Genomic DNA, 288,358 nt, shown 5'->3' with positions numbered 1-288,358 from the left:
CCATCATGGGCTCATTAAGCTTGTGGTCAATTAAAAGGCCCAGATTTCTTTCATATTAGTTGACAAACCAGTTCATCATACCCAGTGCTTGAACAGCTGATTTATGAAACTAAGTACCAAACTTTACACAGATTCCTAAACAATTAAATTTTGAATGGCTCAAGTTGGTATCATGAGAACTTAAGTTATTAACAACTTTAGGTCCAGAAATAATTTCTTTAGTTGCCATTTCTCCATGGCCCCAGGATCCAGTTAGAGGGCTATTTTGTTCAAGCAATTGGTCCCATTAGTCACAGGCCTGTAGCTCCTCGTGAGCAATCTATCCCAGCACTGGAGACTTACTTGTAAGGTCTCCTCAGGCCCTGGTGCTGGAGGTCCCCAGATATGGCTGGAATGAGGGTGAAGTGAGTGAGGCACTTGCCTCAGGCACAAATTAATGCAAATATATCCATGATAAGCAAAATATCCAAATTTTAAATAAGGACCAGAATTAGAATGAGGTGAGTGAGGTGAATCATGCAAAAGCAGGGTTGGATACTATCTTTATTTAAAATTTAAATATTTTGTTCATTATGGATGTTTTGTATTAATTCTGATTTATAAAAATATTGCATGAAAGTATTATCTTAGCGTCCCTTTAAAATTTTCACTTTAGGTAAATGCCTCACTCAGCACACCCTGGTTCTGGCTTTTGGTCCAGGTGTGGATCCTTCTGGGTCAGGGTGGAGTCTGAGATCAGCCTCATAACTGGAAGTCAGGACACCTGGGTCTCATCAAGTTCTACTATTAATTACCTGTGTATCATTGAGTAAGTTACTTCCCCTTGGTGGGTCTCAGTTTCTCCAAATGCTAAATTATGTGGATAGAATATGATTTTAAGGTACAAACTAATCACAAGATTCTGTGACGCTAACCAGAGTTCTGACTGGGGGTTGGGAGACTCCCCTCTTTGAGCCTATCTGTGCTGTTCACTGACTCTGTGACCTTGGGCAAGTCACTTCCAGTTAAGACAGACTTTCTTCTCTCCACTAGCTAGGGTGCAATTGAAATGATCTGCAAGGCTCTTTTGAGTTCTGTATTTCTCTGATCCTTTTTCTGTTTTAATGTAAACAAGAATATCCAAACACCATAAAGTACTGGCAACTAGGCACCAGTTACAAGCAACTATATTTTATCAAAGGGACTTTCTCAAGAGCAAAGTTAGTAATTTGGCAAGATGTCAGGAAGCCTTCTCTACAGGGAAAGAGAATTCAGTGTCAAACAGGCAATATCTAGGTATTGTTTAATTTTGAAACACCCTCATTAGAAACCTGAGTTAGTGTGTTTTGCTGTTGAAGACAAAAGCATGGGTCAGGGTACTATATTTTTCACTGACATGTTGACATTTCATCCAGTGATGTGGAGAGGGCCCTCATGGAAGCTCAGTGTGAGTGTAACCTTGAGAAAGGCTCATGACTTCTGTGGAATTCTTTTTCTACAGAAAATGATAGGGACAACAAGACCTGCTCGTGGGGTTGCTGCAGAAATCAAGTAAGGTCTGAGTATAGGTGAAAGTGCAGTTTAAGCTAAAGAGTTCACATAAGTTATGAAATCTCATTCAAAATTGCCAGAGGGCAATTTGAAAATGCATATCAAAGACGTTTAAAATGACTCAGTAATTCAACCTCCAGGTATTATGTCTGGGGAACTAATAAAGAATATGGACAAAGATGTAGTTGCTGTGTATTTATTGCGGCACCTTTATAATGGAAACAAACTAGCAAAAATGAGCTTTCTGGAATAATAATAGAAGATTGGTTGAGCATGTTGTAATAGCTGCATTTGGCGGAATGTGTTGAAAATGACTTCGTAGAAGCGTATTTATTGACATACATAGATGCTCAGAACATATTGTTGAGTGAAAATTACAAAGTAGTATATATAATGTAAGCCGATTTTTGTAAAAATAGGCATGGGTTATCTCTGGGTGGTGATATGATAAGCTTTATTCCCCCCCCCCCTTTTTTTTGGTTTTATCTAAGTTTTCTGATTTTTCTACAATGAATATATATGACATAAAATTTTTAAAGCCTGTCTTAAAAACAGAGATACATTCAAGAGATTGTTCTTCTGCAAATAGTGTTGATCACATGTTAAAAACAAATGGATAAATATCAGAGGTTTTTATGATTTTTTTTTTAGGAAATGTTATAGTGTGGGATCTTGATCTAGAAAATTATATTCATTTTGCCCAAATTTTCCTGCTCTGTATTCTTTTGCTGAGTCCTCTGCATATACTTATTCACTGATTCATTCACTGAATCATTCATTCATCTTGCCAACATGTGTTGAACACGTATCATGTCCTGGACAGTAGGCTAAATACTACAATCAGTGCTGCAATATGGTTGCATAATGATTGATTGGCCCCCTTGTTCTAGTCTGTCTCAGTTTCCCCAACAGAAACTTCAACCATCTGCAGAGCTCCTAGCCTTGGCGTCACCATTCATTCCACTCCATATCCATTGTGTCACAGTTGCTGCTGATGACTACCTCTAGCTCCCCAACACCCTCTCCTCCCTAATGCCACTCCCATCAAGTTCCTGATTTAATTCCTTCCTCTTTACTTTCACGACCATATCTTGATGCAAGCACTGTACATTTCCTTCTCCAGGTCATCTAATCTAGCAACCTCCAAGCTTTTTGTGATCAGACATACATCCTTAACCATAACATTTTTGACCACCCAAACGCAATGTATATATTTATGAATCATATGTGCCGCTTTCAATGCATTTAGTAAGTATTAGAGTATTCGTTTCTTTATGATTTTTTGAAACAATATAAACAGATATGATATTTTCTTCCCACGCTCCAGTGGATCATCTTGTAAACTCCCTGGAATGTTTGGAGACCTTTGCTCTACCTATAGTTCTAAACAGGACACAAAAAGTGACCTTCTTATGTATTTATTTGTTATGAACTTAGTTATGAACTTTGGTAAATTTACACTGGCCTCATGTTAACCCAAAATGCCTGATCCCTGGATTCAAGGGCTATTACTCATTACATCCCTCCAAGTAGGTCTTAGCTGGTTTTAAGCTGAAGTTGTTACACTGGGGTTTCCCAAGGTGTGTTTTATGTGAAGAGTCCTGCAGTTGAATAAGGTTGAGGAACCCTGCCAACTTCAGTCCTGTTGGAGTCCACTTGCAAATGACCACCCTGAAGGTTCTGAGAAAGCCCTAGTAAAGAGGGAAAAGGAGCATTTTCTAGGCTGACTTGACCCTTTATTGTGTAACATTTATTCACACACCTTGAAACTACTGTTAGCGTAAGATTCTTTGGGAAATACTAAGTTACACAGCTGACTGACTTCTGCCTACATCACCACGTATATATTTGCCATCACCAAGAATGGCTTCCTCCTTCTTATGTCTTTTCCTCACTAGGATCCATGTTCATCCCTTAATGAAATCATCCCAGATGGACCATGACAAGCAACAAAACTTTATTATTATTTAAGAAATCACCTGGTCTTTCATGGACAGCCCTGTATAACAATCAGTTATACGTTAGTCTTTTAAAAGTACAGATTGTATATGTTATTTCTCTGCTCAGAATCCTTCAATGGTTTCCCAAAACATGCAGAAGAAAATACAGACTCCCTAGAGCCCCATGATCTGCCCCATCTGCTTCTCCAACCTGATTTTCATCCCCTTCTTACATCTTTCCAGTCACACTGGCTTTCCCTCAACCGTGCCAGCTTACTCTAGTTTTGGGATCTTTGCACTTGCTCTCCCTTTCACCTGGGATGCTCTCAGTCCAGAACCCATGTGGATCACTCCCTCTCTTTGCTTAGGATTCTCTCACAGATCACCTTCCCAGTGAGGTCATCCTGGACCTATGCACCTCAAGCCCCACTCCCCCCATTGGCTGCTTTCTGACCCCATGCTCTGCTGCTTTTTCTCCATAGTCTTACCACTACCTCCCTTATGCCATACAATCATTAGTTTATTTATTTCTTGTCTTTATCTCCCACAAGAATGTAAGGCCCAAAAGGGAAGGGAATTTGGTTGCTTTCTTTATCACTCTATCCCCAGAGCCTGGAAGAATGGTTGGCACATAGTAGGAGTTCAAGAAATATTTGTGGAATAAGTGAATAAATAAAAATGCTTAGTCAAGGTTAAAATTCTGGTTGTTTGCATGATTTAGTGAAATAACTGGGCCTCTATTTATGTTTCTCTCCCATAGGGCTGTTTTAATAAATGGGACTGCCTGACTATTTTTATTATTATACTCAGCTCAGTAACCCAACTACTAGACTATAAATTTGAGAAGAAAGGAATAGTATTTTATTTATCATTCCATAGCCCACTGACACAAGCACAGGACCTTAAGAATAAAAGGCACTGGAAACTTGATTCCTTCTAGTTCTGATTAGCACAACTCGCTAAAACTTTGAGATACATAGCTTTCTTTAGAGTATTTCAGTTTGATGGTAATGAAAGCTTTATTATGTTTTTTATTATTTTTCAAGGCGAAATGCAATTTTAACCTTCAGCATGCCAACTTTGTTCTGTATAAAGAATCTATACAGTCTTAATGGCTCCTAAATACAGTTGTAGGTGTTCTTTGTTGTTGTTTGTATTGAATTTTAGGCATTTTCTAATTCGCAGGCAGTGGGACAAAGGTACTGAGGCTGGAAAACCTTGGACTACACATTCACCTGACTTCCTTCAAAAAAAAAAGGAGATGAGAGGCCTTAATAAACATTGAGTTGAATTCATTGGTAAACAGAAATGTGCCCAGTTCTAATATTCATTTCTGGTATGACAATGGACAAGTCACTTGACCACTTTTGCAAAATGGGTATAATGATAGTACTTGCTGCATATGGCTATTATGAAAATTAAATGAACAATGCATGTAAGGTGTTGGGCACATAGATACTATTCTTTCATTTTATTGTTTTTCCTGCACTGACTCCATTGCCTAGCACATAATAAGGATGGAGAAAATGTTAGCTAATATAATTATTAACTCAGATACCTCCTTTTTCCTAAAGTTTGCAGACTGATCCTTTACCAATCAATCGATGCATATTTTCAGAGGTTTTTCCTGTATTTGGCACTCTACAAGGCATTGTAAGAGGGTATGTACACATATGAGATATGTACTTGAGATGATTGTAAGTCAGGGAGAAAGCATAAATGTATAATAATATCATTTGAAAACTGGGAAGACTTGAAAATGGACTGTAAATGATGAGACGCCTGGATAAGTTATGCTCTGAAGGATAAGTACTACCTGACATACAGGGAGAGGAAAGGGCTCTCCAACGATGGAGAACACAGAGAGGAAAGGGGCAAGGTCCAAAAGGGAGAGGTGTGGTGACAAAGGAAGGGGGATTGATAACCAGGAGGATAGTGAGATATGCAAGGAGAGATAAAGCCAGGGAGGCAGTATGGGAAGAATCATGGGTCTTGGTGACTATGAATGAGTAAAGTAGAAGCAAAGGAAGAAGACAGACTATCAGGTTTTCAGCTTGGGCTACCGGAAGGGGTGGTGCTGTCTGTAACTAGATGGGGGTCCAAGAGGAGGAGTGAGTGTAGGGTAGAAGAGGAAGTAAATGGCACTGTGAATAGGGAGAGTAGCTCTGAGATTAAGTTCCTGGGGAAGGCTGGAAGGAATGAGGAAATGGAGGATTTGGCTTAAGGAAAAAAAGAGATGTTTCCCAGAGATTGGAGGAGGGATGGGGGGAGGGTAACACCAGTGATTAAATCAGATGTGCATAAAAGTACATTGATAATAGGTATCATGTAACATGCCCTTGTCAAGTATTATCTCATTTAATGCTCATGGTGGTTCTATGAGACAAATTCTTTGAGGCTTACATAAAGGCCAAGTAATAAAGGTTGCTTGTCCAGGGTCACATAAAACCTAAGAGCAGAGACCAGATTTAGATTCAGAGTCAGACTCTAGAATCCACTCCCCAAACCTTTTGCTGCCAGTTGTCCAAGGACAGGGAGGGCTGTGATGCATGCAGGAGTGAGGCTGGGGTTAACTCAGGAATAAGTAATAGGCTGAGAGAAAAATCAGGGAAGTGGCATTGGGGAGAAAGGAGAGGCCAGAGTCCTGTGGGGTGAGTTGAGGATTGAAGGAAAGAAGTCGTCCAGAAAAATCGCTGTGGGAAAATATGTTGGGTAGAAAAATGAGAAGGAAAAAGGAGGCCTGACTCAGAACAGCATGGGGATCTGTTCACAGGGGGGCAGAGAAAGTCATTTGAGGTGAAGCCTGGAGACACATGGAAGGCTTTTGTCCTCATCACCAGGGCAGCCTTTTAGAGTTCAGGGAAGGAGTTTCCAGTCTCTCTCCTGTAGGCTGAACATCGCTCTTTCCTGAGTGGGTAACTCTGAGATCTGGATCTGCTTAGGGTGCAGTGAAGTTGTGGCTCTCTGTGGGTCTGAGAGGCAGAACAGACCAAGATTCAAACTCAGCTCCTCCACCACTGGCTGTAGAGCCAGGGGCCAGGAATCCTTGTGCCTCGGTTTCCGTAACTACCCAGCACCCACTTCAGAAGAGTGTTGTTAGAATTAAGTAAAGTTTCTAACATAGGCTGCTGCAACTTCCCTAATGTATACATTACATCCTGAGAACTATAAATGGCTATACCAAATAAAGGGAAAAAAAGATTCAAACCATGGCTATTGGTTTAAAGAGAATTATGTTCCAAAAACTCTATATAAGCTATTGAACTTTAGGCATTATGTAGATATCATATATCGCTATTATTACTTGCTATAAGCCAAGTAATGATTTATTTTCTAGACCCAGCTCATTGGGTTAGCCTTTTGCTTGTCCTTTTGCCATCTCTCTCATTCTGTTATTCACTTTTCACTGAATGACACCAGTTTACACAAAGTACTTTTCACTTACATTATCTCATTTCATTTTTAAAGCAAACCTATTAAGTAGATGCATTTATTACTCCCATCTTATAGATGAGGAAGACTGAGGCCCACATACAGAAGGTGATTTCCTCAAGGCCCCATGAATTTTCTACCTCCAAAATCTTTTTTTTTTTAATGTGAAAACTACTCTGCCAACACCCCGCAAAAAACGGCTGTGTTGATAAAATAAGAGAGGTGATTATGCCTTGACCACGTAAAAAGTGCTATAGTAGGTTGTGGGGTTTGGGAAGCAAGGACGGAGGACAGAGGAAACCAGGATGACTTGGCTTGGAATCCTGGCTCTGCCTACTTGGGCAAGTCACCTAACCTCTTTGAAATTCCATTTCCAGTTACTTATCATCTCTAATCCCTTAGCTTCTGAAAACATATAATAATCATTTTTACTAATGGAGTTGTTATGAGGATTAAAAGGCATAGTGCATCTGAGCATTGATCCTAGCCTAAAATACACTCAGTTAATTATGAATTCCTTCATCTTTTATTTCATACAGTCTCTCGTTGGTCCACAAACCACCTATTTATCTTTAATGCAAGGAGGGTCCCTCCCTTGCCAGCTTGTCATAGATGTAGTAAAATCCCCTAAAGATTTTAGGAGCTTGGTCTAGTGGTTAGAAAGCAGAGCCTGAGTCACAAAGTCTGTTTCCGAAGTGAGTCACTTTGTAGCTAGCGTTTTGCCTCAGCAAGAGTCAGCTGGGGAAGAAGGGAGACCCATCAGTGGGGTAGGGGTTAAGGATGGGACTTCTGCTTTCCATGGAGAGCAGCTCTGTAAAGACCAAGTGGTGTTTTACTGGATGAATTATTTCAGTTTATCATTGCTTCCATTGTTTACATGTTACCGGCTCCTTTCTTTTTACTCCTCAAAAACTTGCTCTTTGAAACATCAGTGGTACTTGCTGTGTGCCCCTGGCCAGGTCTCTTTCCCTCTCTGTGCCTCATTCTCATCTGTTAAGTGATGGGATTGTGTCTGACATCCTTAAGGTTCATTCTTCTTTGGCATTCAGACCCTCTGGGATGGGTAATGGAGACTCAGGTGTGTTCTTTCTGTGCCAAGGAAAAGAACATGACACGATCATCACACCCAGCTTTTCCTGGTCCCTGACACATCATCCTGTAATTTTTGACTGGCTCCCAGGGCACCTCATGCCAGACAGTTATTTTCCATCCTCCCTACAGCTCTGCCATTCTCCTGGCATGAGGAAAATGGTGCTGGTGCTAGAGAGATTTAGAATTTTCAGGGGGACAAAATACCCCAAGGGCTGCTTGCTTCTTTAAGCCCCCAGGTGATGGCTCAGGAGCCAGAGGGATGGCTTCAACCTGAAACAAAACCATTCATCAGGAGTCATTTCCCATTTATGGCTGGTTGTTGTGGTTACTAAACAGATGGACATATATGGAATTGTATTTTCCCCTCTCTCTCAAGTTTTTAATAGTGAGGTGGGGCCATTGTAGGATTAGCTTAGAGCTGTGAGTCACTGGGTACAGGGCATGTTCCTATTTGTCTTAGCATTTTAGTATTATTATTGAAGTGTGTGGGGCCCTGTGGATACTGAGCCCTAGCTCCACCACTTCTTCTCCTCCAGATGGCCTCCGTGTTCCCATATGCATCACGAGCATGATGAGGAACAGCTACGTAGACATTCAGTAATGGAAGACACGCCTGTTGAAGTTAGGCCAGAGTTCTGCATACCTGACCAGTTTGCAGGCTTATAATAGTTGGAAAGATTGGAGAATTTTCAGAAAGGGGAAAATGGAGAGAACATTGAATTGGGAACCAGGAGTTTAAGCTCAGTTATTAACCATTATATAAATTTGGGTCAATGATTTCACTACTTTAAGAGAGCAGGGTGATGGGGAGAGGTAAAGAAAATAAAGTTCATCTAGTTTGCCAGAACCAATTAATTGGTAGTTGCTTTCTGATGTGGCATGCTGAGAATTATGGGGCATGATTTGGGCTCCAGGGAAGAAGACCCCCTAGGAAAGTGACAGCACTGGGACTCTGTGTGCAGAGCTGGGTTCAATTAGCAATGTCCACCACTGGCTCCAGGGGCAAGAGTGTCAGGGGGTGTCAGCCACTCAGGTACTAGATGATCTCTAAAGTCCCGTTTAGCTCCAAACATTTCATAATTAGAAATTAAAGAAAATAAACTTGTCCCAAATCTGTCACCACTTCAGTTTTGTCAGTGGGACTTGATCACCAGGGTATCTAATTGTCAAATACAGCTATATTACTGGAAAAGTGAATGTCTCTGGGACTTTTGTTATATGCACAGCACACATTAGATCTAAATAAGATTCCAAATAAGAACTATAAGAACTTCAAGTCATCATAAAAGAGATGTCCTCTACAATTTTCAAGGGGACTGAACATAGGATGGATGAACGGCATGTGCAGTTTTAGACAAAAATGTGTTCCTAATACTTACTGCTTTCATATTATAAACTTCAAAACACAACCTCCCCACCTCCCTTTCCCCGAAACCCCTTTCAAATCTTGACTCATGTCTGGGGCATGTGTTTAGAAGGCATAAGAAATATTGCCAGTCATAAAGCTGAGGCAGCTTTTTGAGAAGAGTAAACGATGTTTGGATGCAGAGAGGGGTTGCTGGCGTGACAGAAAGTGAGGTAGGAGTCTTTGGTAAACACAAGCTCTAATAAACCAACTAAATTTTTGGGCTGCTAAAAAGCTGAGCTAATCTTCGGCTAAATTAATAGACATACAATAAGTGTAAAATTTCTCCATACTCTAACCTAGCAGATCTACTTATGGGCAATTATACTCATGTCTGAGCATCACGTGATCAGGATGGCGAGATATTTGGAACCACGTGTGATTGTGCACAATAGGAAAGTCAGGGAGAAGAGAACTGGGGAACCAGAGTTTTATTAGGGTTCCCTCTGGGTGTCTCCCATCTCAGCTGTCACCGCTCAGCCCCATTTCCTCCTTCTACAGTTGGGATTCCTCCACAGTGACATAGGCCGGGTTTTCTGGGAAAACAGACTCTAAGATGGAGATCAGTTTGGAGAGTTATTCAGAACATCAGCTGTGGAGAAGTGAAGGAAGTGGGGTGGGGTCAAGGGAAACGTTGGGCTGCATTGCTCTCGCAACAACGGCCTTAGCCCACCCACCACGTGGGGGTCTGGAGCTGGGAGAGCTCTTCAGAATTGTCCTGGATGGAGGCACAGGAGCCAGGTGTTTCTACTCTATATTAGCCAGTCGCTGGATGTGGGCTGTCTGCACCTGGAGAGGGCATAATCATGCTCAAGGCAGTTCCCTTAGCTCAGAGGAAAGACTCAGCTGTGAGCCTCCAGCAAGCAAAACTCATGGCATTTGGGGGAGTAAATGCAATGTATCAATCCTGAATCTGGTGGCACATTTGGTGGCCCATCACAGCATCCACTGCAATGAGGCCAAAGACATGGCTACCAGTAGCCCTAGATTTATACTTTCCTAGCCCTGTGACTTCAGAGAGAAAAGAGTCTCAATTCTGGCTTTAGTTTTAAAAAGTCTTGGAGAAGACTGGGTTGGCTTGGGTCACCAACTCTGGCCAGACGTTGAGGAATTATGATTGGCTGATTTTGAATGTGGTTGACCATTATGGCAAAGTGGATGAAACTGGTTAGCAGAGGAAAGGGTGACAGCACTACTGTGGGGAGCAGCCAGCTTTTGTCACGTTACCTGTCCTGGGAATGAGGGAGCTCATTGGCTCTGCATAGCATTAGAAGGCAAAAAGAGAGTGAGTTCAGCTCCGTGGAAAGTTAATTCTCTTTTAGTAATTAAAAATGCTTTCTAGGGCATTCCCTGGCTGTACAGTGGTTAGGACTCCATGCTTTCACTGCCAAGGGCCCAGGTTCAATCCCTGGTCAGGGAACTAAGATCCCACAAGCCGTGCAGCATGGCCAAAAAAAAAAGGCTTTCTGTGGGGAAGAAGCTCCATAACTAGAAACATTCCAGCAAAGGCTATATGCCTCTCTTTCCAGTACTCCGTAGAGAGATTTTTTTGTATTTGGATCACATCAGAATTAAATGAAGAACTTTAAAACGATACTGATTGCTGGGCTCTGTTATGAGAAGTTCTGATTCAGTAGGTCCAGGGTGAAGAGTCCATTCCAGGACTCTTGTATGTTTTTTTTTTTTTTTTTTTAAACCAGCCGCTCTTTTTAAAAAAATAATAATTAATTAATTAATTAATTTTTATTTTTGGCTGTGTTGGGTCTTCGTTTCTGTGCGAGGGCTTTCTCTAGTTCCGGCAAGCGGGGGCCACTCTTCATCGCGGTGCGCGGGTCCCTCACTATCGTGGCCTCTCTTGTTGCGGAGCACAGGCTCCAGACGCGCAGGCTCTGTAGTTGTGGCTCACGGGCCTAGTTGCTGCGGGGCATGTGGGATCCTCCCAGACCAGGGCTTGAACCCGTGTCCCCTGCATTGGCAGGCAGACTCTCAACCACTGCGCCACCAGGGAAGCCCCTCTTGTATGTTTTAAAATCTTCCTATTTGATTCTCATACGCTGCCAGGTTTGGAAATCCCAGAATATGAAGCAGATATTAACAAAACTGCTCTGTTGAATTGTTTGAAGCACCAGAGGGAAGTATAGGAGGCAGGTAGAGACAAAGGAAGTGAGTTTGCTTGTCCACTCTGTCACCCTGTTCTCATAAAGATGATATCTAAGCCATCTATGTGGGACAGAATTTAAAATCCACTACACTAAAATTTTAGACTATCTTCTAGCTCTAAAAACTCATTGACCCCATGGATATTCCAGGTAAAATAAAGCAATAACTCTGCTCATTGTTCTTTACTATTTCAGATAATTTTGGGCATTTCTGAACTGAGACTTACTTGGTGAAAATAGGTTTATTAGATCTGTCTTATTTGTAAATGTTTCCTCAGACTTGCATAAGGCACAACTAATTGTGGGCCCAGGAGTAAAGAAAGAAAAGCGAGTTACCTTTGGAAACTTTAGAGTTATGACCGGTCTCTTCTGATTCAGCAGAGGAGATAATTTGGGAGTGACCGAAGATATTTTTCCTTCTTTAAAAAAAGTGCATGCTTGCATAATACTACGAGGGAATTAAAAAAACAACAAAAATCTCTTTTGAAACTATTAAGCTGTTAACCCCTTGTCTTTGATATCTTCCTGTCATTATCAAGGTGCAAACAGAGATTTTATGCAGCTCTACATGGGTTTATGCAATCTATTGTTTTATTTTTTCCACTTGGCATTATTTTATATATGCATCTTTATGGCTCTTGTAGTTCTTTCTTTTATGGCTACGTAGTATTTCATTGCCTTAAAGTGCCATGGTAGACTTTATCTTACTCTAATTTGGGGTATTTGGGTAGTTTTCATTTTGTCAGTATGCATTTGGGTGGTTTCCATTTTGTCACAGTGCATTGCATTGCCATGTACCATCTGGTACCCGTCCTCACCTGTAACTGCCCCACTTCCAGAATTCCTAACTTTGAAGCTCCTTTCCCTGACTACAGATTCTCTCTGGTCACTATTGTCATGTAAGGTTTTTAGCTTTAGTACATAAGGATTGCTCAAGAAATATCAGCTATTATTATAATGACTGTGATGATAATCATGATTATTGAATTCAGGGTCAGTGTCTCACTCATCGTTGCCCAATTCACTACCCAAGAGTGTCTGACCCACAGACATCATCCCATCCCAAAGTTATTTGCTCAATGAATGGATGATTTTAATATTAATTATTTTTATCAAATGTTCTTTCTCATGTTAAATAATAATCCATTTTACCTTTTTTAATATAAAAATATCACACTAAATTCCTGGAGGACAGAAAACATATCTTATTTTTCCTTTTATTCCCAATACCAGTCTGATTTCTGTCAAAGTTTGATAGAATTTTATCAAAACTCTTTTTGATGGTTTCTGCTTTCCTTTACTGTGTTAGTAGTTTTCTTTGAATTTTTCCAGTTTTGTTATGATAGGATAAACTATATTTAATCACAGAGAATGAGAATAATTTTCTTACTATATGGATGAATTCTATTTGCACAGATTCAGTTTAGAATAGTCTCATAATAAAACAAATTGCTTATAACAATTTTGTTATTTATGAACAGGGAGTTTTCTAAACGAAAATTTGAAAGAAAAATTTCCTTAACGCCAATTATCTTTTTGTAATAACATTAACAGTTCTTTAAAAAATTTTCCAATTTTCTCTTGGTTTTTTAGTAAGTTTACACCTCTTTATTTCTTTCTGGTCACTTTTGGTCATTTTTAGTTTTGTAAAGGCTCAACCATGTCACTGTAAATTCAAATATATTAGCATGACAACTGTGAATAATACAAACACTAACTTCTTAAGGCACTTTTTCCTTAATAAGTAAGGAAATAAGTAAAGTAGTAATGCATGCATGTATTTAAAAAATTCAAGATGTAGTTTTTAATGAAAAATAAAAATTCTCTGCCCTACATATTCATATCTTAGCTCCAATTCCCAGAGTCAACCACTTTCAACTCTTCTACCTGTAACCTCTATTATCTGTTTCAGTATTTCTGCATAACCTACTTTTGCTGCCATTAGTTTTTCAGGTAATCTACATGTGTCTTAGTTCTGCTCTGTTCTCACTCTTAGAAATCCTGGTACCCCAGTTCCTGGGTGGTTGGTTCTACAGCTGCCCCCTCCTTCCAAGATTTTGTGGGCATCCCATGTTGGAGACTGTCTTCTCTTCTTTTTGTCCTTGTTGACTTAGTACTTTAAAAAAATATCTTGTCCTATCTATTTAGTAGGTGTCAGGAGGATATAGAGATAAAGCATATTCACCACTTGCCATGCTTAACTACTAGTCTCTAATAACTTTTTAATGAATTCAGATAATTAATAAATTAATTAATCATGATAAATAAACTAATCTCAGTGCTCAAAATTCAGAAGGTATAAAAAGTTTTAGAGTGAAAACACTCCTTTTACCATGGCCCCTGGCCGACCAGTTCTCTGCAACTAATGTCAATGGTTTCTTGGACAGCCTTCCAGAGATACATTATGCATGTATGTGCAAATATATGCATGTTATTTAGTCCCTCTATACGCAGAATTCTGCACACTTCTTTGTTCCCCTCACTTAGCAATACGTCTTGGAGAACATTTTTTATCTTTATATAAAGAGTTTATTTTTTAGTGGCTACATAATATACCATGATTTATTTAAGCAGTTCCCTGTTAATGTTGACTCATATATTTTCTAATATATTGCTCTCATGACCAGTGCTGCAGTAATTAACCTTGTTTTTTTGTCATTTTGTAAGTCTGTTAATTGATTTGTAGGATAAATTCCCAGAAGTGCAGTTGCTGGGTCAAAAGTACACCCATTTGTCATTTTGTTAGAGTCTGTTAGATTACCCTCCAGATAAGTTGTACAACTCACATTGTTCATTTCAGCAAAGTTTTAATGTGTATTTTTCTCATTATGAGTAACGTGGGTCATCTTTTCATATAATCAAGAGCCACTTGAATTTCCTTTTCTGTGAATATTTCATCTATTCTTTGCCCACTTTTGTAATGAATGTTGTTCTTTATCATTTTTCAGAGGCTCTTTATATGTTAAGGAAACAACATGTGGTTGATCATATGAGTTGCATTTTTCCCAATGTGTCATTTGTCTTTTAATTTAGCTCATAGTTTATTTTGCTGTGTGGACATTTTAAATTTTTATGTAGTCAAATCAATCAAACATCAAACCACAGAGGATTTTTTACAGGCCTTGAAACCCAATGGAATTTGCCCCTTGGGTTTCAGACTCGCTTGGGACCAGAGACCCCTTTATTCCTTCCCATTTCCCCCAGTGGGAATGGGAATGTCTATCCTATGCCCATCCCTGCATTTTGGAAGCAGATAACCTATGTTCTAGTTTCACAAGACCACAGATAGAAATTTTGTCCCTGGATGGATGAAACCCAGAATCTCATTCAGGCTTGATTTGAATAATTTAGATCATGAGATTTGGGACTTTTTGAATTGATGATATTTGGATGAGATTTGAGACTTAGAGTTGATGCTGGAATTGATTAAGACTTTAGGTGATGTTGGGGTGGAATGAATGTATCTTGCATGTGTGATGCACATGAATTTTGAGGGGCCAGAGGATAGACTGTGGTGGGTTGAATAGTGTCTCCCCCAAATTCATGTCCACCTGCAACCTCAGAATATGACCTTATTTGGAATAAAGATCTTTTAAGGTGTAATTAAGGTGAGGGTTGAAATGAGATCGTACTGGATTAAGGTAAGCCCAAAATCCAATGAGAGTTTCCTTATAAGAGACAGAAAAGGAGACACAGAGACACAGAGAAGAAAGTGATGTGAAGATGGAGGGAGAACTTGGAGTGATGCATCTATAAGTCATGGGACACCAAAGATTGCTGACAATCACCAGCAGCTAGGAAAGAGGTGTGAAACACTGCCCTTAGACCCCAGAAGAAATCAACCCTGCCAACACCTTGATATTTTAGACTTCTGTCCTCCTGAACTGTGAGAGAATAAAGTTCTGTTACTTTAAGCCACCCAGTTTGTGGTAACTTGTTATGACAGCCCAAGGAAATGAATAAAGACTAACCTGGAGTATAGGAAAAGGCAGAGAGCTGGCAATGTATGGGAACACTGAGGGATGATGGTTAAAATCATGGCAATTTATAGGTTCACTCATTCGACAAATATTTACCCCCCGAAACATCTGAACTCCTCTTTGGTGCGTATCTTGTATATACTGGGATGAATCAGATATATTTATTACAGTATGCTCACATCTTGGGATGCCTAGGTTGAGAAGGGCAAAAAGATGAGATGGTGAATCTTAGGAAATACCATAAGTAGAGCAAGCCTGAGGGAAGAGTTGAGGAAGGAAACAGAGAAGTGGTTGGGGACACAGATGGAAGACTGTGAAGGAGCTTTATCACTGAGGTCAAGAGGGGAATGGTTGGTGGTGGAAACTGCTGAGGGGGCCATTTGAGTTGGGAAGCCTTTTGGATTAGACCGTTGAGGTCACAGATGTCTTATAAGAATGGTGAGAGCCTTGAGAATCAGAGTTAATGTGTTAAGGTGCCATTTTTTCAGAATCTCAGAACTAATATCTTCCTCATAGGTTGTCTTTTATTATCTGTTAATTCATCCCCCCCCAAAACATGGGCCAATACTGCACCAGGTATAGGTGTACAATGAGGAACAAGAGGGCATGGTCCCTTCCCTCTTGGAGCTTAAAGTGCATTCAAAGAAACAATATTAACTGATAAAATTATGGAAAGTATTATTTTATTTCACCTGCAACAAGTGTTATGAAGGAAAGTGCATTGGGAACATATGAAAGGCCAATCTTACCTAATTTTCTGGGGGAACTGAATGAAGTAGCTTGTCATGAGAGCATGTGGCATATCTTATGCTTAATATGTACCAACTGATACTAAAAGAAGTCTAACTTTTTGCTTTAAAGCTGAAGAAACTTAGGCCCAGAAAAGTTCAGTGACTTGCAGTGTGTTGTTAGAAAAGCCAGGATTATAATTTAAATCTTAGTCCTCTTTCGTGTTCTTCTCTAAACTATACTAACTCCCATAACCACACAAACACACGCACATGCAAGTACGAATCTCTATCTATATCCACATCTGTATCTATGTCTCTGTATATACATATATGATGTATCACTTATATTTTTAAAAAGTATATTTTATGAAATGAGTCAATTTAAATTTTGGATTTCACCCATACATGAAGAAAACATTGTATATAATCCTGTCTCTTTACCTATATTGTCATTGGCCACCCACGTTCTTTCTAGAAATGGATGAGTTATACATCATTAATTATGGAGTGGTTATTTTATCTGTGGCCTGGGGATTCTCAGCTCCTGAGCCTTTAGGAAATACTCCAGTGATGCTGTTACCTTTGTTGGGGGTATCTGTGTCACAGGCTTCCCTGCAGGGCTGGAGAGGATTTTCATGGTGAGAAAGTTTTATTTACTTGCACAGCCCTCACCCCTGGCGACTCTCATGGCTCCAGTGCCAGGATGTCAGTTATGATGCTCTCTGCAGGCCAGCCAAGGGCTCCTCATACTCAGTGAAGAGGTCTGCTCTCAGTAGCATTTACAGCCTCTCCTCTGAGTTGGGGCCACTCAGGAAATCCATGTTTACGTGTACAGACAGTGCCTTCTCTTCACTGTAATGCTGTTCTGGAAAAAGCAGTTGAAAAGCAGATTGCCAAACAGCAGGTTTAATTTTCCCAATAATGTTATCATTGGTTCTTTGTTGGTAACCAAGGATTCTGCATCAAACCAGTCAAGAGTAGGACCAAAAGTAGGTCTGAAAAGCAAAGGTACAGCTGTCAACCACCACTAATATTTGAGGTTAATACGTTATGCTTACTTCCAAATCTGGGAAAACAATCATAAATAGATTGTGTCCATTGATTATTGCAAGTGGCATCTTATGCCGTAAATAATACATGCAGGACATGAAATTTAACCTATGTCATTAGGCTGACAATATTTTTCTTACTGTGGAAAGGGAGAAAGCAAATGAATTTTGGGACCAGGTGCATAGAGTGTGAATCTTGGCTTTATTACTTCTAGCTAGATCACTTGGGAAAGTTAAATAATCTCTTCTGAGACTTTTTTTCTTCCTCTGTAAACTGGGAATGATTTCTACACTAAGGGCATATTATGAAGATTTAAAGAAAGTAAAGAATGTAAAATACCTAGCACAGTGCCTAAGTATTGTTGACATTCAACAAATATTAATTTTCTTAACTCTGCATTTTCCCTTAATTTATCAAATGTAGAGTGTCTGGAGGATGGTTTGAATGAGTCAGATCTCTGACAAAAACTACTTTGATAATTTTGAATGTCTTGTGGGAAAAATATTTTTAAAAGTACTAAGCCAGTTGTTTTTTTTTTTTTATCTCAAGTTACCCCTAACAGTTTCTACAGTTTTTGTAGCCCATGGTTAAATAATACATAATCTGATAGGAAAACACTGTTGATTTGCAAAAAGAAAAAAAAAAACATGAGAGGGAAAAAATATTTCTTGAATCTGGGTTTTACATGTAAAGAGCCAAGCCAGGAAAGTCACAGCAAAGATTATTTATCGACCATGGATTAGAAGGATGGAGATAAGAAATAAGAGCAACTCCTGCCATACGAGGGCAGGGGTGGGAGGCATGTGGAAATACCCCAAAAGGTTTAGGAGATAGCAGGTAATAGATGCTAGGAAGTGGCATGGGAAGGATGTAACTTCATATTTGGCAAGGTGCATAGCACTTATGTCCATGCGGCAGGACAGTGTAGAGAAGCAATGCCAAAGGGAGATGCCTGGGTGAGTGGGGTGGGTGCGGGAGGAACCCTGATCACTTCAGCTTGGTGAGAGTTTCCTGGGGCCCCAGAGAGAAGTGTGAAAGAGCTGAGTGTTTTGACAGACCAGAGGGACTGTGGTTGGGCTGAGAAGGTCCTAGACTGCAGACATCTTAGGATCAGAGTCCGTAGTCAATGGACATCAATAGTGGAGGCCAGTGGCATGCCCTCAAATCCAGTTTGGGGAATCATATCCAGCTGATACCAGTGGAGGGTGCCCAGAGTCTGGGGCTAAGAAGGTCAGTTAGGTTCTGGATTCCAGCCTCCAGTTTTGATATTCCTCACTCCCTAACCCAAAGAAGCCACGCTTGGGAGCTACCCCCCTTTCCCCCAGATGCCACTGCAGGACAGAAGGGGAGTGGAGAACCCTGAGTGGGGTAGAATAGTCCTGATACAGAAATTGAAATATGCATTGCTTCAGCTTATACCTTGGTGGTAAAAAAAAGTCCTAAGTTAAAAAAAAAAAAAAATTAACTAAATTTCTGAAAAAAGTTTTTTGGAGGGGAGGAGCATTTAGAAAGAAAATTAAATTCTGTTAGAAAAATAAGGAATTCCCTGGTAGTCCAGTGGTTAAGACTCCAAGCTTCCACTGCAGGGGGTATGTGTTTGATCCCTGGTCGGGGAACTAAGATCCCACATGCTGCACAGTGTGGCCAAAAAAAAAAAAAAAAAAAAATCCATTCCTGGCCATTTGATTTCTTGAGTATAATCTTTATACCTGCTCCAAGCATAGAACTTCATTCCTCCTAAGCTGATCAGCAAGAGGAGGATGTCCAAACCCTTCATGAGTATAGTGCATAGCATCTTTTAGTATGAATGCCTGTTTACTTGCCTGTCTCCCCCACTAACACGAAGGAACCTGAGGCCATAACTGTATGCTGTTCATTTTCCCCAGTTTGGATAGGACTTGGCATATGGCAGGTGCTCAATAAATATTTGTAGAATCATTTAATGTCACTGGCTTTATTGCTGACACATGAGATGTGCCTTTTTAAAAATAACTGGTAGGAATCTTTTGCATGACCAAACTGTACACAAATGCATCTATAAACAAATATATTAAAATTGAACCAAAGTCTCATATTAGGAAGGCTGAATTGAACGGAGCAAAGTGACCACCTTGTGTAAGCAATGAAGTTCCTAGAAATCACAGTGCTTTTTACAGAACAAGATTGCATATTACTATGTTAAATTTAAAATTAAAAAAAGCATTCAAGCTGTGCTAAATCAGATGTCATCTTATACTTGATTCTAGTATAGACCAGAATTGTAGGAACCGACAAGTATAAAATAACTAATTATTAAAATTCAGAAAGTTCTGTTTACTAAATATAAGTGCTTTGCAAAGTACAGTAGGCAAACTAGTGGTGGAATATGGATTAATTTTAGAGGCACATAAACATCTTAATAGTTGTTTGTGTGTTTTAATGAGTATTAGAAAAAATATGACCAGCACAAAAGCCCCATGATATCACAAATCTTATTGCTTTGGGTGAAGCTAAAGTAGATATCTGAGTATAAGAGGTGTGTTGATTTGAAGAACAATGTGAAGTAACGAGTAGCACAGGAGGTATGGTTTTGGCAAAAAGCACAAAGGAAGCACTGAGATCACAGAGGTTTGGCATGCCCAACATTAACTGTTTTTATTTAAAAACAATTCAATTATTTCCCAGTTGGTTTATTTTGAAGTAGGTTAGACAGAGTGGATGGATTGCCTGCTTTGTAGTTTCCTGGTTCTCATCAGCGGGTAATTTCCCCTGGTGGAGCAAGTCAGGGAGCTAGAATCTTCATCTCTTACATGCAGAGGTTGGACTGAGCCAACAGTTTTGAGACTATATTCCTTAAAACTAGGGTTCCATACTTCCTGATTTGCCCAGGGCAGTCTCAGTTTACATCGGTTGTCACAGCATAGTTATTAATGGAGTCTCTTTTCATGCTCAAAAGTGTCCCGGTTTGGCAATATATCATACGGCCCCTTTACTTGGAGCCAACTCAAAGCACTCCAAGCAGTGGATACAGGGCTGGGCATTAAGGAACATGAGCAGGCATTGCTCAGGAGCCCCTATTTCACATGGAGCAGTTATACTTTTATATGGTAGGGTTTCGCATAAGATCTCATTTGGGGGACAAAAAGAGGATTATAAAGATAACAAAAACAAGAACTAAAACTGCATCACAAAATGAACTTCAAGTTCCTTTCTCCCTCCAGCTCAGTTTGACTGAATTCAGTGTATTCAGTCCCTGTGGGGCTGTCTGGAGATCTGAAAGTGAATGAGAGTGCAGTGATTTACATCACTGTGTGCAAAGTCTCAGGAAACAGCAAGCTAACTTTCCAGTCCACTGTCAAGGAGGAGAAATAGCAGAGCATTGTAGTGTTGGCTTTTCTCTCCTAATCGCACTTCTTTTGATTCTAGGTGTCGCCAGCACCAATAGACTGAAGACGTCTGCAGAACATCAGGGTTCTTCCTTCACAGTTAAAACTCAGGTAACATGGCTTTGTGAGATTAAGATAGTCTTAATCTCAGGACTTCTTTGATATTTCACATTTCTTTTTAAACATCAGTATATAAAGCTGTATTTCATAGGCCACAGGGGATAAAAATAGGGTCATGACAACACAAGACAATGTGTCTCTGGCTCTGCCTCTGTGTCCTCTCTATGGAAACATCAGTTGCTCTCAATTTTTTCTGTACAGTTTTAGGAGTCCCCGAGAGGTGTCTCCCATGTATTTCAGAGACTGGCTCTCCAGTTGGCCAAATGGGGTCTGCCATTTCTCTTGTTGTGTTGATGTCTGGTTGCTACTGTCCCTGCTGGTGGCAGTTACTCTACCAAGAGGGCCGGGGTGGAAAGAGCATCAGCATATGATACCAGATTCTGCTCACACAGAGTCATCATACACAAGTACAGAGCTTGGACTCTGGCTTCAGGTGGCCTAGAACAAAATCCTAGCTTTGCCACTTGGTAGTTATCCAACTTCTCAGGCATCAGTTTCCATGGGGGAAACAATGATACCTGCTTGACTGGGCTGTTTAAAAGAGACGATTGTGTAGAGTTTAGTACTTTGCCTTCATTAAATGTTAGTTATTTCTCTTATTACTACTATTGCTTTGAATCACTCCCTCCACCCTTTTCTGGACCACTTCTCAGAATACCTTTTAGTGTCTCATGTAAATAAGTTTCTGACAGACCTGCCGCATAGTTCTTTCCCTTGAATCCTAAAGAAAACACAGCTTACGCTTAAGCTATGTGTCTGCAAATAATTGATTAAATTCCAATCATTTAGAAGTTGAGCTAAATATTTAAAAAGGTACTTTATTACATGTATTATATAAATTAGCTTATTTATATTATTAAACAAATGATACAAGCACATGATAAATTTAGGCAATACAAAAACATTTCCAATGAAAAACGTACCTCCTCCTGTCTCTAGATCCTCAGTCTCACTGCCTTGAGGCAACTGAATTCAGCAGTTTCTTGCATGTTCTCCCAGAAGTTTTTATGCACATACGCTGATGTACATGTGTAATTGGAATAGGTCTGGGTTTGCTCCATGATTTTAGTGTAATAAATGTCTCAGTTGCCAAGTATGAAGATTGATAGTAAGTGAAATCTGTCATGCTTGAGGGATTTGCCTTCCTTAGGGTAGTGTAAGAGTCTTAGGAGGTTAAAGCCTATGGGAAGTGAGGAAGGCTGGGTCCTAATAACAGTGCAGGCGCCCACCATTATGACTCCTGCTGTGGCTGCTCCGTGCTGCTGGCCATTACTGGTCCTCCGGATGGGCTCGGAGGTGGCTGTCATACCCTTTCTCTGCACTGAGCCAGGCTCAGCTACAGAGACCCTCCCTGCTTCTCTCAGGAACATATGGCTTAGGGTCTATGATCCACAGACATTTAGCAGTCAGTATTCCAGAAAGTTATCTGTAAAAACTTCTGAACCGCTACAATATTACTTAATCTCAGACAAGCTATCTCTCAGTTGGAGCTTTCCTTCTCTTTAATGCAAAGCCTGAGCTTCCATCCCTTCTGGAAACACTCAGAAGTATCCCCTATATGCCTAGAAAGGGCTGGTGGGATTTGTCTTCCCTAATCCAACAACTTTTGATTTTGGCTGTAAAACCAAGAGCTACTGACAATCCTGTAGAGCAAGAGTGCCGTAAAATCCTGTCTGTGTGAAGAAAGATGTATTAGGAGCAAGGAATACAAACACAGAGAGAGTTATTCCCTTCAAGTAGTTTACTGTCTAGAGTAGAAGAAAGACAAATGAAAGATTTTAAACAGTGTGCTAAGCATCAGCGTAAAAGGATGCACAGATACAGTGAAACAGTGGAGAGCTCTAAATTAGATTTGGGGAACATCCTGGAAGCTTCGTGGAAGAAGTGATGCATAGGTGCAAAATTTTTAAAACATCGTTTAAAAATAAGGCATTTTTGTGTAGCGTGAAATGTTCAGACATCAGTTATATAAACTCGAGCTGGAATTCTGGGCTCTACCATTTGTCAGTTGTATGACACTGGGCAGGTGATATACACATTCTTTTAAAGTTTTGTTTCATCATCTATAAAATAGTGATGAAAATAATACTGACTTCATTCTGTTATTGTGAAAATTAAATAACATAAAGCACATACAGTTCTTAATCTAGTGTCTGGAACATACTTACTATTCAGTAAATAACTATTCGTTATTACTTTTATTGTTATTATTTCACACATTAATCAGTATGTGATCTAATCAGATTTTCTAAATATTTGGCCTCCTCTGTATTTTCAGAAATATTACAGAAAGGCTTCATTCTTTTATCAGAGGAGATTTTGGGGTAGAGGTCACAAAATGCACTTGGGTGTATGAGGAATCTACGAGAAGGTGCCAGAGAGGAGGCTGTGTGGGACCCTGGGTGAATGCCAATCAATCGGGATTTTAATCTGGAAACCTCCCTGTAATTTGGAAATGACTCTGGAAGCCAAGGTGGGAAGGGGTGGGGCTGCTCTGGGATTTCAGCATCCCTAACTACTTCAAATCTCTTCTCAGCTTGAGTGCACTGCAACATCAACAATGAGGCAGGCGCCTACCCCACCTTCTCTGGATTATCTTCTCCATCTCCAGAAAAACACAAACAGAATGGAAGGAAGGAAAAGGCACAATGGGCAAAACATTAGGAAACACTTTCCTTTTAGAGTTCCTGGCAGCGAGCAAACTTTTCTGTTTTGGGGTACAGTTATTTGGACATTTAAAATATCATAGGGTCATAGAAGGAAAGCTTTATGGAGATCTGACAAGGCCAGTCCATCTATTGATTTTATAGATGAGAAAACTGAGACCCAGACAAGTCCACAGAGGAAATGAAAAGAATCAAAGTTGATGAGCTCTGGAATCAATTATCTGAGGGGTTTCTAGAGGGAGATAGCAAAAGACTGACTGAGGACCAATGGGTGGTAATGTCAGGGGACACATTTTGTTCAATAAAGAAGGTTAATAACTTTCAAAGCTTCTCAGAGATAAAAAAGGATACCTTGGGAGGCTAGGCCACCACCTAATAGGAGTGTTTCAAAAATTGTAGGGTGGAAGTGGTGAAGAGAGAAGAGGAATAGTGGGTCTGATGACCCTCTAAGAATCCTTTCAACTCTGAGCTTCTAATGTGTTTAAAAGCAGCCAAAGAAGGTTAGGATCCTTTTTACTTGGTGATCCAGTAATTTACATTTCAGTAAATTCAGTACATTTCAGGTACTTTCAGTAAATACAAATAAACTTACCTGTATTTCTGGCTAACCCATGTTCTAGAGGTGGGAAATAGTAAAGAAGGGCATTTGGAGTTGAAACACTTATTGTCTGTATGCTTTTAGGAAAATCACTGGCATAGTCTCTGTGTCCTCATCTGGAAAACAGGCAGTTGTGTTGACTGAATAATGTAGCATATGTGAAAATGCTTTGCTAAATTGCTGAAATGATTAATAATATTTAAAGATGGAAAATAGCAGTGAAATATAAGACCACACAGGTTAAGACTTCTGTGTGCTGAAACTATTTATACAAATAATGATTTTCTTTCATAGCTAATTCAGGGCATAGCTAGAATTTCAAATGATTCATGTCTTTTGTGTGTGTACAAACCAGAGATAATCCCCAGGTTTCCAGGTGAGAAGTTTTCTCTAGCTGGGAAGGGAGCTAGGCAAGTAGGTCACCTTACAAGAGAGGAACTCTTGTAATCAGCTCTAGGATGGCCAAAGTTTGTTGTGGCAGAAACTTCTTTAAAGTCTTTATAGTTAAGTTGCAAGTTAGATTATCTTGTCCAACAATCTGGAGCAAAAATCCTAGCTCCACCACTTATTAGTTAGGATAACCTTGGCCAAGTTATTTCAACTCTTTGAAAGTAGATATCCTCATCAGTAAAACATAAAGGTTTTAGAATAGTGCCTGGAACATAGTAAAGTTTTAATAATTATAAGTGGTTGTTATTATTGTTGTTGTTGTTGTTTATTTTATTATTAGAAGGTAGTGCCCAGAAAGGAGTCGGGACTTGTCCAGGGCCACACAGTGAGGTGTACACTATGAATAGAATCCATTTTTTTTCCTTGCAGATTATTTCTTTTTTCAATACAGCCCCTCTGCTTTCTAGCTAGCAATCTGTGTTCATAGATTCAGCTTGTAGAGGCCGTTAAGCTACTGATCAAATTCCACAACCCTAACCCAACTTCTCCCAGCTTCCACTTGTACAGCAACAGTCTCAAATCCTACTCAGACTTGTCAGCGCAGCTTAAGTCCGGCCACCTCCATGAAACCTTCCAGTATGTTGCCCAGAGAAATATTGACAAACCCCTACTTGGAAGCAGTGATCTTAAAGCAAGTACAAGTCCTTTTGCAAGACCTGTCACTTCCCCTCTCTGGACTTTTATTTCCCCAGTTGTAAAATGAGAAGGATGTAAAAGAGTCAATAAAAAATTGACTGCTGACTGGGGGCTGGGCAATGTGCTAGATGACAGAACAAAAGATGATTTAGACCAGCTCCCTATGCCCAAAGATTTTATAGTTTACTGCAAGAGACAGGAGAGGAAATGTGAAGTTATATGGACTGTTATAAAAGTCTCTGCTCCCCAAGCAGTAGACTCTTAACAGAGTTTTGAATAAGTAGGTGGGGAAAAATGAATGTACCAAGAGTGTGGGGAGTTAGAAAAAGTGGTATTCAATTTAGGTCTTCTTAACAGGGAAGGAAAGAGGAAAGGAAAGAAGGGTAAACAGCATGTACAAAGGCTCAGAGGTATCAAGGAGTGAAATAAAGTGGTTAATTATGGCAAAACGTTTTGTGTGCTGGGGAAAATTTAGGGAGGGCAGTGATGGCAATAGAGGAAGTAGAGGAAGATGAAATTGTAACTGGTCTCTTGTCTCCCTCATTAGACTATTGGCAAGGGGAGGACAGAGATCTCAGTCACCACTCCTTCCTTTTTTGTTTTGTTTTGTTTTTTTTTTCCAGCAAATAGGATGTGAACAAAAACATTTGTTGAAAAAAACCAAAGGAAAGAATCATATGCCATGAGAATTATATGCCATGCTATGGCATTTGGACTTTCTCTTGTCCAAACAGGGGCCCTGAAAAGTTGTTAAACAGAAATAACATAATTAGATTGTGTCTGTGGAAAAGATGGGTAGAGGACAAAGCAGGGTAGGGGACAAATAAGAAAAGATTGAGACTGGAAGTAGGACAATGTGTCAGGAGACTATTTCGCTCATTTGGGAGAAGAAGGATAAGGCTCTGAAATCAGTGGAGGTAGATGAAGAGAGGAAATTAAAAAAAAAAAAAGAATTGCTGGGACCTGGGAGCTCGCTGGTTGTGGAGGGTGAAGCAGGAACGAAGCCTCAGGAATTACTGAGATTTCTTTCATTGGAAGTTGGTGAATGGTATTCTGTTTGGCCTTTTGGGTAAAAGGTACTAGTGAGTCGTTTAGGAAAATATGGCCTCGTAGGCAGTTGATATCTAAATCCCTTCCAGGTCTCTCATTCCAACCTGTTCTACCTAATTTCAACTTTGCACTGCCATCTTTCTGGTAAATGTTAATAATACATCTCACCTGGACTACTGCAGCAGTCTCCTAGCTGTTTCACCCACATTAATTCCATTCTCCTGTGCAACGGCCAGAATACTTCTGAGACAAAAATATGATCATTTTCTCTTTCCTTAAAGCACTTCAGTGGCTCCTCATTACAATGTATCATTCACAGTGTCCTAGATACTATCAAAATTACTAACATACAAAGAGCAGGAAACTGTTGACTCCTACTTGAGAGAAAAGGCAATCAAAGGAGACTGACTTTGAAATAACCCAAATGTTGGACTTGGCAGACAAAATTTTAAAGCAGCTATTATAACCATGCTCAGAGATGTAAAGTTAAGTAATTATTGTAATTAATAGACAAATAAGAAATCTCAAAAAAGAAAAATACTATAAAAACTGAAAATTCTAGAGCAGAAAAATGCAGTATCTGAAATAAAACATTTACTGAATTGACTTAACAGTGATGAGAGATGACAGAAGGAAGAGTCAGTGAACTTGAAGAGAGAGCTGTAGAAATAATTCAATCTGAAGAAAAGAGAAAAAGACTAAAAATAATTTAATACAACCTTTGCAACTTCTAGGGATCATATCAAAAAGATGACTATATAAGTGGAATCCCAGAAGGAAAGGATTGAGAGAATAGAACAGAAAAAATCTTTGAAGAAATAAATGTACAGATAAATTTACAGATTCCAGAAGAACAGTAATCCCAAATAGAATAAATACAAATAAGGCCATATCTAGGTACATCATAGTCAAACTGCTGAAAACAAGAGATAAAATCTTGAAATCTGCCTGAGAAAAGTGGCACATTCCATAACAGAATAACACTACATATCATCTCTGACTTCTCATTGGTAGTGATGGATTCCAGAAGAGAGTGGAACTACATCTGAAAGTGCTGAAAGCAAGGGGAGGGGAGTGGGGGAAACAGACAAACAAACTTCTCAACTTGGAATTCTACATCACTAAAAACATCCTGCAAGAATTAAGGTGAAATAAAGATGTTTTCAGATAGAAGAAAACTAGAGAATTTATCACCAGCAGACCTACACTTCAAGGAAAACCAAACGATGTTTTCCAGGCTAAAGGGAAATCATACCAGACTGAAACATGGTTCTTCCAGTAAGAAAAGAAAATATCAGAAATGATAAACATGTGGGTAAATATTTTTTTAGAAAATCATTTTTCTTCTTAACTTCCTTAAAATACATATGACTATTTAAAGCAAATATTGTAACTTTGAATTGTGGAGTTGATAACATTTATGTATGTAAAAACTGTAATAACTATAGCATAAAGGACAATGTTAGGGGTGGGTAAATAAATGTATATGGTTACAAGTTTCTCTCATTTAACATAAAGTAACACAATATTAACTCTAAGCAGACTGAAATGTTAAAAATATATGTTGCAACCCCCTAGAGCTACCACTTGAATAATGAAAATAAAATAATAATAATGCAAAGGCATATAGCTAAGAAGCCAATAGATAAAATGGAATTCTAAAAAAAGAGAAATATTAAATTATCCCTAAGAAAATCAGGAAGGGAAAAACAGAAGAACAAAAAATGAATGAAGCAAATAGAAAATAAATAGTAAAACAGAAGGCCTAAATCTCCATCAGCATGTTGACTCCATAAAGACAAAGACCGTATTCATTTTTGTTCATGATTTATCTGAATGAGTAGGTGAGGGAGTGAGTGAATAAATGTATGCTCTGAGCAACAGCTCCTGCAGTCCTGGGGTCTCCTTGATGACTTCTTGTGATTAAACAGGACATATTATACATTTGTTGATGTTCTGCTCACCAGAAAGTTTTCAACATTTTGGGTTTGTAATTCTTTGGGTAACTCCTTGAAATGTATGGAAAGACATGGGCTAAAAGTTGAATTGGATAATCCTTTATACTGAAATCCCACAAATCCACTTGTCAAGAAAATCAGTCCCATTTCTCTACATGGAAACCTGGCTGTGGACAGAGTGTTGCCTAAGGAGGCCCCCCAGGATTTGGTGGGTTACTTTGGCTTTTACTGTGAGACATGACTGTTGAAAACTAATAACAAATAATTTGATTATATGATTGATTTTGATTTGGAGGGGATTCCAGCTGTAGGGAAAGTAGAAAGTCTCCAATCAAGTTCAAGTATTTCATGGAGTGAGAATGAGAGGCAGAGGATTCTTCTAAGGACCAAAATAGTCTAAATTTTTCTGAAACAACGTTTAAGTATTGATACTTGGAGACTTTTGTTTTTAGTACCCCAAGGACCTCTTCTTTGGAAGATAACTCCTAACTGATGAGTTTCCACTGAGGATACAGTTTTACTATCAAAAGTGAGGGGTGGACTGAGTGACTAATACATTTAGCAACTATTTGTCAAATATTGATTGTGACCACTTAAGATTTTAATTTTTTCTCAGCTGAAAAAAATTATGCTTAATGGGGGAACTCACTTTAACAGAAGCCAGATATAGTATAAAGAGGAACAGATTGGGAATGGGGGGATGGTCCTCATTCACCAGTTATTTATATGATGTCTGCTTTCTCAAAGGAATTTTGGGATTCCGTAGGAGACCTGAGGTCAGAAAACCTCACTTTCACTCCCACTCTGCCACTTAGCAGCAGGTTACCCTGAAACAAACCACATGGCTTCTCTGAGCCTCAGTTTCCTCCTCTGTAAAATGGAGAAGTAATAACACCTTTTCTACAGACCTAGGATGAAATGAGAAAATAGATGTGAAACAGTGAAGTGCTGGATGAGTATGAGAATAATCACAACCAAGAAGAAAAATATAAAGAGAAAAATTACATTTTAAATTTGTTTGCCTTTTTACTTTTATGGGGCTTGAGACAATACTAAATACCTTGCATGTTCACTTTGATGTCTTCTATAATGCTTTTATTAGTAATAGTGCCATGTTAAACAGCAAACCAGTCAGTAATATACCCAAACACATAGGGAACTAAATATACAATCAAGGGAGTATTTAAAATCAATAGAAAAAGAAGGATTATTCAGCGAACAGTTTGGGGAGGCATAAAGTTCAATTCTTACCCTTATAAATTCTATGAGAATACAAAATTTAAATACAGAAATGAAATCATAAAAGTACTAAAAGAAAATATTGATATATATTTAAAAAATCTTGCTTGGAGTGAGGAAGTTCTTTCAAAGCAAGACACAAAAACCTAGCAGCTATAAAATGTGTGATTCATTTACCCATATAAATGCCTGCTAGGCAGAAAAATAAATTGCAATACATAAGAAAGATGATATGCTATTTTTTTCTGTTAAAGAGCTATAACAAGTTTGGAAGAAAAACAATGAAACTGGTTAAATGATATGAACAGGAAATCCACAGCAAATAAATAAAATGACTTCTAAATTTATGAATATGTTCAACCTCATTCATAATTAAAGAAATGTAAATGAAAACATTGAAATGCCATTTTCCCACTCATAAGGTTAACAGATATTGAAAAGAATGGCAATATAGCAGAGATTTATCTCCATATGCTATGTGTGTGAGAGTACAGTTCGGTGCAGCTTCTTTGAACAACAATTTGGCAAAATCTACCAAACTTCTAAATGCCCTTCCTTTGGACAGCAAAGATGTACGTACATGATCATTTATTATAATAGTTTTTTTTGTAGTAGCAAGAAACTGAAAAAAAAAAAAACCTTTGTTGTTCATTAGTAGAAAACTATTAAAAATTTATGGAACATCTGTATAGTAGAAAAGCATGACACCATAAAGAAAGAATGAAGTAGAACTTTATTGTAGCTCTAAGGTATATTGTTACGTGATTAGAGCAGAATCCTAAACAGCAGGTATGGTATGTGCCCTTTGGGTTATAAAGAAAAAAAATTTTTTTTCTGCATATTTATATTAGTAGTCCCAAAGGAATTAAAAGGCAACTGCTAAACAAATGTTCTTTAAATGGATTAATTCACTTGCTATAATCCATGACATAGTAGGCTCTGGCTGCCTGTAGGAAGCCATACTTTTCAAGGCTGGAATCTCCTTTCAGCATTCCTCCTCATTAATTTTTAATATGCTCAGAAGAAACATTCATACACACACACATGTGTGTTTGTGTGTATATATGTCCCTTTAAATAATGAATAAGGAAGAAAGGAAGAAAGGAAGGAAGGAAGGAAGGAGGGAAGGAGGGAGGGAGGGAGGGCGGAAGGAAGGGAGGGAGGGAGGGAGGAGGGAGGGAGGGCAGGAAGGAAGGGCGGAAGGAGGGAAGAGGAGGGACGGCAAGGGGACAGGACGGATGGAATAAAGAAAGAAAGGAAAGGAAAGAAGAAAGAAAGAAAGAAAGAAAGAAAGAAAAAGAAAGAAAAGAGAAAGGGAGGGAGGGAGGAAGGGACTTGGTCTAGCAACATACATGGTTAGAACCTTAAGATACCAGATATAATTATGCCCAAGGAAAAACTTTTGACTCAAAACTTAAAAATTTTGAAAAATTTTTAAGCAGAGATCGATAACAGTTAAGACCAAATAGAAATAAAAAGTGTGCCTCATGTGTTTATTTTATTTAACATTTGTTTCTCAAGAACATTTATTTCCTTTTTAATGGTTATGACATTTTAGTAAACTCTATAAAACATGTTATTCTCATTCTTGGTTACCTACACCTTTAGGAACTCTCTCCATCTGGACAATGAAATTGAAGGTAATGCATCACCACTTACCTTGCTCATGGTTAAAATACCCAAGAGAAATCCTGAGAATATTTTGGGCAGAGCTTTCCGTGGAAACAATTAGATAACATTAGCAGACAGCACACAATTTGAAAACTATCAAGTATGGAAATATAGACAAATTTCAATAGGTGTTATGGATAGTAGGAATGGAGTTGGGATTGCTGTGGGCTGCAACCATTGGCTGGGTTTTCATAGAGGACTTGGCAATGAAAATAGGACTTGGAGTAGTTGGGAAGAATTTATAGAGAAAAATAACAATGGAAAGGCGGGTCAGGAGCACCAGCAAAGACAGAAGAAAGGCACAGGATGTGCTTGAGACCCAATAAGGAAATTCAAATGACTGGAGTACAGACTGTGAGTGAGGAAGGCAAAGCAGGTATGATAGGCCAGGCTCAGGACTTGCATGCTGAGGAGAGATGTAGCCATGTGGAAGCTATTGGAAGTTCTTGTGTCTAGGACTGACATGAAGAAAGTGTGTAAGGAAGATTAGCTGTATGATGGGTAGATTAAGAAGTGGAGGGACCAGAGGCAGGAAGAACCATTGCAAGGGTATTGTAGGGCTACGACCACAAGGAGAGAGCCAGGAGTAGGCAGGCAGTTCTGGAACAGACACTACCACGATGATTTTCAAGCTTGAGATGCTGACCAAGCCCTTCAAAGGAAAAAACATTTCTTATGGTTCCCAGTGTTGACATGTTTCTTTTAGTATAATGTTATCTACATGTACACAAACATAAACATAGGAATACGTTGTTCATTTTATAGCTTGTATACAACTAAAATGACAAAAATAAAGTTATAAACTAAATGCAAATAAAATGACAAAGTAACTACAATTTAAGTGGACAAATTCAATTACACATGAAGGATAGTCCTGTTTGGCTGAAAGGAATTCACTGCTTACACCTGCTCTGACAAGGTCCTTTGGAGTTTGATTTGTCTGTACTTACTTGAGACTCAGATCTCCCATCACAGGTTTTCTATTTGCATTGTTGCAAAACTTTTGTTCCATGAAGTTCTGTGATGTCATTTGCCTTTCACTTGCTGTGAACACATCACTTATTCATTAAGACTTCTTTTTTTTTTTTCATTACCCACGACAGCTAAATAGTATTACTTGAGGCCAATGCCAATTTGCTTATAAACACAACAAATACAGGCACTTAAATCTCATAAATAGTAATGCAGGTGACCCAAGTATTAAAAGTGTTTGAATGGTTATAAAAGTCAAAGGAAAATTATAACATTATCATAGGATGCCCAAGAATTTGTGGATCTCTGAGACTCCACTGAGAAGTAGAATACCTATAGAAAGGTTTCCTGGGCTTATAGCCTCTTTCTAAGGGAGCTGCCTTTTCTAAGCCTCTGCTACTTAAGTGACCATGTCCTGTGCCTTATCACCCATTGGCCTTTCCCCACCCCTACCCTCTCTGGCCACTGTGGGTTGGGTCAGGAAGGGAGGGTGCACTTGAGCCAAGGATATGCAATCCACTGGCTAGTCAGTAGCCAGAAATTTTTAGACAGCAAAAAGAGAGTTGGCTGTATTTCGTCCCTCTCACTTCTTTCTCCCAGATATGGAGAGAAGTTGCCAATTGACAACACATATGAATGCAGAAAGGTGATGTCACATGGGGGCTAGAGACCTATGTTGCCCATGAGCAAAGTGAAGTTATGGGGAAATAGACACTGTGAGCATTCTGAATCACTCCTCAGTTGCAAGTATCAACAGATCCAGCACAAGTTATGTTAAGCAAAGAAAGGAAATGTCATTGCTCCAAGATGGGCAGGTCAATCATTTCACCTGGACCAATTTTCTCTCCTTCCAGTGGTTCTACTTTCCTCTCTGATTGCTTCATTTCCAGATACCACGTGATGGTAAGAAGGAAAGTGGACACACCTCTCCACCAAACAATAAAAGTCTTCTTGTATCTCGTTAACTCTAACCAAGTCTATAGGCCCATCCCTGAAGAAATTTGTGGGACCTCAAAAGTCTAATACTGTTATTCACGTGCCCCATCCTGAGAGTGATAAATGGTGTTGTCAGATCTTCTTAAAGTACATGGACTGAAAACGGGAGCGTGTTCCGCAGAGGAGGACTAGGAGAAGGATGGAGGGATGTTTGGCAGCATCATTACTTATCCACTACACATCTTTTCTCTGCACCCAGTTTCTTTGTAAAATGATAATAGTAATCCTGCTCTGCGCACCACTCAAGATAGTTGTGAAAATGAAATGAGGCAGTGGGTATAAACACATTTCTAAACTATAAAATACATACAATATGAAATAATATTGTTTCAAGGGCTTGCTATCCCCCCTTGTCGGGTACACAAGAGCATAGTCGAGCTGCATGGGCACTTTTCACCCTACTGACTGCAGCTTCAAGTTTCCTGGGACGAGTTCCTCGTGCAGGATTCAAGGGTATTCCCCTTATTTTATTTTGGGCAGCACATGTGGTTCACAAAATGCAAATATTGCTATTTTAATCGCAGCTGCTAGAGGTTTACGGAGTCATTAATTTTAATAGTCTGAAGGCTTTCTCATTATCCAAAGTCTTTCGCTTCACAGTTAGAAGGCATGTACAACTTGCATTTTTACTGGAATCTGGACTGGCAGAGAATGATTATAGCTCAAAAGAGGAGGGGCACTGTAAGAAAGCTGACAGTTTCTGCATGTTAAAGGCTTCCTTGATTTTGAAATGTATGTGATTCAAAGAGCCGAAGAACACTATACTCTTTGTGTGTCTTCTTTTGGACAGTGCACAGTTTGATGCAAGAGTTGTTAGGGTAGATTGGTGTTTAGATAAGCAACCCCTCAGGAGGGAGGGTCAGTGGTGAGAGGGGCAGCAGACTTGGGGCCCAGAAAAAACTCTCATGTGGCAAAAATAATAGTTAATCAATAGGGCCTACTTGCTGGGTTTCTTTGATGTGAAATCTGAGCCCAGATATGCCTGAAAGAAGCTGGAAACTAAGGCATAGATGGAGCAATTCTGAGTGGACTTTGTGTTCTAAATTGGAAAAATGTAGGTGAACTTCTTGGATTTATATCACTGTGTTGAATACAAATCCCATCCTCAATTCCAGGAAAGTTCAATATGCACTTTTGGCTGTGTTTTCTGTATAACCTGTGTCAATGTAAGGGTTATGGAATTTGTTATTAGATAACATTTGGAGGAAGATGGCTTGGAAATACAGCAATTACTATACAGTCTGCAGGCCACTCTGGCAGAGAGTGCCTTTGTGTGAATAACAAAATGGCATCTGCTCCAAAGGAACCAAGAACAGGAAAGCTCTTTCTCTTCTGGGCTAACACTGCTTTACCAAGGCCCGTGGCTGGCCCTGGCAGCCCTCTTGGCTGGGGTCCTGTGTGCAGGCACAGGGAATACACACTCCCAGGGAGAAAACCTGGCAAGGTATGTATCCTAGTTTGTTTGAATTAGGGGGAATAGGAGGGACAAAAGAGTCATATTTGTTGTTTTAGTCAGCATTTTGGGGGCATCTCCTTGGAGCAGAGTTTCTTAAGGAGGGGACTTAATAAGAATTAACTGAAGATACATTTTTAAATTTGGGTGCATAATTCTCAACCCAAGAAATTCCTATTTAGGATGTCTGGGTTAGGGGCTAGACGTGTGCATCTTGAAAATACTTTCTGGAATATGCTGATGCTCAGTCCTGATGTCATCAGTTATTTTCCTTTGGGGTTCAGTGGATGTTCTCTTTCCCTTCCTCACTGAGTTCAGTGGCTCCTTGATATGTGGCCAGATATATCCTTGTGAGAAACCCCTACTCCCCACTTAGGGCTTCACTATTATGTCATTCCTGCCTCCTCTGAATTCCTTCAGCACTTTGTCTTCTCACACAATACTTATCTCCGTGTTCTGTATTGGAGTTATTTATGAACATGTCTTATCTCCTAACACACAAGTCCCAAAAAGGCTGAGACTCTGTGACACCCAGAGGTCACCCACTGGGGCCCTTGGATTGCATCCTGTCTGTAGATATGTTTTCCTTGGCTTAGAGTATTTAAAACTTTTTTGAATTACTTGCCAGCTTTTAAAATCATAGAGGTATTCCTCCCACCCCTGACTTTCCCCCTAAATATAATGACCATTGTGCAATAATTTTTCTGTTGAAATATCTGAAGTCCTGTCAACACAGGCCCCACATTCCTGCATTGCTGCTATTGACTAGAGCTGAGTAAGTTTCCCATTTCAAATGGGGATTGCACTCTCCAGTTCACTACAGTCCCCACCACTCCCTATTGTCTTACACTAGACTGCTTCTTTCATTAACCTTTCTCTCCTGGCACCTGTTAGGCATTTGAATTTGTAACCCCATTAAGCATTTTTGATTTCTTCACAGTATCTGACTTTTTTAGGTGCTTCATAAATACTTGTAAAATGGCAAAATGAAAGTCTAAACTGCTCCAGGGGTATGGGTGCTTAAGTGGACCTTTGTCTCTAAGCTGCCAGATATGAATTCATAAGAAGAACAAAAGAGTATATTATATTAGATTTTGTATTGTGGTTTACCCCAGTCAAGAATTATGAGCTTGTTCCTCATTTTCAGGAGCTTTATCTAAATCTCTTTACTTACCAGTTGTCAAGTAGCTAAGCAATCCTCCTCAAGCTAGAGAAAATTGATACTAAACATGGGAATTTGAGTGAGCAGGTTGTTCTCACCCAGTCTCTCCCTGAATTTTTCTTTGTTAGCCTGCTATTTGTCAGGGCTTTCAAAATCGGCTTTATGTAAATCTCCACTGGAAAGCCCCTTGGGCTGAGCAGTTCTTGTCCAGGAATATCCTTTTTTATGGCTGCCAGGATCATCATCATGGTTTTTAGGAGATATAAATGGAATAGTGCTTTCGGTGCTGATTTCTGAAGTAGCAATCTCATCTCCTTAGCTCTCTAATTAAAATTTCTTAATGTCCTCCATTCCCATATCCTATATAGGATGTGAACCACTTGACAAAATTTTAGGAGGCATGTGAGAATTTTATTGGTCTTGTGCTCAATTTTCTGGTTACCTGTTCTTAATGGCAAATGATACTGTCTTTCTGTATATAGTATTGGCAATATTATTAAGCTTTCCTTTAAAATATTTTACATAAAAGTTAAGTTTATTGAAAGAAAAATAAGGAAATAGTAGTTCTGTTAGAATGAGGCTGTGGCAGAAGTGCTAAGTTTGCTATGGCTATGACACATGTTTGGGAAAGACTAAATTTTAAGATAAAAGTCTGAGGCCCTCTGCAAACAGGCCTCAGCTCCCACCAATGTCTTTCCCCCTTTTCCACTGTACATCCTAATATAACAGGAACATTTTACTGTTCCTCAAATATCCTGGGAGGTTTCCCCAACTTTCAGGAATGGTTTCACAATGGTTAAATGTCTTCTTCCTGGAGAGCATTGGGTATTCTCTCTGCTAAAAGGATCCTCTGGGCCCCCACTCCCACCTCACCATCTTGTTCCTATGACTAATGGTTCTCATCCTTCATTTGCAGCTACAGTGCAACCTCCTCCAGAGTCCTCGCTGGACCACCCTATATAATATAGGCCTTACGTCCTATGTCCTTCACAGCATCCTACCTTTTTCCTTCCCAGTTCTTCCAACAAACTGTATTTTAAAAAAAATCTATTTCCTCTCTTGATTATTAAATGTCTCTCCCACTGCATTGTGAGTTCCTTGAGGACAGGGCCCTTGTATCCTGTTCACTGCTGCATCCCGTTCACTGCTGCATCCCTAATGGCCAGGAGAGTGACAGGCACACATAGTTGCTCAGTAGATATTTGATGGATGAGTGAATGTTCTTCTTGCCTTTGTACCTTGGTGAATTCCTTCTTATCTTCAAGGTCCATCCAACCCATGAACTACTCACCTGAGGACTTCCTGCACCTTCCTCAACCAAGACCGAATAGTCTCTCTCTTATCTGGGTCCACAAGGCATCATCTCCACATGACCATTGTAGTATCAAATACATTGTATTATAACTGGGTTAAAGGTCTGTTTATCCAAAAAGACTGTGTGCTTCTTGAATACACAACGCCTCCACCCTGGCCCCGCCATCTAGTATTCATCCTCTGTTTCTAACCATGATGCTACTCACACCAAGGGAAACCATCTCCTTCTAATGACTTTGTATCCAGAGCTGACTGGGGTGGGAAGTGAGGAGGGAGAGCAAAGACAATGAGAAAACATTCTTGGTATTTATGGGATGTTCAAGCTAAGTATGCATGGCTTGTAGATGTGCCCATAAAACTATCTTAATAAAAGATGTTATTTCTTTAGAGAATTGTTTGGTTTAAGGTAAATCCTCCCACTCAGAAATCTCCAATGTGATGTTTCCATCTGCAGAAAAAACTGAACTTTGCCAACTAGTGGTAGAAATCATGAACTGCAGACATACATTCATTATTCGTTTATTCTCTTTCTCCCGCTCAGCATCTATTTATTGACCACTTACTATGTGCCAATAATTGATGCAGAGAAGTCTCTGTCCTTATTTAGTTATTCATATATTGATCACTTTCTATAGGTGGTGAGTCATGTTGTTTGGAGCTTTAGTGTCTACAGGTTTAGATAAACAGACCCAAGGGAAGCCAGGTCTATTGGTGCAAAGGCCAAACACTGGCATCTCGGGGCTCATGCAAGTTGATTTTTTAAAATATAAACAAGTTGGAGAGACTTACACACACACACACAGACTACATGGACTTCTGGCTTCTCTGGCAAACAGTGCCCTGCATTCTTGCATTTCAGCAGTTGGCTGGAGCTGAGAAGAAGCTTGTCCTTCTAGCTGGGGTGACTCCGTCAGCCCCGCATTGGCTGTCTTGTCCACTTACTCATTTGTGTGTGATCTCTTTTTGGACATATCCAGACACTTGGATTTTGATTCTCTACCTTCACTCTTAAAGAAGGACATCTCCAAATCTCTCCAGTACTTCCAAAAAGGCCCCTCTTTCCAGTAAGGGCAATTATAACTGCACAATTATCAGTAATATGCTTCTTGACGACCCCTAGATTAAGGGCCATTTACTCCTTTGTGTTTCTGTCCTTAAGAAAAACCTCTTTGCTCAAATCCCGCCCCCTCCCCCCATACTTGATTATTTCCCTTTCCTACCTTGCTTGGTGAGATAGAAGATTCTTACGGAGATGTTGAGTATTTCTCCCACTTATTTGTTCAACAGAGACTTAATGAACATTTCCTAAGGGCTAGGGCCTCTGGTTCATATGGGAGATGTAGCCGAGGATGCAACACACATACCCTCAATGGGGCTGGCTGTGTGGCCATCATAAAAGGTCCGTAATGCCATGGGAAAGTATACAAGGAATGCATAAAAGGAATGCATAAAAGGAACGCTGGACTTAATATAGGGGTAGAAGTGGATCGAAAAGTGTCCCTAGAGAAAGTAACATTGAACCTCAGCCCTCAGGATCAACAGGAATTAACCAAGGGGGGATAAAACCTGCACAGATGCCCAGATTCAAGAACACTGTTGAGCGTGGAGAGAGAAATTCAGTAGTGCCTGTGAACTCTTTGCAGAAGCACAGACTTCATTCTACAGGTGATGGGGAGCAAGAAGAACCCACAGTCAGGGGGTAAATGTAAATGTTCACATCTTCGTTTTCAGAAGATCCCTCCACCCAGAAATCCATTTTAAGAAATTTGGCTGAGAGCTAGGGCTGCTGGTTCCTTTGAACCCCTCCTAGTTCAATTCTGTATGGGACAGTTTTGTGGTGAAGGACTCGGGAAGAAGCACCTTTGGCATCCTGAAGGCACAGTGCTGATGGCTATTGTCCCATCCCTGTAGCAGTTTTTGTTTTGCCCTTTAAATTCTTGTTTTTCTGTCTCCACTTTCCTGGTAGTTCTCTCTGTTTTCTCCGTAGTTCCTCGTCACTTTCCATGTAATTCAGGCATCTTCCTGGAGCTGCTGTGGGTTTGTGGTTGCCTAGAGAACCATGGCAACAAGGCCCTGAACTCCCCACCCACCCCAGGGAGACCTTATATCAAAAAGTTAGCTTCAAAGCCTAGTTGGAAGTAGTCGATATGAAGCAAAAAGTCAACAAACATTTCCCTGGAGTCTTGGCACCAGAAGGTCTTTTTCTTTTTCCTTTTGCTCAATTCCCAGCTGGTTAGCAGCCTGAACTTCTGCCTACTCATTCGATCCCCATGGCAGCTACCAACTGGGCTGTAGTAGTGCCTGTTGAGGTAGGATGTGATCCTCCCCCTATCCAGGAGCCCTTTCCTTTTCTGACAGCAGGCCAGTCTCCTTTCAAAAGGAACTGGTTTAGGTGCCTAACACACCCACATTCTGGTTTGAGCTGCTGTAATGGCTGGCTGTGTCATCTCAGGAAACTTATTCCACCACCTGGGGCTTGGGTTTCCTTGTCTGTAAAATGGGAATGATAGTCCGTGTTCTGCCTACTTCACAGGGTTATTTTGAAGAGGAGAAAATGACTCTACAGATTATTCAATCATTTACAAAACAGTTATTGATTACTCAGCCATGTGCCAACTGGTGGGGGATGAAAGCCCTTGTTAAACTGTAGCGTGCTACACAAATATGGCATTCTCACATGCAAATAATTCACTACCAACTGGGTCAGATTGGATGTGTTTGTTCTGATTCCCTCACCTGTCTTGCCTCCAGGTAGAAGAAACCACTAGCTACCCGAGTACTGCCCACCCATAAGCATTCAAGGCAAAGCTTTAGTGAGAGACTAATAAATAGAAGATATCAGCTAGCAATCGAAAGATCTATGGTGGCTGGGTTGTGTTTGGAAGCTTAATTAAGTCCTGCACCAGCTGCTGTAAGAGGATGGTCAGCCATATTTTCCCTATTGCTCCAGCACTGAGAAGAAGGGCTCAAACAATGGACAAAGAGGAGTTAGTCCCTTATTCCAAAAAGAGTTTTCAACAGTTGGGGCCAGGACATCCCTCTCCCCACAAATCCTCAGGGCTTCCTAAAAGTCAAAACTGGCCTTACCACCATGGGCCTTTCAGCTTCCTCCATCCTCCCCTCCAGGCTACGTAATAGAAGTCTAGGAGAGGAGAGGAAAGGAGAGTCATTACAGGGTCATCTTTGTTGGGAGTGAAGTGCTCATGAGAAGGTGTGTAAGGGTTAGGGTCCCAGTGGGAAACAGATGGGACCTCACATCAGAACAATCTAGGGAAGGTTTATCTACAGAGAGGAACCACTGAGGCTCATGTGGTCAAGCAGGGGTAGTAGCAGCAGAGCTCTCACCACTTCTAGGCACAAAGAAATGAGGGGAAGGAACTGAAACCAGAACCCAGAAGGAGAGAACCCTCTTTAGACCAATCAGAGATCTTTTTCAGTGGTTGGCCAGGGTATTGATGAGCCCCATATAAAAGTGACAAGAGTATTGGAGAGAAAGGTGAAAATATGAGAGCTATTTGGAAGGCAGGCTTCACGAGGCTTGCAGATGGAATGGATTGTGAAGGAAGAAGGAGAGCGAGGAAAGGGAATCTTACAGGTTTCAGGCTTGGGCAACTGGGTGATTGGTGGTGCTGTTAATTCTAATTGGGAACGCAGGGTGGGGGTTGGGAGGGTTGGAGGATCTGTGTTCAGTCTGGAACCTGAAGGTTGAGATGACCGTAAAGCATCTAGATGGACGTGTCCAGTATTCAGCTGGATATGGCATCTGAGGCTCAGAAAAGAGACCCCAGCCAGAAATACAAAATTATACTATATTTGAACAATTACAATTACATCTGTTAAAGGCTGCTATGTAACATGTACATGAGGCTGTGAAATCTGATGCTTCATAGGTGAAGAAATCAGTCCTTGGCATTTTGAAAAATTGTTTTTGCTACCACCCTGGAAGTATGGCCACACCTGGAAAAGATAATAACCATTATGCTGGCCCATGCTAATTACTGTCCACAAAATAGCCATTTTGTAGTAGAGGAAATTGAGGCCCACAGAGATGAAGTATAGTAGTTAGAATTATTATTCTTGCAAGTGCTCAAAATCTCAGTTTAAACCAGCTTAAATAAACAAAGAAATTTATTGGCTCAGATCCAGGGGTGCTTTTTGGCTTTAGGCACAGTTTGATCCAGAGGCTCAGAAAATGTCATTAAGGCACAGTGTCTGTACTTTTCTATTTGTTCTGCTTTTCTTCATGCATTTGTTGACTTCATTCAGACTGGCTCAGATTCATGAAAGCAAGATGGCTACAGCAGCTGTAAGCCTCACATGCTCATGCCTTTACACCTAGTGAACAGATACCAGACTTTTCTCTCCCAGAAGCCCTTTTTCAGGTGTCCAGTCTTCTCATTGCTCCAGTCAGGTCCTGTTCTTAGCCCTGATCCATCACTGTGGCCAGAGGGATAGGATGTGCCAATTGGATTGAGACAGTAGAGCTTACTTGAGAGCTGGAAGAAGTGTCAGTCCCACATAAACATTAGGATTTCATAATAGAAGAGGGGTGTATCCACAAGTGAAAAACGGTACGGTCACCTGAGAAGAGATGCTGGAGAGGGGGAAAAAACAAGAACCATGGGAAGAAGGGACCTGTTTGAGGTCACCCAGCTTGTCAGCATCAAATCTAGAGCTCAGGTATTCACCCCATCTTACTTTCTTCAAACCCTACTGCCTCCTGAAAGCTTTGTTTCCACCAGTGTTCCTAGAGACTTAAGGTGGTCAGAGGCCAGGAATGGGTTAATAAGAAAAGTAGTAGTACTAAAAAAACATTAGAGAAGTCACAAGTCCTTCAGGATCTTCCTGTGGTCCAGGGTCACAAATTGGCCAAAGTTGTCTCCAGAGTAACAAAAGGAAAGGCACTGCCCCAAGTGGGGAGGCAGGAAAACAAGCTGGTCAGAAAAGCTCCTGTTGACCACTGCCCCAGCCCACACTCCCTCGGCCTGGAAGAAGTCAGACCATAAGCAGCCAGGGAACTTTCAAGACCTGCAAAGAGCCGGTTAGGACCAGGCCACAGTGGTTTCTACAAGCATGTCCAGTTCATTATTCACTGTCAAGTTATTCCATGTGACTTTTTCACTCTTTTCTCTCTGTGTTCTCCAGACTCAAAAAGTTTTGCTGGTTCTGGTTATTTTTAGCTCAGTATGGCCCTTGGGGATCATCAAATCCAACTCTCTGGTTTTGCAGAAGAGAGAAATGAGACTCAGTGTTTCTAAGTGAGTTATTAAGGCCACACACTTCCTATCAGAGTTGGTCACCCTACTTGGGTCTCTGGGCTTCCAGCCCATGGATTCCATGGCACCTGGCTGCTTCCAACAACCTCTTTGTGGTCTCAGCAAGGTGACCATCTGGGCTCTGCCTTATTAAAGAGCCAAATGTTGTCCCAGCACTAACAGGCACAGGTCATTTTTATCTTAGAAACAAGGTGGATTCCCAAGGAAGATTTGCAAGTCGATTTTTGAGAGTTTAGAAACAGTTCCCGTAGAAAAAATGTTTTGTTTTATAGGTTCTCAGTCTCACAAAGCCCACTGGACCTGAGATACCATAGACCAATAGTGAAAATTAGTTAATTCCTGTTTCTACTCTTAAGGGGTGGATACTAAACTTCACTTTGGGACTTCTTTACAGGAAAGCTTTAGGGACCTCCACAGGATGCTTTTCTTTGGCATTTTGTTTGCAGCCTGGGGCCCACTTAATGTCTTTGCTCTTGAATGATGGCTTCTTTTTTTTTTCAGGGCTGGCTTCAAGGGTTTGCAATCTGTGTAGTTAGTTGTCTAGGGACCCACACTCAGCAGGTCCTGTGTTTAGTTTAATGGTCTGTTGTGGCTATCTTGAAATTCTTAATAATTTTATCTTTGAACTTGTGTTTTATAAGTAAAGTCCAATGGGACAATGGAGCATTCATGTGAGCAGAGGAGATGCATATGTAATATATGTGTCCACTGCTGTTCCTCACAGACCCATTTGCATACAGCATTCACGATGTCCCATGAACACGGAATTCAGCTGCACCCATGATGCATGGAAGTTCAGCGAAACTCACGTTGAGTACCGGGCAAGTGTGTTATAGGTACCACTGAGAGGCCATGCTTCTGTTCAAATCAGAACTTGCTCTGAAAACAGAAGGAAGACAGTAGGATCCTAAGAAACATGAGTGACCAAGGATCCCCATCATATCCTTTCTTATTCATGTTACTTCTGTGCATTAGACAATACTTAGGCTGAAAATTAGGACATAGGAAGAAAGTATGTTTCTTTCCTATAGTTCTTTTCTTTTCAGTCCTTCCTTACTCATAGGTAAGGTGAAGGTAGGCAGTGTTGGTAGAATGTACAGGTAACAAGAAGTGAAATAAAAGTTGAGTTAGTACTTTTGTTGCATTTCCATTGTTCTGGTAAGAAGGAAATACATATACATGTGTGAACTACAAAATATGTATTCAGCATATGAATTTTGGGGGACACAGTTCAGCCCATTAGGGGGGCTTTTACACTATTTCTTTTTATAATAGCCTTGAGGGAGCAGCCAGTACACTTATTTTGTAAATCCATTCATTCACTAATTCAACAAATACTTACTGGGGACTTACCAATTGCCAAGCACCAGCTAGCTGCTAAAGATATAATGACCAAGAAGACAGGCAGGTACCTGCTTTCGTGGAAATTAGGCTGTAGTGGGAGACAGGCAAAAAACAATTAAGCAAATAAAGCAATTACAGACAGTGGTAAGTACAAGTAAGATCCTGCACACAGTGCAGTGATAGAAAATAAAGTGGGTTAGATTTTTGATAGGGTCATCAGGGAGGGCCTCTCTGAGAAGGTGGCAGTTAACCAGGTTTAAGCACTGAGGATTCCTTAATGCAAATGAGCTCAGTAGAAGAAAGAGTCAGCAGGGGAAACAGCGAGTGTAAAGGCCCATAGGTGGGAAAGAGCTTAATATGTTCTAGGTATTGACAAAATGCCAGTGTGTGGGAGCATCGTGTGTGATGTGGTGGTGCAGTGAGATGGCAGGAGCAGGAAGAGGCAGGGCTCTGGCAGCCTTGGTTTAGGGGTTTAGGATTGATTCTGAATGCAGCGGGAAGTCACAGAAGGGTTGCTGGCAGGACAGTGGCCTGGTCTGCCCTGCAGTGTGGAGGATGACTTGGTGGTGGGCAGGAGTGGGAGGTAGAGAAACTGAGTCCCGGAGGTGTTCAGTGCCTGCCATTCACACCACTTCTAAAAGGCAGGGCCGGGCAGGTACAGACACTGAAAGCTGGGACGTGTATTACAGTCCCATAAACATGGAGGAGGGTGCCCTCTGCTGTTCCATGTGTTCTTTAACCCTCCTTTGAAGGCAGGTCTTCTAGGAAGTGAAGAAAGGAACCTCCCAGCTCTTGATTGTGAAATTCTCCAATCACATTTCCAAAATAGACATATCAACATTTTGAAGTGAAGAAAAAGAGAGGGTGAAGACCTTACCAACCAGGATGTGCAACCTTTTCAGTAAAGCTGGGTTGGAAATGGAATAAGCTGGCCCTTTTATTTTTAGGAGTAATTAATCATGTTACTTTTTTTTTTTAATTGTACATGCTAATTACAAAAAAAAAAATCAGGCGATACACAAGCATAAAAAAGCAGAAAATTACTCCAGATCTTACCACTCAGATGTAACAAGTATTAACATTCAATGAACATTATTTTAGTCATGTGCATGCATGTAGATATACAGGTTGGATAAAAATGTCCTCTATAAAGATCCCTCTACAGTTAAAACAATTAATATAGCAATTTGAAAGACACAGTCATTTTTTTGTTACATATTTCAATTGTAGTTATATGGATATATTTATATAATTTAAATATATTGATATTGTCTATATTATAAAACAAGTCAGCAAACATTTTTTTGCAAAGGGTCACAACCATTCTGCTCAGCCATTATAGCAAGAAAGCGGTCAGAGACAATACTTAATGACTGAGCATGACAGTGCTCCAATAAATCTTTATTTACAAAAGCAGGTGGTGGGCTGGGTTTGGCCCGAGGCTGTAGTTGGCTAAACCCCTACTACTAAAGAGAAGAGAATTACTGTGCTTATTTTCCTTCCACCTCACTTTTCCAGATTTTGCTTATAATATTTTCACTTTGTTAAGGCTCTGATATGTATATTCTTTTATGCTTCCTTCATGTCCACACATGATTAGCTTTAGCTGTGAAATTAAGTAAACTTGATGTTTACCTTAGTCCATTTGGACTGTTACAACAAAAACACCCAAAGCTGGTTTATAGACAACAAGTATCTATTTCTAACAGTTCTGGAGGCTATGAAGTCCAAGATGCTGGCCTCAGTAGATTTGGTGTCTAATGAGGGCCCACTTCCTAGATGGTCATCTTTTTGCTGTATCCACACATAGTGGAAGGGGCAAGGGATCCCTCTGGGGTCTCTTTTATGGGGGCATTAATCCCATTCATGAGAGCACCACCCTCATGACCTAATCACCTCCCAAAGGCCCTACCTTCTAATACCATCACCTTGGGCATTAGGATTTCAACATATGAATTTTGGGTGGACACAGGTATTCAGACTACAGCAGCATTTCACAGTACTTCTCTATTTCATCGTTTTTTCGCTCATGAGTTCTTTATTTTTATTTTATTTTTATCTATTTATTTTTTTAAAAACCATGAAATATTAAGGGATAAATTTAATAAACTATACAGTACACACACTGAATATCACAAAACATTGCTAAGTGAAATCAGTCCTTAAATAACTGAAAGAATATAGCATGTTTGAGATTTAGAATAACCAATGTCTTTTTTTTTTTGAATTTTATTTTATTTATTTTTTTATACAGCAGTTTCTTATTAGTCATCTGTTTTATACACATCAGTGTATACATGTCAATCCCAATCTCCCAGTTTATCACACCACCACCCCAACCCCCCGCCGCTTTCCCCCCTTGGTGTCCATACGTTTGTTCTTTATTATTGAGTTCTTTATTATTATGAGTTCTTTATTATTGTTTGACTCTTGTTCAGCTGGGATTATAGTTGATTCTTGAACAATGTGGAGGTAAGGGGCGCTGACCCCTGTGCAGTTGAAAATCCTTGTATAACTTTTGACTCCCCCCAAACTTAACTACTAATAGCCTACTGTTGACTGGAAGACTTACTGGTAATATAAATAGTTAACACATGTTTTGTATGTCATATGTATTATATACTATATATTCTTACAATAAAGTAAGCTAGAGAAAAGAAAATGTTATTAAGAAAATCGTAAGGAAGAGAAAATACATTTACTGTACTGTACTGTATTTATCAGTACTGTATTTACCATAAGTTTACATCATCTATTTACAAGATGAATTGTCTATCTGTCAGTACCTACATTAATATTGTCTTATATGATACAAAACACTGTAGATGTTATACGTAATACTAAGACTAGACATCAAAAATGAAAAGATAATATGCAAAAGCAATTCATATTTATTTACAAGTATAACAATTCGTGCATTGATAACAAAGAAGTAGCAATATAATTGCTTTATGGTAGCCTAGCTTATACACTAATTTATAATGTTGTTATAAAATTTTTATGGCATACAGTATTCCAGTCATATGCATAATACAGTATTGGAAACATTGTTAACATTTTTTTAAAAAAACACCTGGGATGGTAGACCAACATGCAGTTTCTCCACTTATGGGAGAAAGAGGGGCAAACTGTACAGTAATGTAATTCTTTGAAAGCAAAGTTATAAAACAGTAAGAAAACTAACATACTATTAATTTTATATTAAATATGCCTATATAAGGATAGACTAGTATCTACATATATTTTATGCATTCATGACATAACATTTCTTAATTGTTTTGATATTTCTAGAATACACAGTTTGTGACTTTTTTTTTCAGATTTCCACAAAATTTTCCAATGTATTTATTGAAAAAAATCTGCGTGTTAAGTGAACCCCTGCGGTTCAAACTTGTATTGTTTTAGGGTCAACTGTATTTGTCAAATAGCTTTGCTTAGTTTGTTTTGTTTTAGAACGAGTTCATGGGTATTATATTTCCTGAACTCTTTCATATCAGAAATTATCTGTCTTTTATTTCCATACTTGGTAACACCCTGACTTGGTCTAATATTCTTGGACACACTGTTTCTCTCAGAAGTTTGTAGTCATTGCTCCACTGTCTCTGGGCATTGGAGTTGAAATGGAGGAGCCTTGAAACCCACCTGACTTCTTCCCCTCATGTGGCTGACTTGCCTTTATCTCCCTGAATGTCTGAAAGATTTTTTTTCCTTAACATTGAATAGTTTAACCAGGAAAGATCTCAATTTTGATCATTCTGTATCAAATTTTCTTAACCTAAGGTGTGCCCTTCTTATCTGTGAATACAGTTCTTCCTTTCAGGAAATTCTTCCTAGGTTATGTCTTTGAATTCATTTTTGTTTTTCTTTATACTCTAAGGATGCAATGTCTCCATGTTGGATGATTTTTTCTCTATATATCTTCTTTCATCTGTTCTTTAATCACGTTGTCTTTTCACTCTGCACTTTCGATGATTATCCCCAGCCACCTCTCTATGATGTTTTCATCCCCACTTTTCTCTCTTTTGCCATTTATAACTTATTAAATCTGTAACAATGTTGTTTCATTTCTCTGTTTTTTTCTTAGCTCTGCAATCACTTCTTTTATCTTAGTCAATTGTTTTATGATTTTTCTTTGAGGTCTTGTCTTAATGAATTTGTATCTTAATGAATTCTTCTCTATAATGAAGCATTGAAAGGGAATCAGCATTTCTCCTTTGGGTTTTGTTTTCTTCCTGAGGGTTTTTGTTTGTTTGTTTTATCTTTGTCTTGCCTGATATATTACTCATTTTCATTGTAGTAGATTTGTGTAATTTCTGTACTACTTCTTTTCATTTTGCTCACGTTTAACAATGAGTAACTTTGCTTTTAGCTTCTCTGAAGTGGTGTAGATGGATTCTCCTGAACACCTTTCCCACTTTACCGGGGACCAACTTGTCTACCCTCCATCACAGGATTGTTTAAGAGCTGAGTGCAGCTTTCTATTTACTTTTCAATTAGACAACATCATTTTGAATTCCCAGTATTTTGTTGACTAACTCTGTTTTGGGACATGGGTGTGACCTTAGGAGTTGACCTCAGTCACATTGGAGTCTCTTTTCTTTTCATGGCTACCAAACCTAAAAGATAGTGGTTCAAGTGCTACTCTGTTCCTCCCTGGTTGCTGCTGATTAATTATTGGCCTTAAAGAAATAACAGCTTCATCAGATGTGGGAAGAAATTTCTGTGATCTTGTTTTACTCTGCTATCTTTACATGGAAGTTGGGTGTTGAAGAAAGAGCCAAGTAAAATTTTGGAAGGATTGAGTTATGAAATGGAACAGACTAGATGAATTTTTTTTTTCAGACTTCAAGGAAGACTAGATGAATTTTGAAGTCGCATTTAGTTCCATCTTCTGAGACATGACTAATATAACAGTTGAGGTCACGCAACCATTAAAAATTGTCAGGAAGTGCAAAAACAATTTAATGATGACGCATTGCAAGTTTTAGACCGCTAGAGGGCAGGACTTGGCCACAACTTGAAGTAGTTCCATGATACAATAACTATTGTCAAAAAAATTGTACTGGATTTCATATAAACTTTTGTAAAAAATGCAAAAAGGAAAAACAGTGAGGGGCATGGAGCTAGAATTATCTGGCAGACAAGAGCTACTCACTGGTAAGATGGATCCCATGTTTCTTTCTCTGGGCATCTAAATCCAACCCCACTTATGAGCTCATTTCTGTCAATCCCCCCAGTCTTCTATGTTTGCAAACTATTAAACCATACCCCAGTTCACAATCAACTGTGCTGTTTTCCAGCCAGAGTGCAGAAAGGTGAAATGACTTGCCCAGAGTTACAGCCACCTACCTTGTAAATGGTAAAGACCTGAAATGGAGCACCCCTGTATTCTGGGCTCCTGGGCCTTCTACGGGTTTCTCCAATAGAACAAGCTCTTGCTTCTGATACTTTGTGTTCAGGATTGCAGCCTAAAGAGAACCAATGCCAGCAAGAAATAAATCAAAGTCCTCCCTTCAGCCCTAGTTGTCTGCAGCTCCCTGTGGCATTCTGCATTGTTACTCCTGACTGAGTCTTTTGTGGCCCAAGGATAAGCCTCTGTACAACAAAGATGATGGAAACCTGCCTTTGCTGGCAGCAGTGTAACATTTGTTTCTTAGACTAGATCTTATTGTTGTAAGTACCATTTGCCAATATGAACTTTCAGCTTCTTGCTCACCAAATTCCTCCTTATATCGATTGTAATGCTTCAACAGGGAATTTAAGGCTCAGTTTTTCCTTCTTGGGCTGCATTCTTAGCCTCAAGTCTTTAGTGAGATGTTTAATCATGTACATTTAAGATAAATGTCCACTCATCATTGTACTCAGGGAAGCTCTGAACCCACAAAATCACTCAAACCCTGCCAAAGATTTCAGGTTGGGGTATAAAGTACTCTGTCATAACAGAAATTGGGAGTATCTTCAACAGGACTGCATCCTTACAGAGAAGAGGCATTTTATTTATTTACTTTTTATGTAGATTTTATTTGGTCTGTCCCAGAAAATCATGTTGTTTTCCTTGGGAAATACGTTGGCTTAAATACTGTCGTTAGGTTTTCACAAAACCAGATCCCTCCCAACAGGAAGCAGGTAGGTTTGATCTTTCCTTCATGATGAGGTGTAAGCATGAGCTATAGCTGGTGTGGTGCAGTTCATTGTGGGTTAAAGTATCCAGTACTCCCTCCCCAGCACCTCCCCCCTATCTTTTACGCTGGAAAAACATGCAGAGAATTACACTTTCTACCACTGGAGTTGCTTTGTTTGGACTCCAGCATGGGGGCAATGATATATGCTTATTGTGATTCTCCGTGATAAGAAATGAATAGAGCCTCAGATTAGGGGCAGGGATGGCTCTGCTTCCTCCTTTCTCTGGGGCTGAAGGGAGTAAAAGCTTGGACTCGGGGCAAAAGAGAAAAAAAACAAAGCTCTCTTGGAGGAGGTGACCCAGTCCTTGAACTATATAGCTCTGTGTACTGGGGAAGGAAACCAGTTTCAGACCTATAGATCCTAGGAGCTGTGCTGCTTAATATCGAGTTCAAAAATTTCTTTTTCCTTGCAGTTCTCAAGATTTCAATAGTATTTTATCACTCATGTGCTGGATTACGGAGAATTAGGACAGGGCTTGTACCCTCCTGGTGTGGGCCATACCAAGACAGGGGGCATGTCCTTGAGGCTGTACCCTTTAACAAAGTCTTGTAGTGAGAGCCTGTAAAACAACGGTGAGATGGTGAGAGGTGACCGGGAGAGGGGTGCAAAGCAGTGGTCCATAGCGAGAGATGGTAAATGATGATCAAAGTGGATTTGTTACAATGTGGAATTATGCCCTGAGGATTCTGAGGAATAATAAGGAGAAGCACCCCCCCCCAATAAATATGGATATTTCATAATAAATAAATAAAATATAGGATAGGGCTCAGGCAAAATTAGTTGGATATTAAGCAGAAGGGCCTCCCTTTAACACTAAAGAAACTTGAGAAATTGGGGGTACCTATTGTTAGGGCCTTCTTGTTCGATTGTCTGCAACTTTCCATTTCCTAAAATAAACTCAAATGAAGAAGGCTGGGACAGGGCTTCCCTAGTGGTGCAGTGGTTAAGAATCCACCTGCCAATGCAGGGGACACGGGTTCGATCCCTGGCCCGGGAAGATCCCACATGCCACGGAGCAACTAAGCCCATGTGCCACAACTACTGACCCTGTGCTCTAGAGCCCATGTGACATAACTACTGAAGCCTGTGTGCCTAGAGCCTGTGCTCCGCAACAAGAGAAACCACCGCAATGAGAAGCCCGTGCACCACAATGAAGAGTAGCTCCCGCTCACCGCAACTAGAGAAAGCCCATGCACAGCAACGAAGACCCAACACAGCCAAAAATAAAAACAAATAAATAAATTAATTAAAAGGAAAAAAAAAGAAGACGGCTGGGATCACCTTTATTGAGAAGTTCAAAGAAGAAAATGTATATTACCTTATGATCAGTGTCTGGCTGGAGTGTACCTAAGGGAAAAACAGAGTGGAGTTCATTGCTAAGCAAACATACAGTTTAGCCCTAGAGGGAAATGCAAGATGTTTACAATGCCAAGAACAAGAACATTAAAACTAGGAGCATATCTGCAGAGAATGGAGCCATGTAGGTAGTGCAAAGAACAGCCTATTTAATTACTTTATGGTTCTGAAAGGTGATGGGAAAATCCTGTGTCTTAAATAGGAGTGAATTTAGTGTTGCAGAGAGCTACAGATCTATGGAGTGAAATGAGAATCTCAATAAAGATGTGGCTAGGTGTAACAATGTATCCTATGTTTAAGTAAAGTATTCCATAGAAGGAAGATTGGAAAGATTGATGAATATAAGTGATATTGGGAATAATTGGAGAACAATTTGGGGAAAAAATTATCTTAGAATGATACCTTATACCATGATATACTGGAAAATTGTTAAAATCACCTAGAATCTATTCTTCCTTCCTATGATAATAAATCTTAACTTTGCTTGGGGGAATAACCTCTCCTCTTGCATGTGCACTGTGGGTGGGACTATAAATCAAGGTTCCTTGCCTTTTTCTGGTCAAGGGGTGGCTGTACCCCAAGTCAGAACAATCAGAGTCTGTCTCAAGAAACTGTGAACAGAGCAAAGGAGGAATAGGTATTGAGTACCTACTGTGTGCCAGGCAGAGGTCCCTGCCCCCATGGAGCTTACGTTCTGGTGGGTGAGGAAAGGGGCAGAGGACTGTAAGTGCCCCTTCCTTTTGCTGCCATATTCCTTTTATGTCTGATGAGTGGTTTCTCCTGCCAAGATCCCCAGAGCTGCCTGGTTATTCCCTCTCCAAGCCAAGCTCATCAGCTTTCACTTCAATTCTGTAAATTCTCCCCAGTCTTTCCAATAAATTCCTTTTTGGCTTAAATTATCCTGAGTCAATTTATTGCCTGTGAACATAAATGAAAAATAAATTTCATATGATTTAAATAAGTGATTTTCAAACTTCAGGTGCAGAAGAATCACATAGAGGGTGGTTAAAAATACACATTTCTATGATCATTCTAGAGAAATGTTGATTAATTAGGCTTGTCATGGGTATTAGGGATGGGCATTAAAATAAACAAGCAAACAAAGCAGGTAATCTGGTGCAGATGATTCTCAGACCACCCTTTGAGAACCATTAGGTTTAAGAGTCAATTATGGGCTTCCCTGGTGGCACAGGGAATCCGCCTGCCAATGCAGGGGACACGGGTTCGAGCCCTGGTCCAGGAAGATCCCACATGCCGCAGAGCAACTAAGCCTGTGCACCACACCTGCTGAGCCTGCGAGCCACAACTACTGAGCCCACGCACCACAACTACTGAAGCCCACACACCTGGAGCCCGTGCTCTGCAACAAGAGAAGCCACTGCAATGAGAAGCCCACGCACCGCAACGAAGAGTAGACCCTGCTCGCTGCAAGTAGAGAAAGCCCGCGTGCAGCAATGAAGACCCAATGCAGCCAAAAATAAATAAATTAAAAAAAAATTTTTTTAATGAAATTAAAAAAAATAAATTAATGACGACAAAAGATTCAAAGAAATGCCAATAATGCACTGGCTAGGGTAGGCGGCAATTGTCAGTCTCCTGCCCCACTGGTGGCAGTTTAATTGGGATTGAGGAAACTCTTAGAAAGCTATATTCCCAGAAATGACCAAGGTGTTCTTCTCTATTTTTGAGGTCCATGAAACCTTTAATATAAGACTTCTGCTTTTAGAATTTATTGCTATAAAGGAATAAGTCCCAGCTCATCCCAAAGTCCAGCTCCTTCAGTCCTTCTGACCTAATGCTTATTGTCTGTTAAAGACATAAGGGCCCAAGTTCCAACACTGCTCTATGCTAGGGCTGCCAGATTTAGCAAAAATTAATAATACTAAAATATAGAACATGCATTTAAATATTATGCAGGATATACTTATACCAAAAAATTATTCATTGTTTATCTGAAATTCAAATTTAACTGGACACCCTGTATTTTATCTGACAGCTTTACCCTAAGCATGCATATCCCATCCATTCTCTCCTATGAAGCTTGCAAAAAGACCCCCATTGAACAGTCCAGGAAAACCTCCAGCTCCAGGCATTAGTGGTACCTTAGATGCTTGATTTCTTAGAACCATAGAGCAAGGGCATGACATTTTTCAAACTTTCAAATCTACTAACTCAACCAGGGACCTTTATAGGGTCACTTTTAGTGGAGTGCCTTGACTCTTGACCCTCAGACTCTTGACCCTCATATAGCCAACAATGACCCTGGGAGTAGGTGGATTCTTGACCAGCCAAAGATCAGCCCAGAGGAAGACTCAGTCAACTTCTTCAAACTTTGGATTCCTGTGCGTAAAGGAGTGTGAATAATACTATCTCCCTTCAGTGAAAATAAGAATATATATTTTCTTTTTTTGTGTGTGTCTGCAGAAACTAAGAAACCAGACAGATAAACAAGAGACAAATCAAAGTGGTTACCTATAAGGGGTGAGAGTGGGAATGGGGTAGATGGCGATAAAGATGGGGGGTACTTCTCAGGTATAGCTTTTTGTATCATTTTAGTTAGGAACCATGTGAGTGAATTATACACTTGAATAACCTCCCTTGCAAGGCTGTTCTGAGGATAAAATGTGGTCATGCAGGTACAGTGCCCAGCACACTCAGGGGTACTTGTAAAATGGTGCTAACATTATTTCCACCACAGCACCTTGAACCTGTAGGGAACCTGTTCCTTGTCTGGCACCTAATGGCGCATACACTAAGCAGTGACAAAAATCATCAACTTTGTTCTCAGGGAGCTGGTCTAATATTTATTTAAACCCTAAAGTTTGTGGTGACTCTTGCTTCCATGACTTCTGCATTCTTTCCTTCCTGCCTTCCTCCACCCATGTCTAGTCCAATTTGGTGCTTCATGATTTCATTCTGGCTCACTACTACCCGCCCCTTTTCCTTCCACCAGTTAAATGCTACCTCTTCTTGGACGGTGCAACCAGTAACTTGTTATGTCTTAGATGAAGCAACTCTAATAGCAGGTGTCAAGAACTGTACCAAGGAAAGAGTTGGCTCTGAGTGGATGTGGTCATGTGGGAAAGCAATGAAGTGAGGAGATTTAGGAGGCATTTGATTAATACCAGTAATTTAGAGATTCATTTGCCATTACTGGATTCCAGAAACCTTTCAGGCTGACTTCATCCAGTTCCTGGGAGTGTCTCTCTGGGTCAGGATTTATTTGTGATAAGATTCACTTTCCAGCAATGAAAACAGAAGAAAGGAAGAACAATAGAAAAACTTGTATTCCAGATTTATGAGAGGTGGCTGGGAAAGGAAAGAGATAAGGACTGAGGGGCTTTAGGGCAGGAGGTGAGGAAAATTCCTCGTGTAAGTAGCCCAGCCTCAGCATTCAAGATGGGGATACACATCTTCACTGTGCTGTTGCCATTTGTTTAATGGGTGATCCAAGTTCTTTCTGAGCCTGTAAAATGAAGACACCAGAAGGCCCTGCATATCCTTGGCCAATCATGGAACCTCAAATGAGTCTACTTCATTTACTGTAAATTTCTCTCAGCAAGAGCTACTCCTAGGAGTTAAATGAAATCATGAGCCAGTGATTGGGGCTCTAGATTCAGAAAGCCGGGGTTATAATCCCATTTCTGCCACTTGCTATCTGTGTGACCTGGGGACAAGGTATTCAATCAGTTATTTTTTCCAATTTCTTTATGTAAGAAACAGGAACAAAATGTATTGAGCACATGTAGTTGTTGTAAGGACAAATAAAATGATCTATGTAAAACATGGAGAACAATACTTGGCACAAAATAAGTGTCCAGTGAATGTTTCATGGAGTAGTGATGGTAATATTAGTAGTGAAAGGTAATGCATATAAAGATGGGTGCAAAGTCTGGCACATAGTAAGCCTTCCGTATGTGGTATCTGTTATTACTCCGGCTTCTCCTGCCTTCAGGACCTCCCCACAACTGTGTCTGCCCCCAAGTTCTGCTCCAGCTCTAGCCCTTCCCTGAAACAGGAACTCCATCCCTATGAGCAGGTGTGGACTGAGAGTAGTTTGGTGCCCTGTGGTAAGGGGAGTGATGCAAATGGGCATTTCTTGTTTATCATGGCTATGATTTTCAAGTCCTCAGGACTGTACTTGTGCCTGGTTTTCTGAGGTTATTACTGTTATCTCTGCCACATCCAGAACCTGGCAGTGAGTTCCAATCTGTCCAATAAACTGATTCGTCCTTCCTTTGGCTTGTTTTACCCTACTGGGGTCCTATTTCAAACCCACCTGGGACTGTGATGCTACCACTCACGTGATGCAGAATATTCTCTGGTCATGGACACTTGCTACAGTGCTCAGCTCTCTGTATGAGCTACCTTGGATATCCGAGCCTGCTGAGGCTGGGTGGAACTGTCTGTAAGCCTGCTGCCCTCCTTTGGGGGACCAACTCCTTATTTAGCCTAGGATGCTCCTCTTTGTTGAGCTTTTTGTCTTATGTTTCCTGTCTTCCTGGTCCCAGTTCAAAAATATTCATGAAACTTTCAATCATGAGGTTCTATTGCCCCTTGTTGAACTCCAGAAGCATATTATAATTTCAAAAATAAGTCTCTGTGTTGTAGAAAAGGAGCATATGTCAAAGATACAGCGGGAAAGGTCTTGGGTCAGAATTTCCTTTGAAGCTCAATAATGTAGAGGTATCTGGAGAAATAGACTTACTTTTTTGTTCACTCCATTTTTCTTTTAAAAACATTTTTGGTAAGTATGTGCTGGCACCTAGCAAAATCTTGGGACTTTCTCTGTCACAGTTTTTGTCTGGTTTTTTTGTTTGTTTGTTTTTTGTTTTTTTACTTTTCTTGGGAAAAAATGCAGCAAGCTCAACTATCAGAATGGAAAGCCTTAGGACGTGGCATTTATTAAACAAATGTTGAAAACTAGTGCAAGTTATATTCATGATACTACTGTATTATGTTTCAGCAAGAAGTGTTGCTTGCTAATTTCATCCTCCAAGTGACATTTTAGAAGGTTTCATTGAATTGATCCATTAAATTAGGATCTGGACATGAAACCACTGAAAGTTTAGGCTTCTGAGTGAGGAATGTAACACTTAGAATACAAATTTGATTTTATACCCTGAAATCACTCTATAGTTTGTGCATGAATGCATTTTTGAATTGCTCAAGACTTATATTGCCAGATATGGAAAAACTGACTATAATAAAAACTGGGTTATTTGGGTTGGAGCTATTATCTCTATTTAGATATATGTTTGAAAATTATTAGCATAAAAAGTTAAACATGCATATTGCACAATGCCATGAGTGATTCAGATTAATATTGCTCTTCTCTGCTCTCAATGAACATGCAGTTTGGTGAGGAGAGAAGCTAGGAATAAGACAATTATACTAATTCATGCAATTTGCATTACCTACTAAAACAAGACACTTTTCAATAAGTAATGGAGATACAGAAATGAACAAAATAAAGTATCTACCTTTACAGAGCTTACATTATTACTTAATAGGATCTTATTAGAATTTTGAATTACAGGTTTCAGAGGAAGAGAATGTTTTTTTACACCTGTGAACTGGTGGTTGAGAAAGATTTTGACATATGGTGTGGAAAGGTTCAAGACTTAAGGAGGAGTCTTAACAAAGGCACAATGGTGTAGATATGCAAGATGTACCCAGAAAGTCTGGCTATAGTAAAAATTTTACTGCAATAATAAGTGGAAGCATGGACAGATTATGAAGGAACACACTTCTAATTTTCCTTTCTATAATGTTAAATCTAATATTTTAAATAAATCACTGAGCATAGGCAACTCCTATATATAAGTTTTAAGGAACCCAAGGATCAAAATTTGGAAACATTGGCCAAAACATCTGATTGCATTGAGAATTTTTCAGGTAGAGAAGAAAGTGGAAATGTTAATAAGAAGAAAGTAACCGATTGGCTGGTCTTCCATTTGATGGGGTTAACTCACCCTGGGTTAAAATGACCTTGGCAAACACAATGGTACTGATTAAATTCCTACTCAAAACTGGCATAACGAGAATTTTTACCTAGCCATGTTCAATTGGAGTTCCACCAGTCAGGAAAAGTAATGTGTCATTGACATGGGGCATTGATTCTTGATGAAAGAGTAATTTCAGACAGAAGGTAGCTAGGTCAGTATAGAATTAAAATGAAAGGAAGCTGAAAATTTTAAGCACCAAGCTGGAACATTTGATGAATTGTCATCTTCTCTCTGGGAAAAACTCTACCTCACTTTCTGATGAATTACAAACCTTCCCAGTGGGCAATACTAGTCACACTGACCATTCTTAATCAGAACTTCTCATTTTTAAAGACCCGTTTTCTTGGGCTATGAGAGAACTACATGTCAGAGATTATATTGCTTGAGTTATATTTTAGTCTCCTCCATCATATATGAGAGACACCATAGTTTAATCAGCAACACATTCTTAGATCTTATTACTTCTGCAGATGGTAATCTCATCTGCTTCACATGGCTTCTCTTGGAGGGTGACTCATTAAAAAAAAATTTCATTGCTTATTTTCTTAGTATAAAAGTAATACACATTTGATGTAGGAAATTTGAATATAAACATAAACAAAAGGAAAAAACCCAAATCTTCTATAATTCCATACATACGAAAGGAAACATATTGCATATACCATTTGATAATTTGCTTTTGCTACAATGATTTAAAAAATCTTTCTATGTAATTAAATATCCAGGTATGAGATTCTTTTCTTTTTATTGAAGTATAGTTAACTTACAATGCTGTGTTAGTTTCAAGTGTACAACAAAGTGATTCAGTTATAGGCATACACACACACACACATACTCTTTTCCAGATTCTTTTCCATTATATATTATTACAAGTTATTGAGTATAGTTCCCTGTGCTCTACAGTAGGTCCTTGTTGTTTACCTCTTTTATATATAATAGTGTGTATATGTTAATCCCAGACTCCTAATTTCTCTCTCACCACACCCCCCCCCCTCCACACTATACCCTTTGGTAACTGTAAGTTTGTTTTCTATGTCTGTGGGTTTATTTCTGCTTTGTATGAAAGTTCATTTGTATCATTTTTTTAGATTCCACATATAAGTGATATCATATATTTGTCTTTGTCTGACTTACTTCACTTAATATGATAATCTCTAGGTCCATCCCTGTTGCTGCAAACGGCATTATTTCATTCTTTTATAAGGGTGAGTAATATTCCATTTTGTATATATATATATATACACACACACACCCCACACACACATATATTATTTATATATATATATATATATATATACCCCATATCTTCTTTATCCATTCATCTATTGATGGATATTTAGGTTGCTTCCATGTCTTGGCTATTGTAAATAGTGCAGCTGTGAACACTGGGGTGCCTGTATCTTTTCGAATTAGGGTTTTCTCCAGATACATGCCCAAGAGTGGGATTACTGGATCAAATGGTAACTCTGTTTTTAGTTTTTTAAGGAACCTCCATACTGCTCTCCATAGTGGCTGTACCAATTTACATTCTCACCAACAGTGTAGGAGGATTCCTTTTTTCTCCACACCCTCTCCAGCAGTTATTATTTGTATACTTCTTAATGATGGCCATTCTGACTGATATGAGGTGATATCTCATTTTAGTTTTGATTTGGATTTTTCTAAGAATTAGTGATATTGAGCATCTTTTCATGTGCCTTTTGGCCATCTGCATGTCTTCTTTGGAGAAATGTCTGTTTAGGTCTTCTGCCCATTTTTTGATTGGGTTGTTTGTTTTTTTGATATTAAGCTGTATTACTTGCTTGTATATTTTGGATATTAATCCCTTTCCAGTAGCATTGTTTGCAAATATTTTCTCCCAGTTCGTAGGTTGTCTTTTTGTTTTGTTTATGGTTTCTTTTGCTGTGCAAAAGCTTTTAAGTCTAATTAGATCCCATTTGTTTATGAGATTTTTTTTTTAAATAGCTACACAGTATTTTATTGAGTGCATATTCCCTGGTTTACTTAACAAATCCCATGTTGTTGTATATTTAGGTTAAATATATTAGGTTAAACGTTTTGCTGCATTGAACATTCTTGTAGTTTATTTTTACTTTTGTTTACTTTCCCACTCAGTCATGGTTACTTTCACGAGAAGTTTCTATATGTAGAATTGCTTGGTCAGTCTACATCCGCGTCTTAAGGCTTTTGCTAAATATAGTCAAACTGATCTCTTAGAAGGTTGTATAATGTATATTCTGAACTGCATTGTTTGAGGATGCTTGTTTTCCTAGATGAAGTGTGTTCTTTTCGACTTTGTCTCCAAATTATGGGGTTTTCAAATTTGGAACCTATGAATTATTTTATAGATGGTGACTGTATGGGAAGAATAGTGAATTCCTGCCAATGATTCCTGCCAATGTTTGTTACATTTGTTAATAAAATAAATACATTAGGTAAGAAAGTTGTTTTTGGATACAGTAGTACCAAATTCAGAGTCTTTAGTACAATGGAAAGGACTGAATATCAACGTAGGTGACATGGCTTGAATTCTGGCTATGTAATCTTAAAGAAGTAAAATTGCTATAAGCTTCAGTTTTCTCATCTGTACAAAGAGCCTCCAATATGCCCTATCTATTGGGAAGTGAAGTGAAGACCATGTGTTCTAGATTGATTGATTCCATTCCCACTTAGAGGGTAGGCTTTGATTGATATAAGCCCAAAAGTATAATCCTCTCTCCCTTACCTGGTAAGGTTCAGGGATGAACAACCCAATTTATCCCAATCAGCATATAGAATTTGCAGTAGATTATGCTATGTTCAAAGTATATCAGGCTCATCCCATCTACCGATGATCCTACCAAAAGATCTTACTCCCATCCCACTGACAACACAGTTAGGCAATGATTTTCTTTGCCCCATAAAATGTGGGTGGAATTTTCATGTGCCACTTCCAAGTGGAAGTTCAAAGGGGCAGCATGTGGTTCTGCCGTCACTCTTCCCTCTGCCACAAGAGTAATATGCTCTAGAAATGGCCTACTCCTTCAGTCTTAGTCCCAGAATGAAGAGGACATGGATGAAGTCTCAGCTATTCCATAACTGCCAATATGCAAGCTGAATGAGAAACAAACCTTTTATTGCTTTGTAAGCCATTGAGGTCTTAGGGTTATTTGTTACCATGGCACAACTTAGCCTAAGCTGACTCATATACTGTTTCTTGGGCCAGAATGAACATTTTTCAAGAGTGGGTGCCTAACCTAATTTGGTCCTTTAGGGACGAAGCTCAGGGCATTTGTGTTACATCTGGGAGAAGAGTCTCTCTCTTTCTTCAGATGCTGTAATATATAGTGGTGTCACTAAGAACTGTTGTAGCATTTTGTTACTGTGCTAGAAATCAGTCAGAGGAAAGAGCAGACAGAGCGGATAACACCAAGAGAACTGCAGAGAAAGGGAACCGGAGCCCCAATCTTTAATCGGTACCTGAAGCTGACCTACCTTTGAACTCCTCAGTTAAATGAACCAGAAACAATAAATTCCTTTTACAGTTTAAGTTGGGTTTTCTTTTATTTGCAGCCAAAAGCACTGTGGCTGATTCAAATTTCTTTTGCAGTATGATTCAGAAGAACACAGTTTGCGAAGCATGAAAATAGGACAGTACCATGAGATGATAATTTCTGATAAGTGCATGTGCTAATGGTGGTTGAAAGAGGACAAAGGTGAAACTCAGAAGGTTTCCAGAAGATGAGCAATTCTGAGACTAGGGTGCAATACAGTTGTTCCACTGTGAGGTGGAAGGTGAAAACTGGATGGAGGGTAGGGTGAAGAAGAGACGGTCCATGGTTTCATACGTGCTGATTTCTAGAAGTCCTCTGTACCTTCCTGTTGTTACAGTGCTAGTACTGCTTCTCTCTGCCTTCATTGACCTGTAGGACTTTCAAACACTGCCTGCTGAACTAGATGTCCATTTCCATCCCACCCTGTTTCGTCACAGTCCGTATACTGTGGCCTCTTCCTGGATTCATCACTAGACTGGTAGGGGGCTTAATTAATTAGCATTTGTAAGATGTTTTAGCGGATTAGGGGTAATTAGGAAAGCAGAGCCAAGAGCTTTTTTTACCTTCCTCTCTGCTGTCTCTTTTCCTGCCTCTTCTGAGAAACTGGCATTGATGTTGACTTGAATGAGTTTGAACTTGTTATACTGTATCATTTCATTTTTCATTAAATAGATTCAGAAGTCCCCCAGGTCCCATATGGGAAATGCTTTCCAAGGATCAGTCATTTCTCCTGTAGACCAGGCAAATTCAGTGTTGATAAATAATCCAGGCTTATAATCGCCATAAAGGGCAAACTGTTTGAAAGCCACAGGTGAAATCTGCTGGATTCTTACAGCTTTCTCTTACAAGAACCCCCCTCCACTACCCGGCTTGGACATCGCAGTTATCCCATGGCTTCCATCTAGTAATTCCCTCCCCATTAATGCACCATGCTCTGAAAACTAGACAATTTTAAAATGCTCTCTTTTGTTAACATCTTGATTAAATATTTTTTGCTGTGCCTTTTTTATTTTACCATACAGAAGATGAATCAGTTAGGAACTGTATTTGGGGGCTAATAACAGAAACCTGAAATAACATGGTTTAACAAGATGGAGGTTTATTTTTCTCTCATATATAGGCAGTCTGACGGCTGACTTTCTATAGTTATTACAGTGGTTCTATGACACAATCTGTGCCCTAAGCTTCTATCTTTTTGTTCTATCATCATTAGCATGTGACTTCCAATTTTAAGGTTCAAGATGGCCACTGCAGCTCCAGACATCAAGTCTATATTCCAGGCAGGAGGAAGGAAGAACGGGAAAAATGCAAAAGAGCCTCCTACCTAATTTAGCAGCCCTCCTGAAAGCCTTATCCCGTACTTGGTTACCTGGCTACCCTTTTCATAATGTGATGCTGGAAAAAGTAGTTTTGTATCAGTGCACATTGATGCCCCCAACAAGATCAGGTTTCTATTATTAAGGAAGAAGTGATGATGGGTAATTATCAGCTTCTATCACACCACATTCCTGAAGTATGTCTTAAATAATAATTCTTACCTGAATAATAATTACTAATATTTGTACAGTGTATTAGGGTGTCAAAACCAAACCCTTCAATGGTCATGGCCTCTTGTGGTCCTGGGTGATTTAAAAGAACACAGAGACCATTTTATCCAGAAGAACATTAGGAAATTTTATTTGCCACAGGGTACCCAGCCATGACCCATCTGAAAGAGAGACAAAGGGAGAAACCTTCTCAAAGATTTTAATAAGTTCAAACATTATATTGACTTCCCTAGACACCTCCTAGTAGTTTCACCTGCAATTACTCTGGAGCAAAAGGGACAGAATATGAGGTTCTGGTGCTTCCTGTGCAGAGGCCCTGTCTAATCTCTTGCTCTTCCGGTTGGATTTATGTCATTTCCAATATCTTCAGCAGTGGGTTTTTTTTAAGGTGAATTGCTTAATGTGTTAGTCATCAATTGCAGTGCATCCCAACTAGGGATTCAGGAGGTCATTGCAGAATTCTAGACTTGGGGCAACAAGAACAAAACAAAAGATACTCATTGTGCAACTATCTGGCCATTGACAATTTTCAAAATTGTTCTGCCTTGGGGAGATAATGACAGATGGTTGTGTGTGGGGTGAACGGTGGGGGCAGTGCAGGGAAGAGACAAATAGAAAAAGACTGGACAATCTTCTGAGTTTGATGTAAGGAAAATACCCAGCAGATAGCAGGTTAGCAGGTGCTCACTCAGTGTTAGTTCCCTGTGCCCTTTGTGGTTCTGGGACTAGGAAGTTTAAGAACTGCGAGGGAGATTATCTCACAGAGACATTTCATTTCAACTTATTTTTGTGCTATCATCTAGAAATAATGAGAGAAACTGAGGCAAAAGTACTGAGACCTTTTTCCTACCAGGGGTTAGAAAACATTTCCTCCACCATCTTCTTGGAATCATGTAGTATTTGTGGGTTAGACCCTACCCAGAAGCTATTTCTGTCAGCAAAATGCAGCTTCCTTCTGTCCCACCACCCACTTCTTGCCCTGTTCTGTCTCTGTCAGCTGTTGTTTTCAGAGAGCAGGAAGCAGAACTAATACACCCTTTGATTCACTTTTGGTGTCTACTAACGAAGTTGTAGTTCAGGTATGGAAAGATGTCATTTTTCCTGTGAGGTCTCTTTGTCCTTGTCTTCTGCCGATGCTATCTTAGAACAGCCATCAGTATGCAAAGTTCAGAAGCAGTGTCATTGTTTGGGAAAAGCATATGGAACCTGAATTTCATTTCTCCCCTGGGACATACACTGCAAAGGCAGATTCTAAAGATTGCAGTCGGAGTATGTGTTGTCATACTGGAGAGAACTGAAAAATCCACTTAATGTATTTCAGCTTCATGTCAATCATTTTGTATTTGAGTGAAAGTAGTGAGCTATTTGTTGTATATCACATTTAACAGAGGTGGTTAATACACTGCTTAATATCCTTCAGTGCATTCCCAACTCTTTGGAGAAAGTCTGAACTCCCTAATACAGTCTCTAAGACCTTTTGTGATCTGATCTCTGGCCATCTACCATTTCAGCCTCATGTTTTACCACCTTCTAATATATACTTTATTATCTAGCCATATCAAGCAAATGATAATAATAAAAGCCCACATTTGGGGGCCCAGCATCTATGCTGAACACTTAACGTAAACTTCATATAGCTCAAAGTAAGAATCCCAGAAATAGGATTGCTGAGTAAATTAAGGTCTCAGGGGTATGCTCCTTATAGGCGCTTGTATACATTGTTCATTGCTGATTGTTGTTCTGTTCTTTTCACATTCCCTGACACCATCATGTGTCTTTAATCACAGTTTCTACCAATGTCCCTTAGTTGGATTCCAAGTTGATGCGGCTGGGCTGCAGGGCCATTCTTCATACTGCGCCAGGTCTGCAGTCAACCCGATTGCTAGCTCATCTGCATCCTCTGAGCTGCAGCCATTTCCTTTTTTTTTTTTTACGTCTTTATTGGAGTATAATTGCTTTACAATGTTGTGTTAGTTTCTGCTGTATAACAAAGTGAATCAGCTACATGTATACATATATGCCCGTATCCCCTCCCTCTTGTGTCTCCCTCCTATCCTCCCTATCCCACTCCTCTAAGTGGTCACAGAGCACTGAGCTGATGTCCCTGTGCTATGCAGCTGCTTCCCACTAGCTCTCTATTTTACATTTGGTAGTGTATATATGTCAATGCTAATCTCTCACTTCATCCCAGCTTCCCATCCACCCCTACATGTCCTCAAGTCCATTCTCTACGTCTGCGTCTTTATTCCTGTCCTGCCTCTAGGTTCATCAGAACCACTTTTTTTTTTTTTTTTTTTTTTTTTTTAGATTCCATATATACGTGTTAGCATACGGTATTTGCTTTTCTCTTTCTGACTTACTTCACTCTGTATGACAGTCTCTAGGTCCGTCCTCCTCACTACAAATAACTCAACTTTGTTTCTTTTTATGGCTGAGCAATCTTCCATTGTATATATGTGTGCCACATCTTCTTTATCCATTCATCTGTCGATGGACACTTAGGTTGCTTCCATGTCCTGGCTATTGTAAATAGAGCTGCAGTGAACATTGTGGTACATGTCTCTTTTTGAATTATGGTTTTCTCAGGGTATGTGCCCAGTAGTGGGATTGCTGGGTCATATGGTAGTTCTATTTTTAGTTTTTTAAGGAACCTCCATACTGTTCTCCATAGTGGCTGTATTATCAATTTACATTCCCACCAACAGTGCAAGAGGGTTCCCTTTTCTCCACAGCCTCCCAGCATTTACTGTTTGTAGATTTTTTGATGATGGCCATTCTGACCAGTGTGAGATGGTACCTCACTGTAGTTTTGCTCTGCATTTCTCTAATGATTAGTGATGCTGAGCATCTTTTCATGTGTTTGTTGGCGAACTGTATGTCTTCTTTGGAGAAATGTCTATTTAGGTCTTCCACCCATTTTTGGATTGGGTTGTGTCTTTTTTTGATATTCAGCTGCATGAGCTGCTTGTATATTTTAGAGATTAATCCTTTGTCAGTTGCTTCGTTTGCAGATATTCTCTCCTTTGTCAGTTGCTTTGTTTGCAAATATTTTCATTCTGTGGGTTGTCTTTTCATCTTGTTTATGGTTTCCTTTGCTGTGCAAAAGCTTTTAAGTTTCATTAGGTCCCATTTGTTTATTTTTGTTCTTATTTCCATTTCTCTAGGGGGTGGGTCAAAAAGGATCTTGCTGTGATTTATGTCATAGAGTGTTCTGCCTATGTTTTCCTCTAAGAGTTTTAGAGTATGTGACCTTACATTTAGGTCTTTAATGCATTTTGAGTTTATTTTTGTGTATGGTGTTAGGAAGTGTTCTAATTTGATTCTTTTACAGGTAGCTGTCCAGTTTTCCCAGCACCACTTATTGAAGAGGCTGTCTCTTCTCCATTGTATATTCTTGCCTCCTTTGTCAAAGATAAGGTGCCCATATGTGCATGGATTTATCTCTTGGCTTTCTATCCTGTTCCATTGATCTGTAGTTCTGTTTTTGTGCTGGTACCACACTGTCTTGATTACTGTAGCTTTGTAGTATAGTCTGAAGTCAAGGAGCCTGATTCCTTCAGCTCTGTTTTTCTTACTCAAGATTGCTTTGGGTATTTGGGGTCTTTTGTGTTTCCATACAAATTGTGAAATTTTTTGTTCTAGTTCTGTGAAAAATGCCAGTGATAGTTTGATAGGGATTGCATTGAATCTGTAGATTGCTTTGGGTAGTATAGTCATTTTCACAATGTTGATTCTTCCAATCCAAGAACATGGTATATCTCTCCATCTGTATGTATTGTCTTCGAATTCTTTCATCAGTGTCTTACAGTTTTCTGCATACAGGTCTTTTGTCTCCTTAGGTAGGTTTATTCCTAGGTATTTTATTCTTTTTGTTGCAGTGGTAAATGGGAGTGTGTCCTTAATTTCTCTTTAAGAGTTTTAATTGTTAGTGTATAGGAGTGCAAGAGATTTCTGTGCATTAATTTTGTATCCTGCTACTTTACCTAATTCATTGATTAGCTCTAGTAGTTTTCTGGTAGCATCTTTAGGATTCTCTATGTATAATATCATGTCATCTGAAGACAGTGACAGCTGTACTTCTTCTTTTCCAATTTGTATTCCTATTATTTCTTTTTCTTCTCTGATTGCTGTGGCTAAAACTTCCAAAACTATGTTGAATAATAGTGGTGAGAATGGGCATCCTTGTCTTGTTCCCGATCTTTGAGGAAATGGTTTCAGTTTTTCACCATTGAAAATGATGTTGGCTGTGGGTTTGTCATATATGGCTTTCATTATGTTGAGGTAGGTTCCCTCTATGCCTACTTTCTGGAGAGTTTTTTTTATCATAAATGGGTGTTGAATTTTGTCAAAAGCTTTTTCTGCATCTATTGAGATGATCATATAGTTTTTATCCTTCAATTTGTTAATATGGTGTATCACATTGATTGATTTGCGTATATTGAAGAATCCTTGCATTCCTGGGATAAGGCCCACTTGATCATGGTGTATGATCCTTTTAATGTGCTGTTGGATTCTGTTTGCTAGTATTTTGCTGAGGATTCTTGCACCTATGTTCATCAGTGATATTGGCGTGTAGTATTCTTTTTTTGTAACATCTTTGTCTGGTTTTGGTATCAGGGTGATGGTGGCCTCATAGAATGAGTTTGAGAGTGTTCCACCCTCTGCTATATTTTGGAAGAGTTTGAGAAGGATAGGTGTTTGCTCTTCTCTAAATGTTTGATAGAATTCGCCTGGGAAGCCATCTGGTCCTAGGCTTTTGTTTGTTGGAAGATTTTTAATTGCAGTTTCTATTTCATTACTTGTGATTGGTCTGTTTATATTTTCTATTTCTTCCTGGTTTAGTCTCGGAAGATTGTGCTTTTCTAAGAATTTGTCCATTTCCTCCAGGTTGTCCATTTTATTGGCGTATGGTTGCTTGCAGTAATCTCTCATGATCCTTTGTATTTCTGCAGTGTCAGTTGTTACTTCCCCGTTTTCATTTCTAATTCTATTGATTTGAGTCTTCTCCCTTCTTTTCTTGATGAGTCTGGCTAATGGTGTATCAATTTTGTTTATCTTCTCAAAGAACCAGCTTTTAGTTTTATTGATCTTTGCTATTGTTTCCTTTATTTCTTTTTCATTTATTTCTGATCTGATCTTTATGATGTCTTTCCTTCTGCTAACTTTGGGGGGTTTTTTGTTCTTCTTTCTCTAATTGCTTTAGATGTAAGTTTAGGTTGTTTATTTGAGGTTTTTCTTGTTTCTTGAGGTAGGATTGTAGTGCTATAAACTTCCCTCTTAGAACTGCTTTTGCTGCATCCCATAGGTTTTGGGTCATCATGTTTTCATTGTCATTTGTTTTTAAGTATTTTTTTATTTCCTCTTTGATTTCTTCCTTGATCTCTTGGTTATTAAGTAGCGTATTGTTTAACCTCCATGTGTTTGTATTTTTTACAGTTTTTTTCCTATAATTGATATCTAGTCTCATAGCGTTGTGGTCAGAAAAGATACTTGATATGATTTCAGTTCTCTTAAATTTACCAAGGCTTGATTTGTGACCCAAGATATGATCTATCCTGGAGAATGTTCCATGAGCACTTGAGAAGAAAGTGTATTCTGTTGTTTTTGGATGGAATGTCCTATAAATATCAATTAAGTCCATCTTGTTTAATGTATCATTTAAAGCTTGTGTTTCCTTATTTATTTTCATTTTGGATGATCTGCCCATTGGTGAAAGTGGGGTGTTAAAGTCCCCTACTATGATTGTGTTACTGTCGATTTCCCCTTTTATGGCTGTTAGCATTTGCCTTATGTACTGAGGTGCTCCTATGTTGGGTACATAAATATTTACACTTGTTATATCTTCTTCTTGGATTGATCCCTTGATCATTATGTAGTGTCCTTCTTTGTCTCTTGTAATAGTCTTTATTTTAAAGTCTGTTTTGTCTGATATGAGTATTGCTACTCCAGCTTTGTTTTGATTTCCATTTGCATGGAAAATCTTTTTCCATCCCCTCATTTTCAGTCTGTATGTGTCCTTGGTTTGAAGTGGGTCTCTTGTCGACAGCATATATATTGGTCTTGTTTTTGTATCCATTCAGCCAGTCTATGTCTTTTGGTTGGAGCATTTAATCCATTTACATTTAAGGTAATCTCGATATGTATGTTCTATTACCATTTTCTTAATTGTTTTCGGGGTGTTTTTGTAGGTCTTTTCCTTCTCTTGTGTTCCCCACCTAGAGAAGTTCCCTTAACATTTGTTGTAAAGCTGGTTTCGTGGTGCTGAATTCTCTTAGATTTTGCTTGTCTGTAAAGCTTTTAATTTCTCCATCGAATCTGAATGAGATCCTTGCTGGGTAGAGTAATCTTGGTTGTAGGTTTTTCTCTTTCATCAGTTTAAATGTGTCCTGCCACTCCCTTCTGGCTTGCAGAGTTTCTGCTGAAAGATCAGCTGTCAACCTTATGGAGATTCCCTTGTATGTTATTTGTTGCTTTTCCCTTGCTGCTTTTAATATTTTTTCTTTGTATTTAATTTTTGATAGTTTGATTAATATGTGTCTTGGCATGTTTCTCCTTGGATTTATCCTGTATGGGACTGTCTGCGCTTCCTGGACTTGATTGACTATTTTCTTTCCCATGTCAGGGGAGTTTTCAACTGTAATCTCTTCAAATATTTTCTCACACCCTTTCTTTTTTTTTTTTTAATAAACTTATTTATTTTTAGTTTTACTTTATTTTTGGCTGCGTTGGGTCTTCGATACTGTGCACAGGCTTTCTCCAGTTGCAGCGAGTGGGGGCTACTCTTCGTTGCGGTACATGGGCTTCTCATTGCGATGCCTTCTCTTGTTGCGGAGCATGGGCTGTAGGCACGCGGGCTTCAGTAGTTGCGGCGCATGGGCTCGGTAGTTGTGGTTCGTGGACTCTAGATCACCGGCTCAGTAGCTGTGGTGGACGGGCTTAGTTGCTCTGTGGCATGTGGGATCTTCCTGGATCAGGGCTTGAACCCATGTCCCCTGCATTGGCAGGTGGATTCTTAACCACTGCGTCACCAGGGAAGCTCCTCTCAGACCCTTTCTTTTTCTCTTCTTCTTCTGGGACCCCTATAATTTGAATGTTGGTGCGTTTAATGTTGTCCAGAAGTCTCTGAGACTGTCCTCAATCCTTTTCATTCTTTTTTCTTTATTCTGCTCTGCGACAGTTATTTCCACTATTCTATCTTCCAGGTAACTTTTCCATTCTTCTGCCTCAGTTATTCTGCTATTGGTTCCTTCTAGAGTATTTTTAATTTCATTTATTGTGTTGCTCATCATTGTTTGTTTGCTCTTTAACTCTTCTAGGTCCTTGTTAAACATTTCTTGTATTTTCTCCATTCTATTTCCGAGATTTTGGATCATCTTTACTATCATTACTCTGAATTCTTTTTCAGATAGACTGCCTATTTCCTCTTCATTTGTTTGGTCTGTTGGGTTTTTTCCTTTCTCCTTCATCTGCTGCATATTTCTCTGTCTTCTCATTTTGTTGAACTTACTGTGTTTGGGGTCTCCTTTTTGCAGGCTGCAGGTTTGTAGTTCCTTTTTTTTCTGGTTTCTGCCCCCAGTGGGTGAGGTTGGTACAGTGGCTTACGTAAGCTTCCTGGTGGAGGGGACTGGTGCCTGTGTTCTGGTGGATAAGGCTGCATCTTGTCACTCTGGTGGGCAGGGCCACATCTGGTGTTGTGTTTTGGGGTGTCTGTGAACTTAGTATCACTTTAGTCAGCCTGTCTGCTAATGGGTGGTGTTGTGTTCCTGTCTTGCTCGTTGTTTGGCATGGGCTGTCCAGCACAGGAGGTTGCTGGCCGTTGGGTGGAGCTGGGTCTTAGGGTTGAGAGAGAGATCTCTGGGAGAGCTCTTGCCGATTCATGTTACATGGGGTCGGGAGGTCTCTGGTGGTCCAACATCCTGCCCTCGGCTTTCACACTTCGGAGGCTCAGGCCCGAAACCTGGCCGGAGCACCAAGACCCTCCCAGCTGCATGGCATGGAAGAAAAGGAAGAAAACAAACAAACAAACAAAACGAACAGACAGAAACCCAAAACAAATAGTAAAAGCACAACTAAACAGACAAAATCACACAAAGAAACATATACACACACACTCACAAAACAAAAGGAACAGACAGAACCCCAAGACAAATGGTAAACGCAAAACTAAACACACAAATATCACACAAAGAAACACACACACACACACTCACAAAAAGAGGAAAAAAAGAACAAAAAAAGGAAGAGAGCAATGAAACCAATAAACAAACCCACAAATGAAAACAAACATTAAAAACTAAACTAACATAAACATAAAACCAAAAACAGATCAAATGCAGAAAGCAAACCCTAAGTCTTCAGTTGCTCCCAAAGTCCACAGCCTCAATTTTGGGAGCACTCATTGTCTATTCAGGTATTCCACAGATGCAGGGTACATCAAGTTGATTGTGGGGATTTAATCCGCTGCTCCTGAGGCTGCTGGGAGAAATTTCCCTTTCTCTTCTTTGTTCACACAGCTCCTGGGGTTCAGCTTTGGTTTTGGCCCCGCCTCTGCATGTAGGTCGCCTGAGGGCATCTGTTCCCCACCCAGACGGGAGGGGTTAAAGCAGCAGCTGATTAGGGCTCTCTTGCTCACCCAGGCCGAGGAGAGGGAGGGGTACAGTAGTCAGAACTGGGATGCAGGGAGTGCCTGCGGCAGCAGAGTCTGACATGTAGTTGCAACAGCCTGAGGCGTGCTGTGTTTTCTCCTGAAGAAGTTGGCCCTGGATCACGGGACCCTGGCAGTCGTGTGCTGCACAGGCTCCTTGGGGGTGTGGGTAGTGACCTGCATTTGCACACAGGACCCTGTTGGCAGCGGCGGCAGCAATAGCGGTCCATGCCCGTCTCTGAGGTCCAAGATGATAGTCATGGCTCACAGCCATCTCTGGAGATTGCTTAGGTGGTGCTCTGCCATCTGTGGGCACACAGAGCAGGGAGCCCCTCTCCTCGCGCACCCTGAAACAATGGTCTCTTGCCCCTTAGGCAGTTCCAGACTTTTTCCCGGACTCCCTCCCGGCTAGCTGTGGCTCACTAGCCCCCTTCAAGCTGTGTTCACGCAGCCAACCCCAGTCCTCTCCCTGGGATCTGACCTCTGAAGCCTGAGCCTCAGCTTCCACCCCAGCAGGTGAGCAGACAAGCCTCTCGGGCTGGTGAGTGCTGGTCGGCTCTGATCCTCTGTGCAGGAGCCTCTCTGCTTTGCCTTCTGCACCCCTGTTGCTGCGCTCTCCTCTGTGGCTCCGAAGCTTCCCCCCTGCGCACCCCCCGTCTCTGCCAGTGAAGGGGCTTCCTAGTGTGTGGAAACTTTTCCTCCTTCATAGCTCCCTCCCAGAGGCGCAGGACCCATCCCTATTCCTTTGTCTCTTTTTTTCTTTTGCCCTACCCAGGTATGTGGGGATTTTCTTGCCTTTTGGGAAGTCTGAGGTCTTCTGCCAGCGTTCAGTAGGTGTTGCGTAGGAGTTGTTCCATATTTAGATGTATTTCTGATGTGTTTGTGGGGAGGTATGTGATCTCCACGTCTTACTCCTCTGCCATCTTGAAGGTCTCTCTCTCCTGCAGCCATTTCCTTGAAGCCTACTGGGGCTGCTGTTACACTTGCATTTCAGAATGTAGATTGACACCTGTCCTTTGTTACCCTTAGGAGTGCTTAGCCCTGTTACCTGCGCAATCTTGGTCAGCTGTCATGGGTCAACATTGCTTGCCAGAATGCAAAATAAATGGCACAAAGGAAATTAACAGCAGAGTGAACTATACATCTTGATCAATACTTTCCATGCAGCCCGTTCTTGAGCTCTCAATTGGTGGTGAACAAATGTGTGCATATAGAGTGCATTATAATGATCCATTCTATGTAAGTTACTGTAATGATTTATATGGATATGCAGTATATTTTAATAAAAATACATCAAAGACAACTTTATTACAAAGCAGCATTTTCAGTAGGGTCTAGCTGTACATGCTTCCTCATTTAGTTCTTGTAAAACCTTTGATTTAAATAAATTAGATTAAGTACTATTATTATTACAGATGTGGAAACTGAGGCTTAGAACATCCTCAGTGGTGTGTTTAATGTGGCATACAGCAGAACAACTCAGCCAGTATACCAGAAGGAGTGCACTAATAGCTCTCAGGTTGAAATCAGCCATAGGTTTGGGGGTGGGGGGAGAGAAGAGGGCACAGTAGATTTTATTATTACAATTTTAGACATTCAAATTTACTAACAATTTCATACATGCATCTCAACACAGACTTGTATTTCTGTTGAAAAATGAAAATTTGTAGGAATACTAGGTCCTGCCTAGCATCAGTCACTGGAGCTGGGGGTGGGGTAGATCTTTTTGGGTGCAGCATGCCCTCTGTAGTTTGCTACAGTCTCACTACTCTCTCTTGTCTTTCCCAGGACCCAACCAACTCCACTAATTCACATTACCTCTGGCTCCTATGGCCATTTGAGGTTAGGACCACTGAACAACACACACACACACACACACACACACACACACACTCTCTCTCTCTCTCTCTCTCTCTGTAGCTCCTCCAGAGCACTATACTCTGCCCTTTCCCTCCTTTACAATTGCTCAACTGTCCTATCACTTTAACTCAACCAATACAATTCACTTCCTTTCCTGCCTCTCTATCACTCCCTCTTCCCAACACTTTCCACCCCTGCTAACACATGCCTCTCTAAGCACTCTGGGCAAACCTCTCTCTTAGTCCTTCTGCAATGTACTGTAATTGTCCTTTAAATGTGTTGTTCACGCAAGCCTACTGACATCTGGGAGTAACGTAAATCTCGAGGCCTAGCTTGCTCGTGCTCAGTAAGGATTTGAATGAGTAGATGAATGAATAAGTGGATGGATGGATGGGTGAATGCATGACTTGTTGACCAGAACTCAGGTGAAACCACTTTCTACTCTCCTTTCCAGAGTAGGGGAAGTGAATATTAAAAGCCATCGGTAGTGACCTGCCCTTGGCTTTTGACTGGAGCATAGCATGTGCTTGAACTGCTTGCTGGTCTGCTCAGCTATTGCTTCTAAACCAGAAATATCCGGGAGGAAAGAATACGATGTCTTTTTCTTCCCAAAGGAACTCAGAGCAGTAAATACTATTAAACCACAGATAAAGCTGAATGGTCATTTAGTTTTTAAGAATTAAAAAGAGCAAGTCTCTAGGATCTTAGTCACTATAGTTGAGTGCTGAGTTTAGCCTGAACTAGTAGTAAAGGCAATTCTAGTCCACTTAAGAGAAACAGTTATTAAACAAGACATTCTAGCCAGAAAGTTAAAAAAAAAAGCCTCCTTATCTGATCACGTTACTGAAATATTTTAGTTGACTCTTATTTCAACTAGGCATTCTGCCATCTGCAAATAATGATATTTTACATATACTTTCCCAACAGTTTGATTTCTTTTCTTCCTTTCTAACCATTACAATTGCACAATTCTCCAATCCAACATTAATTGTGAAGTTAAATGCCAACCTTGTTCTGGCCCTTTCTTAAAAAAATTATCAAAGTAATACATTCATAAGGTAAAAATATGAAGCGGAAGTCTCACAATAAGAAACAGCCGGGCTTCCCTGGTGGCGCAGTGGTTGAGAATCTGCCTGCCAATGCAGGGGACACGGGTTCGAGCCCTGGTCTGGGAAGATCCCACATGCCGCGGAGCAGCTGGGCCCGTGAGCCACAATTACTGAGCTTGCGCGTCTGGAGCCTGTGCTCTGCAGCAAGAGAGGCCGCGATAGTGAGAGGCCCGCGCACCGCGATGAAGAGTGGCCCCCGCTTGCCACCACTAGAGAAAGCCCTCGCACAGAAACGAAGACCCAACACAGCCATAAATAAATAAATTAATTAATTAATTTAAAAAAAACCCAGCCGTCCCTTGTCCCTCCTCCCCAGTTTCTCTCTCTAGTAGCAATCATTTCAAACTATTTTTAGTTATCTCTTATTTTAACTAAATATTTCTAAATGCTCACCTTTACTGCTTTTCTTTATTTATTAATTTTAGATATTATGTACTTGACTCCTTGTTATAGAAGATGGTGATTCAACTCTCATACCATCCTTCTTCTACTCTATCCCCTCATCTTCTCCATATGTACAGTAAACACTACTATTTTAAAAACAAAATCTATATCCAGTCATTGTTACTTTTGCATGCAGTAGCCCCTCAAAGTCCTCTTGTTTCTACTCTCGTCTCCTTACATTCTAGTCTTAATAGCAACCAGAGGGCTCCTTCTAAAATGCAATGAAGATCTTGTCATTTCTCTGCTCACAACCTTGCAATGTTTCCTCAACTTACTTCGTGTAAAAGCTCAAGTCCTTACAATGCCCTTGAAGGCACTGCACTTTCCGACTCTCATTACCTTCTGATCTAGTCTCTTACTACTCTTTGCTTTGTGTGCATCTTTCCAGACGTGTTGGTCTTCTTGCTCTTTGTCAAGCATCTCAGACCCACTCTTACCTTAGGGTCTCCACAAGGGCTGTTGCATTGGAATGTAACACCCTTCTAAATATTTTTATGGTCAACACCCTTACCCTCCTCTCAACCTGCCCCCCTCCTGCCTCTTCTCATCATTTTTAGTTCCCTTCATTCTGTTAATTGTAATTTTTCAATAGCCTTTTACTTTTTCAATAGCAGTTATAACCTTCTAACCTACTGAATTTATTTACTTATGTCTCAGTTTGTTGTCTATATTCCTGCTCCTTGCTAGAAGCTCTGTGAAAGCAGGGATCTTCATTTTGTTTACTAATGTGTGCCACATACCTAGAAGAGTGCCTAGCACATAATAGCTGCTGAAAGAATTGGATAAGTGAATGAATCAATATTATGCTTAAATGTGACACACCGCAGGGCCAGGTATAGTGTCATGGGGAGGTCATCGCCTTTCTTACATTTTTCTTTTTCTCCAAGAGTTTATAACTGTGCTTTTTTTCTCTTATCCCATCTGCTATCCATTCATTCTAACTTTCATCCCAAATGTTCTGTAATATCAGGGTTTTGCTTTTAAGGAGAATGACTGATGTTTCTCTAATAAGTATAATTTTGGCTTTGTCGAAAGATTTTATCATGTTAAGAGAGCATTCTTACACTATTTTAAAACAGCTTTTTAAAGATATAATTCACAAATCACACAATCATTCCTTTAAAGTGTACAGTTTGATATTGTGGAAGAATTATGTCCCTTCAAAATTTATATGTTGAAGCCCCAACTTGCAAGACCTCAGAATGTAACCATATTTGGAGATAAGGTCTTCAAAGAGACAATAGTTTAAAATGAGACCATTAGGGTAGGATCCTAATTCAATATGGCTGGTGTCTTTATAAAAAAGAAGAGACACCAGAAGTGCAGATGCACAGAAGGATGACCATATGAGGAAAAAGCAGCAAGAGGGTGGCCATCTGCCAGCCAAGGAGAGAGGTCTGGGAGGAGACCAATCTTGCCAGCACCTTGTTTGTGAGCTTATAGCCTCTGGACTGTGAGATAATACATTTCTGTTGTTTAATTCATTCATTCTGTGATATTTTGTTATGGCAGCCCTAGAAAACTGATACAGATGTTCTTTTAGTATATTCACAAATATGTGCACACATCACCACAGTTAATTTTAGAACAATTTCATCACCTCAAAAACAATCCCCATACCCTTTAGCTACCAGCACCTTCTACCCCCTCTGTTCACCCCAGACTTGGGCAACCACTATTTTGTGTCTTCATAGATTTGCCAATTCCAGAAATTTCATATTAAAGACATCATATAATATGTGGTCTTTTGTGACTGACTTCTTTCACTCACCAAGTTTTTAAGGTTCATCCATGTTGTAACATATATAAGTACTTCATTATTTTGTGTGTGGCCTAACACTATTCTTTGTATGGGTATACCACATTTTTATTTATCCATTCACCAATTGATGGATATTTGGGTTGCTTCCACCTTTTGGCTATTATAAATAGCCCTGCTACAAACTTTTGTGTACAAGCTTTTGTGTGGACATATGTTTTCACTCTCTCGGTTATATACCTAGGAGTAGAATTGCTGGGTCATAAGGTAACTCTATGATTAATTGTTTGAGGAACTATCAGACTGCTTTCCAAAGTGGCACCATTATACATTCCCACCAGCAGTATATGAGGGTTCCAATTTCGCCATATTCTCACCAACACCTGTATTATCTGACTTTCTTATCTTAGCCTTTTTATTAGGGGTGAAGTGGAATTTCATTGTGGTTTTGATTTGCATTTCTCTGATGACTAATTCTGTCAAGTATCTTTTCATGTGGTTATTGGCCATTTGTATATCTTCCTTGGAGAAATGTCTGTTCAAGTCCTTTGCCCATTTTTAAATTGGGTTATTCGTCTTATTGTTATTAAGTTGAAAGACTTCTTTATATTTTCTAGATACAAGTTCCTAATCAGATATATGATTTGCAAATATTTTCTCCCATTCTATGGATTGTCTTTTCACTTTCTTGATAGTGTCTTTTGCAACACAAAAGCTTTTAATTTTGCAGAACTCCAGGTTACCTATTTTTTCTTTTGTTGCTCATGATTTTGATGTCATATTTAAGAATCCATTTCCAAATCTGAGTTTGTAAAGATTTACCCCTATGTTTTTTTCTAAGAATTTTGTAGATTTAGCTTTTAGATTTAAGCCTTTAATCCATTTTGAGTTAATTTTTGTATGTGATGTGAGGTAGGGGTCCAACTTTATTCTTCTGCATGGGGCTATTCAGTTGTCCCAGCGCTATTTGTTAAAAAAAAAGACTAGTCTTTCCTGAATTGAATGGTCTTGGTATCCTTGCCTAAAATCAGTTGACCACAGACACATGAATTATTTTTGACTTTCAGTTTTATTCCACTGATCTATATGTCTATCCTTATGCTAGTACTATACTGCCTTAATTATCATTGTCTTTTAGTAAGTTTTAAAATTGTGAAGTTTTAATTCCTCCTACTTTGTTCTTCTTTTTTAATATGGCTGTGAATATTCTGAGTCTATTGCAATTCCATAAGAATTTTAGAATCAGCATGCCAGTTTCTACAAAGAAGTCAAGTGGTATTCTGACAGGAATTGTGTTCCACCTGTAGCTAAATTTGGGGAGTATTGCCAGCTTAAAATATTAAGTCTTCTGATAGTGAACATGCGATGTTTGCCATTTATTTAAACCCTTTAACATTTCTTTCAATATTGTTTTATAATTTTCAGAATATAAGTTTGCATGTCTTTTGTTAAACTTATTTTTAAGTATTTTATTCTTTAGATGCTAGTGTAAGTGGAATTGTTTTCTTAATTTCATTTTTAGATTGTTCATTGCAAACGTACAGAAATACCACTGACATTGTTCTTTTTTTTTTCTTTCATTCTTTTTTCTCTGTGTTCTTTGGATTGTATAATCTCTATAGATCTCTTCACGTATGCCAATTCTTTCTTCTGTCAGTTCAGATCTGCTGTTGAACATCTCTAGTGAATTTTTCATTTCCACTATTACACTCTCAACTCCAGAATTTCCATTTAATTCTTTTTTTTAATAATGTCTATCTCTTTACTAATATTCTCTAGTCAATGCAACATTGTCATCATATTTTACTTCTTTAATCATGGTTTTCTTTAGTTCTTTGAACATATTTTTGATGGCTACTTTGAATGCCTTGTCTGTTAAATCTAACACTTGGTTGTCTCACAGGCAGTTTATTCTATCTGCTTTTTTCCTCAGTGTATATTTCATACTTCTCTGTTTCTTTGCATGTCTTTGCAGTTTTGTTGGAAACTGGATATTGTAGGTAGTGTATTGTAGCAACTCAGTACTGCCTTCTCCCTTGTTGCTTTTCATTGCTGTTTGCTTAGTGACTGGATGGATTATTTTAGTGAAGTCTGTTTCCCTCCTGCATAGTGTTAAGCATCTGATATTGCTTCTTAGGGGGTGCAGCCTTGTATATGTCTACTGTCGTTTTGGGCTGACAAAGGTTTTGGTAGTGCTCTCTTTGACCATCTTTTTCCCTGTCCACAACCAACTGTTAAAGTCCATTAACTGCAGGTTGGTTACTCCATTTAAAAAAAAAAAAAAAAGCCCTGGAGTATAAATTGCTCCACAGATGAAAATTTAGTCTCTTTTGAAGGAACAGTACCCAAGGTCAGTGTTTGTGATTTGTTCTGACCCTAAATATCTCCTCCCAGCTGTGCCTTTCCCTGGTTCTCTTGGATAACTAGCTGGTTTACAGTTCAGGCTATAAATCCAGTGAATCTACCAATCTCCTCCCAATTGCCTTTAACCACAACTTTCACTGTTCTTGAGAGTGTCCTTAGGCTTGAACTTCTCTACATTCTATTCCAAGTGAAGTCAGTTCCTTTGGGAAGAGATTAGGATCTATCTACTTTATGGCCTGCTTCTTCCCTCAGGCAAAATATCTGAGAGCGTTCTGGAGCTGAGGGTGGGGATAATGAACCATTTCTCTCCAAGTGATACCACCACTTTAGGAGCTGAACTTCTGGTGGAGGTGGGAGCAGTAGCCCCAGTCTTCTCAGCTTGCCTCTCCTGCATGGCACCACTACCTTAGGGCAAGGGCTGTTGGGACTCCAATATTCTCAGAGACAGCATACCCAAGGTAGAGCCTTCACACCACAAGTGGAGGATGAGTGGAGGAAGAGAGCTCCCACCTCTCAGTGGCATTTGCCTGGAACTTAGCCTCACCAGCAGGTAGCTAGGGGCAAGATGAAAAGTGCTAACATTCTGCTCCTCCTGGGAAGATAGCCCTTTGACTGGGAGCTGCGGGAGAGGGAGACCCGTTTTTCTATCTGTACCAGTCTGGAGCAGAGTTTCCATCTCACTGATTTCAGAGGGAGAAGGACAGAGTATGTCTCAGTTGAAATACCAGACTTGCTATTATTACCAAACTTTAATAGATTTTCTTGAGTAAATTTCATTTGCTGTGTTTCCTTGGGACCATTTCCAGAGACTTTAAATGGTTGTTTTTGTTTTTATATAATCTTCACCAGTTTCATTGGAGAGCAAGTCTGTGGAGCTTGTCATGTTGTCATGCTGCCCTTTACTATTTTTAAACCATCCAAAAATCAGGAATGGGTCTTAGGTTCTGTCAAATGACTTATTGCTTCTATCAATGTGATTTTTTGTGTGTGATGAAGCTTTTGAAATGAAAACATTAAGTAGAATATATTTCCCTTTTGTTGTATTCTTCTAGCATGCCTGTATTCTGCTGACATCTTCTAGCATGTAATAATTTATCACTTTATTCAATTTGCTTTTTTTATTGAAAAGTTTACATCTATAAGGGGAAAGCTCACCATTGGTATGTGTGTATGTGTATACCCTAATCACTATTAGGAATAAAACCAATTTTTTCTTTTATAGTAGTTTAGGTAGTTTGTTCTTATTTTCTTTTTTGGGGAATGAAATAGGTAGTTAGGTTACTATTTGCTATTTGAAAGTTTGGAGAAGTTTTGATCAAAACAAGTATATCCAGTTATGTGTGTGTAGTGTGTGAACAATTTTTCAACATATTTAGTTACTAGATATTCAAGCTTCCTCTTCCTTATTGTGACTATTTTGACGTTTTACATTATTAGGATGAAAATGTGGAAAAGTATAAATAGTATAGGCCTTACAGATCTGAATTTGAATTCCAACTACATCTCTTAGTAGCTGGGTGACCTTGAGTATACAGCTTCATCTCTCAAAGCTTCAGTTCTTGTTCTTAAAAGGAGGACAAATATTTATCTCATGGGGTTATCACAGCAACAAAAGGAAAGAATGCACATAAAGCACTCAGTGCTGTGACTGGGTACCAAGTCAGTACTCAGTAAGTGATAATTCCCTTGCTTTTGAGAAAATAATTTATTTCAGATAGAATTTAAAATAATTAGCATTTAACTGTGCAAAATGTTTCCTGATAATTTTTTCCTATTATCCTGGTTGCTCTATTTCCTGCCCATTTCTCATTATATTAGTTTTCAAATTAGACTTGCTGTTTTTTGGCCATTTGTTAGTCTTTTCCAACAAGTTATCTTTGGTTATATCAATCATTTCTTTATATTTTATTTATTATTAAACTAATTTGTTGTTCATTTTATCACATTTACAGTTTCTTATCCTCTCTTTTTTACTCATTTCCTCATCTTATATAATAAGGTGATAATTTAGTTGATTTTCCTTTATTTTTTAAGGAATGAAGACAAGTAAAGTTATGAGCTCTCCTCTAAATATTGTTTCAACCACTTTCCATAGATTTTTGATTCATAATTATTATTCTCTTTATATTCTGCTGCTGGATTCTGAGCACATGGTTAGAACCAGACTTTCAGGGATGGACTAGAAGTAGGGACTAGTTAAAGAAGCTATCACACTTGTGAGCTGAAAAGCTATACCCAACTATCTAGACTGAGAATACTGTTGGGTGCTAGAATATCTGGGGCTTAGTAATAAAATCAACCAATACCAGCTGAATGCCTATTATGTGCTGAACTCAGTTCTCCTGATAGCAATTTTGCATATGTATCTCCTTAATTCCCACATCAGTATCGTGACCCTTATCTCATTCCTTCTTTTCTGCAACTTAAGATATTGAAGTAGTCAAATGACTTGCCCAAGAGCACAGAGCAAGTATAATCCATTCATCAGGAATCCTGATTAGATGTTCTCTTCACTGCTATGTCCTGTCACCCCATTATACATCTCTCATAGGCTTCTTCTTAAGCCAAGTCTTATTCTCCAGACTGTCAGTGGTGAGCATTGTTATCTTTTAATTAACTTTGTTGGGGACAGAAATGGTTTGTGTTTACTTTGCAGTGTTACTTAAGATGAGTTACCCTAAGAGAAAACAAGGGTGTCACTGGGAACAGTTTTCAAATATAGGAGAAAACTTACATGTGGAAGAGCTTACTGATCTATTTCACAAGCCTCCATAAGACCAAGCTCAGTAAGAACAAGGTGTAAAATACTAATAGTAGCTACAGTTAATTAAATAACTACGATGTGCCAAGCATTGTGCCATAAGAATATTACATGCATTATTTCAATTAATCCTTATCACAGTCACAAGAGGTGGGTATTATTGTTTTTATTCTTCCTTATTTATAGATTGGGATATTGCCACTCCAAAGTATTAAGCAATTCATCCCAAGTTGCAGAACCAGGAAGTGGCACAGCTGGCAATTAAATTTAGGTTACCTGACTTCAAAACCGGAGACTTTATGTTTTTTGCTTAATTGCCTCTCCTGGAAGCTATAAGAAGGCAGAATATTAATCAACACAAAGGAAAATATTAAGAATGTTCTACTTCAGGAGGTGGTGGACATTTTTGTTTCTGGAAGGATCCAGGCAGAGGCTTGTGATCCTCTGTCCACAAAAATAAGAGGAAATCTGTGACCTGCAGGCCACAGTGATACTGACCCTGAAAAATACTCTAGAATAATTGTAAGAAATAGGGTAGTATGTGGTAGAAAAATCAGACTGTCTTGTGAGGTAGTGAGACTCCTGCCAGTGAGTCAGGTGGGGTAAATGGTGTATCTTTTTGCAGATGGAGTCTAAATTTGGATGTGTAATTTAACTCAATGGCCATTTAATTTTTTCTGATGACATTTTAAGGACTTTTTACAATCGAATATCTTAAATATTAATTTTGATTTTTTTCCAGAAACAGATGTTAGAACAGCAGTTTTCAGGTTTTTGTGTATGTGGCTTACATTCAAAACACTAAAAGTTTAGAGCTTCCCTCAAGGGATCAAGAGATTCAAAAGAGCTCCAAACAAGTCAGCAATAATTGCAATGTAAACACTAATCCCAGGTACCGGTGCCTCAGAGAGTCTGTAGAAGCATCCATAGTTTGTACTGTGTAAATTCATCACCCATCCGCATTGGGGAGCTCCTAGGGGAGAGCCTTTTATTGCTCTCTTCTGCTCCTCCTATATGCACGCAGCCATATGCCAGCAAACATGCATCCTTTCTTAGATGCCAGCTGGGTACTGAGCTGTACCAGTTATTCAAAACATGTTCTACCAACTCTACATTATTTCAATAAACCATTCAATTCAGTGTTACACCTGACAAACTGCCGTAACAGTGTGAATAAACAGTTAAAGCAAAATTAAGTTTACACATTGAGTAACTGTAGGAGCACACCTGTGATGAGACCATAGTACAATTCTTATTATGTGATGAGCACTAAAGAAACTGTTGTATTTTGACCACTAATGCTGCCTGGGACACAAGCTGGTGGCTGAATTAAGAAGCCTTTTATCATTACTGTCCATGAACTAGACATTGTCAGTAAATCTGGAACATATCTTAATTCAGAGGAAAGATCCGCTCCTTATTTTATCATGGGCTGGAATAACCCCTATCTGAAGTCTTCAGACTGCATGGGAAAAATCTGACTGTGACTCAGTGACCACTGTTGCCCAAGGTGAACAAACTCCATGAGGCCCTGTTTCCAAGCCTCATACCCTTCTGTTGACTTATTGCTATGCAATCTAGGCAAGTCACTAAACTTTTGTGATCCTCGATTTCTTTACCCGTAAAATGGTTATATTAATATTTTCTCTGTAAGATTGTACTGTGGAGGCAAAATGAAGTAAAGACTATGAAAGATCTTTATAAACTGTAAAGTGCCATGAAGGAAAAAGAGTAATTATTATTTTAAAAGTGATGTTCTGGCAGAGCCTGGACTGTAGCTGAAAGCAAGCTGACTCAGAAGCAGGTTTGTAGGGGAGCTGGAAGCCTGCTGGGGCATTTCTAAGGAAACCAGCAGAGAAATGTACGTCACTGAGCCCCATCCCTGTCTGCCCACTGCAGAGTATCTACCAAGAGCACAAACAGTGCAAGGGACCGGTCATGGATAATTTGGGAAAAAAACACATCAGATTCCATTTAAGAAGGGAGAGAAAGTGGGAGCAGGCTCCAAAGAAGGAAAATATTTCTCTTGGTTGCAAAGAGGAAAACACTTCCTGAATATTTCTAATCGACACGTATAATGCCATCTGGACGGCAGAGGGAGAAAGCTGGCTCTTAGGTTTCCTTTCAGAAGGGGAAGCCTTTGTCCCTGGCATCATTTTGATATTTGTAAGTAGAGGAAGTTTAGTAGCATAAGCCCTGGGAGTCCCTGGGCTCAGCTAATGGGTTCCACTGTCAGCTTCTTTGTTGAGTATAACAAGTTCGAATAAAAATGAATCTTGTGACCCTGGGAATGAAATTGTGGAAAGTTTTCAATGTGTCCCTTTGAATCTCTGCAACATCTCTCATATGATCCCCTTGCTTGCCATGAATACTTCTCCTACCATTGTCGTGATTTCCATGATGGGTTATTTTCCTTGCTCACTTTATACCTGAAATGTAGGATACCTAATAAGCGTTCTAAATTCAGCTTTGCTTAATGGAACTCCTTATTGCCCATTCTCACCCTTAAGAGTGCTTCTCCCCCAGCATTAGAATTCTAGCCACTATTGGACCACTTGAGTTACGAACCTTGAGGTTATTTTGACCCTTGTCATTGTCTTACCTAGTATAATATCAAAAAATCCTACTGATTTTATCTTCCTGGATCTGCCTAGTCCCCTGGGACTTTACAGATTTGGGCCTTCACCATATCCTGCCTGGACCATGGATTTGGGCCTCACCTCTAGCTTTCAGTCACTTTAATACCTCTTCCTGAAGCAGATAAATCCACCTTTCCAAAAGGCATACCAATGTGTGCCTTTCACTTACTTGAAAGCTTTTGCTGACTTCCTGTTACCTACAGAAGTGCACACTCTTTTCTATGGCATTTGAGTTCCTTTTAGGGACAATACTGGGAATTGTATGACCAAACAAATAACTGTAGTGGCAAGTGGGGCTTAATGCAGTGTGGTCTTGAGCTAAGCTCTTGGCATGGTCAAAATTCCTCTACAGACAAATCATTGTAGTGACTACAGAGAAGACTGGATACATAATCAAAATTGTTGTTTTTTTTTTTTTAAACATCTTTATTGAAGTATAATTGCTTTACAATGGTGTGTTAGTTTCTGCTTTAAAACAAAGTGAATCAGTTATACATATACATATGTTCCCATATCTCTTCCCTCTTGCATCTCCCTCCCTCCCACCCTCCCTATCCCACCCCTCTAGGTGGTCATAAAGCACCGAGCTGATCTCCCTGTGCTATGCGGCTGCTTCCTGCTAGCTATCTATTTTACATTTGGTAGTGTATATATGTCCATGACACTCTCTCACCCTGTCACATCTCACCCCTCCCCCTCCCCATATCCTCAAGTCCATTCTTTAGTAGGTCTGTGTCTTTATTCCCATCTTGCCACTAGGTTCTTCATGGCCTTTTTTTTTCCCTTAGATTCCATATATATGTGTTAGCATACTGTATTTGTTTTTCTCTTTCTGACTTACTTCACTCTGTATGACAGACTCTAACTCTATCCACCTCATTACAAATACCTCCATTTCATTTCTTTTTATGGCTGAGTAATATTCCATTGTATATATGTGCCACATCTTCTTTATCCATTCATCTGATGATGGACACTTAGGTTGCTTCCATGTCCTGGCTATTGTAAATAGAGCTGCAATGACCATTTTGGTACATGACTCTTTTTGAATTATGGTTTTCTCAGGGTATATGCCCAGTAGTGGGATTGCTGGGTCGTATGGTAGTTCTATTTGTAGTTTTTTAAGGAACCTCCATACTGTTCTCCATAGTGGCTGTATCAATTTACATTCCCACCAACAGTGCAAGAGTGTTCCCTTTTCTCCACACCCTCTCCAGCATTTATGGTTTCTAGATTTTTTGATGATGGCCATTCTGACCGGTGTGAGATGATACCTCATTGTAGTTTTGATTTGCATTTCTCTAATGATTAAGGATGTTGAGCATTCTTTCATGTGTCTGTTGGCCATCTGTATATCTTCTTTGGAGAAATGTCTATTTAGGTCTTCTGCCCATTTTTGGATTGGGTTGTTTGTTTTTTTGTTATTGAGCTGCATGAGCTGCTTGTAAATCTTGGAGATTAATCCTTTGTCAGTTGCTTCATTTGCAAATATTTTCTCCCATTCTGAGGGTTGTCTTTTGGTCTTGTTTATGGTTTCCTTTGCTGTGCAAAAGCTTTTAAGTTTCATTAGGTCCCATTTGTTTATTTGTGTTTTTATTTCCATTTCTCTAGGAGCTGGGTCAAAAAGGATCTTGCTGCGATTTATGTCATAGAGTGTTCTGCCTATGTTTTCCTCTAAGAGTTTGATAGTGTCTGGCTTAACATTTAGGTCTTTAATCCATTTTGAGTTTATTTTTGTGTATGGTGTCAGGGAGTGTTCTAGTTTCATACTTTTACATGTACCTGTCCAATTTTCCCAGCACCACTTATTGAAGAGACTGTCTTTTCTCCACTGTATATGCTTGCCTCCTTTATCAAAGATAAGGTGACCATATGTGCGTGGGTTTATCTCTGGGCTTTCCATCCTGTTCCATTGATCTATATTTCTGTTTTTGTGCCAGTACCAAACGGTCTTGATTACTATAGCTTTGTAATATAGTCTGAAGTCTGGGAGCCTGATTCCTCCAGCTCCATTTTTCGTTCTCAAGATTGCTTTGGCTATTCGGGGTCTTTTGTGTCTCCATACAAATTGTGAAATTTTTTGTTCTAGTTCTGTGAAAAATGCCAGTGGTAGTTTGATAGGGATTGCATTGAATCTGTAGATTGCTTTGGGTAGTAGAGTCATTTTCACAATGTTGATTCTTCCAATCCAAGAACATGGTATATCTCTCCATCTATTTGTATCATCTTTAATTTCTTTCATCAGTGTCCTATAATTTTCTGCATACAGGTCTTTTGTCTCCTTAGGTAGGTTTATTCCTAGATATTTTATTCTTTTTGTTGCAATGGTAAATGGGAGTGTTTTCTTAATTTCACTTTCAGATTTTTCATCATTAGTATATAGGAATGCAAGAGATTTCTGTGCATTAATTTTGTATCCTGCTACTTTACCAAATTCATTGATTAGCTCTAGTAGTTTTCTGGTGGCAGTTTTAGGATACTCTATGTATAGTATCATGTCATCTGCAAACAGTGACAGCTTTACTTCTTCTTTTCTGATTTGGATTCCTTTTATTTCTTTTTCTTCTCTGATTGCTGTGGCTAACACTTCCAAAACTATGTTGAATAATAGTGGTGAGAGTGGGCAACCTTGTCTTGTTCCTGATCTTAGTGGAAATGGTTTCAGTTTTTCACCATTGAGGACAATGTTGGCTGTGGGTTTGTCATATATGGCCTTTATTATGTTGAGGAAAGTTCCCTCTATGCCTACTTTCTGCAGGGCTTTTATCATAAAAGGGTGTTGAATTTTGTCGAAAGCTTTCTCTGCATCTATTGAGATGATCATATGGTTTTTCTCCTTCAGTTTGTTAATATGATGTATCATGTTGATTGATTTGTGTATATTGAAGAATCCTTGCATTCCTGGAATAAACCCCACTTGATCATGGTGTATAATCCTTTTAATGTGCTGTTGGATTCTGTTTGCTAGTATTTTGTTGAGGATTTTTGCATCTATGTTCATCAGTGATATTGGCCTGTAGTTTTCTTTCTTTGTGACATCTTTGTCTGGTTTTGGTATCAGGGTGATGGTGGCCTCGTAGAATAAGTTGGGGAGTGTTCCTCCCTCTGCTATATTTTGGAAGAGTTTGAGAAGGATAGGTGTTAGCTCTTCTCTAAATGTTTGATAGAATTCGCCAGTGAAGCCATCTTGTCCTGGGCTATTGTTTGTTGGAAGATTTTTAATCACAGTTTCAGTTTCAGTGCTTGTGATTGGTCTGTTCATATTTTCTATTTCTTCCTGGTTCAGTCTCGGTAGGTTGTGCATTTCTAAGAATCTGTCCATTTCTTCCAAATTGTCCATTTTATTGGCATAGAGTTGCTTGTAGTAATCTCTCATGATCGTTTGTATTTCTGCAGTGTCAGTGGTTACTTCTCCTTTTTCATTTCTAATTCTATTGGTTTGAGTCTTCTCCCTTTTTCTCTTGATGAGTCTGGCTAATGGTTTGTCAATTTTGTTTATCTTCTCGAAGAACCAGCTTTTAGTTTCATTGATTTTTGCTATTGTTTCCTTCATTTCTTTTTCATTTATTTCTGACCTGATCTTTATGATTTCTTTCCTTCTGCTAGCTTTGGGGTTTTTTTGTTCTTCTTTCTCTAATTGCTTTAGGTGCAAGGTTAGGTTGTTTATTCGAGATGTTTCCTGTTTCTTGAGGTAGGCTTGTATTGCTAGAAACTTCCCTCTTAGAACTGCTTTTGCTGCATCCCATAGGTTTTGGGTCGTCGTGTCTCCATTGTCATTTGTTTCTAGGTATTTTTTGATTTCCCCTTTGATTTCTTCAATGATCACTTCGTTATTAAGTAGTGTATTGTGTAGCCTCCATGTGTTTGTATTTTTTACAGATCTTTTCCTGTAATTGATATCTAGTCTCATAGCGTTGTGGTCGGAAAAGATACTTGATACGATTTCAATTTTCTTAAATTTACCAAGGCTTGATTTGTGACCCAAGATATGATCTATCCTGGAGAATGTTCCATGCGCACTTGAGAAAAATGTGTATTCTGTTGTTTTTGGGTGGAATGTCCTATAAATATCAATTAAGTCCATCTTGTTTAATGTATCATTTAAAGCTTGTGTTTCCTTATTTATTTTCATTTTGGATGATCTGTCCATTGGTGAAAGTGGGGTGTTAAAGTCCCCTACTATGATTGTGTTACTGTTGATTTCCCCTTTGATGGCTGTTAGTATTTGCCTTATGTATTGAGGTGCTCCTATGTTGGGTGCTTCCTCTTGGATCGATCCCTTGATCATTATATAGTGTCCTTCTTTGTCTCTTGTAATAGTCTTTATTTTAAAGTCTATTTTGTCTGATATGAGAATTGCTACTCCAGCTTTGTTTTGATTTCCATTGCATGGAATATCTTTTTCCATCCCCTCACTTTCAGTCTGTATGTGTCCCTAGGTCTGAAGTGGGTCTCTTGTAGACAGCATATATATGGGTCTTGTTTTTGTATCCATTCAGCCAGTCTGTGTCTTTTGGTGGGAGCATTTAATCCATTTACATTCAAGGTAATTATCGATATGTATGTTCCTATTCCCATTTTCTTAAATGTTTTGGGTTTGTTGTTGTAGGTGTTTTCCTTCTCTTGTGTTTCTTGCCTAGAGAAGTTCCTTTAGCATTTGTTGTAAAGCTGGTTTGGTGGTGCTGAACTCTCTCAGCTTTTGCTTGTCTGTAAAGGTTTTAATTTCTCCATCAAATCTGAATGAGATCCTTGCTGGGTAGAGTAACCTTGGTTGTAGGTTTTTCTCCTTCATCACTTTAAGTATATCCTGCCACTCCCTTCTGGCTTGCAGAGTTTCTGCTGAAAGGTCAGCTGTTAACCTTATGGGGATCCCCTTGTGTGTTATTTGTTGTTTTTCCCTTGCTGCTTTTAATATGTTTTCTTTATATTTAATTTTTGATAGTTTGATTAATATGTGTCTTGGCGTGTTTCTCCTTGGATTTATCCTGTATGGGGCTCTCTGTGCTTCCAGGACTTGATTAACTATTTCCTTTCCCATATTAGGGAAGTTTTCAACTATAATCTCTTCAAATATTTTCTCAGTCCCTTTCTTTTTCTCTTCTTCTTCTGGGACCCCTATAATTCGAATGTTGGTGCGTTTAATGTTGTCCCAGAGGTCTCTGAGACTGTCCTCAGTTCTTTTTATTCTTTTTTCTTTATTCTGTTCTGCAGTAGTTATTTCCACTATTTTATCTTCCAGGTCACTTATCCTTTCTTCTGCCTCAGTTATTCTGCTATTGATCCCGTCTAGAGTATTTTTAATTTCATTTATTGTGTTTTACATCGTTGCTTGGTTCCTCTTTAGTTCTTCTACATCCTTGTTAAATGTTTCTTGCATTTTGTCTATTCTATTTCCAAGATTTTAGATCATCTTTACTATCATTATTCTGAATTCTTTTTCAGGTAGATTGCCCCTTTCCTCTTCATTTGTTAGGTCTGGTGTGTTTTGACCCTGCTCCTTCACCTGCTGTGTGTTTTTTTGTCTTCTCATTTTGCTTATCTTACTGTGTTTGGGGTCTCCTTTTCACAGGCTGCAGGTTCGTAGTTCCCGTTGTTTTTGGTATCTGTCCCCAGTGGCTAAGGTTGGTTCAGTGGGTTGTGTAGGCTTCCTGGTGGAGGGGACTAGTGCCTGTGTTCTGGTGGATGAGGTTGGATCTTGTCTTTCTGGTGGGCACGTCCACGTCTGGTGGTGTGTTTTGGGGTGTCTGTGGCCTTATTATGATTTTAGGCAGCCTCTCTGCTAATGGATGGGGCTATGTTCCTGTCTTGCTAGTTGTTTGGCATAGGGTGTCCAGCACTGTAGCTTGCTGGTCGTTGAGTGAAGCTGGGTCTTGATGTTGAGATGGAGATCTCTGAGAGATATTCACCGTTTGGTATTACGTGGAGCTGGGAGGTCTCTTGTGGACCAGTGTCCTGAAGTTGGCTCTCCCACCTCAGAGGCACAGCCCTGATGCCTGGCTGGAGCACCAAGAGCCTTTCATCTACACAGCTCAGAGTATAAGGGAGAAAAAAATAGAAAGAAAGAAAGAAAGAGGATAAAATAAAATAAAATAAAGCTATTATAATAAAAAATAAGAAAAAAAAATTATTAAGAGTAAATGTATTCAGAAAAATTTTTTTTTTAATTTTTAAAGATAGATTTATTAATTTTTTATAATAAAAAATAAGAAAAAAATTATTAAGAAAAAAATTTATTAAGAAAAAAATTTTTTAATTTTTTAAAATAAAAAATATGAAAAAACTTATTAAAATTTTTTTTAAATTTCTAAAAATAGAAAATAAGGAAAAAATTATTAGGAAAACATTTATTAGGAAAAAAAAATTTTTTTTAAGTAAAAAAACAAAAAAAAAACAAAAAAAAACACAGACGGGCCTAACCCTAGGACTAATGGTGAAAGCAAAGCTATACAGACGAAATCTCACCGAGAAGCATACACATATCCACTCACAAAAAAAGGAAAAGGGGAAAAATTAATATATCCTGCTCCCAAAGTCCACCTCTTGAATTTGGGATGATTCGTTGTCTATTCAGGTATTCAACAGATGCAGGCACATCAAGTTGTTTGTGGAGCTTTAATCCACTGCTTCTGAGGCTGCTGGGAGAGATTTCCCTTTCCCTTCTTTGTTCGTACAGCTCCCGGGGTTCAGCTTTGGATTTGGACCCGCCTCTGCATGTAGGTCACCTGAGGACGTCCGTTCCCCGCCCAGACAGAACGGGGTTAAAGGAGCAGCTGCTTCGGGGACTCTGGCTCACCCAGGCCGGGGGGAGGGAGGGGTACGGATGTGGGGCGAGCCTGTGGCGGCAGAGGCCGGCATGACGTTGCAGCAGCCTGAGGCGCGCCGTGCGTTCTCCCGGGGAAGTTGTCCCCGGACCACGGGAGCCCGGCAGCGGCGAGCTGCACAGGCTCCTGGGAGGGGCGGCGTGGAGAGTGACCTGCGCTCGCACACAGGCCCCTTGGTGGTGGCAGCAGCAGCCCCAGCGTCTCCTGCCCGTCTCTGGGGTCCGCGCTGATAACCGCGGCTCGCGCCTGTCTCTGGGTTCCATGCTGTTAGCCGCGGCTCGCGCCCGCCTCTGGGGTCCGCGCTGATAGCCGCGGCCCATGCCCGTCCCTGGAGTTCGCCAAGGCGGCGCTCTGAATCCCCTCTCCTCGTGCACCGCGAAACAAAGCAGCAAGAAAAAGTCTCTTGCCTCTTCGGCAGCTGCAGACTTTTTCCCGGATTCCCTCCCGGCTAGCACCGAAGCCCGAGCCTCAGCTCCCAGCCCCCGCCCGCCCCGGCGGCTGAGCAGACAAGCCTCTCGGGCTGGTGAGTGCTACTCAGCACCGATCCTCCATGCGGGAATCTCTCTGCTTTGCCCTCCGCACCCCTGTTGCTGCGCTCTCCTCCGTGGCTCTGAAGCTTCCCCCCTCTGCCACCCGCAGTCTCCGCCCACGAAGGGGCTTCCTAGTGTGTGGAAACCTTTCCTCCTTCACGGCTCCCTCTCACTGGCGCAGGTGCCGTCCCTATTCTTTTGTCTCTGTTATTTCTTTTTTCTTTTGCCCTACCCAAGTATGTGGGGATTTTCTTGCCTTTTGGGAGGTCTGACGTCTTCTGCCAGTGTTCAGTAGGTGTTCTGTAGGAGCAGTTCCACGAGTAGATGTGTTTCTACTGTATCTGTGGGAAGGAAGGTGATCTCCGCGTCTTACTCTTCCGCCATCTTGCCCCTCCCTCCCAAAATTGTTTTTAAAATTGTGTTTTCTGAAAATTCCATTGGTCATGAGCAGTATTTAGGTCCCTGAATTACTTTTGGCCTGGATAACTAGGACTAGCAGAGCTGTGATAAATGAGGGATGTATTAAATAAACAGACTAGAAAGTCTTTTCCATTACAGATTTGTAAGCATGAAAAATGGACTGGGAACCATCATTATTGAGAGTAAGTATGTGGGGTTTGTTGAAGAAAGCCATTTATGGCTTGTTTTTAACGCTAGATCACACTCAAAATTATGTATATTTTTTAGTTGCCTGTATATTCTTGTTTTAATCACTGTCTATGATTTATGGTTTAAAAAAGATTTAGAAAACAAATAGTCCTATTAGAAATAGAAATTTATTTTTTAATTTTTAAATTTAATTTTATTTATTTTTTTATACAGCAGGTTCTTATTAGTTATCCATTCTATACATATTAGTGTATACATGTCAATCCCAATCTCCCAATTCATCACACCACCACCACCCCTGCCGCCGCTTTCCTCCCTTGGTGTCCATACGTTTAGAAATAGAAATTTTTTGCTGAGGTCCCTTTTTCTAATCATTCTTCCATTTAGGGACTGACTTAAAAATCAGACTATAGGATCTTCTGGGTGACAGACAGTTCAGATAGACACATGGAGAGAAGAAATTGGGACCATAATAACTGATTTGGTTAAGACTAATTAAAAGCAAACATAAGATATACTCACATATGCTTAAAATATTCAAATGGATTACACATGGAATGATGAGCAGCGGCTACTTCTGCAACTGGGTGGGGGATTTTTACTTTGTATTTTATACCTTCTACATAAGGAATTTGCTTAACCATGAACATGTAGTACTTCTACTAAAAAATAATTACACATATTTATATGTATTGCTATGGGAAGGATACAAAGTATATTGTAAATTGAAAAAAGTAAGTGGTAAATGTATATTGCATAATTCCATTCTAATTAACAAATATATATATATATATATATTTTTTTAAATTTATTTATTTATTTATTTATGGCTGTGTTGGGTCTTCGTTTCTGTGCGAGGGCTTTCTCTAGTTGTGGCAAGCGGGGGCCACTCTTCATCGCGGTGCGCGGGCCTCTCACTATCGCGGCCTCTCTTGTTGCGGAGCACAGGCTCCAGATGCGCAGGCTCAGTAATTGTGGCTCAGGGGCCCAGCTGCTCTGCGGCATGTGGGATCTTCCCAGACCAGGGCTCGAAGTCGTGTCCCCTGCATTAGCAGGCAGATTCTCAACCACTGCGCCACCAGGGAAGCCCCAAATATATATTTTTTTCTGTAAGCAAATATTTATATATCCGTGTGTGTGTGTGTGTATATATATGTATATTTGATGAGAAATGTCAAATTATTTTCTTTGAATCAAATGAAATCTGACTCTGAGTCCCCATTTTGACAGGAGGACAAGAAATTCAATCCTCATGATTTTGGGGGAGTTTCTCTCCCTTCTTAGAGTCACATACAAATTATCTGGTCCCACTTTCCTATGGTGGCCACCGATACCTATTTGGTCCACATTTGCATGGGCAATAAGTTGTTTTACATGCTAAGCTTGGTGGAAATCTTTGCTGAGACTAGACTTTCCCTCTGAGAGATCCCTCTGAGGTCCTGAATTCTCCTTGAGGGTGGCCTTGGGAATTGAAGCCCAGGTTCCTATTGCTTTTGGAATGCAAAATCTATGTCCTCTTGTCTGTCTTGAGGATTGTCTATCTCTAGTACCTTCTCTCTTAGCACAAATCACTCCACAAGTTCAAGGTCCAGAAGCAGGTTTTTTTTTTTTTTAAATTAATTAATTAATTAATTAATTTTTGGCTGTGTTGGATCTTCGTTTCTGTGTGAGGGCTTTCACTAGTTGCGGCAAGCGGGGGCCACTGTTCATCGTAGTGTGAGGGCCTTTCACTGTCGCGGCCTCTCTTGTTGCGGGGCACAGGCTCCAGACGCGCAGGCTCAGTAGTTGTGGCTCACGGGCCTAGTTGCTTCACAACATGTGGGATCTTCCCAGACCAGGGCTCGAACCCGTGTCCCCTGCCCTGGCAGGCAGATTCTCAACCACTGAGCCACCAGGGAAGCCCCAGAAGCAGGTTGTTTTTGCAGTCATCTTTTTTTGGCTCTAAGTCAAAGAGACACAAAAGGCCTGGAATTCTTGGAATTCACACGTGTGTACTTGTGTGTGAGGATTTGTGCATGTACATTTGTCTTAATGCACATGCATTTACACACATGCATATGTGCATGGGGGTTTGGTAAAAATAGAGTGAGAATAAAATACAATTTACTATCTTAATAAATCATTTTGCCACACTCATTTTACAGATAAGGAAACTGAGGTTCAGAGAGATGAAGCAACTCATACAAGATTAAGCACTAATAAGTGGGAGTGATAATTTTAAATCCTGATTTCTCTAGCCCCAAGGCTCATTCTAATTTCCTCAGACTTAATCATAATCACATTTTACAGTAAATACAAAGACTGGACATTTCAGGCAGACTTTCCCAGATTTTCAGCTTTTTAGCTATTTGAAAACTTGTAGGGAAAATACCAAACTGCTTGATTTTTTTCTTCCTTTTCAGACTTCTTCTGAAGGGTGGATGCTCTGGCAGAGAAACAACTTTAAGTCCTAAGAAGACAGTAAGGTGCTAGGACTGGAGGAGACTTCAGGGACCATCTAGGCTGTGGTTTTGACTTTTTTCTTCTAAGAAACACTGTGCTAGGTTATTCGGTTTTAAACAACAGAAACCCACTCTGTCTAATGTATGCCAATGAGGAATTTATTGAGAGGATCTGGGATAAGTCACAGATTCCAAGGAAAGTCGACATACCAGACTTTAGAAAGAGCAGGTCTGGGCCTCTGAGGAGCAAAACTCTGAAGCCGTCTTTTCAGTCTTTTCCTGGGGATTAATATGTTCCAATTTTGTTCTTTCCTAGAATTCCATGTTTTAAACTTACATTCTCGGAGAATCTGATCACCCTGTTATGGGCCATGGAACCACCCCTAAGTCCAGAGGGGTTAGGGGCCCTTGACTGACACCCCATGAGACCATGCAAAGTGGGGGTGGGGGTAGTTGACTTTGCCCCAAGTTACCCAAATCTGGACAGAACAGAAACCACAATCTAGACTTTCCAACTCGAATCCTGGGCGGCCCCTACTTTTGATATCATGATTATTGTGCATTCCATTCTAAGTAAGTTCAAATTAGAAGCTACATTACATAGTTTACTGGGGGTATTTTTAGGTGCTAAGCACCTTTTCAAGGATTTTTTAAAAACAACCATATCCAAACAGTCAAGAAAAAAAATTGCAAACATTGTGGGAAGTGATTATCATTCATCAACTAAGATCAGACATCCTGCAAGACTGTTTTGTGTGGTTGATCTGCTGCCTGATTAGAACTAAATGAAATCTGGAAACTCTTATTTGTTGGTTCTCAAACCTGGCTTTGTGTCAGAATCCACTGTGGATTTCCAATAAGTGCTGGCTTTGGAGCTGTTTGACCTGGGTTGGATCCCAGCTTTGTCTCTATCCAGCTGTGTGACCACATGAAGGTTGCTTAAGCTCTCCAAGCCTCAGTTTCCTCATCTTAAAATGCTGACAATTTTACTTTCAAATCATAAGGTTGTTGGGAGAATTAAACAAAATCCTTTGTGGATTATATTTATCATCGTGACCTGGCACCTAATACATGCTCAAAAATGTTAGCAGTACAGTCCACTGTATTCTTCTTCCTTTACCATGGCTTTTTAGGCTTTGCAAAACCCTTTCACACACACACACCTCATCAGTCTTCAGCAGCTCAATAAGTTCTCTTATAAAAGCCAGAATCACATAAGACCACAAAACAGGTTATTTCATGAAAGTAGAATTTCAGAAGTAAATTGGAATTGATCTGCTCTTAGAAATAAAAAGTATTCTATCCAGATGGTTCACTATTATATTTAAATCAAACAGTGCTTGAAAAAGCAGCAGAAAATCCTATCAAAAGCAGAGTAAGTTTCTCTTCCCTTTGAGGGTGATGACTCCTTTCTGGTGGAAAAACAGCAGTCACCCGGGGACCTACTATCTACTTGCTCCTCTTTGTTAATGAAGAGGCTGCTAAGCCAGGGGCCAGGAACCAGAGCAGACAGATGGTTAATTGCCTTCTTCTTCCTTTCTGCTAGCTAGAAGCCTCCTCCTTGTAGTATCAGGGCAAGAAGGATGGACAGGCAGGTGGTGGGCAAGAAAGTGGCTGGCACAAGATACCCACAGAGCAGCAATTCCCTGCCAGCACTTGGGGAAACCTGAGAGTTGACGTCAAACTTCCTGCAATCCTAGGAGGGATCTGTTTCCAAGAAAACAGGCTATGATGAATAAGAAAGCAGTGTTCTGATCAAAGCTGCATGCAGATTGAATAGTGCATCATGCCAAGTTTTGTGAGAAAGGTGACAATTTGTGAGCAGGTGTTCATTTCACCCCAGTTTTTTTGCAGCTAGGTAAAACTAGATTTGCATATAATATTCATGCCTTTTCTAATCTTTGGTAGCTACTAACAGTGATTTTGGCTTACCAGGTTTCTTCCCCCCTTCAAGCACCCATACCTTTGAAGAGAAGAAAGGTAAAATTGCAAATTCTGTTAAGATGTCTTTTTCAAATGCTCTCTCAGGTTATACTATGAGTTTTTAGGTTCTGAAAAAGAAGTGAACTTGTGAGCTGAAGCCATTGGAACAGAATTAATAGTGGCAGCCTTAGTTAAGGCCTGGAGAAAGTTCTATGTAGTCCTATGTAGTTAGGTTAAACACCAAAGGGGAATTATTACCAATAGGTATTCTACAAACTAAAACAGCAAAGGAATTTACAAGAGAGGTTTTTAAGAAACCTAGACTTTAAGATTTTTAGTCTCTTGTTTTGGTTATCTGTTGATGTGTAACCTAGTTCCTGCCCCCTTGCAAGCTAGTGGCACAAAACACCACTGTTTTATTATGCTTCAGATTCTGGAAGTCAAGAAGTCAAGGGAAGCTTGCCTCTGCTTCACAATGTCTAGGACTTGAGCTGTAAACACCAGAAGGCCTGAAGTGACTCAACAGCTGGGGGCTGGAATCATCTCAAGGCTTACTCACTTATATGTCTAGAGGTTAATGCTAGCTGTCTACTGGGGCCTCCGTGGGGCTGTTGGCAGGAACATCACACGTGGTCTTTCCATGCGGTCTCCCTGCTTCCTCATAGCATGACAGCTGGGTTCTAAGAGGACCAGGTGGAAGCTGCAACCCTTTTTATGACCTAGCCTAGGAAGTCACGTGAGGTCACTTCTAGTCACAGTCTCACCCAGATTCAAGGGGAGGGAAGATAGACCTCATCACTCTCTGGAGGAGTATCTACTTCATATTGAAAGAGGAGCATGTGGGATGGGATATTTGCTGTGGCCATCTTTGGAAAATATAATAAGCCATACATTTCAATACCTTCCATCAACTTCCAGAGCTTAAAACCCTTCCACGATTTCTGATGACACTTATGATGAAGTTCAATATCCTAAGACGGCCTCATATAATCTGACTCCAGCCTCTCTTTGACCTCATCTCCTGTACTATCTACCTTGCTCTTTGAGCTCCTGCCACACCAACCTCTTTGCTGTTCTTCACCACATCAAGCTCCTTCTCACTTGGGAAACAACAAGCATGCTGTTCCCTCTGCCTGGTATACTCTTCCCCTCTTTATAATGTACCTTCCCAAGGGGGGGGACTAAAGCAGGATTATTTTCTGTTTTGAACTTCTTAGCCCTGTTTCTGCAAATTCTCAGATTCACACATGTATGCCTTTCTTTGCTCACACCCTCTACCTCAGAGCCACTGACCCTGACAGAGGGGTGTAGAGAATGTTAGCACTGCAAAAAATGCAACCTCCTTTTTACCCTTCCTGTGTCTGAGCAGCAGGATGAAGGAAGTGAGGATCCCAGGCCCTGGCAGCCTTGATGTCACCAGATGCTGGCTGTCTGCTTCTGACATGGGAGATGACAAGTCCCACATTATTTTTGTTTTTGTTTTTTTTCCAGATGGGGCACTGCAAGTGGAACTCACATGTTCCTACCCCTGCAAGTAACTGCCTCATCCTAGCAGGGGCAAAGTGGCTTATGATATGGGAGTGAAGCCTTCAACTGAGGCCTCAGTTATCTCTTAGGGACACCTGGGGCCAGAGAGCAGGCCAATCACCTTTACACACGTTGAAGGCACTTTTCCTGGAACCAATATAGTTCCACTACTTTAAACATTTAAATGCTTCCCTCAAGCAGCAACTTCAATACTGACAATTTTATCTTCTCAAAAGAAACACTTTCTTATAATCCAGAAAAAAATTTATGGCAAACTTTTTCTGTAAAGGGCCAGATAGCAAATATTTTAGGCTTTGCAGGCCGTATATTCTCTGTCTCAACTACTCAGTTCTGCTGCTGTAGCATGAAAGGAGCCATAGACAACATGTAAAAGAAGGGGTGTGGCCATGTTGCAATGAAACTTTATTTATGGAACTGAAATTTACATTTCATATCATTTTCATATGTCATGAACTATTCTTCTTTGGATTTTTTTCCAACCATTTAAAAAGTAAAAATCAATCTTATCTCATGAGCTGTACAAAAATAGGCAGTAGGGCCGGATTTGGCTCACTGGCCCTAGCAGTTTAACTCATTACTTTGGAATACTCAATTCTCTCCAACTTACAGTTTAAATCATTACGTCAAATGATTTGCTAGGCACAACCTGGCTTGATGATACTGTCTTTTCAGTATTTATAACATGGCATCAGTCCTCTCTGCTTTGTTAATTATTACATATTCTTTGAATCTCAAATTTGGTAATTCTATTTTTAATTTTTTAAGGAACCTCCATACTGCTTTCCATGATGTCTGTGCCAATTTACATTCCCACCAACAGTGCAGAAGGGTTCCCTTTTCTCTACATCCTTGCCAGCACTTGTTACATCTCATCTTCTTGATAATAGCCATTCTGACAGGTGTGAGGTGATATGTCATCAAATTTTGATTTGCATTTCCCTGGTGATTAGTGATGTTGGCACCTTTTTGTATACCTGCTGGCCTTCTGTACGTCTTCTTTGGAGAAATGCCTATTCAAGTCCTTTGTCCATTTTTAAATCATGCTATTTTTTAATTTGCTGTTGAATTGCTTGAGTTCTTTATATATTTTGGTTATTAACCTCCTAATAGATATACGGCCTATATGTTATATGGCAAATATTTTCTCTTCTTCTGTAGGTTGCCTTTTTATTTTGTTGATGGTTTCCTTTGCTGTGCAGATGCTTTTTAGTTTGATGTAGCTCCACTTGTATATTTTTGCCTTTGTTGTCTGTGCTTTTGGTGTCAAATCCAAAAATTATTGCCAAGATTTATGTCAAGTTGCTTACTACCTGTGTTTTCTTCTAGGAGTTTTATGGTTGCAGGTCTTATGTTTTGGTTGATTTCGTGTATGGTGTGAGATAGTGGTCCAGTTTCATTCTTTAGCATGTGGCTATTTTTTAGCCTTAAAAAAGAAGGAAACCCTGCCATTTGCAACAACATGGATGGATCTGGAGGATGTTATGCTAACTGAAATAAGCCGAACACAGAAAGACAAATACTTTATAATCTCTCTTACATGCAGAATCTAAAATAATCAAACTCAAAGAAGCAGAGAGTGGAATGGTGATTGTTGGGGATTCCAGGAAGCGAGAAATGGGGAGGAGATGGTCAAAGGATACAAAGTTTCAGTTACATAAGATAAATAAGTTCTGGAGATCCACTATACAGTATGGTGCCTATAGCTAACATTACTATATTGTACACTTTAAATTTGCTAAGAGGGTAGATATTTATGTTAAATGTTCTTACCACACACACACAAAATAATACAGAGAACAGGAGGAAACTTTGAGAGATGATTGATATGTCTACGGTTATGGTGGAGGTGATGGTTTCAAGTGAGTTTTATAAACCCACTGAGTTGTATAGATTAAATAGGTACAGCTTTTTAGCATGTCAGTCATACCTTAATAAAGTGGTTGAAAATCTCAATGTGAATTTCAGTTCTTAGAAAAGCCTTTCAAGAACCATAATTGGAATTAAAGTATGTTTTCTCATAGGTTCTTGTACTTTTGGGCACTTATAATTTGTATTTATGTCTTTATTTGTAAGATCAGGTAATTACACCTGATCTCCTACAAAACTGCAAGCATCAGGGGAAGAGAAACCATGGTCGTCCTTTTCACCACCCGTTGTATCCTAAGCTCTAGCAAAGTGCTTGACACATAGTGGGGACTCCATAAATGTTTGATGAATGAATGAAATATAGTTTCCTTTTATCTGTTCCTGCTCCTGCTTTGAAGCGAAGCAGGGCCTCTAAAAAATGGCACTTGAAAAGTCAGACTAACTGTGGAGGCAATAGGAGAATTTCTTGCTCAGGTCTTAAAATGAGGGCAGTTAGAACTGAACTCAGACCTCAAACATGGAGAAGAGTTTGAGTTGCAACAGAGAATCACTTCCCACATTCTGAAAGCTTGACCTCTGTTAATTAGGTCATTGTTGCTCCTAGCTCCCCCTATTTCATACTACTTACTGCAGTTGTAATTACACATTTATTTGTGTGATCATTTTATTATTGTCTTCCCTCCATGAATGGAGGGACTATGTACATTTTGTCTAAAAATTGTCAAAATAGGAAGACTTTTAAGACAAACACAGCACTGGGAAATTGCATTAGATCAGATAAATGAGCTGGAAAATGAGTCCATTAGGCACCTTTATTTGGAACACAGTTTTTGGTCAACTTTATTTTTCAGCTCTTAATTTTGTCTAGTTCTTACATTGTCAGGTTAATATAACTCTGACTGATGCTCTGACAGGTTTAAAATATGTTTAACGTATTGTTTTAGGATAATGCCAGAGAAAGGCTGAGAATTTATTCATTCATTCAATGAATATTGAGAAATGCAAGATTACAAAAATATGGTCCTTGCCTTAAAGAAGCACAATGTGGAATATGCATACCACTTCCCTTCCCTGTCCTTATCCCATCCTTGGCTTGCTCTTGATTTTGTAAATTGGCGTTTGGTTTAGATCAAATCTGAATTAATCAAAGGAGCCCATGACCAACAAGAAAGTTTTCACTGGTTTCTGGCCCTCTCTCTTTTCCTAAGACGTTAGCATAAGTGAGGGGGGACTGTCGTGTCTTGGATCTTCCACAGACTGAGGATCCCCTTTCTCTGTCCCTGTGTGGAGTGAGACCCCAACAGTAAGATTTGGCTGCAACTCTGTGTGAGGAATCTCCTGCCAGTGAAGGAAAGAAGTCTGAAGGGCACTGGATGGCGATTTGGAAACCTTGGTTTCATCCTGGCTCCTCCTCAAACTCACTACATAACCTTAGGCAAATAACTTTTCTCCTATAGGACTTTAATTTCCTATAAGAACAAGAAAATGAAAAATTAGACAAATGACTTATGTTATTCAGGGCTCACGTTCTCACTTTCTACTTATCACTGTACTCCTGTAGTTGAGAAAGCACAATTATAAGATGCATTGTTCTTAGTTTACTAACCATCCTGTTTTGTTAAAATTAATTTTTCATTGTCTCTAAGAAAACAAGTTCAACCCCTTTATTAGGTCTCTGGCTGAAAACAGATGAAGATTAACAGGCTTTATGGTGTGAAGTGGCAATTGAAATTTTTTCAGGAAGGGGAAGGCTTCACCTTGATCTCGAAGATCCTTTTGGGGGACTTCTCTTTGGATGAGCCCCAATCTGATAACAGGCAGAGGGAGAAGGCTTTTATAGTTCAGAACAGTTAACATTTATTGAGCATCTGTTAGACACCAGGCACAGACCTAATTGCTTTGTATGTATCACCCCCATTTAATCCTCTCCACAACAGTGTATCATTCAAACAGAAAATTGGAAGAGTTCTCTTCTAACAGGCCAGCAAGGAGCAGGATGCCTAACATCAAGATGAAAGTGTTAAGGGAGCAATTAAAAATGCGTTTTTATGAGTTCATGGCTCTGCAATGAAATACCAGTGTTTATTTTATTCACCAAAGGCTTTCTAGCAGTCTTTTTGGTCCAAAGCCACTAGTTATGTCATGTCACTGCAGCTTAAATCCCATGCTTAATTGAAAAGGATAATGGAGAGGAATGAGGTGAGCCTACTAAAGAGAAAAAGACCTGAATAAGTAGGTGAAGGGGAGTATGTGTTTGCTCTAGATTTATTAGCCCAGGGGATAGTTCATGTAGTTTTAAGTGAGAGAGTAGTTTGGAAGGGTAAATTGAGGAAAATTACTAGAAGGATTTATTCTATGATAAAGTTACTGTGTTTGTTTGCAGGAGACTCAGAAGCCAGATTATGAATGGTTGGAAGTGACAGATATAAGCAAATGTAGGAAGTGCTAGTAGGCAACAAGGGGAAGAGTTAAGATGTAGGTGGAGGCTGCTTCAGGATGAGGAAGGCCCAAGAATGTGTGTAGGAAGGGAGCAAGTAGTGGAGGGAAGGAGGGAGAAGGGAGAGAGCTCGAGAAAGGGATAATCAAACTCTCCCTTTAACTGTTCTACTTAGATCTCTCAAAGTTTCTACAAAATCAGTATTGTGGAAGAAAACAAGTTCAAACCCATTTTATTCTGAACACTAACTTTATCATAGAATAAAATGGTGCTGAACTTGTTTTCATTCTATCATAGGATAAAAACAATCCCCTCCCTTGTTTTACCCATCTCATTAAAAAGCATAACCCAGTTGTTTATACCTGAAACCTGGGAATCATTCTTGATTCCTTTCCTGACCCCCTACATTTATAAAACAAAATTTGTTGAGTCCCTATCATGTAGCACACTCTGTTCCACATTCTGGGTATCTCATGGAAGCTTCTCCCATTCCAGTGCAAGAAGTCGGACAGTGAAAAATATAAAAAACAAAATAACACAACATGTTAGAAGGTGGAAAGTGCCAAGAAGAACATTAAGGCAGGAAGGGTTATAAGGATTGCCAGCGTGGCGGCATGCAGTCTTAAAGAACATGGTCATGGAGGGCTTCAGTAAGATTCATTTGCGCAAAGGGGAGAAGAGTTGAAGGGGTGAACCATGAGAGGAAACTGGTGAAACATCCTGGGGAAAATTATTTCAGGCAGAGGGAAGAGAATAGCTGACAGCATGGCTTTAATGTTCAAGAAACAGCAAGGAGGTGAGTGTGGTTGGAATGAGTGGGAGATGAGAGCAGAGAGGTGAGGGGAGGGGCAGATCCTGCAGGACCCTTACCTTACACTGAGTCATAAGAAGAGCCATCAAAGGGTTTTGAACAGAGAAATGACACAAGAAGTCCTTTCAAAATATTCCTCAAGTGCATTTACATCTCTCTGTGTCTACTGCCACTATCCTTGTCTAAACCACCACTAGCTCTTGTTGAAATTCTTGAAAATCTCATGCCTGGCTTTCACATTTTGTTACTCACCCTGTCAAAACTGTTCTCTGTGCAGCAACCACATGATCTTTGAAATGTATATTGGATTATAACACACTCCTGCTAATAGTGCTTCAGTGACTGAAATCCTCTCCACCACACATAGTCAGTTTCCTTCTTTTGTACTCTGCTAAGGGCCACATGAACCTTGTGGTTTCCATTCCTCAGCCCCCTGACTCTCTCTGCCTGCAGCTCTTTGTACCTGCCTGCAACAGTCCTCCCCCAGCTCTTCACAGACCAGACCCTTCTCATCTTCAATGCCTCATCCTAAGAGATGCCCATCCCCACTCTTCCTCTGTTAGTCTCCATCAGAGCTCCTTTCTAGTTCCTGCACCTCCCCTGTGCAGTTGGTAAGGATGTGCTTATTTGTTTGCTTGCTTTTTAAGTTGTCTATTTCTCCTGTTAGACTGTGAACTCTGTGAGGGAAGAACTCTTCTTACTCATGGTTGTGTCCCCAGAGCTGGCCATGGTGTCTGGCAGGTTGTTGTTTACGCTTGTAAAAAAAAAAAAAAAAAAAAAAAAAAGACTGAATGAATAAATGAAAAGAAGAGAGAGAGGGTCATAGATACAGACCCTGCAGGGACCTATATATTTTTTGTTCTGTCACAGTCAGTTTGGGCTGCTATAACAGAATATCGTAGACTGGGGGACTTAAACAACAGGCATTTATTTCTCACAGTTCTTGGAGGCTGGGAAGTCCAAGATCAAGGTGCCTGCAGTTCTGGTGTCTGATGAGAGTCCTCTTCCTAGTTTGCAGACTGCCAGCTTCTCATTCATCCTCATGTGGCTGAGAGAAAGATCATTTCTCTCCTGTCTTTTCTTACAAGGGCACAAATCTCTTTCCTGATGGCTCCATCCTCGTGACCTAATTACATCCCAAAGGCTCCACCATCATATTGGGAGTTAGGATTTCAACAAATGAATTTTGGGGGGACATAAACATTTGGTCCGTAACACTATACAAATAAATTGTATTATTAAGATAAAGGAGGTAAGCTTTGTAAGTAATAAAAAGCTATCGTTTTATAAGCTGTCTTAAACATTTTCCTAAAAGAAAGGGCAGCAAATATAATGTGAATACTTAAAGAAGTGACGTTCTTTTTACTTTGTAAAATGATATTTTTAGTATGTTCATTTCTCTTCTAATTGTTACTGCATTTATTTTGGTTCCCATGCGAACCTAGAGAGGGACTTTGCCTATTTTCCCCACCCCTTTGGGCTTCAGTAAAGGAAAATGGACATAAGGGATTCTTCAGGAACTGCTTCAAAATTCACTGTTCATCAGGTGGTTGAGGATAACAAGTACTTGCTGGGACTTGCTCAGTGCCAGATGCTGTGTCTGGCATTGTGGAAAAGGAGGTGAATGAGACAGTGCTTACCAGGGAGGTTGGTGGCCACTACCTGAGTCATTTCAAAACAGTGTAGTAAGTGATGTGATGGGCTTTGCACAAGGTGTCAGGTGCAAAGAGAGAAGTCAAAAGAGCTTCTGGAGAGACAGTGCCTAAACTGTGTTTGAATATTGTCCTGTAGCTACCCAAAAAATGGAAGGGAGAGAGAGTGGGAGGAACTCTCTCATCAATTGTTAATTATTTTCCAATTTCAATTTAAAATCATTAAGAAGAGTTGAAGCACACAAGGAAAAAAAAGAGAGGAATTAAACCTCCGAAAAGTAAAAAAATACATCCTGCCCATTGCTTGTGTCCTGTGCAAACGATTGACATGAGTCTAGGTAAAGAAAATTGTGAACTATGTAAGAAAAGGAAATAACTAGACTTTTGTCATCTTAGGTTTTCCCAGATGAAAAAGGTCGAATAGCCACCTTTGGGATGTATTCAATAATATCATGTAAGAGAGTACCTTAGAGCAGGGGTCCCCAACCCCCGGACTTTGGCAGCTTAGGAACTGGGCTGCACAGCAGGAGGTGAGCAGCGGGCAAGCGAGCAAAGCTTCATCTGCCGCCTGAACCATCGCCACACCCCCGCCCCCGAGGTCTGTGGAAAAATTGTCTTCCACGAAACCAGTCTCTGGTGCCAAAAATGTTGGGGACCGCTGCCTTAGAGTACATGTGGGGTGGGGAGGGGTGTATCAATCTGAAAGGGGGTAAACCTGACCAGGTGACTGTTGGACTCTCTGCAGCCAATAATAGGAAGGCTGATAATGCCACAGGTTAGGGGGTGGTAGAGGGGGATGCCCTGGTTGGTCTAGGACTAGTGTTTTATCAAAACACATCCAGCTATGTACAGTCATTTAAAAATAAACCAAATCCTTTGTAAATATGTCTCAACAACTGAAGTGGAAACATAATCCCTAAGGACTTTCAAATTCTCTCTTTTCCTGCTTTCTCCTAGCTACCTCTCAAACTGCAGATTCTCCCTTCCAGTTTCTCTGCCCTCTCTCTCCCCGTATCCTCATGTTCCTTCTGTTACCCTCACACACATCATTTCCTTTTGATCCTGCATCCTATAATCCCAAGAATGATAGGGAGGATGTCCCTTCCCAGGCATGGAAGGACCTTCAAAAGCTAATTATTTTCATTCTGTCAAATGCTCATTAATTGAATCTGCAGAACTCAATTCTGCTACAGACATAGAATCCTAAGATGTGAGAAGCAGAAGGAAATGCGGGATCTTAGTACAATGCTCTTGCTTTACAGATGAGAAATCTGAGGTACATAGAGGGGAAGCCAGAGTAGTTTCTCAGGACCAGGAACTATCTGATAAGTGAGGCCATATGTTCATATTTTAATAGCTAAACTCCCTTGAATGAGGCTCAGAACTTAATTTCCTTATATTGAATTCCCATCCCCAGAAGATTCTATTGTGTCACAGTGGGAATCACAATGCTACCTTAAAGATTCTCCTCATGAAGCCAGAATACATTTTTCCCTTCTACTTCTATGTTTGAACATGGTAATAATGTTTTTAAAAATTGCCTTCTTTGTTGGACTTTTTATTGATTCTTTCCCGGCAACTACCCAACATAATTAAATGCATAATATGGAGCAAAATGTATAGAATCATCCAAATGCTTATTCTTGGTTATGATCTGCCAAGTTAAAACCTTGTAGGGAGAGAGTTTAGAACAAATGGTAATAACAACGAGGTGCCTGGCACTGAGCCTAGAGGCTTGCATGCCTCGCTCAAGCCTTACAACACTCCTGTGAATGATGGGCCACCATGTTTCCATTTCAGTAAGTCGAGGTTTAGAGAGATTAGGCTCCAGGTCAGATGGTAGAGCCAGACTCCAAGCCTACGTATGGTAGAATCAACGTCTGGGCACTTAATCCGTCCATTTTACTCATCAAAAAACAAAATAAATCGATTCAAAGGTGTAATCACTTTACATTTCACAGTTTAGTTGTCATAGATGGATGCCATGAGAGTAAGCAGTTTCCACTGTGTGTAGAGCCCTGAAAATGATTTAATTTGGGGGGACTCTTTCCTATGGGCTGTGAGAACGCTCATTAGATAGCCCCTTTGGGGTAGATCAACCAAAGTATCTGGTGACAGGTTCAATATCTTATCAATTCCTGCCCTGCAATTCTATCTCCTTGTTCCTCCCTGTTCTCCAGTGTGTGTCTCCTCGAAATCTTTTTGGATTTCTGAGTCAACAGCAAAGTCATTCCTTCCTGAGCATGTCATGTGGCCTCACTGGTCATACACACACACACACACACACACACACACACACATCATGATTGTCTCTTTTGCTTCACAATTCACTGTCAGTGTTTTCTGGTTCAAGTACCAACATAAAACTATCTTTACATTCCTTTGATGATTATTACAACTCTGCTTGTCTATTAACTTTTAATTATTATTAAAAATAAATAAGGGGACTTCCCTGGTGGCGCAGTGGTTAAGAATCCGCCTACCAGTGCAGGGGACACGGGTTCGATACCTGGTCTGGGAAGATCCTGCATGCTGCGGAGCAACTAAGCCCGTGCGCCACTACTGAGCCTGCGCTCTAGAGCCCGTGAGGCACAACTACTGAGCCTGTGTGCCTAGAGCCAGTGCTCCGCAACAAGAGAAGCCACCGCAATGAGAAGCCCGTGCACCATAATGAAGAGTAGCCCCTGCTCGCTGCAACTAGAGAAAGACCGTGCGCAGCAACAAAGACCCAACACAGCCAAAAATAAATAAATAAAATAAAATAAATTTACTAAAAAAAATTAGACAAGTTATCTGTAGCTAAGTAATTTTTAAAGAAAAAAACTTAAAAAAATAAATAAGTAAATAGGATACAGTCACTGTTAAGTAACTGGGCTTTAATCAGGAATGAAAGCATAATGTAATTTCTCTTCCTCTCTCATCAGCCCATGGAGAAATCCAAATAGTGATAGCAACTGTTCTTCAAGGTAACATATTTTCCTGTAACTTTTTGTGGACCTAAGAATGCCTTAACCTAACAGATGACCCCCTAGGAAGGATTTCAGGCTTGGTAGTGGTCATCCATGCTTGTGGCACTAACAATGTGAATAGCTGCTTCATTTCCATTTCTAGCCTAATCTCTCATCCAAGGTACCAATGCTTAACCTTCAAGTAACTTGGCGGCATTGCTTTCTAGATGTCCTTCAGCCAAAACAAATTGAATAAGTTTAAAACTGGACTCATTGTTATTCTAGAACTGTACTCTTCAGTATGCCATGTGTGGCTATTGGGCACATGAAATGGAACTAGTCTGAGTTGAGCTGTGCTCTAAGTGTCACCCACACTCAACTTCAAAGACTGAGTACAAGAAAAAGAATGCAAAATATCTCATTAATGGTTTTTATATTGATTACATGCTGAAATGATCTTTCATATGTATACAATTAAATAAAACATATTATTAAAATGAATTTCAGCTGTTTCTTTTTACTTTGTAAAATGTTCTAATTGTGGCTATTAGAACATTTAAAATTATGTAGCTTATGTATATTTCTGTTGGACAGTGATATGCTAAAATATCAAAGCTGGGAGGGACTGTCTAATCTCATCCCTCATTTTATGATTGAAGACGGATAATAGTAATAATAACTCATTATTGAGTAAATTTCACATGCCTGATAATGTACCTTAGCACTTACATGTATTATCTAATTTAATCTTTACTGCAATCCTATGGTAGGTACCATGGTTATGCTCATTTTAGAAATGAAGTCTATGGAGGGGAAGTAGCTTGTCCAGTGTTATAAAGCTTGTAACTTGTATGCTCTCTGTGTAGCTTCAATTCCTATGAATGATGAAATACACAAATACTTTTCAAGACATAGATACCATGGGTATGCTTCCGTGGTTCTCTCTCACTGAATCCACCTTTCTCTGGTAGCCACAGTACCATGGACTAACTCCTCAACTATCTTTGCCTCCAATTCTGATCTCGTTTCTCTTTGAAAAGAACATATACACAGTTTAAAGGAAAAAGTCACTCCCTTGGAGCAGGGACCTCTACGATTACTGCAAAATTGATTTTATTAACTACCAAAGGCAAAGGAAAGTGACAAAATGTTAAGCTCTGTGATGGAAGGTGAGTTTCCATTCTGCCTAAAGCATCTTGCCTGTCACAGCAATGCATGCCCATGTGCCCGCGCACACACACGCACACTCGTACATGTGTTCACACACGTCGCAAATAGCTCTTCCCAGACTTAGTAGACATTTACAGCGTTTCATTTTCTCCCTAAAACCATGATGATTTTGCTTTGTGTTTAAAAGTCAATTGGCTAATTCATTTCAAAGGTGCCTCTTCATATACATTTTATTATATATAAAATAGATAACCAACAAGGACCTACCGTATAGCACAGAGAGCTCTACTCAATATTCTGTAATAACCTAAATGGAAAAAGAATTTGAAAAAGAATGGATATATGTATATGTTTAACTGAATCACTTTGCTGTACACCTGAACATTGTACGGCAAACATTAATACAACACAAACAACACAACATTGTAAATCAACTATACTCCAATATAAAATAAAAATTTTTTAAAAAGAAAAAAAAGTTGCCTCTTTGACTTTGTGTTCTTAATCTGGAGTTTGTTGTAATTACTGGCGCCAACAAGAGCTATCTATATCAACTTTGTACCTTCTTTCCTTTTCTTTCCTCAAGGTACTTTATGACCCAGGCTGCCTTCTGGATCAGAAAGATACTGGAAGCTGTAAAACACACAAAGCCAGGCTTTATCACCTATGTGTGCAGAAGGACACCAGCCCTGAGTGTGTGCCACTTCATGCCCCTGTCACGTGCTCCTCTTTTTACCCGACTCCACTTTCCCGGGTCCATCCCTGGATAGAGGATGAAAGAAGCCACAGTAAAACCTGGCTGCCTGGGGCTAGCTGCCCATTCATGGAGGTGAGTTGCTGTGTTCCTGTGTTCATGTCTGTTTAGAGTATGTGGAATGCACTCTCAGGCTACACCTGCTGCTCTTAGCCCTGAGAGTGTGGCCCTCGGCACGAATGTGAGGACAGCCCAGTTAGCCTTTGGGGCCAGGCTGCTTCATTTCCCATCACTCTGAGCCCAGGTGTGGTCATATCCCCTGCTCTAGTTTCCCTCAACACAGCTGATGCCAGCTGGTGTTCCAAAATAGCTGTGTTATAAATGCTCAGGACTCTTTTCAATTAAAAAATATTTTAAACACATTTGGAAAAAAGTATATTGCTTTTTTTCTGATCATCAAGTAAGATATGTAGAAAATTTGACAAATGCTGAAAAGTATAAGTCAAAAAAGCAAGCATGAGCTATGATTCTGCCACCCAGAGACATCCACTGCTAATATTTGGGGAAATTCCTCAGGAAATTCCTCATAGATTTTTAGTCCTGTACCGCAGGCATTTCTACAAGTAGGATGCTATTAAATGTGCTGTTAGGCATTCCACTTTTTTCTCTTCATATTATTTTGTGAATATTTTTACATATCATTTAATAGTCTATGAGACCTGTTTGAATATGTTTGTATGTGTGTATATACATGTACACAGTTCTTTCTAGTGATTTCTTCCATAATTTAAAATTTCTCTTAGATGGAGAATTATCCTGCATTCTGTATAACATTAATCTTCATGTGTGGTAGCCCTAGAGCTCCCCTAAATCATGTATTTTGGTGTTTTACTTCTTACTCTGTGGCCTCTCTGTGACTTATTATATTGTATTCATATTTTATTTTTTACATCAAAGTTTTAAAAAATCAAATAATGCAGTGCTTATAGGAAAAGAGATAGTCATCTGTCTAATTTTTCAACTATCCAAGAATCAGTTGTCTCCAGAGAAGAGAATTTTTCGTTTGAGTTCATCTATCAGGACTGTTCAATTTTGCAAATTACAGAAACATCAGCTGTATTGGTTAGGAATAGGTTTACTGAATATAATAGAAAATACAAATTAATAGTAGCTTAAGCACTTTATCATTTATTTTCTTGGGTAAAAAGATGCCTGAAGATATGCAGTCAATCTTTGCTATGTAAGCTCCACATTCATCAGGGACCTGGGCTCTAATTTCCCCACTTCCTCATGGCTTCCATTTTCAAGGTTTCAAAATGCTTGCTTCTGGAGCTCCTTCATCCACACAACAGGAAAGAGTAAGGAGCAAAAGAAAGATGGCATGCTCTAGCCATATCAAGAAACTTGAAGGAGTCTTCCTGGAAGTTCCATACAGAACATCTGTTTAAATTTCATTGGCCAGAGCTCAGCCAAGTTCTGGGAGTTTGAGAATGTAGTCATTTATTTGGGATCAGTGCACCACTGAATAAAATTGGGGTTTTATTACCCATAGAAGTAGATGAAGAATACTGTGTAGGCAATCAGGAAATATATTGCTTTACAGAACTAAATAATTCAAGGTTTATCTATGGCTTCAGGTACAGTTTGATCCAGCTGATGATAACATCATCAGACTTTCATTCCATTTCTCAGAGATCCTCTGGCTCATCCTCCTCATGCACTGTTTTTACCCACAGATGGGCTCTGCCTAGAATGACAGAGTTGGCTGGAGTATTTCATGATATTGTATCCTACACCTCACTGCCCAGAGAAGGACATTTTTTATTTCTTCATTTGTGGTTGTTTATTGACCACCCAATATCATATTCTCAATTCCTTCTCTGGTCACCTCTACAACTTTAAATAGCACAATTAAACCTTCATTTCTTATTCCATTAATCACAGGGATGGACATCTCTTGACTCCCACGTTGTATGATAAGGACATTTACCACACGTTTAACCATTTACCACACCTTCTCACTTTTACCTCTCAAACTTTGCCAGTTTTACCTTTATTTATATAATGTTGAGATTGAGAAATATACGTTCTCACCATCCTAGTTAAGTCTTCTTAAATGTCCCTAGGCTGATTCTAGAAGCTTAAAACAGAAAATAACATTTAAATCATTATAATATTATAAATACTGTCCTTGAACATCCAAATGGTATGCTAGGTGGTCAAAGAAGCAAGTCTGTGCCACTCAAGTTAAAATCCTTCTAGTTTTGTTGTTGTTGCTGTTGTTGTTATTTGGCCACACCGCACGGCACACGGGATCTCAGTTCCCCGACCTGGGATCAAACCCGTGCCCCCTGCAGTGGAAGCGTGGAGTCTTAACCACTGGACTGCCAGGGAAGTCCCCCAGTCTTTCTGTTTTTAAACACCACCAAACACCTTTACCATTTCTATAAGTTTTCTAAGATCCTGTTTAAACTGATTCACCTCTTTTTGTGTTTTTCCGTAGAGAGGTCTTTTCCATGGTCATCTAGGCCAAATTAGACCAAGTGCTCCCAAGACCAGCAGCCTGGATATCTTATATCCAAGATGTAGGTCTGAAGCTCTGAAAAGAATTCTGGGCTAGAGTGTAAAATTTGGGACCTGTTAGCGTACAAATGATAAAGCAAGCACAGTGGATGAAATAGTATAGGGGCCTATAGAGAGTAAAAGAAGAGGAAGGGCTTTGACATTTAAGTGTTAGCCAGAGAAGGAGCTGGCAAAAGAGACTGAGCTTTTCAAATTTCAGCATGAGAGAATCAGTGAGCTGGGAGAGTAGCAGAGGTGATGTTGAACCTCGCACCTGGAACAGGGGTGCTTGCTTCAGCATTCCTGGCAGATGGCACCCAGCCTGTGCTTTGATACCTACAGTGCTAGACGGCTCCAAATGTTGAGACAGTCTTACACCAAGCTGAATTGTTTCTCCAAAATATCCTGGCCCCTGTTTCGCTTTCTCATGCATGAAAAATCCAGCCCGATTTTATTGTCTCTCTGCATAATAGCTCTTGAAATAGTATGAGATAGTTAAGCGCCCAATACATATAATATCATCAACCATTAATGTTGCTTATATATTGTTATTATTATTGTTATGATTTTTATTTCATGGTTACTCTCAGCAAAGTCTTCAAAGTCAGACAGCCTGAATTCTAACCTTGACTCTGACCCTTTCTAGCCATGTCATGTCATTTCAATACCAAGTTCCTTAACCTTTTTTAGCGATGTGATTAGCAAATCATATGCACTCAATAAATGTTTGTTATGTAATAATAAAATAATAACAATAATACATACCACGAGCTCCATTTACCACTTGTGCTACCTTATTAACTTTTACAATGTGTTGAAATGATCTGTGTCCAACCCTATCTCCTGTAATTGGCTCTGGGTGCTTTGAAAAGAGGGATCCATCCTCTTATCTTATTCATCATATCCCCATGGTTGAGCACAGGGTCTGCCACAGAGAAAACTAGTAAAACTTTTGTGGGACAGATATTTGCCAACCCCCTAGCTACCCAGGTTGCCCTTCTTTAAACATAAAATGATAGATAGCTCAAATCATCCACTAACCATCCTATTGTAAGTGCCCCCTTATTATCTGTGGGAGACCCCAAAGGGATTCTACACATGTACCTGGAATCCAAAGATGTCAGCCATACTCACCTTGTCCCTCTTTGCTCTGACCACCTCTGTTGCCTTCAGTGCTTCTTGGTGACAGGTCACTGCTGCCTCTGCCCTTCATGGGACTGTTGGTGTCTGTGCCAAGGAGTCTGGCTCTGAATGACCTGCCTCTCCAGGTGCAAGGACAGGCTTCCTCCCTGGGTCTGAGCTCTGCTTCATTAGTTGGGCCCTGAACACAGAGTATTGACTTGTGCCGAGCCTTTCACAAATCCTTCCTGAAGGGTCCTGTTGGTTTCTGCTTCTAATCCCTTCTCGCTACAGCTTAAACCAGTGAGAGGCCACTCAATATCCCCAAAACTTTTCTCTTCTTCCCACTGTAGCTTCTGCCCTCATTAGAGCCCTATCTTCTAGTTACAGGGAAAAAGCTTCCAAATTTATGAATGGGACAAACTGATATAAGGCAGGGGAGGATGGACAGTGTGGAGGCAGAAGAGACTTGTTCATATTAGGCAAAGCTAGTCAAAAATATCCCACTAAATAGAATATCCCCAAATACCCTGGTCCATGTTAAAATTAGTTTTGCCATATCCTGAATGTGGTGGTGATTTATTTTATTTCATTTATTTTATTTCAGATTTATTTTATTTCATTTATTACATAACTCTATACATCTGTTAAAACTCACAGAACTGCACACCAAAAAATACAGTTAATTTTTACTATGTACAAATTTTAAAATATGTTGTACAGTTTCAGTTGTGCCAGAGTTTTACCTGGCAGATCACACTCATGATGTTTTTCTTGTGACTTGGCTGTTCTTGGAAGATTTTATTTTCCCGTTTTCCTTCCCAATAGACTAAATATTCATTTATTTGATTTTTATTGATAATAAAACATGGATTAGTTAACGGGCTTTTCAAACATAAATAGATTAAACCCAACAATATCAGGATGACTAGAGGACAAAGAACAGCAAAGCACAAAAAAGGGCCAGGAGCCTCTTATCTGGACAGTGATAACTGTGCTTGGCTGCCCTTTATTTGCCTCTATTCTCTGCTAATTCAGGCAGCCGGCTGTTCAGTGTTCAAAGCAGGTTCATACAGACTTTGCCACATAGCAAGTTACTAAAAAGAGCCTATCTTTGAATTCTTGTGCTCTCATACTCTCTTGCTCAATACTGTTAATCCCCTTTGGAATAGACTGACTTCTGGACAGCTCTTTCCTGGCCAGAGGCAACCTGAAGCTTCTCTCCTCCTTCTCTGGATCCTCATCCACTTTTCAGTTGCAGACATAATGTCACAGCATCTGAGCCACCTGTTCCATTTCACAGTCCCTCCTGCACACGAGTCTGTATCTCCCAAAGCCACATCCTCTCACAGAAGTGCATGATCATCCTTTCATTCACAGGGTTGTGAGTTCTTTTGGCCTCCAAGGGCCCTTGGTTCTTGGGCAACTCTGACCCACTGGAAAGCACAAATGCAAATCCAACTGTCCGTTCGTATTTCTGTCCATTCAACTCTTACCAAGGAGTATCCACTCTAAGCCAGGCTCTTCCTGAAGTTCAGAGTCTCTTACCTCTAGTAGCTTATGTTTTACTGGAGAGGCAGAGAGTAAGCAAGTAAAAAAAAATACATCAATGAATTAGTTACAGAGTGAGATGAGGACTGTAGGTGACATAAACGGAGTGCTAGAACAAAAACTAATGGGATGGGGGATAGCTGGTCAAGGGGAATCCTCTCTGTAAAAGAGATACTTAGGCCAAACCAGAGGAGAAGCATTTCAGGTTTATGAAACAGTAAACGCAAAGGTCCTGAGGCCAGAGAGCCGTGCATGACTAAAAACCTATAGCCCAGGATGGCTAGAACTCAATGGGAGAGCAGAGTGTGTGAGCTGGGGTAGAAGAGGTAGCAGAGTTCAGGACAAAAGCTCCCTGGAGGCTGAACTGAGGAGTCTGAGCAAAAAGCCTCACTCATCAGGTCTGATTTGGGTTTGGGGGAGTGGGAGATAATCAAACACTCCAGGATGTGTAGCAAAGTAAGAATAAACACGACCCTCTGTGGGAAATTTGATTCTTACAAACAACAAATTGCAAATGTTTCTCCATTTTCAACTTTATTTAGAGGAGGTTTTGTTAGAAGTTGTTTCCTGACATAGAACGATTGTCTACAACAGGGGTCCCCAACCCCCAGGCCGCAGACTGGTACCGGTCCGCGGCCTGTTAGGAACCGGAACGCACAGCAGGAGGTGAGCGGCAAGGGAGCGAAGCTTCATCTGCCGCTGCCCATCACTCGCATTACCGCCTGAACCATTCCCCCCGGCCATCCCGACCATGGAAAAATTGTCTTCCACGAAACCGGTCCCTGGTGCCAAAAAGGTTGGGGACCGCTGGCCTACAAGGTAAACTGAGGACTCCAGTGACTGGATCATGTGAATGACATGTGCCCAGGGATGCCACAGTGTCTTGTTCTAGGGTCTTATTTATTCTGTGGTGTTTATTGAAATGAAGCCAGCCACTCTGGCTTCATTATAGGAAAGGTTTTCACAGTTTGGTTTCCGTTCTTTTGCAGCTGCATTAAAACTCTTTGTCCAACTGTTTAAATTTTTAGCAGCTCTTAGTGGATGGAAGGTATGCAGACTTCAAGTTTGTGAGTTCAAGAGAAGTATTGATTTATTTCAGTAGTTTGGATTTGGAATTTGATTTCCATCTTCTTTGTTCCTTCCTCTTTGTCTCCGCCTATTTTCTTTCTCTCTCTCTCCCTCTCTCCCTCTCTCTCTTTTTCTCTCTCTCTCTCTCTCATACACACCCCTCCATCTTGCAGCTAAGGCACCCAGAGTCAAATAAACTTAAAACAAGCTTTGAAACTTTTAAGATAACCCCCATGGTGTGTTGCTGATAAGGTGCTTCAGTCCATGGCAGGCTGCTCTGCAGTAAATACGTAACAGGACATTTGTACCAGTTGAGCAGTGTGGACAACCAGAAGAGAAAAAATAGTATCTTTTTTCTGCAGACTAGAAGAAATTAACAATAGAAACCTTAACATTTTCAAGTTTATAAATGAAATAATAGAATCAAAGCTTTCTTAATCTCCTCTGAATGGTGTTTCTGGCCTGGTAGCTCCACTGAGCTATTTGTACCAGAGGCTTCCTGGCAGGGAAACTCGGCCTGGAAGGCAGAACAGCCTGATGCCTGGCACATCTCAGGGGCTCGTAGTGGCCACTTATTATTTTCAGGCTGTCAGCTTCCATTTTGCCTTCCTAACAGCACCCCAAATTTACTGGGGAAGTAAAATCTCCCCTACTGTGTGTAGTCTTGGTGAAAGGACTAGATCTTTCCTTCCTCACTCTCTGATTCAGAACAGGGGAAGGAGGAGATACAAAGCTAACTTCAGCCTGTCTGGTGTGTTCTCCAGTGACTTTGGACTTGGTTGAGTGACCCAAGGATGGAGAACTGGCAGAGGCCATTCGCCATATCAGGAGGGATGGCACATGGTCCTGATGGAGCTCCTTTGTGAACCAGGTGCTTCACTTTCTGCTTTTTGGTTCTCTGGAACTCTTCCTGGTACCTGATTCTCCAAGCTGGGCTTCCAGTATCTCAGCAATTCTGTATGTCCCTAAATAACATTCCAATAATTTCCCTTAAGTTTTCTAGAGTTCTTTTCTGTTGCTTGCTGTTGAAGGCCTTAATTGAGATGGTACAATAAATGTTCCTAGACTGAATGAATTAATGGAATGAATTATATTTCAAGCCTTTTGTGATTTTCCCCTTCTTTTGTCATAGTCAGAGAATTAAATCTCATCTGTAGATGAATTTTCTTGGAATTTGGAAAAATATCAAAGTTTTATACAATTTTCCTTTTGGAGGTAAAGCTATTTTAAAAAAACAATTAAACCTAAGTTTTAAATATAGGCTTATTATATGGTAGTTAGAAAATAAAGATAAACATAAAAAAGAATATAAAAAATTCATAAACATCTTTCTATATAATAAATATCAGTTGACAAAACAATGTTTGATAACTGAATGGTATCTCATGGTAGAGATAATATATTTAGATAATCCCCCATTACATTTGGGCTATTTCCAATTATTCACTCTTATAAAAGAGCCTGCATTGAACATGCTCTTAGATAAACCTCTGTAGACATAGGCTTATTATCCTTATGATACATTTTAAGTAGTAGAATTGTTGGGCCAAAGAGTTTGCATGATTATAATCATTTTACTTATAATAGTAGCCCCTTTTAAATGAAGCGGATAAAAAGGAACGTTTATTGTGGGAGTCTTCTTCAGCAAAAGCAAAACAAAAACAGAAACAAACATAAAACAAAGAAAAGGAAAGAAAAGTCTGTGATTTAAGCTATGAATCAAAGCAGTCCCATTTAAAACCTCATTGCATTGAGGTGCTTCAATTGACCAGCCCAATTAAATAGAGCCAGACGGTACAAGAAAAAATTATTAATAGCCCTGTCTGTTCAACACAACCAGACATTGCACTTGCTCTCTTCATCCATTCATTCAAGAAATGGTTATTGAATCCCTACTGTGTACCTGGCATGGATCTCGGGGCTGGGATGTAGAAAGGGAGGTAAGACCTGTTGTCCACCGTGGAGGCACTCACTATCCAGTGTCCAAGCAGACCTTTAAATAACTCACAGTCACACAGTGTGGTGGTATCTGCTGCAGTAGAGAGAGGAAAACAGCATTGTGGGAACAGAGAACCTGGAGCAGTTTCAACCTGTGCATGTAAAGTCCATTCTTCTCTCTCGTTCCCTTCTCTCCCATTAGAAAGCACCAACTGAAATGGAATATACCTTGAAAAATACAAAGTTCTGGAGAATCAAGGAAGGGAGAGATCACGAACAGCTCCATGGAATCCATGAGCGTTGAAGAGAGGTAGGACACGCAGCATCTGGAGGAGGGCACTCTGGAGAGGACATTGTGAGCACTGGTACAGAGAAGAAAAGAAAAGCAAGTGTTCAGGGAACAGATTGCTTGAAACACAAGGTTTGGGTATACCAAGATGGCTGAAAAGAGGGGCTACCTTGGATTGCTGTTAATAATAAGACAAGGCATTCGTGTGTACCTCCATAAGTAAAAGAGAGGCATTGTATTAGTTACCTATTCCTGGTGCAACAAATTACTTAGTGGCTTAAAACAACCCAAATTCGTTATTGTACAGCTCTCTAGAGCAGAGGTCTGACATGAGTCTTATGGCACTAAATCAAGGTGTGTTCAAGGCTGCCTTCCTTTCTGGAGACTCTAGAGGAGAATCTGTTTCCTTGCCCCCACCTCAGCTTCTGTATTCCTTGGCTTGGGACCTTTCTTCTTCCTTGAAGGCCAGCAACAGCTGCTCAAGTCCTTCTCACACTGCACCACTCTTGACCCTCTCTCATGCCCATCACTTCTACTTTCAAGGACCCTTCTAAAGGCCCACCTGTGCAACCAGGATAATCTCTCATCTCAAGATCCTTAACTTAATCACATCTGATTCAGTCCGATGGGAATAGGGAGGAAAGAACAGCTGCCTGTGGAAGAGTTGGGAGAGACTCCCTAGGAAATGGGAAGAGGTTGAGTGGAGACTGGGGAGAAGGGGAAGAGAGGTAGAGTTGTCAGAGATGATTCAGGCTTTGCACTCCCAGGAGGGTGAGGATAATGGTGTCATTCATCAGGAATATTTGGTTTAGGGAAGTGGCATAGTGGTAAATTTAATTTTGGATCTTTAGAGAAATAACTGACAACTTTTCCACTTTCAAATTTGAATGGGGATATAAGATCAATAAAGATTCAAGACATATACAATCCAGGGAGAGAAATAATGGGTGGGAATGGCTGAGAGTGAGGAGTGTTGAGACAGAGACAGGGCACAAAGAAGGTAAAGAAGAGATACCTAGGGTGGGGAGAGACTGAGATGGGAAGAGAGAGATAGAAGAGAGAAAAAGTGTACAAGTAAGATGGGGAAGAAACACAGACCATGAGGAAGACACACCAGCTTGGCAAAAGAAGGAGGAAGAGAAAGGCAGGAATATCAACAGAGAGAATCTGAGAAAGGGACCAGCTCAGAGGTTTCTGGCATGAATACGTTGGTCAATTTAAATTTCCGGTTCACTTGGGTTGTGCTCACAATTGTAAGTTAATAATTTTTAAGATTGTCTGGAAAGATTTATTTACTTTTGCAGGTTAATTACTGTCACAGCTCCTCTGTTTGTTAGGCTTCCACGGAGACTCTGTGGTCCTGGAGGGGGTGAATTATCCTACCTATAGGACCTTTGGCCCCTCACCTGTCTCATCAAAGGAAGACTTCTTTCCTCTTCCCTTCCCCAAATGGCCTAACTCCTGAATTGTTTTGTCCCTGGAATCTGAGGCCTTGGAAAGATGTATTGAGGAAAAATGTTTTTCATTCTTTCACAGTTCTTCACAGATATTACAACGCACTAGTGACACACAGGCAGGAGGTTTGGTAAGTCTCAACACAACTGGGAGTTTATGGTCCCCGTTTTACAGATGGGAGCAGTGGGTCTGGGCTTTCGTCTAACCACATAATCAAGGTCACAAGTGGAAAAAGCTGGGAGAATAGGCTTCCTGCAGATGGGGGAAGCAAAACAAGTATTGGCAGGATCACTTAGGAAGACCAGTCGATTGAAACACTGACCCTGGAAAACCTGGAAGCCTTGTATCTAAGGGACTACGGATGTCACTCTGAATCCTGCTCCCAAACTAACTGTGCCCAGGCAGAGTCAGAGGCATGACAAGGAAGTAGGCTGTAGATTTCCCTTAGCACGGACACCACAGGCACTTTCCGTTTTCACGTTTATTATCTTTCAGTAGAGGAATGGGTACTTAGAGAGGTTAACCAACTTGCCCAGGGTTACCCAGGAGCCAGCAGTGAGCCCAGGGCTAGCTTCCTCTGTTGGGCAGCGCTCCCCGGGGAAGGCGCCCCGCTGGCCCGCCCCGAGGGGTGAGGTCCCTTCGTCACCCCTGCGCCCACTGCCTTGCGCGCCTGGCCGCGCCACAGCCACCCCCGGCGTCCGCAGGGGGCGGCCGCGAGGACCACGCGGGCTGGGGGCTGCTGAGCCTGTGGAGCCAGTCTCGGCCGGCCGGGAGGAGGACGATGCTCGGCCCGCCCAGGTGAGCCTGCGCTGGGGTCCCTCCGCCCGCAGCCCCGGGCGGGCCCGCGCCTCGCGCTCGCCAGCCTCCCAGCGCGGGGGCTGAAGCCCGCACCCGAGGGGGCGGCTGGGAGGGCGCAGGCAGCGGCTGGGAGCGCGGCGGCAGAAGCTCGGCTCCGCGGCGAGGGGTGGCGGGTCCTGTCCGCCAGGGCGCCTCGCTCCCTCGCCTCAGGCGGAGGGTAGGTGCGGCGAGGGCGCAGGGGTCACGACCCTGCGAGCCCACGTGTTTGCGGGGACGCGGCGGGGGCGGGGCGGCGCGACGGCGACGCGCTGGGGGCTCTGGACTTATGGGACCCGGCTTTACCTCAGGGATGGGCTGCGTGGCGGCTCAGGCTGTAGGTGGGCTGGCTGGTCGTGTAGGACATGCCTCCTGCGTGGGACCACTAGGGTTGGGGCTAGTGCCCTACACTTGTATACGTAAGTACTTGTGAAACTGCTTGTGTGTTCGCTGGCTCTGTGAGGTAGTGTGTGTAAAGGGTGTGTGTGTGAGAGAGAGAAACAACATAGGCTGTGCGTATATAACCGTGTGTGTGTGTGTGTGTGTGTGTGTGAGAGAGAGAGAGAGAGAGAGAGACAGGGTACATGTGTGGACGGTATGGATGGTCCTGGATGTGTAACGGAGAGAGTGTACTCTGTCTAACTCTGTGTGTGTGTGTGTGTGTGTGTGTGTGTGTGTGTGTGAGTGAGTGAGACAAGATATGCATACCCGGAGTGTATACCTGGCTGTGTGTGTTAAGTGACCGTGAGTGTGTGGGCACGCTGTGCTGCATGAAGCGTTTGCTGTGGCTGCCAGGGCTAGCTTCCTGCAGTTGTCTTTCACAGAATCCCAATCCCAATTTAAGATGCATTTCTTCTCAGCTTGCTACCCAGTGTGTGGCACTGTGCTGTTAGTTGCCTTTGGAAGAAGTGGCTGTTGATACAGGGAAGTGATGGCTGGCAGAGGTGGAGAAGTCATGGCATGAGCTTGTCTTCCTAGAAAACATTGGCTTGATTTTCCATTGGTTCATTAAAATACACAAAAAATGTTTCTTAGGGTACAGGTTTGGCATGAACCAAACGGCGGCTTTTGATGGAAGGACACTGAGGCTAGTTTGCTCTCCTGTCTTAATATTGTTGGGACGGAGTCCCCAGGTCAAAAGCTGTGGGTGACCCTGGAGGTGGTGGGTGGTGTTTGCCTAGTCCCCTGTGTGGAACTTCAGCATTGGTGATGAGGGAGGAGAAGTTGCTGCGTGCTGCTGGTGAGCCCAGATGATGAAGGGAAAGGACACTGGTGACGGATGCAGTTCCCTAGAAACAAGGAAGAAGTCAGGACATGGATGAGACTCGTGGAGCTCTGAGGAGCAGCTCTCAAGAAATGATGAGTGCGGAAAAAATTAGTATAAAGTAAAGAGGATTTGCATCATTCTCGAGTCATTTTTCCATCTTACGTTTATTTTTTCCATGCCAACCTTACTTAGCCTACACTCACTCCTGTGTTTTGGGAAATGTCTTTGTTATAATTATTATTGTACAGTTCAGTGGGTCATCATTTAAACTCCAGGAGAACTGTAGCACATCAGGCTAGCAGGAGCTTCAGGGAGTGTTCAGTTCAGCACATGTTGAGCAGACAGAGGTCCTAGGGCTCAGAGGACAGTGACGCTCTTGGTTCCTCTGAGTTATCTGGATTTCAGTCCTGAAGCTGCTCCTTCTAGGGGCCACAGTGGCCTTGTAACCTCCAAACTGAATGTGTTTTCTTCCACTCGAGTTCTCCCGGACGCCCCTGACACTGTTCATCCCCTCATCTCTTTCCCTAACTTCACAGACTGAAGAACAGCACCTGAAACCCAGCATAAGTACCTGCTACCCAGACCACCTCCTGACTTCCCCATCTATTACTGAACCACCACCATCCTCCAAGTCACCCTGGCTGGGAACTGAAGTCACCTCTTTATTTCTCCTCTTTCTTTATCAGTAGCGACCACAGCTTAATCAATAGGTGGGTCTTATCCATTTTTGCTCAATATCTCTTGAACCTAATTTTTTTGTTTGTTTGTTTTTTATTCCCACTTCCAGCACCTAATCAGGTGAGACCCATATTCAGGGATTTCCAGAGATAGGAACAGATACAGATTGTGATCATTGAAAAAATGCAAAATAAAGGCACATAGAGAAGTCCCTTGATATTATCAGTGAGTAATACATAAGTTCTTTGGAAGAATCTGGACCTTCTGATGGTTGTAGTATTATGTGACCTAGATCAAGTCTCTCAGCCTTTCTAAATCTCAGTTTCTTCATCTGTGAAATGAAATGGAAGATTTCGACTAGAGTCTATTTGCTAAATCATATCCAAGGTTTTTTCCAGCTCTAAAATTATCTGATTATCATTGATGTTCTTTGTTTTAGTGAGAAAATTTTATCCTAATGTCTTATGATTACCTTCCAATATCTAACCATCTTTTTAAAAAAAAAAATCAGTTTGTCTTCAGGGAAAGGAACTAGGCAAAGGGAAAAGGGTGAAAATGCACTATTGACTTAGTTTTGTGGTTGAGCATTAACTGCACACATCAAGCCTTAGAGTTGGAAAGGTCTTATAGGTCACCCATTCTCACCTCCCATCAAGTGCCAAAATCTTCCATACTATTGCCTTTTTGAAAATTAAAAAAAAATCTGTCAAGCCTTCTTAAGATAACTTCAAACAACGTTGTAATTCAGGGTTTCTCAAACCTCTTGTACCATTAATGTTTTGGGCTAGATAATTTTTTGTTGTGAGGGCCTAGCTTGTCCATAGTAGGATGTTTAGCAGCATCTCTGGCACCCATTAGATGCCAGTAGCGACTCCCTGTTGTGATAACCAAAAATATCTCCAGATGTTACCAGTATCTCCTTGGGGGACAAAGTACCCCCCAAACACCTGTTGAGAACGACTGTTGTAATTCAAACACAAATCTTGGGGCCTTGAACAGAAAGACCTTACAACAAAGTATTTTAGTAGATAGATGAACTGCTGTGTTGCTAGCTGCTTTTCCACCCCCTTCCAAAGTAGCCACCCTCACACGTTTACCTTTATCCCTCCTGGTTTCTCACTGCCTTGCTGCTATGTCTGGAAATGCTCAAGATGCTGCTGAAGGCTGAGAAGTGTTTTAGAGACAACATAGTAATGATCCTAATAGCTCACATTAATCCAGCCCTTATTATGTGCCAGACACAGTTCTAAATGCTTTACATGGATAATCTCGTTTAATCTGCATTAAGAATCCTATAGGAGAGATACTTTATTCTCTCCGTCTTATTAGAGATGGGGTAACTCATACTTAGAGAGGTGGAATAACATGTCCAAGTTCGTTTAGCTGTGAAGTGGTGGAGCTGGGGTTGGGCTGTGTGCTCCAGAGTCTTTGTTTTGAAACTTTGTTCCCCACATTAAACTGCCTCTGAGAATGGGATCTTGATGTTACAGGGTAGAAATGATCTTAAACATTGTCTGTTTCAATTGTAGAATCAAGTTCTGCTTCTGGGAAGGTTAGAGACAGTGAGGTTGATAGTTGTATTCAGTTGACATATTGTGACTTCTTCCCTTTTTTGTCTTCTCCTCTCTCTTTGTAATTCAGGTTATTCAGAAATAGCTCTAAGGCATATGCAGAGTGAGAGAGGTGGTGGCAGGGTTGGTTAAATTGGGGGAGAAGGGCTCAAGGGAAAGGAAGAATGGCAGAAAGAAGCAAACAATGGCTGAGACATTTCTTTTTCCATTAAGTCCTCACTATTACCGAAACTTTAGATATCTCTTTTATCACCCAAATTAAAGTTGCCATATTTTTATCAATTCCCTCCTTCTGTATTCTTCTTGGCCCGCCGTTTCATTCTTCCATTCTGCTTGCTGTTTTTATACTTTGGGACGGTAGAAAGTAGTACACATTTGGAGAGAGGGAAATATAAGTGTGATATAAATAGCCACCCAACAGGCTTATGGATAGGGCTAACCTTAAGTATAGTCAGAGTAAGAATGACTACTTTACCAATTACCATTAATATTGAAGATCCAAGGCAAGCCCTAAGAAGGTTGACTATTTCCTTTAAGACCCTATATCAACACACAGATTGCTGATCCCCACTCCTAGAGTTTCTGATTCAGTGCTTCTGGGTTGGGGTCTGAGGATTTGCATTTCTAACAGATTCCCAGGTGATGCTGATGCTGCTTTCCAGGGACCACAATTGGAAAACCACATGGTTAAGACCTAATAACCAAATAAAGCTCACAACTCACCCACTTGAGATTTTTTAAATAAAAAGGTATCTTATTTTTAAGATCACTAAATATTTGGATTTAGGAGAATCAATAAATAAAGCAAGATTGAAAGACAATAAGTGCTAGGGGCTAATTGACATCTCTCACTAAGCATCTAAGCTTTGCCTCTCATTTTGAATTTCAGAAAAACGTATTCTTTTTCTCAGCTGTGATACTTCTGGGTTAATAGTTCTGATCTTAGATCTTTTCTTGTTCCCTCCTTCCACCTACCACTCAATTTGGGTGATAAAAGTCCTCATTAGTCACAGAATAATCCAAATAAAAAGTACTTTAATATCTTGTCTACTGCCAGATAAATTCTGACCAGTCCCTCTGAGATTAAGAAATATATGTTATCTGTGCATCCAGCTTTTGCTTCCTGTTGCTTTATACATTTTTCCCTTTCGAATCATCAGCAGCACAATGAAGAAACCCAACAGAAACTCTAGTCAAAACATTAATATGTAACTGATTAATTTTTTTAAAATTTCAATCAGAAAAGTTTCTTTTAAAACCAAATTTCAAACTCAGTCAACTCCTTTCTTCTTCTTGACTGCCAGCATCAGTCTCTTTTTGCATGACCACACATCCTACACCTAAACAAGGTGTCTCCGAGTACTTACTCAGAAAGATTTAGTGATTGTGAAACTCAGATGCAATTTAAATAATGTTTATTGGATACTTACTCTGTGCTGTGGAGTTGTTACACCTAGTTTTTTAAAATTTTTCAATCAATCACTGAGAGATGAGGGGTTTTTGTTGTTGTTTAGCGATGAGGAAACCAAGGCCTGGAAATTTAAATAAACTCTTATATTATTAGAAAGCTAATTGTATTAGTAAATATATTTTTTCCTCATACATAATAAAAGCCAACTTTAGCTTGCTTAAACAGAAAGTGAAATTTATTGGAAGGATAATGGGACTTCTCATAGATCAAGGAACTAGACCCCAGGAAGGATGGGAACCAGGTCATCTCTGGAGAACTCAGTTGCAGGCATTCACAATCTTTTCCCCATTGCTCTTCAGTTAATATGACACATTCCCACAAGTGTGTCTCTTGGTTCAAACTCTCAAGAGAAAGGATCTGATGGCCCAAGGTGATAGCAGAAGAGTAGTTGCTGTGGGCTCACTCTTGTATTGTGGTAGGTATTCCTAGTAAAAGTGGTGTAGAAGATGCTTGAATGAATATCTCCTGTTGTCACATACCTAGTTGGCAGAGACAGAATTTGAACTCAGGTTTGACTCTAAATCTGATGCATGTCTCCTACCAAAGGGATAGTTGAGAGAGAAACACATTAATTTGGCATGTAATAATGGCCATTTGCCTTTATTTTCAAGGTCCTCCCCATGTTAGCCATTCCCTGCATAGGGTCCTGCAGCTTTCATTTGTGCATACCTCCTGGTTTCTCATACTTCTGTGACTGCATCATGGCTCCTCCCTGCCCATCTGGTCTCTATGCCACGTGGCCTGGCTTCTCACTCTGCTCATGCATGTCATGTCTGGGGCTCACCTAGCACAGCTCTGACTCACAGATTGTACGAGCTGAAGGGATCTATCCTCTTGTCCCATCTTCTACCTGTACAGTAAATAATCATTTCTAAAATATGCCAAGCACTTACCATGAGCATTGCTGAGAGCTCTATATCTGATCCAACTCTTCTAACAACCATGTTGTTGCCTTTTTGGCGGTTTATTTCCCAATATTTTATTGTAAAAAAACTACTTAAATGTTGAAAGACTTGTATAGTGAATACCCATATACTTACCACATAGGTTCTACAATTAACATTTTACTAACTTGCTCTATCATATTTCTATCTATTCACTCCTCTATCCATTCAGCAATTCATTTTTTGGATGATTTCAAAGTAAGCTGTTGTTCCTTTTTTTAAAAAATTAAAGATTTCTTATTTTTATTTTTTTTAACATCTTTATTGGAGTATAATTGCTTTACAACGGTGTGTTGGTTTCTGCTTTATAACAAAGTGAATCAGCTATACATATACATATATCCCGTATCTCCTCCCTCTTGTGTCTCCCTCCCACTCTCCCTATCCCATCCCTCTAGGTGGTCACAAAGCACTGAACTGATCTCCCTGTGCTATGCGGCTGCTTTCCACTAGCTCAGTATTTTACATTTGGTAGTGTATATATGTCCATGCCACTCTCTCACTTCGTCCCAGCTTACCCTTCCCCCTCCCCGTGTCCTCAAGTCCATTCTCTACGTCTGTGTCTTTATTCCTGTCCCGCCCCTAGGTTCTTCAGAACCTTTCTTTTTTTTTTTTATTTTTTACATTCTATATATATGTGCTAGCATACAGTATTTGCTTTTCCCTTTCTGACTTACTTCACTCTGTATGACAGACTCTAGGTCCATCCACCTCACTACAAATAACTCAATTTCATTTCCTTTTATGGCTGAGCAATCTTCCATTGTATATATGTGCCACATCTTCTTTATCCATTCATCTGTCGATGGACACTTAGGTTGCTTCCATGTCCTGGCTATTGTAAATACAGCTGCAGTGAACATTGTGGTACATGACTCTTTTTGAATTATGGTTTTCTCACGGTATATGCCCAGTAGTGGGATTGCTGGGTCGTATGGTAGTTCTATCTTTAGTTTTTTAAGGAAGCTCCATAATGTTCTCCATCAATTTACATACCCACCAACAGTGGAAGAGGGTTCCCTTTTCTCCACACCTTCTCCAGCATTTATTGTTTGTAGATTTTTTGATGATGGCCATTCTGACCGGTGTGAGGTGGTACTTCATTGTAGTTTTGATTTGCATTTCTCTAATGATTAGTGATGTTGAGCATCTTTTCATGTATTTGTTGGTAATCTGTATATCTTCTTTGGTCTTCTGCCCATTTTTGGATTGGGTTGTTTGTTTTTTTGATATTGAGCTGCATGAGCTGCTTGTAAATTTTGGAGATTAATCCTTTGTCAGTTGCTTCATTTGCAAATATTTTCTCGCATTCTGAGGGTTGTCCTTTCGTCTTGTTTATGGTTTACTTTGCTGTGCAAAAGCTTTTAAGTTTCATTAGGTCCCATTTGTTTATTTTTGTTTTTATTTCCATTTCTCTAGGAGGTGGGTCAAAAAAGATCTTGCTGTGATTTATGTCATAGAGTATTCTGCCTATCTTTTCCTCTAAGAGTTTTATAGTGTCTGGCCTTACATTTAGGTCTTTAATCCATTTTGAGTTTATTTTTGTGTATGGTGTTAGGGAGTGTTCAAATTTCATTCTTTTACATGTAGCTGTCCAGTTTTCCCAGCACCACTTACTGAAGAGGCTGTCTTTTCTCCATTGTATATTCTTGCCTCCTTTATCAAAAATAAGGTGACCATATGTGCATGGGTTTATCTCTGGGCTTTCTATCCTGTTCCATTGATCTATATTTCTGTTTTTGTGCCAGTACCATACTGTCTTGATTACTGTAGCTTTGTAGTATAGTCTGAAGTCTGGGAGCCTAATTCCTCCAGCTCCGTTTTTCTTTCTCAAGATTGCTTGGGCTATTCAGGGTCTTTTGTCTTTCTATACAAACTGAAATTTTTTGTTCTAGTTCTGTGAAAAATGCCATTGGTAGTTTGATGGGGATTGCATTGAATCTGTAGATTGCTTTGGGTAGTATAGTCCTTTTCACAATGTTGATTCTTCCAATCCAAGAACATGATATATCTCTCCATCTGTTTGTATCATCTTTAATTTCTTTCATCAGTGTCTTATAGTTTTCTGCATACAGGTCTTTTCTCTCAGGTAGGTTTATTCCTAGGTATTTTATTCTTTTTGTTGCAGTGGTAAATGGGAGTGTTTCCATAATTTCTCTTTCAGATTTTTCATCATTAGTGTATAGGAATGCAAGAGATTTCTGTGCATTAATTTTGTGTCCTGCTACTTTACCAAATTCATTGATTAGCTCTAGTCGTTTTCTGGTAGCATCTTTAGGGTTCTCTATGTATACTATCTTGTCATCTGCAAACAGTGACAGCTTTACTTCTTTTCCGATTTGGATTCTTTTTATTTTGTTATTTTCTCTGATTGCTGTGGCTAAAACTTCCAAATCTATGTTGAATAATAGTGGTGAGAGTGGAAAACCTTGTCTTTTTCCTGATCTTAGAGGAAAAGGTTTCAGTTTTTCAACATTGAGAACGATGTTGGCTGTGGGTTTGTTATATATGGCCTTTATTATGTTGAGGTAAGTTCGCTCTATGCCTACTTTCTGGAGGGTTTTTATCATAAATGGGTGTTGAATTTTGTCAAAAGCTTTTTCTGCATCTATTGAGATGATCATATGGTTTTTATCCTTCAATTTGTTAATTTGTTTTATCACATTGATTGATGTGCATATATTGAAGAAACCTTGCATTCCTGGGATAAACCCCACTTGATCATGGTGTATGATCCTTTTAATGTGCTGTTGGATTCTGTTTGCTAGTATTTTGTTGAGGATTTTTGCATTTATGTTCATCAGGGATATTGGCCTGTAGTTTTCTTTCTTTGTGACATCTTTGTCTGGTTTTGGTATCAGGGTGATGGTGGCCTCGTACAATGAGTTTTGGAGTGTTCCTCCCTCTGCTATATTTTGGACGAGTTTGAGAAGGATAGGTGTCAATTCTTCTCTAAATGTTGTTAGAATTCACCTGTGAAGCCATCCGGTCCTGGGCTGTTGTTTGTTGGAATATGTTTAATCACAGTTTCAGTTTCAGTGCTTGTGATTGGTCTGTTTATATTTTCTATTTCTTCCTGGTTCAGTCTCAGAAGGTTGTGTTTTTCTAAGAATTGGTCCATTTTTTCCAGGTTGTCCATTTTATTGGCACATAGTTGCTTGTAATAATCTCTCATGATCCTTTGTATTTCTTCAGTGTCAGTGGTTACTTCTCCTTTTTCATTTCTAATTCTATTGATTTGAGTCTTCTCCCTTTTTTTCTTGATGAGTCTGGCTAATGGTTTATCAATTTTGTTTACCTTCTCAAAGAACCAGCTTTTAGTTTTATTGATCTTTGCTGTTGTTTCCTTGATTTCTTTTTCATTTATTTCTGATCTGATCTTTTTGATTTCTTTCCTTCTGCTAGCTTTGGGGTTTTTTTTTTTCTTCTTTCTCTAATTGCTTTAGGTTGTTTATTTGAGATTTTTCTTGTTTCTTGAGGTAAGATTTTATTGCTATAAACTTCCCTCTTAGAACTGCTTTCGCTGCATCCATAGGTTTTGGGTCATCATGTTTTCATTGTCATTTGTTTCTAGGTACTTTTTGATTTCCTCTTTGATTTCTTCAGTGATCTCTTGGTTATTTAGTAGTGTACTGTTTAACCTCCATGTGTTTGTATTTTTTACAGATTTTTTTCCTGTAATTGATATCTAGTCTCATAGCGTTGTGGTCGGAAAAGATACTTGATATGATTTCAATTTAAGAAAATTTACCGAGGCTTGATTTGTGACCCAAGATATGATCTATCCTGGAGAATGTTCCATGAGCACTTGAGAAGAAAGTGTATTCCGTTCTTTTGGATGGAATGTTCTATAAATATCAATTAAATCCATCTTGTTTTATGTATCATTTACAGCTTGTGTTTCCTTATTTATTTTTATTTTGGATGATCTATCCATTGATGAAAGTGGGGTGTCAAAGTCCCCTACTATGATTGTGTTACTGTCGATTTCCCTTTTTATGGCTGTTAGCATTTGCCTTATATATTGAGGTGTTCCTATGTTGGGTACATAAATATTTACACTTGTTATATCTTCTTCTTGGATTGATCTCTTGATCATTATGTAGTGTCCTTCTTTGTCTCTTGTAATAGTCTTTATTTTAAAGTCTATTTTGTCTGATATGAGAATTGCTACTGCAGCTTTCTTTTGGTGTCCATTTGCATGGAATATATTTTTCCATCCCCTCACTTTCAGTCTGTATGTGTCCTTAGGTCTGAAGTGGGTCTCTTGTAGACAGCATATATATGGGTCTTGTTTTTATATCCATTCAGCCAGTATATATCATTTGGTTGGAGCATTTAATCCATTTACATTTAAGGTAATTATCAATATGTATATTCCTATTACCATTTTCTTAATTATTTTGGGTTTGTTATTGTAGGTCTTTTCCTTCTCCAGTGTTTCTTGCCTAGAGAAGTTCCTTTAGCATTTTTTGTAACGCTGGTTTGTTGGTGCTAAATTCTCTTAGCTATTGCTTGTCTGTAAAGGTTTTAATTTCTCCATCGAATCTGAAGGGAGACCCTTGCTGGGTAGAATAAACTTGGTTGTAGATTTTTCCCTTTCATCACTTTAAATATGTCCTGCCACTCCCTTCTGGCTTGCAGAGTTTCTGCTGAAAGATCAGCTGTTAACCTTATGGGGATTCGGTTGTATGTTATTTGTTGCTTTTCCCTTGATGCTTTTAATATTTTTTCTTTGTTTTTAATTTTTGATAGTTTGATTAATATGTGTCTTGGCATGTTTCTCCTTGGATTTATCCTGTATGGGACTCTCTGCGCTTCCTGGACTTGATTGACTATTTCCTTTACCATATTAGGGAAGTGTTCAACTATAATCTCTTCAAATAATTTCTCAGTCCCTTTCTTTTTCTCTTCTGGGACCCCTATAATTTGAATGTTCGTGGGTTTAATGTTGTCCCAGAGGTCTCTGAGTCTGTCCTCAATTCTTTTCATTCTTTTTCTTTATTCTGCTCTGCGGTAGTTATTTCCACTATTTTATCTTCCAGGTCACTTATCCATTCTTCTGCCTCAGTTATTCTGCTATTGATTCCTTCTAGAAAATTTAAAATTTCATTTAGTGTGTTGTTCATCATTGTTTGCTCTTTAGTTCTTCTAGGTCCTTGTTAAATGTTTCCTGTATTTTCTCCATTCTGTTTCCCAGATTTTGGATCATTTTTACTATCATTACTCTGAATTCTGTTTCAGGTAAACTGCCTATTTCCTCTTCGTTTGTTTGGTCGGGTGGGTTTTTACATTGCTCCTTCATGTGATGTGTATTTCTCTTTTAATTTTGCTTAACTTACTGTGTTTGGGGTCTCCTTTTCACAGGCTGCAGGTTCGTAGTTCCCGTTTTTTTTGGTGTCTGCCCCCAGTGGCTAAGGTTGGTTCACTGGGTTGTGTAGGCTTCCTGCTGGAGGGGACTGGTGCCTGTGTTCTGGTGGATGAGGCTGGATCTTGTCTTTCTGGTGGGCAGGACCATGTCTGGTGGTGTGTTTTGGGGTGTCTGTGACCTTATTATGATTTTAGGCAGCCTCTCTGCTAATGGGTGGGGTTGTGTTCCTCTCTTGCTAGTTGTTTGGCATAGGGTGTCCAGCACTGTAGTTTACTGGTTGTTGAGTGGAGCTTGGTCTTAGCTTAGAGATGGAGATCTCTGGGAGAGCTTTCGCTGTTTGATATTATGTGGGGCCAGGAGGTCTCTGGTGGACCAATGTCCTGAACTCAGCTCTCCCACCTCAGAGACACAGGCCTGACACCCGGCCAGAGCACCAAGACCCTGTCAGCTACACGGCTCAGAAGAAAAGGAGAATAAAAGAAAGAAAGAACGAAAATAAATAAATAAATAAAATACTTAAAATAGAAAATTTAAATAAATTATTAAAAATAAAAATATTAAAAAGTAATAAAAGAAAGAAAGAAGAGAGCAACCAAACCAAAAAACAAATCCACCAATGTTAACAAGTGCTAAAAACTATACTAAAAAAACAAAAAGCAAAAAACAAAAAAAACGGATAGACAGAACCCTAGGACAAATAGTAAAAGCAAAGCTATACAGAGAAAATCACACAAAGAAGCATACACATACACACTCACAAAAAGAGAAAAAGAAAAAAAATATATGTCTATATATAAAAAGGAAGAGAGCAACCAAATCAATAAACAAATCTACCAATGATAATAAACTCTAAATACTAAACTAAGATAAACATAAAACCAGAAACCAGTCAGGCGCATACAGCAACCCCCAAGTCTACAGTTGCTCTCAAAGTCCACTGCCTCAATTTTGGGATGATTCGTTATCTATTCAGGTATTCCACAGATGCAGGGTACATCAAGTTGATTGTGGAGATTTAATCCTCCGCTCCTGAGGCTGCGGGGGAAATTTCCCTTTCTCTTCTTTGTTCGCACAGCTCCTGGGGTTCACCTTTGGATTTTGCCCTGCCTTTGTGTGTAGGTCACCTGAGGGCGTCTGTTACCCGCCCAGACAGGATGGGGTTAAAGTAGCAGCTGATTAGGGGGCTCTGGTTCACTCAGGCCAGGGGGAAGGAGGGGTACGGGATGCGGGGTGAGCCTCCAGCTGCAGAGGCTGGCATGACGTTGCAGCCTGAGGTGCGCTGTGCGTTCTCCCGGGGAAGTTGTCCCTGGGTCACGGGACCGTGGCAGTGGTGGGCTGCACAGGCTTCCAGGAGGGGAGGTGTGGATAGTGACCTGTGCTCGCACACAGGCTTCTTGGTGGTTGCAGCAGCAGCCTTAGCGCCTCATGCCCGTCTCTGGTGTCCGCGCTGATAGACGAGGCTCGCGCCCATCTCTGGAGCTCATTTAGGCGGTGGTCTGAATCCCCTCTCCTCGTGCACCCTGAAACAATGGTCTCTTGCCTGTTAGGCAGGTCCAGACTTTTTCCCGGATTCCCTCCCGGCTAGCTGTGGCGCACTAGCCCCCTTCAGGCTGTGTTCACGCAGCCAACCCCAGTCCTCTCCCTGGGATCCGACCTCTGAAGCCCGAGCCTCAGCTCCCAGCCCCCACCCGCCCCGGTGGGTGAGCAGACAAGCCTCTCGGGCTGGTGAGGGCTGGTCGGCACCGATCCTCTGTGCGGGACTCTCTCCGCTTTGCCCTCTGCACCCCTGTTGCTGCGCTCTCCTCTGTGGCTCCAAAGCTTCCCCCTCCCCGCCCCGCCCACCCCTGTCTCCACCAGTGAAGGGGCTTCCTAGTGTGTGGAAACTTTTCCTCCTTTACAGCTCCTTCCCTGAGGTTCAGGTCCCGTCCCTATTCTTTTGTCTCTGTTTTTTCTTTTTTCTTTTGTCCTACCCAGGTATGTGGGGAGTTTCTTGCCTTTTGGGAAGTCTGAGGTCTTCTGCCAGCGTTCAGTAGGTGTTCTGTAGGAGCTGTTCCTTATTTTTGATGTATTTATGGGGAGGAAGGTGATCTCCACGTCTTACTCCTCTGCCATCTTGAAGGTCTCTCTTAAGCTGTTGTTTCTAATTCTCGTTTTTATCACTGGGAAACTGAGACCAAGACAGGTGACATGACTTGCCTAAGGTCATTCCTGAGGAGGTAGTGGATTTAATGCTGTTGCTCTGACTCCCCCAAACCATTTTCTTAACCGCCAAGCAGCATTGTATCTCCTGGAAGGGGAGAAAGAAAGACTCACTCAAGGTCACGTAGTGGCAGGGCAATGACCAGCACCCAGGTCATCTGATTCTCAAGCCCCTGAAATTTCCATTGCATTGAGCCATGATAGTCTACTTTCCATGTAGAAGCAGTGTTTCTTCTGCTCCACAAATATAGGTACTTTACCACCTACCAAATCTCTGGAAAATCTGATTTTTGACACAGATGATTTTGCAAAACACTCTTCCTCCTCAACATTTTAAAATAATTTGTGGAAATGATAGGCTGGGAAATTATCATTCTAGATAACTTTTTACAGTGTTCAGAGGACTTTCACATGTGTTATCTTATTTGAACTTCATGAGTAATAGCAGATATGCAAGACCGGTGGGCTGGATATCTTAAACACGTTGAACAGCTGGAGACCTGGGACTTATGGAAGCAAAATGAGGAACTCAGTGTCACATACTGCTATGAGCAAAGTTGGGCTTTCGTAACAAAAAAATTATTCTCTTTCAGGTGGCAGTAGACATTCTGTAAGTTTTGATGAGCTACATAAATATCTAATTAATAAAAATGAACTGGAAAAGTTGATCTGGATCCTTTATGGGATGACTTAATGGTTGAAAGGTCTGGGCTCTGGTGTGGCCTTAGATAACATCTTCTTTCTATGCCTCAGTTTCCTTGTCTGTGAAATGGTATAATTGTAGTACTCCTTTGTAGCATGATGTGAAGATGAAATGAGGCAATGAATGTGAAGAATTTGGTACTTAATATGTGTTAAACAAATATCAGTTATAGAAACATGTCATTACACCTCTCCTGCTTCTTCCCCAGGAGTCTTCTCTTCTGTGTTAAGTGGGCCCCTTTAAAATCTATGGTTTGGTTTTATATTTTCCAAGAGATTTGTTTGGGAACTATTGGTAGGAAACTGTGGGCAGCAGCCTTTTGGGAGGTAACATCTTATTAGTCCAGTAAAGATGCAGCTTCTGCTCAAGAATTTACATCTAAGCTCTAAATAGCACACGTCCTTTGAGATTGCACTGGTGTGCTTAATTGTATATGATAATCAGCCATGATATCTGAAGTAGAGTGTTTTGTATACACTGTTTTCTACTCCAGGAGGTTCAGGAGAAATAGAAAAGAGTGAGGACAGAAGAGGTATATATGCTGGCGTAGACTTTTCTTTTGGCATGCATAGCAAATACTGTAATCCTGGTCTCTCAGCTGATGAGGCATTTAAACAGATACAGGAAAACAATTAAAGAGGATTTCAGAAGGGCATGCTCACCTGGTGGATTGCAGTCCAACCTTGATGTGTTTTCCAGACTGCTCTCCATGAATCATCTGCACCAGAATCACTGAGACATTTGTTAAAATGCAGATTCCTGGACCTAGTGATTCAGATATTCTTTGAGTGAGGCACCTGAATCTGCAGTTTTGCAAGTGATTTTTAGGTATTCGAATGTTTGAGAACCACTACTGTCAGCAGCATAATTCTGCGAGATACAAAACACTAATTTGGAAGCTTAATTTAGATGGAATGCAAATTTTGGCTTGACCTCCCAATTCCAGGCCTCTGAAATTGGTGGTGACAAAACCCTTTGGGTATTTTCAGGCTCAGCTTTCAGGGACCTATTCTGTAGAGAAGAAGAATAATTTCTGTAACCACATCCCAAAGTAGGGGAGATCAGCCCCCAGGTGCCTAGCTGCCTTTGTGGAGAAGTAGAGTATGAAACATATAGACTCCAGTGACTGAGGCACTGCCAAACTGGAGACCACCTTGATACAATAGCTGGCTAACTTTATATTGTGAACTTTCTGGGCACCTGCTTTCTAAGTATTCATTTTCATTTATTTTTTGCAGTAACTTTGTGATATTGGTATTATGCTTACCCCTGTTATACAGATGAGGCCACTGAGGCTAAGAAAAGTAAGTAATTTGTCCAAGGGCATACTGGTAATTGATGCCTTGAATCAGGGGCTGGCAAACTATCTGATTGGCTGCCTGTTTTTGACTGGCCTGCGAGCTCAGAATGATTTTTACATTTTGTAATTGTTGAAAAAAATCTAAAGAAGAATACTATTTTGTGACAAGTGAAAATTATATGAGATTCAAATTCAGTGTCCACACATAAATTTTATTGGAAAACAGTCATGCTCATTCATTTATGTATTGTCTGTGGCTGTTTTCATACTATAACACCAGAGTTGAGTAGCTGTGATAATGATCTGATGCTTGAAAAAGCCTAAAACATTTGCTAAATGGCCCTTTACAGAAAACAAAAAACAAAAAAAACAACTGCCAATCTCTGCTTTAAACCACTATGCTAGCATTTCCCAAACTTCAGTCATTTGAGTACTACCCTTGTGATTCTTGCCACCTTCTCATGCAAGCATCTGGAGCATTATCTGCATAGCACTTTTCTTTAGATCAGTTAGTTTTCCTTAAATAAATTTATTTTACAGAGAAAGAAAATTATAAGTGGAAACCAGTACCAACTGCAAGAAATGGAAGGTAACTGTAAAAAAAAAAAATGCAAAAAACACAATGTATCAGATTTCAGCTAAATAGTTGGAGCAGATACTATCAACTGTTCCTCCCATTTTCCCACAGATCCCCTTACCATTTCTGTGTATACCATCCTGACTTCCAATGATGAACCAACGTAATTTTTGGAGGGCTGCCCTCAGTCTGCTGAAATCACCTTTCTCACAAGCACAATGGACTGGAGATGCCTGGGAATCCATGTCCCCCTATGGACAGCTCTTAAGCAATACATAATGGCTGTGGGAGTATCAATACCCCCAGTTCCCTCCCCACTTGTCCAGGATAATTCTGAGGCATACGCTTTACACTGTTTCCCAGAACTTCCCTGTGGGATTAAGCTTCAGTGGCTTATAAGCTGCCTTTCATCCTTTTTCCTGTATCATTACTTCCCTGCCAGTGTACCTGCACCTGCCAAATCAAATATGTGCATCTATTTAATCCTCACCTCAAGATCTGCTTCTTAGGGGGACCCCAGTAAGACAGTAGTGTTTCTAACCAAAGCCTGTGAGCCTTCGACCCGTTTTTTATTATAAAAGAGAGATTACCAAATATCAGGAAGGACTCGAAGATAAGCTAACACATATATGAATCCTTTTCTTCAGTGTAAACAACAGTGATTAAAATAGAAAATGGAAAAACACATTTTTTTACCATATGATCCAATGGTACTTCTATCCACCTATTGCCTAATATCATGTGCTTTCTCCAGGAGACGTGAGAAAACGTTGGGAAATCTGTGTTTTACCTTAAGGAGTCATCCCAGGAACAGCAGCATCAGCAATACCTGGGCACTTGTTAGAAATGCAAATTATTCATTCTAAACTTACTGAATCAGAAACTTGGGGGTAGGACTCAGCCATTGTGTTTTAACAAGCCTCCAGGTGATTCTCATGCATGCTTAAACTTGAGAACCACTGCTCTACAGTAAACAGTCTCTTATTTAGTTCTGCTCTCGCTGCATTCCTGGATTTCATCAGAATTCAGAATCATCCAAGACTTGCTTCGTCCCCTCAAACGTGACTGACGGATGGTTTTCTGGCTTCTGTTTGAGCCTCCCACTGAGGTGGACCTTGTTACTTGCCAAGGCACACAGGTCAATAATTGGACAGCTCTGATGTCAGATGATTTACCTCATAATGCGGTTCAAACTTCTCTTGAGACTCCCACCATCTCCCCTTTGGCAACACAAAGACAAGGCTAATTGCTTCTCTAATTATCAAGTTGAACTTTCATATCATGTCATACCATTCATTCAAAAATACTGATCGCGTACTGTGTCTCTTTCCATGTAGAACCTGTCACCATATTGGGAGTGGGACATGCAAGTGATCAGAAAAGTAAATATATAAATAAATGACTTGAATCTTCTTTTTTTTCTTCATGAAATATCCAGATCCACATTTAATTGGATCTGATTTCTTGTAACCTCACAGTCCTCATCACGTTATTTGGGGGTGGTGGGGGATCTATGCCTTAAAAAAATACAATTTCTAGAAATGCTCTAGATATACTCCATTCAGTTCTACATGAAATGGAAGTTCATATTCCTCCTTTACATTTCCTGTAATCCATTTTTTCCCCAAAGGTAGAATGGGTATGCCTCTTAAATATTCTTTCATTGGTTAAGGGCTGTTTTCAATATCAGTTTTTTAATAAAGGGACTATAGCTGAGAAATGTTTTCTTACCTAGAAAGAATATTCTTAATTATTTTGAAAAAAATTAAAAGCCATTTTGCATGCTAATTGTATATATTAGAATGGTGGTCCCTTAAGTGTAACTGAGTTGGCATCTGTTTGGATTTTCAGTTATGGAAATGAAACAGCTAGAAGGTTTTTATTTAGACTAAATCTTTCTAGTTGACTTAGCACAAACGGCATTTTGACTATCAGCCCTAGAAAGAGACACTTGCAATGAAGGTCTAGCTCCTGGAATACAGACTCTTTTTTTTTTTTCATGGTTTATACGCATTTGCACTTGTGAACTACCATCACTTAGATGTCTAGATAAACAAATAATGTAAATTTTCTTAGGACTAATTTACAGAGAGAAATTCTTTTAGAGAGTATGATCAGCTGATTGAAGTAAAAATAAAATGGTGAAACAACATCCTATAAATTCCAAATATTTTCCAGAAAACAAAGTCATAGTAAATAGCCAAGGAGAGGGCTCTTTTTCTTCCATTTAGTGAGAATTTGCACAGTTGCAATTTTTCAGATGATCCAAGAGTTTTCATCACAGTGAAGGTTACTAGGAAATCATGATCACCATGGGATGCAAAAGACTATTTTGGGGAATGCTTGTGTGTTTGATCCTGGTGAGATTGGCTGTTTTGGTACATATGGCTGGTAGTGAGTTAGGGTAATGAGGTGATGAGGCCAACAACAAGCATTTGACAGCTAACTCTTAGCGAATATCTGGCTTTAGTTAAGTGCACATTACATTGCTCTTCTTTTAGTCCCACCTGTTAAGAAATATCTGTGATCGTGCTCAGGAGATGGAGCCTGTTTGGGACAGTATATGTGAATTGATCATAACATTTTTTTAATTTGGAAAATCATTCAAAACACTTGGTCTTTTGCTAGGGATTTGAGCAGAACTAACACAGACTATCACGGTCCTACAGTTTTAGCATTGGAAGAAACCTTATCAGTCACCAGAATCACATTTCTTGTTTAGACATCCTTAAATAATTACCCACATGCTGCCTAAATGCCTCTAATGACAAGCAACTCACCTTTTCAAAGTTTCCTTTAACTTCCGAGAAGTTCTAATTCCTTGAAATTTCTCCCTTTGCTCACCCTGTCCAGTACCTTCTGGCCTAGTTGATTCTACAGTTGGGACAGTTGAGACCTAGACTGATGAACAGACTTGCTTAAGAATAGGAACAGTGAGTTAGTTAGTAGTGGGTCAAGCTGAGTGACTCCTGGTCCAGTGTTCCTTCCATTGTGCCAAGCTCCCACCCTCAATTTGGCAATTAAGATAAATAATGTTTTACTTATTCCTGACACTTGTCCAAAACAAAGGTATTGGAATATGCCCTTTGATGTAGAAATTTAACCCATGTAGGCATACTCTATAAAGAAACGTGGTCAATCCATGCACAGTTATGCATGAATATCTGCCCATGCGGCCAAAACCAAAGGAAAAAGACCAAAGTGCAGCAAAGCAAGCTGAGGTTATGACATAGCTCCAAGTAGGCAGATGTTGGCACTATACCAAACTACATCAATATTTCACTCCAATAGGTGGGGACTATTTACAGGTGAGCCCTGTGCTCTCACTTCTCATAATAGAGATGCAACTACACACCTTCTGTTAACCATTAACAACTGTTCCACAGCAATCTTTCAGAGTATTCTGAGTAAAAGAACAAGGGTAAAGATGGGGTGTGCTTACCTTCGGGGTTTGCCCTTTAGTTTTTTAAAATTTGTAAGTCAGAAAACTAAGAGTTGGAATCAGCATTTGGTGGCATAAAGAATTTCACCTCTTCCTCCTCCTTCTCCTCCCATTTTAAGGAAAGATCAGTCTCAATGTATCCAACAAGGAAAAGAAGCTCCAAGGAATATGATGGAGTTGTATGTTGCTGTAGCTTTACTTTTGTGACAGATAAAGTGTTTTGAATAATTAGTGACTTGATGTCCTATTGCTGAGATAATAATGAGACTTTCATTTGTACCTCACATGGTAGAAGGGTTTATTTGGCTCCCTCTTCCACCCCTTTCCCAGGACTTGCTGTGCTTTTTTTTCTGATTATGATGATCTAGGAGTGTTTCTCTGAAGGAGACAAGAATACAGCATGACTATCATTAAAACACACACATACACACACATGCACGTGTGCCATATGCACACGAGGGCTAACTGAATTTCAAATTAGAACTTTTAGAAGGGATGTAGCTTATATCTGAGCATGGGAGATGCTCTCAGTTGATTGTACTTTTAATTAACTGGGTAGTATTTTGTTAAGGAGTCAGAAATATAAGTATGCAACATAAAAGCATGGTTCCTTGCACACACCTGTCACTCTGAGCAGTCTTCCCAGCAAGTGGTGTCCCTATAATCACAGCTCAGATTAGATATCCCTGGTGAGCACGGCAGAAAATAGTGGACTATAATCGATGAATCAATTCAGGATAAGTACTAATCACCAGCTTCTCTTTTGTTACTGTTCCTTTATCTCTAACAAAATGCATGTTCTCACTGGCTTGTTAAATGGCAGTCATTTTAAATTTGCTCATTGAGTTTCCATGAGCAAAATATAACAATGTACATTGCTATGAATATATAGTTTTCCCCATGTTGTAACATTTTCAAATGCAGTTTCAATGAATGAACTTTAGCTAGCTTTTAACTGTTTTCCCTAGTTCCAGCTTTTCTTCCTTCTCATCTGTATACAAATACAATGTTGATTTTCTTGTATATAACTAAGGATTTTTTTGTTTGTTTGTTTCAAATAATGGTTGGCCCAACTCAGATTGGCTTACAGAGGAAAAAGAGAATTTTTTGGCTCAATATAATTGGGAAGTTTAAGTATAAAATTGTCTTAAGACACTGCTAGACCTTAAGCCTCAAATTATCTCATCAGGACTCAGCATTCTCTATGTTGCAACTCTGTTTTCCTTTGGGTGTTAGCTTCGTTCTCAGACAAGCTCTCCCCACAAAGTGGCACTGATGGCCACCAGCAGCTTTAAATTGAAAGTCTATCAGTTTAGCAACAGCAGGGGAAAGACAGGCTCTTTCTAGCAAAAATCCCAGGGCTGGCTTTACAGTCCAGCTGGTGAGTTAATGAATCCTTGTGGCCAGAGAATGGACTATTCTGATTGGCCAGTCCTGGTCATGTGCTCATCAGTGGGATTGAGGCAGGGGAGGCATTCCACAAAGGAAAATCAAGGCACTGTTCTCAGAGAAAGAGGAAATAAATGGTCAGCAGAAAATTAAAGGAAATATTCACTTTCATGAGGAGTTTCCCTTGTTAACAGTGGGAGGAAGTGTGATAGGATGACAAAAACTATGCAAGAGGGAAGAGAGATGGGAACATATGTATATGTATAACTGATTCACTTTGTTATAAAGCAGAAAGTAACACACCATTGTAAAGCAATTATACTGCAATAAAGATGCTAAAAAAAAAAAAAAAACTATGCAAGATAAAGCTTGAGTTTCAGAATTGACAACCCTGGATTGAATTCTCAGTTTGGTTAAGTGCTAGCTGTGTGACTTTGGCAAGTCAGGTAACCTCTTTGACCCTTAGTCTCTTCATCTAACAATAGACATAACGTCTCAGAGGTTGGAGGAGAAGGAAAAGGACAGTATTTAGCACTTGTTAATACTTAGTAAAGAGTAAATAAGTTGAACTGGTTTTTGATACTTTTAAAAATTACAGTATTTATTCTGCAGTGGTTCATATACTACCTCCCAGAGGGAGAGTCACAAGCTCTCAAACCTCAGTTTCCTCATTTGCAAAACGAATTAACTACTTAGTTGACTCAAGAAATATCTATGAAGAGAATACTTTAGGCATTTTTCTAGGCACTGAAGTTATAATAGTGATCAAGATATAACTATGCCCTCTTGAAACTTATATTTTAGTAAGGGAGATAGATCACTAATAAAGAAGCAATGGCGTATATATAAGGTGTGTACTAAGAAGAAAAAAATAGAGTGGATACAGAGGATGGAAACTTTCAGAAAATGAGGTCTGAAATTTTATTTAGATGGTCGGGGAAGTGACAGCCTTATTTCCTGTGTCCCTAAGGAAGTAAGGGAGTGATCTACATGGTAGCATTCCAGGGAGAGGAAACAAGTGAAAAAGCTCTGAGGTGAGAGCCTACTATGATGGTCAAGGAAAGACGCAAAACCAAAGAGTTCAAAGGTGGTGAGGGGGTGGGGCATGGCTAAAGTTGGGTTGGAGAGGAGCTGGGACCAGATCATGATAAGGAGTTTGGATTTTATTTTAAGCATGACAGAAAGCCACTAGAATTTTATATAGGCAAGAAATGATCTGACTTCCATTTAAAAAATATTCTGGCTACCATGGGGAGAAGAGATGATAGTGGAGCTAGCAGGAGACCAGTTAGGAAAGTTAGGAGAGTAGTTAGGACACCAGTTGGGAAAGGAGATGGTGGCTTGGACCAGGTGCTGGTTTTGGAGTTAATGAAAAAAAGTCAAAGATTGAGGAATCATTTTCAAAGTAGAGGGAGTGAGTTTGCTGATAGTTTTATTGTAGGGTGTGAAAAAATGTGGTGTTTTGTCTGTGCAACTGGATAAATGGTGGAGCCATTTCCTGAGATGGAGAATGCTAGGGGAGGAGTAAGTTTTGTGCTGGAGCGGGAAGTGAAGGGTTTAGTTTGAAATGCTTTATAATCATACAAGTTGAGATGTCAGGTAGGTGATATGAGTCTGGGAAAGGCCTAGACTTTATAACTTTGGAAATCTCTACTGAACAGACTGTTTTTTAAGCCATGGGAATGGATGTTAATCTGTTATTTTTTGCTCTTTCCAGAAACATAGGTTATTTATACGATCTGCATTAGGACACTAGCTAGTGAAAATAGGTAACTGTATTGTTATGATTAAAATAGTATGAGTATTTTCAGTTTTTTTAAACCATTTTTGAGGGTGGGTAATCATATCCCTTTGAGAATCTAGTAAACTCTTGATCATCATCTGCCTAGAAAAAAAATAGATGTGCACACACACCATCTCACTTCAGGAATGATTTTAGATAGAGGAGTACAAAGGTTGGAACCCTCCCGCTTCAGTAGTTAGGGCTTTGTACTTATGTACTTCAAATAAAAGATTATTCCAGATTCAAAATGTAAAAGAGATAGAAGTAGACAGAAGTGCTTTGTTTGAGGTCAGAGTAGGGGATTGAGTCCTGTAGGCTGAGCCTTCCTCATACCTGTCACAAACCCAGAAATGCCCATGGGAGCCCATGTTAATCTTAGAGGCTTTAAAGAATAAACTTTGAAAAACACAGAGAGACCCATGTCCTTTCCAGCTCTGGTGGCCTGCCATTCTTTTCCTGGCTGCCAGGCATATATGTTTGGTTCACCCTGACCAAGGAATCCAAGGGCCCAGGCTGAGTTTCAGGGTTTTGTTATGTAGATAAACAGATTTACATTTTCTTCCATGTAAAATTTTATTGGAAAACCAGCAGATGGAATTATAGAATATCAGAGCTAGAAGTAAACCCAGAGATCATCTCTTCCAATCCCTTCTGTTTATTGAGAAGTAGAGGATGAAGTTAGAAGGAGAAAGGGTCTTGCTTAGGGTAACTCCAAAAGAAACAGACTGAGCTCCACCCCTATGTTCTCTGATTCACCATGTTTTAGAACAAATGTGGTTAAAAATATAGGAATTCTTCTGAAAACTGAAACTACACAGCCAGTTCAGAGATCTGACTTGGTGGAGATCAGTGAGTGTCCATCCATTAAAGAGTGTAAGGTCTTCTGAGGGTCTATGCTAGAGGAACTTACAGTAGTTTGAAAATTGACTCCTCTTCAGTTGTGAGTTCTTAGCCTGGGGTTCATGGAGGGGCCTCAAGGAATTATGGGCTCCCCAGAAAGTGTGTATATATGTACATGCACATCTATTTTTTTTTTTCTAGGAAGAGGGTTCTCAAGAGTTTACTAGATTCTCAAAGAGATTTATCCACCCTCAAAAAGGGTTTTTTAAAAAAAAAACCTGAAAAATCCTCATAGGAAACAAGATGGCTGACCATTTTAGGCAATGTACTATTTTAATCATAACAATGTAGTTACCTGTTTTCACCAACTAGTGTCCTAATGCAGATCATATAAACAAGCTATGTATCTGGGAAGAGCAAAAAATAACAAATAAACAGATTAAACATGGAGTAAAAAGAAATACCTTTACGTTTTAATCTCTAAGAGATTAGTCAAATGTAAAGAAACTTTTTGCAGTACTCAGCTGTGCCATACCTCAGTATGCCAATAGCTTTTTGCTGTAGTATTGTTTATTAAATACTTTTCCGACACACTACAAAAGTCCTAATAATTAGGAAGCAATGAGTATTTGGCATTTTTTCCCTTCACGACTTTTATTTTCCTACATTACTTTCTTGTCTAATCTCTTTTTTATTTCCCCATTACAGTACCCTGTGCACACTGAAATCCAACTCACCCATGCCTATTTCCTGTAATGGACGAACTTGATGCTAATGTGAGGTATGTTACATTTCTGTATACATTGTGCTGTAAATTGTGGTCATTTGAACTCTAAGGTCTCTGAAAAGTCTGTTGTAGTAGAGTTACAAAGCTAGTAGATGTGGATTTTCTTCAATATTTCATATATAATCATGAGTGTGGTACTGTTTGATTATTAATGTTTTTTCATTTCTGTTTAAATGATAAATATAATATGGCTGTAAATGATTCCAGATGCCTATACTAAAAGTCTGCATTACAGGAGATGCTCTTCCATGAAAATAGATATTCATCTCTGTAATAGGAAGAAAGAAGATGTATTTAAATGGGGGTAAAAATAGCTTAAGAATATTTATCTGTACATCTAAACTTTAGATATACGTTTAAATAGCTTTTTGTGACAAGTGCTAGTTTGCCAGTTCTTTTATCAACCAGGTCATTAGATTATGTGACATGATGGTTGCATGGTATAGTTACATAAAGCTAAATGATTTTTGTTTTGTTTTTCTGTAATTTCCTGCAACCCTTGGAGATCAAATAATAGGATGGCTTCTAGGGATTTTTTTTTTCTTTAAAGGCTTGCTGCATTTTATTTGGTACAACCAAATATTGTGGAGAAAATTGTATTCAATAAGGTTTAAATGTTATGAATTGGCATTTGAGGCTGAAGATATCATCGATATCAATAGCTGGAAGACATGCTCAAAAAATACATTCTTGGTGCAATCACAGGAGCAGTTTTTCTTTCATTTGAGATCTGTAGGAAAGCACATTTCAGGTATAGATCAGAGGCACTATGCCTCTGTGTTTGATGTAGGAGAACGCTGTGACAAAATGGAGCTGTCAAATATCTTGACAGAAACTCACAGAAACTCTAGTGTAATGTGACTGGAGCTGCAAAGATGTACTACCACTCCAATGCAGGGGTTCCTTAAGGGTAGAATATGTCTCATGAATAATCCCTGGCACATGGTGGATATTTAATAAAGAGTTATTGATCAGCCAGTAATTGTGCTACATATATTTCAAATAGGGTGATATTCTAGTATACTTAGGTATGCACAGAGACTCTATATTCAGCAGTAAAACATTTTACACTCCCAATGGAAGCATCGTGGACTTTGATATTTACCAAACACACTGACTTGATGCAGAGTCTTAGGACTTTAACAGAGATTTTTAGGCTAGTACCACATACTTAATTTTCCTCTGAAAATTTGTGGCATTATTTGCACAGAGAAAGCATAGTGGAATCTAGAGAGTCTCCATTTTATTTTTATTAATTAAAAGGCCAAAGTGAGCAGTGTCAATGGTGATAAGTTTATCAAATTGTTTTAAGTTTCAGACATTGTATTAAACTGGATCAGTTGGTTAAAATCAGTACTTCTTTTTGGATGATTCAGATAGTATGATCCCTAACATCTCCAGCTTTTCAACATTTATTTATAGCAGCATTGGATTCTAATAGCAGAATACAATTCAATTAAATGAACATTAGCCATTCTCCTGGGTGCTGTAGATCTGCAATGCAGGATACAAGATGATATCACTCCTCGGAATCTTGTCTCTGGACCATCCTCTCTGTCTGATTTCTAACCTGATCCCGTCAACATATGCTCATCCTCACCTACGCCCCATCTCTACCCACAACATTAGTAACATGCAAGTGCCACAGACTTTCCAGCTATTTCCTTCTCAGCCCACCCTCTGGGTGTCCATAGTAAAGGACATTTATTTACCAAATTGTGATGCATGGATCAATAGTAATGCATGATGATTTTAGGTGGTACATGAATGTCTGTTTTATTTTTAAATAAATATTTATTTTAAGGTAACCTTATGGTGGTAATACTATTTTGCCACTGATAGTAGTGAAATAGAGTTTTCTTTTAAAATACATTTACTTAAAATTTGAAAGTAAGTTTTAGTTAAAGAAAAAAATTATAAGCAGTGTTTTTTCATTATTATTATTATTATTGGCCATGTTGGGTTTTTGTTGCTGCACGCGGGCTTTCTCTAGTTGTGATGAGCGGGGGCTACTCTTTCTTGCAGTGCGCGGGCTTCTCATTGCGGTGGCTTCTCTTGTTGCGGAGCACGGGCTCTTGGTGCGTGGACTTCAGTAGCTGCAGCACGTGGGCTCAGTAGTTGCAGCACGTGGGTCCTAGAGCGCAGGCTCAGCAGTTGTGGCGCACAGGCTTAGTCGCTCTGTGACATGTGGGATCTTCCCAGACCAGGGCTCGAGCCCATGTGCCCTACATTGGCAGGCGGATTCTTAACCACTGTGCCGCCAGGGAAGTCCCTATACAGCAGTGCTAATTATATTTATCATGTGGTACTTAGGCGTTTGCATCTTTTACCTGCCTTCATCCTTGTTAAGAGAGTAAATCCTAAGAGCTCTCATCGCAAGAAAAAGTATTTGTTTTCTATTTCTTTAATTATGTATCTGTATGAGATGATGGATGGTCACTAAAATTATTGTGATAATCATTTCATGATGTATGTAAGTCAGCTCATTATGCTGTACACCTTAAACTTATACAGTGCTGTAAGTCAATTATATCTCCATAATGCTGGAAAAAAAGAAAAATATTATGTACTTTTAAAATATTCATTAATAAATGAATGTGAAAAAAATCACAAGGGTACTATGCAGATGACTAGGGTCCAGAAACCCATGTTCTAGGTATAACTAGATAGAGTAAATTTTATCATTTGAAGAATAGGAACCAGAAATTTTTTTTTGGTAAGGAAATGTCTTCACTTGGTAAAGTGCCCGTATAGAGTGAAAGCCAAAGGGTCTGGGTCCCTGGCACAGGAGAGGAATTTTTTAACTTACTCTGAAGACAGGAAAATGAGTGACCAGAGGAGGGAGAAGATAGGAAAAGAGAAGATTCAGAGAAGAAGGAGAGTCTGGATCCTGCTTAGCAGAAGGTGGGACATCTAGCTGCATGGTGGCTGTAAGACGTTGAGAGGAGTTAGGTTGCATCTTTTTGTTTGTTTGTTTAAAAATGCATGATGTGTGTGCTGACCTCTCCCAGCACCGAGTTCTTCAGCAAAATTTTCTAGCTTGGCTAGGAAAGGAGTGTGGAATGTTTACTATGTGTGAGGTCATCATGAGCTATAAACTTAACGTGTATTATCCTTTTAATTTTTAAAACGATCCTCTGAGGCACATCTTTATTATCCCCATTTTACAATGTGTGGTAACTAAGGTACAAAGAGGTTAAGTAAACTGCTCAAGGTCATAAAACCACACTGCCTCCTACTATACTACAGATATTTTATATGAGTGTGTGTGTGTGTGTGTGTGTGTGCGCGCATGTGTAAATTGGTGAGATGCCTGACATTCCTGTCTGGGTAAATGTAGTTCGGAAGAGAGAATGCATGTGTGAGAATGAAAACCCCAAAGGCACAGGATGAGTGTGAATCAGAAATCTGAGAGAAAGATTTCTACGGGCTATAGAATTGAGAGTCTCCAGCCAATTTTCCCCAGATATCAAGGAACAGAGAGGTCCTAGTTGACACTTAGGGCTAAATAAAATGTCTAGCATTTAAGTATTTTGTCAGGCCATACTGGTTACTTAATTTTTGGTTTGTTTGGTTTCATTTAATTGAGTTTGCTATTTCACCTTGTTCCTTGTTATTGTATATCTTCCAGTATTATTGACTATAAGCATCAGAAACTAACTTGCTGGGCTTCCCTGGTGGCACAGTGGTTAAGAATCCACCTGCCAATGCAGGGGACATGGGTTCAAGCCCTGGTCCGGGAAGATCCCACATGCCGTAGAGCAGCTAAGCCTGTGCACCACAGCTACTGAGCCTCCGCTCTAGAGCCCGCAAGCCACAACTACTTAGCCTGCATGCCACAACTACTGAAGCCTATGCACCTAGAGCCCGTGCCCCACCACAAGAGAAGCCACTGCAATGAGAAGCCCATGCACCGCAACGAAGAGTAGCTCCTGCTCACCGCACCTAGAGAAAGCCCAGACACAGCAATGAAGACCCAACCCAGCCATAAATAAATAAATAAATTTATAAAAAAGAAAGAAAGAAAGAAAGAAACTAACTCGCTAACATATTCAAAGGTAATTTTTGGGAAGCTACAATGTATATTTTCAAAGAATTAAGGTGAAAATTCTGGGGGACCAGGTTTGCAACTAAACAAGAACTTTGAGAATTCTAGTAGAGCTAGGAAGTGGAACAGTGACCAACCATGGAAAGAAGTGGTCAGTACATTTCTGCATCATGGATAATGTCCAACCATTTCCTCTTTCTATATGCTACTCAAGAGTCAGAATCAGACATCTGATTGACCAAGCTAAGTCATGTGACCACTTGTTGTCCATTTCATAATGGGAGGCAGGTATCACTCAAGATGACATGCAATGGAGGAAAGTTAAATCCTCCAAAGTAATTGGTGCTTTTTAGAAAGGGGGAATTGAGGCTTGGTAGCCAAAATATGTTAATGTCCAGCTCCATTCGTTTTGTAGCGGTTGGATTTATTTATGGTGTTTCAATAATGTTGCTCCATTGGTAAATAAAAATATGTGAGGGTTCCGTCATTAGTTTGATATAATTAGTTAAGCACCTAAACGATGTGCGAGGAAGAGTTAACATAAGTGCCTGTTCTTAAGTATCTCAAGCTAGAAGACAGTTGTACAAATAGCATTTAATACAATGACAAAAGAGCCCAAATAGTGGGCTATACAATGAGCTGTATTCTCTGTGAACTAACTATAAGGGAGGACTAAAAAAAAAAAAAAAAAAAAAAAAGAAATGCTAGGTTTGGATTTTAGAAATAGGAGAAGCATTACAAGCATTTTTTCCCTTAAGAGCTTTCACTGCAGAGAGCAGTCGATATAGGATGGATTGACTCAGGATGAAAAGCCAGCAGTGAATCAGGCCCTGGTTGGAGTGGCAAGTTCAGGATGAGTTCTGTCCCTTGGTAAATACTGTAGTGTCTCACAAACTTAGCAGTCACCCCTTTCCAGGCAGTCTGACACCCACCTGATGTCAGTTTTTGGTCTGTTTGCTTCTTGTTGGGGCTCTAGAGGAGACAGCTGCATTCTTTTTGAAGGGTTGAAGAAAGGAAAATGGAAACAGTGGCTTCAGTGATTTTGTAGCAGATACTCTTTGAGGATATCATTGGCCTGTGTTTGGGCAGCGAGCCTGGCGGTGCCTTACCCCAGTGCTATCCCTAAGTCCCTGAGGCTGCTTAATGCAGCCCTGAAACACTTACTGCCTGACTTCAGAGATAACCCATGCCTTTTGTTTTGTTCGTTTTAACTGCCAGATTCTTCCCACTGACATGTGGTTTTCCTCAGCTCAAGTGTGATCCCTAAAGGCCACCCAGGTCTCCGTCCTTTTCTTCCTGCTGTTTATTACACTTAAACAGTTTCTGCTTTCTAAGAATTTTTTTTTCTATCAATTTCTAGTTCCAGAAAGTGCAGGGTTCAGGCAGAAGACGTAAGGGGAGGAAAAGTCCAAATATACACACAGTTGCTCTTTGAAGATTTCTCAAGATAAAGACCTCAGACTTTGAGTGGAGAGAAAGTTTATTTTTTAATCTTGATTCTTTTTAGCTGTGGCTTCTTCCTAACCTTGACTCATCGCCCTGCCCCAGTACACTTTCCTGCTGCACTGCCTCTCTTTAGTAAGAATACCTTGGTTTAATACTCTTTCTCCTCTACAGAAAAACTGTTGTGCTTTCTCATTAATGTTTCTCATTAGCAACCAAAAAAGCATCATATAGGAATGATTAATCATATAAATGGTAGCATTTCCCTCCTTTTGCTACGGTTTCTAGCAAAGTCAGAACCAAATTTATAACTACCACTGGCAACTATAGAAGATCTCCAGGCACTTACTATGGCTCTAACATGCCCTTATTTGATTTTTCCAGCCCTTTTTGTCACTTCATTTTACTTTTTTTGCTTTCTTAACTACATCTTATATTGTTTATTTTTGTAAGCCACTTTAAGGAATGAAGGAAAGGAGGAAGAAAGAGAGGGAGAAAGGAATCCAAGAAGAAACGTTTTTTCCAAGGGAGAATCTTTCTTCCTTCTTTGGTAGGGCTTGATGCCATGTGCTGGGGAGCTACTAAACATCATTGAACAGAAGATCAAGATGGCAAGCTTTTGTATAAAGCACAAAAAATCTGAATAAATGCCAAAAGCTGAATACTCTAAAATATAAAATACATACACGATGTAAATACAACCACCTACTGTACACACATCACAACATTAATTAAAAGCCATAACAAAGAAGAGTATCTGGCTTCGAGTTACAGTTGACCTTTGAACAACATGGGTTTGAACTGCTTGGGTCCACTTACATGCAGATTTTTTTCAAAAGTAAATGCTACAGTACTGCATGGTCTGAGATTGGTTGAATCCATGGATGTGGAACTATGGGTACTGAGGGCCAAGTATAAGTTGTACACAGATTTTTCAACTGCTCAGAGGTTTTGTGCCCTTAACCCCCAAGTTGTTCAAGGATCAACTGTAATTACCCAGTTGCTTTAATTCTGTCATGGCACTAATTTGCAATTCATTACTTCAAATCAAGAAATAAAATTAATTGGAAATCAATGTGAGTACGAGTGTTAATTGAAATGATCCAATTTTAGCGAAGAGAAAAAAGAACAATTTTTAAAATAAGGGAGTTGATTTCTGGTTTGATTATTAGTACTGGTGACAATGCTTATATTTCACTAAAGTCTCAGGATGAAGTTGGAATTTTTAATGCTAAATATTCTAAAGCCTTGAAATAACTCCTAGAGTTTAAAATCAATGTGTGCAAGTTGTCAGCCCTAAAGACTTATCAATATGTAATTGATTTGGAAGCAGAGTTAATTCATGTTTGTAACCTGACAGTTGCAACTGTGAACATGTGGAACTTTAAGTCAGTGAAATGTTTTGCAGGAAATCTCTCTTCAGGCTTTGAAATTGTGACATGCATTAGCATATAAGGAGAAAGTGAGTGGGTACCATTTAAAAGGGGTTATTTTTATGTTGCTTTAGAAATGTAAATGAGAATCATACTCAACTTTATTGCTTGACTGATACAATGGTGATTATTCAGTTAGTCTTCTAATTAGATCATGAACATAGTGACTATGAACTGGAACTTACCCTGTAGTGGAAACCCCTGTTCCTCATGGGGTCACAGGGGACCTTAAGGGGGAGGATGACATGTTCCTAAAACAATGGTCTCTTGCAATGGGTGAAATTCGCTGGTTGTGGCACAAAGCTAGCAGTCCTCTACATCAGGGGGTCCCCAACCCCCGGGCCTTGGACCAGTAGCAGTCCACGGCCTGTTAGGAACCGGGCGGCACAGGGCAAGCGAGCGAAGCTTCATCTGCCACTCCCCATCACTCACATTACCACCTGAAGCATCCCCCCCCACCTCCCACCCCCCGGCCTCCGTGGAAAAACTGTCTTCCATGAAACCGGTCCCTGTTGCCAAAAAGGTTGGGAACCACTGCTCTACATGATGTCACACTGTACAGCTTCTGAAGTACATATATCACAGTGATTTCAACTGGCAGCATCACAGGAAGCTGGAAGAGTGGGGTTTTGGGAAACAAAATGATGTGGGTTTAAGTCTTGGCTTTCTCATTTACTAGCTATATGACCTTGAACTAATTATTTCATTTTCAGAGCCTTTAGTTTTGGCATCTGAAAATGGTTTCTTTGTAAGGATTATAATGTAGGTAATACTCTTAGCATAGTGTCTCACACATACATGGATCAAACAAATGGTAAATGTTGTCTTTAGTGATCACAGTAATCATGAGATATTGGCTTTATTACCCCTAGGACTGATAATTAACTACTCTACTCTGTAAGTTTCTTGATTGCTTAAATTTGGTGTCCATTTAATTGGCTGACCTTATTAATCAGTTGTTAACTTTTTTTGACTATTTGTCCCTGATTGTGCCCATTCTCTGTTGAGGAAACTGAGGCTCCCAGAGGTGATAGAAACAAGGGGCATAATTGGGATGAGACCACTGCTCTTCTCTACCCTACTCGGCACTGTTTTCTCTTTACTCTGCGGCTTCCATGAATGTGGATCCATTCCTGTTTGGGAATTGGAGGATCTAGGGTTCAATCCTGTGTCTCTTTGACTCTTAGTCTTGTGTTCTATTCAATAAAGACAGCTCTCCATTATATGCAATGCATCCCTAGATTGATGATCTTTGTTTAGAGGAAGACACCTCTGACTTGTTTCTTTCTGCTTCTATATTTATCAGTGTCCAGTTGGGAAAATAGAGGCTGTTTAATACATTTCAAGAAAAGGGAGGTTTAATGCAGGGCATTGGTCACAAAGCTCCCTGGAAGGGCAAGAAGAAGGGGATGTTAACCAGAGGTCATGAAGCTTCACGGATCTGCTGCAAGCCCTGCTCCCATCACATCTGTTGCTTAAGGAATCATCATTTGCTGCTGCTCTCACTGCTAATGGCACCTCCAGATATTGGAGAAAAAGGTTCTTTTTCCTTCTCAAAGTCCAGTTTCCCATTCTGAACCTCCTATTTGGAGAACATAACCAGAAGCCAGCTGGCAAGGAAGTATGGAAAATGTAGTTTTTAGGCTTCTACCCTTTCTGGTTGAGATAAGTGCCATCATCCAGAGTCACATTTCTAGTAAGAGGTGAAGCCAGTATTTTCACCCAGTTTGCTTGATGTCAGAGCCTAAGTTTCAGTTTGCTTGTGCAAAAATTTCTGTGTTGTAGAGTATCTGTTCTATACATTTTAAAACTTGGGTTCGCAAACTAAAGACCTGGCACATATGTTTTTCTGGCCTGTCTCAGTTTTTAAAAATTGACTTAAGCACCTGTGGGGAGGCTGGGCACTCTCCAGTTTACCAGAGAAACAATGAATTCTATTGCCTGCAAAGAACCATTACATTACCTTCCATAGCTACAGCGTCCAGTTGGTCAGGGAGTTCGATCTACCTACCACACCCTTGAAGGCTTTTTATTTTATCACTTAAATTTTGAAAACAGTGGTAAGAATCATTTCCAATTTTATAGATCATATCATGACACTTAGTACCTGCTATTTTCTCCCTGGAAATTTGTTTTATTTTCATTTAGCAAATAGGGTTGTACTGAATTAAAGCACTTTTTTCAATTAAAGAATTGGAACAGGTTTCTAAGTAAATATCTGTTAAGTGATTACCATTTTATCAGTCAGGTAATGATGTTCAGGCAATGTTCTTATTTGCATTTCTAAAGAACTGTAAGAATAATCTTTTTTTTTTTCCATTCTCGTCCGCCCACTCACTTGCTTCTGAACTTATAATGGCTTTATTAATTTAAGTGCTTGCAAAAAGTATTATACAAAGTACTCATCCTTGAATGTTCAATACTATCGTGCCCTTTGCATAACAGATATAGATGCATATTCATTGTAAGGTCTCACTATCAACAGTGTAACTGACATTTTTAGCCTTACCTTATCTCAAATGCCACCATTGTTCATTATGTATAATTATTGCAATCCAAACCCTCAAAAGTTGAATTCTAGAAAAAGTGTATGTGTAGATAGTATAGAACTCTGAAGTTGCTTTTTAAATATGAAAAAAAGACAATTTCTCAGCATTCAAAAAATATTGGTAATAGTAAATGAAGAAAACTAGATATGGAAGGTCCAGAAATGTGACCAGAAATGTGACCTCTTTCTGCACAAAAGAGGGAAAAGTCATGTCAGGTATTGTGGGAGGATGACTCTGAGTACAGGCTGAATTACAGTGGATGACAGGAATTATGGGCTCAGGGACTCAGGTGACTGTTATACTTGTCCAAGGGATGGTGGATAAGGACCGGAACTAAGATTGAGGGAGTAGGGATAGAGGAAGAAGACACAGATTCTAGAGGAATTTAAGAAGTAGAATTCATGGTAGAAGGTGACCAATTGAATGAGAAAGAAGAGGAAGACATTTTGAAGGTGACCATGGAGCAGTAAGGTGTCTGAAGAAATAGAGCATAGTTCAGAGCTGGTGGAGACGGAGGAAACTGTGAGACATTCTGGTGATAAATATCTAATAGAAAGTTGGCTAAATTGGTGTGGGGCTCAGAGGGGAAATGTTTGGGGAAAGATTCTGATCCCATCTGATGCATGATGGATCGAATGGAATAGAAATTGACCCCCAAAGCTCTAATTATCTTCTAGACAAGGGAAAAATGAATGTAGCTCTCTAAATATTAATATCAAAGAGACTGCCTGTATATGAAACTTCTTCCTTCTTGAGACTTCAGGGGTTATTTCATTCTCTAACTTGCAAGTAATAAGGAAGTTTTGCACAATTAGGATGTGTGTAAGAGTTAACAACTATGACCCTACTGAATTCCTAACCTCAGAAAACTTATGTGAGCAAGCCACCTCCTGTACATCTGGAAATACTAAATTATTTCCTTTGTACTTTAATTTCTAGTCAGTGTGATTGTGGGAATTGAGTCTAATATTTTTCATGGTAAATAAATTATTTATGACTCATGGGGTTATGATGTAAGAAATGCACAAGTATTTGGAAAATAAATAGTGCATTGATTTACTGTGAGTTTTAGACAGGCTATGATAATTAAGGATTTCAACCAATGTAGTACTTTAGTAAAGGATAGGATAGAATTCCCTCTGTAAAAGGGAATGTTTTGGTGGCTTGTCCTGGGATTGAACTGAATTTTATCATTGCATCACTGACAGAAGTTTTGAAAATAAATTGAGTTGCCCCAAAGAATCCTGAGAATCAGAAAAATGTGGCAGATTTCTGTTTGCAACTACAGACATGTTATTTTCTATGCTTGTGTTACTGATGGGCTATCCAGTTTGACACTCCTAATTGACAGGAAGAAGTACCAGCCAACCAGTCTTCTAGCTTATTGAGAGATTTTATAGGCCTCTCAGACCAGTTCTCTGGTGAATCAGCCTGAGGTTGGGGTTATGATTTTTTTATACTAGTGAAAGAGGAATTGGCTCTGAGTAAAGATCAGCTTTGGAATCTGGGAAACGCATTTGTGGGAACAAAAGCAGAAGAGAGAAATGTTCAATCCACTTCAGAAAAAAACTTTGCTTCTAAGAACCTCCACTTTAATTGTTTGCAGGAACATTGATGCCGCTAATTAAAAGTAGCGAAGTTGAAAGGTATTTAAAATATCTCATCTAATCAAAAAGCCCTAAGCAGTTAGTCATATTTTTAAAAAATTTGTAATTCATATTTGATTAATTGTGACATGCTTCTATCCAAGTTATGCTGAACTGATGAGGTTTTACTCTGTGGAAAAAAAAATAGTAACCTTTTTACACCAGCTTAATTTTAGGACTGTTTTATTTAGAATTATGTAACCTTGACTCTGCAACCCTCTGCTTCTCTTCCTGTCATTTCTGTCATTAGGCCTCACCATTTCTTTTCTGAGCGATTGGCGTCATCGCCAAACTCCTTTCTTGACTATGGCTGTCCCACCTCCAGTTCATTTAGCAGTCACATGACTGCCCATCTTTCTATAGCTTATGTTTAATCATGCCCATCCCCTGTCTTTTGTCAACTTCCTATTCACACTTTGAATTCAAACTTATCTTCTACAGACCCACAAGCCTTCCCAACCTCCCCGCTATGCTCCCGGATCTCTGTATACAAATTGCTGTTATCAATTGTTTGTAATTGTCAGAGTTGATTGTAGTTATTTGTTTAATATGTCTACCTCCTCTGCTGGATTTCATGTGGCCAGTATTTATCACACTGTCTGGTATATTATAGTGTTGGAGGAATTTAAGTAAAATTGAGAAAGCCTTTATATTTCACTTTACAATTCTTTAGACAAGATCTCATCATCAATCCAGGCCTGTCATAGACAGGGTTGTGCCCAGCAGATGCTAGCAGCCACCACCTCTTCCTCCCACCCCCTATACACCAAATCTCACTTGCAGTTATGGATTCGGAGGCTATGAGATTTGGAGAGGAGATAGGAGGATGGAAAGAACACCTGTTCTCTATTTGAAGTTGAGAAGGCCTCTCCGGTGGGGCTGTTTACAGATTCACAGCATGACCTCTAGTGACAGGGCTGGTGCTCCCTTTATTTTGCGTCCTTTACCTGGGATGGACTCTTTTGCAGTGCTGCCACCACCATTCCTGCTGTGTCTCACTAACAGGTATCGAGCACTCAATAATGTAGGTGCTGTGCTAAACCCTTTATCACTACTTTTTCATTCACTCCATATAACAATTCTATGAAGGGGGTGATCTTATCATCTGCATTTTATAGGTAGTAACACTGAGACATAGAAAGATTAATTAACTTGCCCAAGTTCATACAGCTAACACATGGTGGAGTCAAGGATCCAAACTTAGGAGGTCTGACTCCTGAGCTCTGTCTCCTGACTCCTGTACTGCAGCTTCCTCTTTACCACGGTACCACAGTGGTGCATTACTGATGCTGGTATTATTATGCCAAGCTCTCAGACCACCATTACTCATTTACTTCTACAACTTCTGCTACTACTTCAACTATTATTATTAATTCTATTATTTCTACTGTCTTTACTACCACAACTTTGAGTTCCTAATACTTTCTTTGTTCCGAATACTATGCTAAGTGCTTTATCAACAGTGTCACTGGGGAACAATACAGGTGACCAACTCTGAGAAACAAAGCCTGTGTCATCCCAGAGAGAGGAGCCCGTGTGCTCTGTGATCAGAGGAGATTATGCCCTTTTCAATAGGCTTTCTGTTTCTCTTTGCCTCATTCTCCAGGAATTCTTCCTCACCTCTAATAAGAAATCCATTAGCTGTATCACTTCTGTTTTTTTTTTCTTCCCATATTCAGAGGAGACTGAGATCAGCTGGAGACCTAGAATATTAGCATAATTATGGTCCTTCAGAGACCTTAAGAGAGTTGAAGGCTCTCCCATGTATCAGAATTCCCACTGTGGTGTCCTAGGAAGTAGACACCTGCTTCTGCTTGAAAATTCCACTCCTCTTTTTAAGTATGTCCAGGTAATTGGTTAAATTAGACTTAATCATCAATTCAATCCAGATTATTATGTATTTCAGTGAAGAAAAGCAACCATGGTGAGACTGTCAAATTATGTAATATTTTAATAGTCAGGTCTGGCAATAGGTTTTATTTTACAGACTATTAAGTTTGCCCTCTGCGCCTTTACTCTTTCTCTCATTTTCTGTGCTGTTGTTCAACATGCTACTTCTTTGTTTGTCCAGTTGCTGTCCCTGTCTCTTCCCACAGAGCAGGCATCATCTGCATCTGCCTCCAGGGAACAGGTTCGCTGGGCTGGACGGCTTTCCTTAAGACAACTTCAGGGGGTTAGTTCTTTCCTATCTACTTGAAAGCCAGGAGCCCATTTCCATCTCAGTCCCTGGGTTTCCCAAGCAGATAACTCTAGTTTAAGAATGACTGATGCCTTTTCTCTTCTGTCACCTTTTCCTGTTCCCTGCTGTCTTTTCCTCTCCTCCTCTTCCTCTTCTACATTGTGTTCCTGGCATGTCACCTTGCATCCCTCTCTCCCTGTCTCCCCTAGTTCTCTTTTTCTCTTGCATTTCCACTCTGCTTGGCACTTCTACTCTCATTTACAACCCATCATTTTCATCCTCTTCTTTTTTCTCAATATTTTTATCTCCCCTAACCCCTTACTTATTAGTTCATTGTCAAACATTTTTCTTTTGTTTTACAAATGGATTTTTAGGAATACTTGCATACAAACTTGTGAATTGACAAGTGTTCACCAACTATCTACAGTATGTATGGGTGTTTGTGGTTGAAAAGAAGTATGAGATAACATTTCTGGCTAGTGATAAGACCTCATATTAATAGTTTATTTACAAGGTATTTCAGAGTTTACAGTGTGCTTTCTTTTATTTATTTATTTAAAAATTTTTATTGGAGTATAGTTGATTTACAGTGTTGTGTTAGTTTCTGCTGTACAGCAAAGTGAATCAGTTATATGTATACATATATCTACTCCTTTTTAGATTCTCTGCCCATATAGGTCATTACAGAGTCCTGAGTAGAGTTCCTTGTGCTATACAGTAGGTCCTTATTAGTTATCTTTTTTGTTTTTGGCCGCACCACATGGCTTGCGGGATCTTAGTTCCCTGACCAGGGATTGAACCCATGCTCCCTGCAGTGGAAGTGCAGAGTCTTAAACACTGGACCACCGGGGAAGTCCCTAGTTATCTATATTATATACAGTAGTGTGTATGTGTTAATCCCAATTTCCCAATTTATCCCCCTCTCCCCCTTTCCCCTTGGTAGCCATAAGTTTGTTTTCTACATCTGTGACTCTATTTCTGTTTTGTAAATAAGTTCATTTGTACCATTTTTTTTTAGATTCTACGTATAAGTGATATCATATGATATTCATCTTTCTCTGTCTGACTAACTTCACTCAGTATGACGATCTCTAAGTCCATCCATGTTGCTGCAAATGGCATTATTTCATTCTTTTTTATGGCTGAGTAATATTCCATTTTATATATGTACTACATGTATATCCATTCCTCTGTCGGTGGACATTTAGGTTGCTTCCATGTCCTGTCCACGTCCATTGTTACCTAATTCTCACAACATCCAGCAAAATAGGGCAAGTATTATTAACCTAACTTACAGATAAAGGAAATGAAAATTTGACAGGTTATGAAAAAGATTTTTTGTGCTTAAGGTCACACCACTGGTATATGACAGAACCAAGATTAGAATCCAGGTGTTTTGATTCTGAGTCCAGTGTTGTTTTTACTATACATTGGGCAGTAAGTACACACAAGAGTATCATAAGTATATCAGCATGGTAACAGTGGTGTTATATGGTGCTAAAATGTAAGTAGAGAGACATGATGTAACTAGGTATTTGTTCTAGGTTGGGATATGTGGAAGTGTTAACTGAAGTCTGGTTCTCACCAGACTTTAGGTGGCTGAGACCTAAAGACAAATTATCCATCAGGATAGGTTTGTTTACAAAGAAACATAACAGGTACATGATGGAATGATTTAGTCCATGAAGTGATATTATAACAAGCAGCTGGCATCAGGCAAACCCAGCAAATGGTATTATTCCTACCCAGCAGTGGGGAATCTGGAAGTTGACCATTTTAAATCATATAGATCATTGTCCTTAGGGAAGTTTCTCAAGATGTACTAGGGACCAGTGGGAGGAATGGTGAGGGAGACCTCTGATGCTGAAGTGACTGGGGTTTGGGGGGTTATTACAAGAGGAAGTCAGAAACATAGGGGTGCATTTGGATACCAGTCAAAGCTGGAATGCAAATTGGCAGCTGGGTCTCAGGCTCCATACTGAAACGAAGAGCCCAGAGCTGAGATGTAACCCAAATGAGCAGTAAGGATGACTTGATGTCGAGGATTGTCAGTAACTCAGCATGAAATATTAAAGTGACCTTTGAATTCTCTTGATTATGGATGGACCAGATCTCCAAGGCAGGTTCTAATAAAGAAAATGTGCCCTACAGACCATTTGTTAAAAAGGACAAAATAAAGGGAAAATTCAGGGTGAGCTTACATCAACAGGGGAGACTTCATGAGAAGTTGCCTTTGAAATACAGGAAAAATATAGATTATCCATGTAGTGGCTAAATATTTGAAGAGTGCTGTTAGTCAGAATTCTTCCAGTTTCAGGCCAATTCAAAGTAGCTTAAGCAACAATGAGAATTCATTAGCTCACCAAACTGAAAAGTTCAGGAGTGCAACTTGCTGGACCAGGGTCTCAAATAAGATCCTTGGAATTGGTCTCTCTCTCTCTCGACTCTGCCATCCTCTTAAAGCAGGGCCTTTCAGTGTAGCAATGCCTTGAAGTTCCAGGCTTACAACCTATCAGCTTCTAATATGGATAGTACAAAGGTCTTCCTTCCTAACAGAGTCCCACAATTAAGTCCATTGGATCAGTTTACATCCATGTAACCATCTCTAAACCATTGTGGTGTGCATTATATTTCTATTGAAATGTCTAGGGGAATTAAATATGGCAATTGGCAAGGCCTAGATTCTGTGCTGTCCCTGGAGATGAGATGGGGAAAATAGGCTCAGTCCCACCCAAACCGCAATATGGTTCCCCCAAAGAAAATGGAATTCTTTTACCAAATGAAGAGGGAATGAGTGCTTGACAGCTTAAAATTGCAGATGTTCAATACAGGTGCCAAAATCCTTGCTTAGAGGAGACTAACCTCAGAGGTCTTTGAGGTTGAGTTGTGAAGGAAATCCTTTGTTCACTGATGTAAGAGTGTATCATTTTGCAAATTTTTGTATAATTGTATCATTATGTAAAATTATTGTATCACCATGGTGGACCAGACAGAGTTTAGATCAGGAGTTTGATGTAGATGGCACGTACTGAGAGATAGGTATGCCAGGTGATAGGTTCCAGTGAAACTGACAAGGCTGTAAGGATCAGGTGGCTCTTAGGATTCAGAGAGAGCAAAAGTCCAGAGAAGACGACTAAGAGAGCTGGATCCAATTGTGCTGGTTGGTAAATCACACTAGAGTTTTTCATTCCAAGATACAAACTTGGTTTTCACGCTCAGTTATGTATGAGCAGCCCTGGAACTCTTGATAACAGGTAGAAGACTTGTGTTAGAAATACTTCTCAGTGAACTGGCTTCTTGTTAGGAAATGGGAGACACAAAGTTCAAACACTTCTTTTGAATTTCAAAGAATCTCTTCTTGTTAACAAGCATTAATGACTCTCCCTCATTCAAACAAATGATTGCAGTTGACAGTAGAAATGTAAATCTCACTGTAACTAATGATGCTGTTAATATTCCTTACCTATTTATGGATATTATTCTGACATATACGAATATGATTGTATACATATATGGTAAGTGGTTGTACACATGAGGAGGTGATGGTGACTGTTCTTCTAAGTAAGTGTATATTCCTGAGTGGGTGTGAGTTGTGGTGTGGATACAGCAGCTGTTGAGTCTCAATGTGGTTTTCTTTTTTTTTTTTTCTTTTTTAACATCTTTATTGGAGTATAATTGCTTTACAATGGTGTGTTAGTTTCTGCTGTATAACAAAGTGAATCAGCTATACGTATACATATATCCCCATATCCCCTCCCTCTTGCGTCTCCCTCCCACCCTCCCTAGCCCACCCCTCTAGGTGGTCACAAAGCACCGAGCTCATCTCCCTGTGCTATGCAGCTGCTTCCCACTAGCTATTTTACATTTGGTAGTGTATATATGTCTGTGCCACTCTCTCACTTCGTCCCAGCTTACCCTTCCCCCTCCCCATGTCCTCAAGTCCATTCTGTATGTCTGTGTCTTTATTCCTGCCTTTCCACTAGGTTCTTCAGAACCATTTTTTTTTTAAAGATTCCATATATATGTGTTAGCATACAGTATTTGTTTTCCTCTTTCTGACTTACTTCACTCCGTAGGACAGACTCTAGGTCCATCCACCTCACTACAAATAACTCAATTTCATTTCTTTTGATGGCTGAGTAATATTCCATTGTATATGTGTGCCACATCTTCTTTATCCATTCATGTGTCGATGGACACTAAGGTTGCTTCCATGTCCTGGCTATTGTAAATAGTGCTGCATTGAACATTGTGGTACATGACTCTTTTTGAATTATGGTTTTCTCAGTGTATATGCCCAGTAGTGGGATTGCTGGGTCGTATGATAGTTCTATTTTTAGTTTTCCAGTTATAGCACATCTGAATTTGGACCAGCCACATTTCAAATGTTAAATAACTACGTGTGGCTAGTGGCTACCATAATGGACAGTGCAGTCCTAGAATCAAGTTCCAAGATCAGCAAATTACTTGAATGAGCCACCACTCTCCATTCTTATCCCACCCCTCACCCCAACTGCAAATGATACTAGTCTATTACTCTGTGTTCCCATGTCCTGGTTCTGTGACCTTACCATCCTTCTGGACAGTTTTTGAGGCTGTCACTACCAACTGATCAGTTACTGGACAAGTGACTTAAAACCATTTTGCCAATGCAGATAGTTCAACCTCTGATTTTTCCTCCGTATTCTTCTCACTGGGTTCTGCTCCAGGTGTCCTGTCCTTGCCTGACCTTGTCCTGAGTAAACATCTAAGTCTTTCCCTCGTTTTCCCCCAATATACCAACAAGTTTAGTTTCCCACACTCAGTTTGTCTATTGCCTGTTCTTGTACCTGGCTGTTTATTTATTTCTTTCTTTTTTTAGGGGATTCTTTTGTATATATGTCCATGCCACTCTCTCACTTCGTCCCAGCTTACCCTTCCCCCACCCCGTGTCCTCAAGTCCATTCTCTGCATCTGTGTCTTTATTCCTGTCCTGTCCCTAGGTTCTTCAGAACCATTTTTTTTTTTAGATCCCATATATATGTGTTAGCATATGATATTGTTTTCCTCTTTCTGACTTACTTCACTCTGTATGACAGACTCTAGGTCCATCCACCTCACTACAAATAACTCAATTTCGTTTCTTTTTATGACTGAGTAATATTCCATTGTATATATGTGCCACATCTTCTTTATCCATTCATCTGTCAATGGACACTTAGTACCTGGCTCTTTATAATGGATATTTTTAGCATGAAATACCTCAGAGCTTAAAAGTTTTTTTAATCCTTTTTAATAATATCAACTGCCTCATTTCTGAATAAACAGGCTCCATTTTCCAAGCTCCTTCTTTGCAACTGATATGTTTCATGTTTTTCTGTTTTATTTTGTGACTCTGTCAAGTTACAGCTCATTTCCTGCTTCGGCCTTTTTTTGATCTTCCTCCTACAGCGTCCACAGTCTTGGCTGGACCAGGCAAACTACACAAAGTTAGTGCAGGGACTCCCTCCTCTGCAGACTTTCAGCTGTATTTCTAATCTGGCATTGCATCCATGGCCAGGCTGTGTGGGCTCCTGCTGGCTTCAGTAGTGCTTTTCTTGGGCTTCACTGCAGATCCCTATTGATAGCCCGTGTTGTCTCTACATAAAATTTGGTCTGAGGCAAGAAGCCGAACAAAAACAATTTTGTTTTGAATTGAGGTCAGTGCCTTAGGTTTCCATTCCATTATTAACTTAAATGATTGCCTAGTTTTCAAAAAGAATTTACTTTCTTGGTCAAGAGAGACATTTTTATCCAACTTAGTAAAATATCTTTATTTTCTTTGAACTGGCCGTGTTTGTAAGTACATTTGTTTTGCAGGCATCATTAATTGTAGTTCATTAGGACTAAACATATTATTAAAATCCCAGTATTTGACAGATCAGGACAATGAGACCCAGTGAAAGACCCAGTGGTCCTAAGTCCACCTACAATGAGTTATAGGCAAAGCTGGGGTGAGTTTCCAGGTTTACTGACTCCAAAGTCAGAACTCTTTATCACTATGTTCTTTTTTTTTTTTTTTTTCCAAATTCCCTCCCTCCCTTCCTTCCTTCTTTCAGTTTTTTCTAGGGAAGCTAGAGCAACTGCATTAAAGTATAACCTTCACAAGGTATATTCCAGATACACACTACTAAATCAAACGAATATGAAAGCAGTTGGAATCACTAGTATGTGTTACAATCTTCAGTGATTTATGTGGTTGCCAAAGCTCAGATAACAGTGACAGGTAACTTGTATTAAATTGACTGTAGCCCTTAGCCTTGAACTTTCAGTGTTCCCGTTTATTTCTTGAATGAGGATTTTAATGGTTAACCAGATTTGTGGTTGGTCTGAAGGAGCACTGATAAGTTAAGCAACCTGATAGGCGGCTGCACCTGGCAAGGTCCCCTGGAAAGAGAATATGAATGGGGTAAAGGTGTGTGAAAGGTTAAAAGAACAAGGGGTGGTGGAGTACCCTCCGGCTCACACAGCAGGGAGCTGTTACCACCCCTGTGTCTGAGGAGCAAAGGGAGAGAATTATTAACAGAACTGAAAGAGGATCTGTAGTTGGTTGTAGAAGTTTATCCACGAGGAGCTGTGGTCTTCAGTGCAGGGATACAGCTACTGCCAACTGGTGGACCAGCAAGGAGGGAGATGGAGATATTCTCTGACCTGACTCTCCTGTTGATGCCTCCTGTTGGCTAAACCCAACCAGAAACCAGAGGAAAGGGAGCTGATTGATATGATCCCTGCACAGAGCCCAGGTGGAGAAGGGTGGCGAGCGGATCTGAAGGAGCAAATGGAGCACAGAGGATAATGATAGTGAATAGGTACTGTTCTTTTTTTTTTTTTTTTAAATTAATTAATTAATTTATTTATGGCTGTGTTGGGTCTTCGTTTCTGTGTGAGGGCTTTCTCTAGTTGTGGCAAGTGGGGGCCACTCTTCATCGCGGTGCGCGGACCTCTCATCATCGCGGCCTCTCTCGTTGCGGAGCACAGGCTCCAGACGCGCAGGCTCAGCAATTGTGGCTCATGGGCCCAGTTGCTCCGTGGCATGTGGGATCCTCCCAGACCAGGGCTCGAACCCGCGTCCCCTGCATTGGCAGGCAGACTCTCAACCACTGCGCCACCAGGGAAGCCCAGGTACTGTTCTTGACTGCCCGGTATCTGTTCCCCCTTTCCCTGGTAACAGCTCCCTGATTTTGCTTTAAGGAATGACCCCTCCTTGACTCTTGGGCTTTTGTGTTTATTGGGTATGGTAGACTTTGTCCCTAGACTCCAGAGTGAGCATGTCCTCTAGGCCTGGCCCCCCTCAGAGCGCCTGGCCTCTGGCCACAGTGGTTGGTCATCAGAGTGACTCCTAGGACTAAATCAGAGGAATGCTTTTTCCTCTGGAATTCCTGAGAACATAGAAGCCTAGAGATGTTAACCAACCATCTGGTCACTATTAGGGGAAAGCTCTCCCAAGAATTAAGCCATTACAGAAGAGGGAATTGCTGGGAGGTAGAGGGAGTGAGGCCTTGTCCCAGTGACCTTATTTGAGTCCATGGATCCCACTATGCATTCAGCTAGCCCCTGCTAATGAAACTTTCAACCATATAGCTATACATTTACTTTTGCTTCGGCCACTTTGAGTTGGGGTTTCTGACGTGTAAGACTGAAATTCATTACTGTAAGAAGCCAGGTAAGAGACTTGTACTAGGTTCATGCTAATAGAAATGGAAAGGAAATAATGGTGTGAGACTGGGGAATTAATAAAGCTAGCTGTGGTTATGTTCAGGAGATGAACAGGAAGATGCAATAAGATTAGTAAAATTATCTGTAACTGGTCATTTATTCTGTTAATTATCCCAAGTTTTATGGCAATGCTTAAATAATTATGGCATAGTATAGAAGGCATTAAATACTATGTTGGCTATTGTTGAGTTTATAAGACATGTTATGACTTCATGTATACAGGTGATGCAATTCTGTAAGAAAAAAAATCTGTGTGCATATGCACAAAAAATAATCTAGAGTGATATGCACCAAGATATTTACATTGCTTGTTTCTTGTGAATAGGATAATGGATAGTGATGTTCATTTACGTGTCTGTATTTTTCTGCTTTTTTGTTAATGATTATGCATTGCTTTGTAATAAGAACAAAATAAAACAGACTTAATTATAGTCAACAGCATTATATTTTTCACCACAACTGAATAGAGTAAATGCTGATCACAGGGGATGGGAGTTGCTGCTAAGGAGATAGAAAATGCCCTTGTAATTAATCAGTTAGGTGAGGTGAACTGGTGTGGATGGGGAGGAAACAAGCAGAGATCAGGCTGAAGGCTGTTGAAATAGCCCGAGTTGTAGGTAATGCAGGCTTGAACTTGGCAAATAGAAATAGAGGCCATTTTTACCTAATTTCTCCATTCGAGCTGATAATCATTACAACATACTGTGCCAACTTTGCATCAAGGAGAATTTTCAACATATCTTGGAAAAATAAACCACCGGAAAGGTTTAAAATAAGTGTGCCTTGTCCCTTCTCAGGCAAATCCAGGAGCATGTGTGTCAAAAAGTACTAACCCCTGCGGTTATCAAGACAGTTCACTCACAGGCTCCTATTTCTCCTTTGTGCAGATGCTCAGGATCCATTCATTGAACTCATACGTGGCCCTTGTTGCCTAGCAACATGAGTGGAATTGCTATGTTTGCTTCTTAATCACTGTGAAGTCTTGTCCTTTATTTTATATCAAAAAATGGAAAGGGGAGAGGGAAAGAAAGACTATGGAAAACAAAGTGAAAAAGAAAATGCCCAGATGGTATCTTCCAGCTGCAAATTAATTCATAGCATCTGAATAAATTTAGGCAGGGGAAATATTTTTCAAAAATATTTTTGGTTTCACCTGAGGGATTGATTGACAAATGAAAGTCCTGAGTCAGCATTTTACCTGAGCAGTTGGCAAAAAAGGAGGTCACAGAACGCCATCATTTCTTTAGGAACGTTCATCTGCAAGGTCATGAGGGCTGGAAAAAGCCCCCACTCATTCTTTTTCTTGGATAGTTGTGATAAGCAATGTTTTTTCTGGAAAGATAACATCATACTAGGGTTGTTCTGAAACCCCTCTAGTTTCTTTCATAACCCTCCTGGAACTTATAAAATTGGTATAAATTGGGATTTTTAGGTTCTACAACTCTTAGGATAGTGAATTCCATTATTTACTTTTCCTTGAAGTGGAATTTCACTCAAGGGTTCTCAAGGTCAGTGCCTAAGGTATATTTTCACATAGTAAAAAATCATCCTTAAAAATTTCTTAAGCTGTAAGCATTAAAGTACACTATACAAAAGTGGAGACCAGAATGCCCTCTTTCAGTAAATCCACATCACCATTTTTCTTCTCTTGAGAATAATATTAAGTAATTGTCTTATATTTTGCGGAAGCATTTTTTTGGAAATTCAAAAATGCCTTTCTTTGATTACCAGAATTACAACCAGAGTAGCAAGGATTGTACCCAGTGAGGGACAGTGGGAACCAAGTTGACTGAATGAACAGCTGATACCCAGTTGCCTTCTCATGCTTATTTGGGGGCATGTGGTCATTCAGTAGAGCAGTGAGCAGAAGGCCTGTAGTATTCAATTGGTCCCTCTCTTTCTCTCAGAGTAAGTTAAATGAATGTACAGTGCAACTTCATTATAAATAGTGTGCTTTATTTTTATGTCTAATATCTTACCAATTTTTAGGCAACAAGGGATCCCTACTTCTATTATTCAAGAAATCAGTGAATAAATAATTATTTACTCTTAATCCCTATTGCCAGCACAGAATCAAAGTACTGCAGGCTTGAAAGGGATCCTGAGTGATGTGAACCAGTCCCCTACCTGACATAAGAATCCCTTCTGTATTAATATCCCTAATAGAATATATCATCTTGATTAGCCACCTAGGAGTGATGGTTGAAGATCGGGCAAGCTCAAAAACTAATAAAATATTAAGTCCTACTGCTTCTATCTCTTAGAACATTGTCATCTCTTCTTCTGGCTTATTGCAACAGCCTCTTCCCTGGTCACACTGAGGGACTGATGGAAATGTTCTCCTCTTGTCTCCCTTCAATCCATTCTGCATACTGCATCTGAAGTGACGTTTCTAAAACGTGAATCTTGTTATGCTGCTTCCCTACTTAAAAGCCTTTAGCAGTTTCCTGTTGTTCTCAGATTAAAATCCAAATTTCTTAACATGGCTTTTAAGAATTTCTGCAATTTGGCCCCTGGTCTGTCTCTTTTGTATCATACCACTCTCCCCTTTACTACTTGCATCCAGTCCTAGTGCGGTACTTCCATTTTTCCATATATTGCATTCGCTTATTACTGAGAGCATTCTTCCCCATTTCTTCACCTGGTTAGTTATATCACATCCTCCAGGTCTCAGCTTAGATGTTGCTTTCACCAGGAAGCTTTTGTGGACCACCCAAGCCTGGATTACCTGCCCTTCCAAGCTGTCCCCCTAATATTTCATTATAGCACTTATGATTTTGTATGATAATTGCCTATTTATTTGTGTCCTCTACAAGGCCTTAAGGTATATGAAGGCAGAAACTGTCTTGTTTTATCCAAATTCTTAGCACAGTATACGCTCAATAAATATTAGTTGAGTAAGTGCAAAGGTAAACCAGGTTTACACTTTGGGCTCTGACATAGCCGTAGTTGCTTCTTGATAAGATAGCTCTTCATCCAGACAAGACTATATAGACTATATTTTTGGATGGACTTCAGATCTTGTGGTGTGGTCCAGACTACCTAAGTTTCCAGTTGTAGTTAGTACAGAGTAAGTGTCTAGGCTTCTGGACTATTCTTAATCTTAGCTGTCGTCTCCAGTGTTCTGACTGGAATCCACTAGGGATCAGGGACTTGGCAGTATAAAACTTTGCCAAGTTAACTTTGAAAGTCTAAAGAAATAAGTTTCATGGTTTTTTCATTTCTACATTAACTCACCTAAAAACTAGTCACTGAGTGAGGTGGGGCTTAAACCATGGAATTTAATTATGTTTTAGATTGTAAGTATTCAAATATAGTAGGAAGGAAATAATAGAGAATCTTCTCTTGGTAGTTCCTACACGTCTCGTTATTCTTAGGAATGGACCAACTTGGGTCATGTGCACAGTGATGAACCAATCACTGTTGCCAGAGAAATTTGGTTCTCTGATTGGCTGGGCCTGTGTCACATGCTTCATCTCTGGAGGCAAGTGGTGACCCTCCCCCCAGGCCACTTGGACTGTGAGTGGGAGTGGAGAGATTTGTCAAAGATGATTTAGGGCCCTGTTAGGAAACAAATGGGGAAAGGATGCTAGAGAGAGGGGTATAAAAACAACAAAGATCCATAAAAAAATGACTAATTTTATTTCCTTCAGCTATCTTCAGTCAATTATGGCCCTTCTACAACATGCATTATTGCTGCTTATGGTAGAGAATTGGACAGGCCAGGTCAGTGTTGGAACTATCTCAGATCGTCTGGTCCAGTCTGTGCCCACTGCTTTTTTCAGTGTTTATGTGGTGTTCTGAGAAAATGAAAAGGAAGTAAATATGTGCCTAGGCACTGTGTTAAGAGCACAGGTATTTTATTTCAGTACTTTACAAATGAGGGATTGGATGCCTGAGAGACGAAGCAACTTCTCTGAAGAGGAAGGAATAGTATTAGACTCCAGTCCAGATCAAGCTGATTCCATAGTCAGTGCTTTTTCCCCACAATACATTTTTACTTCTCTGATGATGAGTAAGGTTTAACTGAGACAGGATCAGCTTTATTCTTCAGAAATGGTTTACTGTAGTATTGCTCAAGTGAGAGGGGTATAGAAACATTACCAGGTAGGCTTTATATCTACAGAGTATCCACATCCTTCAATCAAATGTTGCATACTTCCAACATGCTATTATTTTTTATATGAGGCTAATCCATGGAAGTGACAACTGAGTTATAGACCCCTTTTATACATATATAAAAAGATAGGTTCCCATCACTAAGTACTTTTTACAGACTTGAGCCATAGCATCACATACACAAATTGTAATAAAATTTACAGTACCTCAAAAGCTGATTTTGAACCATCATTACATACAGGCTTGAGTACGTATGTTACTCTCCTTCATAGTGGTAGCTGTGGAGTATGAGGATCAGGAGCTGTCAGGTACTTGTTTTCCCCGTGTAGGGAAATCTAATTTGCAGTAGCAGAGAAAGAATCAAACATGTGGAGAAAAGCAGAGACCTCAAGAGAACACACAGGAACGTGTCCTGGCCACGTTCCCTAGGTCCAGTTGGTCCTAATACCCAGCTCAGCCAACACCCTTTATTGTGGTTATGTGAGATGTTTCAGTGAGTTTCTATATTGCCTGAGCTATGAAATAGAATGGGTATAGTGGTATCTTACTTTACATCACAATTTACAGTTTGCAAAATGCTTTCCTTCCCTCATCTCATTTAATACACTAGGTAGCCAGCCATCTTCTCCATCTTCTTACCCAGCTGGCCCTGGGAAGTGGTAGAAAAAAATGTTATTCGTGGAACAGCTGTGCCTGTGATTTTACTGTTTTTTACAACAGTTGCAGCTATATGAGGGATGAAGTATTCTGTATTTGTAACCTTCTATATTATGTAAGTGGCATTATTATCTTGTTAAGATGTCAGTTTTGATAAAGGTGTATCTGGAATCCTTTCAAATGAAAATTGGATTATAAAATCAAAGGAAGACATCAGGAAGACTAGGAAATGACTTGCATAAGAGAAAACAGATAGAGGAAGAGCCTGATGAGAAAAGCAAATGTGATTAATTAATTATTTTTAAGTAAAATTTTTATTGAAGTAGAAAACGTACCTAGAAATGTGCCGAGATAAGGATACACCTTGATAAATTTTCTCAAATGAGAAGACTTATGTAACCAACACCCAGACCAAGAAATATGTTTCCTACACCAGAATGCCCAGTCACAACCCCTCCCCATCAAAGGTAACCATTATCCCACCATCTAACATCATAAATTAGTTTTGAATTTCATTTAAATGGAATCATAGATTCTGTGTTCTTTCACTCATCATTATATCTTTGAGATATCTTTATATCTTTTTTCATTTTGTTGCTTGTAGAAGTTGTTAGTCCATTCTCAAGACCATTAAGTATTACACTGTAATGAGTGTACCACAATTTATTTATTCATTTTACTGTTGAGTCTTTGAGTTGTTTACAGTTTTAGGCCATTATGATTAATGCTCTACAGACTTTCTTTTTTTTTTAGTGGGTATGTACACCCATTTCTGCTGTACCTGAGTTAGCATTGAGATTGCTTGGGCCACAGGATATGAGTGTGTTCAGCCTTAGAAGAAACTATCAGTTTCCTATCAAAAGTATATGAGAGTTCTAATTGCTCCATATCCTTGCCAATGCTGGTATTTCCAATGAGATGTTTGTTCAAGTCTTTTGCCCATTTTGCTATTGAATTGACTGCCTTTTCTTTATTCATTGTTAGGAGCTCTTTCTACAATTCTGGATTAAACTCCTTTTTTCTCCCTATATATGTATTGTAAATATCTTCTGCCACTCTCTTAAAGATGATTTTCTTTTCTTTTCTTTTCTTTTTGGGCATCGGGTCTTCGTTGCTGCACGTGGGCTTTCTCTAGTTGCGATGAGCGGAGGCTACTCTTCGTTGCAGTGTGTGGGCTTCTTATTGCAGTGGCTTCTCTTGTTGAGAAGCACGGGCTTGAGGCGCACGGGCTTCAGTAGTTGTGGCTCGTGGGCTCTAGAGTGCAGGCTCAGTAGTTGTGGCGCATGGGCTTAGTTGCTCCGCGGCTTGTGGGATCTTCCCAGACCAGGGCTCAAACCCATGTCCCCTGCATTAGCAGGCAGATTCTTAACCTCTGCGCCACCAGGGAAACACCACAGGTGATTTTCAATGAACAGAATTTCTTAAAAATGCAATCCAGTTTATCAATAGCATTTTTTATGATTAGTGCTTTTTTTATATCCTTTTTAAGAAATCAGGTTACCTCAAGGTCAAGAAGATATACTTGGAAGATTTCTTCAAGAAACTTTATTACTTTATCACTCATATTCAGATTTATAATCCATTTGGGATTGAGTTTTTATATAGTATGTGGCAAAAATTAAAATGAATTTTTTCGATACAGATATTTAATTGACTCAGCACTGTTCATTAAAAAAGGCATTTTCCCCCGTTGCAATCAGTATTCTAAGTCAGTGATGATTATGTCGGGGTCTGTTTCTGGACTCTGTTCTGTTCTTTTGGTTTGTTAATTTCTTCTTATGCCAACACCACACTGTCTTAATTACTGTAGTTCAAGACATTTGATGTACGACTATGCATCTATAAATAGCATCATTTAAAATTTCATTTGCTAGTTATTTTGTTGCTGTTATGTAGAAATAAAATTTACTTTTATTTTTTTATTTATTTATTTTTTATTTCTGAGATATACATTTTAAAGTAATAACTAGAATTATGACTTATAACATTAACCCAATGAAAGTTTAGTATTAGTTGTTTTGTTTGTTTGTTTTTTTTATACTGCAGGTTCTTATTAGTCATCAATTTTATACACATCAGTGTATACATGTCAATCCCAATCGCCCAATTCAGCACACCACCATCCCTACCCCACCGCAGTTTTCCCCCCTTGGTGTCCATATGTCTGTTCTCTACATCTGTGTCTCAACTTCTGCCCTGCAAACCGGCTCACCTGTACCATTTTTCTAGGTTCCACATACATGCATTAATATACGATATTTGTTTTTCTCTTTCTGACTTACTTCACTCTGTATGACAGTCTCTAGATCCATCCACGTCTCAACAAATGACTCAATTTCGTTCCTTTTTATGGCTGGGTAATATTCCTTTGTATATATGTACCACAACTTCTTTATCCCTTTGTCTGTCAATGGGCATTTAGGTTGCTTCCATGACCTGGCTATTGTAAATAGTGCTGCAATGAACATTGGGGTGCATGTGTCTTTTTGAATTATCGTTTTCTCTGGGTATACGCCCAGTAGTGGGATTGCTGGATCATATGGTAAAGCTATTTTACGTTTTTTAAGGAACCTCTATACTGTTCTCCATAGTGGCTGTATCAATTTACATTCCCACCAACAGTGCAAGAGGGTTCCCTTTTCTCCACACCCTCTCCAGCATTTGTTGTTTGTAGATTTTCTGATGATGCCCATTCTAACTGGTGTGAGGTGATACCTCATTGAAGTTTTGATTTGCATTTCTCTAATAATTAGCGATGTTGAGCAGCTTTTCATGTGCTTCTTGGCCATCTGTATGTCTTCTTTGGAGAAATGTCTATTTAGGTCTTCTGCCCATTTTTGGATTGGGTTGTTTGTTTCTTTAATATTGAGCTGCATGAGCTGTTTATATATTTTGGAGATTAATCCTTTGTCCGTTGATTCGTTTGCAAATATTTTCTCCCATTCTGAGGGTTGTCTTTTCGTCTTGCTTATGGTTTCCTTTGCTGTGCAAAAGCTTTTAAGTTTCATTAGGTCCCATTTGTGTATTTTTGTTTTTATTTCCCTTACTGTAGGAGGTGGATCAGAAAAGATCTTGCTCTGATTTATGTCAAAGAGTGTTCTTCCTATGTTTTCCTCTAAGAGTTTTATAGCGTCCAGTCTTACATTTAGGTCTTGAATCCATTTTGAGTTTATTTTTGTGTATGGTGTTAGGGAGTGTTCTAATTTCATTCTTTTACATGTAGCTGTCCAGTTTTCCCAGCACCACTTATTGAAGAGACTGTCTTTTCTCCATTGTATATCTTTGCCTCCTTTGTCATACATAAGTTGACCATAGGTGCGTGGGTTTATCTCTGGGCTTTCTATCTTGTTCCATTGATCTATGTTTCTGTTTTTGTGCCAGTACCATATTGCCTTGATTACTGTAGCTTCGTAGTATAGTCTGAAGTCAGGGAGTCTGATTCCTCCAGCTCTGTTTTTTTCCCTCAAGACTACTTTGGCTATTCAGGGTCTTTTGTGTCTCCATACAAATTTTAAGATGATTTGTTCTAGTTCCGTAAAAAATGCCATTGGTAATTTAATAGGGATTGCATTGAATCTGTAGATTGCTTTGGGTAGTATAGTCGTTTTCACAATATTGATTCTTCCAATCCAAGAACATGGTATATCTCTCCATCTGTTGGTATCATCTTTAATTTCTTTCATCAGTGTCTTATAGTTTTCTGCATACAGGTCTTTTGTCTCCTTAGGTAGGTTTATTCCTAGGTATTTTATTCTTTTTGTTGCAATGGTAAATGGGAGTGTTTCCATAATTTCTCGTTCAGATTTTTCATCATTAGCGTATAGGAATGCAAGAGACTTCTGTGCATTAATTTTGTATCCTGCAACTTTACCAAATTCATTGATTAGCTCTAGTAGTTTTCTGGTGGCATTTTTAGGATTCTCTATGTATAGTATCATGTCATCTGCAAACAGTGACAGTTTTACTTCTTCTTTCCAATTTGTATTCCTTTTATTTCTTTTTCTTCTCTGATTGCCATGGCTAGGACTTCCAAAACTATGTTGAATAATAGTGGTGAGAGTGGACATCCTTGTCTCATTCCTGATCTTAGAGGAAATGCTTCCAGTGTTTCACCGTTGACAATGATGTTTGCTGTCGGTTTGTCGTATATGACCTTTATTATGTTGAGGTAGGTTCCCTCTATACCCACTTTCTGGAGAGTTTTTATCATAAATGGGTGTTCAATTTTGTCAAAAGTTTTTTCTGCATCTATTGAGATGATCATATGGTTTTTATTCTTCAATTTGTTAATATGGTGTATCACATTGATTGATTTGCGTATATTGAAGAATCCTTGCATCCCTGGGATAAATCCCACTTGATCGTGGTGTATGATCCGTTTAGTGTGTTGTTGGATTCAGTTTGCTGGTATTTTACTGAGGATTTTTGCATCTATATTCATCAGTGATATTGGTCTGTAATTTTCTTTTTTTGTAGTATCTTTGTCTGGTTTTGGTATCAGGGTGATGGTGGCCTCATAGAATGAGTTTGGGAGTGTTCCTTCCTCTGCAATGTTTTGGAAGAGTTTGAGAAGGATGGGTGTTAGCTCTTCTCTAAATGTTTGATAGAATTCACCTGTGAAGCCATCTGGTCCTGGAATTTTGTTTGTTGGAAGATTTTTAATCACAGTTTCAACTTCATTACATGTGATTGGTCTGTTCATGTTTTCTATTTCTTCCTGGTTCAGTCTTGGAAGGTTATACCTTTCTAAGAATTTGTCCATTTCTTCCAGGTTGTCCATTTTATTGGCATAGAGTTGCTTGTAGTAGTCTCTTAGGATGCTTTGTATTTCTGCAGTGTCTGTTGTAACTTCTCCTTTTTCATTTCTAATTTTATTGACTTGAGTCCTCTCCCTCTTTTTCTTGATGAGTCTGGCTAATGGCTTATCAATTTTCTTTATCTTCTCAAAGAACCAGCTTTTAGTTTTATTGATCTTTGCTATTGTTTTCTTTGTTTCTATTTCATTTATTTCTGCTCTGATCTTTATGATTTCTTTCCTTCTGCTAACTTTGGGTTTTGTTTGTTCTTCTTTCTCTAGTTCCTTTAGGTGTAAGGTTAGATTGTTTACTTGAGATTTTACTTGTTTCTTTAGGTAGGCTTGTATAGCTATAAACTTCCCTCTTAGAACTGCTTTTGCTGCATCCCATAGGTTTTGGATCATCGTGTTTTCATTGTCATTTGTCTCTAGGTATTTTTTGATTTCTTCTTTGATTTCTTCAGTGATCTCTTGGTTATTTAGTAACGTATTGTTTAGCCTCCATGTGTTTGTGTTTTTTACGTTTTTTCCCCTGTAATTCATTTCTAATCTCATAGCGTTGTGGTCAGAAAAGATGCTTGATATGATTTGAAGTTTCTTAAATTTACTGAGGCTTGATTTCTGACCCAAGATGTGATCTATCCTGGAGAATGTTCTGTGTGCACTTGAGAAGAAAGTGTAATCTGCTGTTTTTGGATGGAGTGTCCTATAAATACCAATTAAATCTATCTGGTCTGTTGTGTCATTTAAAGCTTCTGTTTCCTTCTTTATTTTCATTTTGGATGATCTGTCCATTGGTGTAAGTGAGGTGTTAAAGTCCCCCACTATTATTGTGTTACTGTCGATTTCCTCTTTTAGAGCTGTTAGCAGTTGCCTTATGTATTGAGGTGCTCCTATGTTGGGTGCATATATATTTATAATTGTTTTATCTTCTTCTTGGATTGATCCCTTGATCATTATGTAGTGTCCTTCCTTGTCTCTTGTAACATTCTTTATTTTAAAGTCTATTTTATCTGATATGAGTATAGCTACTCCAGCTTTCTTTTGATTTCCATTTGCATGGAATATCTTTTTCCATCCCCTCACTTTCAGTCTGTATGTGTCCCTAGGTCTGAAGTGGGTCTCTTGTAGACAGCATATAGATGGGTCTTGTTTTTGTATCCATTCAGCAAGCCTGTGTCTTTTGGTTGGAGCATTTAATCCATTCACGTTTAAGGTAATTATCGATATGTATGTTCCTGTTGCCATTTTCTTAATTGTTTTGGGTTTGTTTTTGTAGGTCCTTTTCTTCTCTTGTGTTTCCCACCTAGAGAAGTTCCTTTAGCATTTGTTGTAGAGCTGGTTTGGTGGTGCTGAATTCTCTTAGCTTTTGCTTGTCTGTAAAGCTTTTGATTTCTGCATCAAATCTGAATGAGATCCTTGCCGGGTAGAGTAATCTTGGTTGTAGGTTCTTCCCTTTCATCACTTTAAGTATATCATGCCATTCCCTTCTGGTTTGTAGAGTTTCTGCTGAGAAATCAGCTGTTAACCTTATGGGAGTTCCCTTGTATGTTATTTGTCGTTTTTCCCTTGCTGCTTTCAGTAATTTTTCTTTGTCTGTAATTTTTGCCAATTTGATTACTTTGTGTCTTGGCATGTTTCTCCTTGGGTTTATCCTGTATGGGACTCTCTGTGCTTCCTGGACTTGGGTGGCTATTTCCTTTCCCATGTTAGGGAAGTTTTTGACTGTAATCTCTTCAAATATTTTCTCTGGTCCTTTCTCTCTTCTCCTTCTGGGACCCCTATAATGCGAATGTTGTTGCATTTAATGTTGTCCCAGAGGTCTCTTAGGCTGTCTTCATTTCTTTTCATTCTTTTTTCTTTAGTCTGTTCCACAGCAGTGAATTTCACCGTTCTGTCTTCCAGGTCACTTATCCGTTCTTCTTCCTCAGTTATTCTGCTATTGATTCCTTCTAGTGTAGTTTTCATTTCAATTATTGTATTGTTCATCTCTGTTTGTTTGTTCTTTAATTCTTCTTGGTCTTTGTTAAACATTTCTTGCATCTTCTCGATCTTTGCCTCCATTCTTATTCCCCGGTCCTGGATCATCTTCACTATCATTATTCTGAATTCTTTTTCTGGAAGGTTGCCTATCTCCACTTCATTTAGTTGTTTTTCCGGAGTTTTATCTTGTTCCTTCATCTGGTATATAGCCCTCTGCCTTTTCATCTTATCTATCTTTCTGTGAATGTGGTTTTTGTTCCACAGGCTGCAGGATTATAGTTTTTCTTTCTTGTGCTGCTAGTGTTGCAGGGTCTCCTGCAGAGGCGGGGGGTGCCTGTGGCTCCCCGTGGGGACAAGGACACTGGCAGCAGAAGTTCTGGGAAGTACTCCTTGGCGTGAGCCCTCCCAGAGTCTGTTAAATAAAATTTACTTTTAAATCGACCTTGTATCTAGCAAATTTGCTAAATTCTTTGATTAATTCTAACAGTTTGTTTTCATATTATTTTGGATTTTCTATATATATAACCATATTTCTTTGCAAATAATGAAAGTTTTGCTTCTTTCATTCCTATTTTTGTACTATATTTCCTTGCCTTATTACCCTGGCTAGGATCTCCAGCACACTGTGTCTCCAGACATAGTGAAAGTGAACATCTTTACCTTCTTCTTGATCTTATAGAAAAGCTTTCACTATTTCTCTATTAAGTATGATATTTCGTACACAATATCTTTATATGATATTCTTTTATATTAAGGAAATTTCCCTCTATCCGTAAGTTTGCTAAGAGTTTTTTTCTTTTTAAATTACAAATGGAGGTCAAATTTTCTCAAATGCTTTTTCTGAGGTGGTAATATGAGTATTCTTTATTTTTTTAATGGGAGAATTGCATTGATTTGTGTTTGAATGTTAAACTAACCTTACATTACTGTAATAACTCTAATTTGTTGTTTTAGATATTGTTGCATCCAATTTGTTAATGTTTTGTTTAGGATTTTTGAATCTATATTTAGGAGATAAGTTGGCTATAATAATTCTTCTTGTAATGTCCTTTCAGATTTTGGTAGCAAGGTCATTCTGGCCTTTATTTTCTAGAAGTTTTTGTGTAAGATTAGTGTTACTCATTTCTTAAATGTTTGGAAGAATTCACCAGTGCCGTTTTCTGGTCCTGGAAACTTTGTGGAAAGGTTTTTGGTTAGAGATTCAATTTTCTTTGATAGACGTGGGGTATTTAGATTGTTAAAATTTCTTATTGAGTCAATTTGGTAAATTATGATTTTCTAGGAATTTGTCCATTTAACCTAAATTTTAAATTTATTAATATTAAGTTGTTCATATTCTCCTTTTATTACCATTGTAATGCATATAGAATCTCTGCTATGTTCCATATTTTATTTCTATACTATTAACTTGTACCTTATGTCTCTTTCTAAAATTTCTTTAATAATATCTCTCTCGGGTCAATTTTATAGTCTTTTCAAAGAAGGAAGTTGGGGTTTGTAATTTTCTGCGCCGTTTGTTTTAATTTAATTAATTTCTGCTTTAGCTTTTTCTATTTCCTTCATTCTACTTTCTTTGGGATTCTACTTTCTTGAACTTGCTCTTGTTTTTCTAACTTCTTAGGTGAATATTTAAATAATTTTAAAAGTTTTTATTTTTTATTATATTCTCAGTAAATGCTTTTTTACAGTATATGCGTTTAGGATTATAACTTTACCTCTAAGCCCTGCTTTATTTACATCCCACAGATATTAATATATCATATTTTAATTTTTATTCAGTTCAAAATACTTTCCATTCACATTTTGATTTCTTCTGTGACCCATGGTTTATTTAGAGACGTACTGCTTGATTTCCAAATATTTTTAAAAAAATCTTCTAATTATTTTGCTGCTGATTTCTAGCTCAGTTCCACTGTGATCAGTGGATTACTCTGAATGTTTTAATTTTTCAAAAAATTTCTTGAGATATGCTTCTGATCAGCATATGGTCAGGTTTGATAAATTTCTATGTGTACTTGGAAAAAAAAATTCTGTCATTGTTGGGTACAGTGTTCCATGTGTCAGTTAGGCCACATCTGTTAACCCAGATCCTCTATCCTTACTGATTTGTGTGTGGGGGGGTTTTTTTTTGCTACCAGTTCATGAGAAGAGAGTGTTAATGTCTCCCACTCTGATTGTGGATATGTCTATTTTGCTTTTTGTTTTGTCTCTTTTTTTCTTTATATGTTTTGAAGATATGATATTAAATACATAAAATTTTGGAATAAATATATCTTCTTGATGAATTGATACATTTGCCATTTTGAAATATTCCTTTTTACCTCTGAAATACTTCTAGCTTTAAGTTTATCTGTTCTGATATTACAATAACTATACCAGTTTTCTCTTAATGTCATATATATGTGCATGTGTATATGTATGTGTATATACATACATGTATATTATATATATATATATATATATATATATATATATATATATATATATATATATATATAATTTAACCCTTGAACAATGTGGGGATTAGGAGTGCTGACCCTCCCTGCAGTCGAAAATCTGTATATGATTTATAGTTGGCCTTTGGTATACACAGTTTATCTGCATCCCCCATTCCGCATTTGTGGATTGAACCAACTCTGGATCCTGTAGTATTTACTATTAAAAAAAATTTACATATAAGTGGAACCACACAGTTCAAGCTCTGTCATTCAAGGGTCAAGTGTATTTATATTTATATTTATGTTTATACTTTACTTGTGTCCTTATACTTAAAATATATTATAAGCAGCCTATATTTTTTAATCCAGTCTATCTTTTCCTTTTTATTGGTGTATTTAAACAGTTTACATTCCAATATATTTGAGTCTGTGTCTATTATTTTAATTTTTATTTTCTAGTTGTCCTACCTGCTTTATGGTTATTTTCTTTGCTTTCCTGACTTATTTTGGACTAATAATTTATTTTTTATTATTGTATTTTCTTCTTTATTAGCTTGTTAGATGTACATCCTTTTAGTCATTACTCTAGATATTAAAATATGCACTAATGTGTTATTAGAGTTTAAAACTAATTTGTACTTTTTCCACTTCTCAGACAACCCTAAATTCTTAAATACTTTTTCATTTATCTTCTTCCCTTCTTTTATGTTTTACATGTTAAGTCTACATATATGTTGAACACCACACTATGTATTGTTTGTACAGTTAGAAATAATTTAGAGTTATGCATATATTTAACCTTCCCATTGTTCCTCATTCCTATCTGTATTCCCATGTTTTTCTTTGGGGTCATTTTCCATCATAAGGAGAACTCTCTTTAAGATTGCCATGGGGGACTTCCCTGGTGGCTCAGTGGTTAAGAATCTGCCTGCCAATACAGGGGACACGAGTTCGATCCCTGGTCTGGGAAGATCCCACATGCCTCGGAGCAACTAAGCCCATGTGCCACAACTACTGAGCCTGCGTTCTAGAGCCCACAAGCCACAATTACTGAGCCCATGCACCACAACTACTGAGGCTGCAAGCCACAGCTACTGAGACCATGTGCTTCAACTACTGAAGCCCACGCCCTCTAGGGCCCGCATGCCACAACTGCTGAGCCTGTGTGCTGCAGCTACTGAAGCTCACGCCTAGAGCCTGTACTCCACAACAAGAGAAGCCACTGCAATGAGAGAGAAGCCTGTGCACTGCAATGAAGAGTAGCCCTCGCTCACCGCAACTAGAGAAAGCCTGCATGCAGTGATGAAGACCCAACGCAGCCAAAAAAAAAACCAGATTGCCTTTAGTGCAGGACTAATGATGGCAGATTCTCTTAGTTTTATTTGGGTGAAAGTGTTTTTATTTTTCTTTCACTTTTTAAGGATATTTTCACTGGATATGGAATTTCTAGGTTGACACTTTTATTTTCTTTCAGCACGGCAAAAATATCATTACATTGTCATTTGACTTCCATACTTCCTGTTGAGAAGTCTAGTGTAAATCTTTTTGCTTCTTTGAAGGAATGTTTTCTCCTCTGGCTGCTTTACAATTTTTCTATTTGTATTTGAGTTTAAAGCAGTTTTTTATTTTTCATTTTGTGCCTAGATGTGCTTTTACTTTGTACTTATCTTGGTTGGGTTCACTGTATTTCTTGAATCTGGAGTTTGATGTATTTTAGCAGTTTTAAAAATGTCTTCAAATAATGCCTTTGCCTCTTTCTTCTTTTCACCTTTTCTTGAATATTGATTGTGTTTACATTAGATCTTTTCAATGTGTCTTATCTACCATGCTATTTTTTTCCATTTGATTTTTATCTCCAAGATTCAATCAGCATTTTTCTACTTACCTATCTTCCTATTTTTTAATGTTCTCTTAATCCGTATCCAGTCTGCTATTAAATCCATCTATTACATTCTTAATTTCAGTAATTGTATTTTAATGTTCTAGAATTTCCATTTGACTTTTTAAACAATATTTAAAGTTTTTAATTGTGAAATTCTGTCCATCTTGTCATCTATTTTCTTAGACATATTAATTACAGTTATTTTAAAGTCCGTGTCCTTTTTAAAGTTCAAGGTCTGGATCACCCACCGGTGATTCTACCAGTGATTCATTCTGTCATTCAACATGAATTTTGTTACCAGAAGGAAAGCTACTAGGCAGGCAAGCCCAAGGATGTTAGCCACACTGCTAAAGGAGTAGGTTTAAGTAAAAGTAGATTTGGTTAGAATCTATTAAGCAAATGTTTATTTAGTACCTGCCATGTGCCAAGGCACTTAAAAAAATGCTAAATTATGTGGCTTGAAGATCTCACTGACCACTAACATTCACTGATTTCACTTATTCTGATCTCATCTCCTGGCTTTCTGAGCATCACCTTCCTATTCCATTTCTTTATCCCCCTTCCTACCCCACCCCAATCTATCCTTCCCTCATTTTCTCCTTATTCCTTCTGACTGTCCTATTCTACTTGCACTTTTCCTGGTCTGCTGTTTCCTCTTAATCTCAGAATCTTCACTTAGAGTTCTCTGGAGTCAAGCTTGATGGATGCTTAAGTAATCTCAGATGAACCTTTCTCTGCCTCCAACAGCATTTAGTCAAGAGCTTTGAATGCCTGGCTAAGAACTGGACTTTGAACAGTACACAGTGAGACCCAATCTAGGGTTGACATTAGGGAGTGACTGAATTTGAGGTTAGCTTCAGAAAGATGAGTTAGGATTATTTGTCAATGAGTTTGGGGTAATTGTACCGTTTCAATGAAAACAACAAAAAAAGAGTTTACTGGGACACATTCAGAGACTAGTAGTAGGGCATTATCATCATGCCCTAATGTTTTTACAAGCACATTTTCACACACGTTGTGTTTGTCACTTAAAATGGGTGTCAGATAGCTACAGTCTATACATTTTGGGGTTGTGAGACTTCTCATTAGCATTTGCTTAATTACTGTGTCCTCATCTGCTGCTCTAGGTTTAATAGAAGCACAAATGCCATATGCTGTGATTGATTTCCAGCCACAGTCTTTGATCGGAAGTCTGTGGGCTGCAGATTGGTGTCTGAAGCAACTGATCTTCTGCACGATATTTTTAACTAACTTGGAAAGATAAAAACATGATGTTGCAAAGATTATTAGTCATAGCAGTAAATAAGTGTGTCACTACTGTAACTCATGCAGCTCACAGTTTTATGGATTTCATCCCTGTAAATGGGTGGTATCATTTTTAGAATTTATATCATTTAAATTGGAAAAAGATTTTTAAAACAATTTTTTGAGGATGCTGGAGGGTGGAGTGAGTAGGGGGCCATAGAAAATTTAGAAATTATCTCTCACATCTAGCATAAAGGAATAGGAAAGGACAAACTGAGTTATTTATTACATTTGGAATCAATATTAATTGCTTTCAGCAAGGTGATTTATATAGAATGGTCGATGTGTCAATCTCAGCAGGCTAATAATTAATATAATGATGTCATATAAATTAAAGCAACAAATATATATGAAGATTTCTCCTGCTACAAATGTTATATCACTGTATTGCAAGATCTTTAAACAGGTCTCCTGTGTTTGGGACATTTTTTGTTCTTTGTGGGTAGAGTATGTCCTGTGTCCTGGGTGCTGTCAGTCAAATCCACTTCAGTGAAGTATTTGGAAGAGAAGAATGTGAGGATGCAGATGCCGTGGGAAATCCATTTTCTGGCTTTGGGAGGCAGTGGAGGATCTGACTTTGGCAGCAGATCAGTACAGGTGGTGTTGGCTCTGATGCCTACCCACATCCAGAATGTGAGCTGTGCCTTCTGTGCCCAGTGGTGGTAGCAGTGCTGAAATTTTCCCTGGAGGAGTCCCATAATGTTGTTTGTGTTTTTTCTGGTTGAGTGGACTCCAACCCCAACTCTTTTGTCTTCCTAGAGATTCTGGAACTTTCTAATGTCTTTTAATAAATGGCTTTTCTATCTAAATTAGCTAAAGAGTATTTTGCTGTTTGCAACTAGAAATGCTGACTAATAACCCATGTATGATCCTACATTTGTTTAAAAGAGATTATGTTTCCATAGAAAAAAAAAGTCACAGTGGTTATTTCTGCCAGATGGAATTTCTAGAGATTTCAATCTTTTATGTGTTTGCTTTTCTTTAGTTTTGAAATTTTCTACAATGAGTAGAAACTATTTCTTATGTCAAAGCTTCTGGGTAGTAAATACATGGGAAAACTTGTTACTTTATAGCATTAATCCATTAATGGAAGATGAGAAATGAGAAATCCTATTGATTTTCTGAGATTAGGTTGAAATTATTGTAAAAAAAATTAGAAGTCATAGCCATAGCTCTTTGTGAAGATTTATGAGATCGGCTTTGTTGCCAGCTTTGCCTCTGACTAATTGTGTGACCTTGAGTACCTCATCACCTTTTTGGGCTTATGTACTTTCATTTGCACAGTGACTGGGTTGGGGTAGATGAATGATTTTTAAATTTGGCTCTGTGTAGCCTCTGTGTTTCTGGCAAAAGAAAGATAGATTACATGTGCCTAGGGCCGCAGTATCCTATACTTTAAATTAAACCAGAAGAGACTGACGTGTCTGTCTTGCATGTTGGATTTCAAAAGTTTTTTTTTAAAAACCGTTTCCTGGCTAGTAACAGATTTGAGAAACTATGGACCTAAATTATCTCTAAGGTCACTTTTGCCCTAATATTCTATGATTTCATTACTTTTCCCACTGAATTGCCCTTATTATAATACTAGGTAGCTTAACATACACACACACACACTCCTAATGCAAAAGTACAGAATGTTGAACATCAACTTTTTACTGTTATAATTTCTAATCATATCTAAGAAACTAGTTCCCCTTTAAGAGCTCACTTACCTTAAGACAAGCATTTATGTTTATGAGGAGTCTATTATTATATTTGCCATTGACAGTATGTTTATAGGACATAAAATATCTTATTATTAGGAATATATATTATGCCGTGACTGGAATATGAACAAATGAAAGTAATTCCACTAGAATTACCAAAAAAGTAGAACACTGTTGCTGACTACAACAATTTAATATGCTTTCACTACTAAGCATAATGAAGAATAACAATTTCATCATCAGGAAAGATATAATAATTCATGCTGAGAAGCTTGCACATGGATTTTATGGATCAACTCATTGATTTTTTGTAGCATATTCAAAATACATTCTGGGGAATTGAAATAGATTGAAAATCTACTGTGGTTAAGGCATTGCTCATTTGGAGGCGCTGAGGGGAAATTAGTAAGAGATAAAAGCTTAAAAGAGAGATCAGATTATCTATGGTCTGAATTTCATCTTAGATTTTGAGTTTTATTTTGAAGGCAATGGAGGGGGACCATAAAGGTTTTTAAGCAGAAGAGTGACGTAATTCAATTTGAATTTTAGAAAGATCAGTCTGGCTGCAATGCAGATAATGAATTAGAGGAAGTCAAGTCTTGTGGCAGAGGGAGTAACTAGGAGGCATATTTCAGATATGAGATTAAAGAACTAAATTAGTTGTATTAGAGGTGGAGGAAAGTAGATGCATTCCATTAAAGAGATAGAAGCTGTAAGACTCACATATTCCGATGTGGGAGTAAAGAAATATGAGGCCTATTAAGGATGATGTGTTATTTTCTCAGACAGTTTTCTTTTTTAACATCTTTATTGGAGTATAATTGCTTTAAAATGTTGTGTTAGTTTCTGCTGTATAACAAAGTGAATCAGCTATACGTATACATATATCCCCACGTCCCCTCCACTTGCGTCTCCCTCCCTCCCACCCTCCCTACCCCACCCCTCTAGGTGGTCACAAAGCATGGAGCTGATCTCCCTGTGCTATGGGGCTGCTTCCCACTAGCGATCTGTTTTACATTTGGTAGTATATATATGACAATGCCACTCTCTCACTTTGTCCCAGCTTATCTGTCCCGCTCCCCATGTCCTCAAGTCCATTCTTTACATCTGCGTCTTTATTCCTGTCCTGCCCCTAGGTTCATCAGGACGTTTTTTTTTTAGACTCCAAATATATGTGTTAGCATATGGTATTTGTTTTTCTCTTTCTGACTTACTTCACTCTGTATGACAGGACTCTAGGTCCATCCACCTCACTACAAAAAATTCAATTTCATTTCTTTTCATGGCTGAGTAATATTCCATTGTATATATGTGCCACAGCTTCTTTATCCATTCATCTGTTGATGGACATTTAGGTTGCTTCCATATACTGGCTGTTTTAATAGTGCTGCAATGAACATTGTGGTGCGTGACTCTTTTTGAACTATGGTTTACTCAGGGTATATGCCCAATAGTGGGATCACTGAGTCATATAGTAGTTCTGTTTTTAGTTTTTTAAGAAACCTCCATTCAGTTCTCCATAGTAGCTATATCAATTTACATTCCCACCAACAGTGCAAGAGGGTTCCCTTTTTTCCACACCCTCTCCAGCATTTATTGTTTGTAGATTTTTTGATGATATGCATTCTGACCAGTGTGAGGTGATACCTCATTGTAGTTTTGATTTACATTTCTCTAATGATTAGTGATGTTGAGCATCCTTTCATGTGTTTGTTGGCAATCTGTATATCTTCTTTGGAGAAATGTCTATTTAGGTCTTCTGCCCATTTTTGATTTGAGTTGTTTGTTTTTTTGATACTGAGCTGCATGAGCTGCTTGTATATTTTGGAGATTAATCTTTTGTCAGTTGCTTCGTTTGCAAATGTTTTCTCCCATTCTGAGGGTTGTCTTTTTGTCTTGTTTATGGTTTCCTTTGCTGTGCAAATGCTTTTAAGTTTCATTAGGTCCCATTTGTTTATTTTTGTTTTTATTTCCATTCCTCTAGGAGGTGGGTCAAAAAGGATCTTGCAGTGATTTACGTCAAAGAGTGTTCTTCCTATGTTTTCCTCTAAGAGTTTTATAGTGTCTGGCCTTACATTTTGGCCTTTAATCCATTTTGAGTTTATTTTTGTGTATGGTGTTAGGAAGTGTTCTACTTTCATTCTTTTACATGTAGCTGTCCAGTTTTCCCAGCACCACTTATTGAAGAGGCTGTCTTTTCTCCATTGTATATTCTTGCCTCCTTTATCGAAGATAAGGTGACCAAATGTGAGTGGGTTTCTCTCTGGGCTTTCTATCGTGTTTCGTTGATCTGTATTTCTGTTTTTGGTGCCAGTACCATACTGTCTTTATTACTGTAGCTTTGTAGTATAGTCTGAAGTCAGGGAGCCTGATTCCTCCAGCTCTGTTTTTCTTTCTCAAGATTGCTTTGGCTCTTTGGGGTCTTTTGTGTTTCCATACAAATTGTGAAATTTTTTCTTCTACTTCTGTGAAAAACGCCATTGGTAGTTTCATGGGGATTGCATTGAATCTGTAGATTGCTTTGGGTAGTATAGTCCTTTTCACAATGTTGATTCTTCCAATCCAAGAACGTGGTATATCTCTCCATCTGTTTGTATCATCTTTAATTTCTTTCATCAGTGTCTTATAGTTTTCTGCATACATGTCTTTTTTCTCCTTAGGTAGATTTATTCCTAGGTATTTTGTTCTTTTTGTTGCAGTGGTCAATGGAAGTGTTTCCTTAATTTCTCTTTCAGATTTTTCATCATTAGTTTATAGGAATACAAGAGAGTTCTGTGCATTAATTTTGTATCCTGCAACTTTACCAAATTCATTGATTAGCTCTAGAGTTTTCTGGTAGCATCTTTAGGATTCTCTATGTATAGTATCATGTCATCTGCAAACAGTGACAGTTTTACTTCTTTTCCAGTTTGGATTCTTTTTATTTCTTTTTCTTCTCTGATTGCTGTTGCTAAAACTTCCAAAACTATGTTGAATAATAGTGGTGAGAGTGGGCAACCTTGTCTTGTTCCTGATCTTGGTAGAAAATGTTTCAGTTTTTCACCATTGGGAATGATGTTGGCTGTGGGTTTGTCATATATGGCCTTTATTATGTTGAGGTAACTTCCCTCTATGCCTACTTTCTGGAGGGTTTTTATCATAAATGGGTGTTGAATTTTGTCAAAAGCCTTTTCTGCATCTATTGAGATGATCATATGGTTTTTCTCCTTCAGTTTGCTAATATGGTTTATCACATTGATTGATTTGCGTATATTGAAGAATCCTTGCATTCCTGGGATAAACCCCACTTGATCATGGTGTATGATCCTTTTAATGTGCTGTTGGATTATGTTTGCTAGTATTTTGTTGAGGATTTTTGCATCTATGTTCATCAGTGATATTGGCCTGTAGTTTTCTTTCTTTGTGACATCTTTGTCTGGTTTTGGTATCAGGGTGATGGTGGCTTTGTAGAATGAGTTTGGGAGTGTTTCTCCCTCTGCTATATTTTGGAAGAGTTTGAGAAGGACAGGTGTTAGCTCTTCTCTAAATGTTTGATAGAATTCGCCTGGGAAACCATCTGGTCCTAGGCTTTTGTTTGTTGGAAGATTTTTAATTGCAGTTTCATTTTCATTACTTGTGATTGGTCTGTTTATATTCTCTGTTTCTTCCTGGTTCAGTCTTGGAAGGTTGTGCTTTTCTAAGAATTGTCCATTTCTTCCAGGTTGTCCATTTTATTGGCATATGGTTGCTTGTAGTAATCTCTCATGATCCTTTGTATTTCTGCACTGTCAGTTGTTACTTCCCCTATTTCATTTCTAATTCTGTTGATTTGAGTCTTCTCCCTTCGTTTCTTGATGAGTCTGGCAAATGGTTTATCAGTTTTGTTTATCTTCTCAAAGAACCAGCTTTTAGTTTTATTGATCTTTGCTATTGTTTCCTTCATTTCTTTTTCCTTTATTTCTGATCTGATCTTTATGATTTCTTTCCTTCTGCTAACTTTGGGGGGTTTTTTGTTCTTCTTTCTCTAACTGCTTTAGGTGTAAGGTTAGGTTGTTTATTTGAGATGTTTCTTGTTTCTTGAGGTAGGATTTAGTGCTGTAAACTTCCCTCTTAGAACTGCTTTTGCTGCATCCCATAGGTTTTGGGTCATCATGTTTTCATTGTCATTTGTTTTTAGGTATTTTTTGATTTCCTCAGTGATCTCTTGGTTATTAAGTAGTGTATTGTTTAGCCTCCATGTGTTTGTATTTTTTACAGTTTTTTCCCTATAATTGATATCTAGTCTCGTAGCATTGTGGTCAGAAAAGATACTTGATATGATTTTAGTTCTCTTAAGTTTACCAAGGCTTGATTTGTGACCCAAGATATGATCTGTCTTGGAGAATGTTCCATAAGCACTTGAGAAGAAAGTGTATTCTGTTGTTTTTGGATGGAATGTCCTATAAATATCAATTAAGTCCATCTTGTTTAATGTATCATTTAAAGCTTGTGTTTCCTTATTTGTTTTCATTTTGGTTGATCTGTCCATTGATGAAAGTGGGGTGTTAAAGTCCCCTACTATGATTGTGTTACTGTCGATTTCCCCTTTTATGGCTGTTAGCATTTGCCTTATGTATTGAGGTGCTCCTATGTTGGGTGCATAAGTATTTACACTTGTTATATCTTCTTCTTGGATTGATCCCTTGATCATTCTGTAGTGTCCTTCTTTGTCTCTTGTAATAGTCTTTATTTTAAAGTCTATTTCGTCTGATACGAGAATTGCTACTCCAGCTTTCTTTTGATGTCCATTTGCATGGAATATCTTTTTCCATCCCCTCACTTTCAGTCTGTATGTGTCCCTAGGTCTGAGTTGGGTCTCTTGTAGACAGCATATATTTGGGTCTTGTTTTTGTATCCATTCAGCCAGTGTGTGTCTTTTGGTTGGAGCATTTAATTCATTTACATTTAAGGTAGTTATCAATATGTATGTTCCTAATCCCATTCTCTTAATTATTTTGGGTTTGTTATTGTAGGTCTTTTCCTTCTCATGTGTTTCCTGCCTAGAGAAGTTCCTTTAGCATTTGCTATAAAGCTGGTTTTGGTGCTGAATTCTCTTAGCTTTTGCTTGTCTGTAAAGGTTGTAATTTCTCTGTTGAATCTGAAGGAGACCCTTGCTGGGTAGAGTAATCTTGGTTGTAGGTTCTTCCCTTTCATCACTTTAAATATGTCCTGCCACTCCCTTCTGGCTTGCAGTTTCTGCTGAAAGATTAGCTGTTAGCCTTATGGGGATTCCCTTATATGTTATTTGTTGCTTTTCTCTTGCTGCTTTTAATATTTTTTCTTTGTATTTAATTTTTGATAGTTTGATTAATGTGTGTCTTGGTATGTTTTTCATTGGATTTATCCTGTATGGGACTCTCTGCACTTCCTGAACTTGATTGACCATTTCCTTTCCCATATTAGGGAAGTTTTCAACTATAATCTCTTCAAATATTTTCTCAGACCCTTTCTTTTTCTCTTCTTCTTTTGGGACCCCTATAATTCGAATGTTGGTGCGTTTAATGTTGTCCCAGAGGTCTCTGAGACTGTCCTCAATTCTTTGCATTCTTTTTTCTTTATTCTTCTCTGCGGTAGTTATTTCCACTGTTTTATCTTCCAGGTTACTTGTCCGTTCTCCTGCCTTAGTTATTCTGCTATAGATTCTTTCTAGAGAATTTTAAATTTCATTTATTGTGTTGTTCATCATTGTTTGTTTGCTCTTTAGTTCTTATAGGTCCTTGTTAAATGTTTCTTGTATTTTCTCCATTCTATGTCTGAGATTTTGGATCATCTTTACTATCATTACTCTGAATTCCTTTTCAGGTAGGCTGCCTATTTCCTTTTCATTTTTTTGGTCTGGTGGGTTTTTACCTTGCTCCTCCATCTGCTGTGTGTTTCTCTGTCTTCCCATTTTTGCTTAACTTACTATGTTTGGGGTCTCTTTTTGTCAAGCTACAGCTTTGTAGTTCCCGTTTTTTTGATGTCTGCCCCCAGTGGCTAAGGTTGGTTCAGTGAGTTGTGTAGGCTTCCTGGTGGAGGGGACTGGTGCCTGTGTTCTGTTGGATGAGGCTGGATGTTGTCTTTCTGGTGGGTAGAGCCACGTCCAGTGTTTTGTTTTGGGGTGTATGTGAATTTATTATGATTTTAGGCAGCCTCTCTGCTAATGGGTGTGGTCGTATTCCTGTCTTGCTAATTGTTTGACATGGGGCGTCCAGCACTGCAGCTTGCTGGCCGTTGAGTGGAGCTGGGTCTTAGCATTTAAATGGACATCTCTGGAAGAGCTCTTGCCGGGTGATATTACATGGGACTGGGAGGTCTCTGGTGGACCAATGTCCTGAAGTCAGCTCTCCCACCTCAGAGGCTCAGGCCTGACACTAGGGCAGAGCACCAAGACCCTGTCAGCCACATGGCTCAGAAGAAAAGGGAGAAAAAAAGAAAGAAAAAATAATTAATTAATTTAAAAATAAAATTATTAAAATTTTAAAAATTATTAAAAGAAAAAAATTTTTTTAAAGTTAGAAAAAAAAAGAGAGCAACCAATCCAATAAACAAATCCACCAGTGATATGAAGCACTAAAATCTATACTATGATAAACATAAAAATCAGAAACAAGTTAGTTGCATACAGCAAACTGCAAGTCTACAGTTGCTCCCAAAGTCCACTGCCTCAATTTTGGGATGATTCGCTATCTATTCAGGTATTCCACAGATGTAGGGTACATCAGGTTGATTGTGGGGATTTAATCCAGTGCTCCTGAGGCTGAATGGAGAAATTTCCCTTTCTCTTCTTTGTTCGCATAGCTCCTGGGGTTCGTCTTTGGTTTTGGCCCTGCCTCTGTCTGTAGGTCACCTGAGGGTGTCTGTTCCCTTCCCAGACAGGATGGGGTTAAAGTAGCAGCTGATTAGGGGGCTCTGGCTCCCTCAGGCCAGGCGGAGGGAGCGTTACAGAATGCAGGGCAAGTCTGCGGTGGCAGAGGCCGGAGTGACATTGCAACAGCCTGAGGCATGCCTTGTGTTCTCCCAGGGAAGTTGTCCCTGGATCACGGGACCCTGGCAGTGGCGGGCTGCACAGCCTCCTGGGAGGGGATGTGTGGATAGTGACCTGTGTTTGCACACAGGCTTCTTGGTGGCTGCAGCAGCAGTCTTAGCATCTCATGCCCGTCTCCAGTGTCCGCGCTTATAGCCGCGGCTTGTTCCCCTCTCTGAAGCTTGTTTAGGCGGTGCTCTGAGTCCCCTCTCCTCGTGCACCCCGAAACAATGGTCTCTTGCCTTTTAGGCAGTTCCAGAGCTTTTCCTGGACTCCCTCCTGGCTAGCTGTGGCGCACTAGCCCCCTTCAGGCTGTGTTCACGCAGCCAACCCCAGTCCTCTCCCTGGGATCTGACCTCAGAAGCCTGAGCCTCAGCTCCCAGCCCCCAGCCACCCTGGTGGGTGAGCAGACAAGCCTCTCAGGCTGGTGAGTGCTGGTGAGCACTGATCCTCTCTGCGGGAATCTCTCTGCTTTGCCCTCTGCACCCCTGTTGCTGCGCTCTCCTCTGTGGCTCCGAAGCTACACCCCCTCCCACACCCCGTCTCTGCCCGTGAAGGACCTTCCTAGTGTGTGGAAACTTTTCCTCCTTCACAGTTCCCTCCCAGAGGTGCAGGTCCTGTCCCTATTCTTTTGTCTCTAATTTTTCTTTTTTCCTTTGCCCTACCCAGTTATGTGGGGAGTTTCTTGCTTTTGGGGAAGTCAGAGGTCTTCTGCCAGCGTTCAGTAGGTGCTCTGTAGGAGTTGCTTCACATGTAGATGTATTTTTGTTGTATTTGTAGGGAGGAAGGTGATCTCCATGTCTTACTCCTCCGCCATCTTGAAGGTACCCCCTTAGACAGTTTAATGGAATAAAATCAGAAGAAAGAGTAATTTGGGAGCAAATGATGAAAAGTATTTGGTAAGGGAGATGTGAGGTTTGAATTTCTGCTACTTTACTAGTCTGGGAACTGGCAAGCCAAGAAAATATCATAAAATTGGACCTGGAAGGTCTCCTACCTGAAGAAAGTTCAGATATCTTCTGGAGAGAAACATGCTGAACCTAGGTTGTCTAGAATTCTCACAAAGTCCCACCAAAGAAGAACTCAGTCCGAAATTGCCAAGTATATGAGAGAAAAGGTTGCTTTCAATAAGAGTCAGCAGACCCCCAAATCAACAGCATTTTAGCTTAGAGAACTTGAGATAGTAGACCAATTTAATAGAAACTACAAAATAATTGTTTACAGTGAATAAAGCTATAAAAGAAGGAATCAAAACCGTAAGACAGTCATGAGAGGCAATATTCAAAGAAATTATGGCTGAAATTTTTCCAGAATTGATGAAGGAGATGAGTATTAATGTATAGGAATCACAATGAGTCCTAACTAGAAAAAATGAAGAGTAAATCCATTTATAAACACATTTTAGTGAACCTGTACAACATTAAAGACAGAGAGAAGACTAAAAGTTATCAGAGGAAAGAACAAGTTTATCTGCAGAGCAGCAGCAAACTTTCAGCAACAACAGAGGCCAGAAGATGGCCTCTATCAAGGGACTATATCAAGGGACTATTACCTTCAAAGAGCTGAGAGGAAATAATTATTAATTTAAGCACCTGTATCCAATCAAAAGTCTTTCAGTATTAATTCTGAAACAGACACATCTCAGACAAGACTGAGAGCAATTATATATCAGTCCCTGACTTAAGTATTAAGGGTGGAATTTAGGAAGAAGGAAACTGAACCGGAAAGTAGAAATACAATGCAAAAAGAAATATTAAGCGAAGAATTTGATGAACATATACATAATACTAAGCAAGTATTTGTTATGCTGTTCTATAAAAATAAAATAAAAATAATGGTAGTGATTTGGTGAAATAAAAACAAGGTAGACCTGAAATCCTGGGGAAATATCATTTTAGATTGGAGACATATTACAAAGACCTAGTATGGTATTAGAGTAGGAAAAACATCTTTAATGAGACACAAAAATCATAATCTAATAGTAAAAGATTGCTATGTTTGACTACACTAAAATTAAAGCTTCTACCTGGCAAATATACCAAAACAAAATTTAAAAAACAAGCCAAACTAGAGAAGTTATTTGTGAACCATATAACCACTGCTTCCCACTAGCTATCTGTTTTACCTTTGGTAGTGTATATATGTCAATGCCATTCTCTCACTTTGTCCCAGTTTACCCTTCCCCTTCCCTGTGTCCTCAAGTCTATTCTCTACGTCTGCGTCTTTACTCCTGTCCTGCCTGTAGGTTCGTCAAAACCATTTTTTTTTCTTAGATTCCATATATACGTGTTAGCATATGGTATTTGTTTTTCTCTTTCTGACTTCCTTCACTCTTATACACTGACTTTTAGTGTACTGGTAATTTCTGGGGAGGGAGGGTGAAGGAATCAAGGCTTTAGCTATACCTGGTTTTTCCCCATCATCGAAATCCAACACTGTCCTAGAGTTTAACCTGTAGTCAGCTGTGATAGAACCCTGCCGTCACACTTGCTCCTGGACCTCAGAGTTTTTCTCTGGTAAATATTGCTCAGGCCTGGGTGTCTGGTCTTCTCATCCTTGTTTTCTGATCTCAATGTATTATTTTCCTTACTTTTTGCAATGTTTGAAATGTTTCATAATTTATAATTGTTCTAGAATTTTTAAAGAGGCTCTTAATAATGCCAGGTGGTGCCGCAATTAAATCAGACCGATGCTGAGAAATGTGTATTGGTCCTGTAGTCACAGAGCTGATTAATGGTTTAGCAGGGGAGACCCAGAGCTGGTTGGTGGCAGAGAAGGAACTAGCTTTGAGTCTTAGGAGACTTGTTTTTTAAAATTTCTTCCATCTGATCACACTGCTTTCTGTTTTGGTTAAAATTACTTCCAATGTCCCGAAATCTAGTTAGAAGGGAGCAGGGAAAGGCTGATAGTAAAAGGGGTGAGGTAGGAAAGGCCCAGGGCAGTTACCCACCCCGCGCAGAGGCTGGCATGGCCAGCAGAGGAAGTGTAAGGGTGTGGGGGCTGCCAGTACCTCTAGCAAGGCGCCTTCCAGGCACAGCTTTGATACCTGCTGCGAGGTGCTGAGTCTGATTTACTGACTCTCGCTTCTTGGTGGGACTTTCCCTGAAGCCCAGGTGGGAGGATGTGCAAGAAAAGAGAAGAGAATTCTCCAACTCGAGTTTCCCTCTGTTCAGGACTGTCTTGTTTCTTCAGAGGTTTGGTTAAAGGAACATTATTCTCTTCTAGAGTAAACAGTAATTAGTTATATAAAGTGACAGAAAAGATACAGATACAAATTAGTGAAGGAGGATGAAGGCACAGATGTATCATTATGCGGGAGGAGCAAGCATCTTACCTTTCAGAGTGCTGCTGGGAGGAAAAGCCTGAAAAAGGTGGGCTCAGCCCAGACAGAATCTTGATGATGTTCTAACACCTGCCCCGCACCACCCAACCTCCTCCCACCTCCAGGACCTCAAAGCATTCCTACCCTGTACCAGACCAGTTTGGTGTGATATAAGCAAGTTGAGTTCCACCCCAAATCTACCACTACCTTACTCTGTGATTTAAACATGTCATCTGCCTTTCTAAGCTTCACTTTCCTCATTCTCAAATGAAAGAAGTGGAATCAGACCACTTCTACATTTTTTCTACCTCTGATATCCTATACAGCTATAAATATCTTTAAAATATTGCTCTCCATGCCACAAAATTAGTCCTGGATCCTTTACTCATGGTCATGTTTTATCTAGTGCTAAGAGCTGGGGAAATTACATTTTAGCCCTGATACCAAGATGGTAAACTCAGATATCTTCCGGGACCAGGGAGGTAATATAAATTTCTGAAGCAGGCAGGTGTGACATAGTAGGGGGCTGTGTGGGTGTTGGGGAACTGGAGAGTGTCTGCTTACCCAAAGGCATTCACGTGCAAATGTTTCATAAACACCATGCTGAACAAACAAAAATTTTCTGGGGCTGGGTTTGGGCCAGGAGCCACTAGTGTACAGCCTCTGATAAAAGAAAAGGAAAATCTGTGATGGAATTTCAGGCATTGATCACAGGAGGTTTAAGAGGATTGGGGCAGCAGGGAGTGAAGAAATGAGAGATGTAAGGGCATATTACAGTCAATCATCATTTGCTATCTCATCCAGCATTTGTCTAACATTTTAGACAGGCAGCCTGTGATAGATTTATCCCCAACCTCACCCCCTATTACACATTAGTTGAATTCATTCAGTTGGATCTTGAGGCAGGTCCCGGGCTTCACTTTCCTCCTGTTTCACATGAAAGGGTTGGAGTAGCTTTGTTCCAAGATCTCTTCTGCATCTTATGTTCTACAAAGCTAAATATGAAATGGCTTCAGGATTCATTCATTCAACATAAATTGCCAAGCATAGCTCACAATTATTTACCAGATGAAGATTGCTTCAGGAACCTAGAATTCTAGAGCTGAAATTCAGTCTTCATTTGACAGATATTTATTGGGTACCAATTTTGGTTTCAGGCATTGTTCTGGCCTCTGGAATGCAGTCGTGAGCAAGGTAGACAAGATTTCTATTCTTATGCAGACCAGCAACAAGCATGTCGGAAAAAAATTAGTAAGATAATTTCAGCTGGTTACATGAGCTAAAAAGAAAATGGTTGAGTAGGGATGATATCTTTCATGGGGTGGTCCAAAAAAGTGGCATTCAAGTTGAGACCTAAATAATGAAAGAAGGCCATCCAAATAAAACGAAGGGGGAAGAGCAACCAGATGGAGGGGACAGAGAGTGTGAAAGTCCTAAAACAGGAACAAGTTGACAAGTTTGAAGAAATACAACCAAGACCACACTTAATGGTGCATAGAGAGAATGAGAGGTTAGCAGAAAATAAAGGGACCACAGGGATCAGATTTTGTTTCTCAGTCATGACGGTAGACAGCAAGGCATGCCTTGTGATGGTATACAAACATTTAAATTCAGGAGTATTCAGATATAGACAAAAAATAATGCAAGAGGCATCAGCAGGCTGGAGTTCTACTCTGACACCTGCCACTGGCTGCTGTGTGATCTAGGAAAGTCTGCAAGTCACTTCACCTCTCTGGGATGCAGTTTCCTCATCTGTAAAATGAGTTGATCATAGCAAATACACTTTGAGGAATGCCCCCACTAGAATATAAGGACTATGAGAACAGTGGTCTTATTTCACTTATTTACTGGTGTATCTACAATGAGTAGGACAGTGCTGCACATACATTTGGCACTCGATAAATACATGTTGGATAAACCTTGAATGATCTTTCTAGCTTTAGCATTCTAGGATTCTGAGGCAATCTTTGATGAATATTCATTAGTCTTGTTTTGGTAATTTGTGCCTTCCACAGCCAGTCTAGATATAAAGTTGTGAGGGTAATACATATTGTTTGCTGAGCAATTAGATTGACTCTGCATATATCCCCTGGTTATACATTGGATAATAATAAACTAATTTGAGTGAGATTCCTGGATTTAACCAGGCTACCACATACTGAGGGCTTACAGTGTGCTGGGCACCATTATAAGCCCTTTATATACATTATTTTATTTAATCTTAAAATAATCCTGTGAGTTGGGAAGTCTGACACTCAGAGAAGATAGGTAACTTTCTCAATGTCAGGCAGCTAGCTATCCAGGACTCAAACCCAGGTCTGTTTTGGGCAGTGTCTTTATCCACTATAACAAATTGCTTTCTGAATTGTTGTTTCTCATCTTGAATAAAAATACAAGTAGTTCAGGGCTGGTGAAGGAGGTCAGGGATATCAAGAATCCACGCTCCTTCTATCTTTCCATCTTATTGTCCCTTATGTAAGGCATCAAATTTAAGTTCAAAGGGAAGAAAGGGGAAGGGATGATGCTCAGGAGAGCAAAAGCTTTCCTTAACTCCCTCGCCAACTTCTGCTCATTGGCTAAAATTTTATCTTGTCACCCCTGGCGGCAGGGGAGATTGGAAAAGAGAGTAGCTTGATGGAGCTGGGCATAATGGTGCCCCCAAACAAAACTGAGGTTCTGTCACCCAGGAAGAAGGAGAGGATGGCTACTGGGAAGGTAGCTGTCAGTGTTTTCATTACGTGTGTAGAACAGCCTGGCCACTCAATCATCACAGAGAGTCTCTGCTTGCTCACTAGTGCTTTTAAGCTCTAGTGAGCTATTTTCACTTTAAAATCATTTATTTGGGTCTTTATATGTAAACACACACACAGAATGAAAGAAGCTAATTACTAAGCAGAGCCTTGTTGGGGGTGGGGAGGTATAAACCAGTTGCCTGGTGGGGTCATGTAATTGGAAAGGATACAGCCCTGGGCGAGTGAATTCCTGCTGCCCATCTAGTCCTGGTTCTGCCTCTACCTCATGATTTTAAGAAAATCCTTTCTTCAGTTTTTCCATCAGTAAAATGAAGAGTTTGAACCAGATGAAATCTAAAGCGTCTTTGAGTATCAGCCTTTGCTGACCTTATTTATGTTGATTATGGATTGACGTTTGAAGAGAATGAAGGGCGTTAGTTGAATAGGAACAAAATGTTTTATATGCTTTTATAAGATGTGAGAGAGCTTTTGAATACCACTTGTTTCCACTGAAACTTGGGTGAGAGGGGGTGAAAAGCTTTAAAATAAATAACAGGTAAAATTAGGTAAAGGAAGTTGTATAACCAGGAAACAAAGATCAAATGTAAATGCCAAGAGGGCTGCATTTTGCACTTGGCAATGCAAATTCCACCATCAAGTTGGTGTTAAGAGACTGGAAGCTTCTGGATTCTGGTGTGGTCGGTTCCAGGACTAGAGTTTCAACAATAGCTCTCTCTAGGATATTAAAGAAGCAGCCAAAAAAATGACCAAGCATCTTCCCAGGGAACAGCGGCTCCTTAGAAGTGCCTTGCAAAGTGCTCACCATCTCCACGGTCTTTTCCTGGCTTGTGGAAGGTGCTACTGTAGGCTTTTGGGGTTCTCCTTTCTAATATAAAAGTGATAATGATGGTGATGGTGGTGGTGGTCGTGGTGGCAGCCGATATACATTTGTGAGTGTTCATAGTATGTGCCAGATCCTGTGATAACTGCTTTATAGATATTATCTCTAAGCCTCAATTTATTCATCTATAAAATGTGGGTGTATTAGTCTCTGCCTCATTCTTTTGTAGAGTGAATAATTTTAGAAACCTAATCAGCAGCAGTCACCCAAGGAGCTTCTGTACTAGGCTCATTTCATAAGGTCTGTTAGGAAGATGAAATAATGAAAACAGAGAGACTAATCCTGAGTATACTGAGTACCTGGAAGTGTTTGTCTTTGTTTCTTTGTATCCAAATGACTTTTTCCGTGTAGTGAGCACCATTGTCCCCACTGTATGCCCAAAGCTTATGGGGCCAAAGTGGCTCACTGCTGAGTGTCAGAACTTGGAGATGCCCCCAGGATTTCCTGCTCCCTGGAGTACATGTTCCTTCTCCTATGTACTTAATGGAATACGAATCTAGGTACTGCTGTGAAGGGATTTTGCAGATGAAATTAAGGTCCCAAGTCAGCTGACCTTTAAATAGGGAGATTATCCAGGTAGGCCTGAGCCAATCACATGAACCCTTTAAATCTAGGTCTAGAAGTAAAGTCAGGTAAGTCAGAGAGGGAGTTGATGTGAGGGAAAATCCTACTGGCTTTAAAGATGGAGGAAGCCCCATGGCATGGAATGTGGGCAATCTGTAGGAGCTAAGAGTGGCCCCAGCTGACAGCAGCAAGGAATGGGGGCCTCAGTCCTTCAACTGCAAGGATCTGAATTCTGCCAACAACCATGTGTGCTCAAAAGAGGACCCTGAGCTCCACATGAGACCCTGATCTGCCTACGTCTTGATTTCAGCCTGTGAGATCCTGGGAAGAGAACTCAGTCATACTGTGCTCAGACTTTTGACCTATAAAACTATGAGCTAAAGAATGGATGTTGTTTTAGGATGTTTTCTAGCTATAGAAAACTGATGTGCTTACCATGAGGCACGTGACTACCCCGTGACAGAGCTAGGATTTGAATTCAGGCCTGGCTAACTCTAAAGCTTTTGTTCTGAATCTCTCTTACACTGGGGAATTATTCAAATTCCAAATTTTATATTAGATATTTTATTAATTAATTAATTAATTTATTTTTTACACAGCAGGTTCTTATTAGTTATTTATTTGATACATATTAGTGTATATATGTCAATTCCAATCTCCCAATTCATCCCACCACCAGCATCCCCTGCTACATTCCCCCTTTGGTGTCCGTACGTTTGTTCTCTACATCTGTGTCTCGATTTCTGCCTTGCAAACCGGTTCATCTATACCATTTTTCTAGATTCCACATATATGTGTTAACATACGATATTTGTTTTTCTCTTTCTGACTTACTTCACTCTGTATGACAGTCTCTAGGTCCATCCATGTCTCTACAAATGACCCAATTTCGTTCCTTTTTATGGCTGAGTAATATTCCATTATATATATGTACCACATCTGTTTTACCCATTCGTCTGTCGATGGGCATTTAGGATGCTTCCATGACCTGGCTATTGTAAATAGTGCCACAATGAACATTGGGGTGCATGTGTTTTTTTGAATTATGGTTTTCTCTGGCATATGCCCACTAGTGGGATTGCTGGGTCATATGGCAGTTCTAGTTTTAGTTTTTTAAGGAACCTCCATACTGTTCTCCATAGTGATTGTATCAATTTACATTCCCACCAACAGTGCAAGAGGGTTCCTTTTTCTCCACACCCTCTCCAGCATTTGTTGTTTGTAGATTTTCTGATGATGCCCATTGTGACTGGTGTGAGGTAATACCTCACTATAGTTTTGATTTGCATTTCTCTAATTATTAGTGATGTTACGAAGCTTTTCATTTGCCTCTTGGCCATCTGTGTGTCTTTGGAGAAATGTCTATTTAGGTCTTCTGCCCATTTTTTGATAGGGTTGTTTGTGTTTTTAATATTGAGCTGTATGAGCTGTTTATATATTTTGGAGATTAAACATTTGTCCATTGATTCGTTTGCAAATATTTTCTCCCATTCTGAGGGTTGTTTTTTCATCTTGTTTACAGTTTCCTTTGCTGTGCAAAAGCTTTTAAGTTTCATTAGGTCCCATTTGTTTATTTTTGTTTTTATTTCCATTACTCTAGGAGGTGGATCAAAAAAGATCTTGCTGTGATTTATGTCAAAGAGTGCTCTTCCTATGTTTTCCTCTAAGAGTTTTATAGTATCCGTTCTTAAATTTAGGTCTCTAATCCATTTTGAGTTTATTTTTGAGTATGCTGTTAGGGAGTGTTCTAACTTCATTCTTTTACATGTAGCTGTCCAGTTTTCCCAGCACCACTTATTGAAGGGACTGTCTTTTCTCCATTGTATATCCTTGCTTCCTTTGTCATAGATTAGTTGACCATAGGTGCGTGGGTTTATCTCTGGGCTTTCTATCGTGTTCCATTGATCTATACTTCTGTTTTTGTTCTAGTACCATATTTTCTTGATTACTGTAGCTTTGTAGTGTAGTCTGAATTCAGGGAGTCTGATTCCTCCAGCTCCGTTTTCTTCCCTCAAGATAGTTTTGGCTATGCGGGGTCTTTTCTGTCTCCATACAAATTTTAAGATTTTTTTGTTCTAGTTCTGTAAAAAATGCCATTGGTAATTTGATAGGGATTGCACTGAATCTGTAGATTGCTTTGGGTAGTATAGTCATTTTCACAGTATTGATTCTTCCAATCCAAGAACATGGTGTATCTCTCCATCTGTTTGTGTCATCTTTGATTTATTTCATCAGTGTCTTATAGTTTTCTGCATACAGGTCTTTTGTCTCCTTAGGTAGGTTTATTCCTAGGTATTTTATTTTTTTTGTTGCAGTGGTGAATGGGATTGTTTCCTTAATTTCTCTTTCTGATCTTTTGTTGTTAGTGTATAAGAATGCAAGAGTTTTCTGTGCTTTAATTTTGTATCCTGCAACTTTACCAAATTCATTGATTAGCTCTAGTAGTTTTCTGGTGGCATCTTTAGGATTCTCTATGTATAGTATCATGTCATCTGCAAACATTGACAGTTTTACTTCTTCTTTTCCAATTTGGATTCCTTTTATTTCTTTTTCTTCTCTGACTGCTGTGGCTAGGACTTCCAAAACTATGCTGAATAATAGTGGTGAGAGTGGACATCCTTGTCTTGTTCCTGATCTTAGAGGAAATGCTTTCAGTTTTTCACCATTGGGAATGAAGTTTGCGTGGGTTCCTCTTTGATTTCTTCAGTGATCTCTTGGTTATTTACTAACGTATTGTTTAGCCTCCATGTGTTTGTGTTTTTTACATTTTTTTCCCTGTAATTGATTTCTAATCTCATAGCGCTGTGATCAGAAAAGTTGCTTGATATGATTTCAATTTTCTTAAATTTACTGAGGCCTGATTTGTGACCCACGGTGTGATCTATCCTGGAGAATGTTCCTTGTGCACTTGAGAAGAAAGTGTAATCTCCTGTTTTCAGTTGGAATGTCCTATAAATATCAAATCTATCTGGTCTGTTGTGTCATTTAAAGCTGTGTTTCCTTATTTTCTGTCTGGATGATCTGTTCATTGGTGTCAGTGAGGTATTAAGGTTCCCCACTATTACTGTGCTACTGTCGATTTCCTCTTTTATAGTTGTTAGCATTTGCCTTGTGTATTGAGGTGCTCCTATGTTGGGTGCATATATATTTATAATTGTTATATCTTCTTCTTGGATTGATCCCTTGATCATTATGTAGTGTCCTTCCTTGTCTCTTGTAACATTCTTTATTTTAAAGTCTATTTTATCCGATGAGTATTGCTACTCCAGCTTTCTTTTGAATTCTATTTGCATGGAATATCTTTTTCCATCCTCTCATTTTCACTCTGTATGTGTCCCTAGTTCTCAAGTGGGTCTCTTGTAGACAGCATATAGATGGGTCTTGTTTTTGTATCCATTCAGCAAGCCTGTGTCTTTTGGTTGGAGCATTTAATCCATTCACATTTAAGGTGATTATCGATATGTATGTTCCTATTACCATTTTCTTAATTGTTTGGGGTTTGTTTTTGTAAGTCCTTTTCTTCTCTTGTGTTTCCCACTTAAAGAAGTTCCTTTAGCATTTGTTGTAAAGCTGGTTTGTTGGTGCTGAATTCTCTTAGCTTTTGCTTGTCTGTAAAGATTTTGATTTCTCTGTCAAATCTGAATGAGATCCTTGCCAGGTAGCGTAATCTTGGTTGTAGGTTCTTCCCTTTCATGTCTTTAAATATATCATGCCACTCCCTTCTGGCTTGTAGAGTTTCTGCTGAGAAATCAACTGTTAACCTTATGGGAGTTCCCTTTTATGTTATTTGTCATTTTTCCCTTGCTTCTTTTAATAATTTTCCTTTGTCTTTAATTTTTGTCTGTTTGATTACTATATGTCTTGGCGTGTTTCTTCTTGGGTTTATACTGCCTGGGACTCTCTGTGCTTCCTGGACTTGGGTGGCTATTTCCTTTCCCATGTTAGGGAAGTTTTCGACTATAATCTATTCAAGTATTTTCTCAGGTCCTTTCTCTCTTCTCCTTCTGGCACCCTAGAATGCGAATGTTAGTGCATTTAATATTGTCCCAGAGGTCTCTTAGGCTGTCTTCATTTCTTTTCATTCTTTTTTCTTTATTCTGTTCTGTGGCAGTGAATTCCACCACTCTGTCTTCCAGGTCACTTATCCGTTCTTTGGCCTCAGTTATTCTGCTGTTGATTCCTTCTAGGGTAATTCATTTCAGTTATTGTATTGTTCATCACTGTTTGTTTGTTCTTTAATTCTTCTAGGTGTTTGTTCTTTAATTCTTCTAGGTCTTTGTTACACATTTCTTGCATCTTCTCGACCTTTGCCTCCATTCTTTTTCCAAGGTCCTGGATCATCTTCACTATCATTATTCTGAATTCTTTTTCTGGAAGGTTGCCTATCTCCACTTCATTTAGTTGTTTTTCTGGGTTTTATCTTGTTCCTTCGTCTGGTACATAGTCCTCTGCCTTTTCATTTTGTCTATCTTTCTGTGAATGTGTTTTCGTTCCACAGGCTGCAGAATTGTAGTTCTTGCTTCTGCTGTCTGTCCTCTGGTGGATGAGGCTATCTAAGAGGCTTGTATATATTAGATATTTTAAATTGCTAAGTGTAAGTTTAAAATGCAAGTAAATGATGTGGTTGATTTGGAGTAAATGCTGAGAACTATGAGGAAAATTAATTACCTGGAAGTTATACATTCTATGCATAACTCAACCTAAAATATTATTAAAATGAATTTGAAAAAGGATGGTTCGCCATGCCACCAGGCCTAGTTTAAAGAAAGAATGGTGACTTATAAATACTTAAGTGTAGTTGTCTAGTTGCCTAATTAGCCTGACAGGATCTGACAGCTATGAGTGAGTTGAAGAAATTCTCCTGTAAGAAAAGAATGCCCGGAATTTGGACAAATAGAACTTGGGGTGCAGGAACCGAAAGACTGCACATTGCCATGGGTTCTACAGTGTTTTGAAGTGCAACTTATTTCCAAAGGCTCAGACAAGTAGCAGAGGTGGGCAAAGGAACATCATAATTCTCCTGTGGAGTGACCATGAATTGGGCTTGGGGTAAGGATGCCATCATAAGAACCCTTCCCAATAAGGCATAGACAGTAGCTATAAATAATAATAATAATAATAATAATAGTATTTGTCAAGGACTCCCTGTGTGCCAGACATTTCTCTAAATGCTTTACATGAATTTCCTCATCTAATCCTTAAGCAGTCCTGTGTGGTTGGTACTTGTGATTATCTCTGTTTTAAAGATGAGAAGCCTAAAACACAGAAAACCTGAATAACTTGCCCTAGGTAAATATTAAGCATTAAGCGGAACTCAGACATGTCTCCAAAGGCTATTTCCTTAGTTGCTGTACCCATCTCCCTGGGAAAAAAGCTAAAGTTCTAGGAAAACGTATTTTTGTTAATGAGGAAAGTATTTATGTGATCAAGAGATAATGTTAAATGAAAGTATACATGTTACATTATCACTTACATAAAAAGGAAAGACACACATGTTCAAACAATGCTATATATATATTGAGTAGAAAAGAACTAATATGTAAAGCAATTATACTCCAATAAAGATGTTAAAAAAAAAAAGAAAAAAAAGAAGCTGCTCAAACCAGTATAAACTGAATCAGAAAAAAGAAAAAAAAAGAAAAGAACTAATAATTAATAACAGTAGATATCCCTGGAGTGTGCCTAGAATGAGGCTTTGGGTACTAGTCAAAGTGAGGTTTAAGGTTATTTGAAATGTTTGAACTTTTTCTCTAGAGTATTTACAATTTATTATTTTTTTTCTTTTTTCTTTTTTTTTTAACATCTTTATTGCAGTATAATTGCTTTACAATGGTGTGTTAGTTTCTTCTTTATAACAAAGTTAATCAGTTATACATATACATATGTTCCCATATCTCTTCCCTCTTGCATCAATTTATTATGATGTAGGTCAAACTAACAAAGTGGCACATAGTATAATGGAAGAAATTCCCACATACCGTCATCCAGGTTAGGAAATAAGGCATGACAAATACAGTTGAGTCCCTCATGTTTGCATCTCCTTGCTTCCCTCAACAGGCAATTGTCCCCGAGAATTTAGAGTCTATTGTTCTGTTGCATTTCTTTATACTTTTTAGTATGTAAGCATGTATTCCAAAAAATATATTAATAGGTTAATAAAATATTCATGTTTCATGTTTTTAACTTTACATAAATAATATACTGTGAGTATTATTCTACAACTTTTTTAAACTCAGCATCATATGTGCAAAATGTATTGATATTGATGTTTATCTAGTTTATTTTAATTTTTTTCACTCCTGGGTAGTAGGCCATAATTTATTTTTTGGTTATCCTGTTGATGAGCATTTAGATAATTCCCAGTGTTTTGCAGTTACAGAAAATTATTTCATAAATTATCATGTCACTTTGGGTACATGTGTGCATTTCTGTAGGTTCTATGCCTAAGAGTGGTTTGTAGGGTATATACATCTCAACGTTACTAGGCAGTGCCACAATCCTCTCCAGTGTGGTTGTACTCCTACCAGCAGTTCATAAGAAGCTCCATTGTTCCAGATCTCTGTCAACACATGGCCGTGTCAGATATTAATTATTACTAATTCAATTTTGTTAACGGAAAAATGTGTTCATGTTTTACCCATGTAATGACAAAGAAAGGGAAGGGGGAGGAGAGAGAGAGGCAGAGAGAGAAAAAGAGAGAAAGAAGGAGGAAATCAGGCATAAGGCATAGGAAAGAAAGGAATCCTGTTGCTAAACTAGAGTGTGGCTTTGGTGTTTGGTTAAGGCCAAACTGGAGCCCCAGGCAGGCTGAGTTGAGGTTTAGACCTCTAGGTAATTGACCAGGGCTGCTTACCTCTCCTTTTATTAAAGGCTATACCAGCCCCAGAACTGGAGGTTGAGAGGAGCCAGTAGTGACTCCAAGTTGGTGAGAAGAGACAGGTAGAAATAGGTAGACAGAGAGGAGATGCACTCAGAAGCTCTTCTCTTGACTGGACCATCAGCCAGTCAGCCGTTTTATCTACAGATGTTTTGGCTCATTTTCAGGGTGCTTGGTGGTTAACTCTCATGTGGACATAGTCATTAGTTATCCTGTAATGCTGGCTTCCTCTTGGGATATAATAATCAGCTCCACTATGAGGACATTTTAACAACATAAACCAGAGAAAATTATTTTATGTCACTTGGCGATTAATAAAAGTAAAATGAATTCCATGATGGGTAGAAATTTGACTTAATGCAGAATATCAAAGATAAATAATTTACCTGAGAATGTAAGAACTGCTCTATATTATAGGACTCATGGTCCCTCAAGCCCAGCGTTCCATCACTGACTCTGGCAATGAGGAGGCGTTGGCGGGGTGATGAGGTGGCTCTTTCTCTGTTATGTCAGCTTTGGCAGGTTAGGAAGTCCGTTTTTGGCAAACACCCGTTCAGGGGCTTTCCTGTACACCACATATATAAGAGTGAGTGAGTGAAATTAATCTTTTTGAACCTGAGTTTCCTTGTCCAAAAGTATCAATCATAATAACAATCCTAACTGCTCTGAAAAATGTACATTAAATAAGAATAACAAGGAAAGCTTTTGCTAACTGAAGACTGAATTCAGATGTTAATTTTAAAAATCTATTGTGTGTGTGTGAGTGAGACAGGCTTCAACGCAATTTCTCACATGTTTTATCCATCGTTGCTTAGTCTGACTGGCTGCTAATGGGCTTGGGTGAACAACAGATCATTTCCTCACCTAACCATTTGCTGTCCTATCTGTTGCTGAATAGAGAGACTGCTAGTCAGGTTCTGGTTTTTATAAAGAATCCTGATAGCACTAAAAAGCTTGCTATTGGGGTTTCTCCCAGTGGAAATCTTTTGCCTTGCTTTCTGTTTGATTTTTCTGATCATTATCTCTCCTTGGGGAGAGAGGTAATGTGATTGACTCTTGTGGAGAAGAGAAGCAACGATACAATGAGGATGGTCAGCCCATGTTTTGGTCTGTTTTAGTTGAGTAAGATTCACTCCAGTGCTTGGCCATTTAGTTGGTTTGAGAACTAGTTATTTCTCTCTAAAGATCTGGCTGCATTTAGTACAAGGTTCTACAATGCCTAACTCTTTTTATATCATTGTGATAAAGGACTCATGTAGAAACTCAGAACTATGGGCTTCCTTATTGTTCCTCTAGTCTATTAGATGGAGGATAGACATTGTGTTGTTATTGACTTACCGTCCTCTGACCTTTTCTCGCACCCTTCTGGTGTTGGGGAGCTCACTGCCTTGGGAAGCTTTGTAGGGCAGCTCTGGTGGTTAGGGTAGGAATGAAAAGTACCAGACTGAAATGCCAGAATGTCTTATCTGGACCCATGAGGTACACCACCGCTCACTGTGCTGTTTGTGGTACTCATTATGCTACTCACTGTTCTCTCCTTCTGGGCACATTGTAGGTTTGAATAGCCTACCTTCCTTATGGCTGTATGGGGCCATGTGTCTAGTTCTGTCCAGTTGTTGAGTGGAAATGACACAAACCACTTTCAGGCGGGAGCATTTCATTACCAGTTTGTGATACACACACGCACCCACCCACTGCCTGAGTTCTCTGTTCTTCTAGAATGGCAACTGGCAGCATTTAAGATGGTGGCTACTCTATCAGTCTGGGTCCCTGAGTGAACGTGATGAGCAGAGGCTCCTTGACCACCCACCATGGACACATACATTGAGTGAAAAATAAACCTTTGTTCTTTGAAACTACTGAAGATTGAGGATTGCTTGTAACCAGAGAAAAATCTAGCCCATTCAGACTGACACAGTGATGATTGATGGCCCATTCTCAGTAACCTTCTCAACATAGCATTTCAGCTATACAAGTGGATTAAACTTGTAATATGAGAAAAAAAAGTATTTGTCATTTTGTCTTTGGATGAGTTGAATTCTACCGTCCAGTGTTTTCCCTCACTGGTCCCAGTCACACTTTTTAGAGCTACTTGACAGTGTTTCAGAGACTAGAGTTAGCTACCCCAGCACCTCTGAGTCTTTTGGTCCTTAGGCTGAAATCCCCATTTCCTCAGCTGCTCTGCTTGTAATGCTGGGAATAATTTGAAGGGCTTTTCAAAATTCTGGTAAACTTTGTCTAGATATTTTTGTATCTCTGAATAATTATTATCCAGGATAGTTCTCAGGATAGCCTTAGACTTCTAGCAACTTTAGCATGCATATCTTTAAGATCCCATAACCTGCCTGAGGTGTGTCATGTTCTAAGGTAAGAAGGGTGAGGGCTAGTGTAAAAGTGTTAGGATCAGTGGATTGACTATCCTGAGAGACTGAAAGAATTGCTGGAGTCAGACTGCTGAAGGAATGAGCTCTGAAGATAGGAAATGATGGTTGGAGAGTGAGATATTTGAAATTGAGATTGTTGGGAGTTACAGCTATTGGTAATGACAAGTTCAAGGTTTGAACATTGGAGTAACTGAGGAAGTATGGAACACAGCTTATTGAAGGAGAACAGGTTCAGAAACTTGTAGTTCTCAAAGGAGTTTCCAAACCATTATTTAAGAGGTAGCATTTATATTCATCTCTATTCCAGATTATGTATTTTAACTTTTAGATTATCTTCATAAATTATGCCACTGATTATGAAATTTTCTCTAACATGTTGGAACATTTATCCTAGTGCATCATAGGTTCTGGAGTCAGGGAGATCTAGATTCAAATCTTGAATTTACTGTTTACTGGTTGTATGACTTTGGGCACATCAATTCAAATCTTTGAGCTTCAGCTTCTTCATCTGAAAATTGGATAGAGTAGTAATGCCCATCTCTATAGACTTGTTGTGACAATAGAATGAGTTAATGCATGAAAAACAGCATTCTTGCTGGCACGTGGTGGCACTCAGGTAATGATAATAACTATTCTTTACCCCATTATTATTAAAGCAGAGAGGCCAAAGAGGCCTGAAGGATTGGAAAGCTGCCACAGTCAACCATAAGGGAATATCCTAATTATATTACATTACATTATGTTACATTACATATTACAGCCTAGCATTTATTTTCAGGCTAACCAAAAAATTAATTTTTCTATCTCAGCAGTTTCTAGCATGGAAGCATTTCTACCCCATAAATTATTGAGAATGAATAACACACACACACACACACACACACACACACACACACACACACACAACAGAATTCCACAAACTTGATTTGCAAATATTGTCAAATTAGATATTTATAAGATAATGAAATACAGCTTTTTACAGAAGATGTGTATTACAGCTGTTAAAAATCCTTCAGGACTATGAATGAGAAAAGCTTGGAGCTAGATCTTTCTAATTTTCTTGATAGACAAGTAGTATGCTGCCTCTGCCCCTGCTCTTTTATTTCCAACCTTTGACATTCACTGATCTTCTTTAACTGCATATTTCCAGGATTGATAAATCAGGAATACTTCAGTGCTTTCATTTTAGACAAGACACCTGAAGTTCAAGAGAACAAAACAGCCAAGCTCTTGAAAGTCATTACACTTTGCTAGACCAGTGATTCTTGACCATATCAGGTCAGGCACTACTCTGCCCTTTTTTAAACAAATATTTTGTAATACCCCTTGACTATACTGAAATGAGATCCATGAGTAATATAACCTGTCTATTCACAATTAAATTATGCACATACTTCCTTAACTGCAATACAAAATAGCAATAAAGCAAAAGTTATTTATAATATAATATTTGTTTCATTATAAATGCTCAGACTTGTCTACAGTAGAAAACATAGTAAAGTAGTCAGATATGTGTGGCTTGTACGTTAAAATCACTGTGAATGCAACAACTACTAATGAAGTCCAGCACAGGTGTGTTGGGTTGTCAACTCTAATACCACGAGTGGCATCACTGTTGGTGACATTTAGAGAATCCCTGTTCTGAACAAAATGAAAGCGTAATTCCCCTTCATTTAGTGTATGTAAATTACTACGCAAAAAATTATTTGTGTTTATATGTAAAAGGGGTTAAGTGCTAAATTGGGTAACTATAAACAAATTTTTCACTTATACAGATGGCTGATAGGACATTCTAAAATCATGGAGAATGTGGGATGTGATTTTTTAAATGAGAGATTGTCCTTCATATTGTAATGTCACCTGTCCTCTCACTAAATGCCTATAGTGTTCCCCAATCATAACCACAACCCATGGCCCCACAAGTATCTCAAAGAACCTCTGGGGGTGTTACCACTTCTCCTGAGAACCATGTTCTAGATATGTTGACAGGAGTACATATAATTAAAAGGTTTTAAAATTACTAAGGCCAAAGTCCATCCAAATAAAACTCACAGTTGTCCCTCTACACTCTAGACATGTCAAAATGTAAATCTGATCATGTCATCCGTAATGCCAACCTTCTTTAAACAATTTGTGACTCCCCACTGAACTCATAATGAAGACTAAATACTTAGCTCAGTCTGTGGTCCCCTCCTGATCTGACCCTTGTTGGCCCCAAGTGCTGGTGGCTCTCCTGGCTCCCAGCACTACAGTTATGTTGATCTTCTTTCAGCTGCTGGAATAAATCACATCATTTTCACCGCTGCACTCTCAGCCCTGGCCCCTGACATTTCGTACCTTTTTTCAGTCAACTCATGTTCTTCCTTGAAATTGCAGCTCAGTGATCACACTCTCAGAAAAGTGTTTGCTGATCTCGAAACAGGGTTAGCACCGCCACGTATACCTCTTTTCATAACCTCCACAGCAGGGGTAATTTTACGTATATGTATAGTTGGATTCATGTCTGTCTGCTTTGGTAGCCTTTGAGCTTACTGAGGGAAGGAACCATGCCTGCTGTCTCTTCTCAGTGACTGAAATAGCTTAGCCCCTCACATATTCCATTGGGTGCATACACAGATGACTGAGTAGACAAAGGGATGGTTGAATGAAAAAATGAGCAAACATATGCCTATAGCTAAGCTGACATTCCTGGGCCAAGCCTAGTTGAGTCAGTGAGTTTGTTTTCTAATCACAGCAGAGCTCACACCCAACTGCTTAGAGAAATTAATGCTCTCATGTATGACTTATTTGGCAAGAAAAATGTTAACCTTCTAGTGTGAAGTGAGAAGGGGTGTGGTTGAGAAGTGCAAGGGAAGATGAGAGTCACAGCAGAGGGAGTAGTACTTCCTTATTCTTCAGTTGAACAAGTCATAAATAAATCTATTCTTATCATTTCAAATTCCGATAATACCCTGAATGAAAAAGTTTCCCATTACCTTCTAGTCCTCTGCCCAAAACATTTATGATTAACAATTGGTTGTACACTCTAATGGCCATAACCTCTGAATTTAATTATATATATATGCATGGATGCATACATAGCTCTCCTCTCCCTGTTTTAATTTTCCTGCAAATATAATTTTATTTGGATATAAAATATGTAAAGTCTTCTGGAAAAGACAGCATGTTCGATTTGTAAGTAGATGACTAAAGTACCTGAAAGCAGTCCTTTGGTCAAAATAAATAACGACATGTTATTTATTATAGATTGAATTGTGTCTCCTCCCACTCATGTGTTGAAGCCCTAACCCCCAGTGTAGTGGCATTTGGAGATGAGACCTTTGGGAAGTAATGATAATTGAATTTAGAAGAGGCCGTCATGGTGGGATTAGTGCCCTTATAAGAAGAGATACCAGAGAGCTTGCTCTCTCTCCACTGTGTAAAGACACAGAGAGAAGGCAGCCTTTTGCAAGTTAGTAAGAGAGCTTTCACCAGGAACTGATCTACCATCATCTGGATCTTGCACTTTCCAGCCTCCAGAACTATGAGAGAATAAATTTTTGTTGTTTAAGTCACCCAGCCTATGGTATTTTGTTATGGCAGCCTGAGTGGACTAAGGCATTATTGTAGCAGGTGATATAACCATAATTTCCAGGATAATCTAATGGCATCATTTATTCCTTAATTTAAACAAATAGTTGTTGAGTACCTACTATGTGCCAAGAAAACAAAGGCTCTGCTTTCATGATGCTAACAATCCATTGGAGGGTGGGGGTGGAGGGGTTGGGAGATGCATTCAGTAGACACTAAAAAGCAAAGAAACATATGTTAGATAAATGCCATGAAGAAAAATAAAGCACTGGAAGGAATTTTACAAAATTCAGGTGTAAGAAATGCCAGATTTCTTTTAATCTCTAAATTAGTAAACTTTTTAATGAACCCTTCAAATGGGTTTCAAGGGGAAATTTAATCTCAGACATTTTGTGAACTTCTTCCACTTCCTGGGACAAGCTGGACCTTTTGCTTTTTAGTCCACTCTGATTACCACACCAGGCTAGTTGTCCACTTTTACCTGGTCCCAGGAAGAAAGGAGGTTTTGCTGCTTCCATATCAAGCTTGACACTGGGGCCTTTGATTATAGTGGTTGGTCTCTATGGGTGCTGAGAGGGAGTGTGGTGTTCCTTTTTGCTGTTCTTGGAATCTGCAAACACCTGCTTTCTCCTTGTTATAGCTCTACAAACCTCCCTCCCTCCTTAGTTAGCTACTTCTGCCTTTAGGTCAGGTGACTATGCTCTGGTGCCAGAAACCGATGCCTTCAGCTCTGCAACTTGAAAAACCCATAACCAATGTTGCTGATAACTCAAAACACAAATTTTAGTTATCTTCTTGCACTCATTCCTTCTAGTCTTTTTTTTTTGTGGTTTTAATAAAATGGTCACAAGTTAATCTCTCAACAGTTATTTTCCTGGACCTTTATGTAAATACACATTTTTATAAAAAATTGAACTTGTGATTTACTGTTTCATACCTGCTTTTAGCACTGAGCAATACTTATGAGAACTTTCCCCTGTTGTTAAATATTCTTTTCAAACCTGTATTCCAGTGGCTGTGTAAATAGTAAATAAATATGAAATTGTTGATGTAACTGATACCCAAATTTAGACATTTAGGTTATCTCCAGTTTTCCTAATTAGAAGCAATATGATTGTGAGTCATAATATATATATATATACATATATATATATATATGTATATATATAAATCTTTAAGAGCAGCTCTAATAATTTATTTCTTTAGGATAAATTCTTAGAAGTGGAATTATTGGATCATGAATGTTTTTAAGATTCTTTTTACATTTGTCATAAGCATAGTCTGGACATGCATTTATGAATTGTAATACAGTACAGTTCTTAGATTTGCCAGGTGGGAATGCTCCAGCAGTCATTTTTTTTTTGTTTGATTTTTTTGTTTTGTTTTTGTTTTTTTTAACATCTTTATTGGATTATAATTGCTTTACAATGTTGTGTTAGTTTCTGCTGTATAACAAAGTGAATCAGCTATACATATACATATATCCCCATATCCCCTCCCTCTTGTGTCTCCCTCCCACCCTCCCTATCCCACCCCTCTAGGTGGTCACAAAGCACCAAGCTGATCTCCCTGTGCGATGCAGCTGCTTCTCACTAGCTATCTGTTTTACATTTGGTAGTGTATATATGTCAATGCTACTCTCTCACTTCATCCCAGCTTACCCTTCCCCCTCCCCGTGTCCTCAAGTCCATTCTCTGCATCTGCGTCTGTATTCCTTTCCTGCCCCTAGGTTCTTCAGAACCATTTTTTTTTTTAGATTCCATATATATGTGTTAGCATACAGTATTTGTTTTTCTGTTTCTGACTGACTTCACTCTGTATGACAGACTCTAGGTCCTCCACCTCACTATAAATAACTCAGTTTCATATCTTTTTATGGCTGAGTAATATTCCATTGTATATATGTGCCACATCTTCTTTATCCATCTGTCGATGGACACTTAGGTTGCTTCCATGTCCTGGCTATTGTAAATAGTGCCCAGCAGTCATTTTTAAATCATCTTACTTTATAGGCTCTAGGAATGTCTAGTAGCGTCCAGGTGGAGAATCTAAACTTTGATCTGTCTATCCTTGGGTAACACCACAGTTATTCTCCACCTATCTTCCTCCATCCCCATCACTTTCCAGCCTGCTGTTATGGATTTTGTGCATGGAGGTGTGAATGAATGTGCTCCTGTTGATGGTGAACTTGAATCCAAAGCCTTTCTATTCAAATTGCTCATGCCCTATCAAGATGTTAGATATTCCCCACTTCTCTTATGCTTGTGGCAGCTCAATAGGCTCCCAGATTCTTGCTCCTTACATTTGTATACCACCTTCCAAACTCCATCTCCATTCCTATGAACTTTCAGCACATTTTTTTCCTTCTCTGCTCTATCACATTTGCCTTTCTACCACTTATGTCTGGAAGAACTCCAGTGTATTCTTACTCACCATCTCTCATCTCTGGACTCCATTTTTACTTGCGATTTCAACAGCCCCCAGCCAAATTACAACATGCTGTCATAGTGATCAGTCATCCATCAGACTTTCTTGCTGTACTGTGAACTGGAGGACCAGGACAAATGTGGATGCCATTTGTGCATTTTTGAAATGAACAGAAAAGAGGAATACTAATAGTTAGCATTTATTGAGCATGTAATGTATGCCAGGAAGTATCTCAAGTGTTTTACATGTATTTTCTTAATTAATGCTTCCAACAACTTCAGTGCCCAAGACATGGCTAGAAGATAGATTTAGAAGTATTGTTCTAGAAAATAGGTTTAGAAGTATTGTTAACCCTCAGAGTAAAACTTGGGAAAGGCTTCTAATATTCTCTGGAGAAACTAGCTAACTATTTGGTAATCTGCATATGATGTTAGCAATTATAAGTTATAATTCAAAGAGATGATTGGTGGCCCTAATACTCCTGACTCAGGGAGTGGTTTAGATGTAGGATTAAATAGAACTATTAAGTTGAAGAAAGGAAAAAAAATACACCTTTATGCTGATTGCTAGAGTTTAAGTTTCTTTCAAATAAGGGCTAACATATATCTTTTTATTTGGTTGGTAAATATTTGTTGTGCTAGGCACTATGGATACCAAAATGAATAAGATAGTATGGTTGGGGTGACATATATTTAAATGAATAATTAAAATATAGTGTGATAAAAGCCATGACATAATTATAGAGTGCTATAAAGCATGTAGAAAGAAGTTCTTGGAGTTAGGGATGGGATGACTTCCCAGAGAATAAGAAGTTTAATTGAGCACCAAAGGACATGCAAGAGCCTGCCAGGTAAAGTAGGGGAAGGAGAGGTGGGGCTTAACAAGTGTGTACCAGCTCCCTGAGTGGGCATTTGGGTACTTTTCTCTGGAAGAGTTGATTATGGAGCAGTGTCAGAAATAGAACTGGAGAACTAAGTAGGGACTGGGTTAAACCAGGTCAAATTTGGTATTTTACCAAAATTACAATGGGACCACATTAAGGATTTTGGACAGGCCAGGAGAGATGAGTTAATTCCTTCTTGAAAACAAACCAGAACAAAACATTTTGACTTCAGTGCTGACAGTGGTTGGGAAGAGGAAGAGTCAAGGCAGATGACCAATGAAAGGTGACTCCATTCATTTGTTCATTCATTCCACAAATACTTTTCGAGTACTTGTATGTGCCAGGCACTGTTTTAGGTGCTAGAAATACATCTGTAGACATAACAGACCAAGTTCCTGCTTTCAATGAGATTTCAGTCAAGCCATTCTAGTGTGTGGGAGGGCATACTAGGTAACAGCTGTGAAAATCAAAACTACAAGACACAGGAATAGAGAGTGAGAGGAGGGGTCCTATTTTAAATATGGGGGTCAGGAAAGCCCTCTCTTCAGAGGTGAACCTGAGCATAGACCTGAATGAAGTGAGGGAGTGAGCAGTTCCGATCCCTTGGGATAAAGAGATCCAGATGGAGGCAGCATCAAATGAGAGACCGTAATGTGGGAGCCTGGTTGTCTCCTTTGGGGAATGATGAGGAAGCCTTCATGGTAGGAGCAGCATGGGAAAAGGAGAAAGTGGTAAGAGCTGAGATCATAGAAGCAGCCAAGAGCCAGCCTTATAGAGCCATTTAGGCCACGGTAAGGGTTCTGGGTATTACTCTGAGTGTGATGACAAGCCATCTCAAGAGTGGTGAGTAGGGTACCCTAACACCATACACAAAAATAAACTCAAAATGGATTAGACACCTAAATGTAAGGCCAGACACTATAAAACTCTTAGAGGAAAACATAGGAAGAACACTCTTTGACATAAATCAGAGCAAGATCTTTTTTGATCCGCCTCCTAGAGTAATGGAAATAAAAACAAAAGTAAACAAATGGGACCTAATGAAACTTAAAAGCTTTTGCACAGCAAAGGAAACCATAAACAAGATGAAAAGACAACCCTCAGAATGGGAGAAAATATTTGCAAACGAATCAACGGACAAAGGATTAATCTCCAAAATATATAAACAGCTCATGCAGCTCAATATTGAAAAAACAAACAACCCAATCCAAAAATGGGCAGAAGATCTAAATAGACATTTCTCCAAAGAAGACATACAGATGGCCAAGAAGCACATGAAAAGCTGCTCAACATCACTAATTATTAGAGAAATGCAAATCAAAACTACAGTGAGGTATCACCTCACACCAGTTAGAATGGGCATCATCAGAAAATCTACAAACAACAAATGCTGGAGAGGGTGTGGAGAAAAGGGAACCCTCTTGCCCTGTTGGTGGGAATGTAAATTGATACAGCCATTATGGAGAACAGTATGGAGGTTCCTTAAAAAACTAAAAATAGAATTACCATATGATCCAGCAATCCTATTACTGGGCATATACCCAGAGAACACCATAATTCAAAAAGACACATGCACCCCAATGTTCATTGCAGCACTGTTTACAATAGCCAGGTCATGGAAGCAACCTAAATGCCCATCGACAGACGAATGGATAAAGAAGATGTGGTACATATATACAATGGAATATTACTCAGCCATAAAAAGGAATGAAATTGGGTCATTTGTAGAGACGTGGATGGATCTAGAGACTGTCATACAGAGTGAAGTAAGTCAGAAAGAGAAAAACAAATATCGTATATTAACGCATATATGTGGAACTGAGAAAAATGGTACAGGTGAACCGGTTTACAGGGCAGAAAGTGAGACACAGATGTAGAGAACAAACGTATGGACACCAAGGGGGAAAGCAGTGGGGGGTGGGGGTGGTGGTGGTGGGATGAATTGGGCGATTGGGATTGACATGTATACACTGATGTGTATAAAATTGATGACTAATAAGAACCTGCTGTATAAAAAAAAAATAAAATTAAAAAATTTAAAAAAAATAAAGTGGTGAGTAGAGTAGTCACATATTCCACTCTAAACATATTACAAAGCTCAATCTGTCTACTGGGTGAAGAGTGGATGGTATATAGAAAACAGTGGAAGCAGGAACACCAGATGGGAGGCCTTTGCCATCACCCAGATGAGGCATGATGTAGTTTAAACAAGGGTGGCGGTGGTGGAAGAGCTGCGAAAGGGCTAGAATCAGAAAACATTTCTAAGGTAGAGCTAACAGGATTTGTTGACATGTGAGGTATGAGAGAAAGAGACTTGTTAAGAATTACTCCATGGTTTTTGGCCTGAGCAACAATATATTTGCTGCTTATTGAAATGGGAAGCAGGTTTGGGGTGCGGGAAATTGAGTTCAATTTTGGATATGTCTCATAGACTGATAGCTGAGGACAGAGTAGGCAGTAGTGGTTATAGTAGTCTAGGCAAAGATAACAGAAAGCCTTCCATTCAGAGTATTGACAGTGGACTGGAGAGAAGTGAAGAGATTTAAGAGATACTCAAGGGGACGTCCCTGATAGTCCAGTGGTTAAGACTCCACGCCCCCACTGCAGGGGGAGCAGGTTCGATTCCTGTTCAGGGAACTAAGATCCCACATGCTATGTGGCCCAAAAAAAAAAAAAGAAAAAAAGAAGAGATACTCAAAGTAGATAATGACTTAGGTAAAGGAGAAGAAGATATGGAGAAAGATGCCTGGCTGGCTTGGTCAACTGGCATGATTCTGTGTTCCACTTAGTGAGAAAATCCAGAGGAATGAATCACCCCCAGTTAAATAGCAAGTCTTAGTGTCTCTATGCCATATTCTTCTTTAGACCTAACATATCTCTGGTTCCAAAAGAGCAAGGGTCATCAAACTTGTTTCATAAAGGGTCAAAGAGTAAATAGTTTCAGCTTTTCTATGCCATACAGTTGCTGCTGTAACTACTCAACCCTGCCTTTGTAGTGGAAAGCAGCCATAGAAAATACATAAGCAGTTGAGTGCGACTGTGTTCCAATGAACTTTTATTTACAAAAACTGACAGTGGGCTGAATTTGGCCCATTGGCCGTTGTTTGGCTACCTCTGCAGTAGAGTAACACCAAGCAATTTCTTCTTTCTGCTGAGCGTAAGATTTTTATATTGTCAGAAGCAGAGGTGAGACAGGAAATCATAGTACTTAGCATACAGCAAGCCAGAACCATGGCAAAATATGCAGAGCTGAATCCACTAGCAGTTGGGCCCAGTGACAGAAGCCAGCTCTAGCGAAGGGATGGGGAGCAGGATGTTATCAGAGTATGGGAAATTCCACTTTTCCTTGAGGCCTTATCGTTCTGGTAAATGATTGACCATAGTAGAGAGGCCCCATGTGGTCCATCTTTTTCCCTGGGTTGGATTTCTCAAAACCACAAGAATAATTTCAAAGAAATGATCACCCAAATACTGAAAACATGCCATGTGTTTTACCCCAAAGGATGACCTTTCTGTACCTGATGAACATTTCTATACCCTGAGCAAGTGTGGGCAAAGAGATATTTGCAAAACAAACCAGAGACCCTACACTGAATCCACATATAAAGAAAAAATATATGGTAAAGAAAAAAAGATCTATCTCTGGATCTGTTTACTCAGTTCCAATTTTGGAAGAATGGGTTTTCTTAAAGTGAGACTTGCCTCTAAGGTATAATTTACTGGCACTGTCATCTAACATTTTATTTCCTAGAAGAATGGAAGCCCTGGTAGTTAACACACTGTGCAGCAGTGAGAATCTTGTCACATCAGTTCCAGCTTGACTTTACCTCCAGACATGGCCTCAGAGAACAGTGTCTTTGATCCTGATATCCCTTGTGTTCCTTGCAGCTTTGAGCTCCGTTATACGCCATACAGACAGATCCTCTTTGGCTTTGAAGTTTTTCTCATTCCCAATGTGTGTGATCTTTGAGGCTCTGGAAATGTCTATTAAAAGCTTGCCACAAGAATTTTCCTCCACATGTTTGCATTTGAAAAATACCTAGCCTACATCCCTTATGCACCAACCCCCATCCCTACCCTCCCACATTCCCCTATAGGGTTTTCAAAAACAATCAAAAAGAGTTCTTTTAGAATTGCATAGAAACTCCATTAAGCATAATTTCCATCTGTATGAATTTTTTTCCCTTCTATTTTCTATAACAAGCATATTTTTACAAGGCATATTAAGCTGTCATCATCAACATTTTTTGATACTAAGTTTCTAGATATAAGGTAAAACTTTAGCATGTGTTTTTTTTTTCCTAAAAGGAAATTTATTCAATTCCAAATGAGCATGCTTAACATTTAGTGGGTAAAGCATTGGGCTTGCAATCAGAATGTGTAGGTTTAAAATCCCATGTCTACCACTTGATAGTTGTAGGATCTTAAGTCTCCTTACCATGCTGAGCACCAGTCTGTTCTGAACAAAGGGCATCATACTGTAGATTACACGGTAATTGTGAAGATGAAATGAGTCAACATTAAAATTGTTCTTAGTGTATTGCTTGCCATATAGTAGGAGCTTCATCAATATCACAATCTCCCCACTTCCAAGGAGGAAGTTTTAAACCTAGAAGCAAAGAAAGTAATTTGCAATGGAGAAATGAGGGTTAGGGTAAAGGGCATCTTTCACAATGCTGTAGGTCAACTGGTCTTCAAAATATAGTCCCAGACCAGCTGCATCAGCATCACCTAGAAACTTGTTAGAAATGCAGATTTGGGGCCTCACTCCAGATGTACTGAATCAGAAACTGTTGGCGGGTCCAGTGCTCTGTGTTTTAATCAAGCTTTCCAGGTAATTTTGGTGCTCCCTTGTGATTGTGGAACACCACTGCTTTGAAGCTCTTATTATGAAAATGTTTTATATGAATAATTTAGTCCTTCTGTTTTTAAAAAAAAGCATTTTTAAGAGAAGCATACTGTTAAAAAAAAAAGTTAACTGGGCCACCTGAAAAGTTATTAAAAACCCAACGTGGGCTTCCCTGGTGGTGCAGTGGTTGGGAATCTGCCTGCCAATGCAGGGGGCACGGGTTCGAGCCCTGGTCTGGGAAGATCCCGCGTGCCGCGGAGCAACTGGGCCCGTGAGCCACAACTGCTGAGCCTGCGCGTCTGGAGCCTGTGCTCCGCAACGGGAGAGGCCACGGCGGTGAGGGGCCCGCGCGCCGCGATGAGGAGTGGCCCCCACTTGCTGCAACTGGAGAAGGCCCTCGCACAGAAACGAAGGCCCAACACAACCAAAAATAAATAAATTAAAAAAAAAAAAAAACCCAACGTAACGTAAGCCAAATAATAAGAAATTCTTTCTCCCTCAGAAAAGACTTCTACCTAATTTGAAAATATAGGATTCCAGGTAAGTGTACATCTAGAGCATATCTAGAATGTGGAAACAAAGATCACACGAATCAGAACAGAGACTATTTATCCAGAGCTTGCTATAGCAAGTCAGCCATCATCACTTGCATTTAGCAAAGACTCAAAGTCAGGAGGCGGAGTAGAAAAGATTATAGTGAAAAAAACGGCTTCAGCTATGCTCTAGTCAGAGGTTGTTGACCTAGGAAAGCAGGAGGTGCACAAACAAGAAGTGGGACATCTAATGTAGTTGCTTTGGGAAGCATATTTGGCTTTCTGTGGTTAGTCTTGAGCTGGAAGCAGGTAGGAGGAGAAAAATAAGGAAGCTAGCAGTCACTGAACAAGTCCTGACCTTCCTGGGCTGGTTGCCACAGAGATTGTCAGAGTGTTATTGTTATATATAGGGTCTGGCTATTTGTATGTCAGTCTCTCAAGAAACCTAGAAAGAAAGGGCACACATATAAAGGAATGATGTATGCTTTAAAAAGGTTACAGTTACATTATTTATCAAGTTTTTTGGTTATAGGGAAAAACAGTTAACATACTCATGGACCCTACTATTTCTATTTTGATTAAAAAGGCATTTTGAACATTAATTTATATAAGAAATATTGCCAATCCAATTATCTGAATTTAACTTTCCTACGTGTATTCCAACTGTCACGGATTTTTTTCATGGGGAGTAATAGAGGTAATGAAGACAATACATGCATGACATAATTAGTGGTAAAAAAACAACATATTCTGTCAAAGCAAAAATTGCACTGGACAAAGTTAACAGGTAAGGATGACTTTTTTCAAAGCTATTGCAATAGAGAGAGAGCCCAGAATATAGTCTGAACTCAGTTTCACTGAAACGACAGTCAGGAGAGGCTTTCAGATATGGAGTGGGGGGCAGGGACCCTAGGCCATCTGTGTTTGCTAATTGACCTTTCCCAAAGGAAAGAGGAGGTAGGTTTTTTGTTTTTTTTTTTTAACATCTTTATTGGAGTATAATTGCTTTACAATGGTGTGTTAGTTTCTGCTTTATAGCAAAGTGAATCAGTTATACATATACATATGTTCTCATATCTCTTCCCTCTTGCATCTCCCTCCCTCCCGCCCTCCCTATCCCACACCTCTAGGTGGTCACAAAGCACAGAGCTGATCTCCCTGTGCTATGCGGTTGCTTCCCACTAGCTATCTATTTTACGTTTGGTAGTGTATATATGTCCATGCTGCTCTCTCTCTTTGTCACATCTTACCCTTCCCCCTCCCCATATCCTCAAGTCCATTCTCTAGTAGGTCTGTGTCTTTATTCCCATCTTGCCACTAGGTTCTTCATGACCCTTTTTGTTTTTTCCTTAGATTCCATATATTTGTGTTAGCATACTGTATTTGTTTTTCTCTTTCTGACTTACTTCACTCTGTATGACACACTGTAACTCCATCCACCTCACTACAAATAACTCCATTTCGTTTCTTTTTATGGCTGAGTAATATTCCATTGTAAATATGTGCCACATCTTCTTTATCCATTCATCTGATGATGGACACTTAGGTTGCTTCCATGTCCTGGCTATTGTAAATAGAGCTGCAATGAACATTTGGTACATGACTCTTTTTGAATGATGGTTTTCTCAGGGTATATGCCCAGCAGTGGGATTGCTGGGTTGTATGGTAGTTCTATTTTTAGTTTTTTTTTTTTTAAAGGTTTGCTTTTCTAAAAAAATTTATTTATTTATGGCTGTGTTGGGTCTTCGTTTCTGTGCGAGGGCTTTCTCTAGTCGCGGCGAGTGGGGGCCACTCTTCATAGCGGTGCGCGGGCCTCTCACTATCGCGGCCTCTCTTGTTGTGGAGCACAGGCTCCAGACGCGCAGGCTCAGTAATTATGGCTCATGGGCCTAGTTGCTCCGCAGCATGTGGGATCTTCCCAGACCAGGGCTTGAACCCGTGTCCCCTGCATTGGCAGGCAGATTCTCAACCACTGCGCCACCAGGGAAGCCCCCTATTTTTAGTTTTTTAAGGAAACTCTATACTGTTCTCCATAGTGGCTGTATCAATTTACATTCCCACCAGCAGTGCAAGAGTGTTCCCTTTTCTCCACACCCTCTCCAGCATTTATTGTTTCTAGATTTTTTGATGATGGCCATTCTGACCGGTGTGAGATGATATCTCATTGTAGTTTTGATTTGCATTTCTCTAATGATTAATGATGTTGAGCATTCTTTCATGTGTTTGTTGGCAATCTGTATATTTTCTTTGGAGAAATGTCTATAAGTCTTCTGCCCATTTTTGGATTGGGTTGTTTGTTTTTTTGTTATTGAGCTGAGGAAGTAGTTTTACAACTTGGAGCAATGTGCCCACAGAAGGTAGGAAGATAGGCTTCTACCCTTTTATAGAGACTGGGGATGGGGGCTCTCTCTTCCTTGATGATTACATTTCAAAGGGATGGCTACCAGGCCCTTGCAGAAGACATCCTAGCTTGGAAAACTGGCAAGAGGCTTTTAAAAAGATTTACATCCCAAAGGGCCAGAGAAAGAATTTACAATTACAAGTTTTCTGAAGTAAAACGCTCTAAGAAAAGGGAAGCCAGAGCCTAGAGTCAGGAAGAAGTCTATCTAAAGTTTAGTCAAGCTGAGTGAAAAGTTAAGGCCCTCTTGTTCAACACCCAGTCTTTTATCATTATAGGAAACACCAGGGACCTTACACTTAAGGTTAATAAAATTCACACTGAGAAGAAAACATCCAGTTTTTAGTCAGGCTCTCATTTAATTCAGAGTGCTTTTGCATGCTTTGTGCTGACTGTTGATTGGTAAGAAAATGAACACTGTTTGCTCTAATTTACATGCAATTATTTCATAAAGGATTGTACAGTGGTGGGCAGGATGACTGATGAAAGCACTCGATAGGGAGTATTTTGAACTGCTTGGAATCCTTAATGGATGTACTGTGTGTATTTTCAAGAAGACTGTTTCCTGTGTGGTTGACACAACTGTGGCAGAGGAGAAACGTTCTGCAGAGATCATTGGTCCAGTGATGGAGCTCTGTTGTCAAACATAATTTTATTGCAAAGCTCAATACATAAAAAGAAAAGGAAGAACTACTATAGTTATGCTGCCTCCTTGCTTCGCTTTGTTCCCAGAAGTGGCCCTGCGGTATTCCCAGGGAACTATCAAGAAACACATTTTTTTCTCACTTGACACTTTCTTTGCACTTGGCTTCCACAGCAACACACTCACCTGGTGTTCCTCAGACACCCCAGCAATGTCTCCTCTGCTTTCTTTCTCAGTTTCCTCGGCTGATTCCTCCTTCTCTACTGCATATCTCAGTGTCAGAGTTCATCAAGACTCTGTCCCTCTTCTTGAGTGATTGCATCCTTCCCCAAGGCTCTAAATCCCATAAAAATGCTGGAAATCCCAGTGTGTATCTCTGGCCCCGTCATCCTTTCTGAGCTACAACATGAGTATCCATTTGCCTGCTTGACATCTACACTTGAATGTTTTACACATATCTCACACTTAACATGTTTTCCCATCTCATTAAATTGTACCATCGTTTACTCAGATGAGCAAATCAGAATTATAATTTTCATTTCTGCTTCTTTCTATCCACTCATGGAATCTTTTGTTCTTACCTATCCCTTTACTTCTCAAATATACCTTTATTCCACCCACTTCTCTCCATCTCCATGGCCGCCACCCTATTCCAAGCCATTGTCTTCCCTTACCTGGACCCTGCCAAGGGCCCCTGACAAGTTTACTTACTTTCTCTCACATTTACATCCCCACTGTCACTTTTCTCCTTAAATCACTTTATTGTATTCTCATTTGTTGTCTAATAAAACATGAATGTCTCACCAGCACATCCAGAGCCCTCTGGGTCCAACTTCTGACTACTTTTTGGAGCTCATCTCAGATTCTTTATTCCTTGTTCATTCCTCTCTGATAGTACGCACCAGATGTCTTTTCTGTCTCAGGGCCTTTGCACTTGCTCTTCTCCTGGTTCCTCTAACTCATGGATCCTTCATGTGTATCAGAACAGCTAAATCCACTGTTCTCTGATTGCTTGTTTTCCCTTTAACCTAGTTGTTCTCTATCACCATCATGCCAATGTCCTTGATAGTCTTACTGCCCCAAGTGTGATTCACGAACCAGCGGCAAGAGCATCACTGATGCTCTTCATGGGCCTATGTACGGGCTTGTGAGGAATGCAGAACCCCAGAGCCCACATCAGACCAAATAATCAGAATCTGCGTTTTAATAATATCCCCAAAAGATGCATATAAACATTAAGGTTTAAGAGTGTAATTTTGAAACACTGATCACAAGCTGTATTTCTTTGTTAGTTGTATACTTGCTTATTGTCTGTTTCCATCAGTGGTGTGAACTCCATGAAGGTAGGGACCTTGTCCACCTTTACTGTTGTATTCCAGTACTTAGCATAGGTCTTGGCATATGGTTGGTAATAAATACATATCTGATAAATGAGAGATTTACTCTAACTTCCTCAATTGATCCAGGATAAAACTGAGGCTCAGAAAAGGGAAGTGACTTTTTTGAAATTACATAACTATTGTTAACAAAGCCAGCGCAAAAAAAAAAAAAAGAGAGAGAGAAAAGTATTCTTGACTACTAACAAAGTTTATTTTGTGTGTGTGTGACCTTGAAACCAATTATTCTGGATGATATAACAAGGCATAACCTAAAACTTCCTTACCTATTGTCCCTAATGGGCTTCTGATATTAATAACAGTGATTACTTATTTATATTATACTTTGTCATATACAAAGTGTTTTCACATATACTAACCTATGTGAAAATTTACCCAGAATTACTGTCATGTTTTCATTTATTAAGAACAGAGAAAGTGGTAAACAGAGCAAGTTTGTGGAATTTCTTTATTCATGGATCAAGAGATCACTGGAAAAGGAAAAAAGAAGAGAAAGTAAAATTTCTCATAAGAATAACTGTCAAAGAACTGATTTAGTGGAGTGGATAGCTCTTTGGTCAGATAAGAATTGTCTGGTGGTGGTTGACAGTAGTCTTGGAGGGTGTCAGAGGTAATCCAAGGATCTAACATGGAGTCAGTAGAAGTGGCTCCTAATTTATTTTAATTATCATGACTGGATTTACATTTAGTTCAATGGACAGTTCTACCTAATTAAAAATGCTATGGTTAACGTTTTGCTCTTCACTCACAGTTTAAAGTTTAGCTATTTCTAGCTCCTAATTGGCATGCCACAAATGAACCATAACATTGAACTTGCAGTTCTCTGAGCCTGACATTCCCACTTAATTTGAAATATACATTCTCTGGAGCCAGAGGTGTTCACCTCAGACTCTGAATCTGTTCTTTTCTCTTACAAGAGGAAAGGCAGTGCAGGGGAGGTTGTTCTCATGGTGAGGGTGTGGTTGATGGACAATCCATGTTCTGAGGATATGTTAGGATCACTGTCCATAGACAAGAAAGGGACCTAAAATCATCCAGTACCACCTGCCTCCGGTACAAGAAACCTATACAGCATCCTGATATAGGGTCATCCATGTATTCTTCTTTTTTATTGTGATAAAATATATCTAACATAAAATTTACCATTAATACATAAAGTAACCATTTAACATGTACAATTCAGTGACAATAAGTTCATTCACAATAGTGTGCAACCATCACCATTATCCATTTCCAGAATTTTTTTCATCACCCCAAATAGAAATTCTGTACTCATTAAATAATTCCCCATTCCCCTCTCCCCCACCCACCCCAGCCCCTGGTAACCACTATACTACTTTGCTTCTCTATGTATTTGCCTATTCTAGGCATGCCATATAAATGGAATTATACCATATTTGTCTTTTTGTGTCTGGTTTATTTCACATAGTGTAATGTTTTCAGGGTTTATTAATGTTGTAGTATGGATCAGAACTTCATTTCTTTTTGTGACTGAATAAAATTCCATAGTATGTATATACTACATTCTTTCTGTCCTTTCACCTGTTGATGGACACTTGAGTTGTTTCTACCTTTTGGCTATTGTGAATAATGCTGCTATGAACATTGGGGTGCATGTATCTATTCATGTCCCTGCTTTTGATTCTTTGGGGTGTATACCTAGGACTGGTACTGCTGGATCATATGGTCATTCTATATTTAGCTTTTTGAGAAACCACCAAACTGGTTTCCACAGCAGTTGCACCATTTTACATTTCTACCAGCAATGCAAAAAGGTTCTAGTTTCTCCACATTCTCACCAACACTTGTTATTTTTCAGTTGTGTTTTGTTTTTATAATAACCACTCTAATGGGTGTGAAGTGGTATCTAATTGACACCTAGGTATTCTTAAACACTTCCTGAGCCAGGGCACTCAAAACAACACCAGGAAGCTATTGTGGATCATCCATTACTAAATCTTGCCTCCCTCTAGCAGTGATTCTCAACCTTGGTTGCACATCAGAATCACGTGGGAGCTTTTAAAAATTCTAATATTCAGGCGGCAAACAAGACTAATTAAATCAGCATCTTTGAGAATGGGGGTCTAACATCAGGATTTTCTAAGGCTCTTCAGGTGATTTCCGTATGTAGCCAAAGTTGAGAACCACTGCTTACAGCCTGCTCACTGGTCCTACGTAGTCACACAACCTCAGGCCATAAAGTGTGACAACCCTATCACTGAGCCTTCACTGACAACCCCCATAAAATAGCCATTTCTTCACCCCCCCCTCCACTGAGAGTTCTGTCTTCCTTTCTCTCCTAGATTTCTTGCCATAGTTCATATTACTAGCTCACTTCACATATTTTCTTGCTTATCTATTTATTGCTATCTGTTTTGCTTATTTTTGCTTCCCTAAGACTACAACAATGCCTAATGCAAGGTAGGTGCTCAGAAAGTATTGTTGAATGTGTGCGTCCACCAGAGGGCAGACAGCAGAAGCAAGAAGAACTACAGTCCTGCAGCCTGTGGAACAAAAACCACATTCACAGAAAGATAGACAAGATGAAAAGGCAGAGGGCTATGTACCAGATGAAGGAACAAGATAAAACCCCTGAAAAGCAACTAAATGAAGTGGAGATAGGCAACCTTCCAGAAAAAGAATTCAGAATAATGATAGTGAAGATGATCCGGGACCTCGGAAAAAGATTGGAGGCAAAGATATGGAAGATGCAAGAAATGTTTAACAAAGACCTAGAAGAATTAAAGAACAAACAAACAGAGATGACCAATACAATAACTGAAATGAAAACTACACTAGAAGGAATCAATAGCAGAATAACTGAGGCACAAGAACAGATAAGTGACCTGGAAGACAGAATGGTGGAATTCACTGCTGTAGAAAAGAATAAAGAAAAAAAAATGAAAAGAAATGAAGACAGCCTAAGAGACCTCTGGGACAACATTAAACGCAACGACATTCACATTATAGGGGTCCCAGAAGGAGAAGAGAGAGAGAAAAGACCCGAGAAAATATTTGAAGAGATTATAGTCAAAAACTTCCCTAACATGGGAAAGGAAATAGCCACCCAAGTCCAGGAAGCACAGAGAGTCCCATACAGGATAAACCCAAGGAGAAACACACCGAGACACATAGTAATCAAATTGGCAAAAATTACAGACAAAGAAGAATTATTGAAAGAAGCAAGGGAAAAATGACAAATAACATACAGGGGAACTCCCATAAGGTCAACAGCTGATTTCTTAGCAGAAACTCTACAAGCCAGAAGGGAGTGGCATGATATACTTAAAGTGATGAAAGGGAAGAACCTACAACCAAGATTACTCTACCAGGCAAGGATCTCATTCAGATTCGATGGAGAAATCAAAAGCTTTACAGACAAGCAAAAGCTAAGAGAATTCAGCACCGCCAAACCAACTCTACAACAAATGCTAAAGGAACTTCTCTAAGTGGGAAACACAAGAGAAGAAAAGGACCTACAAAAACAAACCCAAAACAATTAAGAAAATGGTCATAGGAACATACATATCGATAATTACCTTAAACGTGAATGGATTAAATGCTCCAACCAAAAGACACAGGCTTGCTGAATGGATACAAAACCAAGACCCATCTATATGCTGTCTACGAGAGACCCACTTCAGACCTAGGGACACATACAGACTGAAAGTGAGGGGATGGAAAAAGATATTCCATGCAAATGGAAATCAAAAGAAAGCTGTAGTAGCAATGCTCATATCAGATAAAAGAGACTTTAAAATAAAGAATGTTACAAGAGACAAGGAAGGACACTACATAATGATCAAGGGATCAATCCAAGAAGAAGATATAACAATTATAAATATATATGCACCCAACATAGGATCACCTCAATACATAAGGCAACTGCTAACAGCTCTAAAAGAGGAAATTGACAGTAATACAATAATAGTGGGGGGCTTTAACACCTCACTTACACCAATGGACAGATCATCCAAAATGAAAATAAAGAAGGAAACAGAAGCTTTAAATGACACAATAGACCAGATAGATTTAATTGATATTTATAGGACATTCCATCCAAAAATAGCAGATTACACTTTCTTCTCAAGTGCGCAGGGAACATTCTCCAGGATAGATCACATCTTGGGTCACAAATCAAGCCTCAGTAAGTTTAAGAAAATTGAAATCATATGAAGCAACTTTTCTGACAACACGCTATGAGATTAAAAATGAATTACAGGGAAAAAAACGTAAAAAACACAAACACATGGAGGCTAAACAATACGTTACTAAATAACCAAGAGATCACTGACAAAATCAAAGAGGAAATCAAAAAATACCTAGAGACAAATGACAATGGAAACACGATGATCCAAAACCTATGGGATGCAGCAAAAACAGTTCTAAAAGGGAAGTTTATAGCTATACAAGCCTACCTCATGAAACAAGAAAAATCTCAAATAAACAATCTAACCTTACACCTAAAGGAACTAGAGAAAGAAGAAAAAACAAAACCCAAAGTTAGCAGAAGGAAAGAAATCATAAAGATCAGAGCAGAAATAAATGAAATAGAAACAAAGAAAACAATACCAAAGATAATAAAACTAAAAGCTGGTTCTTTGAGAAGATAAACAAAATTGATAAACCATTAGCCAGACTCATCAAGAAAAAGAGGGAGAGGACTCAAATCAATAAAATTAGAAATGAAAAAGGAGAAGTTGCAACAGGCACCGCAGAAATACAAAGCATCCTGAGACTACTACAAGCAACTCTATGCCAATAAAATGGACAACCTGGAAGAAATGGACAAATTCTTACAAAGGTATAACCTTCCAAGACTGAACCAGGAAGAAATAGAAAATATGAACAGATCAATCACAAGTAATGGAATTAAAACTGTGATTAAAAATCTTCCAACAAACAGAAGTCCAGGACCAGATGGCTTCACAGGTGAAATCTATCAAACATTTAGAGAAGAGCTAGCACCCATCCTTCTCAAACTCTTCCAAAAAATTGCAGAGGAAGGAACACTCCCAAACTCATTCTGTGAGGCCACCATCACCCTGATACCAAAACCTGACAAAGATACTACAAAAAAAGAAAATTACAGACCAATATCACTGATGAATAAAGATGCAGAAATCCTCAGTAAAATACCAGCAAACCGAATCCAACAACAAATTAAAAGGATCATACACCATGATCAAGTGGGATTTATCCCAGGGATGCAGGGATTCTTCAGTATATGCAAATCAATCAATGTGATACACCATATTAACAAATTGAAGGATAAAACCATATGATCATCTCAATAGATGCAGAAAAACCTTTTGACAATATTCAACACCAATTTATGATAAAAACTCTCCAGAAAGTGGGCATAGAGCGAACCTACCTCAACATAATAAAGGCCATATACGACAAACCCTCAGCAAACATCATTCTCAATGGTGAAAAACTGAAAGCATTTCCTCTAAGATCAGGAACGAGACAAGGATGTCCACTCTCACCACTATTATTCAGCATAGTTTTGGAAGTCCTAGCCACAGCAGTCAGAGAAGAAAAAGAAATAAAAGGAATCCAAATTGGAAAAGAAGAAGTAAAACTGTCACTGTTTGCAGATGACATGATACTATACATAGAGAATCCTAAAGATGCCACCAGAAAACTACTAGAGCTAATCAATGAATTTGGTAAAGTTGCAGGATACAAAAGTAATGCACAGAAATCTCTTGCATTCCTATACACTAATGATGAAAAATCTGAAAGAGAAATTAAGGAAACACTCCCATTTACCATTGCAACAAAAAGAATAAAATACCAAGGAATAAACCTACCTAGGGAGACAAAAGACCTGTATGCAGAAAACTATAAGACACTGATGAAAGAAATTAAAGATGATACCAACAGATGGAGAGATATACCATGTTTTTGGATTGGAAGAATCAATATTGTGAAAATGACTATACTACCCAAAGCAATATACAGATTCAATGCAATCCCTATCAAATTACCAATGGCATTTTTTATGGAACTAGAACAAATCATCTTAAAATTTGCATGGAGACACAGAAGACCCCAAATAGCCAAAGCAGTCTTGAGGGAAAAAAACGGAGTTGGAGGAATCAGACTCCCTGACTTCAGACTATACTACAAAGCTACAGTAATCAAGGCAATATGGTACTGGTGCAAAAACAGAAACATAGATCAATGGAACAAGATAGAAAGCCCAGAGATAAACCCACGCACCTATGGTCAAGTAATCTATGACAAAGGAGGCAAGGATATACAATGGAGAAAAGACAGTCTCTTCAATAAGTGGTGCTGGGAAAACTGGACAGCTACATGTAAAAGAATGAAATTAGAACACTCCCTAACACCATACACTAAAATAAACTCAAAATGGATTAGAGACCTAACTGTAAGACCAGACACTATAAAACTCTTAGAGGAAAACATAGGAAGAACACTCTTTGACGTAAATCACAGCAAGATCTTTTTTGATCCGCCTCCTAGAGTAATGGAAATAAAAACAAAAATAAACAAGTGGAACCTAATGAAACTTAAAAGCTTTTGCACAGTAAAGGAAACCATAAACAAGATGAAAAGACAACCCTCAGAATGGGAGAAAATATTTGCAAACGAATCAACAGACAAAGGATTAATCTCCAAAATATATAAACAGCACATGCAGCTCAATATTGAAAAAACAAACAACCCAATCCAAAAATGGGCAGAAGATCTAAATAGACATTTCTCCAGAGAAGACATACAAATGGCTAAGAAGCACATGAAAAGTTGCTCAACGTCACTAATTATTACAGAAATGCATATCAAAACTACAATGAGGTATCACCTCACACCATTTAGAATGGGCATCATCAGAAAATCTACAAACAACAAATGCTGGAGAGGGTGTGGAGAAAAGGGAACCCTCTTGCACTGTTGGTGGGAATGTAAATTGATACAGCCACTATGGAGAACAGTATGGAGGTTCCTTAAAAAACTAAAAATAGAATTACCATATGACCCAGCAATCCCACTACTGGGCATATAACCAGAGAAAACCATAATTCAAAACGACACATGCACCCCAATGTTCATTGAGGCACTATTTACAATAGCCAGGTCATGGAAGCAACCTAAATTCCTATCGACAGACGAATGGATAGAGAAGATGTGGCACATATATACAATGGAATATTACTCAGCCATAAAAAGGAACAAAATTGGGTCATTTGTAGAGACGTGGATGGATCTAGAGACTGTCATACAGAATGAAGTAAGTCAGAAAAAGAAGAACAAATATCGTATATTAACGCATGTATGTGGAACCTAGAAAAATGGTACAGATGAACCGGTTTGCAGTGCAGAAATTGAGATATAGATGTAGAGAACAAACGTATGGACACCAAGTGGGGAAGCGTCGGGGTGGTGGGGATGGTGTGATGAATTGGGCGATTGCGATTGACATGTATACACTGATGTGTATAGAATTGATGATTAATAACCTGCTGTATAAAAAAAGAAGTAAAATAAAATTCAAAAATTAAAAAGAAAAACCAAAAACTTTTGGGTTACTTATTAATGAAGCATCCAGAGAACCTCCTTAATTTTTTTCCTATTTATTTTAACAACATTTTCTAAGGAAAATTTATCATAAACCTCTAAGTAATTTTTAAAACATGTTTTAAAGAGAATATTCTATATACTTAAAGCATCATCTCTTGGTTAATTAGCTGTTTTAGCAAAGAGGGTATATTTTGCTTTAAGAAGTTTTCTTTATAATATGTAACTCTTATACAGTTAAGAGTTGTATGTTAAACGCACCAAAAAATAAAACAAAACAAAGTATTGTGGAATGAATGAATGAATGCATAAATCTATTCTTATTTCAAAGGACCGTCCTAAGATAGTTAAAAATAGCTTTTATGTCTTATCCTTGGGTCTTCTCTTGTCTAGGTAAAAGCTTTTCTATACCTGCAGCCTGTCTTCAAAGACATTGAAGAATAAACCTCACCATTATGAACACAGTGTCTTTCACTCAGCGAGTAATTGTGCACTTCCTATATACTGCATCTACCTTTACACTACACATGCTGTAGATTAGACACTGTGCCAGGAGCTGGGAATTGTGGTGAAAAAGATAACCAAAAGTGAGTCTGTGGGGGTAGGGCACAGACAATAACTGAAGTCATTTCAGATAACAATAAATGTTATAAAGAAAATGAAAAATGTTTGTTGGCTATGGCACATTAAATGGGAGTTAATTTTAATCTGCGACCTGAATATTGAGAAGAAGCATTCCAGGAAGAAGGCACAAGTGTAGAGACCTTGAGAGGGGATCAAGTTTCAGAGGGGCTCTGAGTCAGAACCTCCGAGAAGGACAAGGAAAAGAGCATTATCACCTCCTTTATTAGACACTTTACCTCAATGAACATGGCCTAAGATCAAAATAGTTTTGGATAGCCAAAACATGCTACTGAATTCTTTTTCCTCATTGAGTTAAATCTTACTTGTCCATTATTTGTACTGTCGATAGTTGGAATTTAGGTGTGGAAGGGTGATTTAGATGGACGTACCTCAAATTTCTTTTCATCCGAACCCTAGCCGTAAGGACTTCAGTGAAGCAATAAAACCACTGTGAGCAGAGTGGAACTTTCTGACTCCTTATTCCAGTTGTCACCTTGTCTTCCATGCCAGGCCTAATGGAAAAAGTTTTGGACAAAGCCAGAGCCCAGACTTCGTGGGCTGCTGCGATTTGGGACCAGCAGCCATCTTGGTTTTCAGTCAGAAGAGCTCAGTAAAGACAGATCTTTCTTGGTTCAATGGGACCTGTGTTCCGAGTGGTGGCCTACAGAACAAGCAGCTTCTCCCAGGCTAGCCACTAATGTGCTCTGACAACTCAGTTCCCCTCTCTGGGCCTTAGTTTCTCTGTATTGAAATGTGCGTTTGGGTCTAAGAGTTTTAAGATCCTTTGAAACTTCATTTAAAAAGAACATTTTACTACTCTATTAAAAGTGAAACTTTTCCTGTAACTTCTGAATAACCTGCATTCATTATGCTTTTATTGATAGGGGACACTCGCTTCCAAGTTAGTGAGACAAAATGCTGAGTTGACAATAGGAGGGCAGGGTTTATAGAATCAAATCAGTTGCTGAAATTTACAGGAACACAAATTGAACTGTTATATTGGGCACCAAAAGAAATGTAGTTCAGGGTAGTGAAAGGAGTCCCTGAGTTTATTGATTGTCTGCTGTCTTTCCCATGGGCTTTGCAGAATACGAGATCAGTTTGTCCAGGTCAGCCATATAAGAACAGCCTTCAGCCATGACCTACTCCTTGGACAGCCCACCTGCACACAGCAGCTTCTGCATGGGCTGGGATGCGGTACTGAAAACAGGGTGGTCTTTGTATTCACATAGTGGTTCAAGTTACCGTCATTCACTCATTCAATGTCATCTTTCCTTCATTCGATAAATATGAATGATACATTGAAATTGAATTTGTCAGTGGATAAAACAGACGACGTCCCTGCCTCATGGAGCTTACAACCTAGCTGAGTAGGTGTGCCAAACAAGAATCAACAAAATAACATTTCTGAGCACAAGCTGAGGTCAGTGCTCTGAAGGAAAGCTCAAGTTCTCTGATGGAGAAGCACTGTGCAATCTCAGGATAGTTAATCCACCTCTCTAAGCCTCCTCCTTCTCATGTAGGAGTTAACCAGGATAACATGTAAAGTGACAAGTGCAGACATTGGCATATATTAGGTGCACAGTACATGTGTGTTGCAGCTTTGATAGTGAAGTTACCTTCCTGAAGATGAATGAGGAAAAGACTAATTTTCTTTCCTGTGTCTCAGAGTTTCCTTCAGTTCTTTGTGTTTGTGTGTCTTCCAGTTCCAAGGAGGGTTTCGGGTCAGTGGAGAAGGTCGTGCTGCTCACATTTCTCTCGGCTGTTATCCTGATGGCAGTCTTGGGGAACCTGCTGGTGATGGTGGCTGTGTGCAGGGACAGGCAGCTCAGGTGAGTCACGTGAGGCAACCTCATGAGGAAACCTGGGTGGAGTTCTGGGCTCTCCCTGGAGAACTGAGGTCTGAATTTATAATTTCCATTATAATTTGTAATTATGAAGTGAAAAAGATTCATGGGAATGATGTTTGGAAAATAGAGCAGGGAAAAAAATCACATATAATCCCATAGTTCTAACATAACCAGTAGTACAAGCACGTAAGTGAATTTCTATCCTGTCTTTTTTCCTCTGTTTCCTATGTTGTTTTTTCTGTAATAGTTGTGATCACTCTATATATTATTGCTGAGAGCACATCTAATCTAACCTCCCCACTTTATTAATTGGTTCAGAGAAAGGGTAGCTGACTAGTAGTTGATCTAGGATTTAAACATGGGCCTTCTGCTCTTTCCGCTTCATCCTTGGCTGCAATTAGAATCACTTGAAGACCCTTTTAAAATTACTAATAGGTGGGATGAGTATGTCCCATGCAATATTTGTGATATACTTATATTAGAAAATTATTCATTGTTTATCTGAAATTCAAATTTAACTGGGCGCCCTATGTTTTATCTGGCAAACTTGGGGATGGGTAAGTGGGTCAATCACACAGAGTCCCTGGACTAATTGATCTGGGGTGAGACCTGGGCATCAGTACTTAGAAAAATTGACTAGGTGATTCTAGTGTGCAGCCTAGATTAAGAGCCACCAAGCCGTAAAAGGGGATAAAAGATGCAGTCCTATCTCATCTGCTGCTTCCTCTTTAAGCAAGACGTGCTCTAATCAAGAAAGTGTAAAAACTAAATTCTAACAAGCGTGGCAAATGTGAGGCACATGGTAGTCAAAGAGTGGAAGACAGTGGAATTTGACACTTTTTTTTAAGGGGGCCCCTTGGGAGGGTGTTCTGAGAATGACTAAACCGAGGCCTAAAGGGTAGATGGGGTGTAGCTAGGCCAATGGTGGGGAGAGAGAGCACCCTGTAAAAACCCTTGAGAGGGACTCTGTGCATTGGGGGCTCAAGTCAGGCCAGTGTGGTCACAGGGGAGGGCAAGAGAGGGCTTCTGGTGCAAAGGGGTCTGGAGAAGTCTGAAGTGACTAAACCATGCATGTGACAGAAGGGGAAACTGAATCTCACAGGATATGTTGCACATCTGACTTTTCTTTCCTTTTCTTCCCTCCCTTCTTTCCTTCTTTCTTTGCTTCCTTTCCCCCCTCTTTTCTCTCCTGCTCCTTTCCCCCTAACCTCTTTCCTTCATCCTTCCCGCTGCTTCCTCCCTTATACTTTTCCACCCACAGGAAAATAAAAACCAATTATTTCATTGTGTCTCTTGCCTTTGCGGATCTGCTGGTGTCAGTGCTGGTGATGCCCTTTGGTGCCATTGAGCTGGTTCAAGACGTCTGGATTTATGGGGAGATGTTTTGCCTCGTCCGGACATCTCTAGACGTCCTGCTCACAACGGCATCGATTTTTCACCTGTGCTGCATTTCTCTGGATAGGTAAGGCCAGAGCCATTTGCGTAGTGGAGCTCCGTGCTGGAGACAAAGCCGGATGGCTATTGGGCTGTGTCTTTCTTTCTTCCCTAATTCATTAGAGGAAATGAATCTCAGAGAGGTAAATCTGGCTATTCATGTATTCATTCACTCTCCAGCTTTAGCACAGCACCCTTTTTAGTCAGGCATTCTCTAAGGCGCTGCAGACGTAGAGATTAGTAAGGCCTAGAACCTGCCTGCAAGGAGCTTACAGTCTAAGCTGCAATCATGTTTCCCACAGATAGAGCCCTAAGTTTTATACTGATGGCACGAAGAAAATTCTGAGGATGCTGAGAAGCAAGAATTAATCTCTCTGCCCAGCAGTAGGCAGCAGGGTGGTTCAGAATGATAGTGTTCTGTTTGAACATGACCTTCTGAAAATGTGTCTGTATCATCATTTTATGTGCATATTTAGGTTTGTGCCTGTGACTGAGGAGGCTCTTTTCCAGAAAATCAAAGGTGATTATAAAATCCCCAATAATTGTTTGCTTTTTGGACCCAAGCTAGCATTTCATTCTTGTTGCATAAATGTGTTCTTCTTCTTCACATTTGACTTCAGGAGGCCTAATGATTTCTATCTTTGCCTCGTTTGTTGGAGGTACATGTTTACCATTTGTATCAGCACTTTTCATTTTCCAATTCCTGCTTATTTATATTCAATAATAAAGTCAGAATGCAATTGAAAAGTCAGACGATTACACTAACATATGCTGCCATCACTGTAGTCATATCTTAAGGGTAGTTCCCAAAAGAAAGTGTGGTGTGAAAAATCTCATATTATCAGAATTGCCAGGGACAATCTCTTACTGTCTCTTGATTAGTCCAGAAGACCCAGCTTTCCACCTAGTCTTGGGATAGGTCACTGTTTCTTTAGTAGAGGAATAGGAAGAATAGTTGACTTAAAATTAGAGATTGTGCTATATCTAAAATATGTACCTTTTACTGATGAACCTAGTGGCAGGGCAGGAATAAAGATGCAGACATAGAGAACAGACTTGAGGAAGGGGAAGAGGTGGGGGGGAAGGGGAAGCTGGGACGAAGTGAGGCAGTAGCACTGACATATACACACTACCAAATGTATAATGGATAGCTAGTGGGAAGCTGCTGCATAGCACAGGGGGATCAGCTTGATGCTTTGTGACCACCTAGAGGGGTGGGATAGGGAGGGTGGGAGGGAGGCTCAAGAGGGAGGGGATATGGGGATATATGTATACATATAGCTGATTCATGTTGTTGTATAGTAGAAACTAACAACATTGTAAAGCAATTATACTCCAATAAAGATATAAACATCTTTTTTTAATAAAATAAAATAAAATACGTACTTTTATACACTAAAGTCAGAGTTTTCCCAGATAATTACTCATGCTGTGAAAGATCCTTAGGGACTGAAACCTGCTGAGGGAACAGCAAATTCATCTCCTATTTTATGGAACAGGTGCTTATTGATTGGAATGGCAGGCGTAATGGCCTGCTCTATTTAAATTGTACATGTTCTCTCTCTCTTGCTCTGCCAAGAACGTATAGATGAATGTACGTAATTTAAATGCAATGTATAATGAGATTCCACTCTACAACTAGAAATGATACCATTGGTAAAACAGGACTGTTGGTTGGCAGGCAGAACCGTAGTGTCAGAGTTTGAAATCTGTGTTTATTAGCTTATTTACAACAATCTGATTTCAGTGCATGAAAGACTTTTTAAGACAGTCAGTATATACTGTAAAAAAAGTTCACATTAGAAAAAATAAAATGTGAGGAAACAGAAAATATATGGACATCCTGCAGGGTAGCCTGCATGTGACCGTTGCCAAAATAAGTCGTGAGACTGAAAGTATTATAGGAACTTGGAGAAGGCAAAGCTGAGAAGATGAGGGCACCTGGAGGTAACCTTGAGGTTTGGGCAAAAATCCTGAGCGGGTGGGGAGTGAAGAATGGGGGAAAATGTAGAATCATCTTCCTGATGTGGATGGTTTTCTCTGGGCAGCCTTGAGAGAAGAATTGAAGGTTTCCTAGGAAGGTTTGGCTTCAGAGTTCCAGGTTGACTGTCACCTTTTGAAACCATGAAATTTTCCCTGAGTAGTCCTCAGTTGTCATGAAGCAGTATGGGCTGGTAATTAAGAACCATCGGCTTTAGAACTGAGGTAATCCGGGTTCAAATCCCAGCTCAGCCAATTTTTAGCTCTGAGAATGGTGATAAGTTACTAAGCCTTGCTGAGCCTCGGTTTTCTTACCTCTGAAAATGCGGGCAATAGCACCTATTTTATCGGATGGCAGTTAGGGTGAAGTTACATGATCCATTTATGGCATAGCGTTGGCCCAGCTTGGTGCAGCCCTCCATGTTAGTGGATGTTAGTTCCAGTTTCTTGTAACTATCCATACAACTCATGATCTTTCTTACCAAACTTGGACCTCCTCAATGAATGGCTTTTCCAGCAGCTGCCACATCCAGAAACCAGGTAGTTACTCTTAACGTGGTCCTCCCTTATCCTCTACATTTAAATAATGACAAGTCCTACTGATTTTTCTTCCTGCACAGATCCTAGTCTATTTCTTCCCATTTCTGTCATCCTAGTGCAAACTAATATCATCTCTTGTATGTCGCTGCAACAATCTCCTATTTTATCCCCACTAATTTATCCGCTATTTTATCCCTGCTAATCCACTTGATACTTACAAGATCTCATAGCGATCTTTTAATACTGCAGCTCTTATCCCATTGTTCCTTTGCTTAAAACCCTTCAATGGCTGTTCATTGCACTGAGGATAAGACCAAACTCCTTGACCTGTAGGGTTTTGCACCATCTATTTCCTGTCTATGTTCCCATCCCCTCGTCATGCCCTTCATGCCCTTCACCAGCTTCACTCTTGACATTTTTTCTCTTTTTCCAGTGCTCTGTGCTCAGCCACTTCAGCCTTGGCTCATGCCTCTGCCCAGAAAGCTCCTTTGCTCCCTCCTCTCTTGAATGTCTTTCACATTTTAGCTCAATCCTCTCTTCCTTGCAGAAGTCCTCTCTGAGCCAATCAAAGCCATCCTTCTCCTTTGAAAACTTAGTGCAATTGTGATTAAAACCACAATTGATTTTTCTTTAATTTTTTCTTAAATGTCTCTATCTCCCCCAATGGGAAAAAGATCAAGGACATGAATAAGGACAAGGCTCCTCCCCTCACAGAACTTACCTTTTAATTGAGAGATTGATAGTTAACCAGTAATTACATAAACACTGATTTAGGTATTTTGTAAACACCATTGAACAAATGGACTGTTCAGCACATTCTCTTTTTTTAATAGTTCTGCCAATAATTCCATTTCCTTCTCTGATAGTGGACATAGAAATTCTAATACTGTAAGTTAAATGGAGTCAAATGGTTTTGTTTTCTTCTGGGAGTCTTGGAAACTTACCATTTATCTCCCATCATTTCCTGTCCCAAGAGTGACATTCTCATTGAGGTAGAAGGTTCACTCTGGATGTTACAGGACATTTTAGTCTGAAAGAGTATGATTTATTTACATCTAGCTTCTGTTTTGCTGTATTCCTCCCAGCATGACAATTGGGCTGTCATGAGACAGCCCGAAGTACAGAGTGAATGTCTCAGAGAGGTGTGATGTTGCTGCTCGCCAAGTGACTCCTGGCAAGATATCTTGTCCTTCTCTCTAAAGCTGCCCTGAGTCTTTGGGGGGTGACTGATACAGGGTAGTGCCTCTCGAGCAAGAATGCTCACCTTGATTCCTAATTCCACCCAGATGGCAGACCTCTGTATCAAAGTAAAATGCAAGACTTCATTAATATATTATTGAATGCATTTCTCCAACCACCATCTTCTATCCACTGTGCTTCCTGGTGCTTTGAGAATTGAAACCTATTAATGAAAGTTTATTGACTCATTAGAAGTATTTTCCAAAATATGATTGAAATACATGCATCATATAGTATGGGTCACGGGAGGTCAAAAACTGCATTAAAGCTTTACATACAGTTGATTATTTTAAATCTAAGGTTACTGTGAAAATTAAAACCAACCAAGTATTTGTAACAGAGTACTGGTTTTTAATGTGGAATATAATGCAGCCATTAAAAACCATGAGAAATAGCTCATGTGTTGTCCTAGAAAGATATCACTGGTTTATTATGTGGGGAAAAAAAGCAAGTTTCAGACTCTAATGTTTAGAATAATTCCACTTTTGTAAAGTAAATATATAGGTGTTTGTATCTGGGTGTACATGAATGAGTGAGTGTGAGAGAGAGTAGGAATGAAATTGTACCAAACTATTAACAATGGTTATATGGGCGCAGTAGGGGGTAGTGTTGGTTAGGCTGGATGGTCATTTGGATTTTGGTTGGGAGCCTTCATTTTTACTAATTTCTGAAATATGTATTCAGTTTTCTCTTTGCTAGAAGTTAACACCTCTTGAATGATAAGCATGTCCACAATAGCCTTTTAGCTGAAAGTGCTCCTGGGACAGCACATTCCTCAAATTGCTGAGAACATTCTGACTTTAGTGTTAAAAGTTCCCTCTGAGGTCAGAACAAGGTGGGGAGCATGGACATCTTTCTGATCAGTGAGTTCTCTCTGTTTCCTCACAAAATGCCCTAGAATCTCCCCCCAAGGGAGCCTTCACCATCTCCTGTTGGCAGATTCTTCCTCTCGAAGACCCTCACCTTCATCTTTGATCACCCCACCCCAGTTCATGACCTTGTGTTTGATCTATTTCAACAAGATCTTTTATAATCATCACAGTTAAAAAAAAATCGTAATAATAATACCTGAGCATTGTAAAAAAAAAAAGGTCATCATTTCACAAGTAATAATGTAAAAATGTCCCCATTTCTTCCTCTCCACCTCCACCACTGTACACCCTAGAGTTAACAACTGTAAATAGTAGCCCCCTCTAAATCCCAATCGTTTCATATACAATAAGCAAACTTGTTATGTGAACATGTCTTTAGTTTATTCAAATGGGTTTATGTTTTAAATAAGACTTTGAAGAGGGCTTTCTCTGTATATATCCTAATGAATTGCCTGAGTATAGTGTTTTTACCAACTTGCTTCCCGGATGATGTATTACTAAGGTATTTTTCAGCATCATGTAACAAGATAAACTGATTGGTTCATAGCTGAAAAGTCAGGCTTCAGACATTGCTCTGCAGGGCTTGAACATTATCATCTAGTCTAGCTCTCTCCCCGTGTCTCTGTCTCCCTCTCCTTTTTGTCTCCTTCTTTCCTTCTCTTTCTCTCTGTGTCTCCCTCTCTGTCTCTATGTCTCTATGTCTGTCCCCATATTTATATCTCTCTCTTTGTCCCTATGCTGTTTTGTTGTTGGATTCATTCTCAGGCTGTGTTCAGAAAAATAGCTATAGTCAAACATGTGTCTTAAACCATCCTTAACTCATGAGTCCAAAGAAGAGAAACAAATGCTATTTCTCATTGAAGAACTTTGGTTGGCTTTGCTTGAGTCAGACACTCTCCTCATGATTAACCATCGTGGTGTGGGGATGACACAGCAGGTTGCTGGGCAGAGGTGAGGCACTGTGACTGCCAGCTTTACCAGAAGCATATGTTGCAGGAAAATGGCATTTCCCTCTGGAAAGAGGGATGTTGGGCAGACGAGGATAGCAGATATCAACTTCTCTTAAGCTGACCAAAGGACTTACAGGTATCTTTATGGAGCCTCCACAACATGACAGAGGTGTGTCATCCCCAAGTCTTCTTTATATTATGCCACATATTGCTAGATCCTTCCACTGGCTTCATATGCCATACTTCTCAGACTTTTAACCATTCCTATCCTCTTTCTCTGATCATGCTGTATTTTGCCCTGCATTTGGCTCAAATGTAGTTCCCTTCAAAACAGCTATTTCACTTCATTGAGGATACCATCATCTATAGCATTGCAAGATTTTCTCTTTGATATGTCCATCTGAATTGTCACCCTTCCTCTTGGCAGCCCAGGAATTTGATGTGTTTTATCTGCAAAAATCCTCCAATAGTTCCTCAGTCACAGATTTTCTTTTAAAACAATTTTGCTTGTATAGTAAAACATACAATTCTGACTCAAAGATTGCATATTTCATCCTGTGCTGGAGATAAGTGTGCCTGCATTTCTTAACGATCTCCCTGGAGCATAACTCAATTTTGTAATGTATAAATGAAGTGTCTGTCACTGTGAACTTGTGTCACACAATTACATTTGTTTTCCCAATAGGATTGAAATACGTTTCTGCAAGGAGTGGGGATTATAAGTTTCCCCTTCTCACATACTCTTTGAGGTTCATGCTTTGTATGTAATAATAATATTTGTTGAGTTTCATGCTAGAGGATATGAAATCTTATTTTTATATTAATTTCATTAAATATTTATTGAGTACTTACTAATTGCCACAAGGTGAGTAGAGCACTGGAAGTGCAGTGGTGAACAATCAGAAAAGCTCTGAATCACAGAGATTTTAGTCTAGTGGAGAATACAGATAGTGAATAGGTTATTATAGTAAAATTGGTGGTCATTGAAATAGAATAAGGGGAAGTCAAGGAAGTCGTTGGAGCATGTGACCTCCAGTGCAGGGAAAGCTTTCAGAAGAAGTGTTGCTGAAGCTAGGATCTGTAGATGATGTAGATGCCAGTAGGTGAAGGGGGAGAGGGTGAGGTATGGGGAGTGACAGTTCTAGAAATCAGCATGTGCAAAGCCCCAGAGGTTTTTCAGTTTCACATTATCGAATATAGGCTAAATTCTTAGCTTATCTTTCAGTCCTTTTCCCAGAATTATCCTCAGTCTATGCCTTTCCTATCTCTACTCCCACCCATGAGTGGTCTGTTATCATTTCCTGAGTATGGTGTGTTTCCTTGTAATTCCATGTTGCACCTGTGTCTTGAGTTCCTTTTCTTTTCCTGGTGGACATCCACCCTTCTTCAATACTCACCTTCTCCACTAACTGGCTGAGCTTCATTCCCAAAGAAAATTTGTTATTTCTTTCTCTGAGCTCCCACAGAATGTTAAATATTAACATAGCAGTTATCACTCATTTTAATAATTGGTTTATTTATCTGTCTCACCCTAGACTACCAGCTCCTTGAGAGTCAGCCTTTATCTCATCCGTTTCTGTGTTCTTCTTACAGATCCCCAGTAGCTGCTCCAGGCATGTTTAGCTGAGCATAGAATGCTCTCAGATGTGACTTGTGGTTTGATATGACTTTAGTGTTAGATTTTCTACCCTTTTAGAAATCTTGATATATAGATATATAAGAACGAGGCCTGGGGTGCTAGGTTTCCTGGATTCAATCCCAGATTGACCAGTTACCAATTGTATGATCTTAAAGAAGTTATTGAAATTCTCTGGGTTTTATCTTCTCATCAGCAAAATTGTATTAATTATAGTATATTCCATTTGGAGTTTGTGAAGACTAAATTACTGATTATATGCAAAGAACGTAAACTAGTGTGTGGCAACTAGTAAGCATTCAATAAATGTTAACTACAGTTATTATTCCATTATTGTTTCCCTTTCCCAATGCAAATTCCTGGTGACTATTGTGGGTGCCTTCCTAGACACTGATACTTGTCTTTTTCTTCCTATTTGCATAGCTGAGTGTCCTTCAAGGTTAGACCCTCAGCCTTCCAGCCCTGGGTATCTCCCTTCTCTTTTTTAGAGAGCTCACCCATCCTGTGGCTTTGCTTGCACCTCTGCCCTCATCTCTCCTGCAGTCTTGTCCCATGCTGGGTCCTCTGGCCTCTGTTGAACAGCTAGCTGCCTGTTCGACATCTTGCCTTAAGCATCTTTCTGTCGTCTCAAACCCAGTGTGCTCAAAGTGGAAATTTCCATCGTAAACAGATATCCTCTTCCACTTTGTACATCAAAGGTGCATTTATTAGTCAGCTTTTAGTCATTTAAAGGTAATTCTCTGAGGACATCTTTTATTTATCTACCATGACCAGCTGGATGCCAAGTCATAGCTATATTTTCATAAATATCTTTCAAATCCATCTTCCTCCTTTTTATACATTTTTTCATCCCATTTCAGATTATTGCAGTAGCTTCTTAGTTATTATTCCTGTGTATTATCTTATCTGTCGGGTTAATATTTAAATATGTCTTTTTTCTTGTGTCCTCAGCTAAAAAAGCTTAAAGGGCACTGCATACTTCCTCTTCCTAGATAGGGGTACTTTTGTCTAGGCTTGCTTTCTGTCAGCATTACCAGGGCATGGACTTTGGCAAATGTAGGTTTAAGTCCCAGTTCTACCATATCCTGGCTGTGTGATGTTGGGCAAATGGATTAAATTCTCTGAGCCTCAGTTTCCTTATATTTAAAATGTGGATGTTGAATGTTGCCTTGCAGAGTTGCTGTAGGAATTAGATATAATGTAGAATATACTTCTGACACAGAGTATGTTCTCCAAAAATAGGTGGTGTGTATAGTAGGAATAATAGTAATTGTAGCAGAGAAGGAAGTGGATAATTATTACAGTTAGAGAAATGCTATGTCACAGATATCTACAAGGTACTATAAAAAACCAGGGCAGAGGGTGTTCCCTGGCGGTCCAGTGGTTAGGACTTGGCTCTTTCACAGCTGGGGCCTGGGTTCACTCCCTGGTTGGGGAACTAAGATCCCACAAGTCACGTGGCATGGCCAAAAAAAACCCCCCAAAAACCAAAAAAACCAGGACAGAGATGGAGAATCAATCCATATCTCTGACAGAAGGGAGTCTCTCCCCTGTGTTCCCTGTTCATGATCTTATGTTGATGCATGCTAGATTTTTTATGTGACAGCTCCTGGCTCCAAGAAACCAAGAGTCCTCTTAACAATTGGGCCTGGGACTGGCATACAACACTTCCAATGTACTCTGTTGGTCAAACAAGTCACAGGGCAGCCCTGTGGGAAGGGGACAGGTGCCTTACCTCTGGATGAGAGAAGTAGCCATCTTTTTTTTTTTTTTTTCTTTTTTAACATCTTTATTGGAGTATAATTGCTTTACAATGGTGTGTTAGTTTCTGCTGTATAACAAAGTGAATCAGCTATACATATACATATATCCCCATATACCCCCCCTCTTGCATCTCCCTCCCTCTCACCCTCCCTATCCCACCCCTCTAGGTGGTCACAAAGCACTGAGCTGATCACCCTGTGCTATGCGGCTCCTTCCCACTAGCTTTCTATTTTACATTTGGTAGTGTATATATGTCCATGCCACTCTCTCACTTCGTCCCAGCTTACCCTTCTCCCTCCCCGTGTCCTCAAGTCCATTCTCTACGTCTGTGTCTTTATTCCTGTCCTGCCCCTAGGTTCTTCAGAACCATTTTTTTTTTTTTTTTTAGGTTCCATATATATGTGTTAGTATACGGTATTTGTATTTCTCTTTCTGACTTACTTCACTCTGTATGACAGACTCTGGGTCCATCCACCTCACTACAAATAACTCAATTTCGTTTCTTTTTATGGCTGAGTAATATTCCATTGTATATATGTGCCACATCTTCTTTATCCATTCATCTGTCGATGGACACTTAGGTTGCTTCCATGTCCTGGCTATTGTAAATAGAGCTGCAATGAACATTTTGGTACATGACTCTTTTTGAGTTGTGGTTTTCTCAGGGTATATGCCCAGTAGTAGGATTGCTGGGTCGTATGGTAGTTCTATTTTTAGTTTTTTAAGGAACCTCCGTACTGTTCTCCATAGTGGCTGTATCAATTTACATTCCCACCAACAGTGGAAGAGGGTTCCCTTTTCTCCACACCCTCTCCAGCATTTCTTGTTTGTAGATTTTTTGACGATGGCCATTCTGACCAGTGTGAGATGATATCTCATTGTAGTTTTGATTTGCATTTCTCTAATGATTAATGATGTTGAGCATTCTTTCATGTGTTTGTTGGCAATCTGTATATCTTCTTTGGAGACATGTCTATTTAGGTCTTCTGCCCATTGTTATATTGGGTTGTTTGTTTTTTTGATATTGAGCTGCATGAGTTGCTTGTATGTTTTGGAGATTAATACTTTGTCAGTTGCTTCATTTGCAAATATTTTCTCCCATTCTGAGGGTTGTCTTTTCGTCTTGTTTATGGTTTCCTTTGCTGTGCAAAAGCTTTTAAGTTTCATTAGGTCCCATTTGTTTATTTTTGTTTTTATTTCCATTTCTCTAGGAGGTGGGTCAAAAAGGATCTTGCTGTGATTTATGTCATAGAGTGTTCTACCTATGTTTTCCTCTAAGAGTTTGATGGTGTCTGGCCTTACATTTAGGTCTTTAATCTGTTTTGAGTTTATTTTTGTGTATGATATTAGGGAGTGCTCTAATTTCATTCTTTTACATGTAGCTGTCCAGTTTTCCCAGCACCACTTATTGAAGAGACTGTCTTTTCTCCACTGTATATGCTTGCCTCCTTTATCAAAGATAAGGTGACGATATGTGCGTGGGTTTATCTCTGGGCTTTCTATCCTGTTCCATTGATCTATATTTCTGTTTTTGTGCCAGTACCATACTGTCTTGATTACTGTAGCTTTGTAGTATAGTCTGAAGTCTGGGAGCCTGATTCCTGCAACGCCATTTTTCTTTCTCAAGATTGCTTTGGCTATTCAGGGTCTTTTGTGTTTCCAAACAAATTGTGAAATTTTTTGTTCTAGTTCTCTGAAAAATGCCATTGGTAGTTTGACAGGGATTGCATTGAATCTATAGATTGCTTTGGGTAGTACAGTCCTTTTCACAATGTTCATTCTTCAAATCCAAGAACATTGTATACCTCTCCATCTGTTTGTAACATCTTTATTTTCTTTCATCAGTGTCTTATAGTTTTCTGCATACAGGTCTTTTGTCTCCTCAAGTAGGTTTATTCCTAGGTATTTTATTCTTTTTGTTGCAGTGGTAAATGGGAGTGTTTCCCTAATTTCTCTTTCAGATTTTTCATCATTAGTGTATAGGAATGCAAGAGATTTCTGTGCATTAATTTTGTGTCCTGCTACTTTACCAAATTCATTGATTAGCTCTAGTACTTTTCTGGTAACATCTTTAGGATTCTCTATGTATAACATCATGTCATCTGCAAACAGTGACAGCTTAGCTTCTTCTTTTCCAATGTAGATTCCTTTTATTTCTTTATCTTCTCTGATTGCTGTGGCTAGAGCTTCCAAAACTGTGTTGAATAATAATGGTGAGAGTGGACAACCTTGTCTTGCTCCTGATCATAGAGGAAATGGTTTCAGTTTTTCACCATTGAGAATGATGTTTGCTGAGGGTTTGTCATATCTGGCCTGCATTATGTTGAGGTAACTTCCCTCTATGCCTACTTTCTGGAGGGTTTTTATCATAAATGGGTGTTGAAATTTGTCAAAAGCTTTTTCTGCATCAATTGAGATGATCATATGGTTTTTATCCTTCAGTTTGTTAATATGGTGTATCACATTGATTGATTTGCATACATTGAAGAATCCTTGCATTCCTGGGATAAACCCCACTTGATCATGGTGTGTGATCCTTTTAATGTGCTGTTGGATTATGTTTGCTAGTTTTCTGTTGAGGATTTTTGCATCTATGTTCATCAGTGATATTGGCATGTAGTTTTCTTTTTTTGTGACATCTTTGTCTGGTTTTGGTATCAGGGTGATGGTGGCCTCGTAGAATGAATTTGGGAGTGTTCCACCCTCTGCTATATTTTGGAAGAACTTGAGAATGATAGGTGTTAGCTCTTCTCTAAACGTTTGATAGAATTCGCCTGTGAAGCCATCTGGTCCTGGGCTTCTGTTTGTTGGAAGATTTTTAATCACAGTTTCAATTTCAGTGCTTGTGATTGGCCTGTTTATATTTTCTATTTCTTCCTGGTTCAGTCTTGGAAGGTTGTGCTTTTCTAAGAATTTGTCCATTTCTTCCAGGTTGTCCATTTTATTGGCACATAGTTGCTTGTAATAATCTCTCAGGATCCTTTGTATTTCTTCAGTGTCAGTGGTTACTTCTCCTTTTTCATTTCTAATTATATTGATTTGAATCTTCTCCCTTTTTTTCTTGATGAGTCTAGCTAATGGTTTATCAATTTTGTTTACCTTCTCAAAGAACCAGCTTTTAGTTTTATTGATCTTTGCTATCGTTTCCTTCATTTCTTTTACATTTATTTCTGATTTGATTTTTATGGTTTCTTTCCTTCTGCTATCTTTGGGGTTTTTTTGTTCTTCTTTCTCTAATTGCTTTAGGTGTAAGGTTAGGTTGTTTATTTGAGATGTTTCTTGTTTCTTGAGGTAGGATCGTATTGCTGTAAACAATACAATGGAATTGCTTTTGCTTCATTCCATAGATTTTGGATCATCGGGTTTTCATTGTCATTTGTTTCTAGGTATTTTTTGATTTCCTCTTTGATTTCTTCAGTGTTCTCTTGGTTATTTAGTAGTGTATTATTTAGCCTCCACGTGTTTGTATTTTTTACAGATTTTTTCCTGTAATTGATGTCTAGTCTCATAGCGTTGTGGTCGGAAAAGATACTTGATATGATTTCAAGTTTCTTAAATTTACCAAGGCTTGATTTGTGACCCAAGATATGATCTATCCTGGAGAATGTTCCATGAGCACTTGAGAAGAAAGTATATTCTGTTGCTTTTGGATGGAATGTCCTATAAATATCAATTAATTCCATCTTGTTTAATGTATCATTTAAAGCTTGTGTTTCCTTATTTATTTTTATTTTGGATGCTCTATCCATTGGTGAAAGTGGGGTGTTAAAGTCCTCTACTATGATTGTGTTACTGTCGATTTCCCCTTTTATGGCTGTTAGCATTTGCCTTATGTATTGAGGTGCTGCTATGTTGGGTGCATAAATGTTTGCAGTTGTTATATCTTCTTCTTCTTGGATTGATCCCTTGATCATTCTGTAGTGTCCTTCTTTGTCTTTTGTAATAGTCTTTATTTTAAAGTCTATTTTGTCTGATACGAGAATTGCTACTCCAGCTTTCTTTTGATGTCCATTTGCATGGAATATCTTTTTCCATCCCCTCACTTTCAGTCTGTATGTGTCCCTAGGTCTGAGGTGGGTCTCTTGTAGACAGCATATATACGGGTCTTGTGTTTGTATCCATTCAGCCAGTATATATCATTTGGTTGGAGCATTTAATCCATTTACATTTAAGGTAGTTATCAATATGTATGTTCCTATTCCCATTTTCTTAATTGCTTTGGGTTTGTTATTGTAGGTCTTTTCCTTCTCTTGTGTTTCCTGCCTAGAGAAGTTCCTTTAGCATTTGTTGTAAAGCTGGTTTGGTGTTTCTGAATTCTCTTAGCTTTTGCTTGTCTGTAAAGGTTGTAATTTCTCCATCGAATCTGAAGGAGACCCTTGCTGGGTAGAATAAACTTGGTTGTAGATTTTTCCCTTTCATCACTTTAAATATGTCCTGCCACTCCCTTCTGGCTTGCAGAGTTTCTGCTGAAAGATCAGCTGTTAACCTTATGGGGATTCCCTTGTATGTTATTTGTTGCTTTTCTCTTGCTGCTTTTAATATATTTTCTTTGTATTTAATTTTTGATAGTTTGATTAATATGTGTCTTGGTATGTTTTTCCTTGGATTTATCCTGTATGGGACTCTCTGCACTTCCTGGACTTGTTTAACTATTTCCTTTCCCGTATTAAGGAAGTTTTCAACTATAATCTCTTCAAATATTTTCTCAGTCCCTTTCTTTTTCTCTTCTTCTTTGGGACCCCTATAATTTGAATGTTGGTGCATTTAGTGTTGTCCCAGAGATCTCTGAGACTGTCCTCAATTCTTTTCATTCTTTTTTCTTTATTCTGCTCTGCGGTAGTTATTTCCACTCTTTAATCTTCCAGGTCACTTATCCGTTCTTCTGTCTCAGTTATTCTGCTATTGATTCCTTCTAGAGAATTTTTAATTTCATTTATTGTTTTGTTCATCATTGTTTGTTTGCTCTTTAGTTCTTCTAGGTCCTTGTTAAACGTTTCTTGTATTTTCTCCATTCTATTTCCAAGATTTTGGATCATCTTTACTATCATTACTCTGAATTCTTTTTTAGGTAGACTGCCTATTTCCTCTTCATTTGTTTGGTCTGGTTGGTTTTTACCGTGCTCCTTCATCTGCTGTGTATTTTTCTGTCTTCTCATTTTGCTTAATTAATTCCATTTGGTGTCTCCTTTTCACAGGCTACAGGTTTGTAGTTCCTGTTGTTTTTGGTGTCTGCCTCCAGTGGGTAAGGTTGGTTCAGTGGGTTGTGTAGGCTTCCTGGTGGAAGGGACTGGTGCCTGTGTTCTGGTTGATGAGGCTGGATCTTGTCTTTCTTATGGGGAAGACCACATCCGTTGGTGTGTTTTGGGGTGTCTGTGAACTTATTATGATTTTAGGCAGTCTCTCTGCAAATGGGTCAGGTTGTGTTCCTGTCTTGTAGTTATTTGGCATGGGGTGTCCAGCACTGTAGCTTGCTGGTCGTTGAGTGGAGCTGGGTCTTAGCATTGAGATGGACATCTCTGGGAGAGCTCTCGCCGATTGATATTACATGGGGCCAGGAGGTCTCTGGTGGACCAGTGTCCTGAACTTGGCTCTCTCACCTCAGAGGCTCAGGCCTGACACGTGGGTGGAGCGCCAAGGCCCTGTCAGCCACATGGCTCATAAGAAAAGAGGAAAAAAAAAGAGAATGAAAGAAAAAAATAAATAAATAAATAAAATAATGTTATTAAAATAAAAAAACTTATTAAAAATAAAAAAGTAATAAAAAGAAAGAAAGAAAGAAAGAAGAGAGCAACCAAACCAATAAACAAATCTACCAATGATAGCAAGTGCTAAAACTATACTTAAAAAAAAAAAAAAAAGGACAGACAGAACCCTAGGATAAGTGGTAAAAGCAAAGCTATAGTGAGAAAAATCACACAAAGAAGCATACACATACACACTCACAAAAAGAGAAAAAGGAAAAAAAAAAAGAAAAAAATATATATATAAAGGAAGAGAGCAACCAAATCAGTAAACAAATCTACCAATGATAATAAGCTCTAAATACTAAACTAAGATAAACATAAAATCAGAAAGAAATTAGATGCAGAAAGCAAACCCCAAGTCTACAGTTGCTCCCAAAGTGCACCAACTCAATTTTGGGATGATTGTTGTCTATTCAGTTATTCTAGAGATGCAGCGTACATCATGTTGATTGTGGAGATTTAATCCGCTGCTCCTGAGCCTTCTGGGAAAAATTTCCCTTTCTCTTCTTTGTTCGCACAGCTCCTGGGGTTCAGCTTTGGATTTGGCCCTGCCTCTGCATCTAGGTCACCTGACGGCATCTGTTACCCACCCAGACAGGATGGGGTTAAAGTAGCAGCTGATTAGGGGTCTCTGGCTCAGTCAGGCTGGGGGGGTGGGAGGGGTCTTTAGCTGATCTGGATTGGAAATTTGAGCTCAGTGATCACCCAAGATGCTGTCTTCAGCCATCTCAGTTAGAAGAGCTGGGCCTGGATTAAGTCTATGAGAGGATACTGCATCTAATCAACCCCATTGATTGTAGCCAGTATGGTCTCATCATTTCCATTCACCTTAGGGACCAACTCATTTACCTTTTGTTTCTTAGAATCAACTACTAAGAGAGATGTTGAACCCAGTGGCTTCTATTTTATTTGTTAAATAATTTAGAGTCCCTGGTTCCAAAATGTATTTAACTTTGTTTACAATAACATGCATGAAATAAGTATATGTATACATATAATATCAGAGGGGCTGAGAATAAAAATAGTAACTGCTATTTATTAAGCTTTATGTGCCAGGAACTTCCTAAGTTTTAAACGTATTATTTCATCAATTCCCACAGCCAATCAATGAGCTGGACATAATGATCTCCACTTTATAGATGAGGAAACTGAATCTTGGAGAGGTTAAGTAACTGATCCTAAGACCACAGAGTTGGTACCCAGATGCAAAAACGTAAGGTGACTGCTAAAATCTCCTCTGATTCTGAGAGTGTAGGGTTCCAGGTAGTTCTGTTTGCTACTTCTGCCTTCACTGTGGTTGGGAGGACAGGAAGTGAGGAGGCAGAATTTTCCTTAATTGCAGGAGGAGTGGGGAAGAGATTAGCATGGAACTTAAAATACATGACTGCCTTCTAAGAGTTGTCAAAGTAAATTGTGTCCCCAGGGACATTTAAAAGCAATTTGATCACACATTTACACATGGCTGTGGTTGGGGAAGCTGATGACTGGTCTACCAAAGCGGGTTTTAATGGAGTTTTGTGAACAATACTTAGAAATGTTTTGCATAAGATATTACTTTGTAAATATCCTTGCTACATTTTAGTTAATCCTGACCATCTGGAACCTCACTTGTCATTTGAACATTTACTTAACCACTGTGTAAAAGTTTTCTAGTTAAAAAAGAATGCCAATTGTCCAATGGAAGTCTAGAGAACAGACCTAATAGATTAGTCCTGAGATGAGACAGAATTGTTTTTTCTGATGAATACTATCCACCTAGCCTGTGAACCAACCACTCTGTCTCTTGAGTTTGTTGTAATTCAGCTCCTTTGGTAGAGCAGTGTTGATTGTGATGGACATTTTCCAGTTCAAAAAAACTTCTGGTGATTCCTCTGAGTATAGCACTCAAAAACCTCTAAGACAGTAGTTCTCAAAGTGTGATCCCCAAACCACCAGCAGCAACATCACTTGAGAACGTATCAGAAATGCAAATTCTTGGGCCCCATTCAAGATCTACCTGCAATCGGTGTTTCAACAAGCTCTCTAGGTGATTCTGAAGCACACTATGTTGGAGAACCATTGCTCTGAAATCTTCCCTTCAGCCAGCTTTCTAGGCTTACTTCTTCTACTTCCATATAAACACTCTACCATCCAGCTAACTTGTACTCTGTTATATTTATATGGGTATGTGGATACATGCATGTATATTTATAGATGGATATATATTTATATATATACAATTTCTGTCTCCAGGTCTTTGTCCATGCTCTTTATAGCAACTAGATTATACTTTCTCCTCCACTGTCCTTGCCCAGTCTCTAAAATCCAACTTAAAAGACACTTATTGGAGACAGCCTTTCCCCATCCCTCTACTTTCACATCCCAAAAACCTGGTTCCACATTTTAATGTAATTTATTTTAATTGGTAGTTATTAAGGGTTTACTATTTATTCAGCCCTTTTGTGAGCATAACTCTATATCTAGCACTGTACTAGGCATTGAGGATACAATTGTGAACAGGCAAACATCTCTGGAACTTATAAATCAGTTAGGGGTAGACTTTTCTTACCTCCTGTCCTAGATCATAGCTCTGAGAAGGTACAGGTGTCTTGTACTGCTGGGTGTCCCACAGGTTGTATTAAGTTATGGCGGGCAGGGTAGAAGGTGATGTTCTTGTCTTCTCTGGTCTGTATAGGATACACCAGAGTATTATGCTCTCCTTGTGGCTCCCACTCTTAAGAGGGAATGGCACACTATAACATACAGAGGACACAGAGCCCCTGCTGTTGGTGAAAATCACCTCCTCTAAACCAAAGTTTCTCAAATGTGGCACTACTGTCCTTGTAGACCAGATGATTCTTTGTTGTAGGGGGCTGTCTTGTGTCTTGTAAGACATGTGGCAGCATCCCTGATCTCTACCCCCTGGTTGCCAGTAGCATCACCCTTTCCAATTATGGCAACAGAATATGTCTCCATACATTACCAAATATCCTTTGGCATGCAGAATCAACCCTGGTTGAATACAGCTGGGAATATTTTTACCTGCAGAAAATAAAACTTAAGAGGAATGTAGAAGCTCTCTTCAGATATCTGTAGGACTACTGTGCAGAAGAATTAGAGATAGAAATTTTAAATTGAGACAGAGGGTAAAACTGGAAGTTACAGAAGATCAATTTTGGAGGAGACCTTTTTAACCTCAGGAGAGCCTTGAGTTTAGAGTGTACTGTCGTAGGACTTGGTGAATTCCCAGTCCTTAGTGCATTCATGCAGGCTTGGATATACCTCATTTTAGAGGGAACTTGGGGATTTCAGGATTTTGAGGATCCTTCAAGTTTTGAGATTCATTGTTTTTATGTTTCCAAAGTGGCTTGTAAAGAGTTAGAATAATCCCTTGGGGATTTTGGGAAGGTGGCAGAGTGAAGTGATAGTAGTGAAATTAACCTCCTGACCCTTGTGTCAGGCTGCCTGGGCCAGATCCCAGCTTGGTTCTTACCACCAGTGGGACCTTGGACAAATCTCAACACTTCTGTGTTTCTGTTTCCTCATCTGTGAAAGGGGTGCATTTATAGTTCCTATTTCAAAAGTAGTTGTGAGGACCAAATGAGATAATACAGGTAGACCTCTTGGTAAGTAAATGAAAAGTAACTCTTATTATTAACTCAGCCAGTGTGCTTTGCCTAAACTCCAAATAACTTGCAAATTTAACTAGCTACTTCTGTCTATTTGTGTTGTACATGTGTTTGGGAGGCAGTTCATAATAGGACAAATATATTTGTTATTAGCACTGGTAATATAATCCAAATATAAGTATTAAAAAGCAACCATGGGGCTTCCCTGGTGGCGCAGTGGTTGAGAGTCTGCCTGCCAATGCAGGGGACACGGGTTCGAGCCCTGGTCTGGGAAGATCCCACATGCCGCGGAGCAACTGGGCCCGTGAGCCACAACTACTGAGCCTGAGCGTCTGGAGCCTCTGCTCCGCAACAAGAGAGGCCGCGATAGTGAGAGGCCCGCGCACCGCGATGAAGAGTGGCCCCCACTCGCCGCAACTGGAGAAAGCCCTCACACAGAAACGAAGACCCAACACAGCCAAAAATAAACATAATAAATAAATAATAAATAAAAGTTTAAAAAAAAAAAAAAAGCAACCATGATAGGTAAAGATCAAGTTTTCTGATTTCTATCTGGTCCTTGATCTGTAGACAAAAGTTAGAATTTTAAGGGTCAGTTAACACTAGAACTGAATTTTTATTAATCATTTTATTGAGTGATGTTTGTTTTCACATACTTAATTTACACTCTTGAATGCAGCCTTCAAGAGGATGTTTATTTTTCAGATCCTTTGCTAGAAAGCAAAGATTGGAAAGATATGAGGAAAGAAATTAGAAGAATATGAGGTGGCTTATTTATGGCAGCTGTCTCAAGGATGCCAAGGCCTTGGTAAGAATCTTGGGCCCATAAAATCGAGTGCTCTAATTTGAGCTCCAGATAAAAACCTTATATTCTCTACTCCGTGTCATTTAAAAATCATATTATTTTTACTGTAATATATAGCACCAGATTGAAGATGTAGAGGAGAAGATTTAAGTAAAACACATACATAGACACAATTTGGTATTTTTCTTATTCATCCTTACTATTATTCACAATTCAATCAGTATAATTTGAAGAAAATGAAATTCTTTTTTTCCTTTACTTATTGCTAATTTTTAAAGTAGGGAATGAAGGATTTTTCCCAGGCTTGCCCAGCCACCTCACATCATGCAAGAGTAACTTTCTGCAGCTCTCTGTGCAAGAAACCATGGCTGTGTCCCACCTTAGTCCCTTGGGAAATGAGCTGTCCAAACAACTTTATTGCAAGCACTCATTGTCCAGGGCACAGACTGTGTATGTAAATGCATAAGGGATTGGTAGCATGTGTACTACATCCACAGGATCCCCCTTGAAGTTGAATTTCCAAAGGAAACTCGTCACCATTATTTATTTCTCTGTAGCAGCAGCTCCTAATAGCCTAGGGTAGTGCAAATTAAAGCATAGAACATTTGGACAGCAGAACTTGGGGAGATCTTATTGTCGACAGGATATTCATCATGCCATGGGAATCAGACAGTCACCCTGGCCAAGTTAGACTTAGAAAGAAAGGCTTTCATAAAAACGTTATGAGCACCAATATAACCATGTATTCAAAGTCCTCTTCTGTAAATTCTATTGTCTTCCCAACATAATCCTCTAAACATCCATATCCACTTATGGAAGTCAGAAGAACATCTTGCTTCCTCAAACATACCTTTTGTCCTGCAAGGTGTTTAATTTGGCTTTGTCTTTTTGAATTTTTAGATTTATATGACAATGGAGATCCAACCCAAATTCCTAAAGTCTTATCTTTACCCAGTATCTTGACATCTGTTCCAAACCTCAAAAATTATAAATTATACAGCAAAGGTAGGGGGGACATCTATTGGGTTAGCCAAAAAGTTCCTTTGGGTTTTTCCGTAACATCTTACGGAAAAACCCAAAGGAACTTTTTGGCCAACCCAATATTTTTCACTTATCCCTTGATTGCCTTCCTTGGGTTGGTAGATGTGGGGATGCTATAATTTGAGCTATGATCTGGAGGTATATTGAATAAAAACAAAGGTATTCTTACTTAGAACAAAGCATCTGTGAAGGACATATCTGGCATTCAAAACCATTTTTATTGAGGCAAGGTACTTTGGTTGCAAGTAACAGAGACTGCCTTTAGCCAACTTTGTTAGCTTTTGCTAGGACTGTCATAACAAAGTACCATAAACTGTGTGGTCTGGAACAACAGGATATTTATTGTCTTACAGTTCTAGAGGCTAGAAGTCTGAAATCAAGGTGTTAGCAGGGCCCTGCTCCCTCTGAACCTGTAGGGAAAAGATTCTTCCTTGTCTCTTCCTAGCTTCAGTTGTTTTGCTGGCAATCTTTGGTGTTCTTTGGCTTGTAGAAGCATCATTTCAATCCTCTGTCTTCACATTGCCATCTTCTCACTGAGCATATCTGTCTGTGTCTAACTTTCCCTTTTTGAAAGGATTTCAGTCATGTTGGATTAAGGCCCACCCTAATGGCCTCATTTTAATTTTATTACCTCTCTAAAGATCCTATTTCCAAATAAGGCCATATTCCAAGGCACTGAGGGTTTGGATTTCAACATATCTTTTGGGAGAGGGGACACACTTCAACACATAAGATCAACTTAAGCAAAAAGGGAATTTTGTGGGAAAATATGAGGTGACTTATTTAATTGAAGGAAGAGCTAAAGAATGAGGACCCAAAGGGGCAAAAGCATGACTGCCCGAAGATCCAAGGAGCAGGAGCTACTCTCAGCCCCACCAGGTAGCTGCTGTGGGAATAGAGGAACCTTCTCTGACTTTCCCATTTTTGCATCACCCTGCATGACATTCAGAGTCCCAGGAAAAAGTCTGATTGGGTCACCCCCTGGCTGGAAAAGTCAGTCCCATCATTTATTTTCCCAACTACATGACAGCAACGGAGAAGAGAATTCCCAAAGGATTTGGGATGCTATTACCAAGAAAAAGGAGGAAAAATGGTAAATGTACAAAACCAATATCTAATCTAGGCCCTCTAGCAGGAAATAAGGAAGGGAGCAAAATTTGAAAAAAAAGTATATTTTTATGTACTCCAAATTCATCAACTCTATGTTAGTAAACCTCTGATGATTGTTAATACAGCCATTCAGAAAAACTTGCCACTGTGATATAATTTGCCTTTCTTATATAAGCGATGAGTGTGGAGAGAATTCCAGCTAATCATGGTTCTTTCCATTACTGAGTTACCTTTAGTTAGATTTGGCTACCATGTCAGTTTTATAGATAGAGAAAGTTAGTTCCTGAGTAATTCCCTCTCCCATTATTTGGTCTGTTGTTCTATACTCTGGTCCAGATCAGGAGACCCTGTCTTGCTGGCCACAGGGAGCTCCCTGGTACAATGTGGTTAGCTACTCTTTGATGCCCTGTAGGGAAGGATATAATCCCCCTGCAGCGCCTGAGGCACTCTCTTCTCATGCTTTAACACTAGGCTCTCCTTCTCATTGCACCCTCCCTCCCAACTCATCCTACCACCACCTTTTCAAAGAATATAGCCATTGTTCTATTAGTTATGCTTTGAATTAAGAAAAGAAAGGAAGAGGTGGTAAAAGTTAACAAAGTGAACTGCATAAAATGAGGGGTATAAGGGGGTGGCTCATCATTAAATGGTGTAAAATCGTAAAGAATAGGCTTAGTCTCCAGGCTGTCTCTTTGCATTTTTTCTTTGGCTCTTCCAAAGACAAATGGCTGATAGAACTACCATGGTATTTTGCCTGTTGCCAGTTCAGTGAACTTCCTGGGCATGGAAGTAGTGATCTCCATGACTGGAACAACATACAAAGAGCAGTCTGGGAGCTAGAGACCAGATCATTGAGTTTGGCAAGTTGCACCTCTCTCTGGAGATACGAAGAAGGTTAGTACTGTAGGCAGAATCTGGGCTCTGGAAGGCGTGAGCAGAGAGTCCCATGAGAAGGATCAGACCCTGATAAATGGGGATGAGATGGTCTCTACCAGTAGGTAGGAAATGATGGAGCAGGAAATATTTGGAACTTGACATTCTTGGCATCATAGAAACAGTTAAATGGTTCAGCCCAGAAGTAACACATGTCAATTCTGTTCATGACTCATAGGCCAAGTCACTCGGCCCCACTCAACCACAAGGAGGTCAGGAAGTGCATGTGCCCAAAAGGGGGAACTGGACATACCTAGCAAACAGCAGTAATGACTTCCACTTGTCAAAATGCAAACTCCAGATTCCTCCCTAACAGGCTCTAATTCAGGAGATCCTTGGAATCTGTATTTTAAGTAGGTCTCCTCAGGTTAGTCTGATGCAGGGGAGAAGGGCAGAATCTTTGGACCACAATTTAAAGAACACTGACTTAGGGCTTCCCTGGTGGCGCAGTGGTTGAGAATCTGCCTGCCAGTGCAGGGGACACGGGTTCGAGCCCTGGTCTGGGAGGATCCCACATGCCACGGAGCAACTAGGCCCGTGAGCCACAATTACTGAGCCTGCGCGTCTGGAGCCTGTGCTCCGCAACAAGAGAGGCCGCGATAGTGAGAGGCCCGCGCACCGCGATGAAGAGTGGCCCCCGCTTGCCGCAACTAGAGAAAGCCCTCGCACAGAAACAAAGACCCAACACAGCCATAAATAAATAAATAAATAATTAAAATAGCTTTAAAAAAAAAAAAGAACACTGACTTAGAGCATCACCTCAATATAGGTAGGTGATCAAGAGGATGGGGACAAGTTTGAGATACTGTTCTTAGAGCTCAGATATAGGACCAACCCTGGGTCACCTCAAGTTGTTATCAAAGAGGACTGCATATGTCTAGACACTGAGGCCCAGAGAGGTGGACAGAAGCTCTTAAAATGCCCAGGCATGAGGGTAGTGTTGGATCCGTGCCTGAGACTGAGCAGACCCTCAGGTATATGTTGAGCTTCTCAGATATTGGGAGAGGAAGAGGGATATGGGACCAATGCCTGGTTCTCATATGTATGATCTAAAGTTTATATTTATAATAGCAGAAACTCTTTGACCAATATGATATCTTATTGTACCATTGCTTTTTTCTTTCCTCTGTTCTTTTCCCACTTCTCCTCCTTCCCTTCCTCTACTACCCACTCACCCCATTTGCCCCCATTATTTTCTCTTCCTTCCTTATTTTTATTCTCTACCTCCCCCTCTAATTTTCCTCTTTCCCAATATCTCCTCTTCTTATTGCCCTTCTCCATCCTTCTCCCCTCTTCTCTCTCATCAATTATGCTCCCTCCTTCTCCCTCTCATCCATCCTTTCCCTTGGCACCCCCCCATCCCCTCTCCAGGTATTATGCCATCTGCTGCCAGCCTTTGGTCTATAGGAACAAGATGACCCCTCTGCGCATCGCATTAATGCTGGGAGGCTGCTGGGTCATCCCCATGTTTATCTCTTTTCTCCCTATAATGCAAGGCTGGAATAACGTTGGCATAATTGATTTGGTAAGTACTCGTGCAGACCCCACTGGTTTACTGTCTGACTAACTTTGTTTGCTTGGGATTCTAAATAAACAATGTCAGGTTAGGTGGATATTCTAAGAAAGATCCTGATAGCGGTCTGAGTAACAACAATAACAACAAAAAAAGCAGGCTAACATTTTCAAAAGCTTACCGTATGCCAGAAAGTACACTAAGTACATATAATCCTGACAGCATCCCTTTGGGAAAATTACAATACTTTTCCCCCATTTCACAGATGAGAAAACTCAGGGTCAAAAAAGTGAAGTAACATGTCCAGTGTCGCACAGCTATTGAATAGCAAAACAGGTGTTCAGAGCTTAGCAGACATACTCCAGAGCCTGAGGGAAGTGATGTGCCCCAAGAGGCCTTCATCTCATTTCATGCTGAGACCCTATGAGGCTTACAGTGACCCACAGAAAGCCTGTCATGGAGGTGGGGGCTTCTGGAGAACGTATGGGCCAGGAGTCGAGAGAGCTGGACCCTGAGCTCAGCTCCATCCCTGACCCACTTCCTAAAGGTCTGTGATGAGAAAATTCATGGGTCCTCAGTGGGAACAGTGTCTTCCAGTGGTGCAGGAGAACAGCACATGGCACAGGTGCCAGACGTCTGCCAAGCCCTGTCTAGATGCTCATGAAGAGTTTCCAGCTCTGACATACTATGTTTTTAGTATCAAACTTGTAATGAAGATCGAAAGCTATGGTCTGGATCCATTAGCAGGTATATATATTCCCTGAGGAAGTTGTCAGGCAGTCACTTTAAAATGGATCCCAGGACCGTGTTGTGGTAGGGAGGGGAATGGGGAGGAGAGATTGAGAGTGAGCTCTGGCCCAAGAGGACCAGTCAGAGTAGGAGCTGCCCCTTCCTCTCTCCATCCCATTCCTAGCCCCTAATCTTGCCTTATTCTTTGTCCAGGAAAGGATATCCAAACCAAGGCTGGGCCAGGATTTGCATGTGGTATGTCAGAACGAGAGTTCCTTGGGCTTCTGAAAGAAATGCTGGGCACAGAGGAGTGGAGAAGTGAAAGGGGATCCGTACAAGGGAGACTGTATGGATATTTTCTTAAATCCTATCCCTCTTCTTTCAAACTTTCATTTTTATCATTCTTGGGGGAAATGAAATTCAAATTTCCAATAACCAGTAGAATAATAATTATAGTGGCCAACAAATGTCGAACACTTACAGTGTGCCTAGCCCCATGTTAATTTAATCATTATTATCTCTCTCAGGCCTCACAGTAATGGTATATGTAAATCCTGTCATTGTCCTCAGGAAACTGAGGGTCAGAGAGGTTAAGTCACATTGGTAGGGAGTGGTGGTGACTATATCTAAGTCCAGGCTTACTGGACTCCAGAGTCTATGTTCTTATGTTTGTGCTAAACTCAATCCCTAATGGAGAAGCCTTTGGAAGCATAAGCTTCTGTGCATCAAAATTTGTAACAAGGGTACAGCACTCTTACCTTCTGCTGTAGAATTTTCAAGGGGAATGACCTAGGGAATTTTGTTCATTTGTGAGAGTGAGATAGAAGCATCCCCTGTTTACTTCATGTAACTGAATGGGGCATCTGCTTACTATTAACATGCCTAGTATTTGCTCCATGGTATTATAATTGCATTTCATATCTTTTTTACTCATTTGCACATTGAACCTGCCTAGAGAGAAACTAGCATAACCCAGATGTTCATAACACATGTACAGTTGATCCTTGTTATTCATGGTAATTAGGGTCTATAAAGTTGCTGCAAATACTGAATTAGCGAATCATGAATCTTTGTTCCTAGGTGAAATATAGAGTTAGATTCCTGTGACTTAAGGCAAGTAATACTTAGATAAAAAGAGATTTTGTAATGATTAAAAATGTCAATTCAATAGGAGGATATACTATAACCTTACAATATATCAATACTATAGGACAGGATATTAAATGTGTACACAATGAATGAAATAGTGTGTTATGTATCAAAATATACATGATACATATCTCTATTCATGTGTATATTCACACTGCATGCATGCTGACCTCAGGAAGGGAAGAGTCATTGGGTTACACAGCTCTCTTCAGCCAAGGACTATTTCTAGAGAAGGCTGGTAACTAAGAGCTGTCAACAGGCAGAGTTTATAGGTGGAAAAAAAAGTCTTTCAATTCTTAAGAGGGATCTAGTATGTCACAGTATCCAATACAAATGAGGTTTATGCCAGGAATTTAACACAATCAGTGTAATTCACTGTATGAATAAAAGAAAGAAGGGAAAACCCACATGATCATCTCATTACTGCCAAAAATGAATTGACAAAATTCAATATGCAATCATAATTTTTTTCATGATGATGAATGTGTAAGTATACACAGAAATTTTATTTATTCTTTTTTTTTTAACATCTTTATTGGAGTATAATTGCTTTACAATGGTGTGTTAGTTTCTGCTTTATACCAAAGTGAATCAGCTATACGTATACATATATTCCCATATCTCCTCCCTCTTGCGTCTCCCTCCCACCCTCCCTATCCCACCCCTCTAGGTGGTCACAAAGCACTGAGCTGATCTCCCTGTGCTATGCGGCTGCTTCCCACTAGCTATCTATTTTACATTTGGTAGTATATATAAGTTCATCAAACTAAGAATAGAAGGGAACTTTCTCAAATAGAGCTCATTGACAAAAAACTTACAGCAAGTGCCATACTTAATAGTAAAATATTGAAAGCTCCTCTCCTGAAACTGGGACTGTAACAATGGTGTCCACTATTACCCCTTTTATTCAGTATTGTACTGTTGGTCTTATCAAGTTCAATATGCAAGGAAAATGGTATTAAGACTGGAAAGGAAGAAGTGAAATTGTCATTATTTGCAGATCACATGAGTATTCATGGAAAAAATTCAGAAGAATCTAAAGATGAAATATTAGTTACTAATTTAACAAAGTTCCTGGATACATAGCCAATATACAAAAAATTTTCACTGCGTTCTGTGTATTAGCAACAGACAATTAGAAATAAGAATTTTAATGTAGTACTATTTGCAATAGAATAAAAATAGAAATACTTAGGATTAATCTAACAAAAGATGTGTAAGACATTTACACAAAAATGTAAAATATTACTGAAATTCTAAAAGACTTAGGTAAAGGGAAAGAATTATCATGTTTGTGAATTGGAAGACTTAACATTGAAAAAAATGTTATTTTTCCTCAGTCATTCTATTCTAACTCCAATCAAAATTCTAAAAGATTTTTATGGAAGTTGATAAGCTGATTCTAAATTTTATATGGGAAATACTGAGATATAAGAATACCCAAAGCAGCCAAAAGTATATTCCTTTTCTGCCATCATGGTTCTATGTGCTATAGGCTTATTAGAAGAAAAAGAAAAGCTTTGCTGATAAACCTTCTTTTTTATTTCCTTTCCCTTCATCTTTTTCTTTTATTCATCCCTCCCTTTCCTTCACTATTCTTCTCCCCTTCTTTCTATTTTCCAAACCCTCCTTTTCTCTTCTTTTTTATCCTTTTCCTTTTCTTACAATTTTTCTCATTCCCCTCCTGCTTCTTCCTGTTCACTTTTTCCTTCCCTTTCTCCCTTCCTTCCTCATTTCCTCTCTCCCTCTAACTCTCAGATAGAAAAAAGGAAGTTCAACAAGAACTCTAACTCTACGTACTGCATCTTCATGGTCAACAAGCCCTATGCCATCACCTGCTCTGTGGTGGCCTTCTACATCCCGTTTCTCCTCATGGTGCTGGCCTATTATCGCATCTATGTCACAGCTAAGGAGCATGCCCACCAGATCCAGATGTTACAACGGGCAGGAGCCCCCTCAGAGGGCAGGCCCCAGCCAGCAGACCAACATAGCACTCATCGCATGAGGACAGAGACCAAAGCAGCCAAAACCCTGTGCATCATCATGGGTTGCTTCTGCCTCTGCTGGGCTCCATTCTTTGTCACCAATATTGTGGATCCATTCGTAGACTACACTGTCCCTGGGCAGGTGTGGACCGCTTTCCTCTGGCTTGGCTACATCAATTCTGGGTTGAACCCCTTTCTCTACGCCTTCTTGAATAAGTCTTTTAGACGTGCCTTCCTCATCATCCTCTGCTGTGACGATGAACGCTACCGAAGACCTTCCATTCTGGGCCAGACTGTCCCCTGTTCAACCACAACCATTAATGGATCCACACATGTGCTAAGGTGAGTGCTTCAGGGCTTATTAGATTTTGCTCATTTGCAGGACTCAGAAGAGGTAACTTTCCAGTTTTCTGTTTCCAGATAGATTATTCTTGAAAACTTGTGCAGTACTTTCAAAGGTTAAAAAAAAAAATTCTGCCATCTGTTAATGGAATAGAGTAGTGGGTAAGGGCTCAGGCACTGGGGGCGAATGACCTACGTTCAAATCCAACCTCCATAGTTCTTTGATTTGGGGCAAGTCATTAAACCATTCTGAACCTTAAATTCATTAAAAAAAATGAAAATCATAATCATGATTTCTACATCACGGACTTTTTTGAGGGTCAAATTAGCTAATATATGTAGAGCACATAGTACAGAGTCTGACACATAGTAAGAACTTAGTAAATATTATCTACTCCTACTTATAGGTAGTATTTTAGGGTAGTGATTAAAAGCATGGTAAAATAGTCTTTATTTTGACTCTCAGTGCCACTGCTAATCATTTGTATAATCCCTTTTGATTTTTATTTTCTTCAACTCTAAAAAATGGTAATAATAATGATACCCATCTTATAAGGCTTTTATGACAGGGATAATGTATTCATATAGGGCCTGATACATAGTAAGTGCTCATAATACTACTAATGTGAATAGTAGCATATAACCTGATACCCTAAGATGGCCGTAAAATAACATGATAAACTAAAATAAATAGAATGATAAATATGCAATAGTAATGCTATGTGATGTATGATATATTGGAAGTATGGACAATGTAGAGTGGGGATATGAGTAGGAAAGAAGCTGATTTGGTTAAGGGAATCAGGGAAAATGTCACAGAACAGCATTTTATAAGAATTTGAGACTTGGAGGAGATGTCAAGGAAGGCATTCCAGACAGAGAGAACAGCATGAGGAAGGAAATGGAATATGAAAGAGTGTGGAAAGGTCAGGTGGTTTACCCAAGGTCACATAGGTTGACGGAGGTGGGAGTAACTTTGAAGTTCAGTGACTAGGCATGATGCCTCTTTCCAAACTGAGAATTTTCTTGCTACCCTGGCTTAGAGTTGTTCTCAGCTGTGGAAAGCTATGTGTGATAAATACATTCATCCTGTAGCAAAGATGAATTGTCAATGACAGTTTTTTTCCTTTGCCCTGAGATGCACAGGACTTTCCAAAGAGCAGTTCCTTCTTTGAGACAAGCATTTAATTTCTCTGATGATGACAATATTTAGCTCTTCTGGCAGCTGAAAACTGGGGACTTTTCATCTGCATGTGTAAGAAAAGAAGAAAAAAATAGGAATTGCTATGAAATATCAGTGCTCTGCCTCAGAGACTGCTCAGAAGCATGAATTCAATTTTCTGCTACCAGTGTGGGCAGACTTGTAGCTAAAGCCTAGTATGATGTTGAGATTCCAGCTGGTGGAAAGGCCTCAAAGGATACTCCTATAGGCTGTCATTCTTTCTTAATTATTGTGCCTTCGTCAGTGTCATAGAAAGGATCCAACAGTAAAGTGTGTGTACAAGAACTTCTGTGTGGGTGCCAGCGAGTTTTTAGCTATTTAAGCTTAGCAGTTGCCTGAGTACAGGCTGCCGACTACTTACAGAGTATGCTCCAGCAGTGCATTTACTAAGTCAGTTGTTTAGAACTGGTGCCTTTTCCCGTAGAAACAGTCATAGAAAGAATTTAGGGTTTCTAGGGCATCCCAAGAAACCTATTTTACTAATACTATATTATTTTATCCCTGCTGCTTTTGGAAATCTGCAGCATGATTGTTAAGCAGAGATGGCAGTTTAGAGATGGCTTATGTGTATATTCTTCATACTTTATTCCTTACACTTATTTCTTCCTGAGGTCATGAGAAGTAAAGAAAGTTGGTCTGAGGCGTTTTTCTGTGGGGGTGAGGAATCTTATAAGAGTGGGGGTGGCCTATACATAGAAGAGAAAAGTATTTGAAACTTGAATCCACTAGAGTGTAAGCCTTGCAAGGACAGGAATCCTGCCTGTTTTATTTCCTGCTACATAACAAATAACCCAATATGTTGCTTCATGGGTAAATTAACAAACCATAAAATTAATTCTCCAGATCAACTGTTTTAACTTAACACAATCTAAGGAAAATGTGTGTTTTTCTTAAAAGTCCCGCAAGTAGGACATCAACAAATTCACATGAGTTCATGAAATATAAAACCAAAACAATAAAAAGTAAAATCAGCTTTTATCCTGCTAATCCTACCCCTAGCCTCAGAGACAAGAATTACCACTAGTCTGGAAATCTTTTCAGTGCATTTACAAACATTCATAAAAACATACAAATTCATAGATTTTTCTCCCTTCATTTTACATAAATAGAGCCGTTCTGTGTGTACTTTTCTGCACCTTGCTTTTTATCCATTAACAATGTATTTTAGAGATCATCCTACCTCAGAACATATAAATCTAACTCATTCTATTTAACTGTTCCATAATCTTCTGTACTAAAAATACATATTAAATTTTATTTAATTATTTCCCATTAGCAGATATGTAGGTGTCTCCAATCTTTTGCTGTTACAAACTGTACTATTTTTAATGCCCTGGAACACATTTCTTTGTGCATATGCCATTATTTCTCTCAGATAACTACCAAAAGTGAAATCGCACTATTGACATGTATGTGCATTTAAAAATGTTATGCTTACCATGAAATTGACCTCCCAGAGCACCATAGTGCTTTGCATTTTCATCAGCAGGGTGTGAGAGTATCTGCTACTCCTTCCCCTCACCAACACTGGATACTATGCATCTTTTATTAATATACTAATTTAAAATATGCTCTTTTGTTTAATTTGCATTTCCCAGATGATTTGATAGATTGAACCTCTTTTAAATTAGTTATTGACTGCACCTTCATATGTTTGGTACTTTATCTGACAACTTTGTTCTATTTTTCTGATTAATTTCTGGATGTTCTTTATTATAGTCCAAATATTAATCCTTTGTTATATAATTTTCAAATACATCCTCCCATCTTCTGCTTGGTTTTGAACTTTGGTTAACTTTTGTCTTACAGAAGTTTCAAATTTTGAAAAAACTATTCTTATTTGACCTCTTACAGTTGGCTCACTTCCTTCTTGAAAAATTCTCCACATTAATTTTCCTAAACACCATACTTGTCTGGTTTTCCTCCTAACTCACTAGCAACTCTTTCTTAGAATCCTTAACAGGTTCTTCCTTCTCTATCTGGCCTCTCAATGTTGGAGTTCTTCAGGGCTTGGTTCCTGATACTCTCCTCAAACTACATTCTCACTTGGTGTGATTTAACCATCCATAGCTTTAAATACAATTGTCATGCTGTCAGCTCTCTCTTTAATTAATATCTCCAGGTCATAGCTGCCCTCTAAACTCCAGACCACAAGATCCAATTTGCTTCCTTGACAACCCCAGTTATGTGCTTCTTTGGAATATCAAATTTCATGCATCCAAAACAGGATCCTTCTATATCTCGTACCCCAACCGCAAATTTCCTGAGTCTTCCCTCTCTCCATAAGTAGAGCTATCATCTACCATGTTACTAAATCCAGGCACTTTTTTGTAGTTCTGATAGGAAACTAACATGTTAGAAGGCAGACTTAAAGATTTTAGAAAGGAGAACCAATCAGCCAGTATTGGAAATATAGAGTTAAATTGAAATAAATGTAAAATTCAACCATAGGAGCAAAATATAAATCACAGAAATGTAAGATGATGCCTGAACAAGTTTATAGCTGCATATATAAAATTTGGAACTTGATAAGTGTGCCTTCAATTTCCTCATCCAAGGCATCTATTGACAAAGTACTGGGCAGGCCACCAGAGACCTCCTTCCATATTAATAATGATTATGATTCCTAACATAATTCCAGAAAAGACTGTGCCAGTTACTGTATTTAAGAACTCTGAATGCATTATTGCATTTAATTTTTACAACACTCAAAGAATTTGGTATTATAATTATCGTCATTTTAAAGATGAGAAAACCAAGGTTTAGAGAGAGTAAGTAACTGGCCCAAACTCACACAAGTAGTAAATGATGAAGCTGGAATTCAGATGTAGGTCTTTCTGATTCCAGAGTTCAGTCTGGTCCAGCCCACTTAGAGTTAGGAATAGGGTTACCACTTCTCATGTTTATCTTGACTATTTGGATAAATTTGGTGAAATATTTATCAATCCGCCAACTCTACCATCCTGCTTATATTTCTCTATCTTGTCTGCAAACCGTGAAGATTAGTAACTTGTTCAAATCCAGGCATTTTTCAATCTCTTTTCTATAAAGGAACTAAGGTTAGATCAGATGGCCCTGTTCTTAGTAATCTCAGATTGACTCCTGTCCCTGGGTACACGTTGACTATTCAAAGAAATAATCAATTTAATACTAGCTCACCTCAGGATAGAGACTAAACTCTACTATAGAAATCACCCTTTTCACATTTTTTCAATTGGATCATTTGTTCTTTTCTACTTCTTCTGAATGGCAGTGGCCTGTTTACAGTACTCTTTTTCATGGTATTTGTGCTGCTTTTGATTATAGAGTTCCTTATTTGACTGCTATAAGGCCAATTATTCCTTGAGGGTAGAAACTATGGCTTTCTTTTCTCCATGTACCAATTAGCCCCTCACACAGTATCTGCAAAATAGTATATAATCAAATGATCAGTACATTTTTGCTGATGAAATATCTTCATGATTATCTTCAGGTTTATGAAGGATTCACATGCTCAAAATTGAAAATTATCTGGTTTTTTTTTTTTAATCTTCCCTGAGGCTCTAAAAAGTATAGAGGACTTAGTCTACAACCCAAGACTCACATTGAGGAAAGCCAGTTCATGGCAGCACTATGAGACTATGAACTTTTTTCTCTTAAAATCTTTTTGAGAGAAAGGAATTGTACTTTTCCAGGTTGAATTAAAAACAAGCTAGTCTGGCCTCAGTGGTTTAGAATAGTAAGTTTCCCATGCTTGGTCCTGTCCTCATAGCCCTTTGACTTACATGACATTTTATTATTAAGCAAGCAGTTGGGTAGCCAGTGAAATAAAATATGCTTTTGCAAGACATTTTTAGAGGACTTTGATCACTCAGATTGTACTAATTATACACAGTAGCAGAGATGTCTGCAGTTGTGTTCGGTTGTTTTCTGTTGGATAATTGTCTTCTTTGGGAATATCCAGCCCACAGTCAAAATAGAAGTGAAGATACCATTTGGTTGGCTGATGAAATAGTTTGTCCTATAGATATGTACGTTACATAGTCTTTTTTTCTTTTTTTTAAAATTAATTAATTAATTAATTAATTTTTGGCTGCGTTGGGTCTTTGTTGCTATGCGCGGGCTTTCTCCAGTTGCGGCGAGCCAGGGCCATTCTTCATTGTGGTGCACAGGCTTGTCATTGCGGTGGCTTCTCTTGTTGCAGAGCATGGGCTTTAGGCGCGTGGGCTTCAGTAGTTGTGGCACGCAGGCTCAGTAGTTGTGGCTCGTGGGCTCTAGAGCGCAGGCTCAGTAGTTGCGGCACATGGGCTTAGTTGCTCCACAGCATGTGGGATCTTCCCGGACCAGGGCTCGAACCCGTGTCCCCTGCATTGGCAGGCGGATTCTTAACCACTGTGCCACCAGGGAAGTCCCGGGTACATAGTCTTTTTATAAAATAGCTTCCAAACATGAATTATTGTCATAAAAATGTTTCTAGGGGCTATTTTAATTTGTATGCACACATATATGAGAAAGAGGCATAATGCCAGCATGTGGACAATGGATTCTAACAGGTTCATCCTGTGTATGAACTGATTCTTAGTGAATTTGGAGCCAGCGTCTCTCTCCTTGTCACATCTTTAACCTGATTCTATAACTATGTTTTCCTCATCTGCCAACGTCTCTCTTAGTCTCATAGAAGTTACTTTTGCCACTCTAGGAAACTCACATCAAACATAACAGCAGAGAAAGGAAGAAATATCCTAATGAGAAAACATTGGCTGCTTTCCTACTCAAGTCAGGAATAAGACAAGGATGCCTTGTCATCTCTGCTGTTCAACATTGTGTGTACAAAATCCAAATGACAGAAGGAAGAAACATGATAATTTTATCTGATGTTAACCAGTAAAATTTGGGAGAATATTCCTTTGGAAGCCTGGCCTCAGCTCAGTCATTCTTCAAGCCAAGTGATACTCCCCACTTGGGAGGCATAGTGTGAACATATAGACTGTGACCACACAGAGTCACGTGGGTGACAGGTGATAGGAATAAGCCATATTGATTTGATTTGGGGTTAAATAGGGATTTGATTCTGGAGTTCTTTGTTCATTGGATAAATGCCAAGGATTTTGCCAGTCTTGTTCACTGCTGTATCCTCTAAGCCTAGTAAAGTACCTGGAACATCATAAGACTTGACAAGGGAATGAAGGAATGCTTCTGTTCCTTCTCCCCTGGCCTAGTTTCTCTTCTATTTAGCTGTCTCTATGCTGATTAGCTCTGACGATCCATGGCAGAGTAGGGACTCGGGATGCTGACAGTAACTTTAGACAGAGATTTTTCTCTACGTGAAATCCACTGAGGATTCCAGTTTTGGCTTCTTGGGTAAATAATTCCTATCCTGCCTATCTCACTACCTCACTGTGAAAATGAAACAAGATAATAGATGTGCAATTGCTTTCCTAACTGCAAAGCTCTGTCCTCATGGGAGAGATAAGTATGTTGTAAGAGCAGACTATTTATAAGTTAGGTAGCACAAGCAGAGTTTACATGCAAAGTTTAGCTTTGTGGTTGGGTTTCTCTGCTCATGCCAGGCTTCAGTATCTTCCCTGGTTCTCCACGTTTAGATCTTGCTCAAACTTAGGTCACTCACCTGATTTCTAAGAAGGCTGAACGTTCCTTCAAGCACTTCCCAAAGAACTTCTTACCTATCTAACTTGGCTCTTGGCTGTCATCCTCCATCCTCCACCCTCAATCCCCTGATGAAAAGGTTTTCCATTGACCTGGAGGTCTCTAGACCTGCCCTGTCCAATTGGGTAACCACTAGCCACATTCCAAGAGCTCAGTGGTTACATATTGTAAGTGGCTACTGGATTAGACAGTACAAATGTAGACTATTTCATTTATCGTAAAAAGTTCCAATGGACAAAACAGCTCTAAAGCAATTTGAACCTTCTCTCTCGAAGGAAACAATGTATATTTTCCCTCATACTTATTAACTCCTGTTATCCACCAGAGCTTAATAATAAATAAACTGATTCTAGTGGATAGGCTATATTAAGTCTTTGACATTTCCATGCATAAGATTAGTATATTCAGATTTATATGTGGAATCAATAAAGAAAAATATGAAGATAGGGAAAAAGTGAAAGTAAGAAAGAGGCAAAGAGAATGAGGTTCCCCCAAAAAACAGTAGAAGGAAAAAAAATTCTTTCAGGTCATTATTGCCTCTTGTTATCAGAATTTATAATTGTATTCATGTCTTGTTTACTTCTTTATTATCTATCTCCCAGTCAGACTGTCAGTCCCTGAGGGCAGATAACATCCATTTTATTCCCAAAAGTTCCCCCAGGGTGTAGCACATTGCTCAGTTAATATGTTTGCTGAATGAATGAATGGATGCCCTTATCAGACCCTATCTGGACCCTATTGTTCACATGGACAGTGTATACTCAAATCAATTTTCACCATTTAAAAATTTTTTTTTGTTAATTCCTTAGCTGGAATAGTTTTTTGTTTGTTTTGTTTTTCCACTGTGTAGACACTTGCCAACTTTTAGTTTCACCCCATCAGAATTCCCCATTTAAATAAAGGTTTTCACATAGTAGATTGGAAGATTACCCATGGATGAGGAAATAATTTAGGTTTGATTTACTTTGGATCCTTAGAGGTTTCTGCTAATGTTGCAAAGCTGTTTGACATTTAAAAGCCATTTTTTGGCCTTTACCTTGAACTTTGGAGGCTACAATTGGATTCAACATTTGCCTCATTGTTTTGAGCCAAAGCAGACTTAATCTGGGTAAACCAAGGCTGGGTGAGCATGACCTTGCCTTCTGTCCCCCAGTCTTCCCCAGGGTTGGCTGCATAATTCGCAGCCCCAACGCAAAATGAAAATGTGGGGCCCCTGGTTCAAAGGGCAGGAACACATTTCTGTTAAAAGCATTAAGATGGAAAGCCTTTTTCTTTCCTCCTCAGTCTTTCTCTCAACTTGTCATATGTATTTTATTTGCTATTTACCTTTTCTCTAGTAGAAAAACAAAATGCAATTTTAAAGTATTAGCAGAAAATTTACCATCTGTCTTTATATTGTGCACTGACAGTTTTAAATGCAAAAATAAGAGCATTTAACTTGTATATGGAGTCACCAAAATTGTACAGATTACACAAATTGTATTTTGTAGTTCAGACATGCTTATGTATTTTATTTTTACCAGACAGTGCACAAAACTAACGCAACTGTTTTTATTTCACTTCTTGATACACACACATTCTACTAACATTCTCCCTTCAGCTTACTGAGGAGTAAAGAAGGACTGAAGAGAAAAGAACCATGATTTGCTCTATCATATCCTTTCTTTCTATGTCAGTATTTTCAACATAAGTGCTTGGCTAATACAGGAAAGCAATGCATGTGGAAAAGACATGGTAGGGTTCCTTGATGGTTCCTTTTTCTTAGAAAATCACTGCCTTCTTTCTGCATCTGGCAAGTTCTGGTTCAAATGGAAAACACGGGCTCTCAGGGCCACCAGCCATCTGCTTACTCAGTCATAGATGTGTTGATAGGAAACATGAGTGCAGTGTTGTAATGGACCCCTGATCTGTGGGACTTCAGCAAGACTCAGCAAATATAAGGTAAGCATGTTACAGAAGCTGCTGACAGAAAAACGATGGGAGAAGGGAAAATGCTTTAATATACATTATGTATTCACGTTGTGTTTGCTTTGAGTCTTAGTAACTCTTTATGTATGGTTGGTCTACCAGAATTCTGTGCTCACAGGGCATCACTAACGTGAGAGGCAGCAAGGAACTACGGTGTACACGCATATTGCACATGTCATCTCTGCTCACATGCATGCTTCATTGTCCCTCACAGTTCACAAGTTCAAAGATAAAGTTATCGAGAATTCCAGGATGAGGACAAGCAGAACATTACACCAAGCTCTGGGTTCCTGTGTGACTGCTTTGGTCACACAACCATGAAGCTGGCCCTGTCCTCAAGTCCTTCCCCAATCCCAACCTGAAGCGGCTCTCACAAAACATTGTTCTTGTTGAGATCACACCAGGAAAACAGTGAGAATAACATCAGAAGAGCTCCACTTGCCTCATCAGATACTCAGGGTTAGAAAAGTTAGTGCTGTTTGCAGAGTGTACTTGCAAAAGTTTGGTAACCAAGTGGCTTAAGCTGTCCTCCAGGATGCCCACTGCTGGACTAAAGTGCTGAGGCCTAAAGCATTATCCTTTCCACTGTCTCTGACTCAGAGGAAGGTGAACTTTGGTATGTAAACAAAGGGGCATCAGACCCAATGTAGCATAATGGCTATAGGGGCTGGAGTCTGTCACACCTGGATGTCAGTCCTGTCTGAGATCTGTCATTTACTATCTATATAATCTTTAGCATGTGACCAGACATCTCTAGACCTCTGTTTCCTCACCTGTAAAATGGGAATAATATTAGAACCCATCTCCTAGGGCTTTTGTTAAGGTTAAATATGATAACGTATGTGCAGAGCTGATCCCAGCTTCTGTTACACAGAAAGTACTCCATGCACGGAAGCTGCTGTAACTGTTGTTATTATAATTGTAGATATAACATTGTTCATATCTTGGTTAAAACAAACAACTTCTCCAGTTATTTTCTCAGCCTCCTGATAAGCATTTCTTAAGAAATGAGTCAATAGAAATCTCTGTGTTCTAAACACTGCTCCTTAAACAAGGAACGCAGAGCTCCCTCTGTTAGAAGAAAAGCCAGAAATGAATGAAATGAAATTAATCACACTGTTTATAAATAATTGTTTAAACATGAGACAAGACTTGTTTCCTGGGTACATCATGCCCTGTGCTGAACAGTTGGGGCTGTTATTTTGAATATGCCTTCTGGCTTTTAAATTACCTGCAGGCATTTCTTTGATCCAACATAAAACATGCTAACTTGTCGAACAAGTTGGTTACAGTCTATGTGTATTTGTTTTCCCCCTTTGGCTCTGCAGGTGCTCTTGTTGCTAGGGTGTTAGGGTTCCATGTACCAGCCCTCTGAGTTTGGTGCCCACTGTGCATGTCACACTTCAGGGCAAACCCCAAACCACACCCAGCTCCAGTGGTGCTCAAGGTGATTTATCAGAGGTCAAGAATAGAGGCAGTGTGATGTGGGGCTCTGACCCTTGACCCTGGGTGCACACTAGAGTCACCTGGGAGCTCCTGGGTTCCACATGTAGAAATTCCATTTTAATTGGTCTGGTTGGGGACCAGAAATGCATATGTTTTAGGAGCTCTAATGTACAGCAGGATTGAGAACCATCAGTGTACTGGAAAGAGCAGGAAACCTGTCTTCTAATTCCTTACTGATTGCTATCATTTCTCTCAGCACCAGTAAAATGAGAAAGTTCGCATAGATAATGCTTCAAGTTTAGGTCTAGCTCCATGTCTTAAACTATTGAGATAGTCTGGATTTAAACTGGTAGTTCTCAATTGGGGACAGTTTTGTTTACCAGGGGACATTTAGCAAATGCCTGAAGGCATTTTTGGTTTTCACAACTGGTGGATGCTACTGGCATCCAGTGGACAGAGACCAGAGATGCTACTAAACATTCAAGAATGCATGGGACACCCCCCTGCCAGAGAATTGTCTGGTCCCAAATTTCAAAATAAATCTGTGGTTGAAAAACCCTGCTTTAAACCAATCCTCTGGGATTTGCAACAAAGAACCTCCTTACCTCTGCCAGGGGACAGCAGGAGAGGTCTTTGAACAATGCCAGGAGTTGTGTGTGCTTTTATCTGCCTTCTACAGTGCAGCCCCTGCATCCTTTGGCTCCTCTTAATCCACATCCACTCCCAAGACAAGACAAGGCAATTATTTCTGAGAGGAAAGGCCCTGAATGTCCGTGGTTAGAGTGCCAGTAGTAATGTTGCAGATAAGCCCTTTCTCCGAGGCAGGCTCTGTGAGCTTGTTCCTGTACAGCATGCACTTGCCAGAGACACAGTCCTCCCGATTTAGTTGGAGCAGCTGTTCAGGAAGGAATCGCCTCCAAAGCACACTAAGAGACCTACTAGGAAACCATATCCCCATGTAAATGTGTGCTTAGTCCACACTGTAATGATACCTGACTCTGGCCCATAGAAGTGGTAAAGCTGCTTCTTATTCTGGGTGTCGACAAACTAGAGTGTCTCCAGGAGAGGATAAACATCATGATTTTCTTTGCAGAATTCATGACATGTGAAGAACAATGTAAGGAATGGGGGATGATGAGTTTAGGGCTCAAAGAAGATTCAGGTCATGAGCGTTGTTTTTAATATCTCTGAAGGCTGTTTTGGGAAAGAGGGATCTGATTTGTTCTGCATGGTCTCAAGGGAAAGAGGTAGGTACAAAGGATTGAAGTTTTAAGAATACATATTTCAGCACAAAATGGAACGGATCCTCTTACTAAGAGATGTTCCTAATAAAGTAGAAGGAGAAAACTGGATGATCACCAGTCACTTAGAAGTGTTGATGGACCATCAGTCACTGGAAGCATTGACTGATCATTTGTCAACATGGCCAAGGAAGGGGTGAGAGGTCAAAGGAGAGATTTTCAGACCCTTTCTTTGTGATTGTGTGAGTTACAGAACCACCAAGTCCTCCCACAGTGCAGTTAAACACAAGAGAGAGCAAAACCTACTTTAGCCAGTGTAGCACTTTGTTTGGTTGAAGCTGGAGACCTTCTGGAAAGGTTACCAGTGGGAAGAGATGTGCCAGAGGTGATTTTGTCAATTGCAGAGACCATTCTCTTTTCCTTTATGATTCTTCTAGCAATCTGGCTAGTAGGAAATTTAGACACATCTAAGGAAGGAATCCATTCCTGGGTTCTATAGATGCCTGCTCAGTGGTTAAGCAGTTGATTTTATTTCTGAGATTCTGTTTGAGAAAAATGTTGTCATATCCACCTATCCAGATAAATTTCTGTTCTTTGAGGCTTTAGTATGAAAGGAATTGCTGTTTAAATATTTGTAAGGAGAAGGACTGAGATTAAAGAAACATCCCCTTAACCTGGTTTTCATGTTCTTCCTTTTTCACATGGGGACAGTTAAGACCTGAGCTTCTCTGATCTGAAGGTAGTAAGGCAGGGTCCCAATCTAGAGGAAATCAGAGTACTGATGAAGCAGTTTAGTGTTATGGCTAAAAGCATAGGACTTGGCATTTGATGGACCTCAGTCTGAATTCAGGTCCTGCCACTTTGAACCTGCGTGATCCTGGGCAAGTTACTTGACCTCTTGCTGCCTTGGTTTCTTCCTGTACAAAAGTGGAAGTAAAGGTGGCTCTTGCCTCATAGCACTGTTACGAGGCTGGTGTGAGATACTGTACATATAGAGCCTGGGATAAGTCACTTATTGATATATTGTGTTCTCCTTATCATAATCATCATCTTAGTAGGCAAAAAAGCAGGAACACTAGGTTGAGAAGACAAGGCTTCTTTTTCTGGAACACTGGTTCATTGTCAGAACTGGGTCTGAGGGGAAATGGTTTGGGGTCAAAATCACCATAATATCCTCCTCATAAGGTACAGGATAGTTCCTGAGCAACAAGTTCAGAAGGAGAAGGAAAATTACTTCAACTGCAAGGATAGGGGAACTGTGGGGAAGGGAGTGAGGCAGAAAGTTCTAGCTTCTGTGCTCCAAGAAATGCTGTGAAATCATCTCCAACCCTTGAGCAAGGAAACCTGGTGGATGGCTTCTGGTTATATAAACAAATATCTGAGTGTGCTCTGGGTTATATTCAACCAAAGAGCCAAGGACCTGCTTTTTACAAAGTGATTTCTGAATTATTTTCTCATTCTCATTTTTTACAAGATTCTTGGAAACATTTCACAGTTAGAATTGTTCTTGGAGAGCTTTTTGTTCTCTAAGAAATGGGTGAATCTATATTTTGATAAACCTGACAAATATATTTGGTGCCTACTCATGTTCCTTTTATTCTTTTCAAACTTTTATTTCCTTTGCTGGCTGGTGTAATGGAATTTTTCTTCTATTTGTGAATTTTCATTGCCTGCTTAGAGTTTCTGACTTTGGGGAAAGGAGTGTGTTTGTTTGTGTGTGTGTGTGTGTGTGTGTGTGTGTGTGTGTGTGTGTGTGTATGATTGTCATGTATAATAACTAGTTGCCTACGAATAACTTGGTTTCCTGGTCCAGATGTCACCATCTTTATTATCATCATCTTAGCATCTACCATTTACTGAACACTGGCTTTATATGCCAGCCATTGCGCTAAGTGCATTACATGTGTCATCTCATGGAATCCTTAATATAATCCATGGAGCAGGTATTATTATCCCCATTTTACTGATGGGGAAATTGAGACTCAGAGAGGTTAAATAACTTGGCTAGTGTCCTATAGCTGGTGAGTGGTGGGCCAGGATTCTAACACATGTTCACCTAATTTCAGAGCCCTTGCTGTTAACCACTAAGCTATGCTCCTTGCTAGTTAATTAAAAACTCTTGAAATAATGCAGAACTTTTGATTCTTAGACATGGAAAGGGCTTCAGAAGTGATCTGGTCAAATATCCCAACCAATGCAGTGATCTCTTCTACAGCTTACCTAGTAGGTAGTTGTCTGTCTCTCTTCCCAGTGAGGGGTAACTTATTATTATCCAAGGCAAGACATTGGCTGGGTTGCAAATTATAATTTTTTTGCCTCTGGTTTTCTTTTGGGACTATGTGTATAATATAGCCATAGAGAGAGAAGCTACTTCATGTGTATCGTTTAAGAGGATGTTAAGGCCATTCAGACATGTGGGATTTTAAACTGTAAATGCCAGCTGGATTGAGCTGTAATAGAATAGCCTTGAGCAATATAGTGTGACTTGGCAGTGGGCAGATGGTGAAGGGCATATAAAGCCCTTCTTGCCTGACCCAGTCTGGTTTTCCAACTCATTTCCCTCAACTCTCCCCCGACCTAACTTCCTATGCAATAAGCATGCAAGATTGATCAGTTTTCCTTAGATAAATAGTGAATTCTCCAGCCTCTGGATTACTTCTGCTGTCCAAAATGCTCTTTCTCACTTTCCCTCCTGGCACAAGCCTACTCATTCCTTGAGGCACAGTTCCAATATGAGCTCTCTCAACTTTCCTAATCCCTACCCCCTGAATATTGGACCTAACCACTTCCTCCTCTGGGCTCTCACACCACCTGCTTCTCTTTTTCTTGGAGGCTCAGCTCATCCTGTGGGATCTTAAGTAATTTTATGCACTTAAAACACCCTGTGCTCACCTGGACAGCTTCTCGAGAGCAGGACATTTCCTACCTGCAGTGTCTAAGAGCCGAGGGTGCCTCTTCAGTGAAGGTGCACATTTAGTGAAGCTGGTACAATAAGACTCTGAGTTGGATTTGCCTGGTTCAGCTGGTGGCTCCACCTCTCCCTAGATGATCTGACTTGGGCAAGTTACTACGCCTCATTCCACACAACTTGAGCCTGTAAATAATAAAACCTATGTGATAGGATTGTTGTGAAAATTATATGAGATAATCCATGATTAGTTTAGCACAATCACTGACACATAATAAACGCTCAATTAATATTGGCTGATATTATCATGGATCCATACTTTTAAGGCATTTTCTCCTACATATTTTTAGGTTCTGTCATATCAGAATAGTTCAGCAGAAGAAGCAGGCAGACAGTCTGATCCCCCAGACTCAAAGTTCCAGTCTTTTATTTGTCCTTTAGGAACTGTGGTAGACAGTGGAAAAAGGCCTCACAAGGAAATTGGTTTGGCCTTAATTATATGTGCACATTGAGAAATAGACGTGCATTCGGATTAGAATAAGCCATGCGTACTGACTTGATCTTGCACTTTGGCATGTTGAAACATGGACATATCTTGAGGCTGGTGATGGAATTAAAGAGCCCCTGAGAATATGTTTTGTCCAGAGCTAAGCATTCCAAACTGTGCAAATTTAGCTATCTGGGATTCTTTCTGCAAGCAGCACAAAATAATACAAAGATCCCAGAGTTCCCACCCTGAGGATGCATTGCTTTATGTCCTTGTCAAGACAGTGTGCTCCCTGCAATTAAGTTTTCTCATCTGATAGGGTTTTTTGTCATTTGCCTGCTATTTTCACAATTTTTACCCATATCAACATTCTGCCCATGCTATTATTTATTTACTATTTATCTTTAAATACATTTTTAATTTAAATAAATCTGTTTGTAAATGAAACTCTCTATTATGACCTTAAGTGAAAAATCATGTAGAGAAGATGATTTTAAAATTAAATACAATGAAAACAAAACAAATTATTATTATTTGCATAACTTTTTTACTATTAAAATTTAATAATATTGTCTGCCAAAGGCTCTGAGTCAAAGGCCTGCTCTCCATTTTATTAGGTAGTAGAGAATTGTTAAAGCCAGAGTGGGGCCAAACTGAGTACGTCTCTTTAAAATGAGCAGAATGAGTGAAAGAAGTATTGGATCTCCTTACTGTGATTCAGATTGTTTAACGTTGTGCCTCTTTGTTTGGCATATCACCTGTGGAAAACATCCCATGTTTGGGAAATACTGGATCTTCCAGAGTCAATATTCTGTTCTGGTTGATAGTGATCTAAAGACAAATGAAGAAATTGGCCTAGGCCATCATCTTTTGAGCCATTGAATTTACTGATAAATTAGTACAAGTTTATGTGCTTACTGTTTGTAAACAGTTCAATTAGTTTTTATCAGCTAATTGTAACCAAGCATTCTATTTTTTCATCACATGAAAAGCACCTTAAAAAATATTGCTTTGTGCATCTCTTTACATTTTTTGCCACCTCGTTTTCATGATTTATCACCAAGTCTATTCTCGTTTCATCATCAGTGTCATAAAAGCCAACAAATACCCCTTGTCCACTTTGCTAAAATGGACTCTTTGCATGCATGTCAATGCTTCCTTTCTGATCCCTTGTGCAGAATCGCTGAACGTCTCATACTGCTAGCTCTGGCCCTTCCCACTCACTTGTCCTTTCTCTTACTGCCCCCTGTCTCCAGTGCTAAGCTCTGCCTCAGGTGTGAGTAGAATAACTGGACATTCACCTCCTCAGGGAATCTTTACTCCCATGTGCCTAAGAATTATGTGAGAGCACTTTTTAAAAATGCAGATTTATGCCCTCCCCACCCCACCCCTGCCCTCTCCCCACTCCACCCCTGCCCTCTCCCCACTCCCACCCTCTTGTCAGAGGTCTGATGTGGATCCTGGGAATCTGTATTTCATAAGTACCCAAGATAATTCTGATGCACATAGTCTCTGAACAATTTTGTGAAAGATGACTTAGCTAGTGACCTCTCTCATCTTTTCCTCTTTTTCCTTCTCCTCCTCCTCCTCCCTCTTCTTCTGGAACAAAGGGAATTGTAACTCTATTTCGTCAACCATTAATATTAAACTTCATCACAAAACTCTTCCCACTGTACAAATGATTTCCATGTTTCCCAACGGACAGAATTCCTGATATGGGAGGCAGAACACCTGATTTATAGCACTAGATCCACTGTTACCCATCAATCAATCCATGCCCCTACATTGTACCTACTTTCCTTCCTTACAGGTTTGTGTTGAACATTAAATGTGGAAAATGATACAAAAATGCTTCATAAATTGTAGAGGATTTTACTAAAACTATTAAAACAAGAAACTGCATCTTAAGTCTGTAAAAATATCAGAGATTCTTTTTTAATGATGTTTTGCATCAGAAATTTTGAGCGGCTCTGCCAGTGTTTCTGATCAAGCATATGTTTAAGGAAGGACAGTTGTGGTCTCGCTGCATTTTAAGTTGTGGCATCTCAGGCCCTCCCTATCCTATCCTAACCAGATACATTTAACAGCTTTGCAGTGTAACTTCACAGGTTCAGAAATTGAGGTCTTTCAAATTCTTTAATACAAATCCAAAAATTATCCTCCCTGTGTTTCCAGCGAAACCTCTTCCCTCCACACAGAATATAAAGTATCAGATACTAACAATAGAATATTAAAGCCAAATTTGAAGCAATTACCCACAGCTTTGGAGAACAGTCCCACACACAGCTGGTACCCAATCAGAAGGTCTGTATTTGTCACCCACCATCTCTACTCCTCACAGAGCCAGAATGTCAGAGCTGCAAGGGATCTTATAGATAATCCTCCTTGTTTAAAGAACGGGGAAAATGAGGCACAGGAAAGGGACTAAGTCCTCAGAGGCATGCATGGATGGAGGCTAAAAAGGCATTGGAATCCAGGTTCCTGTCTTCTGGTTTATTGTTCACATTGCTGAGTTAGTAAGGTGGCCTTGCAGTTGAAAGTGAAAGGGGCTTACTGAGTGTTAAAGTTGTGCCTCCTGAGTGTGATTCATTGTATGGGTTGAGGTCTCTTGGGGTGCAGCATATTGCACCGTGACTTTGTATCCTGAATGAAGACCTAAAAGGCAGATGATATTAAATTGTTAACTGTGAACAATTAGTTTAGTACAGGAGTGTAAACTGAGACTGACACAGGGGCCACAACCAGGACACAAGATCACCCTAGCATTATTCTCAAGTCTCCTTTTTCCCTACTTAAAGGGAGTTGGTTGTGAGTCCTCCTTGGAGTTAAGAGGCTGGGCCATTTTCCTTTATTCATGACTTCTCTCCTTGGCAAGGGCTATATTGATGTTGTCTGAATAAAAAGGAGTGGTACCAGGCACCCAATAGCAATTCTGCAGAAATCTCAGTCTTTATTTGAATATTTGGAAGGATTATATGAGAGAACCAATACAACATTTTGGAAACACTTCTCAAAGAGCCTCCTCCATGCTCCCCAACTGCTCTGGAGCCTTCCACGTACCCAACTCAATGCTTCACTTTAGCCCAGGTCTTCCTGCTTTGTCTTCCATCCTCTCTCCTCATTCTTCATTATGTTTATTCACTTAGCCCCTTCCTCTGCTCTCTCTACTTTCCTCCTGACTCTGCAGGTTCTTTTTCCTTTTCTACCTAGTCTCCCTGGTTCTGAATCACGGAAAATACATACGCCTCTTGGCAAAGATGTTCCTTTAGTGGGTAAGAGGGGTTAGCAGGAAAGAGTCCCATGTTAACGTCCCAGTTACACTGTGTTTCAGTAAGAGGAGGAGACACATTATACTGCAGGCTTCCCACGGGAAGGATATAATATACACCCACATACATATTCCTTTTACCCTGAGTCCATCATAGTGGGACAAGGAGATGCTAGAGACAGCAGAACCTGAACACTGAACTTAGTGGTGGTTCTCAAGATGATGAGTGACAGTGTATCAGGACAATTCAGAGCCCAGACTTTGGAATCAAAAATGACTGGAATGTAGGTCTGATTCTGCCATTTATTAACTGAGCAAATTTGGGCAAATTATTTAAACTGAAACTAAGTTTCCTTGTCTGTTAAATGGGTTTAAAATACATGAATTAATGCATATAACACACTTAGCCCAGTGCCTGGCACACAGGTGCTGCCCTAATGGGTGGTGGTTTTTATTGTTGCTAATAATGATAACAATAAGTGTGATACAAAGGGAATTTGGCCAGTGAGAAATGAGAAACCCTTCCTTTCTCCCTCCCTCCCTCCCTCCCTCCCTTCCTTCCTTCCTTCCTTCCTTCCTTCCTTCCTTCTCTCCTTCCTTTCTTCCTTTCTGTTCATTCATTCTTTCTTTTAATAGATATGTTCAGTGAATAAAACAGATAAAAATGTGGGGCGTATGTAAAGACATTAGGCCACATCTTGAGTTTTCTAGAGAGCTTATACTTGAAGAATGGCATGTGGAAAATCTGGCAGAAGGAATGTATAACCAAAGATGAATCAAAAGGTATGTTTAGAGCAAGTAGAAAACCCAGAAATAGCTCTCATTATTTAGGGACGAAATCTTGCATATTCTGCTTTAGTAAGAATAATCTTGCAACTGGAAAGAAGAGAACATCACAGGGAAAAATTTGCTGCCTGGGATTGACGGAAAACTTTTAACTGTCTCTGAGCCAAGATGTATTATTTCTCACGGGATTAAAGGAACTGGTTGATAAGACCTCTGACTGGAGCTCTTTTGTGGACTCAGGATATGATGGCAGCCTGGAGACCAGTAAATATTGTCCCAGTTCTTAAAGAAAGATTAAAGCTAGACTGCAGAAACTTTAGACTCATAGCTTGAAACAGACCTTATCAAAATTCAAAGACAGTTATTATACAAATGATTTGTATGCAAGAGTCAGTGTTGTTTCATTACAAAATAATTCATGCCAACTAATTTCATTATCTATTAGGACAGATTTACTGCTCAACAGAGACATTTCAGCAAGGCATTACATAAAACCTTCCATGGGTGGGTCCATTCTCAGGCACACGGATTGTTACCTGTCTGCTGGGAAGGCAGTCTGTGGTGGGGTACCACAATTCTCTGGTTTAGCCCTGTTCAATCAGTAGTTTTTCTCTTGACTGAAGATTGAAGATCTAAGAAGCGGATGATACTAAACTGAAAAATCTAGGTAGCAATAGATTATCTGATCTCCCTATGTGTTGGTAGAATCCTTAAAGTCTAGCTTGAGTCAGTGCTAAATGTCCTATATTTTGGCTAAATGAATGAATGAGTGAATAAATAAAAAATAAATAAATAAAATAAACTGCACCAATGTAATAAAGAACCACAGGAATTGACAGCTGTTTGTATCAAAAAGATAAAAGTTGGCAATGAGCTTAACATATAAGCCAATAGCATATTACCATTGTCAGAAATGAACTTAATGTTGACTGCATTCATAGACGTGAACTAAATTGATGGTGAAAAGTATGTGACATAAATCAGGCTCACTGTGTAAATTTGGGCTCTTTCCTGGTACTATATTTCAAGAGAGATAATTATAATAAGGACTGTGTTTAGAGGACAGTGCCCATTATGGACAATAATCTGGAAACCATAATATATAATGAACTATTAAAGAAAATGGAAATGTGTAGCCTGGAGAAGAGAGAACTTGGAGGATATAATTAGAAGAGGGAAGAATTTTGAGTGGGCCTGGAGGGCATAGTAGTTCCACAGGGTAGAAGCTGTAGGAAGGCTGATTTTGGCAGAACATTAATAAGCTCTTGCCAATAGCTAAAGTTGCTCAAAAATAATATGGCCTGGCCGGTCAGTGGAGATTCCTAAGCAGGAGCTAAACAACTACCCATCTGCATGGCACAAGGGGCTTTCCTGCAGTGGGTGGGCTCTTTCACCAGCCTATCTGTCCGTTCCAACTCTGAGGTTCTGTGATCTTTTCCCCTCTCTAGGGATGCAGTGGAGTGTGGTGGCCAATGGGAGAGTCAGTCCCACCCCCCAACAACTTCTCCTTTGGTGGCTGCTCAGCCCAGTGACACTTAGGCCCCTGGGGCAGTGACCCTGAAGACAGCCATCCCTCCAAGAGAGGGCCAGGTCCTAAGCTGCTGCTCGTGCCTGACTGCGCCCGGTATTCTCTTCACCCAGCATTCCATCCATTGGTGCAGGCACCCCATGCCCATCGGGCTTTTCCTCCAGGATTCCAGCATGTGGCAGGGGACAGGAGGGCTCCCTTGTTCACTGGGGGTTCTCCTCCAGAGATGCCCCTTGAAGGGATCTTTTTATTTCCTAGCACTCCCTCTTCCCGGCTTCATAGTCACCCTGGCCTCATAGTCTCTGTTGTCCCCAGTATATCCCCTTACTGTGCCTGGTTTGTCTCGCTCATGTTGCAAACACAATCACTCACTGTGTCCTATCTCAGTCATAGATGTCCGCAAATATTCCTTCTTTGCTGTGCCTGCTCACATGCACTGTCAAAACACATCCTGCCTGTACCTGCCTTGGTCAGAGTTGTGTTCCAAAAGCACGCATCTCTTGCTTGTTTGTGTCTGTCACAGCCATGTTCAAACTACTCACCAGCTCATCTCTGTCCTGCTCTGTGCCAGACACTAATACACTTTCCTCCCGGAATGTGGGTCCAAATGTGCATCCTCCTGGCCAGCCCCCCATATCAGTCACAGACTTCCACTTGCTTTGCCTTATGTCCATGTCAGTCCTTCTCTTCAGGACATGCTCCATTTATTCACCATGGAAGAAACAGGGCAAAGATCCTTCAGAGGAAAACAGTCTCTGCAGCAACCTCGGAGGGAAGCTGAAGACAGACAGCTCCCTGCCAGTGCCATGGCCTCAGGCCCTCCTGCTCTGAAACGCTCGCTTTCCTGGAACAAATCCTCTCCTAAAGCGCCTTGGGCAGGGCTGGCGGCATCATAGTGTTTATTGAAAGACTTTGGAATCTTTCCCACGAGCTTGTAGCAAAGCCCATGGTACCAATTTATAACCCTTGAATCTGGCCTTGCTCCTCCCAAAGGAGAGAACAATTGGAGGCGCACCCTGCCGAGACGTGTCACTCACTGCAGTTTCCCCAGGTGGAGGAGGCAGAACGAAGCACCACTTGCGGTGGACAACAGTGCTTGACTTCAAGTCAGAGGACCCGAATTCCAGCCCTGGCTCCACTCCTAACATGTGGGAGATCGTGACCTATGCCCTTCCATCCCTGGACCTCACTTTCTGCATCTGTCAACTGAAGTTTGGACCAGGGGATCTCTAAGATTCCGTTCTGTTTCTGTGACAACAGGATGCTGCTATAGCCATCAGCTACCTCAGAAAGGTGTGGCCTGCCTGCCTTTTGACTTTGTTTCAGAGGAACTAGCCACCTCATTTGGGCCTTCTAGACCCTTGACCTTGCCAGCTTTGCCCTTCAGATAAACCTGGATGTCTTTCATTCAAAGCTAAGTTCATGGCTCTTACCACCTGCCCCAGAGTGAAGGTCCCAGGGAGGTAAACGCCGCCACATCCCAGAGCCGTGTGAGGTTTCAACTTTGGTCTTGGCTGTGATTTGATAGCATCTCAGGACTTCATCATACTGTCCTTGTTCCTGCTGCTTAAGAAGTCAGGTGTCATTTCCATTGACGTTTACTTTAGTTCTGGAATTGCACCAGACTGGAAAGAGACTTGGAATGAGGAAGAGAAGATTGCCCCAAACCACCCAAATACAAAAAAAAAAAAAAATTATGTGCCCTGCAAAGGCTTACAATTTTGTTGTGGAGAAAGTCATTCCTTAGGGAAGGGGAAAAGCCTCTAATGAGAAATGTGACTCGGGACTCCCAAATGCTGCTGAGAAAGACTGCGCCACGCTGAAATGCTCCTGGTGTAGGCTGGGGCTCTCACTGATCCGTGGAGCAGATTCATCTGGGAACCTATTCTCGTCATCTATGAAGAAAGTTTATTTAAGTCCTTACTTGCACATTGACTCTGGATGGACCAATCCCCTGTGCTTTTTTAAGTCGCTGTTCCTCTGCCGTTAATGAGATTGGGGCACAGGAGGCAACCACCTTTTTGAGGATGATCCTTCTCTAATACAAAGGAGGGAGCAGCAAGGTATTGAGCCCCAAGGCCCTGAACCTGGCAGTGAGACTCACACTATTTGTCTGGCTGCTGCACACGCTGTTCACAACCTCTGTGAGCACACAGTAAGGATGGGCGCAGCAGAGAAGCAGCACGGGCACTAAATCAATTGCTGACTTACTGTGTGACCCTGAACTAATAACTGGACCTCTCTGGCCTCAGAAACAATCTCTCCTGCCTACTTCATGAAGTTGCTGTGGAGAAAAATAAGATAATTTTTGTGAAGATGTTCTGTAAATCATAAAATGACATTCTGTTTATTATGACTTTGGGTTACTTTGGATGCTCCTGGGCGCTCAAGGACTAAGAATTTCTTCACCAAGAGGTGGACCAATTTAGAGAGTGAGCTTTCTGTATTGAAAAACAATACCAAGTGATCATCTTTTTGGGGTCCATTCTTCCAAATTCACCCCTCTGCATTTAGTTATTCTAGGTTACCCAAAACACACAAACATTGCAAATTTATACATCACAAACACTCTTAATTGAGGGGATTTTGTTGTTCTCAAAGTAAAGAGGTGGATGGAGAGAGATGGGGACTACAGACTAACTTTGGTGAGAATGAGTCTAATTTTTCATGTAACTTCAAAGTCACATGGAATAAATTCAAATGCCTTTTTGCCATGAAAACATTTATTTAGAGGAAAAAGACTTGGGTCATCGAAATTATCCCCACCCTGTAAATTCTCTCTCTCTCTCTCTCTCTATAGAATCCCCTGTGAAAAGAACCCTCCAACATAAATCAGATCATGAATGACCAGCTAACAAGAATGTTACATAAAGAGTCTACTAAGATACTGAACCAGATAATTTTGAGATTTTTTCCTAATCTGATAGTCTATGTAAATTATTGTTAATTATCGTTTAGTGTTATTTAGCTAACACCTTAATTTTGTTTACATTTTTAATAAAGCAGAATTACAAATGGGGCCACTCATACAGTTTCTAGCAAACTGAGTCCCTTTGTGTAATCAACGTATAAAGTACATGTGTGCCGATTATACAGAACATGGAACTTAATTATATAACTCAAAGGCTTACAAGTTTTAATGATGGTTGTATTTTTGTTTTTATGAAATTGTTAGTTATGCTTCTGATTTATTTGAAGCTAAAGCTTTGAAGTACTAGGACCCCTGATTCTAATTTGTTTCTATGGAAAGCACCCTTGGCTTTACAATAATCCACTTTTTGATGCAGTTCCCCAGAATGTGTTCTAGGAAAAACAGGAGCCCACAAAGACTTGTTTTTTTCATTGATAAAGTCTATTTATTGATAAACGTTAATAAATTACACATGTTTATATTTGTGCATTCTGTACATGTTTAAGAAATTATATATGGAGGGCAATCTAAAGTCTTAAAACTATTAAGGGAATTTTGAGTACACAATAAAATGCCAAAGTCAATTCCATGCCTCAGTTCTGTGCAGCTTCTCTGTAATCTCTGTAGCCCAACTCATCCCTCAGAAGCTTCAGGCGTTCGAAGCTGGAGAATTTTTCGTCTCCAGTATCAGGTTCTCCTCAAGGTAAAGACAGAAGTCCAGGACTCCTAGATAATGTAATTCT

At 39.6% G+C, this 288,358-nt stretch overlaps 1 protein-coding gene across 1 annotated transcript; it reads left to right on the top strand.

The window, feature by feature from the left end:
* Nucleotides 1–119,979: 119,979 nt before the first annotated feature.
* HTR4 (5-hydroxytryptamine receptor 4) lies at nucleotides 119,980–286,381 on the top strand. The gene is made up of 8 exons (XM_036847934.1): nucleotides 119,980–120,026; nucleotides 144,306–144,378; nucleotides 234,687–234,812; nucleotides 236,092–236,292; nucleotides 259,858–260,011; nucleotides 260,942–260,983; nucleotides 263,636–264,204; nucleotides 284,625–286,381. Exons 2-8 carry the CDS (start codon nucleotides 144,353–144,355, stop codon nucleotides 284,713–284,715), a joined length of 1,209 nt encoding a protein of 402 aa, XP_036703829.1. The 5' UTR covers nucleotides 119,980–120,026; nucleotides 144,306–144,352; the 3' UTR covers nucleotides 284,716–286,381.
* The last annotated feature ends 1,977 nt before the right edge of the window (nucleotides 286,382–288,358 follow it).

The sequence above is a fragment of the Balaenoptera musculus genome, chromosome 3, assembly GCF_009873245.2.
Source record: "Balaenoptera musculus isolate JJ_BM4_2016_0621 chromosome 3, mBalMus1.pri.v3, whole genome shotgun sequence".
In the NCBI taxonomy this organism is placed as follows: domain Eukaryota; kingdom Metazoa; phylum Chordata; class Mammalia; order Artiodactyla; family Balaenopteridae; genus Balaenoptera; species Balaenoptera musculus.
Note: the sequence above shows the minus strand (reverse complement) of the source record. Positions and strands in the feature narration are given on the sequence as shown.

Bases quoted from the DNA above. Each gene is read 5' to 3' on its own strand.
- HTR4 (XM_036847934.1), top strand. From the start codon at position 144,353: ATGGACGAACTTGATGCTAATGTGAG. The intron at 236,293-259,857 runs GTAAGGCCAGAG...TCCCCTCTCCAG, and splicing joins TGCTGCATTTCTCTGGATAG to GTATTATGCCATCTGCTGCC. The intron at 260,012-260,941 runs GTAAGTACTCGT...TTCTTTGTCCAG, and splicing joins ACGTTGGCATAATTGATTTG to GAAAGGATATCCAAACCAAG.